The 279,809-nt window shown below is 37.0% G+C and overlaps 19 protein-coding genes and 1 long non-coding RNA gene across 27 annotated transcripts in view; 11 read left to right on the top strand and 9 right to left on the bottom strand.

The window, feature by feature from the left end:
* The window catches only part of LOC115444791 (gonadotropin-releasing hormone II receptor), a 76,468-nt gene extending 52,276 nt beyond the window's left edge, over positions 1–24,192 (top strand). Inside the window, exons 4-8 of the mRNA XM_030170703.2 lie at positions 13,054–13,258; positions 16,031–16,187; positions 17,938–18,128; positions 22,245–22,315; positions 24,076–24,192. Of these exons, the coding sequence (XP_030026563.2) occupies positions 13,054–13,258; positions 16,031–16,187; positions 17,938–18,128; positions 22,245–22,315; positions 24,076–24,192 (741 nt within the window). The remainder of the gene's footprint in view (positions 1–13,053; positions 13,259–16,030; positions 16,188–17,937; positions 18,129–22,244; positions 22,316–24,075) is intronic.
* An 18,660-nt stretch (positions 24,193–42,852) lies between these two features.
* LOC115444780 (cytochrome P450 4C1) lies at positions 42,853–73,430 on the bottom strand. Its single transcript, XM_030170691.2, has 10 exons — positions 73,357–73,430; positions 60,183–60,424; positions 58,215–58,330; positions 55,127–55,217; positions 54,060–54,242; positions 47,967–48,334; positions 47,672–47,740; positions 47,112–47,280; positions 46,246–46,419; positions 42,853–43,396 (listed from the first exon to the last, which is right to left on the bottom strand). Exons 2-10 carry the CDS (start codon positions 60,331–60,333, stop codon positions 43,239–43,241), a joined length of 1,479 nt encoding a protein of 492 aa, XP_030026551.1. The 5' UTR covers positions 60,334–60,424; positions 73,357–73,430; the 3' UTR covers positions 42,853–43,238.
* LOC115444782 lies at positions 52,255–52,603 on the top strand. Its single transcript, XR_003938758.2, has 2 exons — positions 52,255–52,343; positions 52,423–52,603. It is a non-coding gene; the product is annotated as an uncharacterized LOC115444782 (long non-coding RNA).
* A 7,619-nt stretch (positions 73,431–81,049) lies between the features above and the next one.
* On the bottom strand, positions 81,050–101,128 carry LOC115444781 (cytochrome P450 4C1). Its single transcript, XM_030170692.2, has 9 exons — positions 101,041–101,128; positions 96,614–96,793; positions 93,956–94,065; positions 93,117–93,207; positions 92,145–92,327; positions 88,585–89,018; positions 82,530–82,698; positions 81,613–81,786; positions 81,050–81,214 (listed from the first exon to the last, which is right to left on the bottom strand). Exons 2-9 carry the CDS (start codon positions 96,762–96,764, stop codon positions 81,054–81,056), a joined length of 1,473 nt encoding a protein of 490 aa, XP_030026552.1. The 5' UTR covers positions 96,765–96,793; positions 101,041–101,128; the 3' UTR covers positions 81,050–81,053.
* Positions 101,129–105,233: 4,105 nt separating this feature from the next.
* Positions 105,234–109,229, bottom strand: LOC115444767. The gene is made up of 4 exons (XM_030170670.2): positions 109,122–109,229; positions 108,906–108,993; positions 107,002–107,131; positions 105,234–105,375 (listed from the first exon to the last, which is right to left on the bottom strand). Exons 2-4 carry the CDS (start codon positions 108,989–108,991, stop codon positions 105,274–105,276), a joined length of 318 nt encoding a protein of 105 aa, XP_030026530.1. The 5' UTR covers positions 108,992–108,993; positions 109,122–109,229; the 3' UTR covers positions 105,234–105,273.
* A 438-nt stretch (positions 109,230–109,667) lies between these two features.
* On the top strand, positions 109,668–123,435 carry LOC115444766 (GTPase HRas). Its single transcript, XM_030170669.2, has 2 exons — positions 109,668–110,297; positions 117,903–123,435. The coding sequence occupies exons 1-2, from the start codon at positions 109,902–109,904 to the stop codon at positions 118,080–118,082; spliced, it is 576 nt and encodes a 191-aa protein (XP_030026529.1). The 5' UTR covers positions 109,668–109,901; the 3' UTR covers positions 118,083–123,435.
* Positions 123,436–123,829: 394 nt separating this feature from the next.
* Positions 123,830–126,440, top strand: LOC115444770 (conserved oligomeric Golgi complex subunit 5). The gene has a single exon (XM_030170674.2). It carries the CDS (start codon positions 123,918–123,920, stop codon positions 126,156–126,158), a length of 2,241 nt encoding a protein of 746 aa, XP_030026534.1. The 5' UTR covers positions 123,830–123,917; the 3' UTR covers positions 126,159–126,440.
* On the bottom strand, positions 126,432–144,387 carry LOC115444768 (lon protease homolog, mitochondrial). Of its 3 annotated transcripts, none has more exons than XM_030170671.2 (15): positions 143,867–144,387; positions 143,450–143,711; positions 140,833–141,112; positions 140,304–140,433; positions 139,747–139,887; positions 139,029–139,192; positions 138,404–138,633; positions 137,400–137,592; positions 136,865–137,052; positions 133,460–133,635; positions 132,965–133,130; positions 131,748–131,934; positions 130,985–131,174; positions 129,840–129,989; positions 126,432–126,540 (listed from the first exon to the last, which is right to left on the bottom strand). In XM_030170671.2, exons 1-15 carry the CDS (start codon positions 144,248–144,250, stop codon positions 126,499–126,501), a joined length of 2,883 nt encoding a protein of 960 aa, XP_030026531.1. In that variant the 5' UTR covers positions 144,251–144,387; the 3' UTR covers positions 126,432–126,498. The 3 variants fall into 3 exon arrangements, with proteins under 3 accessions (XP_030026531.1, XP_030026533.1, XP_030026532.1); XM_030170673.2 differs by having other exon boundaries at positions 140,833–141,058; positions 143,867–144,386; XM_030170672.2 differs by having other exon boundaries at positions 126,448–126,582; positions 143,867–144,250.
* A 272-nt stretch (positions 144,388–144,659) lies between these two features.
* Positions 144,660–150,146, top strand: LOC115444798 (probable tRNA (guanine(26)-N(2))-dimethyltransferase). The gene is made up of 10 exons (XM_030170710.2): positions 144,660–144,769; positions 145,212–145,448; positions 145,665–145,852; positions 146,104–146,329; positions 146,574–146,722; positions 147,221–147,389; positions 147,767–147,987; positions 148,643–148,780; positions 149,258–149,425; positions 149,962–150,146. The coding sequence occupies exons 1-10, from the start codon at positions 144,725–144,727 to the stop codon at positions 150,104–150,106; spliced, it is 1,686 nt and encodes a 561-aa protein (XP_030026570.1). The 5' UTR covers positions 144,660–144,724; the 3' UTR covers positions 150,107–150,146.
* A 1,689-nt stretch (positions 150,147–151,835) lies between these two features.
* LOC115444804 (glycosylated lysosomal membrane protein B) lies at positions 151,836–161,239 on the top strand. Its single transcript, XM_030170718.2, has 7 exons — positions 151,836–152,219; positions 152,941–153,186; positions 154,338–154,514; positions 155,602–155,835; positions 157,213–157,346; positions 157,661–157,789; positions 158,546–161,239. The coding sequence occupies exons 1-7, from the start codon at positions 152,157–152,159 to the stop codon at positions 158,721–158,723; spliced, it is 1,161 nt and encodes a 386-aa protein (XP_030026578.1). The 5' UTR covers positions 151,836–152,156; the 3' UTR covers positions 158,724–161,239.
* Positions 161,240–162,664: 1,425 nt separating this feature from the next.
* Positions 162,665–165,479, bottom strand: LOC115444805 (m7GpppN-mRNA hydrolase). The gene is made up of 4 exons (XM_030170719.2): positions 165,106–165,479; positions 164,600–164,762; positions 164,047–164,265; positions 162,665–163,452 (listed from the first exon to the last, which is right to left on the bottom strand). The coding sequence occupies exons 1-4, from the start codon at positions 165,177–165,179 to the stop codon at positions 162,760–162,762; spliced, it is 1,149 nt and encodes a 382-aa protein (XP_030026579.2). The 5' UTR covers positions 165,180–165,479; the 3' UTR covers positions 162,665–162,759.
* Positions 165,480–165,798: 319 nt separating this feature from the next.
* On the top strand, positions 165,799–167,119 carry LOC115444803 (syntaxin-18). The gene is made up of 2 exons (XM_030170717.2): positions 165,799–166,687; positions 166,893–167,119. Exons 1-2 carry the CDS (start codon positions 165,881–165,883, stop codon positions 167,079–167,081), a joined length of 996 nt encoding a protein of 331 aa, XP_030026577.1. The 5' UTR covers positions 165,799–165,880; the 3' UTR covers positions 167,082–167,119.
* Positions 167,120–168,584: 1,465 nt separating this feature from the next.
* On the top strand, positions 168,585–171,773 carry LOC115444802 (cotranscriptional regulator FAM172A homolog). Its single transcript, XM_030170716.2, has 5 exons — positions 168,585–168,893; positions 170,186–170,480; positions 170,799–171,153; positions 171,299–171,383; positions 171,602–171,773. The coding sequence occupies exons 1-5, from the start codon at positions 168,698–168,700 to the stop codon at positions 171,682–171,684; spliced, it is 1,014 nt and encodes a 337-aa protein (XP_030026576.2). The 5' UTR covers positions 168,585–168,697; the 3' UTR covers positions 171,685–171,773.
* On the bottom strand, positions 171,709–173,232 carry LOC115444801 (RNA-binding protein NOB1). Of its 2 annotated transcripts, XM_037436594.1 has the most exons (2): positions 172,106–173,232; positions 171,772–172,025 (listed from the first exon to the last, which is right to left on the bottom strand). In XM_037436594.1, exons 1-2 carry the CDS (start codon positions 173,093–173,095, stop codon positions 172,011–172,013), a joined length of 1,005 nt encoding a protein of 334 aa, XP_037292491.1. In that variant the 5' UTR covers positions 173,096–173,232; the 3' UTR covers positions 171,772–172,010. The 2 variants fall into 2 exon arrangements, with proteins under 2 accessions (XP_030026574.2, XP_037292491.1); XM_030170714.2 differs by having other exon boundaries at positions 171,709–173,230.
* Positions 173,233–175,478: 2,246 nt separating this feature from the next.
* LOC115444777 (3'-5' RNA helicase YTHDC2) lies at positions 175,479–206,176 on the top strand. Of its 2 annotated transcripts, none has more exons than XM_030170684.2 (12): positions 175,479–175,844; positions 177,029–177,255; positions 177,461–177,562; positions 177,799–177,945; positions 178,440–178,587; positions 178,925–179,072; positions 179,670–179,845; positions 180,878–180,996; positions 198,083–198,224; positions 198,541–200,825; positions 201,365–201,495; positions 201,759–206,176. In XM_030170684.2, the coding sequence occupies exons 1-12, from the start codon at positions 175,631–175,633 to the stop codon at positions 201,949–201,951; spliced, it is 4,032 nt and encodes a 1,343-aa protein (XP_030026544.2). In that variant the 5' UTR covers positions 175,479–175,630; the 3' UTR covers positions 201,952–206,176. The 2 variants fall into 2 exon arrangements, with proteins under 2 accessions (XP_030026544.2, XP_037292293.1); XM_037436396.1 differs by having other exon boundaries at positions 201,365–201,509; positions 202,060–206,176.
* Positions 206,177–210,062: 3,886 nt separating this feature from the next.
* Positions 210,063–224,040, bottom strand: LOC115447865 (general transcription and DNA repair factor IIH helicase subunit XPD). Of its 2 annotated transcripts, none has more exons than XM_037436410.1 (19): positions 223,892–224,040; positions 223,721–223,820; positions 223,530–223,627; positions 222,892–223,048; positions 222,407–222,509; positions 221,033–221,163; positions 220,517–220,737; positions 219,507–219,640; positions 218,983–219,099; positions 217,387–217,627; positions 216,893–216,960; positions 216,612–216,715; positions 215,815–215,913; positions 215,313–215,400; positions 214,950–215,041; positions 211,930–212,106; positions 211,670–211,740; positions 210,984–211,122; positions 210,063–210,246 (listed from the first exon to the last, which is right to left on the bottom strand). In XM_037436410.1, exons 1-19 carry the CDS (start codon positions 223,894–223,896, stop codon positions 210,109–210,111), a joined length of 2,283 nt encoding a protein of 760 aa, XP_037292307.1. In that variant the 5' UTR covers positions 223,897–224,040; the 3' UTR covers positions 210,063–210,108. The 2 variants fall into 2 exon arrangements, with proteins under 2 accessions (XP_037292307.1, XP_037292308.1); XM_037436411.1 differs by having other exon boundaries at positions 223,968–224,024.
* A 1,249-nt stretch (positions 224,041–225,289) lies between these two features.
* LOC115447866 (D-amino-acid oxidase) lies at positions 225,290–230,365 on the top strand. The gene is made up of 8 exons (XM_030175116.2): positions 225,290–225,465; positions 226,358–226,461; positions 227,323–227,526; positions 228,123–228,348; positions 228,747–228,811; positions 228,949–229,066; positions 229,638–229,746; positions 229,916–230,365. Exons 1-8 carry the CDS (start codon positions 225,382–225,384, stop codon positions 230,002–230,004), a joined length of 999 nt encoding a protein of 332 aa, XP_030030976.2. The 5' UTR covers positions 225,290–225,381; the 3' UTR covers positions 230,005–230,365.
* Positions 229,982–235,299, bottom strand: LOC115447867 (omega-amidase NIT2). Of its 3 annotated transcripts, none has more exons than XM_030175118.2 (6): positions 235,106–235,299; positions 233,720–233,866; positions 232,843–233,027; positions 232,455–232,623; positions 231,792–232,025; positions 229,982–230,691 (listed from the first exon to the last, which is right to left on the bottom strand). In XM_030175118.2, exons 1-6 carry the CDS (start codon positions 235,116–235,118, stop codon positions 230,603–230,605), a joined length of 837 nt encoding a protein of 278 aa, XP_030030978.2. In that variant the 5' UTR covers positions 235,119–235,299; the 3' UTR covers positions 229,982–230,602. The 3 variants fall into 3 exon arrangements, with proteins under 3 accessions (XP_030030978.2, XP_030030977.2, XP_030030979.2); XM_030175117.2 differs by having other exon boundaries at positions 234,991–235,294; XM_030175119.2 differs by lacking the exon at positions 235,106–235,299 and adding an exon at positions 234,642–234,757.
* Positions 235,300–235,594: 295 nt separating this feature from the next.
* Positions 235,595–248,346, top strand: LOC115447864 (zinc finger protein 564). The gene is made up of 13 exons (XM_030175110.2): positions 235,595–235,820; positions 235,944–236,078; positions 236,488–236,763; positions 242,804–242,995; positions 243,339–243,476; positions 243,912–244,042; positions 244,253–244,327; positions 244,628–244,760; positions 245,197–245,330; positions 245,557–245,695; positions 245,923–246,042; positions 246,605–246,805; positions 247,039–248,346. Exons 1-13 carry the CDS (start codon positions 235,713–235,715, stop codon positions 247,297–247,299), a joined length of 2,043 nt encoding a protein of 680 aa, XP_030030970.2. The 5' UTR covers positions 235,595–235,712; the 3' UTR covers positions 247,300–248,346.
* Positions 248,347–254,027: 5,681 nt separating this feature from the next.
* Positions 254,028–262,285, bottom strand: LOC115447872 (zinc finger protein 354B). The gene is made up of 13 exons (XM_030175128.2): positions 261,888–262,285; positions 261,293–261,427; positions 260,571–260,930; positions 260,206–260,397; positions 259,210–259,347; positions 258,473–258,600; positions 257,773–257,847; positions 257,111–257,243; positions 256,641–256,771; positions 256,256–256,397; positions 255,632–255,751; positions 254,773–254,970; positions 254,028–254,307 (listed from the first exon to the last, which is right to left on the bottom strand). The coding sequence occupies exons 1-13, from the start codon at positions 261,993–261,995 to the stop codon at positions 254,116–254,118; spliced, it is 2,052 nt and encodes a 683-aa protein (XP_030030988.2). The 5' UTR covers positions 261,996–262,285; the 3' UTR covers positions 254,028–254,115.
* Positions 262,286–279,809: the final 17,524 nt, after the last annotated feature.

The raw sequence follows: 279,809 nt of genomic DNA, 5'->3' as shown, positions 1-279,809 counted from the left end.
AAATTTATTTAAATTTGTTTGAGTTTGGCAAAAATTGTTTTGGTAAATATTTAAAACATTTTTAACTATGTTTTTCAATTTTTCATCTTTTATTTATAACATAAGTATTTAAAAATGTTTTGAAAATGTCCCAAAAGAATATTATTGAGTTAAGTGAGTATCCTGTAAAATAAAAACTTTTTGATTTACGATACGCGTCAAAATCGCTGGAATACAATAAGAGAGATCTCACAAGAACCTAGTTAGAAATGGAACGGACTGCCGAGACGGAGATCCACGGGTATAAGACCCAAGGCCCTAACTTTTCAACAATTCCGTGTGGATAATTATTTATCAATTACCATTCGCTTTAACAGTAAAAAAATTTTTGAGGAAACCTACATACCTAAGAATTTTCGATAATTTTTTTAAAGATGCAGCCATAGTCTTGGGTCTACGGAAATCCACCATCGGGTCTTGCCCTGACTCACCCACACTGAATAATTCTCATAAGTATTTCGCTTTAGGTTTTGGTGTGGGCGTAGCAACTTAAGTTCATGGTACTGGTCCACATTACACACTCCTGAATCCGCCCACGTGCAAAAACATCTCATAATGCAAAGTTCGTGATGAAATTTTTTTTTTTCAGAAAATATTTTAATAATGTGAAGTGTATAATATATGTATTTTGTATATACCTAAGTAGTTGTAACCAGCATGGAACAGGTCAGTATTATAGAGTCTAAAACAAAGCACCGTCTAACGAATACGCCGCCACATCAATCTTATCTTTACATCATACATAAAGTGAATATGAAAGAAGGCATTTCTAAGAACGTCTGCCAACTACCAAGATCATAATGTTTATAAAGTTAATTTTAACCGACTTCAAAAAGGAGGAGGTTATCAATTCGACGTGAATTTTTTTGTTTGTTGCCTCAGAACTCGCTCATTTATGAACCGATTTCAAAAATCTAGCAATTTTAATTAGGCACCGACTGCAAAATTGGTATCCAATATATACCTGTTATGTGAAATTATTTTTTGGTTTCGAGTTTTTTAAGGCGATTTAATTTTTGTTAAAATTATTTTTATTAAATTATCTTTTAAAGGTTTTGTTTTATTAGTGTATGGAGTAAAATTATAATATTCAACCAAAATATACTTTATTTTAAAGTGCAGAGGTCTATCCGATAAATACTTCACTGAATAGAAATTCGTCCCATAAATTGGACATGTAGGAGTAGGTCTGCCTTCAGAACTACTACGACACTCTTCAATTAAACAGCGCAGATTGAACCAGAAGATGATTTATTGATTGTTGCTCGGGGTACCCCTAAAGCTATTGACACATGCACATTGCTGGTGGTAGGATATCTTTTATATCGCCCGGATAGGGACCACTGTACACAAGGTGTTAAAACCCGCCCCATAGTGACCCATGTAAGTGTGTGGCGTTTCGGGATCAGCCTGTGAATATCCGGTTCCAACAGGCTGGCGATAATTGTGTCGACTGACGAGGGGTAATCATCTCTCGTCAGTCGACACTCTATGGAATCCCACTCTACTTACCATCAGGTACGTAGAGGTCACTTTGCCGTGCCCGGATTAAAAAAATAACATTCGATATAGCAGGCAGCGCACAGCGACTAGAGTCGTTTGCTGTATTTACTTCCACCACAATCCCCTGACACAGCATTCATAGTTACATTATCTCTACAGGCACAATAAGGTGAAAATACAAGAATTATTTCCAGGGGTGTCCTCTGACCCTAGGTGACGAAGACTTCTAGGTGCCAGCAACGCTCTTACGTCTTTAGGGTAGAGCTAGCAGGTTTGTTACCCAGAACGCCAGGTCCTAGGGAAGGCGCCAAAAACTGCGGGGGCACCACGGGCATACATTTAGGGCCTAAACACGTCATCAGAAAAAAGGGTCTAAAAAAATTCAAAGGCTACAAAGAGGCGCCATAAGCATACAGGCATATACACTCTGTAGCGAAAAGGTCTTCAGAAAAAGAGATGCTAAAAAAAGCTCAGGAGCAAAAAGGTCGCCAGAAAAAGAGATAAAAAAATACCTGCCTCCGAGAGCTGGTTTAACAAAGGCATATCCCGATTATTTCATTACAATTGATAACTTCTAGTGCTATAATAGCTGATGAATAGACAGGTACAACTAGTAATAAGTGCTGTAGTGTTCTGGTTTAAAGAAAGAAAGAAAGAATAATTTATTGTCGCAGTACACGTGATATATAAAAACACAAAGTACTTGTGACATATTCTCCCAACCGCGATAAGCCAATTGCGACGCAGCGTTTTGTAATTAAAAGTTGTCAGCAGTGTTGCTTCTGTTTTTATTAAAGTCGGGAAGATTCTCCTCAGACAGTGGAAAAACCTGATATTACTTTCCGTTTCCCCGTATTGCTTTCGACATTTCTAAATGACTTAAAGCTTTCATCCTATTACATTCGTAAGTGAATCTCCATTTTTGTGCCATTTTGCGCTGACAACCCTCCTTTATCATGTCACTTTACGGCCTAAATATAACAAAATAATAACAACTCGGTAGTCGTATTATGTAAATTATTCAGAGCAAGAGTGAGTCTGTTCGTGTAATTTAAAGTAAGACTATATAAAATACTGCATTTTGCTCGCGGCTTCACTCGCGAAAATGTACTGGTCCCGTTATAGATTTTCCTGGAATAGAACGTAGCCTATGTCCTTCCCAGGGCCCTAAACTCTGTCCATAGCATATTTCATAGATATCCCTCGGGTAATTTTTGAGTTTATTGCGATCAGACAGGCAGATATGTGGCGAGAGAATTTGTTTTATAATATTTTTAGAACTTTTTAAGAGGAACAATTCTATCATACATATTTGTGGCGTAACTTTTACCGTTTACACAGCGCACGCAACGGCAGCTCTCAAAAGGAATACATTTTCCCGTTTTTGCAACATTTTGCTCCTCGATAAATGGGCTATCCAACAGTAAATATTTTTTCAATGCGAACCTACTAATTCCTGAGATTAGCACGTTCAAACATACTCTTCAGCTTTATATAATAGTATAGATATAATTTATTGTATATATATTTTTAAATTTTATAACTTTTAAAACAAAACAATGTTTGTATAGAAGGACTTCCCGTACAAAAAAAAATAAAAATTTTAAAACTCGTTACCGCTGCTGAGTTCGGTTAATGTTTTTAAGGTTAGTGGTGGTAAATGGAGTGGGTTTAATAGAGTGTCGACTGACGAGTGATGATTGCTCCTCGACAGCCGACACAATTATGCCGGCCTGTTGGAACCGGATATACACAGTCTGAAACCGGAACGCGACACACGTAGGCTGCTATAGCGGGTTTCAACACCTAGTGCACGGTGGTCGTTATCCAGTTCTATATCCTACCACCAGAACTAAAATTGGGATTATATTGTAGAAGCAGTAAAACTACGTTATAGCTAGGTTTCCCTGCAGCTGAAATTGATTAGCTCAACCGAAGTATTTCCACTCTCAGAGAATGTTTAAATGCAAGGGATTTAGCAGGTGGGGCCAAGATGATTTCGCTATGTCTCCAAGACACCCCCAAATTTGAGATTTTATACATTAAAAACAACTTTTAATGTTTTTATGTAAGCAAATCTTAATTCCCGAAGGAACATAAAAATACTTTTTATAAAACGTTACAAAAATTAATGAGGCGAAATTTCCACACGTGAACGAAGCAGGCTTTTAATTTAGTAAGGTAAACATACCCATTTTTCGGTCTTCGTCAATATATTAAGACATTTTAACAATAATACAATTGTCAATATTCAATACATATAGAAGAAGTATTAAATTTAAAAAATATAAAGCAACCATGACCTATTTGGGAGTGAAGTGATCCCAGCACGACCATCGAATATCCACTGATTGAAAAGAGCAACACCAGAGTTTCTTGCCTCTCCTTCTCTGGTGAGAACTGTTTTCCGAACTGGTGGTAGAGTTAATACTGACGGAATCTAAATAATGTACAACATTTTACAGATTCAAATAAATCATTTCATTTCCATACTAATTATATAAATACGGAAGTAACTCAGTCTGTCTTTTCGTTCCGCCCCCCGGCTAAACTAACACTAAAACTGTTTTATCAAATTTGGTACGGAACAAGCTTCGACGAGAAGTAAGGACATAGAGCTACCTTTTTTAACATTTGTCACAATCGAATTTCTTACAGCCGAAAAGCAAAAGCTTGTAGCATACACGGCTGGTGTATTTATGTTTACCTTATTCCTAACAGTATAGTAAAAAAGGAGCTAATATACAAATGAGACTGCCAACATTTGGGTCCTTTCCCTTAAGTCAAATATTTAGAAAACCGACCCCCGGAAATACCCGGACCTTCGGGTTACAAAATTCACACCAAGGTCGGAAATGAGAATTCTTTACGAATAACAACTTCTATAGCGAAAGAATTATGGACAATTTTTTTTTTTATATTACTTAATATTTTTTCTTTTTATGCCTAAAAAATATATAGGGTCATTTTAACATTGCATTAATAAATAAAACTACATAGTCGTCTTTACGTCTGCTAACATTGTGCGAAAAATCATCTATAAATAAGGAATACTTTAAAAAATCGCGGTTGTACTTTCTGATTATTTCATAATTTTGTAGTTTACTCCGCATATGGCGTATGCGTCAATGTATTCTGACTGAAAATGTGATGCTGCCGCTAAAACGAATTCACTTATAGTCAGCGATATATCCACATAGTAGTATTGATATTGGGGTGTATAAAGATAAAATTAATTTTGATTAATATTTACTTTAATCGAGACTTTCACTTTTTTTACTTTACATATATGGTTCGAATATTTGATTGTAGTGTTATTTTAAAGGAGATAAGTATGTAGTGTCATTAAGTAACGCAGTGTCAAAATTACCTTGTATTTCATTTTACCCTTAGCCTATGTTGCCAAACTTTTTATTGTTTTTTATTAACGTCAACCATTTTTACAATTATACCGCTTTTAATTATTTTTTTTAGCTGTTGAGAGTTCAATCTGCGCAGAATGAGCTCATAATGTATTTAACTCTGGTTGCCGATCTTTTGAGTTCCATAAAGTATGTTTCCATGTTTTATGACGATACTTAACATTCATTAAATTACGAAGTATTACGGCGCAAGACGACGTTTCTTCAATGTGAATTGAGCCTTATCTTAATGTACGAGAAAATGAGCGTGAAAAGGCTTGAGTGAAAGTAAGTAGAAAGGCATTTTGACTACGCACCCTATAGATGTTTCTCACAGCATGCGTGTAAATCTTTCTCGGGATAGAATTTCCAATGTGATATTTTTCAGCATAAAACGTAAACTTAGACAACATCTATTTCTGTACCAAGTTTCGTCCAAATCAGTTTAGTGGTTTCTATGTCTACTAGCAAAAATAGAAACATCAACTTTTCGTGTCTATTATATTAATAAAGTAAGGTAATAAATAATTTGCGCACAACATAATTTTTACGTTAATAATATTCCCTTACTTTCACTCAAGCCCTTTCATTAATTTTCTCGTACATTAAGGAAAGGTTCAATTCACATTGCAGAAAAGTCGACCCGCGACATAACATTTTGTAACTTAATGAATGGTAAGTATATTTATTGAATAAGGTAACGTATTTTATAAAATCCAAAAGACCGGCTGCCAGAGTTTAACACACTGTGAGCTCATTCTGCGTAGATCGGACCATCAATAGCTACAAAAAAAAATTTTAATGTAGGTAGATATTGTAACTTTCACTTGCGGACAAAACATCAGTCCGCCCCGTGACCATAAAGTCTGCAGTCTTCGAAACGTCGGAAGGAAAAATAATATTATGTATAACCGCGATAAAATCCGTAAGTTATATTTCATTTATTTATTTATTAACACTTTGTACACATGGGATACAGGAGGACTTAATGCCATGGGCATTCTCTCCCAGTCAACCTTGGGGTGGTGTAGAAAGGACTTTACTTTTACGAAAAGCAAAAAACAGACGACCTAGCGACTGAAGGACTTCATTCGGGCGTCACAAGACGCGTCTAAACATAATATTATGAAGGCGATAATATATGGAATTATATTCTGAAAGATAACGTATTTGTTAGAATGTATCACAAAATCCGTCCAATAGATTAGCATGAAATCTAGCACCCAGAGATGTTTTATGGAATAAATATATGTCCCGTTTCTCCGTCTCTGTGCCATGTGAAGAGAACCTTTTTATAACGAATCGTTTCTTTTTTAATTTAGAAACCCCGCTTTAGCCGTATTTCATGTTTGTTTTTTACCAGTTTTCCTTATCCAACCATTTTTATACGTGTCACTGACAGAATTTTAAAGTGGCGGCCATTTTTGTAGTAATGTCGGTTTCTGTGTAGTTAAAATGTATGTTCATTTGCGTAAACGTTAACATTTCTTCCTACGAGCAAAGCGATGTCTGTGTACAATTTATTTTATTTAGTCACAGCTCTCCAGTCTCCGTCAAGGTACGTTGACTTTTTGTATTTGAGTATTCTTGAGTTTAGTTAAAACCTTTACTGGGATATTAGTCCCACTGTACAGTCTAATGAAATTAATATAGCTTGGACTTAAATCCTGGACTTGGTGTATTTGTGTGCAAAATATAATCCAAAATAGTTCAGTAATTTTTTGTTATTGCTTTAAATGACGAATCGAGCTTGCCGTTCGCCTTATTGTAATCAATACGACCGCCTATAAGCAAAAGAAATACCATTCAACACCTTGAATTACAGAGTATTGTTTGGTATTCCACTGTGCTCGCCATTCTGAGACATGAGATGTTAAGTCTTATTATTTCCAGTAGTTACACTGGCTACAATATTTACTTGCGTAATATGACTATGAGTTTACTTCTGACAATCACACAAACTTATTACCAGAAGCGGCCTTTGAAGTGGCGAACTGGGCAACCACCCGGGGCCTAGCGCTTACAGAGGCCTCGCGCGGTACCTCGCAGGACGTATTTTTACGTTCTTACCGACGAAACTGTTAAAACAAGAGAACGTTTTTTTACTGTGCCCGGGGCCTCGCGTCTGTTTCTTTTGCTTTCGTCTGGGGTCTCGCGTTGTTTAGGGCCGCCATTGCTTATTACATCTTAATAAATAATAATATCAGCCCTGTATTATATACTTGCCCACTGCTGAGCACGGGCCTCCTCTACTACTGAGAGGGGATTAGGCCTTAGTCCACCACGCTGGCCTAGTGCGGATTGGTAGACTTCACACACCTTCGAAATTCCTACAGAGGAACTTCTCAGATGTGCAGGTTTCCTCACGATGTTTTCCTTCACCATTAAAGCGAACGATAAATTCACAAAGAATACACACATGATTTTTTAAAAAAGTCAGATGTGTGTGCCCTTGGGATTTGAACTTGCGGACATTCATCTCGGCAGACAGTTCCACACCCAACTAGGCTATCGTCGCTTAATCTTTGCCATTTATAATATTATCTCATTTACTTACGGGAGTTGCGCTATAATAATTGAACCTACATCGACATTTATTTAACCGTATTTAGGTTACAAATTAACGGAGAGGCACAAATGTTTCTATATAAGCACGCAGCACTGATATAGTACGTAATCCGGATGCACTTTGAAGCTTTGTTTGTTTGTTGACCTGATCTCTTTGTACTATGAAAACAGATACGTCGATATGGAATTTGAATGCGGTTTTAGGCAAACGTTTTTTAGGTTTTTAGTTTGAAATTCTGGATGAAATGGAATTTTAAACGCACGTTTATATAACAAGAAATATGAAATTGAACATATTTTTTACGAATATACATTTGAAGTAAAATATATATTTTTTTATTCTTTGCGTTTTTTTTTATTGCTTTGAATGACGAGACGAGCTTGCTCTTCGCCTGATGGTAAACGATACAACCGCCTATAAACAGTAGAAAAACCTAGAATTACAAAGTATTGTTTGGTATTCCACTGCGCTCGCCATCCTGAGACATGAGGTGTTAAGTCTTATTATGTCCAGTAGTTACATTGGCTACAATATCGTTTAAACTGGAACACAACAGTGACTACACACTGTTGCCTGGCGGCATAAATAGACATTGCGGTGGTTCTTACCCAAGCGGACTCTCACATATGACAGACCTACCACCAGTAACAATCTGCTTAAACCAATAATTATTTTCTTAAACTGATCCCTATTCATAAAAACAATAATTCGTGTTACATATTTTTTAACTAAAAATCGACTACATTCTTCCATATACATAGATTACGTGAAAGCTAAGGATTTTTTTTTGTATTTAAAATAAATGCTTAAATCATTTTTATCCCATAAAAATCTATGCAATCTGATACAAACCGCGCACTAAAATAATCTCTTTTGAAATGCGCTTGAAACTTTGAAAGTTGCTTTCAGTGGAAGCTTGTATAAACTAGTCTTGATTTCTGCAAGACAAAGTATTTGTTTCATTAAAATCCAGGAATCCATTCCGATCCGAATCCCTGGAATAATAAACCGCAAATAGCGAAATACGCTGGAGTTTTCGATTTTCCGCCGGCTTACGCAGCAAATTTTGCGATGGCGCGCCGACCCGTGCAGTATTGGGAATTGGATGTTATTGTTAATTATTAAGCAAACGAGTAGAGTATAATAGATTAGTCTATCAGTGGCGAAAGGTTAAATAGATACTAATATGCATATATGCGGTTTGCATATCGTTCTAATGATATTTAGATTCTACATTAATGCTGCGTGAAGGGAAGTCGATAGGAAGCCAGTTATATGGACCCTTCGCCATTCTAGTGCACGTGTCTTAGCAGTTTGAAAAGAAATATTTGAAATCGGAAAAGCTTGCATTCTTAGTTTTTGTAACACAATTTGTTTAGAATAGTTTCAGTTGACATGTTAATGTCAGATATCACCCGTACTCAACCAAGGTTTGTGCGGTGTTTCCCTCAGGATGTTATCGTATATAATTATTATATAACGTTAAATTATAAATCTAAAAATGATGAAATCGTTTTTTAATCTCTCGGGCCCTGGAATATAACTTTATATAAGCCAACGCTCGACTTTTCATTTATATAAAAAATAAACCTTTTCTTAAATAAATTATGTTAATTAAATGGCTTCCCATTGAGACACATAATATTAACATTCGATTCATAGGCGTTGTCTACATAGAATCTTTATGATGTTTGTTCGTTTAGTCGTTTGAATGTATGGAATACATGCTCAATATATTAGGTAATGAAAGAGAGTAAATTATGGAAAAATATTTAGGTAATTTCATACCGAAAAGTTGATAATCATGTTTTTATAACGGTCAGGAATATACGTGGGTGAAGCCACGAACCAAACTTTGTAAAGTTTGGCAAATTTTGTTACCGAGTTCGTTAACAGAAACAATTATTTCATAAATATAAAACCTCCACAAATATATATCTCTAAATATATTATATCCAATCCAAGAGCCCAATTTAAACTGAATCGATTGAAAATTAATTTCAATTTATCTTAAAAAGGGTGATGAGGGAATTGGAATTAATCCAATTCAAACACCGGGTCAGTAATAGTGAATTAAATCGAAGCACCTGGGATTGATTTATTGGAAAAAATATTACTTTAGAACATCCTTTACGTAACACAGTGGACTGGGAGCCGGATATGAAAAAGCCACGTGTTTGATTCCCACAATGTTGTGTTATTTGATTTGAAGTTTGATCAAAGTCTCTGTTGCAGTTGAATGACTTGATGAACTAAGTTATTTCCATCATCCATAGTAAAAAAAACTGTTTTTCATTTTAATACTCCCAATCCATTCTGAATTATAATTGCATAAACAGCTTTAGTGGTAACGAATAGAGAAATGGCGCGGAACCAAGTTATCCAAATTGCAACTGACTCATTTAATGCTTAGTAATTTCTTAATTATCATAGACTTCCATCATCTCTTCACACAATAAAAGAATCATGAGTTCATCGTCAGAGTTGCAAAAAGCTGACAATATGTGGGAAAAGGGGCTTCTCTCCGTACTCAAAATAGTAAGTTTTTGATTCGAAAATTGAAAGTGTACCTAAGTGATAGAATTTTATAACTAATAGTTCCTTAATTGACCTACGGGGAGCCGACTAATTTCATTCTTACCTACCACTTCGGCAGCAAAGGCGTAGCTTATTTATCTAGGGCGTAATTTTTGTTCCTGACAAGGAAATCGAATTAGGGACCTCTCCCTTTCGCCGGGCCACGAACAAATAAAAAGCCAGTCACGGGTTAAATTGTGAAATGAATTGATGTTGAAATTAACCGCCCCTGCTATTGAAATTTTCGGAGTATCCAAACGACAAAGGAAATTGGTTTATTCAAAAAGTATTTTATATGGAAGTCTTTTTTCGTCTTAATAAGAATTTCACGTTATAAATTTTTATGAAGTAGAGATTTATTAAGCCCGTCTAAGCGAAAATTGTGTTTATAGTCATCCATGTGTCTGGTATTTAATCAATAATTTATTACATAATAATATTATCTTATAATCTATACTTACTATTATATAAAGCTGAAGAGTTTGTTTTTGAACGCCCTAATCTGTGGAACTACTGGTTCGAATTGAAAAATATTTTAGTGTTAAGTAGCCCATTTATTGAAGAAGGCCAAATAGGAGCGGAGCATTAATATATGATATGCTAAACTTAAAAGCTAGTAATAGTAAAAGGCCAGGTGTATGCCGTGCGGCATCGACAAAGCGGTTACTATCTCCCCATGGGTTTTATACGCCTACCTTCTGTTGTGCAAATAAAAAAACACATACGTTTGAATTACTCTCAAACAATTTAGTTGCTAGGGTTTCAAAAAGTTATTTAACTTCTTGAATCATAAATCGATGCCGGCAATATTCAATTTAAGATGAAACCGACTTGACTTAAATCCGCAATTACAACAATCTAAAAGTTTGTTCTTAAGCTCTGACAGTAGGCCGGATGCCTGTTTAATCTCTTGAACTAATTTAAAGTTAACTGAATAATATAGTTTAATCATCAATGACTAAAATGGGTAAACTGTTGTCAGAGACTCAATGAGTGAGTTGGGTACTGGATCAATGAAAAGGTTTAAACAATAGCAAGGATTATGTTTTAATTTCTTAATGACGTCACTGATTTGCTATTTTTATACAATTGAAGGTCGTGACGCTAAGCACTCACCCGATGGAAATCAAAATAGTACCTATAGAATTATTATAAATCATTATCATCTAATGGAAACCAAAACGGTACCGGAACTTAGAATTATTACAAAACACTGCATCGTTTCGGTGATGTAGTTGTATTATGGTATTTATTTATTTATTTATTATAATTCAATGAAAGTTTACAGCACTTAGCCAAAACACTTACATCTAACAATATAATCTAACTCTAAATCTAACAATATTAAGACAGCAATAACAATAAAATAAAATTCAAACTAATAACAAAATAACTAAAATTATTTCCAACACTTAACTTACTAAGGAACATTTTAAAGCGTTTCTAAAAATAACTTAATACTATTGTAAACATGACAAGGTTTGTTATAAAATTGACCAGATCTGTGTGATGAGCGTGCACGGCATTGAGAAGTATGACTGCAGAGCTGAGGTCTCAGGTTCGATTTGCGGGTCAGGCAAAATGATACTGGGTTTTTCTACTCAGTATCAACCCGGATTCTGAATTTTGTGCCCCATATGGGTAGGCTCGCCCCCTATCAGGTCATAGGGCGGAATATATAACGCCACTGCTTACACCTTCTGGAATAAAAGGCGTGAGTGTGTGTGTGCTCTGCACTTGCTCCCCTACTACGTCTTCAGTGTCCTACGGTAAAGTACCTTAACGTTATGATATTACAGTAAAAAATTAAATGGATGTAGGTACAAAAACTAGGCTGCTAAATCGGAATGCTTAAACGTGCTGGACATCATTGAATGAGAATTAGTACCAGGCAGTGAAGGGTGGATTGTAGAGTTGATAAAGGACCTCTTGTGCTATACATGCTATCAAATTTGACTCGTCGCTTGTAAACGTCGACGAGGAATCGCATTCGAAGCAATAACGTATCGATCGAATGGTAAATCAATATGCAAAAAAAATGAAAACGAGTGGAATGAGGTCAGTATAACTACTGGACATAATAAAACATCTAATGTCTCAAGATAGCCAGCGCAGTGGAATACCAAACCAACAATTTGTAATTCAAGGTGTTGGCTGTTTCTACTATTTATGGGCGGTTGTATCGTTTACCATCAAGCAAGCGGCAAGCTCGTCTTGTCATACCAAACAATACAGAACATACAAGTAAAATAAAATGGGTAATCATCTCTCGTCAGTCAACATTCTATTGGATCGTAGTCCACTTAACATCAGGTGCAGTGGGGTTACTGCCCTGCACGTATAAAAAATAGCCATCTACAAGTTCTTGCAAAATATATTGTTGCGAGAAATAGCTTAGGCTTAGAGTAATATATAATAGAGTTATAAAATACATAATATCCTAACACAATAAAATAACCCAGTACCGAATTTTCAGTACGACATCTGTGCACCCTGGGGATATTCTCGTTATTATTAGTTAAAGTATATTGTGTAATTAATGCAAATTTTACGATTCCTTTCTAACCGAATTTTGACCACGGCAGCTATCTCAATGGAGATTAACCAAGTACGCAGGAGATATTATGCACAAATGTGTACACTCTCTGTTCCTTCACTGCCATAGTTCGGTGAAATGGCATTATCCCCAGCAAAAGCAATTGAAAGACTATATCAATCAATTTTATATATTATCATCATCACATACAGTCACCACATAAAGTCCACTACTGAACAAAGGCCACCCCCAAAGATTTCCAGACGGACCAGTCGAAAGCGGCCTGCATCCAACGTGTTCCTACGACCTTTATCAATTCTGTCTACTTTGCAGGTGGACGTCCATATACATAGTGTTGCAGAAAGAGGGTATCCACAATAATCCTTACATGGAATTTTTATACTATCAATTTATTCCGTTGTCCACAGAGTGTAGTATTCCGTCTACAGCAACATCCTTACATCGTGGGCTTCGACCAGTGCGTCTCCTTCGACGCGTTCAGTTCCTACCGTCAGGAGGTGACGTATAACGTGTTCTGTCTCTGCGCGATGTACTTCGTGCCGCTGATCGTCATCACGGTCTGCTACCTGTGCATCTTCTGCGAGATACGGCGCAGCAGTAAGGAGTTGGATGGTGAGTTTCTGGAAGCTTCTATAGGCTTTACTTAATACAAATCCAGTTTCAGTAGAGGTCTTTTCCTGACAATAGGACAGGGTAATTTACAAGTTCACAAACATGGAAGACCCTTACTTATCGACGTAGGCTAAGACGCGATTGCAAATAAACAGTAGCCATTACCAAAAATATTGCACTGCAAGGATCCTGTCTCTCACTAAACAAAGATACTAGTTATTAACCATTGATTAGCAGTGGAGACGGGTTCACATAGACCGATTCCTATCGGCTTCCCTTAATGCAGTATTATTGTAGTATCTATTTATCACCAGAAAGATTTACAGACCTCATTTATGTATATTAGTATCTATACGTTGTATCGACTTTCCTTTTGGAAAATTTTACATTGCGCCACTGTTAACTAGACAGCATACACCCTATCGTACATACATTAAGAAAAAATAAATAATACTAAACATAGAAAAAAAAATCTGAGTGTAATTTTAGCATTAAATGAAATCAGTTTAAATAGCCGTTTGGAACTGCTAACGATCATTAAGTAAACTTTTCCGAAATCTCCGAACAAGTGATGTAGAAAAACCACTGAACCGTGTCAAAAACCGTATGCTATCGATCGTTTCCAAACAATTACTATAGAAAATCCAGCCAGCGAGGTGAAAGGTAAAGACATCAATTAACGGCCAGAGAAATCAATCAGTTCTCTCTAAGACAGTAACAAAGATAGTGCTATAACTCAATTTATCGGAGTGAGCCAAAAATAATGGTAAATTAAAAATAACTTGCCATTTTCACACTTGTTTATAGATGGCAGTGTCATTTATAAGTAATCTGCTTGCTTATTTCATTAATCAGTTGTGGAAAAATCTACTATTTATTTCAATACAAGATTTCATATAAGATATCTTACCGAACGAAAATGTGTTCCTGCTTTCCAAGTATTTTGCTATATCGCACACCACTTCTTTTCCGCTCCAAATAGCTCTTAAACGAGTTAGGGGAAGCCCTCAAGAGGAAAACATACATCGACGCGATGTGGTCTTCCATTAAACGAACAAACACTCTACGAGAAGCTGAGGACATTACATTCTAATTTGTAGTATATTGCCAGGCCGAAATAGTTTGTATTATACCGTCATTTTGACATTACATTACTAAATAAAAACACATACTTATCTTCTTGAAAATAACACTACAATAACTTACTCGAATTATAGATGTAAAAGAAAAGTGTAAGTTTCGAACAAAATAAATATCAATAAAATATAATTAAATCTTTCCTCGCCCTACTGCCACTACTACTACTTCAAGAAAATTCGCAGCGGTAACAATAAAATTTTAGTCAGAAATACACTCACGCACACGCCATATTCGCATTAAATTACAAAATGATAAAAAAAATAATCTAGGATTTTTAGTAAAAATATTCGTTACTCATGTATGATTTTTGGCATAATGTTAGCAGAGGTAAAGACGAATATGTGATTTCATTTATTAAAATGAACGTTAAAATGCAATGTTAAAATGAACGTGTATATGTGGCACTTAGACACGGTTCCTCCCACTTGAAAAAACTTTCGCGAAATAAGATTATCACTGTATATTTTCCGGTATATATATTGACCTACGCTAATTGAGGATAGGGTTCTTAATTTCATGCACAACACACATACGTCACGCCTTTATCCCCATAGGAATAGGCCGATCTATAACCAGGGCCTCCCACTTTTTGTGTGAACCGTCCTATAATGAGGTGGGGGCCTATTGGGCACAAATTCCAGAGTCCGGGTTGATACTGAACGGAAAACTCGATCATCACTTTGCCCGACCCGAAATTCGAACCTCAGAGCAGTATCATACCGCGCGCGCAATGCTACGCCACCTAAGTCAAGCAGCATCTTTACAAACCCTGGGTGGGTTAAGATATCTTCAAAGCAACTTTATATTTAAATCGAAACAGCTGGGGCAGTCGTGAAGAGATTGTATCCGTAACAAGATAATTTAACTTTCAACAACTAGAGACCATGTTATTACTTCGCTTTAAAACCATCAAAGAAAATGCAATCGGTTTTAAGTTTTAATTATTTTAAGTCTTGCAGTGTATAGATTAATAGCAGATGATTTTGAAATAAAGTCAATATTTGATGCTAGGGATTAAGTACTTCGTTAGAATAAAATTAGAATGTAAAACTCTCCAACTTGTGCTATTAAAAAACTTTTAATATTAAGCTTAGGGCCTGCCCTTCACCATGTCTGAGTAAATGCTTCTTGTCAAATATAATATATGATCAATAACAAAAGTCAAACTGCCAATTAAATGGTAAACACGAGTTCATTGAGCATTAACCGTCTTAAGTAGGTTAACTGCTGGATTACATTTACTTGAACACTGTGGACAGGCCCTTTTTCACTTATAGAAAGAAAGAAATACTACTAAGAAAGAAATGTAATGCTGTACTAATTTACCGACTGGTTGACAAAATATATATTTGAACGATCCAATATTTTTTAAATCTATAAATAATCATTTTTTCGTGGTTTAGTCGAAAGATTGCCTTATTTAATATCATCCGAGATGTCTTCTTATCACAGAGTTACAATATCAGCGAACGAGGAAATATCTTGGTAGATAACAGTCAAATTTTTGGGCCTTAAATAAAGAACTTCAAGTTGCATTTCTCTCCTTTAATACCATAGTTGACCCATTCATACTGAAATACCTTGGTGAAGCACAGCTTTACTAATTTAAACTAGCTATACTTTGCTGTTCAGAGAAATGCGTCCACCGCAACGGCACGGGTCACGTGCGCTTGCGCCGGTCGGACCAGCGCGTGTTAGAGCGCGCGCGGCGGCGCACCCTGCGCATGACCGTCACCATCGTTGCAGTGTTCGCGCTCTGCTGGCTGCCCTACGCCACTATGGCCATGTGGTAAGTGTATCTCCTCAACATACATAACAAGCATTATGGCTATAGCCAATAAGAGCCAGATTTTCATTTATCATAGTAAACTGATAGGACACGCACATTTTTTAATCTGTTACAATAAAATCACAAATATCAATATATGTTCCATTTATTTCTATTCAATGCGACATCAGTATGAGGAGGTTAAAATGAATTGCTCACATTGTTATACTAATTATATATGTATTTGTTCAATTATCACTGGGTGGCTTTAGCCATTGCGAAGATTTGAGCGGCACGTGCTTACGAGGCATTTTTACCAGATTGCCGAATGAGGACTGTGTTTTTTTTTGTGGCAATTGCAAGCGCGAAGCTACCGTTCACCACTCCGTAAGGCCTCCAATATCAACTATATAGATATTTGCGATTTGCGCTCCTGATGCAAACTTGCCCTATTAAACAACTACCAGTGGTGAAGGCTCCATATAAACCGATTCCTGCCGGCTTTCTTTATGTTGAATTTATATAATCTAATTATAATCCTTATAAGACTATACAGACTGCATGTATGTATATAAGTACCCATACGTTGTGTCGGATTCCGTTTTTGAAAATTCCACCCCTCGCCACTGCAAACTACGATGTTGATCCTAGTCAAACAATAAAACTATCTAAATATTCGGAACCGCTGTTGTATGTTTATTCAAACAAATGAATAATTTATAACAATGCTATAGAACACATATCCGCAATAAAATAAACTTTGTGAATGTTGTATTTGTTTGTTCACGTAATGTAGCTGTGTCGTAAAATTGTTAGTGTTTATGGATTGCATAAAACTAGTTCGTGGATCCTTTTACTATTTACATGAGGTATACCATCATTTTCAATAAAAAATCCCCATCGATTTTTATCAATCTATAAATAATGGTTTATACAGAACAAAGATTCTTAACAAGCTTACAAATGACATGATTGGTTTATTCTGAGAATCGGATTAAAGATTAAAATTGCCTTCGTTTATTGAAAACGGCTCTCAATATAAAAAGGCTTCAATGAATAAATAAAATACACTTTTATCCTCCAATATTCAATACTCACACCGACAACATATTTGATACTCACCTGTAATGTAAATTAGGTGCAGAATTATTAAAACTGGGTGTGTGTGCGCTTAACACTTCATCTCACGCTACGTCACGGGGCTTAAACAAATCATCTAAGCACAAATATTTATTCCAAACCGTAATATTCCTAAAGCCATTTTTGATGACTCATGATTGAGAACGTAGATTCGATATTAGACACGTATTCTTATGCCGGCCTGTTGAAACCAGATATTCAGACTGATATATTAAGCTTAGACCTTATAACTGTTCATATTAGTCCGAAGTCCTAAAACTTGTCGTGAAATAATCACTAAGGGCCTCGTATTAAACAGCCAATGTATCTAGCACTCATTTTATTACCATTTATTTGGAAGCATAGTGACTTTTTACTTTAATCCGGTTACACGTTAATGTGACGAATAGTATTTACTCAGAATTTGAGAAATAGGCCCTAAGTATCTAAAATAATCATTTCAAATCGGGAGAAATGATACAAGTATATAGGCGATATATTTTTAAATTAGTAATACTATTTTCTAGCTGACTGTACTTATAATATTACGCTGCACTTGTACTAAGTCATAAAATTTTAAGACCCATAAAATCTATTAATAACCCTGGCAACAATTTCTTTAAACCCGAATTTAACAGCTGTTCATTTCCAGGTACATGGTAGACCGAAATTCCGCTGTCCGCGTCGCCCCAGGAGTCCAGGACCTGTTGTTCGCGATGGCCGTCTCCAACTCCTGCATGAACCCGCTGGTCTACGGGTCGTACACTCTAGACCTTCGGGGAGTCATACGTAGGTTCATCAGGAAGACATGCTGCGGATCTTCAGATTCTTCTGATACTATAGGTAACTGACCCTAAAAAAACACATTCAACATTTCTTAATTCTACCTATCTAAAGCCATTAACATTATTTATTTAAGGAAAGGTTTATTTTTTTAATGTAAATGAAAAGTCGGGCGTTGGCTCATAAAGCTATATTCCAGGGCCCGAGAGACTTAAAAACTATGAATACAAAGGTTTCTGATTTTAAATGTTTCTCACCAGGCTGCCAAGACATAGGCACTGTAATGGCGAAGGGTCGATATAACCCATTTTACTCTTTATTGTACAAAACACACAAAAAAAAAACGATGCAAAGAAGAAAAGAGAGACAAAAGGCACATTTCCAAATGGCGGTCTTATCGCTCTAGGCAATGTCTTGCAGTCAACTATGGGATGAATATAAAAACGAGAAATAGAAGGAGAGGTTAGTGCAGTGGATTATATTATATTAATAAATAAAAACTCGCCACTACTGAAAGAATTAATCGGTAGACTAATAAGGGACCAAATAATAATAAATACTCATTATCATTTTAATTATATATAATAATTTAAATTAACTAACTACGCTCGTCAATGGCTACGATTAGTTAAATGCTAGTAATGTCAAGTTCGAATAACTAACAGCGAAGTGCTACGCCCAAGTACTACGCGGCTACTGACTTGCTACGAAAAATCTCGAAAATTCATATTAAGTAATAACCTACTCACCATTTCAATGACATAAATGTGATTCCTCCAGTTACAATTTTGTGTCACAAGATATAACAATGCGATTAAATTAATATCTTCATCAGAAATATGAATATTGTACTATTGTATTCGAAATGTATTGGAATTGCCGAAATTCAATATTAATGATTGACATGGTTGGCTATATTAAATTACTTTCAATCACTGACTCGTCAATAAAGTGGCCGAACCCAGAACAATAACTAAAGCAAGTTATTTTTCTGAATGACTGCGAACTACCCGTTTGTCTTGTAAACCTTAGTGGGAGTTTTCACTTCGATCCTAAAGACTACATTTAGGAATACTTGTGTTTTTTTAATATGAAACAACTCACTAAAGTTAATTTGAGTTCTAGAAGCATGAAGATTTGCACATAGGCTCCTTAAATTACATGTGCAAGTGCTTAATTTTTTTGGAAATTCATCCTCTAAGGGATTTAATTAAGGGTCAAACTTTTTATGTAACTTCGTCATTTTTGAAGGTAAATATTGATAAAGTAAGCTCATGGTTAGAAACAAAAAAAAAATTAAAATGCAAATATTTATTTGACACAAAGGATTTTGCTATACATAACAATATATAATTTACAATAACTGTTTACATTATATAAGACCCGTCTACAACGTGATCCCTAAACTAATCTACGCTTGTGTCAAAGAGTTTAATGTGTCACATTTTTGGAAATTCTTCTCTTAAATGTTTGAAATGAGGAATGAAAGTTAGTAGCATTAATACGGGCGGAACTCGAACAATGTTTACCTATATAAACAATCAAATTATGAGTCGTGCGATTAAGTTGAACAAAACTAGATTAATTATTCCCAAATTATTGTAAAATAATAAGAAAATAAAAAGAGGCGATAGCCTAGTTGGTTGTGGATCCGACTGCCGAGATGAATGTCCGCAGATTCAAATCCCAAGGGCACACACCTCCTGAGTTTTCTAAAAATTATGTGTGTATTCTTTGTGAATTATCGCTTGCTTTATCGGTGAAGGAAAACATCGTGAGGAAACCTGCATACCTGAGAAATTCTCTATTAGGAATTTTCGAGGGTGTGTGAAGTCTACCAATCCGCACTAGGTCAGCGTGGTAGACTTAAGGCCTAATCCCTCTCAGTAGTAGAGTAGGCCCGTGCCCAACAGTGAGACAGTATATATACAGGTTTGATATTATACTATATACATACATAACATCACGCATTTATCCCCGAAGGGGTATGCAGAGGCGCAACTAGGGCACCCACTTTTCGCCAAGTATGTTCCGTCACATGATGTGACAGGGGGCGAGCCTATCGCCATATCGGGCACAAATTCCAGACTCCATTATTACTATATTATTGGAAAATTAATAAAATAATATGAATAATATATTCCAAACGATTCTAGAATTATTTGGTAGGTTGCGTTACATCCAATAATTTATATTGGTACAATTTAATTAAATTTTATTTAGAAATGCCTATTTCGAAATTAACTCATGAATTCGTAAATCTGAATTAATTACATGAACATTCGTTAATAGCACGTAACGTTTCCCGATAGTGAATAATTGAAGCGTAACAAAATTAATGTGTTGCCATTTAAAAATCATTTACGGTTAATTGGTGAGTTTTCATTGTACTGATTTTCAGTTTTCATTAATGTTCACGCTTTTTGGTAAGGGGTGGATGAAGGTCTAACTAACGGCTACGGATCACTGAGCGGTTATCTTAGAGCTTAACCACGAATCCGCCGCCTGAGCGCCGCCGGTCACGATTTTGTGTCAACAGCGGTGAGTGAGGGAGACAGATATACGAATGAATAGAAAAAATAAGCAGTACGGACAGCGTTGCCGTGCCGTTTGCTACGCCGCTCGACGCTTAAAGATTTTAGGGATTTGGCCCCTGTGGTGTAATTATTATACAAATATTTATAAATAAAAAAAAAAAAACTTCAAATAATCTATACTAGATTTACGATCCGGTACTTGTTTAAAAATTGAAATGAAGACGACTACGTCGTAGACGCTGCACTGCATAGACTACGGCGTAGATGGGTTAATTGGAAATAGATTGAAATTCCAGTATACATCATATTAAATCTTCATCATAATCAGCCCGTTGCAGTCCACTGCTGGACATAGGCCTCTCCCAAGGTACGCCACAGAACCCGGTCTGCTTGCATAAATCTTGAGAAGCGTAAATTTTCTATCCGATTTACATATTCATCACAATTTAATTGGTTAGAATCCCACTTACAATATGTGCTTTACGTCATGTGAAAGAATTGATTTCTGTTGTAGCGGCGAAACGTCGATACAATCCGATTCTTACCGGCTTACCTTTTAGGTTCATTCGCGTTTGTCTTAGTTTTCGTTTTCCGGTTAAATTGGCCGCGATATGTAAACTAAGGCAGTTTTTTGCCACGGGTTACCTTTTAAACAATTTACACCCTTCACCACTGTTCTATTGTATAACGTTTAGACAGAAACTTTCCTACAAAATGGTCAATTTAGTTTAGTCCATATAACCCGATTCCTGTAATTTCCCCTTTATAAAGAATCTAATTATCATTAGAACGATTTGCAGACGGCATTTATACATATTAGTATGTATAAGCAGAATGGGGTTCCCTTTTGTAAATTTCACCTTTCACTACCGTTAGACATGATTTAGGTTTAAAATATAAACTTTTCAAATCTATTCAGTCTTTATAAACTTCACCAAATGTATTGTTACGTGTGTATTAAACAAAAAGTTCTACGATTATATAGAGCGGATATTGGGAAGATTGTCATACAAATATTTTGCGCTCATGGTCACTCAATCTACCGTAAAATAGCATCATGTAAAATACTTCATATTTTTTTCATATCATGATTTGCATGTTTTTAATGCGAATATTAGCATATTTTCTGTAAATATACTATTGTCCTATTATATCTAATATTTAAGGAGTGTCATCTTGTCATACAGACATTTCAAATACGACAGCGACTTATTAAATTTGTAATAAGATTTTGGAGCAAAAAATCGGCCCCGTTTTTCGGTATATAATTAAATATAGTTTAACGTCTTTGGTATTAAATGATTTTTTGTGTACTTTGCCATTACTATTCAGATTTCTGTCATAAACATAAATTATGCGTTATCGTCAACAAATATAATTGGTATGTACGTGTACTGAATGGATATATTTTCAATTTTTTCCGTCTGTCGTGTCGAACTATACCAACACAAAACCGCGGGTTGATAGAACATTGTGTTGTAGAGTGGCGCGGAGTAAGGACGTTGTGCGTATCAAACGAGCCGATTAATTATAGTATTTTACAAGATAATAGTAGCCATTAAATTACGTACTCTTGAAGCGTCGTTTTAAATTGTAAATATATTTTTTTTTCTTATTTAATAATAAATATTGTTCACAGGAAATTCTGGTTCAAGTACGTTGAAAAATAGAAATTTACACGCAGAGACACCGCTCACCACGCCTCTTAAGGTACGTCTAATTATTTAATATATTTATGATAATATTTAAAAAAACAGCCATTTGGACGATTTATCTAATATGTAAATTCGTGTTATATCACTAGACTTAAAATAATATTGCAAAATTTTTAAAAAATGGTTAAATGTGTCCTACCGAAACTTGATTCGTTTTTCACATCTATTTTACACATTACACCGTTTTTACTCTGCATAATGCGACCAATTGTTTGCACCTTCTAATTAAAACATAATATGCATCTACAGCGCTGTTGACTCAACATTGACGAGCTCTATGACAAGCCTTACTTTGTAATTAAAATTTAAAAGTCCTAGGTAATAAGACACTAGATATAAACTTAATTGCATAAAAATAGATCGAATCGTGCCTTTTAAAATTACACTTATTATAAAACATAGTTTTGTTATTCCTATAAAACATTTCTTAAATCTCGTGATTCTATTTTCAGAAATATAAGCTCTCACTGAAATAACATATCCGTGTTACCTTGAATGTGTAGGAGTCATATAATTGGAATCTTGTCTAAACATTATATGATATGAAATATGATAGAGATACAGCTATTTGCGTAAAAATATTTAGGGATAGCTTTAGCACTGCATGTTTTTAAAAAGTTTGGTTAGACGATGATTGATGTTTTAGCGCTGCAGCGAACTTTAGTTCTAACTCCAGATTTTAAACAAATAGTTTAACTGGACGTTCGTGTCTATCGGCAGAATATACGTCAATGATTTAATCTTTGAAACTTAAAGACCTTAATAAGCTGCTCTTAGGCATAATACTGATAAATAGATAATAGGTACGACGAAACCAGAATCTTGCTAATTAAAGCTACCCATTATGTCTTAACTCAGAAGTTACTTATATTATTTCAGATTTTAAGTTTATATGGACGTTCGTGTCTATGAGTAGAATATTCGTCAATGGTAATAAACAACAGTAAAAATTTATAATGAAAGGACATTAATCCTAAGGTCTTGGACAATTTGAAAACGTTTCCATAATATTCCCTTCCTACAGGTTTTTTCTTCGTTTGTTTTCGTCGTGTAACTTATCTCTTAATATGTAGTTTCCATGTATTGTGTGTTATTAGCTTTCAGAGACGAAGGGTACATATAATCCGATTACTGCCAGCTTCACTTTTGCAATATATAATAATAAAACAAATTTGATTATTAATAAGTAAATACAATTAGTATTAGTACCAAAATTTGTGTCGGCTTTCCTTTCGAATAATATCAGCCCCGCCACTGTTAGCTTTTAACATTGTAGAAAGGCAACTTGTTCAAGGTTTTAGGCCTTTAATGGTTACTATAGAGGCATAACAGCACTTATGGGTCGAGTATTCTGTCAATAGTTGTTTTAGTTCGGGCTTATTGGATCGGGCAGGAGGCTGTCGTGTGCTTCTATTACGTCGATTGCAATAGAAATTGGCTTTACATACTTCCAAAGACAGCCTATTCGATGTATAATATGGAACATTGTAAAAATACTACTTTCGTGCAATATCAAGATATAATACTATTAAACTCTATACAATTTTGATTGCATAAATTCTGTGCTCAACCAAATCTGTATCATTGTCGCAAAAACTTCGGTTTTACGCTCTATGTTTAAGTATTTCCATTCCAAGATGATGACATACACACAAACTACAGTATGGCACACCTACTTGTTCCACCTTTTGCTATAGAAATATTAAAGTTATCTTTGCTGAGCCACATTAAATGAATCGCCAATGCTCCCAGCAGGACAGCCGCGTGCGCACGCGGCTCGGCGTGCGGTTCGCGGAGACGTCGCTCACCGCCGCGCCCCCCCGCGCGCCCCGCGCCGCGCCCGCCGCCCGCACCCCGCGCGCGCCCGCCTGACACCCGCCCGCGCGCCTCCACTGCGCACAGCACGAGCGCTGCCGGGTCCTCCACGAGTACTACCGGGAACGCATGACGGTACACATCGATATAAACGTATAGATAACTCCAAGGCCGTTTCACAAACAAAATTGACACTATTACTATAATGGAAAAGGTGATGAAGTGAACTCAAAGATTTGTTAGCGCAACACGTGCAACGTGTTTAACAACGTTGGACAAAAACTGGAATGCCACAACGTATGTCACCATACTTTTTGCATATTGTTGCAACTTGCAGTGACACGATGCAAACAACTGGAATGTTTCAAACGCCCAATATATCTTCTGTACATATAAATGTAAACTTTGGACGAATTAAATGTCAAATTAGAGGAAATATGACGGCATATTACTATGCCAGGTATAAGGAATGACTGAGGAGCGTATGCTTCGGCGATTAGTGTATCGACTACAGGGGTTAAGAGTGCTACGTTCAAAGTAGGTTAGCTAATTTAGCCTAAACTAAAACTGGGATATGCAACAGTGGCGAAAGGTTCATATAATTCCCGCCAAATTTCCTTTATGTATTTAAGTATTATAAGAATGACATCAGCATTTATGCATATTAGTTAGTACCTTTATGTTGTAGCCGGTTCCCTATCGGTAACTTCACCTTTCGCCACTGATATATAAACTCTACTCGACTAAGTTTGAATCGAAAATATTTATTCATTCAAATATTCATTCAAAAATATTCATATTATAATCTTTTTTTATACGAAAATGAATCTTATTTAAAGTGAGACAAACAATTCATTAGTATGTTTTGATTCAAACTTAAACTAAAATCGATGTACTTTTTAGATTGCATCTTAGTGGTAAACTAATAATGAAATAAGGCAACTTGCTACTTTCTTATGTATATACCATTTCAATGTCAAAAACTGACGATTTTTAGTCCAATTCAGGTCAAAAGTTGATAAATTTTAATTTGTCCATTGATACGGAAATTGGCGATCTGATTTTGTTTTGTATCTACTATTATTACCCGACATTGGCAAAATTAACGAAAAATAAACGGTGGCAGCCAATTATGGCTGTATAATTCATACTAATAAAAGAAGAAGGTCGAAAGTTATTACTTTTAATAAATTTATTAAAATCTGTCCACTCGACATTGGCAAAATCAAATAAAATGTGGAGCCATTTTTAAAACAAGACTTGGTACGTCAGTTAGAAAATGTACTACTAAATAATAGCTGTATTATCTACGGCATTGTAATGGGTAACAACTAAACCCTATACCTTACTCTGAAGTGCTACCATGACTACTGACTAGCTCAGGGATGGCGGACCATTGGCACGCCTATGGCACGAGAAAAAATATTTCGTGGAAGCCTATAATATCCCAACTAAAAACTTTGTTGGACATAAAAAAAAGTCGCTTAAAACTGGTGGTAGGTCCCTCATATGTGAGAATCCGCCTTGGTAGGTACCATCGCAATGTTTATTTCTGCCGCCAAGCAGCAGTATGTAGTCACTGTTGTGTTCCGGTTTGAAGGACATTGTAGACAGTTTAATTACTGGACATAATAAGACGTAACACCTCATGTCTCAGGATGGCGAGCGCAGTGGAATACCAAACAATACTTTATAATTCAAGGTGTTGGATGGTGTTTCTACTGTTTATGGGCGGTCGTATCGCTTACCATCAGGCGAACAGCAAGCTCGTCTCGTCATTAAAAGAAAAAAAGGGGCCACTTGGATAGATAAGACCGGCCTTGCATGACACGTTACAGGCACTTTTTTTAATGGCACCTTTGCCAATAAACGTTCGCCATCCCTGGACTAATAAAAGATATTGTTATATAACATTTTGTTAAATAATTATAATTTAATTGTTACAGTCAGATACAATATTGCACTAAAATTGAAATGTATGTAAATTATAACGAGAAATATTAATTGTATACGAAGTTAAGGCTGAATTTGGAATCTATGTAAATTGCTGAGAGCCAAAATGGAATACAAATGAAAGAAAACGCGGGAAAGTCTTGTTTCAATTGTTATAGCTTGTATCACTTTACGATTTAGTTCATTTTCATTTTATTTTATTCATTTTCATTACGTAGATGAAATTCTACACAAGATTCCACTGAAAATCCTGTTTATAGGTGATTAGGTAGCAGTGAAAAACTATTGAATTCCATTCAAATTACTCTTTAGTCCTTAAAATGAAACATTTGGTACATTTATATTGCAAATATTTACCGTAGCGAGTTACTTTATCAATACTGCGCCGACATCGATTGAGTAAAAAGTTAGGATCCGTATTCGCGGATCATTACGCAAAATATCCGTATTTGGATACGTAGCTGCGGATATTCTTTGTTAACGACCCGGCACATCACTAGCCTAAACTAACGACTTGTGGAATTATACACAGCAGTGTTCAAAACTTGACGTAGTACATAGTGCACATAACTTTAAAGTTAAGGTCCCAGAAGCAGTAAGTTACACAAATATACTATTCTTTCAATTCTATTAAGTATAATTATTCACGATGCAATATATAAAATCAAATGTTTAGCACAGAGCTGGTCAGTTTGAGTAAATTCCAACGGTTTTTTTTTTATATTTCTCATGTACAGTCAACCACAAAAGTAGCTGAACAATATCAAAACTTCAAAACCCTTGTAATATATTAACTTCAATCGGAATATAAATTTTTATTTATCTGACATTTAGTAAACGTATTGATGTTTATTTTAGTGAAGAAAAAATTTATGGTTACGGACACAAAAGTTTATGGCGATTGTAATTTTGAACTTGTTCAGCTACTTTTGTGTCTGACTGTACTTGATGCTGTACTGTGTATATTTAAAGTCCAATAACAGGCAATAAATGATCAACATACAACAGTAATTTTCTTGAAAGGTACCCATATCAAAAATAGCCTTTTTCAATATCCAAAATAGCCTTTTTCAATCTTATAAAGGACATGGAAGTTTCTGTATGGCGCTGTGCCTAATTCCTCAAAGTACATTAATGAATTTTGCGTTCTCAGAATTTAGTTTACTCGTAATTAAATTTTGTCAGTGTAACATTTCGCCCGTAGATTATTTTGGACCTTATCCGCACTCTGCAAGCTTAGTGGAGATCAACAAAAAATCTCTTGGACAGCTAAGGCCCCAAGGCAATACCTTCCCTCTGTGGTTAACGACATAGAGCCTCCCTCCCGCTGTTTAGAGCGACAGTTTATGAAGGCAACGTATGTTGTGCCTATTTATAAAATTATCCTCTCATATAATTTGGATCGCAATTACGTTTGAGAACTCATTTCGTTAAAACTGTAGTTTGTTCCAAAAAAGGATGCAGTTAATGGGGTGAATAGGGACAAAACTGGTCTGTGATTATTACACAGATGGATTTACGGAATATTTATTTGAAGCAACATATTGTTAATTATAAAGAGATTTCTATAGGTTTGTATGTGAAAATTTAAGGTAGCCATTGCCGTTCATAATCACCCCTTGTTAAGATAATGTTTTACCGGCTCTACCATTAGGCACTTTAAATAAATAATATTATCCGATCTCATCAAGCTTAGCGGGAGTTTAACAAAAATCTCTTGGACATGTAAAGCCACAAGGTAAAAACTTCCATCCGTGGTTGATGACATTAAGCCTCTCAAATCCGCTCCACACAATTTTTAGACCGCCCGTTTATGAAGGCAACGTTATGTTGTGTCTATTTATAAAATTATTGTTCTTACAATATTATTTTAAGTGTATGTATGAAGCGTTTCACGTTCATAATTTTTATAACTGGAATACCTTTCTTTCTTAATTTCCAAATATGTATATTACAATTTATTTATGTTACTGAGATTTTTATAAATATTAATGAAATGTTTACGTTAAATAACATAATTTCCTATTTGTAATACAGTTGCTGGTGGTAGGATATATTTTATATCCGCCCGGATAGTGACCACCGTACACAAGGTGTTAAAACCTATAGCAGTTTACGTAAGTGTGTCGCGTTCCGGGATCAGCCTGAGTATAGCCGGTTCCAACAGGCCGGCATAAATGTGTCGACTGTCGAGGGGTAATCATCTCTCGTCAGTCGACATTCTATTGGACCCCACTCCACTTACCATCAGGTGCAGTGGGACCACTTTGACGTTCCTGTACAAAAAAAACATTTTCAATTTCTTCGTACCTAGCTTTGATATAATTTTAGTTTAATTTTGCTTATATACTCTTTGCCAGACTGTATTATGAATGATTAAATGAAATCCATTCTGTCTATCAAAGTTTAAATGGAATATTAGGATCTATTCAAAAATTAATAACCCTTCTTTGTTCAACAACTGTGCATAGTTAACTGTTTAATAATTAAAAGTTAACATAATATATTTTAAATTTATCCCTCGATGTTTAAATATAACCTGCCATCATTAATGATGGACTTACATTCATTATGAGTAGACCAAAATACATAAATGTGGCAAAGATGTAGCGATAAAAAGTTCTTGAGTAATAGAGTGGTCAGAGCGTGGAATAAACTCCCAGAACATGTGGTTACAGCTGGAAACATAAACCAGTTTAAGAACCAACTGGACAAATACTTAACGAGATACGGGCATTATCAGTTGTTTCAACTGCCTGCCTGATGTATATAATAATAATAAACACCCACAACATCGTAACTACACATAATGAAAAATAATGCAAAATATACGGACCTAGCAATAGAACTCAAGACACAATGGAACGCAACTACAGTTAAAACTTTACCCATAGTAATTTCTTCCACCGGCGTCATACCTAAGTCACTCCATGCTAGTCTCTGCACCCTCAATATTCACAAACTTACCTTCATCCTTCTACAGAAAGCCGTAATTATAACTAAATACATGCCGCGTAGTCAGAAAAATTCTATCTCTCTCGTAATTATTTTCATATGCACTTGGCTTAGGCCCGTGCTAACCGTACCTCCGCATAGGAGAGATTTAAAAAATAAAATAATAATAATAATAAAAAGGTATTTTTTTAACCGAGCCCAGCAGTACATGATAAATTAAAAAGTATAATTTATGGGCCTTTCATACAAGTACGTTTTACGTACTTTTCGTAATTTTATTAACAATGAATTAGTTATCACTTTTGTTTGTTTTTCTTCACTGCACCTGATGTTAAGCGATGTAAAGCACAAAGCAAAATGGCGTCTGGCAATAAATACAAGCATCCCCAAACGGTCCGCACAGTCACGCGCGCCTGCATAATTGCTCATGCTCTGCTTGAAGAACCCCAAATTAAAGAAAGGAGGAAACACGTATGTGTATGACACGAAATTGCTTTAGGCGCGCTGTGCCTCGAAATCTATCACAAAACAATGGATATTCAGCTGAATCTACAGTGACATGTTTACCATATTGATATATCAAAAGATTTCTCATATATCTTCAAATGTAATATGATTGACATTACTTTGTCGTGACTGTTCGTGTATACAGTATGTGTGCAGTATCTTTATATTGCCAATGGTTGCACGTTAACGAAGTAACTCGTTGCAACAATTTTATCCTATATCAATATCAGTGTGCATGGCTCCTAATAAACCAAAATACAAACAAAATGAACTGAAAACAAATATAAAAATATTTTGCCAGGTAGTGGAACCAGAATCGAAAATTATATGATACAGGCATATCAGTTAAACAAACTGCCTGCCAACAAATAAATATAATAATAAACTATACTTAATTCCTAGAGGCATCAAGGGGCCGTTCAAGTATTACGTAACGCAATTTTTGTAGATTTTTGACCCCCCCCCCCCCCCCCCTATGTAACACATCGTAACGTTTTCCTGTACGCCCCCGCTCCCCCAAAAAGTTATGTAACTCTAAAGTGTCATTTTTTTTTGTAATCACAATTATTTTACGCAAAATACCGGAAAGTCGGTAAAATACTTTTGTTATTGTTCTTAAATAAAAAAAACAATGTTACATAACGCTTTGTTCGAGGCCCCCCAATGTGCATAAAACTGATGTCTAGCTTTGTAATAGTGAGAAGGACCTAATAACCTCTCAAACGCTTGATGAACAAGCGTAATGTGTATCACATAAAGCATTGTTTAGGCATTCACATGACAATTTAATACGAGTTCAAATAGGTTTTAATATTGCATTCTTTGCGTATCTCAGCTTATAAAGTGACTGCAATCTTCATCACGTTTATTACACGGTTAAGGGTGTCCTACATGAGCGGTACGAAGCAATACATTGCGAGGAGACGCATAGTTTCATCGTGCTTCGGTAGGGGCGCCTAAATAGGACACAAGCAAGTTGTTCCCTAGTTTTGAACCGGTTCCAAAAAAGGCTACTCAATTCATCGTATTTTTTATTCTAATTGCCAGCTAAGCCAAGCTAACGAATATTGGAAAACAATTTTCAATTGAGATTAGAAACCGACGCCAAAAAATATTTAATGCATATAAACATAAAAACACGAATTGGAAAGAAAATTCCATTGCTCGTGTCTTTTTTTATGATCCGTACATAAATTTCAATTATTTTTTTTGCTTTGTAGTGTTTTTTTAGTGCATCATGTCGCAATTGCAGTGCCGCGTCGAGTTCTTTGCTACACTGTTAATTGCGTTGGGAATTCCCAGTTAGCTCGTTTAAAAACATCGCGTACATAAGGACATTATCCTCTGACATAGTTTTAGATCGCAATTACGTTTGATAACGGTCTAGTCTCGTTAAAAAGGTTTGTTCCAAAAAAGGATGCGATAAATGGGGTGAATAGGGATAAAACTTGTCTGTGATTATTTCACATATTTGAAGCAAAAGAAAATTAAAATAAAATTATTTTACGGATTTTATCGCGGTTTTTTATATTATAAATATCTGCCGACATTTCGATCCGGTCCGATCTACGCAGAATTGTAAATAAAATCCATAAAATAGTTTTACTTTAATGTCTAACATTCGCGTAAACATAAGAAATCATTATGAAGCAACATCAGTTTATAAATCATAACGAGATTACTGTAGGTTTGCCTATGTGAAAGTTTAGGTAGCCATCGTCGTACCTAGTCACCCCATGTTAAGGTAATGTTTTTACCGGCTCTACCATTGTACACTTTTATGTAAATAACTAACAGAAAAATGAAAAAGGTCAATGTGGCTAAATGTATATAATTATATGTTTTCATAATAAACGGATTGATGTATATGTTGTTTTATTTTTATTCTTTTCTCTTATATTTTAAAAATCCAAGTAAATTGTAGACATTTGTCCAAACATAAACAATTTCATTGTAAAACAAATTAAGTTAAATAATGTACTAGTTTTGATAATTAGTTTGCAGTTGAAACTATTTGCTTTGTGAAATAAATTGAATAACACTACGTCGAAATATGGGCGAGGGTACGAATATGCATCACATAATGGGACGTAATAACAAAGATTATTTGCGAAACCCCGCAGTAATTCCATTTTCTAAACAAAGGTGGATTACTCGTGAAAAAATTACGTGTTACTTGCATACAAACTCTGTAGATAATTTCAACGTAGGTGGAGTGAACATTAGAATTTTTTCTGTAGTCTTAGATTGGAATAATTATCTTGCATTATAAATATAGGATTTAGATAAAAATAAATAACATAAAAAAAACGTTGAAATCGAAAATTCCTCCAGAAGCTGGTCTATTTTTATACAAAAGTGTGTATAGCGGAACTCCTTTTCTGCGAAAGATTGTATTTTATGAATACCTCGAAATTTTAATTTTATAGGCATTCTCGGAGTGTTGTATTAAGATAAATTGAGGCCGGTGTAAAGTAAAAATTAAGTGTTAACGGAGATAATTGAACACTTAGCATAAGAAGCCACGAGTAAAACACAGGCAAAATGCGAACACGGTTAAATAAATCATTTTTATTATTGTTTATTTTTATAGTTTTCGCTAAAGGATTAGCGAAATGCGAACTGCCCTCTATATAAACCGCCTGCACGCCTCCACAGGCCCTTTCAGGCAGTACTTTTCGAAGAGTGATATGAAAAGTAAAGTACGCCATTGTCACTTTACGTCCATTTCATGTTAGGTTACCTTACCGGCATGTAACTTAGTAAAGAAACCGCTTCTTGAATGTTAAATGCTCTAACTATATTTATACTGTCAAAAGTTTTTATCACTCCAAATTCCTCGTCTCTTTTATTTTACTTCAGACAAGGTCGCGCGGCATCTCATGTTAAACACAAACATCCCTGACTATTATACTACACTTTTATTCTAAAAGGAACTTTAACGTGGGCAAAGCGGTGAAGATATATTTAACAAGTCTCAAAACCCTAATAAAAATAATTCATTTATTGTACAATTACAAAAGAACATACATGTGTTTGTTTATATTTTTGTGCAAACACTCTCGCTGATGATAGGATATAGTTATATCTTTCTTATCGACTACCTCGTTGGCGTAGTTGTAAGTGTACACGGTACAAGTACGACTGCCGCGCTGAGGTCCTGGGTTCGAATCCCGGGTCGGGCCAAAAATAATTGTGACTGGATTTTTCCATCTTAAAAATTACTCAGTCGCAGCTCGGAATCAGGAAGTTGGCGGTGTGATACCCCCGTGCCTCGGAAAGCACGTAAAGCCGTTGGTCCTGCGCCTGATCTCTCTCCGGTCATGTCGGATTGCCGTCTCACCGGACTATGAGAATGACGGAACAGAGAGTGCACCTGTGTATTGCGCACACACTTGTGCACTATAATATCTCCTGCGTGACTAGCTGATCTCCGTTGAGATTGGCCGCCGTGGCCGAAATTCGGCTAGGAGGGATTCATTCATTCATATTTATATCCGCTCGGATAGCGACCACGGTACATAAGGTATTAAACCCCGTTATAGTGGCCCACATAAGTGTATCGCGTTCCGGAATCAGCCTGTGTGCAGCCGATTCCAACAGGCCGGCATAATTGTGTCGACTGCCGAGGGGCGACCATCTCTCGTCAGATAACGTTCTATTAGACCCCACTCCACTTAGCATCAATTCAGTGGGGTCATTGTACCGTTCCCATTATAAAAAAAAATACACACATACGCTAATATTTTCATGTGGTTTACATATGTTTTTTTTAATCGCAGAGTGACACGTCACCTTCACCAGAATTTAATAGAAATCCGTAAAACTATTCCGAGCCAACCTTTCCGAAACCACAATCGAATACTTGTTCAAAAATGTTAACATCATATTGTGTGGGAGATTAGAGTTTCTTTGTTTCATTTTAACTTATAAAGCTTATATAAATTGTTGTCCCGTTTTGGTCAAGTAAGGAGATCTGTAATCAATTCCCAAGTTATCTTTAGATTACGTTACTGAATTATTTATCGTTGTAATAATTCACGAGCTTTCAAAACGATAGCTTGAACGTGACACTTCCGGGGAGCTTTATCTTGATGCAATTAATCTGAGAGTTTAAGATTCTATTTTCAATATATTTTGTGTCTTTAAGTGAAGTGGTAGTCAAGTTGTAAATAAAAGATTTTTCCTAAGCATATGTGGATATTTAAATATAAAAGAAAACCTAACATTTTAGTTCTCTGTTACCAATTTATGATCTGAAAGGTAATTTCCGAAACGGCTTTCTTTAACAAATAGAGCACTTCAGACCAGGGCTTTAGAGATAATGTATGTGACAATTTTATTTTTTAAAGTTTTTTTATTTATTATTTGTTTCCCTGCCAGTCATGCCTTCATTTAAAATCTTCTTCTTTATATATTCATCCAATGCTGAGTGTAGGCCTCTTGCAACGTCCTCCAGCTTGTTCTATCCAGGGCAGTCCTCATGCTGCTTCGTCCCACCACGTGGACTAGGTCTTCCGTCCACCTCATTGAAGATCTGTCCCAGTTCTTAGTCTCTATTCAAAAACTGCCTTACATCATCACATTAAAAATAGTTGTAATTAAATTTTTACTACACGCGATATCATTTCTATACTAAAGAAAAACAATGCATTTTATGTGATAGAAGCGATACAAATACATTCTCACATAAAATTCGCAATCAATTGTGCGAAACTTCAAAGAACGGCTCGCCACGGAATATGACAAACGATTTCAGAAACTACCGCGGGCCAATTTATTTCGCTTCGGAATAATCTTTGTTCAGTTCGAAAGTATTTTTGCGGTTTTTTGTTCTTTATACAAGTTATACAAAGTAATAATAAAGTAATGAAATCTAACAGCTCAAATGGTAGGACTCTTTCAATTTTATCCGTGGTTCTTTACGTGGCTTTTTCAGTAAATGTCTCTCTGATTAGCGTTATTAATTTTGTATCTCCCTTAATTATGGAGGGCTATGCAATATGTTTACAATACCTCCGTAACCTATTTGATTAAATTCGTTGCAGATTAAGACTAATTAGTGTTTCCTGAGACTCTCTGCGCTACACCGCTCGATATCATAATGTGTGTCACTGCTGATCATGGCTTGCAGGAGTTGTCATGGCGGGTGTACGGGCGGGATAGTTTCGTAAGTTATAATATTAAGTACGCGAAGAGTTCGTAACTGCGAGCAAAACAAGAGAACAATATTTTATTTGCTTCAGAAAAAATATACTGGATTCATAATGACACCGTGCTGTTACTTCCCTTTTTTATAGCGAGGCAGAGGTACCAACGCAAAGGTAGCGGTCAATTTTAGTTGCGATACAGAAAAATCTGCGGTTCAGCCCTTTCACTTGCAATCATGTATGTAAAAAATAACATTGTAGCCAGTGTAACTACTGGACATAATAAGTCTTAACATCTCATGTCTCAGGATGTCGAGCGCAGTAGAATGCCAAACAATACTTTGTAATTCTAGTTGTTGGATGGTGTTTCAATTGTTTATGGGCGTTCGTATCATTTACCATCAGACCAACGTTCGTCTCGTCATTTAAATCAATAAATATATATATATGTATATATTGATTTTATACACGACGCTGCCCACATCCTCAGAATGAAAGTAAGCCTAGGCAAATAAAGTAGGTTAAAGTAAGTCAATGGTTCAAGACATAATATCTATGTAGCTTTATAAATATTTAGAACAAATTACATTATTCCAAGAGAAGTAGACTATTACGTCGCGAACAGCTTGGATTATAACATTATATATCAGTATTCAACACGCGTCCGTACCGTCACCCACGTGTCATTTGAACATAATTATTTTTCGAGTATTTTGACGTATGATTATCTTACGAATAACCTACAAAAAAAATTGGTTGTACTGCCCTTTGGCTGGTTTTGGACCTTTGGCGACGTCCTACCGTATCACCAGATCGGACACGAACCCACTCAAGTACCGTTACTAGAGCAGAAGGAAAATGTAGCTGCTGTATCATCAGCGGCTTTTTACACTAATCTAAAGCTGTATCTATTTTACGCCTGGCCCTCCCCTCTGGATAAAATTAGTGATTTGCCCCTTCTGAGTTAAAAGCAGGGTGCGTTATTATTATATATTAAAAGAACAATAGAAAAATTATTTACCAATGCATAACAAACCGTGATCAAACTCTTAATTCGTTAAATATGTTACAAACAGTTACCATTAGTACAGAATCCACAAACGGAGAGCTTACATTATTTCATTATTCAGTAACTTTTGTACGACAAATTCCCGTACAGACACCGCACTCGCTTAACTTTTACAAAATAGATGTATTTTAACTTTTCGGAGCATAAAAAAGGAAAATATTTCGTGTGCATTTTTAATATTTTGAATATTGGAAAGTTATTTGAACATATATATTAATTAATTAACAATACAGCCAATTCATCCATTCAAGGAAATCCATTCGAGTTGACTACTGACTGCTGGAAAACAGAACAAAAATATATTTACAATAACTTTCCAAGAAGAGGTAGAAGCCGTCAGAAATCGACACCTTTCACTTTAATGCTACTATTATAATGAAATGACATTCAGTTAATAATATTACAAAACAAATAACAATGTCAGGACCTGTTTCATAACTTCTGAGTAAATGCAAGTCATCTCTTTAATATATGACCAAATACAAAAGTCACACTCTAACCGATACTCCTAAATAAATGGAAATACAATGTGTGTTGTCTGTATTAGTTATTTAATACATTTGTAAATAAAACATACTTGAAACTTGTGACTCAGGACATAATGTCAAGTATGTGTTCAGTTTATGCGTCAGTTAATGCAGTGCCGGATTTATATCTTTTATGAGTGTAGGCCACTTTATTTCCGCCGCTTCATGTAGGTAAGTATATGTATGTAGGTAACTTTCTAAAATACTTAATAATTTTCCATTTGTTTGTATTATGGAAGGCACTAAAGTTAAATAAACGAATTACTAATTAAATCGAGTGAACGTCCTCTGAAATCGGCCGCCCCTAAGAGGCTGCCGCCCATAGGCCGCGGCCTACACGGCCTATTTACAAATCCAGGACTGAGTTGATGGTAACAATAGTCCAGCAGATGTACGTCCTATGGCAGGTCTCCAGTGCGGTTATAGTTGCCAGTGGTCGCATCAATGTGCTCTGCAGTTTACATGTTCTCCTACATATTATAAAACAAAGGCGCCGCGTCTGTCTGTTTGTAAACTCAAAAAAGTACTGAAGGGATTTCTATTAAATATGGTATGGAGATAGGTTGATATACTGAGAAGGAAATAGGCTACCTTACATCATTTTTACCTGGAAAACACTTACAAGCAAGCCAAGTCGCGAGCAAAAGCTAGTAACTAATAACATAAATAGAAATTGATATCTTTCATCCCGAAAGGACAGCTAAAAATGCAACATGGATCTAAACTTGATTAAAGTTATATCAAGTTAAAGTATGATTATAACAATCATGTCTCCACATATATAAGTGCTTGCATTGTTTAAGAACTTTTAATTAGACCCTTTGATATAACTAAGTTCACAAACTTTTTCTCCTCATAATAAGGTTTGAGATTTACTCACCTGTGCGGTCTCTCTGACCCTTTGCTGGTCATGAAATACTTTCAACGAAATACTTTAAAAACGGCGAAGTGTGAGTCGAGACTCGCACACCGTTCCATAGCCGTTTATATTGATTTATTGTATTATTTTTATTTTACATTTTTACAGACTTATATATTAAAAACAAAACATGCATATAAAAATATAAAAAAATTAATGACCCTCCGATGCCGAACCTCACAATTTATTATTCATTAAGAGATCTTAATCTTCCTAATTATACTAAAATGAACTTTAAACCGAAATATGTAACGTTACCTATGAGCCATGCCGCCGTGCCGGCCCGTTGCCAGTCGAGCGGGGATTACCATCGTGCGCTCACGTCACTTCAAACCGTCAGCGCAAACCCGCATTTGATTTTTTTCCATTTCCGGGGTGTTTTATCTATACGAGTGCCCCTTGTAAGCGACTTTTTTGTATGGCTCAACCATGTTTTCTTTTTTTTATATCGGGTCTCCGCAAAGGCTTCACTGCACTTGATGTTGAGCGTAATGAAGCCCAAAGACAAATACATACACAATGTTTGCTATGTTACTAGCGTGCCCGAATTATTTTGCCATGTGCCACCACTGGTACGCATGCCATTGGATCGGCATCCCTGCTCTACAGTAAGATCTCTCAGTGACGAATGTTGTGAAGTTTGTCACGAGTGGCGAAGTTGTTACTGACTCAGTTACTGATGACGACCGGTACAGAGAATGGGGGTCGTGACTAACTTCAGACCGGCCAAGTCAGCAACCGTGCTGTATTTACCAAACGCGCATTTCAATACAAAAGTTTTAACAATAGCCACGTATTTTCTTCATGTTAACCACAAAATTTTAAATATAAATGAAATCCGACTTAACTAAACGGTACACAGCATACTCTAGTACCTAGTACCTACTTGAGTACTATTTACTACCCAGGCTATTATCGGATGAGTGAATAATCTTTAAGTATCCAATTTCGCTCGAAATAACACAAAACCTATCTGAAGGATTGTGGAATAAAACTAGTAAATATCTACTCTAAACTTAGTCACTAAACACAACCAAAGCCGAGTGGGCAAGAGAGGGTCTAGAAAAAATATTTGAAGTGTTACTTAAGTCAGCTCAACCGGTTGCAAAGAGCCAATATATTTGCCCGCTTGGCTTCGGTCGAATGAATGTGATTTGTGATTGAACGTACGCGCGACACAGACAAAATAAATGCCCATTAATCTTTTTCACAATAATATTGTTGAATGGAATTGTATCCGCAGGTTTGTTTGTTTGTTTTATTGAATATTCACATACAAAATAACTACAATTAAAGTATACAAAAAAGCAGAAAAGAGAAACCACAGACGGTTTATATATCGCTGCTACAATTTGCTCGCATATACATATAAAAACAATTCAAATTCAATTGGTGCAATTCGTAATTGTTGGATAAAATTTAGAAGAAAATATAACAATTTATTTTGTTAGTCTTAATTAAAGTCTGTCAATAATCCCGCGATAATTCTACTTCGTACTAATGACACTGGCTACAATGCGTTTCAAACTGGAATACGTCATGCTACTTGAGAGCAGAAATAGGAAATTCATTAGTACCTGCCCATATTGACGCTATCCGACTTTATAAAGACGCCGTGCAACATGTTCAAACTCGATGAATATTCCCTATGTGTACCAAAAAATGAATTTACCGTTCATTCTGAACGAGAGTGAATAATGCCGAATGTAAAAATCTATCTTCTGATGGACTCACTAATTAATGCATATTATGTCACTTTGTTTCATTTAGATCTTATGCACTGAATGATGTTGAATCTAATAAATAGTAAACGAACCTTTCTAATGTCAGGCTAACAGTAAAGTTGCGGTTATTCTGTAGGTTTGCTGTATATCCAATAAGTTTTGACCGTATATGTAGTGAAGAATTCAATATAGCAGTACATTCTAGAAAGATTATTACGTAGTGACTATTTTTAGCCAGAAACAACTTAATGCTTTATGTTTACGCGAATGTTCGACATAATAAAACAAGGAACAAACAGGAAACCTGCACATCTGAGTAGTTCTCTATAGGAATTTCGGAGGTGTGTGAAGTCTACCAATCCGCACTAGGCCAGCGTGGTGGACTAAGGCCTAATCCCTCTCAGTAGTAGAGGAGGCCCGTGCTCAGCATTGGGCAAGTATATAATACAGGGCTGATATTATTATTGCGGTTTTTATGTTATAATTGTCTCTCCAAACTTTTTTTTTTCTCCTGTATTCTATTGCGGAAGGAGCGATAAGAATAGCTGTTATGTATGTATGTTGCCGGCAAAGAGTAGAGTTTCGCTATTTGATACGATAGCTGTTCTCCTTACCGGCGATATCAGGGAGTGAATAGGGGACCTTCGCGTCCGTACCTCGTCGGTCCCCCTGTCAATAACTTGCTATTAGTTACCAACGATTAAACAATAAATAGCAAAGTAACGGAACACCAAAAAATTAGACACTTGTATTTTTCTTAAATAGGTTAACACTTAAAATTTCGTTCAAATTACTTCGGGACTCTCAGTCGACACCCGATGCACAGTTTAATCTACTTTACATGCTAACGAATGCATTTATACGCCCTACGTAGCATCCTAGATTAAAGGGAAAAATGTCGGAACGAAAAACTGTAGATGCCCGGGGCGTTTTGTCGGCTCCGATCTGAATGCAATTTCAATTCGCAGAGCTGGTCCATAAATAAGGTCATTTATGTCCTTGCGACTTGTTTTACGGCCGTTTTTAATAACCGATCCTAATTTCAATCTTCAATCCGATTCCGAAAATAAATCAATCAAAATAACTTATTTGTAAACATGTAAAAAAATGTTCGGGGCCCTTATTCTGTATGATAATGTAAACGCGTAACGCGACCGTGTCATGTTATCTTTGAGAAATGTGCGTGGAATGGTATTCTGTAAGCCAAATTTCTATAGTCTTAAACATGATGTGTTGTGTTACGTGCTTGTTACGCACTGTTAAAATAACGTGCGGGATAGAGAATAAGGCCCCTGATTTGTCAATTTTTAAGATTGTCCGAATAAAGCTATTTGGATCGTTTATTGAAAATGACGATTAGTCCTACAACTAGCAAGAACTTTTAGAACAGTTTAACGGTCCAAAACAAAACAACGAATTGAAATGAGAATTTCAAATCGAGATAATAACAAAGATATTTTTCGAATAAAATTATTGAAAAATTTAAACAATGTCTTCGTATCGTTGTATGAAAAAGGGATTAAATACAAACTTTGTTTAGCCATACAAGCCGCTATGATTGATTACTGCGGCTTTCACTCACCAAAGAGACTAGACGGAACGTTCTGACATATTTTAATTACGCGACTATGGTACTGCTATGTAGTTAAACTGTTTCTATTTTATTCTGTACTGACCTTTTAGTCTAGCGTGGCAGTCTTACAAAAACTATAAATTACTTTACCCGAGAATAAAAATACAAGAACGTTCTTTTCAGGGTTTTGTACGTCAATAGGAACCCTTAAAGGATCACATTGTTGTCTGTCTGTGAACAACCTTTCTCTCGTGAACGCGTAGACGTATAAAGATAAATTGATATCAAGTACTAGGATTTAGTCTCTTTTCGGGATAAAATAAAACTTTTATGTCAACGTGGTCAAAAGATGTCGCTGTTTATTTTATGATTTCGCGAGGGAATAAATAACCTATATGGTTATTTCCGTTGATTTGCAATTATGAAATTTGCTAAAAAGTAAAATTTTACTGGTGGTAGGTAAATCAAATGTGAGAGTCCGTCTGGGTAGGTACCACCGCAATATTTATTTCTGCCGCCAAGCAGCAGTGTAGCCAGTGTGATCACTGGATAAGGCGTAACATCTCATGTCCCAGGATGGCAAGCGAAGTGGAATACCAAACAATACTTTGTAATTACAGGTATTGGATGGTGTTTCTACTGTTATAGGCGGTCATATCGCTTGCCTTTTTAAAAAAAAGCGAAAAGCTCGTCTTGTTATTCAAAGCAATCAAAAAAAATGTATAGAAAAATATCCGCAAATCATAAATATACTATTTAATAATAAAAGAGAATTTATTATTAGAAACTTATTGTTTGCGATTGGTGCAATAACCGTAACTACGGATCAAACGGCAAATTAAAGTTTGTCAACTTTGAACTTACATATGTGCTTGAATACTTTAACAATAAGTTAGAACGGAACCCTCGGCGCGCAAGTCCAATTCGCACTTATCCAGTTTTTATAAAACGTCTTACAATCGGGAAATGTAATCAGTGGTAACAAGCAACAAAAAGGGTAACCTCATTTTATGCTGTCAGAACGTAACAAATTAATTTGTATTTTTATTCTTTTTGAAAATAATGCTACTGAATATTAATGATTATAAATATCGACGCTTGAAAGGCAATAATAAATAAAAAGCGACAATCAGTAAAATTTTGAGTAGAGCGATTTAATGTTTCGATGTTTATATGAAAACTCATAACAATTTGACTTCTTATTTTAGAAAGATATAGTTTAATGTTATTAAAATTTCCCTAGACCTAAAAAACCTAGATAAAATAACGCAGATAAAAATGGCGATTCAATATATTCACATAATTCATTTTCGGTATATTTGTCGCTTAGCTATGATTGCCATTCAAGCATCGGGATATATAATCTATTACAACGTTAAAACAAAAGGTAGCCATTCCCCCGTAATTCTCTCTAAGTATAATTCCAAACGAGTGGCCGTAATCATAGTCGCTAGTAACACAATATTTGTAATAAATATTAAAGAGTATAAATCCGGAAGATATATCAGTAACATTCCAGGGTTCCTACGTCATGATAAACTTGCCGAAATCTAAAAACCAGCAATTAATCATAGCAATTAACGCTTGTTCATTTCGTTACAATTTTACGTAACAGCTGTCATATCCAATATTATTGTAAAAAAAAGAAACAGAACGGCAATTTACACGAAAATGTCGAAATGGTTTGATGAGACTTAATCTTGGTTCTAAATTTAGAAATATACACTGATGGAAATTAAACGAAATTGATCACAGACTATCAATATAATAATAATAATAATAATAGCCTTTATTCAGACACATAATTTACAAAGCATGTTAGTAGTTGTAAGTCTAGTTGTTAGTTACTAGATATTGACATGTCGGTCTCTTTGCCCCACTTTGGCAAAAGCCTCCTCCAATTCTTGCCATTTTATCCTGTCGAGCGCTGTTCTGGTCCATGTTTTCCCCGCTGTTGTCTTAACATCGTCTTCCCATCTTCGTAACTGCCTGCCCGGTTTACGTTTTGCATTTCTGGGATACCAAAATAGAATGCTTTAGTTCCATTTTTTTATTCCTCTTACAATGTGTCCTGTCCATTTCCATTTTAGACTATCTATACTAATGTATAAAGCTGGAGAAATTGTTTGTTTGAACGCGTTAATCTCAGGAACTGCTAAGCCATTTACCATTTAACCATTTAAAACCATTTATTTTTTAAATACATATAAGGAAACAAAAGAAAAGTATAAAAAAACATATTTTTTTTACACAAAACCGATGTTTTCCTAAAATCAAACACAAAATATTGGATCCTCTTGCATTAAACCTAAGTAGAATAAGGATAAAAAAGCAAACGCATAAGTACCAAAGATGTATATTTAATAATAAATGGTATTTACACTGAATACATGTCATTTTGGATGGAATTTGCTTTAAAAAATAGAGAATATGCATGCGAATTGCAAAATAATACATTATAAATTTCATTTGAATGATCTATAGACTTATAATTTATCGATTATTTTTGCAACATTGTTATAAATCATTTATTTTTTAGATGCAATAAAATGTTATCAAAAAGATTAATCAATTCTTACCAAACGCCTGCGAAATTATGCATTTACAGCTTGAAATTATTTTAAACTAATATTTAACATTTCAATACCTTATTTCAATAAAAAATGCATATTCCCTATCCACCATAAATAAATCACAAACTTATCAACTATCTATACTAACGCCATCTATCGTTTAATAAATTTAACGTATATAGGCTCAGCGGGTCGCAGCACCATGTCCGCCATCAGCTTTGGCCGCCAGCCCTTCTCCCGCGCCTGCAGTGTGAAGCTCCTGCAGATCTCACTTAACACGCACTTCATCTCGATCATGGCGAACCGCTGACCTGTTACCCAAAAATATTAATTTATAATTTTATTACTGTCACCAAGCTGTTAAATTCGAACCACAAAAATAATTTGTAGGTACATGTTATATTTATAACAACTTTTACTGATTTTTTATTGTACCCAGGCGACTCGCAATAAAAACCATGGCCTGCCCGTTTCACCAACATACGACACAATCTAACCCATAAAGTTACAACGAATCAATGCGCTAGATTTACAATCAATACGGCGGCATTCAGTTGGGCGTACAAGAACCACCCATCAACAAAATCTCTTTCTTGACCTCAAAAACAATGCCATACACCCGCTAGCAGTTGATATCAATTAAATTATATTGTAAAATAACCGTTACACGATAAAAATAACATCAAGCACTTTGGCATTTATAATTGTAAAGATAAAGTACACCAAATCACGAACAATATGTTTTATCATTTACCCTGAAGGTCCATACGTGACAGCTTATATATGGATTTGTTATAAAGTCTAGTTTTAGCCGTTCCCAATAACAACATGCCAAACCTCACGTTTATAGGCTTAGAATAACCGAGATTTCGTGATAAGTGGATGAGCGAATATTGAATGAATTAGTGAATGCGTGTATTCTATGTTTTGGGGGATTAATAAATTCAGCAGTGGATATTCTGTGGTTAATAATAGTTGTTTATGTGTGTTAGTCCAATTTCGCATTTATTTCATATTATATGTTCCTAACCGAATTTCGGCTACAGCGGCCAATCTCAACGTAGGTCAGCCAATTACACAGAAGTTATAGTGCACAAATATGTGCACAATACACAGGTGCACTCTCTCTTCCTTCACTCTCATAGTCCGGTGCTCAATCCGACATATCTGGAGAGAGATCAAAGTATCACACCGCCAACTTCCTGACTCCGAGCTTTGATTGTGTATTATTTTTTTTGGATGGAAAAACCGTCACAATTATTTTGGCCCGACCCGGGATTCGAACCCAAGACCTCAGCGCGGTAGTCGTACTCGTAACGTGTACAATGGCAGTCAAATAGATTCCATCTTAGAATTACACCAACTGCTTCAGTTTCGGAATTAGTTCAACATGTAATACAATACCCTTTGCGCAAAAAGAATGTTCACAAACTTTATTAGACAAGCCAATTTAAAAGGTATTTACGTCAGTTCTGGTCCGAGGAGCATTTCAACTGAAACTCGGAAAGTTCGCCGGTAATTCTCGCTACGAGATCTTGGGATTGTATTCTCTCCGAATATTCCGTTCGGAATATCAGTAACACACGTAATACGATTAAATTTATTTTATGGACCACGAGAAATCATATGAGCATTAGTCGCTATGAAATAGGTCTCAAATTGGATGGGACGCACTTATGCAATTTTTTTATACGATCATGGCAAAGTGCTCCCACTGCACCGATAGTAAGTGAAGTGGGATACAATACAATGTCGACTGACGAGATATGATTACACCTCAGCAAGCGGCGATAGCCTAGTTGGGTGTGGAACGGACTGCCGAGACGAATGTCCGCAGGTTCAAATCCCAAGGGCACACACCTCTGACCTTTTTAAAATCATGTGTGTATTCTTTGTGAATTTATCGTTCGCTTTAACGGTGAAGGAAAACATCGTGAGGAAACCTGCACATCCGAGAAGTTCTCTATAGGAATTTCGAAGGTGTGTGAAGTCTACCAATCCGCACTAGGCCAGCGTGGTGGACTAAGGAGGCCCGTGCTCAGCAGTGGGCAAGTATATAATACAGGGCTGATATTATTATTTTATTATAATCGAGACTATTATGCCGGCCTGTTAGAAGCGGATATACATAACAGGGTGATCCCGGAATGCGACACACTTACGAGGGCCACTATGGCGGGTTTTAATGGCTTGTGTACGGTGATATGCCCCAGCAAATGATCCATTGGTTCTAAATTTAGAAAAACTAGTGCACAATTGAATTTTGTTTTTATTTTAAAAAGAAATCCGTGTTAGCACCAACTGAATCGTCATTAAAGTACAATCCAAAAGAATTTACTAGAAATCTTTACAACTCTACAAAGGATTTGCAATATCTCTTTAGAGTTTTATTACGAGACGACGCAGACTAATTGCATTGTCAGTCCAATTTACTGACTGGTGTTGAATTCATTTCTACATATTATTCTGAACAAATAATTGATTAAACACTCTGAGTTATTTTTACTGATTTTCTGATAAAACAATTGAATATGAATACTGCATAACGCGCCACATAAAATACTAGTGGCTAATTTAATAACTATGACCTTGGTCATTCTTTTTCAAAGCGTTTCTTTTTTGTAGTCATCATGCTTTAGTATGTGCTTTGTATTCGGGTGTTAATTTTTTAACTTAAAAGTTATTTGGAACTGGTTTTATTATAACCTTTTCGTTTCAAATATCATAATAACATCAGACCTATCTAATACAAATGCCGCATTTACAATTTGTTGACACGCTTAGACTTACTACCCAAGAAATTTACAGACTTTCGTCAATAGATTCGGTGCCGCAAGTCTAAATACATATCTCTTAACCAAGCTCTATACTAGCTCTATAGCTAGATATTAAATTCTCGGCTCAGGAACAGCTTTTTGAGTAAGACCTTATGTCAGATCAAGATGACTATACTAAATATTATTTCTGCGCGATTAGATAGCAACCACATTACATAATAAAAAAAACTATGACATAATAAATTCGATAAATTTAGATCGGTCTACAACCAGCAAAACAGGCCGACATGATCACAATCACCGCTCAACTCAACATCTCGTTCATCGTCATTATAGAGATCATATTGTACTTGCCACACGTACAGCGCAATAGAAGAACTTACCGATACAGTTCCTGGGTCCAGCGCTGAAGGGCACGAATCCGTACGGATGCTTCAGCTCGCCGTCCAGGAACCGCTCTGGTCGAAACACTAGCGGTTCGCTGTATAGGTCCTCGCGCCGGTGAAGGTCGTAGATGTGGACTGCAACTTCCGAACCCTTCGGGACTTCCAGATCATCTACATGGAATTCATAAGCTTGTATAATATGTTATATGGTATTGAATATAGTATTTTTTCTGATAATAGCGTAATGTGTTTTGTTTTGTTTGAAAATAGAATCTAACCCATTAGGGTTCAATTCTCAGATTAAACACAAAACATATATTTATAGTAATTTAACGTCCGTTATTATTGTGCATAAATAAAAAAGTAACATTAATGTCATTTGAGATCCTAGATTATCTTCGTCCATTCCTGACTTCTTACCAACTATTTATACTACAAAACCGCATGGTAAGAAGAAAGGAAATTTGCAGTCAACATGACTGATTTAGTTGGATGACATCCTCTATCATCCTAACAACTGCTAGAATACTGGCAATAAATTGAATAGTAACGTAAATTTTCGTCTCCTGATAGTATACGGTTTAACACATTTGTAATATGAGCCTTGTAATATACATATACTGTCCCACTGTTGGGCACGGGCCTCCTCTACTACAGAGAAGATACAGAGAGGGATTAGACCTCAGTCCACCACGCTGGCCCAGTAAGGATTGGTAGACTTCACGTACCCTCGAAAATTCCTATAGAAAATTTCTCAGGTATGCAGGTTTCCTCACGATGTTTTCCTTCACCGTTAAAGCAAGAATACACACATTTTTTTTTAGAAACGTCAGAGGTATGTGGCCTTGGGATTTGCAACATACCTAGTTTGAACGTCTCAGTAATCTCCCTGGCAATGAACGGCACGCTCGGATACAACCGCAGCGTCTCCTTGATCACGGCCTCCAGGTATTTCATCTCGGCGAGTTCGGCCATCGTGGGCTGCCGGTCCGAGTCGCCGAAGATGCCTTGCAACTCCTCGTATATGCATTTCTACACAAAGGGAAGACATGTTATCCATATATTATATTATAAAACGAAGTTCACACCACGACTCTCTGTTTGTCCGAGTGTGATAAATTCAAAAACTATCTAACGGATTTAGATGAAATTTGTCATGGCAATAGTTTGAGACCATGGGAAAAACTCATTTATGTGGACGAAGCCGTAAACTAAAGCTAGTCTAGAATAAACAAAGATTTAAGACTATGTCAATAGATAAACACAGTAAGTATAGGAGCAACAGTTACTGACATATAAATAAAGGTAATTAAAATTTTATATAAACTTCCATTGTTTCTAAAGAATGTCAATTAAAACCATTACCTCTGCACTACTTCGGGTAAACGAACTCATCAAACACTACCCTAAAATTATTTATTACCTGAACTCGCTCGTCATCTGCCAACAGCATCAAACCGAATGTTAACGCCATTGCTGTCGTGTCATGACCCTGGGAATAAAAAATACAAGTTGAACGTAATTACATTAATAATTCATGAATTAATTATACACATTATTAACAATTATTAATATCTTTATCAAGTGACAGGAAACCTGTCTGTGAAACAGGAAGGTCTTAGCTTCGATCATCAGATATAGAACAATAAAGTCCTATATGTATGAACAAGAATAACACCAAACATACCAACTGATATCTGATACACACTGATACCAACCTCAAACATAAAAGTATTCACTTCTTCCTGGATCCCCTCCAAATCTATTTCCCCGCCAGCTTCCGCCTCCAGCAATAGATCCAGCATAGCCAGCCTCTTCTTCCTTCCAAGAGCATCTTCATCTTCAGTGTTTTTTATCACTCTATTCTTCTTTCTATCCATGATCACGCCATTAGCGAAGGAGTGGACTACGTCTAAACATTTCTCAAACTGTCTGCCAATCGGTAGATTCCTGAAGATGAACTCTTTGTGAAGGTAGACCTTAGTCAGTCTGCTGAGGAGTAGGTCTCCTATCTGAAGTATGGCATTCTTGTATTTGACTACAGCGGCCGATTTGTCAGAATCCAGCTGCGTGCCCATTGCCGTTTCTATGACAAAGAAAGTAAATATTGTCTTTAAATATTTTACTGAAATTCAAAGTAGGTCATGTTTATATCGCATGAGTCTAGCGACCGTATTCTGGGCCTAAAAACGCTAGTTTTAGTGTTCGGTTTTTAGGGCGGCAGTTAAAGACATGATGACGAGAAATACATGTAAGTTATGATAGATTATAAGTGACTGATTCGGCAATTGGCTCATTCCGTATCCCAACATGGGACTGATATAACTGGGCTTATGGGCATTAGTTGCGCCTCTGCCCACCCTTTCGGCGATAAAAACACAAGTAAGTCATTGCAAAAATAAAAATTAATACCAAGTACGTAAAGTTCATCGTGCCCGTATTTAAATTGAATATTTGATTAAAATTGCGCAGCGACACGACAGACATTGATGAATAATTTTATACTTAGAGTATGCCTCTCGTATGTTGACTCGCATAGTAACAAACAATACCTTTTGTATCTTTTTGCTTACATCTGTTGGTTCAAACGCAACAGTAAAAACGTATCTGACGAAATGTCTAATACTCGTAGCCTCGCTTTTTAATGTCCTCTCCTGAGAAATTTACAACGATTTCTTCCCAACTGGTTCTCTTTATTACTATTAATTTCCCTCTGGGTTAACTACAGCTATGATATTCCCAAAACATCGCATTAAGTATTCATTATTATATGTACTACTGATTCTTACAGGAGTTGCTAGGGTAGATATTTGATGGAATGTCAAGCCAAAATTAAATCACATGATTTATTCGGATCCTTGAAAAATTATGTTACATCGACCTATCATTGGATAGGTAAGAAAAGGTAAAAGCAACATGACCACCGTATTGACAAACTTTACTTAGTTAACAGTGTAAAGGTTACTGTGTTTTCGGAATAACAGCCTCCGCAAGGCGTAAGCATAAAATCATTGACGTATGTTGTATACATAAGATAGAACGGGGCGCTGTGATTAGTTAATATGGAGGATATGACTTAGGGCTGTAGAATAAACAAAACTGAACAAACCCAAAGAAAACAATAAAACTGCCAAAACTATGCGTTCGGGCGCACTACATATCTTTAAATTATCATTTGTGCGTACCGAATGTTAATTTTTAACAAATTAATGTTTTATTTTCCTCTTTTAAGTAATTGATACAAAAATATTTACGTTAATTTTTTTTTTTTTTTTTATTGATCATTAAAAGACTTGCCTAATATCACTCGACTTTACTTTTGTATCACCATCAGAACGAGTCGTTAAGTAGCAAATAAATTACTGCAAATAAACAAAACACTTGATTTTTTCCCGTCTTTCCTAAAATAACCCAGCACCGAACCAGAACTGGTTATATTAATGTGGATCTGTATTACAGCAATATTTGATTATTACCTGATGCCTATAAACGAAATTACGTGAGTGTATATCTATCATTTCAAAAGGCTTGATCACAAGTCCAACTTCTAAAGATATCTGTCTCATTATCCGATTTCATCTTCGCATCGACTCGAACGAAATTTTCATTACCTTTTCAAAACATAATCCAAGCTACATATTAATATAATAATATCAGCCCTGTATTACATACTTGCCCACCGCTGAGCACGGGCCTCCTCTACTACTGAGAGGGATTAGGCCTTAATCCACCACGCTGGCCTAGTGCGGATTGGTAGACTTCACACATCTCCGAAATTCCTATAGAGAACTTCTCAGATGTGCAGGTTTCCTCACGATGTTTTCCTTCATCGTTAAAGCGAACGATAAATTCACAAAGAATACACACATGATTTTTTAGAAAAGTCAGAGGTGTGTGCCTTTGGGATTTGAACCTGCGGACATTCGTCTTGCCTGTCCGTTCCACACCCAACTAGGCTATCGCCGCTTCATATTAAACCAACAAATATTTACACAAACAAATCTAATTTCAAATTCAATACAAAAGTTAATTTACAATTCGATCCAATTTCTGCTGGCTTTAAGAGACCCAATATAGACAGACAACATTACTCTTGTTTCCTCCTGTTTGTAACGGGATCACGTATATTCCTGAATTAATGCCGTAACATTCGCCACAAGTTAAACTATGACCTTTCAATTGTGATTCCCAGGATGGGCAATCAATAAAAATGTTAACAAGTTTTTCTAAAAACCTGGATTAGATATATTTTGTGCCCAATAGCGAGAGGCTTATCCATCAAACGACGTATCACGTATACAAACACTATGGCCTAATTAATAACACGTTGATTTTCTAATTGCGCTGCTTTTTGGCATAGAAACTGTATCGTATAAATGAGATTATGACAAAAACATACGAAAGTAAAGAGAAATTAATGAAAGTCATTTAAGATAATAAATTGTAAAGTTATAAAACACTTAAATAATTAAGGTCAAGTGTCGTGTCATTACGTAGATAATGTTTAGGGTTTTAGAAATAAAGTCTTGCGCAGACACTATCATTCATAACTGAAAAATACTACACTATAACTGTCATATAACAACTTGACTGATTGCTTGGAGTTGCCTGCATGGAAGCAAGCGCGGCTACAACGTGTCGACCGAACGATTAATACATAAGCTCCCTTGAAATGAACCAAAAAAACAAGGATCATAAGTCGATGTCGTTTAATTTTGATGTTTGTGAGATCGAGAGACCAATGCATCAGTCACGTGGTAGTATCAACCAAGCACAATAAAACGACACGCCATTATGCCGTGTTTTTAAAACATTTTAAGGATACAGGTCACTTTCCCCTCCCGTACTCCGCTCAGGCGCCTGTGTCAAGTTATTTGAGGACATCTATGCTATCAAACTTGCAGTTATCGTACTAACAATTGCAATTCAAATAGGCAGTTAGTTTAAAAACTTATGCAAACCTAATGTAACAAGATTACTATAAAACAGTAATTATACATGTACTGGTAACACTATCTCCTAAAGCGAAGGGGTGAATAAAATGTCTACGGACAAAAAGGATTCGGAATCCTGTAAAAAATATCCGTTATTCCCATTACGTAAAAAGTCTAAGGATCTACAAAAGGCTTTCAAATAAATAGCATCCGACGTTCGGGCTGACTTACGCCTTGTTAATGCCGTATTATTAGTGTATCCAGGAATCCATTAAGAATACTGAGAAAATAACGAATCAACTGGATCTTAGTAGGAATAAACTTTAACGAAAATAGTCTAATTAATATCGCGTATACTGGCTCATTTGATATTGTGTCGATAAATTAAAACACATACTCCTAATTCTGCTAACATACTGTCAAAATTAATTATATAAATAATACATACTCGATATTAATAAAAAATCCCGTTTTTACTTTACTAATATATTTTTTAATTCTTTAAATGACGAAACGAAATTACCGATCGCTTGATGGTAATCGATACGACCGCCCATAAACAGTAAAAACACCATCCAACACCTTGAATTACAAAGTATTGTTTTGTATTCCACTGCGGTCGCCATCCTGACACATGAGATGTTAAGTCTCATTATGTCCAGTAGTTACACCGGCTACAATGTCCTTCAAACCGGAATACAACAGTGACTACATACAACTTTTTGGCGTCAGAAATAGATATTGCGATGGTACCTACCCAGGCAGACTTTCACATATGAGAGACCTACCACAAGTATTTATTTACATTATAGTACAAGTCACTTTTTTTTTTTTTATTTGTTAAGCAGTCAGCTATTTTGTACACTATCATCTACGATCCCAGAGGTCAGCCCCAAAAACTACTTCTTTCTAAAATCTGTTATTCTGATATTTGGTCACATTTAAGGTGTAAAGAACTGGTTCCTTACCACTGTTACCTAGCAGAATTTCACACTTATATACATAAACATAACGCTATCAAACTACAGGCAATAAAAAATCGTTTTACACAATCGTAAATTTTGTATTGCACATTCTACGTAAACGTCTGTGGTTAATTCACGTAAAGGTTCGAATTCGTTATTTATCTATACAATAGCCTACAAGTAGATACAAAAACAGGTTTCTATTTTTATTTTCTATTTTATTTTACGATAATTGTTAGCAATGTACGATATTTATACATATATATACGTTTTAGTTATTAACAAAACGCTTCGGGCGTTTTTCGTGGGAATCATTCAAAAGGTTAATACTGGATGTCGTTGGAAAAACAAATGGAATTACCTCACCTCCTACGAACATCGCCCACAGAGCTTATGATTGTCTCAAGATTGACTTATAACCAGCGAATGATATCAGAATAAAGAACAAGTAAAAAATAGATATTATTATGTAAGGTAATGTGACCTAACATAGTCCGGATACTACTAAAGCCCAGTTTTCAAAAATCCTATGAAAATTTTACCAGACCATTTCAAATTATGCGGGTTTATGCATCTACGACCGAAAACGAAAACATCAACGACTGGTGCCAAAGGCACTGCCATTTTGAAAATTACTGTTTGTTTTTTCTATATTGTTTCGACTGCTTCGGTGGCGTAGTTGTAATGCGTACACGGTACGAGTACGACTACCGTGCTGAGGTCCAGGGTTCGAATCCCGGGTCGGGCCAAAATATAATTGTGACTAGGTTTGCTATTTTAAAAATTACTCAGTCGCAGCTCGGAGTCACGAAATTCTCAATTTGATACCTTCGTGTCTCGGAATGCACGTAAAGACGTTGGTCCTGCGCTTGATCTTTCTCCGGTCATGTCGGATTGCCGTCTCACCGAACTATGAGAAGGAAGGAACAGATAGTGAACCTGTATATTGCGCACACACTTGTGCACTATAATACCTCCTGCGTACTTGGCTGATCTCCGTTGAGGGATTCACAATGTCGTGACAGTGGCTAAGTTATAATTTGCATGATGTAAACTCTTTTAAAATAAAAGAAATATAACGTACATATCATTATTGTTACTTTTGAAACAACATACCTACTCTGCTTCACATTGAATTAAAGGTAAGTTTTACTGTTATTAGCTTATTGTTATATTTTCGTAAGATTTTACTGAACTCAGATGGAAAGTTCCAAATAAAAGCCGTCTGACAATACCTCATTAGGAGAAAAACACTTGAATGTCAATAGCGTATTTCTTTACATAAATATAAAATTACGGACCATGTTTACCATCCAGGTGCCTTACGAGGGCCACCAGACATGTTTTGAAATTAATTTTTGTTATGGTATAATGCAAAATACATGACATTTCTTGTCGGTACTTTTATCATTAAACATGGTGTTATTTAACCAAAGTTTCTTTTTATATTCTTTCACGAAAAGATTTATTCAGAAAAAAATTGATTGGCCAACAAGGGTGCCGAGATTATAAATTCTTCAAATTATAATTTATTCATAATGATTTCTTATGTTTACGCAAATGTTAGCCATTGTAATTAAACTAATTTTCGGAATCTATCGCGGTTTTTTGTATTTTATTTTTCTCCCGACGTTTCGAAGACTTTGCAGCCTTCATGGTCCACTTCCTTCAGAGTCCCCCCCCCCCCGTGACCATGAAGGCTGCAAAGTCTTCGAAACGTCGGGAGAAAAATAAAATACAAAAAACCGCGATAAAATCCGAAGATTAGGTTAATTACAATATAATTTATTCGTGTTTCCCAATCGAGTTCAATCAATTCGCATTGGTCTATCCCATTCGAGTGAAGTGAGTCAACTTTGGTCACTAAGTATCACGCTGAACTTCTTTCGCAATAGAAGACTGTTCAACCTACCACATATGGTGTAGAGCGTGAAGTCGCTGACCACCGGCATCAGTTCCACGTCCTCACCAGTCATCTTCTTGAGCCTCTCCACCAGGTCGCGACTCTTCTCCTTTATCACTTCGCAGAAGTACTTCAGAATGTTGAAATGAAACGCCGGAGTGAGGATCTTTCGCCTTCTGTGCCATTTCGAACCTGCGAGAAGAATAACGTAAATCTAATGTTAAAACAAATATATTGAATAAATAACATGTTTGCCCGGGAGTCGAATCAGATTTAGTTTTTTATTTTTTTACGGTCACTGCAGTCACAGTGGGCTGACTGCCCTCCTGATGGTAAGTGAAGTCCAATAAGACCATGAAGGCTGCTAAATCTCCGAAACATCGCGACAAATTACCTATACATATCATAAAACAAAATCCCCTTTCTGTCTGTATGATATCGATTCTATCAAAATCTACTGAATGGATTTTTATGAAATTTCGTATGGATATAGTTTAAGACCCTGGGAAGATTATAGGCTGCTTTCTACCCTGGGAAAATATATAAAGGGACTTTTATCCCGAAAAACTCTTTCACGCGGGTGAAGCGAGCAAAAGTTAATAATATACAAAACCACGATAAAATCTAAAACTTAGTTTTAGTTCGAAATTAAGCAACAAGTTGAACCAACACATTAGCTTACTCTGCCAACATTTTAACCACTGTAACAACATCTTAAGAAACAATTTTGCATGGTAATAAATCTACCATTACTTCGGAACTGGGTGAATTTTAAATTGTTTATGGAAGGAAAGTGTTTCACTTTCCGAAAAGCAACTGAGACTTAAATTATAATAATAATTTGTTACTATATCAAAATTTCCTTTACGGTATAGTAACAAGAAATAAGCGAGAAGTTATCATGTATTTACCTAATTCCAGTGAAACCGTTATCTCTCATGACTAAATGTCAGATGAGTATACCTCTAAATAAATTTACACAATGAAATAACTTTTACGAAATATTATTATGATTTTTTCTGTCTATTTTCTTTCCTTTGCCTTACTATATTTATTATATAATACTTTCTTTTCACCTGCACTCAACAGAAGTCCAGTTCCTAGCCAGGGCTGCAGGAAAGTATACGGCTTACTCTTCGTTATATTCCTAGAATGCGCCAACACCACCTTAAAGAAAAATATACCAATGAATATAGAGAGAAGAAGATTTTTTATACAGATATTGCAAAGTGACCGCTACACCTTTTTTTTGGCTTCGCGATAAAAGGGGTTATGACTATGGCCCAGTCTTCGTGGGGGCGAATGGGCGGTTATATTGAGCTCACCGTGTCTTACGACCCGGCGTTCTGCCGCTCGGATTAGATAATGACCTTCAGGCGACCGCCGAGCCGAGTCCCTAACCTATATACTACGCATAGCATACCAACTGAAACTCCGCGGTGGCCCTCTTCGGCGCATTAGGGACGGCTACGGGCTTCCTCTGATAAAAGTGTCAGTTAACGAAAGTAGTCGTCCGCAGCCGCCCCTGTACGGTGCCACCTGGTACAGCCCGTCTCTTATGGGCGAGCGGAGGTTCAGAAACCCCCGCAAAATCAAAGGACACTCGCAGCTTCAACGACAACATAAGGACTACCTCCCAAGCTACCGTCCATCCCGGGGCTCACCACAATGTGCGACATGTGCACAAGTACTAAGGGCTGACCCAGCCGCCCGCCAACGACCCCCTGATGGCTCCTATTAGTCGCCGTTTACGACAGGCAGGGGATATCGTGGTGGTATTCTCCAAACGCCCTCAATCCACAGGGCGGAAGTGACCACTACACCTGACGGTCGAAGTGGGGTGGTTATTACTGGCAATGATTCAAAGATGTTTCTGACACGTTAGCAGAGGTAAAGACGAGTATCTTTTCATTTAACTCATGTCTGTATAAGTATGAACTTGGCTTTCTCTAAAATATAATATTTATTTATTATCGATATTATTTACCGTAAAGCTTTAATTTCTATCTTACTTTTATAAATTTGAAAGGTTGTGTACATATTATAAAACGTTATCACAAGCCGAAAAATTGATTTTCATATTTGACACGCGGAGCGGCAACGTTTTGGATTAGCATATTTAGTACTTTTTATCCCAGAAAAGAGTTCCAGTATTTTAATTTGAAGAAAGTTCTTTTACACAAACCCTAATAAGTATTTGAAAAGGTTTAAATTTTAGACACTTATTTATAATTACAGACACTTATTTAAAATGACAAAGAAAATGGAAGATCGTCGGGTTATAACTATAAAATGGGGTGAGAACGAATCACTGGGTAACCCTATTAGTTCAGAATTACTGCTAAACTGATAGGTACAAATTTTTCTGGTACAGTCAGCCGCAAAGTAGCTAAATAAATATAAATTCCAAATCGCCTTTTAACTTTTCTATACATATTAACAATCATTTTACCTTCACTAATATAAACTTCAAAGCGTTTACTTTATTTTAGATAAAGAAATATAATATTTTACTTGTGTAGTGGAGTGTACATTACAAAATAGTACTTCAGCCATATCTACGAAGGCAAAAAAAATAACAAAAAACGCCATCTTTCCAAATAAATATTTTGTCCTTATCTGTAGATTTCTGCGAAAAAAATTAAGGACAATTTTAAAATGAGTAAATATTTGTGTACATCTAAGTAATTATTTTGTTCCACGAATATGATGATAACTAGTAATGAATATCATCCTACAAACGTGTATACTTCAGAATATTAATGTCATAATATAAATAATGTACCATTAAGGATCAAATTCCTTTATTAATGAGAGGGCAGTTACCATTCTATCCCTCGCGGTGGCCTAATGAGGCTTAGCACACCTCCCATTCTTTCAAAATTCACGAATCATTTTACTACTACAATGTTTACTTTAATGACCAGAATATAATGATTACTTATTGTATTATAACTTAAATAGGATAAATAAATGCCTTCAAATACGCTAGTTCAATATTTACGCAGATGTATAGTTTTGTGGCATGGCTGGTAGCCATAGCACGATGTGGCCTCGTGTGCCCTACTTAATTGAACACATAAGGATTTATAAATAAATAATGAGATAGGCAATTACACGGCTGATGGTAAATGAAGACTGCCCACAACAACCCTCTACAATTTTATTTTCAAAGCTCTGCATAGCATTCAAATATAATCCTTTCCGTAAGGCATTATTTAGAGTATTCGGAAGTAAATATCATCGAAATATGAAAAGAGGAAAGGTAAATGAGTGACAATTCACAAAATACCGACGCCAATTTGCGGTATTAATAATTCCATCTTACCTTTAAGTAGAATCTCAACTAAACATTTAATGTATTGGACTATTTAATAAACAAAGCTTAAGTTGTAATTTAAGAGCTTGTTAACTGAGTCGCCATTATTTAAAAGACATAACTCAACTGTAAATATCAGTCCTGTATTTTATACTGTGCCACTGCTGGGCACGGGCCTTTTCTACTACTGAGAGGGATTAGGCCTTAGTCCACCACGCTGGCCTAGTGCGGGTTGGCAAACTGCACATACCCTCAATTGGAGAATTTCTCAAATATGTAGTTCCTCACGATGTTTCCTTCACCGTTAAAGCAAGCGATAATTCACAAAGTATACACACATAACTTTAGCAAGCCAGAGGTGCGTGCTTTTAGCTTTGAACCTGCGGTCATTCATCTCAGCAGTCCGTTCCACTCCCAACTAAGCCATCGCCATTAAGTACTATTCCCATTGACATATATTCTATAGACACAAACGTCCATATAAACTATTTGTTCAAAATCTGAACAAAATGGTAACCAAAACTTTACTGATAAAACCTATGTATTCTCTAAAACAACAAATAATTTTACTCATTAGACTAACATTTTTTATTTCAGTCCAGGTTTACACTCAGACTCGAGTTCTTAGGTTATGAGCACCGCTCCGTACACAACCACAAGCTGTCAATATTGACCATATTAAAGTCAGATTGAATGGATTGCAATTCAATTCAGTAGAACACAGTGAATATTCGGAACGCCAAATCTAGTACGTAGTACATATACAACAATCACTATCCCTAATCCCTATTAACTTCACGAAGCGAAATTTACTTTGCAATTGCAGTTTATAAATTAAGGCCTACCTCGACATCTTTGACCCCGTAGACATGGAGAATCCTCCTCTTAAACACCTTCACCACGTATCTGTCTCCGTACTCCTTGGCGTAGCAGCGCATCTTCAGAAACAGGTCACCAGCACCTCCAGATAAGGCACAAGTTTAATGGGATGGATAGATATTATTTATATGGAACAAAAATAACTGAACAATTTAAAGACTTCCAAACGCCTCTACACATTAACGTCAATCGAAAAATTGTCTTTCATTTATCTGAAATAAACTTTAAAATTTATTTGAGTGAAGAAAAAACGACGGTTGATAAGGGCACAAAAAATTTAAAGGTGTTTAAAATTTTTCAATTTGTTCAGCTACTTTTTTGACTAACTGTACCTACCTATGTTTTGAGAGACATTTCATTTAAAATGTCTATTTAGTTTATTGTAATAAAACTAGGTTTTGCTCGCTGTTCCACTTGCGTAACCGTTCAATGTTCTTTTTAACGGCTTAATACTTATTAGATATGTTAATACAAGATATCCTGCTATTGTATTTACTTCAAACCAATATACAATCATGATATAAATGATCAAAGGGATCATAACTTTAAAAAAAACCTATTTAACTTATAGCCGGGCAAAGAAAAATCCAAAGAAAAGTTTCCTAACAACGCTTTATTGAACAACAATATGTTATTTAACTCTTGTTTTATTTATAGCCTCTCATCTCATCTTAATCTCTAAAACTGTCTTAAGCTGACCTAGATACAGCGATTTCTTGATAACAACTTTATAAATAACTGAAAACACATGTCCAGATTAGTAATCAATTCAAATTATATAGTTTTTAAATATTCCTTTTCAAAAGCTCTTATAAATCATCATAAATCTACTAATTCAAGTTTAATAATATCAGCCCTGTATTATATACTGTCCCACTGCTGCACGGGCCTCCTCTACTACTGAGAGGGTTTAGGCCTCAGTCGATTACGCTGGCCTAGTGCGGGTTGTTATGTGTGCGTGCGTGCTTGCGTGTGTGTGTTTGTGTGTGTGTGTGTATACTGTATAAACACCCAATAACCCTAACCTAAATAAAGATATTGAATAGTTCAGGCGAGAGGAACTAAAGCAAAAGCTAATTATGACTAAAACCACTGTAATAAGTTAATTAAATTAATAACCAGTGTTTTTACCGTGATAAAAACACTCTTTGCGTCGCCAAGCGGCCACTCCATCAAAAGTTTTACGACAAAAACCTGTGAAGTAAATATGTAGAGATTTTTATTATCCCCATATGGACTAAACTATTGTGTAATTCAAACCAGCTTGCGCGTAAGCAAAATTTGTCAGATTCAAAGAAACAATATAATAGTACTTGCCCTTTCAATTTAAAATAACCCAGACATACTAATTCGCACATTTCGTAGAAACGAATTACCAAATGAAATTATTTTCGGATCAGAAGCAACATTTATTATAAAGACTTATTTTTATAAGTAGCATGGGCAAACTGTAGGTTTTTCTACGCAGCAGTGATTGGTATAAAAAATTTAGGAATTTTATTATTGTTAACGACTATAAAAAGGCCGCGACAGCTTAGTTGGGTGTGGAACGGACTGTCGAGACGAATGTCCGCGGGTTCAAATCCCGAGGGCACGAACTTCTGACTTTTTTAAAATAATGTGTATTGTTGTGAATTATCGCTTTCTTTAACGGTGAAGGAAAACTTAGTAAGGAAACCTGCATATCTAAAAAGTTCTCTATAGGAATTTTGAGGGTGTGTGAAGTCTACCAAACCGCCCTACGCCAGCGTGGGGGACTAAGGCCTAATCCCTCTCAGTAGTAAAGGAAGCCCGTGCCCAGCAGTGGGACAGTATATAATACAGGGCTGATATTATTATATTTATAATAATTAACAACTACAGGAATTCATATAACTTATTAGACAAGTTAATAAACATTACATGGACACCTCGATGTTGCGTCTAATACTTACTTGTATCCATTCTCAAGAATTCAAGGCTGGCGCCAATAATGGGTTTCCTTGGAGGGCCTGGTAACTTATCCAGGGGACTCTCCTTATCGTCGACCACCAGTTTCCATATAAAAAATCCGAGGAGAGCGGCCAAAAGCACCGGCCACAACATTATTCTATTTTTCTTTTAATTAAACACAAAATTAATATTCTTTTAAAAATCTTTCGACTTCGTAGCCTTTTATTCTTCTCGTTCTTCAAAACTGTAACAAAACAAATGGATTTGTTAAATTATCAACAGTTTAAAGATAATTTCAACAGACGAAACCCTTACACACAAATTTATAAATTCCAGAAAATTTTACGAAGAGCGAGGAAATTCCTCAAATAAAATTCCTTGAAGATAATGCAGCGACACCGGTAATTCCCTAAATGTTAAAAATGCGATCGTAGATGCGAGTTCTGCAGATTTTCGTGAAGTGTAATAACCGGTCTTAAAAACTCTACCAAACCATTTCTGCCGCGCTTAAATCATGTCTCACAGGCATAGAATTACATAAGATGATTTATAAAAATATATATTATGGAAAATTTATTTGGTAAAAAGCCTTTTAGCCGAGACAACAACGGATTGTGCTTATTTATTACAACTAAAACACCTTTTTATCACTGGTAAAACAAAATTATCGCTTCCAGTCCATGGGGACAGACGGACGGTTAATTCAGGCTCACCGATCTTATAATCCAGCGTGAGGCATTCCGAGAATAATAATTTGAACACCTACACTTTCTAGAAAGTCATAAATACTTTATAAATATCTTATCTTAATCCTTATTTTATCTAATCTATCTAAAATTATTAAATTAGCCAGTGTAACGTCTGGACATAATAAGACTTAACATCTCATGTCCCAGGATGGCGAACGCAGTGAAATGCCTAACAATACTTTATAATTCAAGTTGTTAGATGGTGTTTCTACTATTTATGGGCGGTCTTATCGCTTACCATCAGGCGAACGGCAAGCTTGTCTCGTCATTCAATCGATAAAAAAAAATATGTTAGACCATGTCGTGGCCTATCAGTTACTATTTATTCCGGAAAATACTAAACGTGGGAAATATTTTAATTACAGATTATTTTGATATAGGGATAGTGTCGTACAGAAGGCGCTATGAATATATATAAATCGCTGGGTATTTTTCTAGCGAAAAATCTTTTGACGGTGACGATGTCGCGAGTAACACCTAGGAACCTCATCGCTGCGTGATATAAAGACCAATAAGCTTTCGTATTTTTTAAACGTGAATGGTAAAGTGACCCACTACACCTGATGGTAAGTAATGACGACTGACTAGAGACAATTGCTCTTCGATAGTCGGCACAATTACGCCGGCCTGTTGGAATCGGATATACACAGGCAGATCTCGGAACGCGACACACTTACATGGGCCACTATGATGGGTTTTAACACCTTGTGTATGGTGGTCGCTATCCGGCGGATATAAAATATATTCTACGACCACCAGTATCATGCCTATATGTATTTGTAATACATTACAGATGTTACCGATGACGCAATTAAATATTTACTCAATATGGTAACTGTATGAAAATATTACGTGAGCAATTATTTAACGTTACTGTTTGTAATATACATGTATTATTATTATGTGGGACTGCGAAAACCACCTAGTAACCAGTCGTTCTAATTATACTAATTCGCAGATGGTATTATAAAATTCCAAGACAATAGCAAAGAACAAGCCATACTTATTCTTTCAACCGTAGCTCGAATCTCATAAATAGCACAAGTAAAAATAACTTAGCAAATCACTTATATTGATTCGCCGAACACAACGTACCATGTCACCCACATACGAGCAACTGCAACAATAAATGTTATTTGTAAGACAATCATTTTCATTAATTACATTCCTATAAATATTAATTTGAGACATTATTTAAGGTTATAATAAAAAAATACATCTGTGTAATTAACGGCATCGGTCAAGGTACGTTCAAATTAATGTAAATAATCACAAATGTACATAGAGTTCTCAAATTAATGTCAGAGTAAGTAATATACTACCTTACATTAACTGTCGTACACGCGCACAAAGACCAAATGTATGTATGGCCCTGAATGAATAAATGTACCCTCCTAGCCGATTTTTCGGCCACGGCTGCCAATTTCAACGGAGATCAGTCAGGTAGCTACGCAGGAGATGGTTGTGAAGTGGGGTGTGCGCAATACACAGGTACATTCTCTGTTCCTTTACTCTCATAGTTCAATGAGTCGGCAATCCGACATGACCGAGGAGACATATTAGTTTTCCCTGAGACTCGCCGAGCTTCACTGCTCGGTGTCATAAAATGCGTGCCACTGCTGATCCTGGCTTACAGGAGTTGTAGTGGTGGGTGTGAGGGCGGGAAAGTCTCATGACCGAGGAGAGATCAGGTGCAGGTCCAATGGGTTTACCCGAAGCACGGAGGTAACATACGTAAAATAGTCCTCCAAAGCAACGCGCAAGTCTCCTGTAAGCGCGAGGTCCCGGGCGATTGCCTAGTTCGCTTCCTTCTATCCTCTGTGTATAATATGAAGTAATTAATATGGAGCCTCTTCCTGTCAACATATATGTTCTGAGACTGTCCCTAGCCAAAAGGAAACGTCCCCTTAAATGGATTTTAATTCGCAACCAATCAGCGCCGAAATAAAACTGTTGATGCTATTAAAGAAGTTGCGTAATCGTTTTTAAAAATATTACGTAACTTGTAATTAACTTACAAAATATATTATAAAACAAGAATATAATTGAGCATATTATAATTTTTATTTATATCACACGTCATGTTTAACTAAATGTATAAAAAAGCAGAGTATCAAATCGTCTTAAAATTATATAAACAAATTTGTAAACTTTGCTTTGCTGTAATTATGAACGCGATAGTGTACTTATACGTTTCCGTAAGTTCTAAGTGCTTTCTAACAGATGAATTATATCCTAGACACAGAAATGGGCACACGATTGATGACAGACAAGTTTAAAGCCGTTTTCCAATATGAAGCCGCGTTCCAGGAACCATAATCCTCAAGCGGCTTAACCAACTGTTGCTTTACAACCACTTTCTGTTCAAAAGATTTCCTACCTGCAAACAATGTTAATAAATGTGTTTAAACACTCCACGACTTTGCGAATAATGTTATTATAAGAGAAAGAAATAGAAGAATTAGAAAGAAGATAATGAAGACGATATTGGTATAAAGAAGATAATGATGATGCTTGATCTTTTGTTAGAAGTTGAAGAACGAGGGGAGATCAATCTGGAAGGGATTAGGAAGGAAATTGACATATTTGATTTATTTAGCGTCACGAGACCGCTCGTGCAAATACCTTCGCCCTGATACTGTCAGCAGACGTAGAAGATATCCAGAGAGATGTTGGAATATCTCATCCGAGTCGTATACGTCTGGCAATAACAACCAAATTTGTATTTATTTCTAGGACAGAATTTACGAAGAGCACCAGCTCGTAGTGCGGAATAAGATAAAACCGACAATATCAGAAATGAAGTATAGTCAGGGAGCCCTATTTCGTCAACGAGGATGAATCCCTTTTAAAAATTACGAGCGTTCTTATCGTAAGACGGCTTTAATAACCGTATATTTAAATAAAGGAGTTTCTTACTTAATCTATACGGCTATCAAACGCATGTTTAAGGAAAACTTGAGAAATTACGCAACAAAAAAACGACTTTATCTCGACAAAAAATAGCAATGACGAAATCAATATATAAATAACAGTCATTAATAAAAATATATAATAGTAGACAGAAAATAATATAAATAGCAAATAGGAAGTAATGATTTGCTATGACTTGTCAAACCTATTCAAGGATATTGTTATCTTAGATAACAATTAAATCTAAATTGCAAATGATTCAACAAAAAAAATACATTAGTGATTATTTAGAATTTAAATAAATAGGTGGAGTAGGGGAGGACAAAGTAAAAAAGTGTAGTCAGCGCACGCAGATTTTAGCACTGATAAATGGACAACCGTTAAAGCTGGGAGCGACAATGTGCATAATGATCATACTTGCGGAGATCAACAATGAATCGAATGTAATTGAAGACTTCCAGATTCTTGAGCAAATCTGTATTCAGATCAAAATAACACACACCACCATAGTTCAGGATAGGAAGAATTAATGTCTGCATAAGTATTGTCTTGGTTTTACAAGGAAGAAAATTTTTCAGATGTAAAGCGTGAAGGATGCCAGAACTCTCTGGCAAACTGAGGTTATTTGGGCTTGGCTATTAAAAGTGTTGTATATTTGTAACCTTAGGTTTTGTACAGTGATGACTTAGACGATTTCTTCGATCTTATTTAAATTCAATATTTAGATAACGTACAAATAAGCTGTACAGGGCTAAACACAAACTAATAATAATTTCTTTTAAAAATGGCTCCACCGTCTCATCGGTGATTCTGCCAATGAAGTTAAAATATTAACCTCATAATAACAAATAAACAAAATTGAATTGTTTGTCTGTGTTTATGACATAAGTATTCTTCGCACGTTTTAAAAACAAAAACGTTTATCGTATCTGTTCATTTGTCGCTTATTTCCGAATCAGCTGAACTTTTGATTACTATTTCATTGGTATATAAACGACTTTCTAGGCAACATTAAAATCTTATTAGCAAGCAATCAATCAAAATAGAAGCCTTCTTTACTAAGTTTAACTTTAAAGAGCTAATATTTTAATGATCAGATAAAATTTATTCGTAGGATAAAGTACAACACAAACTAATTACAATTTGTATAAACTTGTAAATTTGTCTCACTTTTATATTAAGTTAGATTATAATTTATTTGTTGGGTAAATTTTATCTAACTTTTGACAAATAAGCCCGTTTTCCTATTGTATTTATATATTGTATCGTTTAATACATACATGTGAATATCAATAATTTTAATAATATCAATAATTGTAATTATACACGGTAGGACTACCGCGCTGAGGTCTGGGATTCAAATCCCGGGTTGGGCCCAAATAATTGTGACTGGGTTTTTCCATCTTAAAAATTACTTAGTCGTAGCTCGAAGTCAGGAAGTTGACGGTGTGATACCCCCGTGCCTCGGAAAGCACGTAAAGCCGTTGGTCCTGCGCCTGATCTCTCTCCGGTCTTGTCGGATTTCTCAACGGACTATGAGAATGAAGGAACAGAGAGTGCACCTGTATATTGCGCACACACTTGTGCACTATATTTCCTGCGTACTTGGTTGATCTCTGTTGAGATTGGCTGCTGTGGCCGAAATTCGATTAGGAATCACTTACTATCAATAATATTTTCTATGGCACGAGTGAACACTCAACTCGAATGACGGAAAAGTTACTAAGTATAATAGATTATCACTGAAAACTTTGATTACAATTAAAATTTGATTATGTACAGGTGTCGTTTGATTACAATCACACGTAGAGCTTACCGATAGCGTTGCTATCCTCGTTAAAATCTAGGTTGTAAAATTTACACAAGTGTTCATTATCGATACGTAATGAATATACTTTCTGTGCTAAAATATTCTGCTTATCATGTTGGTGCTAGTACGGTGTCAGTGATACCCAGGCACAAGGGGCAGACGGAAAGGAACAGACCATATGTGAGTGTCCACCTGGTTAGGTACCACCGCAATGTCTATTTCTGCCGCCAAGCAGCAGTGTGTAGTAACTGTTTTGTTCCAGTTTTGAAGAAAATTGTAACCAGTGTAACTACTGGACATAATAAGACTTAACATCTCATGTCTCAGAATGGCGAGCGCAGTGGAATACCAAACAATACTTTGTAATTCAAGGTGTTGTATGGTGTTTCTACTGTTTATGGGCGGTCGTATCGCTTACCATCAGGCGAAAGGCGTGCTCGTCTCGTCATTCAAAGCAATAAAAAAAAACATCAAGTTTTGAGTCATGTATAGAACATTATAGAAGCTCGCACCGGGCGCGTAAGCGACTAATTATGGCACTATTTGTTGTAGGGTAAATAGATGTAGTCTAAATGGCTCACCAAAAATGATTTGACTGCAAGATGAACTCCTAGACTTACTCCGATATACACAAAAAACATTAATCCAGGAACGGGTAATTAGTGACGAAATTAGTGCGCCCATGGTTTGCCAAACCTACCAAGTTTGTCACGTAAATTTTAACTGCCTACGTGAGAATCGAAGCCAGATTCATGAATTGTCTCTGGAGTATATTACCTTGAGATTGATTGTGAAAAATGCAAAAAAAATATTTAAAGCCATTATTTTACTTAAACTGATAAATATAATATGTGTGGCTAGATGTCTGCATCGTAGTGACGTCATTGACATCATGGTACCGCGTGCGAAAGAGATGAAAAGATATTACCTATTTTCATTACACACTAATCTGGCTTATATCAAGATTGTTTATATCAAATATCTATTTATATTAATACCAATTTCGAAGTAATATTTTATCTTAATATCAAAAATATTTAATGAATCACTAGGCTCGCAATAATCAAATAATATTGTCTAAGACTTAAAAGATAATATGTCCCAGACACATCAGTTTTATCTAGATTAGATTGCAAACGTAAGTGATAATCTAACAAGTTAATCAATGACAAAAAATTACAACTTAATATAATTTAATTACGTGTTCTAATAATTTTAAGTTAATTTGCATTTTTCTTTCGGGCACGCCAATAATTCCATTGAACCTTATGAAAAAAGCGTCGGGTTAGAGAATTGATTGACGCGAAATGATTTACCGTTGCTAATCGGCACAATTACGCCGCGCTGTTACAAAAAAGACAAAATAATGTTTTTCTGATCAACATAATAATGTTACAATTGCGTTTCGTGCAGCCATTTTTTTTTGAACGTAATAACGCGATGAGGCCGCTAACCCGATTTGGGGCAACACGACTGCTCATAAAATCAACACTAATAACTCTGAATTACAAAGAAACACGTGGCCTATAATATATTCGCCAATCTGAGATATAAAAAAGCCAACTGTCCAGATAGACCCAAGTATGTCACACCTAATGCGATATAAAACTTTTTGCGGTAATAATTAAAACAATGAAGCGGCGATGGCCCAATTGGGTGTGTAACGGACTGCCGAGACGTATTTCCGTAGGTCAAAACCCCAATAGCACGTTATATGTACTGCCCACTGTTGAGCACGGGCCTTTTCTACTACAGAGGTCAGAGATGTGTGGCTTGGGATTTGAACTTGCGGACTTTTGTCTTGACAGTCGATTCTATTCCCAAACAGGCTAGCGTGCCTTTTAATTAACCATATTTTATCCTACCCCTCACGGTAGTAGCTTCTTTGACAGTTCCTTTACAGTCCAAGCTGTTCATCTCTGGAACGCATTACATGTACGACAAGCTCCATCATTGAGCAGCTTCTAAATACAAAAGATCATATTATATCTAAATGAAACATTAATAATTATTTGTATTTTAAGTCCTATTATTATTTTATTTACGTTTTTTTTTTCATTTATCTCTAACTTCTCCCTAAAAAAGATTTCATCCTACGATTGTCTGGAAGAGATCGCTCTTAGCGATAGGACCGCCTATTCTTACGCTACTATAGGTAATTAAGTAGTACTTATGTGTTTTGTTTTTACTGATGTGGCGTTTTAAAAAAAATTATCAATCAATCAATCATATCAACTACCTACAAATCACAGTGCCTAATACACAGAGCATTATTCACAATCTAACAGATTATATCTAGCTAACTCATATTTTGTTTTGTGATAAGATTCAACTAGCGCGTGATAGTGATAGGCAGGGTTGCTAACCATTACCCCCGAAAAAAAAGAAAAAAAAAGGTTTGCTAACCATTGTTTCACCGGCCGCATTTTAGGTATTTATTTACGTTCAATAAAACAACAGTACACTGTTTTTATCATTATTAGTATCAAATCATAAATAAAAAATGTTCATGGTCCTGTTTGGCGACGGAACACAGTAACTGCAATGCAACGCTTCAGTATTTTCTATGAGATAAACATACGCACTTTGAATATAGAAAATATATTAAAAACAATATTGTTCCCCCTCCTCTTTAAAAAAGAAATACGAAGGAATACAATTTTATAATGGTTTCTTATGTTTACACGGATGTTAGACGTTGAAATAAGACTATTTTCCGCACTTTATCGCAGTTTTTTATATTATTATTTACTCCCAAAGTTTTGGAGACTCTTATTATTAAATATTATAAGATAATTTATAAATGAAATACCTAATTTATTATATGTCTAGTAGAATGGATATCACCGTACATATTTCTTATTGGCTCTATAATATTTATCTGTATTCTTTATACAACTTGACAACCCTATAAATGTCAGCCGAACATCACTAACCTAATCGCTGATTGTACAATGAAATACTCGAATCAAAATGTAATTAATGGAGCGACATTTTCATATCTTTTTCCTTTGTAATATGTATCATTAATGCATGTAACATTGATATATTTTATAGGATTATGCATTATTATTTATTATGCAAATTAATTGGTACAGAGTAGGGCCACGAATTGAATAGAGATGATTTTATTTTGTTATGGATGTCTCCGTAACCCTTATAACAGTCCTTATAAATCCATCTGTTTCCGTAACCCTTATAAGGGTCAATTTTCAAAAAAATCTTTCGTTAGTATCTTGTTATATTATATTATTATCTTGAATCATTGTGGCTGTGGTTCCTCATCATTCGTTAAAGTTCCTTTTATGTTTGACTCTTCATTGACCCTTGCTACTTCAGGACTTCGTGTTTAAAATTTCAAGTTTCCAAACCCTGGATAAGCCACTACTTTCTTACATTTTTTAAAATTTTAATATGTAGGTAGCTGTTGTAACAGCTGTTTATAAATACTAAAATATCGCCGTGTTTTTCTAAAACATTCGATCAGAATGAAATACGGAAAAGTCGCTGAAATACCTTCGTTATTGTTTTAATATAAAAAAAACAATGTTACATAACGCTTTATACGAGACTCCCCTCCCCCCAAATTGCGTTATGTAATGCTTGAACGGCCCCTAATCTTCAAATAATTATCATTACTTAATTTTTCAATTATTATTTTTTTAATGAAAGAAGACCTGCCCTCCAGTGGCGAAAGGTGAAGTGTATTATTTTTTTTTTTTTTTTTTTGTGTTTCGAAATGGAACCCAACACGACATATAGATACTCATTCGCAAAAAAATCCGGTCTGGAAATCGTTCTAATGATAATTACATTCTACATAAACGGAAGCTGACAGGAATCGGGTCCTACAAAACCTTCGCCACTGCTGGCCTCATAAAAAAATTGAGTCTTATCGAGACGTAGTATATAACCTCCAAATCAAACATCATTATCCACATTTTTTTAACATTCTTTTTTTATTAATTATTATTTACATTATGAGGAACACTTGTTAATTGCTTTGGCACTAAAATATCTGTTGTTCAGCCGTTCAAATACAGCCTCATATAAAATCATTTTTCTGTTGAATTACGTACAACGCCAGCGGCCATTGACTTATTGGACTGTTTCAGATTTGATTAAATAAATTTGATTACGGTAAATGAAATATTGCGGCATGCATCGCGGTCGTAGTTATATTACGGTACGACTGCATTGCTGAGGTCTCGGGTTTGATCCCCGGGTAAAGTGATATTGGGTTTTTCTACTAAATATCAGTCTAGAGTCTGGAATACTCACGGAGGAAAATGGGTGCACCTCTTACGCCCCTGCCTACCCCTTCGAGTATAAAAGGCGCCAATATGAATGTTGAATGTCGCGAAAATTTACGATATTATATATCAACGATTTTCGTGTTTATTTGTTCGTTAATTAGGGAACCGAACAATTTAAAGTTTTGCGCACCGAGAGTTCATCACATCTATTTCGCATAATACATATTTCGAAACATTTAAAAATAAATATCACCTTTATAATACTGATGTTAATTTTTTGTGGAACAGATATAATCACTATCCATCCTTAGTGGATTGTTTTTCTATTACACAAATTATAGCATGTAGATACAACAGAATAGTTAAGAAGGTTAAGGCAATAGAAATACGAATAGAATGCAGATGACAGTCTGGTAGAATCGACATGTATGCTTTAAATAAATAAAATAAAAAACTTGTTTTATCATGGAGGCGAACTAAGTTGCACTTATGATACGTCCATTTTTTTTAAAGGATATTATCTATATGTATAAAAGAAAGTTGTGTTAGTTACACTATTTATGACTCGAGAATGGCTGAACCGATTTGACTGAAAATTGGTGGGGAGGTAGCTTAGAACCAGGAGACGGGCATAGGATCTTTTTATCCTGTTCCCACGGGAACGGGCCGTGATATAACAAAACGAAATTTGGTATGGAGATAGTTTAAGACCCTGGGAAGGTTATAGGCTATCATCCCGGGAAAATGTATAGTGGGACTTTTATCCCGGAAAACTCCTTCACGCGGGTGAAGTCGCGAGGCAAAGCTAGTTATTTATAAATAACATTTAATATCATTTATATAACTACGGACATTTAAATTAGGGATTAAATTCTTATGGAATACGAGGTAAAACAAAGTAGCCAGCTCGAGTTGATATACAAGTGCAAAAATCGATTCTAATTAGGTAGTAATGTCCGTAGAATTTTAGCCCGTCATGAACTACATTGCACTTTGGCCTTATAGATTAAAAAGAACTAGTCAGCGACTTTTAATTATTTTGGCACACCTATGAAACACTAGCGTTCGTCCGCACTTACGTCTGCGTCAAAGTTTTTCCAGGATAATGATTTTCTCAGGATTAAAAGTAGCCTTTCTACTCTAGAGTAATGTAGGGTCCTATAAGTAAAAGGATTTTTAAGATCGGTTCAGCAGTTTTAGAGATAATCCCTTAGAAATCTACAAAGAAACAAATAAACCCACGAACTTTTACTCTTTAAAGTATTTGTATAGATCAACGTCAAGGCGAACTGCAAGGCAATAAATACGTAAATGTATCGCGGTCTATGATCAGCCTGTGTATATTTATTTTATGGGAAACATACAATGTAATATAATATACAATATTTTGACTCTTCTAGACAAGTTAAGATAATTAAAATACATATATCAAATAATATTCTACTTATGAAAAATGTTATAAATACATATAATTATATGCGCTTTCAAACAGTAATTTTGTCGACTGCGGTGAGTATTCATTTCTCGTCAGTCAACACTGGAGCTCACTTCACCTACCATGAAGTGCAGTGGAGTAACTAAACCGTGGACGTAGAAAAAGGAAAAAATACATATAATGGCCTATAATAATAATGGCCTATAAAAAAAAAGTGGCGATAGCCTAGTTGGGTGTGGAACGGACTGCCAGACGAATATCCGCAGGTTCAAACCCCAAGGGCACACACCTCTGACTTTTCTAAAAAATCATATGTGTATTCTTTGTGAATTTATCGTTCGCTTTAACGGTGAAGGAAAACATCGTGAGGAAACCTGCACATCTGAGAAGTTCTCTATAGGAATTTCGAAGGTGTGGTAAGTCTACCAATCCGCACTAGGCCAGCGTGGTGGACTAAGGCCTAATCCCTCTCAGTAGTAGAGAAGGTCCATGGTCAGCACTGGGCAAGTATATAATACAGGGCTGATATTATTATTATTATAATAATAACTTATATTTTCGCCTATTAACAATTTCAAACATAGAGTAAATAAGAATCCCTTTTGATACAAACATTGTTTCAGAAACAGACATTCAATTGCTATATCGAATTGTTATTTCAATAAAAACAAAATACCTAATTCGTATTGTATTCATAGGTTAGAATATTAAATATAAATCCTACTACTTAAAAATACTCTATATACAAAAATAATAAACATTGCTATATGTGTCAACATTACAAACTGATCAGTAACCTTGACCTGTCGTAATGTTTATATTTATTCCTCAGCGAGTCCGAAACACTGACATAATTACATATTAGATAACATATTTAGCGGTCGCTTTAAATAATTAAACTTTAAACACGAGTTGCAAAGATTATGTTATTAATTATCCAAAACGGCGGGACCGGAACTTTGCAAACATGCTCCACCTAAGTGATAGCCTAGTTGGGTGTGAAACGGACTTCCGAGATGAATGTCCGCCGGTTCAAATACGAAGGGCACACACCTCTGACTTTTCTAAAATTATGAGTGTATTGTTTGTGAATTATCGCTTGCTTTGACGGTGAAGGAAAACATTGAGGAAACCTGTAAATCTGAGAAGTTCTCTATAGGAATTTTGAAGGTGTGTGAAGTTTACCAATTCGCACTAGGCCAGCGAGGTTCACTAAGGCCTAACCTCCCTCTCAGTAGTAGAGGAGGCCCATGCGCAGCAGTGGGACAGTATACAAATACAGGGTTGATTTATTGTGTCAAAAAAACTTTGTTGAGATTTGTCATATTTCACTATAGATCGAATAAAGCTATAAGGATTTTTATTAAAAACGACGATTAGAAAACAAGTCACAAATTCATACAAAAATAAAAAAAACACACACCACCCTTCATCTCCAAAGGGATAGACAGAGATGCAACTAACCCACTTTTCGCGAGAGTGCTTCGTGCCTTGATAAAAATACTCATTCTTAATTAATCCTCTCTGTATTTTCTTCTACTCTCAATAGAGTCCATTAAGGACCTACCACTTTGTCTATTTCTACCACAAGCCATGTACACTGTTGTGTTCCGATTTGTAAGAAACTAATGGCTACAACTCAACTACAATTTTATTTAGAAAATCTATTCTGAAGAAAATCTATTCTGTGTAAACCCTACCACTATTTATCAATGCACCTATAGTAAGGAACACTATAATAAAATAATCAAGATAATGTACATCATAAAACGCGGTAAAAACACCGCAATGTTTTTAAACCGGTACATAACACGCACACAGCTGTAAGACAGAAATAAACGTACCCACGCGAGCACTCCACACAGAGTATACATATAAACAATGTTTGTTTTCATTATAATCTAAGTTTATCAACTTTACTAGTTGACCACCGTACACAAATCCCAACCATAAAACCAACATGATAAGGTTCATTAACACGTAAAAAGTAACACGTAAAATATTAAAACTTACTAGGACAGCATAAGAGGTAGGAATCACTTCGCACTATGAACGTCGCGCGAATACTGACTCGGCGTGAGGATGCGGTTGTATAAATATATTTTGTCTTGCACAACGGCTTATCATACGCTAATATTGTTATCGGAGCTGTCTAATAATATCATGTATTATAAGTTAGATTGTTTTGTTTTAAGAGTAGTATAGTATGTAGTAAGTGTGTCGCGTTCCGGGATCAGCCTGTGTATATCCGGTTCGAACAGGCATAATTGTGTCGACTGTCGAGGAGTAATCATTTCTCGTCAGTCGACATTGTATTGGAGCCTATCCCACTTACCATCAGGAACAGTAAGGTCACTTTCCTGTGAAAGTAAAAAATATATATAATAAATAACGTTTATTGCCTAAATTAATATCCTTACTGTAAAAAAGAACACAAAACAAACTTAGAAAATTGGCAAAAGTCGGCTTAACTGCTGTCTAAGGTATAAAAACCAGCCGGCGCCGATCTTCAGGCACTATTGGCCCTGCTGTTAGGTGGAGTACTTAGAAGTTAGGACTAACTACTCCAACATTCATAGTTACTTAGGTCTTATACAATAATTAAAAAAAACTTAATAAAATACATAACATCCGTGATAACAATTAATGAACTTATATTTTCATTTAATTTAAAACCTTCATACTAGACATTTCGCAGATAAGATTTTGTAATTGGGGACCGTCGGTTATATTTCCTGTAATCATGGATGGATTTGGTTTACCTATCTATTCTATATCTATACTTATAATAAATCTGTAGAGAGGTCAATTCTGTACATGAAATATATTTCCAAAATAACTATCAGGGGGTGATTAGGGATCGATACTGATGCCAAAAATGCAATTAGTAAAATTTTTGTCTGTCTGTCTGTCTGTCTGTCTGTATAACCGTTATAGAAACAAAAACTACTCGACGGATTTTAACGAAACTTGGTACAATTATTTGTCATACTCCTGTGCTGGTTATAGTATACTTTTCATCACGCTACAATTAATAGGAGCAGAGCAGTGAAGGTAAATGTTGGGAAAACGGGTGAAGTTATTCCATTTTTTAAGCTTCTGTCGCGTGTGCACCCTTAATGGTTAAAGCTACACAGAAATCATGTATGACGGAAATGTTCTCCTTAAAATTATGTAAAAAATATCCCACGACAGCAAATGTCTATCTTTTATGGTTGACTCACAATAACACGTGTAACTCCCGATAGCTTAGCAGTTCGAAGCTTTCTCATTATATTTGTCTACTCTTACGTTTATAACACTCTCAGTCATCTCTAATTAAAAATGGTTAACATTATTAAATATTCCATAAAAAAGAATCATAGAAATCGGTATAGAAACACCAAAGTTATACATGAAATACGCTAATAATAAGTCATCATGCGTGAATACTGAATCATGCTATAAGGATTATTTTTGTATATATATAAGGTCGCGAACACACAGGCAGGCGGCTTGCTTGGCACCTAGAGGCTAGCGAATCACCTAGCGAGTAGCTTCGTAAAACGAACATTCTCGAACGTTCGCGACCGGCTCCATTTTTGAAGTCCGAAATCCACGCGGGCGAAGCTGCGAGCGGAAGCTAGTTTTGAAATAAAATCACAAATACATAAATCATACCTCAGCACTTACAGTTCACTCAATTTAACTTATCTTCTTGAATTTGTAAAGAAATTAGTGTTCCCAGTTAAGTAAATACAAAAAGTGTGAGGGAGATGAAACGAAGATGCGGACAGACATACGAGTCTACGCCGAACAGAAAACAGAAACCAGAAAACAGATTGGCCGCATAATCGCTTCGTCTCTCTTTACACAATAATTAATTTTATGAGGGTATAATTCCTAAAATAAGAGCCTTGGTGACGAAGAACGTACAAAAGTTTCTGAACAAATTCAAAGCTTCAAATCACGTATACCTATACACGTTTCTATATCAATTAAACTTAGTATGGGTGACTTGAAGTTTCGAATTCGTTAATCTACTTTTGTGGCTGACTGTATTTACACGAGTTAAGTTTTATAAGATTTTATTATTTAATTTAATTAAACTCTTCATTTTAATGAACTTGATTATATTTATTAATATAGGCTCAAAACTATAGAGACGATTTAGAATTTTGAATATATTAAGCAAATTCTGTGGGTAGATGTACAGTATGGATCCATGGATCTGATGGATACATCAGAATAATACAATATACCGTCTCCCCACCGCTGGCGTCAAATATCACTCAATACTTAGTAAAAACAGCTGTATAGGTAACTACTAAAGTCATAACACGACCATCATAGCAAATCAAAAATAAAATAAACACCATAATTTTAATGTAAGTTATATAATCAAATTAAGATGTCGATAAATTTGGCTGTCGGCGTAATCCATTGGTCATTCACTATGAATTCATAATAAAAACTCTATACTAAATACGCAATGTAACTATGTAATACCACGCGTCGTAACTATTAACCGTGAAGGTCAGTAATGCTAATTATCAACACAATAGATATTAAGTCGTGTGAATTAAATTGGATTCTTGTCAATTTTCGGAAAAGAACCAACTTTACAAGTTGTAATTTATTTGATCCCTCTTTATTTTCCTTAAAAACAGCATTTATTACATAGAAACTTTAAAAATAAACATTAAGCCAAGTGACATTTTGAGATATGACGTCATATTCATAGTCGCTTTTAAATGTAAGACGGTTTTTTAAAACTTATGAACATATTTGCTAAGAAAGTTTAAAACTTTTTCACTAAAATTATGAAATTGACAACGTACAAAGAATTTACTGTGCCTATATGTGGAAGAACAACGATTAAATATCCTGACAATTTGTTTTATACCCGTTTATAAATGTCCATAACGCCGAAAGAAGTGGCAAAGGGTCCATTAATCCGATTGCTGCAGGCTTCCCTTTATATAGGATTTATGTAGAATGTTTTTTTTAACCTAACCATATGTTTGTTAGGCTGGCAGGACTGGCTTATACAAAAATACCGGATTTTAAGGTGAGTGCTTTAGGCACTCGTAATACTTGAAAATTAAGCGACAATGCTGAGGGCGACCCACTAACGGGTTACGAACCTCGACTCAGGACGGTCACTAAGAGTTGTTTGAAAACATATTTTTACAACTTTTTAAGAGGAACAATTCCGTCATACATTATTGTTGCATAACTTCATCCGATTTCGCAGCGCAAACAACCGAAACGCTCAAAAGGAATAATTTTTCCCCGTTTATTAAATATTTTTCATTGATGCTTCGCTCATATTATTCTTCGAAAAATAGGCTATCTAACACAAATAACTTTTCAATTCGAACCAGTAGTCCCTAAGATATTAAATTAAAACAGTAGCGTATGACTAAATTAACATGTTACAATGAAAAATAAACCTTACTCCAATCATGTGATTTCTAAAGCGGCCAGTTACCTGTTAATTATCTTTTAAAAAACAAGGTCAAATTAAAGACGAAGTTCGGTACACGAATTAGTATTCAAAAATGCATTCTGCTAAGTGTTGAAACCAATAATGCTGTCAAAAATATATATTTTTATGCCTGAAAGATAAGATTAGGGCATTAGCCATAAACGTTATCGGGAAAGAGTACATTTATTCCTACTGGAAACATGCTGATACAATTGGATGGACTGGCGAAGAATTGTAATGTTCTCTTATTAGTAATAAGTAATAATACTATTTGGATCCCACTATATTCACCATTAGGGGTTGTAGGATCACGGTCCCCTGCCCGTATAAAAAACAAAACTACCACTAAATACCCAAGATACAGGCTATGCCCGATTTGGGTACCATGTAAATTCTACCTATATTATGAAGGATCTTTTAATTTTATATAAAGTAATTTGAAGTAGAATTAAGTCTCTGTAAGTCTGTTTTTCAATAAAAAAAAATTATAAGTAGTTATCGAGGGTTCTGGCCAGCGTTATTGCCATTACTCGGAGAGCCGAAAAAAAACACGGTTATGAATACTCGACGTTTAATGGAGAGCGAGCGGGGAAAGATGTATTATTGACAACGTCAAAACGGTGTTGTCAGTTATGGCACATATATCACAGATTTAAATTTAAATTAAAAATTATAATATGCGTTTCCAGAAGTCATTCTTACCACGCACCCGCGTTCTCTGGAATGTACTACTTCTCGCGGTGTTTCCGCGTCCTTTAAACGAAGTCTCAAAATCATTTTCGCAATAGCTTGGCTGTGTTGGCGTTGCCGGCGTACATGGACGATCGTGACAATTTACAATCAGGTCCCTTAGCTCGACTGCTTTCGAAGTCAATAAAAAACCTGATAACTTGGTGCCACGCTTAGTAACATAAAGAGTAGTAATTATACCACCCATATCTTTGAATTAGCATTACCTGGACTGCAATAACCTTATTATGGGTTGGTTGAGTTGTTATTTCATTTTATTAGGGTAATTGTGGTATAGATCCTACTCTCTTGAAATTGAGCCATGACTTGAATGAAAAAAACGATTTAATGATTATTGATGACCTGTTGAGAGCCGAACTAATAAATAAACAAAAATATATACCGATCCTAACAAAGGGGATAGACGCTAATGGTAGATTATAGCTGGTTATTTAGCTTTTTTTATAAAACAACATTTTTGACCATATAAAATGCTTTCTCAACATTGACACCGAATTTTTCCGGTACTTACTTATGTAAGAAATTTCTTTCAATTTGAAATTTCAACAAACTTAATTTTTGAAATTAATTGAGTAAAATCATCTCTTCTTGTATAATATATTCGTATTATTATTGGCTACTATAAAAACGCAATTTCAATGCGTTCCACAATTCGATTACCAGAACAGTGGGTAATGTTTGTAATATATATAAATATTTTTTGATACGGGAACGACAAATTGATCCCACTGCACCTGATGGTAAGTAGAGTGGGGTCCAATATAATGTCGGCTGACGAGAGATGATTACCCCTCGACAGTCGACATAATTATGCCGGCCTGTTGGAACCGGATATACACAGGCTGATCCCGGAACGCGACACACTTACGTGGGCCACTACGGCGGGTTTTAACACCTTGTATTCGGTGGTCGCTATCGGGGCGGATATAAAATATATCCTATCACCAACTATTGCATATCTATGGATAATAATTACTAAAGTTGCAAATATACATTTTTTATTCAAATTATATGTGTAAAAGTGATTATTTAAAACAGCTATTAATATGAACCACAAAATATTTTTATACAAGTTTCGCTGGGTGTTTCCGCGATTTGTGCAAAGTCATGGTAAAGATAATTTGATAGGCCAATGTTCATGGCGTAGAACTGGTTATACTATATAATCTATTAACAAAAAATGAGACTAAGGAAACTAGTCATGCAATGACGACTGAGTTTCATCAGCCGTGTTTTTGGGTCCAGCCGGGTCGAAGTCCGCAGGTGATTTTAAGAAACAGCGAGCAAACTTAATCGATATCCATTCTAGGAATAATGTAGAAGGCGGGGTAATTACGTATTATGTTGATAATTTCGTGATAGGCATGGGTTGCCGAATTGAGACGTCCTTGATGGAAAAACAAAGGTAAATTTTAAAAACACGCTTAAAATACGAATCCAAGACGAGCTGCAGGCCGCAAGCTATATGCTACACTTCTGGTTTCTATAATTTTCTATAAAAATGATAAGCAATGCAACATTGTAGCTTGCGACCGCAGCACCAGTTGTGATGCGGACGGTAGAGCGTTCATACCTCAGTAGAATCCGTTCTCAAATGATAGTGACACATCAATGTTATTCATATCAGCGATATAATATATAATATACTACGTACTAGATTTGGCGTTCCAAACATTCACTGTGTTCAAATGATTTGAATTGACATCTATTCAAACTGACTTTAGTATGGTCAATATTGACAGCTTGTGATTGTGTACGGAGTGGCGCTCATGATATAAAAACTCGAGTCTAACTATAACTTGGATTTGAATAAAAATATTAGTGAAATGAGTAAAATTATTTGTTGTTCAAGTAAATAAATAGGTTATAACAGTGACGTTTTGGTTGCCATTTTAGATCAGATTCTGAACAAATAGTTTATATGGACGTTCATGTCTATAGAATATACGTCAATGATTCATATCAAATAACAGCCGCATGAGTGGTTGCAGTCCATCTCGAAATGAGACCTTTACATAACAAGGCCAGTGGCGAAGGGTGAAATTTTCCAAAAAGGAACCTGACACAACATTTAGGTACTTATATGCATAAATGGGAATTACAAATTGTTTTAATGACGGTCAGATTTTAAATTACGAAAGGGAAGCCGGTAGGAATCGCGTTATATGGATCCTTCCCACAGCGTAGCACTTCCGTAGACATGCCCTTATCCTGTGTAGACGCGCTGTACCCGTAATACGTCGTAGCAGGGATGAACGACGTAGCTGTATAAATTTCTCCTTTTCCCAGGTTTTCGTTGAGATCTTCGTTCTTGCTCTTGAGGGTCTTTAATTCTTGTCTTGTATTCCATCTAGAACGTTCCATTGTTGTTCCGCGATCTCTAAGTGGTTTTTGCCTGTAAAGAAGTCCCTTTTTTATTTAATCTAAGGTACTATTTCTATTGTCATAATGAGACCTATTAGTTTATATAAACGTATGATATACCAAAATACAGGTAAGTGTGAGCTTTACATTATATCAAAAAAGGTACAAAACATTCATAAGCCAATGTACAGACTACCTCAAATTACAACCATCAAAAAACGTATATATATATACTCAATTGCCCAAGGACACTATTTTTTCCTATTACGACTCTAATAACATAAATATTACGTCCCCGCATGTAGCGCGGGGTACGCACACTTACACTTAACCATTTCATCGACAGTTCATTCACATTGCGCGTGCGCAGGCGTGGTAATCCGAACACAACACAACACTCGTGCTCTCCGAGTATTATCCGTCTCTCTCACATGTGATAGTTGCGGCACGACATCATTAAAAAAAGCGGACCGACTTATGAGTCATGACTGATCGAGCCAAGATGAATGCCTTGTAGGCTGATGAAATATGAACGGAACTTATAACTTTTTTATGTAATAGTGTAGCAACGATGTTCAACGGTATGCCTGCGTTCCGAACCCGGCTGAGGTGGTTGTGTGGATTTTTAAATATGATTTCTATGATAAGGACCATCGAAATTACAAAGACCTCTTTGTATGAATGAGTATATGTATGAATATATTACCTGCTCTAAACAATAACAAAAAAAACAATTGTATTTTTTTCTCTGTATCAAGCACTATAGTTTATACCTTAAACTGACTTTGAAAAGAGCAACACCAGAGTTTTTTGCCCGGTTTTCTCTGGTGAGAAATGCTTTCCGAACTGGTGGTAAAGTTAATATTGACGGAATCTAAATAATGTATAATATTTTACAGGTTCAAATAAATTAGTACATTTTATTTCAGTAAATTATTTTATTTCACATGACAATAATAGACATTATTTTAAAAAAGCTACATATGCATTGTAAAGTAATTTTATTGTTATTCAAATATTGTATATCTACAATTACCACATTGTTATGAACGTATAATATTAGGAACATATTTTAAATTCCTATTTTAATAACTAAATACATCTAATTCTAGAACGTTCTCCTTTCCTAATGTCTCGGTATGAACCTCACGTAGACCGGCTCCAAGGGCCTCAGGATCATGGTAGATGCCAGACCTGGTCTCCAACTCCTCACGCGCGGCTCCAGCTTGAACTCCTTGACTATTGCACTGAGTGCACACTTCATTTCCAGCATTGCGAACCTCTGACCTGCAAGACAATGCAATGTTATATGGTTTTGTTATTTAAAGAATCTTATATGGTTTTGCTATTGTAATAAAACTATTTTGCGGATTTCATTGCGTTTTTATATTATAATTTTCTCCCGACGTTTCGAAGACTTTGCAGCCTTCATGGTCACGGGGCGGACTGAAGTCAAAGTTACAATATCTACCTACATTTTACAATTGTACATTTTTTTTAGCTGTTGACAATCTAATCAACGAATGAACTTTAGTGTCTTAAAGTCCGCGATAAAGTCTAAAAAATAATTTTATTTTAATAATTTCTAACATTCATATATAGTTTAATGTTTTTAGCTGGGAGTTTAAAAGGAAGGGTCAGTCCCTTGCCAAACTGGCCGTCTTTCACCTCATTTGAAGACTTACCGATGCAGTTCCTGGGTCCGGCGCTGAAGGGCACGAACCCGTACTGATGCTTCACCTCGCCGTCCAGGAACCGCTCCGGCCTGAATAGCTGCGGCTCGCTGTACAGGTCCTCGCGCCGCTGCAGACTGTATATGTGGATGGACACCTGCGTATCTTTCTTCACTAATAGATCATCTGAAAATACACTATATATGTACTTAAAGACTCACACTTACACCTCATCCCGGAGGGGATAAGCAGAGAAGCCCACTTTCCAGTGTATTTTTTCCGGTCCATGATGTGATAGAGATTCTATCAACATGTTCGGCACACATGCTGATGCATAATGCTGAGTAAAAAATGACTATCACTTTACCTGACCCGGGAATCAAACCCGAAACCTCAGCACTGCTGTCATATCACAATACATCTAAGCCATTGAGACAATATGTCGACCTGTGCTCTAACAAAACAAACACACATCACGCTTTTATATCCGAAGAGGTAAGTAAAGGTGCAACTAGAGCACCCACTTTTCGCCATAAGTGTTCCATCCCTATTGTCATATTGGACACGATTTCCAAACCCCAGACTTATGCTGAGCAAATAACAATATCATTTTCTACGACTCGGGGAATTCGAACCTCAGAGCTAACGGTCTTACTGCGCACTCAATACAAATAAGCCACCTTGGAAATGGCAACCAAAAAATTATGAATAGGTGATATGAAAAACAATTTAGGATACACTTTAGCAGACTTTCCCGCCCTCACACCCACCACTACAACTCCTGTAAGCCAGGATCAGCAGTGGCACGCATGACACCGAGCAGTGAAGCTCGGCGAGTCTCAGAGAAAACTAATATCTCATTATCCCGCAACGGAATTAATCAAATAGAAAGATATGGAGGAGTTGGAAATATAAAATCAATTTCTCACCAATATAAAAGTCTTCATCTATTCGTCTGCCAATAAACGGCACGCTCGGGTACAGCCTTAGGCTCTCCTTAATCACAGCGTCCAAATACCTCATGTGGGAGAAATCCGACATGCCGGGCCGCCCTTCGCACTTGTCCAACAATTGTCTGCATTCTTCGTAAATTCTTTCCTAGAAGTTTGGGAATGGGCCCGATTAATAGCGGTTTCGACGCTATATCGCCGTGTGATATTAAGTTTATGAACAATACGCTATATGTTTAGCCAGAGAGGTGTTTTTCGTGTAACTTGAAGTGTACCTACTATCATGATGCTTTATTTTCTGCAGATATCAAACGTCTGTTGAGACTAACTTCAAGTCGGTATTAAAAATTATAAATAAATAAATTAAAATTGAGCAATATCGTAAGGAAAATTACACTCTATCATAATAACATAGGACATTAAATTCCACCTGATATCCTGGCTAATACTTAGTACTTATATTATTGAATACAAAATTGACTAAAAAAATTGGTAAACTATAAAATACAATCGCCATCCAATGTATGTAGGTACTGTTATCGATTTATTGCCCTAGGCTAACGAAACCTTTCTACCAATATTGATGGTATTTTAATAGCACACTTTTGTAGGTAAATTCAAAGTGTGATCTAAATTACATTTTAAACACACATCACGCTATTATCCGCGAGGGGGTAGGCACAGGTCACGCACTTTTCATAAGTGTTCCGTCCTATACCTATTGCCATATCATAACAAATTCCAGATATCGGACTGGTGTTGAGGGGACATATATTATTTTCTCAATCCGACCTGAGACATCAGAACGGCAGTCATAACACTCATGCAAAATAATTTCACCGAGGCCGTCTAGACTACATGTTATCTCACAAAATTAATAGTATATAATAATTGAGGCTACGATAATATATATTATATAATAATTGACCCATAAAGACTGCAAAGGACATTGTGGGTGTCACCAGCGGCCTTAAACGATACGAGGCCCCAGGCTAAAACAAATAAAAGATCGCCGGCTTTAATTGTTTCGTCGGTGAGATCGTAAAAAAAAGATCCTCCAAAGCACCACGGGGCCCCTGTAAACGCGAGGCCTCGGCCGGTTGCCTGGTTCGCCTCCCCCTAAGGCTGCCTCTGGTGGGTGTTCAAAGAGCGTAGGCGTCATTAACAATTTATCACGTGACCCGACGCTTATTCTCTGCCCCGCTGTTATAAAACAACGCGTTTCACGGCTCATTCACATCTGGCCGATTCCTATAATCGATCTTGACCGTCTGATTTATAGCGCAAATGGACGAACCGAATTAAATTATGTTTGAAATGCTTACAGATAAGTTTTTTTTTAATAGTAAGCTATTATCGCGTGAATGAACAGTATTTGGAGACCGATAATCTTTTTCGCATCTTGATATTGGTTTATTCCATTCAATATCAGCCCGAAGTCTGGAATTTATGCCCGATATGGCGATAGGCCCGCCCCCTATCACATCATGGGACGGAATACATACGACGGAAAGGAGAACATCAGTTGCGCCTCTGCCTATTTCATCGAGGATAAAAGACATGAGTATATGGTAACCTTTGGCAATTCACTTCACAGACCAATCTTCCTAAAATTACTACGTGAAAAATCTAACTAAAATTCATGCTAAAGTTTGTGAAGGTTCCACATGTTTGTTAGAAGTAAACGTAGTCACCGCTCAAGGGATTTGAGTGTATTTTGAAACAAGAATAGAATGTCCTGGAATTAATACAAGATATCTCGGGTAATACACAGCAGAATTATATTCCAAGAAAGCAGCCTCAAGTAACGAAAAAAATAAGAATAAACAAAGCTATTTTCGTTTTAATCCATGATTTTTATCGAGATTAACGTCGTTTCGTTTTACACAACAAAAAAGTTATTGTTATTTTCATAAATAAGTTGAAGCAAAAATTATACCAACCCAAGTCGATTACTGAAATTCTGTTTGTTATTCACTATAGTCGTATTATAATTATACATTCATATGATTAATGTTACTGGACACGTTAAATAGTATCGCCTGATGGTTACAAATTTGCACTGCCAGTGCTGAGGTTCTAAGTTCAGTCCATAATTTGTAAATTTTTTGCATTAATAAATTTATTCAGTTGTCTGCATTTAGTTACATTTATTTTTTAATTAAACGTTTCCAAAGGCTTTAATAACATCACTAGCTTTTGCTCGCGACGTCGCCTGCGGCAGAAAATTTTCCGGGATAAAAGAAAAATAGAAAGTACATATGTTCTTTTTCGAGGTCTCAAACGATCTGCATACCAATTTCATCTAAATCCGTTGGGTAGTCTTTGTGCTTATCGCGTGCAGACTTGCAGAGAGATGCGGCGAGGGAATCTTCTAATAATCTTTTTTAAAACTTGTATAAGAGGTTCAATAAAATATATATTAATATTTAAGAGATTTTGCAACATTTTTTATTGATGCTCTGCTTCTATTGGTCATAGTGTAATACAACCTACATCCATCCCCGATAAATGCGTTTTCCAACACAAAAACGATTTTTCAATTCGAACCTATAATTCCTGAGATTAGCGCGTGCAAATAAACAAACAAATTCTTCATTTATATAGTAGTATAAACTAGATTTGTGTAAGCAAATCCGCAGTAACACAAAGCAAACAGTTTGTTGAACGTCGCTTCATACTTTAAAACACAGTTCAACATATTCGATGACACGTTTACGGACTTACCTACCTACTGTGTCAACAATACTTAAGTACAGTACTCTGCAGTAAATACTGCACGTCGAACTATAAATACAATACTTTGAAGTATACATCACATAATGATTTCTTAAGTTTACGCAAATGTTAGACATTTAAAAAACTATTTTACGGAGAAAATTATAACATAGAACTGCGATGAAATCCGTAAAATAGTTTTATTGCTAAATATATCTCATATTGGCAAAGGCAGCAAAACCATACAGCCATTAACCAACCGATCGTTTTTTTAACACATATTTTAAAACATCTTATCGAAATATGTCAAAACAAATTGACAAATAGCGAATTCGCCGTCTTGATAACAATTTACAATTATTACTAATCGCAATCACTCACGGAACTAAACACAATCTAAATCTTTCTTTATCCTGAATCAAATTCAACGATTTTTGTCATATGCGATCACGTGCTAATTCAATGTCTCCAAATTTAATTTATCATTTTTAAGTCTTGTAACTTAATTACTTTCTAACAAAAAGTATTTCTAACAATAAGTAACAATTTCTTTATTCATTTTAGATCTATTGTATGCAAGAGTTATGTTTTTATTTCTAATGACAAATAAGCATACTAGGTGTAATTTTCTACCGACGTTTCGAAGACTTTGCAGCCTTCATAGTCACGGCGCGGACTGAGGAGTTAGCCGTCCTTAAGGTCAAAGTTACAGTATCTACCTACATTTTACATTTGTATATTTTTTTTATTTTTAGCTGTTGACTGACAGGTCTACTCCGAATTAAACTGCGTAAATAGGTATAAAAATCATTATTTGCCAATGTTCGATCTCTTCTTTCAAAATTTATAAGATTTCACGGCTGGTTTATTTTCTGAACCTAAAATCGAATATAGGACTACAACAGTTTTGTAACGTAAAAACGCCAGCCCTTCGACGCAACCCCTTATAACTATTTGATATCAATATTAACAATAACAAACACCACATATGCATTTCCTAGCAATCTCAATGACAATTCAATACAAAGCGATGTCTGGAACGGTCACAAACATCAATACATGACATATCGCGCAATAAATTGTTTTATATCATAAAACACGTAAGCTATGTGATTATACTGAAGCCTATACATATATAGGCAGTGGACTATTTTGACAGAATAAACCTTGAAGATAAGGTCCCTGGACCCAGACCAGTGTTAAAACTAACAAAGCAAAGTTTTAACGGAAACCTTTTGTTAGTCCCGCATCGATTGGGGAGTTACACACAGTGAATGTGGGGACCTTTTTTGCACCTAAGCGACTGGAAAGAGTTACAGCGAACGTGGGGCCTTTAAATGTAGTTTTGTGAAAGTCAGATTGGTCCATATCACAGGCTTGGTTGAGCAGATGCTCCTTACCGCTATTTTCAATAAACGATCCCAAACGCTTTTTTCGATCTATCTCTAAAATGGACCAGTCAGGACAAAGTATTTTTGACATGCTTACAAATAAGTTATTTTGATTGGTTCATTCTCGGAATTGAAGATTGAGATTAGGATCGCCTATTAATTACACGGCTGTTAATTACTAAAAAAAAGTACCGATCGACAATAATATGCATAAGCTGTTCAGCGGTTGCCTTTGAAGCAACTATAGAGTAAACTAATCTGGTGATAACTTATTGGTAGTGGAATTATTATAACTGCCCGGATAAAACCAAAAGGCGCAGTGGCCTACGTAACTATGTTGCGTTCCAGAATCAGTCAGTGTTTATCCTGTTATGAACAGGCCGGCATATTTAGGCCAATCGACCCTGAACCACAGTCCAGTTACCATCAAGTGTCATCAATCACCTCACTGTGTCCGTATAAAACCACGTCACAACAATATCTATTGTTTCTCTCAACTCGTATCAAAACAAACAACTGTTTATGGCCTATATTGATAGATAGCGAATGTACCGAGAAGTACAAAGTATCAAGTCATACTTTATCTAAATCTTTATATCACACGAATCACTCACCATAAAACGATGTTCGTAATTCAAAGTTTTAATTTAACAACAATAAGATTTTATTACTGGTATTATATAGTTACCTGATTAGACAAACTCTACGATCGATGCAATTCTGTTTTCCAGAAAAGACTTAATGTAATTGTAATTCTATTTTGAAAAAAAAAGTTATTCGTAGCAAATTATTGAAACAAATGAAAATTGTCGAAACCGTTCAAAACCTCCCGGGGAGCTAAACATTTCTTAATCTTTCCTATTTGTTATCCCTTTCCATTAAGGTTAACTGCGTATTATCTTATGCCCGGTTTCTGAGATGCTGTTATCGGTAGTTTATGTATTCGTTGGCGCTATTGGATCGATAGCCCCTGAAACTGTGTTTCTGAATCACGCACCGTAAGACAAACTCAGCTTAGACTAAGTTTAACTTGAGTAGCAAATTTTTGCCACTCATCAAATATTTGATGCCTCGTTTTGTGACAATCGACGTAAGTTCATACATAATATTTACATTATTTAGAAACATTACTATTTCATACCAGAAGAGAGTGAATTACCTACTCACATATTGAATATAAGCAGTTCATCAGTCTGAATCAGAAGTACTGGTATTCTTTATCAAATTCTTTTGAAAGGTTTACAGACGAAGAATTTCAAATTAAATATTGCTTTGACAAAGACACTAATACACTTAAGTGATTTTATCAGCCTACTCTCGCTCTACGTTACGCAAATATTCACTCTCCGTGTTACAACAAATCTTCATTACGACTCTACACTACATGTACTTCTCAAGTAGTAATTTATGATGATATTAATGTTAACCATTATATCACGAGTGGTATATAAAGTAAGCAAGGAGATAGCAAAATTATCTAGTATGTATATAGGTATGCCAAATTGTTCTAAATCTGAAAGAAATAAAGGGTATTATTTTATATGGCTGGATATTCTAATGTAATTGGCTGGATAGATGATGCTCATATACCAATTCAATCTTCTGGAGGTGAATCAGCAGAATTATTTAGAAATAGAAAAGGTTTCTATTCTGTTAATGTAGAAGCTGTGTGTGGTACAAAATTAAACATCCGACATAGATGCTCGCTAGGATGGATCAGTTTGACTTTTTTTTTAAAGTCGGCAATGTTGTCACTCATCAACCTCAGCCTCAACCTGATTAAAAGTTTAACTAGGAAATCCAGAAACCGGGCATTTATGCTACTTTTATAGTTTACGAACACTGAGTATCACCTACTTAATGGTCTAACTATTTCTGCTACAAAAAAACAATAAACCTTTACCGACAAGGCGTTCTCACATTACCTGGACGTCTTCATGATCCGCAATCAGCATGAGACAGAAGGTCAGCGCTATAGCAGTCGTATCATGACCCTCGAACATGAACGTATTCACTTCTTCTCTGATACCTTCTAGATCAATCTCCTCCTTATCCTGAGCCTCTAGAAGCAGATCTAGCATCGCCATTCTCTTCTTCATTCCTTCCGGATCCACTTCATCTGTACTGGTCATCTTCTGTCTCCTTCTGTTTGCGATCACGTTGTCAGCGAAGGAGTGAACAATGTTTAAACATTTGGTAAACTGTTTCCCGATGGGTGACATTTTGTAGAGGAGGTCGTTATGGAGCCAGATCCTGGTCAGTCGGCTCAGGAGTAGATTCCCGATCTTCATGATGTTGTTTTTGTATTCGAGTGACGCCGCGGATTTGTCCATGTCTAACTGTGTGCCCATTGCTGTTTCTGTAATCAAAATATATTTAAACTGTTTCTCTAACCGCCTTAGTTGCTATATTGTATTACGATACGAATCCATTGCTGAGGTCTCGAGTTCAATTCCCGCTCGGGCAAACTGATATTGGGTTTTTCTACTAAGTATCAGCCCGGAGCCTGGAATTTGCACCTGTTATGGAAATAGGCTCGTCCCATATCACATCATGGGGCGGAATACACACGGCGGAAAGTGGGAGTTCCAGTTCCGCCTCTCTCTACCCCTTTAGGAATTAAAGTCTTGTATATGTGTGTTTATTTTGACCATATAAAATTCTTTTATGGTGTATAAACTACTGTATGGTAGTCAGTAACGTAGCTTCTTATAAGAGAAGCATAATAATAATAATATCAGCCCTGTATTATATACTTGCCCACTGCTGAGCACGGGCCTCCTCTACTACTGAGAGGGAATTGGCCTTAGTCCACCACGCTGGTCTAGTGCCGACTGGTAGACTTCACACACCTTCGAAATTCCTATAGAGAACTTCTCAGATGTGCAGGTTTCCTCACGATGTTTTCCGTCACCGTTAAAGCGAACGATAAATTCACAAAGAATACACACATAACTTTAGAAAAGTCAGAGGTGTGTGCCCTTCGGATTTGAACCTGCGGACATTCGTCTTGGCAGTCCGTTCCACACCCAACTAGGCTATCGCCGCTTTTTAAGAGAAGCATATTCAAAAGAAAATCAAGTAATACCATAGATTAAACACAAACTGACAAACTTTACTAGTTTATAATAAACAGGTAAAGTTAATGTAGACAGAACAGGTTTTAAACAACTTAACATAAAATTAGTATATCCCTCGTATATACGAGAAACCGTCTGACAAAGTACCACTGTTTTATTCAAGTTTGCCACTAAGCAAATATGTATGGATGCAATGTAATTTCTAATTGACACTCTATATTACTTACATAATATAAACTTCTTATCCATCTAAGACAGCAGCTAGGATGCCCTTTTGCAATCGTTAAAGCTAACAGAAAACAAATAGTATAAGAATAACATATACTATCGATAAGTCTATCTGTTGAATATATCATTTCCATACATAACGTTAGCGTTAGCGATTGTAAAAGGCATCTTTACTACAACCCCTGTCCTTTCATGTAAATAAACTAGATCACGATAACATATTAATTATAGAAATAAATGATTCATGTAGACATATGCGTGATAATGATTGAATTCGTAAAACAGGTAGAAGATAATTATTAATAACATAATCAAAAATATAATCTGTGATTATTATGATAAGCTATTGACCTCGGTTCCGCCCGCGTCATAAAGTATTTCGGGCTAAAGTTTCCCGTTATAAAAGTCACGCTATATATTTTCCCGGGAGCCTATGTTCTTTCCAGGGTCTCAGACTGTCTCCATACCAAATTTCATTGCTACAATAAATATTTAATACAAGAATTGCTACGGAATGTTACTTGGTGATAGACTGTTCATATTTTACTTAAAAAAATATACGTTATTTGTCAAACTATTTCCAATAATATTCCTTTCACAAGCTGACATACAAAACAATGTGTTTGCATTTCGTATTCCTAAATAGGGGATTGTCTTATTTCGAATTCACACCGGAAACAAACAGCCACTGAATAAATGAAGACGAGATCATTTTGTATCCCCAAACCTTTAATCTCGCTCAAACAGTGCCCCAGAATAATAAAATAAGATTACCATTGTAAATATCAATTTAATGTATACTAACACCATCACTATGATAGATTTGTTTACTTTCCGCTCCGCTGTATAGCTGACAGTCCTTTAACAGAGACTTTAATAGGCATGAAATAAAGTCTATTTTCATCGATACTTTTTTGACACCCTAACATAACATATATTTTGTGACTTTGTTTTGATTATATTAAAGTGTTGACATTGCGAAAGTTATTAATATTTTAATCAAAACACACACACGCACTCTTTTTATTACCGAGGGGATAAGCAGAAGTGCAACCAGGGTACCCACTTTTCGCCATATGACTTTAGTCCCATGATGTGATAGGAGACGAGGATATTACTACATCGAGCACAAAGTTGAGCCTCCGAGCCGATACTGATCAGAAAACCTCATTACCACTGTGCCCGACCCGGGATTCGAACCCTAGATCTCAAGCGGTATCATACCGCGCAAACAACTACGCCACTGAGACAATCCATCAGAACCATCCAGTTCTTTATAATTCCAAGCAGTGGCGGATTTGCAGTCCTAGCCGCTGTAGGCCTGAAGCCATGTACCGCCCCGTTCTCAGCACCCAAAATAGTGATTAGAAATATTATAATCGTAAGGTACGCGAGCCTTTAATACATTAAGATACTTTGCACTTGAGTTATTTCTTGCAACCATCAGTGATTTTTTGCCGCGCTAGGCCCGGCCCTACTGCGCCTTAGGGCAAATCCGCCACTGATTCCAAGTATTACAACTACTTCATCATGGCGGGTAGCACTATACGAGGTCTTAGCTAATTTCGTAAATAATTTGTTAATTAAAGTCGCAATTTAAAATACTGTTAAATTTGTTCGTGGACGTTCTTTGACAATCATTCACTGTGTTATTAGAGCAGACGAGTACGTCACAAAGCGTGTTCAAATACAATTATAACCATTGTTCCCCCGCTATTCGCTTCAACTTTTGCGAGAAAAACAATCCTAACACTTCTTAAAAGCGTTGTCATAACAACAAAAGCTTTTGATCCTGACTCTAGTTTTGTAACAATGTGCGCCAAATATTCAAACATTTAATAATCCTGTATGGTTAACAAACTTTACAAATTTTTACATTCATAACAGTAAAATATTTAATCGAACTTCGCAATAATTTAATTTGCATTAAAATGCGTTCAGCCGTTAGTATTTATATTGGTGACTTAAAATTAGGTAAGTTTACTCCAAGTCAATTGATCGCTGAAAAGAAAATATTAATGTATAGATTATCTGCACCTTCCTTTAATGCACCTACCATGATTATCTCTGCACCACCCTAAGGTTAACTGATAGAAAATGCCTATGACATTAAGTCCGCCATTTTACTTTTGTACATGAAGTGCTAAATAAATAAACAATCTGAATAAGGAACTTACCGCAAATAGTGTAGAGTGTAAAGTCGCTTAGCACAGGTAACAAGTCCACATCTCTCCCCTGCGTCTGCCTGAGGACTTCCACCAGGTTGCGGCTCTTTTCCTCCATCACCACGTAGAAACTCTTCAGGATATTGAAGTGGAACGTTGGAGTAAGGATCTTGCGTCGCTTGTGCCATTTATTGCCTGAGAAAGATAGTCATCAGATTACAACGCATTGCAGAAGTGTAGTGATTAAACACAATCCAGTCATCATGATAATACAATGGCGCAATGATCCAGGACATGATCTCCCTGTGAGGCAAATTTCATCCAAATCCGTACAATGGTTTCTAAGTTTATTTCGATCAAATATCATATGTATACCTAATAGTAATAAGAAGTAAATTACATAGGAGGTAGACCGGGTAAGAATAACCATAAAAAAACCCAAATAACCGACTGTCAAATAGATTTTTTTTTTTTATTTATTTATACACCATGATTTTATAGTCGTTGTGGTAAAAAATAGTGAATTAATTGTACTGCTGATAATTAAAAAAATTTAGCTTTTGGTAATATTTTTCACTCGTTCGAGTTTGATAATGATAGTAACGTCGCGGCAATTATTCATAGTTATGAATGGCACCGAACGTAGTAGTACGTGAGATTTAGTAGCATTACCACGAGTTTTAATGTTCATAAAAAACATATTTTCATTTTATTACAATGGTATTTTTTTAACTCTGTTATTAATACAGAATTAAAAATTTTCGGTGCATATATTATGAACACTAAACAATTAACAAAGCGACGTTAAACAAAATAGATATTAATTTTAACATTTTCATATCTTTTGTCTAATTCCAGTTGAAATATACGTAATGGGAGACTTGGACATCGTGATTCGAGTCCCAAATAGCATGTTTTACCTGCCACAAGACACCAAGGTAACTACTATCTACCAAGCCGTAAATTAAACCATTGTTTCAGTACCTGAGCTTAATAATAATCCTGTGCCGAGCCACGACTCCAGGAACGTATAAGGCGTGCTCTTCGTTATGTTCCGGGAATGGCTCAGCAAAATCTATAGAGAAGACACTAATTAACAATCATATTAGTTTATAAAAGATAAGAGTAGAATTCGTAGTCGATCAACTAAAGTTTTGTTAATTTCTGGATGGCTGAATGAATGCATTTTTGTTATTGGTTTGAATGACGAGACTACTCGCCGTTCGCCTCATGGTAAGTTATACGACCGCCAATAAACAATAGAAACACCATCCAACACCTTGATTTACAAAGTATTGTTTGGTATTCCACTGCGCTCGCCATTCTGAGACATGAGAGGTTAAGTCCAGTAGATAAACTGTCTACAATGTTGTTCAAACCAGAACACAACAGTGACTACACACTGTTGCTTTGCGGCAGAAATAGAGATTGCGGTAGCACTTATCCAGATGGACTCTTACATATGAGAGATGATGATGATGATACTTACATACCTGCCACCAATAAAAAACAAAATAAACACACAAAAATAGACGGATTTTCATACCGACATGGTAAAGTAACACCACTGTACCTGATGCCAAGCGGAATCGGATACGGATAGCGTCGACTGACGAGAGATGATTATCCCTCGCTAGACGACACGATTATGCCGGCCTGTTTGAAACCGGATGTATATAGGCTGGTCAAACGCGACACACTTACGTAGACCACTATAGTAGGTTTTAGACTTTGTGTACCGTGGTCGCTATACGGCGGATACAAATTTCTTACCACAAGCAAAGGATACCAGCGTTTCCAATGAACTGTGGTAATCCACTTACCTCCACATCATGAGGACTGCTGGTGTGCAGCACCCTGGTATTCAGCATCTTTAGCACAAACCGGTCCCCGTACTTACTCGTTAATTTCAACATAGTATTGAACAACATATCTGTAAAAAAATATACAATATTAATATATAGTGCAATTGTTGATGAAGATTTAGGTTAATAGTACATCACGGTTTTATGTAAATTGACTGAAATATAATAATTACTGTGAAGAAGTCGCGTGGTTGAAAAAATTCTCGTGGGTCTGGATTTACGCGGGAAAAAAATTGTAGCACACTGATTTCCACGCGGGCGAAGCCACAGGCACAGCGAGTAATAGTATAAAGTGCAACTTTACCAAGAAGTTCTAATGACGAATGTCTTAACCGCCTAACTAATCATTTTTGAACACATTCCCGTTTTCTGTATTTCCTAAACTCGTAGGATCATCATCATCATCAGCTTATTGCAGTCCACTGCTGGACATAGGCCTCTTCCAGGATACTAAACACATACCCCCTTATTCACAGAGGCTATTTATCTAAGGACGGAGTATTGATGTGATAACAAGTCTTTCTCAGGTTTGTTTATCTGACAGCCAACTAGATTCAAGTTGTATCTCAATATTAGCCAATCACAATAGCCCTATGTCTACGCATTGCGAAGGCTGCCATGCCGTCAGCACTGAGAAACAGACTTGTTATCACAGCAAAGATAGACCTTAGATAAATAACGTCTATAAATAAGGGGTTAGGATATACTCATAAAATGCATTGTCGTGAACACAAGCATTTCAAATAAAAATCGTTCCTACATGAGAAATTCAATCTAGTCGTAACAGCGCGTTATGTAAACATGCATGGAACTGTCACGTGCACCGTATTACATTGGGAATAAGGCAGAAAATAACATGAAAATACAATCACTGCGAATACGTATTTGTAGAACAAGTAGGAAAGATCTTCAGGGATTCAATGGAAACTAACTCATACGCTTAACTTTTTATCCGTTTAATATGATAGATGATACACACATCCCGTCTTTATCCATAAAAGGGTGAATGAATCCCTCCTAGCCGAATTTCGGCCACGGCGGCCAATCTCAACAATGATCAGCTAGTCACGCAGGATATATTATAGAGCACAAGTGTGTGCGCAATACAAGGGAGGAACGCTCTGTTCCTTCACTCTCATAGTTCGGTGAGACGGCAATCCGACATGACCGAAGAGAGATCAGGCGCAGGACCAACGGCTTTACGTGCTTTCCGAGGCACGGGGATATCACACCACCAACTTCCTGACTCCGAACTGCAACTGAGTAATTTTTAATATGAAAAAACCCAGTCACATTTCTTTTGGCCCGATCCGGGATTTGAACCCAGGACCTCAGCACGGTAGTCGTACTTGTGCTGTGTACAGTTACAACTACGCTACCGCGGCAATCGAAAAGGTAGGGGGTAACCAAAGTACTCAGTTAACGCCATGTCTATTGTGTCCCATGTGATAGGTAGGGAGCCTATTGTTATACCTGGCACAAATTACCGGCTCCAGGCTGATACTCAGAAAAGACTTATATCACTGCTCGACCCGGGATTCGAACTCAAGACCTTAGTGCGATATAGTCATAGTTAGTGCGTTATAGTATACTAACTAACTCACCAAGTATAACTATAACACAATAATAATACTACCCAAGGCAGTCCTAACTGCTAGCTTTCCTTATACTAGAAGTAAGGTTACAGATGCGACTCTGTTCTTGATTGTAAATATAACGTGTCATTCACTTTGTACAGTCAGCCCCAAATGTAGCTTAACAAATTCAAAACTTTAAACCCCTTTTACACAATAATTCAATCAGAAAATTATTTTTTCTTTACTTGTACTAAAGTAACCTCTTTAAAGTTCATATTAGTGAAGGAAAAACTATTTTCAACGAACACACAAATGTTTAAAGGTGGTTTGAAATTTTGAATTTGTTCAACCACTTTTAGAGCTGATTGTACTTTACCATATTTGTACATAACAACAAGTGTGTTCGAAACAGGTTGATTTCGTCTTTACAGAATCGTTTGAAGGTCGACCCTGGACTGGTTTGGAATTATATTCCATTGTGTTTTGTTACTTGTCATTTGTTTTTGTATATTATTATTTCCTTAGAATGATGATCGCCTCGGAATTCCAACCCGGAACTTGAGCAGTGTCATACCGCGCACGCAACACAACTACGCCACAAAGGGCGTCGCTAAGGGGGAACAGGGAGGGTTGTAATTCTTAAATAAACCTTTTAAGAATCCATGTAATAGAAGGATCGATATATGTCGAGACGTGTTGATGGTTTCAAGGTTGTTTATTATACTGCTGTCATTATATACTATACATTATATGGTTTATATACTAAGTACACACACTATAAGGTAGCTGTAACCCCCCCCCCCCCCCCTCCACGCCTCCGCGATACAGGTTCTAAAACTCGAATGAATTCACCAAATTCATTCCTAATATACCTTACGCTCGATTACGCTCTGCTCTGTTATTGTTAAAGCAGGAGAGGAGAGGACCTTTACCTACAATTCATACTTTTCTCATTCTCCATATCAACTTGACCCCCCCCCCCCCCACTCCGGCGACGCTCTTGTCCGCCACCGAGATGATACCATTAAGTATTACATACCCGGGCCAACATTCACAAACTCCAGGGCATTGCCAATGCCAGGGAGCCGGGGCGGACCGGGCAGATCGTCCAGAGGGTCCCTTCCATGAGCCCGGTATGCCCAGCGGAATATTAATACCACTAGTATCACCAATATAATGATCAGCATCATCGTCAAAAGAGTACTCAACGGCTTTACATCTGAAAAAAAGCGATAATTCACATTAATATCAACTTAAAACAAAATATAAAACTTAGGACCGTGTGTACCATCATTATAGGTGGATGCAACGTGATATGATGATGATGTGATGAAGATAATGATTTGAAATAAGTATAATAACATATTGATGATATCAATACCACTCTAGACAAGGCAGGAATATGATTAACAAAGAACTGCATAGCACGGCGCACATATTCCCGAAAGATCACTTGTCAAGTTTCTATCTTCAATATTCTTCATACAACAAGGTTCCAGTGGCTAAGGGTTCATAAACCGCCTTTCCCATTATGTAAAATATAACTATAATCATTAAAACGATTTGCAGACCGCCTTTTGCATATTAGTTAGTTAGCGTGAAATTTTCCAAAAAGGAAACCGAAATAAAATATAGGTACTTATGCTATATTATAATTAGATTTCAGTCCTTTTTAACTTTAGATGTTTTTTAGAGTTATAAATATTAATTAATTAATTTAAATAGTTTGCTAACATTCATAAAATCGGGTTATATAATTTAAATACCCTACGCCACTAGGTTGCGGTACGTATGAATGGACCGACGAACATGTAACAAGAAAATGCAAGGACGTTTAACTGAATTTTCCTTAACCGTCGGTCGGAGATGGAATTAAATAATAAATTAATAATTTATCAATTTTCGGTTTGACTCCCATTTCAAATACCTTAACTAAAACACTATAAACTAAAACACTAAACACTAAAACATGCCTGTAATTAAAATTGTACCAGATGTAGACATTACTAATTAGTTTTCCTCGTCCTCTTTTTGTGTGTTACCCAATTACCGGGTATCGTTTGTTAGTTTTTTTGGGTTCTGTAGCTCAAAAGGAAGACATAAAAGACCACTTTGTTGTCCGTCTATGAAGACCCCATTTCACAAGACCGCGGAAGGTGCCGAAATTTATATTAAACTAGCGACCCGCCCCGGCTTCGCACGGGTGCAATGCTGATACTAAATACACTAAAGAAAAAATGTGAACGTTGTATATAAAAACATAGCGGCCCGCTCTGGCTTCGCACGGGTATAACAGGACAAAATAACAGTATTTCTCCACTATTTAATGGATGTTATTATACATAATATATACCTTCCTCTTGAATCACTCTATCTATTAAAAAAAACGCATCAAAATCCGTTGCGTAGTTTTAAAGATTTATGTATACAAAGGGACATAGGGACAGAGAAAGCGACTTTGTTACCGTTGATTTCGAGTCATGAAATTTATAAAGAAGTAATGTCTTACAACACATATAAAGGAAAAATTTGAAAACCGTAAATACATATTTACTTTTATACCTAAGTATATCTAAATACCTTTTATTAGTTTGTACCGAACCCACGGTACACGAATCCAGCTCGCATTTGTCCGATTTTATGTGTAGATTATGATTCTTTCAGCATTTTTTATCGGTAAAAAGATTTCACTAATAGGGTTTTGGGGTGGGCTGGGTTCAAGGTCCACTATTTGATATTTAATACATTGCTACATAGGAAAATGTCCCCTTATAGGCCTCAATGTGAATTTACAACCAAGAAGTATACAAACTAAACTATGTGCCTAGGACTGCGGGAAATGTCCCCCTGTGCATTCGGTGTGGACACCGAGTGCACAAGAATTACCCTAGGAGGAAAAGTGAATATTAGGTTTGTGGCTTAACAGGGTCTTATAGCCATTGACCCCAACATGACCGTCCAGTCACCCCTGCAGGCTACGCGGTAGTGGAAAAGACTGCACTTTCTCCACGAAACCAAAAACAGAGGTACAGAGGTTGGCTTAAATTCCAAAACATGTTTGAAAATGAACTATTTATAAGCCTCTGCATCGACCTAATTCGCACTCATTGGCACGATTCGCATGAAACGTACATATTTGCGAGCAAATACAAATGTTTATTGAGTGGTATACTTGATGTTCGCGCGATCAGCAAATTTTTTTAAAGTTCCAATGGCACTAGCGTAGTTTCTTGTTTCAATTTTTAATTTTAATGACGCTATTAATTGGATAGTTTTTATGTTTCATTTTGTGTATTATTTTATATGTACCAGAAAATTATATAAAATAGGAAGTCTTCTGTGAAATTAGCATCAAAATTGTGAAAAATGAAGCAGTTACTCTTATTTCAATTATTGTTGCGAGCAAAGTAGGGACGTGGTAGGATTATTGCCTTATCTCTTTCTCACGCACGTAGCGTTATGGCCGGTGACACTCGGTGACGTCACAGTTTGTATTATGTATTTAACAACAAAACCTTCCAACCAATTTCAGTTTTATAACTCGTTTATTATTGCCTGGTTCTAGAAATATATTTTTGCCGTAGATTTTGGATAACATACGTTTTATGTGAATGTATTTTAAAAAAGTATTCAATATTTTAATTTAATCTTTGAAATATAGCAAATTATAGTCCTAAATTCATTCATGTCGTTTAAAAAAGAATTCGTCTTGTTATGGTAACAAAATGTTATGGTAACCTTCATTTATCATCAGCTTTTATCTATCAGTACTGACTTCACTACACAGCTGACATTAACCGCCAAGAAAATGGGAACTAATAAGACACGTTCCATCCCATGACAATCAGCATGTTGCATCCCATAACATTTCGTATCCATCACCTCAGTTATGCCAACCTGCTCTGTTGCGTGTAAAAGCAATGTTGTGATAACTACCAAAACACTATCAAATTTTATAACACCGTTTCACTACAATATTAAAATACATTTACCTTAAATGCCACATTTTCTGTGTGGCATTTGGCAAAATTAATAAAGTTTGAAAACCAAAGCGTTCGTGGTCGCTCGTCGCACGATGGTTGCTAGCTAAATGAAATCTCAATAAAGAGCAATGGACCATAAAAGTTTGTGTCCCACTTCATTATCACGATCGTTCATATATACTATGGGTAGCAGTCGCACAGGGTCCATATAACCAATATATGGACGCTTATAGCCCGGATAGCGACCACCGTACACAAGGTGTTAAAACCCGCCATAATAGCCCACGTAAGTGTGTCGCGTTCCGGGATCAGCCTGTGTATACCCGGTTCCAATTGGCCGGCATAATTATGTCAACTTACGAGAGAGATTGGCCCTCGGCATTTTATGGGTCCTATCAAGTGCAGTGGGTACTGGGGACTCTTTGCTGTGTCAGTATATTTTTTTTTTAAATAACCCGATTCGTGCCGTTTTCGATTTCATTATTTATGTAAAATTTAATTATCATAAAACAATTTGCAACCCGCATTTACACATATTAATACCTATGTTGTGTTAAGTTACCTTTCCTAAAATAAAACCCTTCGCCACTACTGTGTAAAGCTTATTCGAGTGTATTCACAGTCATATTTATTTACCAAGTTTTTATTGCCAATAGTCTAAATAGGGTACAGCAGTTACATGTTGAAAAATCTACGTCCCTGGGTGAGAAATCGTCCCTTCGAATTATAAGAGACATGCAGTGCACTTTCTTATAATTCGAAGTTGGGGTGACAATGTTACCGTTTAGAAGCAATAACTCTAGTAAAAATAATGAAAATACTATACGTGAAATAAAAATACGGATAAATTCAGAGATTTTTTTTATCTTTGAACACTTGTTTTACGATTACTTGACATAAGACATTTAAATTATATTAGAACTTAGAGGTTCTACAACAACAACGCTCGCGAGCAACTCGTTCGTCTCGTCGTTTAGTTTAAAAAAACATCGTAAAGGCTCATTCCGAAAAGTCCTGTTCGAGTGTCAACTATTACACAACGAATTTAGTGCAATAAGGTCGCGTATTACAATTATAACTGTCATTGGATGCGAAATCATTGTTAACCGAAAGCTTACATAATAATTGTAGCCATTATTCCATCTTCGCAGTTTAATGAATGGCTGGGAGACATAACACTCAAAACGTTGAGCACGAAGCCATGTAGTTTATAATTAACACTATGGTGTAAAAAAGAAGTATTTCTAAACAAGTTCTAAATATACAGTCTTAATTATAAAAATTTCGCAAAGCTATGCTTAGTTAAAACACAAATTTACTCGATCGGTTGTAAGTCAAAACCCGCCATCTTGCCTCTTAATAAGGTTTAAACTAGGAACTGGGGATATTTTTGACAGCTATTTAAGCAATTCTTAACCACCTCTTAACGCTAAAACAAGTTTATAAGTAAGACTGATAATTCTTAATAATAAAATATACTTACCAAAAGTACACCGGCAGCAAATCCTTGATATCAAATTAGTTTTGTTTTTCACAATTCATTATTACAAAGTGCGTTTCGATCAATGGTTTACTGTAACACTAAAGTACTCAAAACCAGAAGATATTAAAAATTGTTTTAATTACAATTAACCAATACCACAAAACATTAATGTGTGCAAACTCGTTTTTCGTATAAACGGTGGCCAGGGCCGATAGTTTTATCATAATAAAATTATTGTACATGGATGCATTACGATGTTTTTAGATTATTTAATATAATATTTTTCTCACTTTCATGTTTCTTTTTTATGTAAATTACATCCAGTAGTTACATTATAGCCAGTGTAATTACTGGAGATAATAAGACTTACTTATTGATTTATTTGAACAGCCAACAAAACATACACTTTACATAGTTATTTGTTACAATTCAGTAAGTAATTGCTGCAGTGCTGTTTTAATTACTGGCTGTCACAGCATGAACATATTATTACATAACAAAAAACAATTGGCTGCACCATAAGTGCAGTATATTCTGAATATAAAACTAGATTTAGGTTTCAACAAGCGAGTTCAATATTATTTTTCTATGAAGATGGGAAGTGAGCCATTAAATATGTCAATACAATCAGATTTTTCTACAATTCGGTTGTATAATCTGGATAGGCGAGGGACAGGCGACTGGCTACCAAGGCTTTTTCTACTGAATCTACAATTAAATAAGGGAAGTTGGTTTCTAGGGATTTTAGTAGGTACCTACATTAAGAGAAAATTTATTGAGAGGTGGAAAATCTATATCACCGTTGACTATTTTATATCAAAGCATCAAAGTAAGTTGATCTCGCCTGTCTTTCAAAGTTTGCATTTCAAAGTATTTATTTTTATCAGTGTAAGTTTTGACATGTTTGGATGGACTTAAGGCGATACCTCAAGGTCCATTTTCATACATTTTGTTTCACCTTTAATCTGGGTAACTAAACAAGTATTGGCAAGTAAAGAATTTAAATTCACGTCTAGTTAGTGATTAGTTCTCGCAGTTGAAAGAAAAACGTAAAAATAATTAATAAACATGGATATTTCGGCCTTTAAAATTTAATATGACGAAATTAACGAGGAATACCAAACAATACTTTGTAATTTAAGGTGCTGGATGGTGTTTCTACTGTTTATGGGAGGTCGTATCGCTTACCATCAGGCGAACGGCGTGCTCGTCTCGTCATTTAAAGCAATAAAAAAAACATAAAGGCTTAATATAAGGTCATAAGTGAATGTCATTGCCAACTACTAGTTTTAAATGTAAAAGTGTTCCTCTTCATTCAAGCAGCAAATACACTGATAATCGTTTCAAAAAAACATGTTTCCTGTTAGTTCATAGCTCCCAATGAAAACTCGTGTTGGACATAAGCAAGACTGTATAGTTTGACGTACACAGTTCGTACTTCGTCGAGATAATTAACACAATGAAATGGAGGACGAGCTCGCCAGTGAAGCACAAGTTAGACTCCCAATCAAGTTGCGAGCAATATTTCGAGTAGGAATTATAACTGAGCTGAAGGAAGATAGAATATTAAATTTTATAATTATACCGTCGGTAACCGTACCTACTGGACGATTATCAACTAATTGTAAAGGTTTTATTGACATTATCATTAAACTAATTATTTTTAAAAGAACAACCTGCATAGTTTGGTAGAAGGAAGCAACAGTTGCCTCTTGCTAAACAATATAATATATCGACAGCGACCTAAGTTTGATTCTCAGGTCAGGTAATATGTAATGTAAGTTTTCAGTGTAATAAATCATGTGTATTCTAATTAAGATTCAGTATCATAAGTAATTACGGTAATGACATTCCAAAATAAACAAACAAACATGAATACTTCAAACATAATACGTATCGAACCGTTAAAGCGAAATAACTAGGAAAAATTCTAATCAAACAAATCTAAAGGAAAATACACATTAGTAAATTATCAATATTTCCCGCCATATCATGAGAATACATCTTCGATAAAAAAAAATACGAGGAAATCAAAATGTTCAGTCACTTTTGGAAATTACTAAAAGATAAGTTATAATTAGATCAGATAACATAATTGAGTCATTAATTAATCTATTAGTCATTATTATAGCATGATTAATCAGAAGGTGATCATTTCCAAAAAGTACACAAAGAAAGGGTCAATTCGATGGTTAAATTTTTATCACCCCAACTTTGAATTATAAGAAACTGCACTGCGCGTCTTACCTATGAATGTAGATTTTTCAACATGTAACTGTTATGCCCTATTTAGACTATTGGCGAGTAACCAGGCGAATAAATATGACTGTGAATCAATGACGTTTTACAAATAGACGCGTCATATACTAACAAAATGGCACATAAAAACGGCGCAATATTTGCTATATTCACGTATCTGTACATATAATTAGAAATTGGCTCGAAGAAGGAATAAAAAGACGCAGAATACATTCGTTAGAAAAGGATATATATACATCGACAGTTACGTAACAACGTTAGTGCCGCACGCTCATTGGCCGTTAAGTCGGGCAATTACCTTACCTTCTTCTTGCCAGTATTGAGCTCGGACAACGTATCTATGTAATAAAAACATCTTAGCTGTGAATAATGAGTAACGAATACACGCGAATAAGCTTTATACATCAGTGGTTTTATTTTTCGCAAGGTAACCACACAACAGATGGGTATTAATATGCATAAATATGATGTGCAAATTGTTCTTATGATAATTAGCTTTTATATAAATTACGAAAGGAAAGTCTATATGGATCCTTCACTACTGTTATTTACACAAGAATATGATGCCGTAGAAATTCTCAGAAACTAACCATAACATGATTTTTTTTTTATATGTGCACTGCCAAGTGACCCCTGCACCCAATGGTAAGTGGAGTGGGGTCCAATAGAATGTCCACTGACGAGAGATGATTAATCCCCGGCAGTCGACACAATTATGCCGGCCTGTTGGAACCGGCTATACACAATCTGATCCCGGAACGCGACACACTTATGTGGGCCACTATGGCAGGTTTTAATACCTCGTGTCGTCGTCGTTATCCGAGCGGATAGCGACCACCGTAAGTACTTCTCGAGGAGACATGTCCCTCCCATTCTACTATTAAGCTGAATCCCATTTAATACAAAACCTTGCCAGCAAACGTACCATCCATTTAGCTACATACTTAAATATCACCTAACCAACATTTCAGTACTGTTGAATTATAGAAATTAGGCAAACTTTGAACCGACAATAATCTTAATTGTCACACAAACGTAATTTTTGGGCCACGGTCTTAATAGAGCGAATTTCTGCCATTTGGAGAGAATACGCAGGTGTCTCAACATAAAATTAAATCCAAATACAATTTTGTCACCGCTCTAGATTATAATAATTATTATAATTTGAAACATCCGTGAACTGCTCGACGCGCGTGACTAAAGCATGATAAAACAATCTTGTATCTTATCGTAACAACAAACTTTCCAAGTCGCGGGTGCTTTACCTGCCTACCCTACCATGGATGATAGCGTAATCATGTAAACCGCATTCAACGCAAAATCATACACACCGGCAGATAATTAGCGGTTGCGCCTAACTGTTTGCTACCGTCAAATTAATTATCTTGACTATTATATCAAACTGGTAATACTACTGAACGTCTTTCCTACCCAATTAACATCGTGTCCAGTAATGTTTGGACTATTTATATGGAGTAAATTCACTTGTTTTCCCAGCCCTTAGGGAAGGTTGACTTGTCAAGAGCCCTGAGTAATGTCCAAGCGCCATATTATTTTCTTACTAATATTATAAATGAGGAAGCTTCTAAACTTGTTCGAATATTCTTTGAAAATAAACAGAGAATCCGTTGGTTGGATTCGGAAAGAATAACATATTATAATAGGTTACTGTTATATATTTGGGCTTACATCTTGGGAAAGTATTTCCGCGGGCAAATTCGCCAAAAGAAAATGCAGAAACAGGTAAACACACTCAGATGGAATATGGCACACGAGTAGATCATGTCCTTGATTAACATATAAGCTAGGTATACTTTACCCCGAGTATATAATATATCGCTACAGTAATTTAGGGATTTTTTTGCATAGGGAAAGGCTTTTCACGGCAACACTGTAAGCAACACTTAGTTTATCATAAATAAGAACGCAACAAGTTCTTGTTAGTAAACTTTATTAGCACTTTATCTACAAATGTCACGGATCAGGGGGTGCGTAGGCGAGCCCGATGTTCCTCAACTCACAATCTTCCTGCATGAAGTCTCGCAGCAAAAGTTTCTTCAGCGCCGTGCGACGAACCTTAAGTTAGGGAGACCAATCACTGACGTGAATTTAGAACGCAATCCTACTGAAGTTAAATGCGAAAGTTGAGTTATTAGTGAACGTGGAATCACGCATATAAAATATAGACTACGTTTTGTTTAAACTCGTTGGTTTTTTTCTATCTTGGATAAGAACATGTAACAATTTTACGGGGTATTTTTTTTCCTACGGGAGGCATCGCAAGCAATACCGTGTAAACAAAGGAAAGAGGGAAAAATGCTGTAATTGCCATACTCCTGGCAGATTTAATGATGACAGGGAAAGTAACGTCAAGATTTTATCACACGTCAATTATCGAGAAATCACCTTGGCTACTGACGCTATAAGCAAAACAAGGTAGCTCCACCAATCTGTGACGCATTTTTATATTCTATAAGTTATCGTTGAAGTGTTGCAATTGATTAAATTATATTATTGCAATTCAGTTTATAGTTTTCAATGTATGCCATTATTCGCTTAACGATCTGTCGTACGCCAAATTTGCGGCCTTACTCCACCGAAACCAATAACTACCAGTACTCGACGACGCGGCAAAGTGAGTTACTAACTTCTCTCTGAACTCGACAAGTTGTCAATATTTTCGAAGTGACAAAACTATATTATATTTTCTGTACGGCAAAATATTAACTCTCACGTTTGTCGTAAACTGAAAATGAAATATCCAAGACGAACAGAATATATTATTGATACATTTTGTGGATAGAATTTCAATAAACTTTAATCATTATCCTTTAATTATTTAAAGTCTGAACACGCCGATAGCCTAGTTGGATACAAATGTCGGCAGGTTGAAAGCCCAAGGGCTCGTGACCTCGTGACGCCTCAAAAGTTATGTCTGTATTTTTTGTGTATTATCGCTTGCTTTAACGGCGAAGTGAAACATCGTGAGACGACTTGCATACCTGAGAACTTCTCTATAAGAATTTTGACGGTATGTGTAGTCTACCAATACGCATTAGGGCAGCGTGGTGGACCAAGTCCTAATTCAGTAGTAGAGGAGAACCTTGCCCAGCAGTGGGGCAGCATACATATAATACATAGCTGATCTTATTTTTATATATAGTCGTCACGCCCCGAGCGGCATTTTAAGTAGGAAAAACCCCAATATTACGTAAGTATATGAAAAAGGTATCAAACCTTATACACGATCTTATAAAGTTGAGCAACGTAACAAGATCGCCCAAGCTATACTTAATAGCTCTGTCTAGTCTTAACAAATGACCTAGGCACCTATAGCGAGGTAAGCTACATAGTAAGTAGTAGTGAAAGATTTGCCAATATTTATTTAATTTTATTTAGATTTACTTACAGTTGTAACAATTGTACAAAAATATAAAACATACTCACTAGTTTAGAATAAGTTGCACAACCAAGCAAACACAGAATGCCAAAAATACAACAAAAAAAAAAGAAAAGATAAGGTTAAGAACGGATAACGTGATGTGATTCCCGGAGGTATGGGCACCATGACAATAATTACATATAGGCCTATAAGGCGGCATAATTGCAACCAGGGATGCTCACGTAGGACATACGGGACACAAAGTTAGTGCCCTGTTCTTAAAAAAATAATAAATCTGGCACTGGTAAATAGATACTTACAGCCAGCGTCTGCAGCTTGGCCTGGCGCAGCTCCTCGCGGATGAACATCATCTCGGGCCGCAAGTCGCGGTGCGCGAACGGATCCATGCTGATCTTTAGCTTGGGATCTATTCCCGACAATTGTTGATCACTGGAATCATATTTCAGTAAGTGGCGTAGCTGGCCCTGGTAAAGGCCCAGGTGTTAAAAATGCCTTCCCCCGGCCTAGTATATATAACACCTGTAGGGGAAAATCCCAGATTTAACTCTTTGGTAGACAAGATGCTATCTTAGTTTTCAAAGGGTGGCGACCTAACAACCTGCAGCTTGAGGTTTAGGAACTGACCGGTCTGGGGGGCCCATAACTCTACGGTAGCCATTACCCTGATTTTAGATATCATAGAAATTACACTAAACAATGTAACTTTTTACTATATTTAAAGTAAACGAGAGTTTTCACCTTTTCAGTTACTACAGTGCCTGTATCAGTGGCGTAATTTGATTGCGGTATTACTGTTGTGCTGAGGCCTCGGGTTTGATCTCCGTGTTGTGATATTGAGTTTTACTGCTCAGTATTAGAGCGGAACGGAATGGATAATTGAACGTGCCCGATAATTTTAACACATCTTTTATTTTATGTGAAGCAAAGTGTTTTCATTTTGGTTTTATTTTATTTTTGTCAAGATAATAAAAACGTTGGTTAGAACACAAAAGTGAAGAGGCGATTTCAAGTTTGGTATTTTTTCAGCCATTCAGGCTGGTTGTACGTGTGTAAAAATAATAAAACTGTCTGCTTCCAACATGATAATATTGTCCTTCGCCAATGCATTATACTTATCAGCTTTAACGTTGCCGGCGCTTTAAAAATTCAATTTCTATTCAAACTTGACTTAATTTCCAATTAGCAATAGAAATAGACGGCACGTGTACCAACAAACCGTTATAAAGCTTATCAGAACGGCAAAGTTTGCAAACTTTTAATTTTCCATTTTATGTTACCTATGCACACAATGAGTATTTATAAGTGTGAACAATAGCTTTTGTCCATATTGTTTTCGTGTAATAAGTACTTAACATGTAGCGTACATTTTCATCGCTTATGTAAATTTGAACCGATTACGTAAGTACCTAATAAATATTTTAGAAGTTTAATTTTGGATTTCAAAACGTATTTGCTATGCGACTTACCTACGAACTTAAGGGCTACCGCTACCACACCGCTAATATAGTTTTTAAATTATTTTTGATATTCCATCATCGCTAGGCTGCAGTAGCAATGCGGCAGAGGCGCCTAAGAGTTCAGCCTACATAAGTACAGCAAAGCGGTGTCAGCGCAGCAACGCGTCATTGACGTATACAAGACCTATCATATTCAGTAAATTAAACTCAAAATAAAAATTTTAAATGGTCACAAAGCTTCGTAAAAAAATATGACCACAAACAGTAAAGTCAATCAAATATTTTAAGAACCTACGCACTGGTTTTAACATTTTAAAAATTGTCTGATATGTTCTTCAATGTTAGAATTGTAACGATGTCATCTTTACATAGATATAAGCTGAGAGATATTTTAGTAAAACACTAAGTTGGATCGTTTGTTAAATGGTACCTATATGAGATTAAACCAAAATTCTGGTCCAAAAAGACAAGCTTTCCTTTAATAAGATAGAATTAAGGCAGCCTACAGCCTATAAAGTTTTATTTATTTTAATAAGGTAATGTTGAATCTCGGTTTGTTTTACAAAAGACGCCGTTTTCTTTGTCTACAACTTTGTGTCTCTTGTACCTATGCGGAATCGGATCCATGTATATGATGGCTTAAGTTAATTTCAATAAAAACAGAAATAAAGTTCTTAAATATAACGAGCTGTAAATGGTCTAAAATCGAACCATTTTTAAATAATAACAATAGAATGTAAACTAACAATCTGGCTCCGACATCAGCCTCCAAAGCACCAGCTTCTTCTAAAGTTTCCGGGACAGCTTCCTCCTCTTCTGGATCTCCAGACATTGCTGTAGGTACTCGGTGTCAAATTAAATAATATTTTAAAAAATTACGACGCGCTACTATAATCCTCGATAATACTTATCTGTTCTGAAACAAAATTATCAAAGAGAATTATAAAAAAAAAATTAATTACCGCTTTTGAATAATTAGTCAAATATAGAAATATAATATTATAGTGACAAAACGAATGTCTTATTTATTCCAAAGAATGTATTCGTATTTTCCCAAATCCGGCCAGTTCCTGACCTAAAAACCGATTGCCAAATTGATAAATGATCTTTAAAATTTTATAATAAAATCGACATCTAAAATTAATTATAATTTTATGAATTATATTAACAATTTTCCGCATCACAACTTGTACAGCAAAATCAAGAAAAAAGAAAAATATTGTAAAGCTAAGATGTTTTTGTATCACGTCATTGTTGTAAAGTAGGTATGAATAATTAAATAAAACGCCATCTATCACATACTCCTTGCATTTTTTACTATCCTGTATAAAATGACAATGAGAATGTTCAAAACATTGCAATGAAATCAATAGATTTTGAGGTATACAAAAAAAAGTTCTGCCAAAAAAAAGATTATTTTAATCATCTACTTAATAGTTAAATAAAAAATTAACTATGTTAATTATATTTTGTATATAAAAATGAGAACGATGAGTCATCAACACTGAAGTTTCGGAACGCACTTGCACTCCGGTAAAAGGGTGAGTGAACCTACTCATTGTTATTTATTGCATTTGACTCTAATAATACATTAATTAGCCATTTTACGGGCACATCGGGCGCAATAACACAGGCAGTGACAGCCATGCCGATGTGAGTAATACGAGAGGTGTGGCGCGACCGGGGCGTTGTTCTTGTGTGCAGTGACATTGTGTGAAAAAATATTTTTTCTATCTCGCAAGATGACCGAGTACAAATTAGTTGTGGTGGGCGCCGGAGGCGTCGGTAAATCCGCATTGACTATACAGCTGATACAAAACCATTTTGTTGACGAGTACGATCCGACGATAGAGGATTCTTACCGTAAACAAGTAGTGATTGACGGTGAGACGTGCCTGTTGGACATATTGGACACAGCGGGGCAAGAAGAGTATTCCGCGATGCGGGACCAGTACATGCGGACTGGCGAGGGGTTCCTGCTAGTGTTTGCGGTGAACAGCGCCAAGAGCTTCGAGGACATCGGCTCGTACCGCGAGCAGATTAAGCGCGTGAAGGACGCGGAGGAGGTGCCCATGGTGCTGGTGGGCAACAAGTGCGACCTGCAGGCGTGGGCCGTGGACATGACGCAGGCCAGAGAGGTATGACTTTGTTAACTATACACACCACTTACAAACTGATTATTGTAATACTATTCTATTTACACACAAGACTTGGTTAGTAATTAGGCTTTATGGGTTATAGTTGTCCATAAAATTAGCAACAAAATAAGAATCAACATTGCTGATATGCAACACCTGTTATTAAGCAAACAGATATTACTTCACTGCATAATTCATTCTTATAAAGATAAATATTGTCTATTTCTATACTCATGTCTTATTGTTATCGTTTACTAAGGTATCAAGGTTTGTAATTGCCTTCATTGTTGACATAAAAAGCTAAGATATATCAAATTTATTATACACCTGTAGAGATGGTTTGCTTAATTATGAATGGGCTTATCTCTTGAACTAATGCTCTAATTGACAAAATTTCTTTTATTATTAGGAAGTTGCACAATCCTTGACGACTATAGCAATTATTTTATCCTGAAAATTTACATAAATATGTCTGTAAAAAAGAAAATTAATATAACTAGAGTTATGTAATCTGTTTTTTAATAACAAGTGTTCTATGATAAGTGTTGAGTATTATGAGAAACATTGTTTTGATTGCAGCTTTATATGGATGTAGATGTATGCCCTTTCTTAGAATAATGCTATTTACTACATTTTTTTTATATAAATATATTACAATGATCCCAGACTTGATCTATCTCTGCAGTGTTCTAAACCATTCAATGGTTTATGAATTAAGCAGAAAAACAAACTTGTACATTTATAATTTTAAGAGGAAGTCAAAATCTATCCTGTAACAATATCTACAAATAAGTTTTACAATATCTCCTAACTTTTCAAAGCTGAAATTAATTTTGCCCTCAATATGTTTGCAACAGCAAAATGAAATACAAGACATTGACTGCAATTCATACTGCCTTCATTGTCACACAATATTTGATTTTAACTACTGGCCAAAAAGACTTAACATCTTGTGTCTCAGGATGATATGTACGGTGGAATACCAAACAATACTTTGTAATTCAATGTTTATGGGCGGTTGTATCATCTCATCTCACCTGTCATCTCTTCATGTTTTGATCAGTGGCATAGGGTCCATATAACTCAATTCCTATCAGCTGCTCTTTATGTAGAATCTAATTATCATTTGAATGATTTGCAGACTGCATTTATGCATTTTGGTGCCTGTATGTTGTGTCAGGTTCCCCTTTGGAAAATTTCACCTTTCGCCACTGGTCTTCTCAAACAACTGTTTGTTAATTTTGCTATGGTTATTCTCATTATGTTATACTATTCCAAAATATTTGAAATAATTACAGGTTAATTATTTCAAATATTTTGGAAGTTGATTGAGATTTTTGGTATTCTATAAATGCATCATATAGAAGATGGAAAAACAACCTTATATCCTTTATCACAGGTTTCTCACTTTATTGATTATGCTATCCAGGTAAGATAAACACTCCAAACATCCTTACAAATCTAGAAAACCCACACTTGTAGTAATTCTATACATGCATTACTAATACATCTTAATTACAAAGTAACAATTTATAACCATAAACCTTATCCACAAAAATGTGGTTAATTTGATTCAATTAATAATAGGATATCTGACCATATATTATAATATCAGCCCTGTATTATATACTGTTCCACTGCTGGGCACGGGCCTCCTCTACTACTGAGAGTGATTAAGCCTTAGTCCACCACATTGGCCAGTGCGGATTGGTAGATTTCACACACCCTCAAAATTCCTATAGAGAACTTCTCAGGTATGCGGGTATCCTCAAAATGTTTTCCTTCACAGTTAAAGCAACCCATATTTCACAAAGCATGCATACATCATTTTAGAAGAGTGAGAGTTGTGTGCCCTCAGGATTTGAACTTGCAAACATTTGTCTCGGCAGTCCGTTCCACACTTACCTAGGCTATCGGCGCTTTAGGCTGTTATAATGGCAGTTTAAATAAAAAAATAAACATAATTTCTTGCCTTATTATCTACTTACATAATATTGTTAAACATTACAGTTTGTGTTTACTTGGTGAACTTGTCGTTTAAAGCAAATGTGATTATAATATTATCTTTGAAATCATTTGTATATGAAAATTAATTTATTTGTATGAGCAATCAGTCATTGTATGTGATGTTATCAAACCTTATTTGATTATTCAATGTATTAAGGTATTCAAAATACCTCTATGCTAAACCACAATGTTTTGTCAAAGGCAACAAATGTTATATAATTATTTGCTATTTAATTTTTATTTATATCGGTTACATAGAATTTTTACTTGTAGCTATTGAAAATTGTTTAATCACTTAATTATCTCTACCCATACCAAAAGGTCTAAGTATTCACTGAGCACAATTGCCTAGCATGTTCACCGATATTCACCACAAGAGATTAGTATGATTAAAATCTTAGTTTATAGAGTATGTATTTATAGTTGAGAGATTTAAATACATGGTAGTTCATGGTTGCATGTTACTAATAAAAATTATACTGCCTTCAAAAACCACTAAAAACCAAAAAATATATAATGATTGCTTATTTTTACGCGAATTTTACATTAAAATAAAACTAAAGGCGGAGAGTCCGCCCCGTGACCACGAAGGCTGCAGTCTTCGAAACGTCGGGAGAAACTTATAATATAAAAACCGCGATACAATCCGCAAAATGATTTTATTAAAACCAAAAAATATCTTATCATTGCCTATATTACTGCTTACCAATTTTGGTGTTGGTACCTTACTTATAACCTTACATTTTACATTGGACTGCCTCAGTGGCTTAGTTTTAATGGATGCGCGGTATGGCAGCGCTCTAAGGTCCTGGGTTCGAATTCCAGGTCGGGCAAAGTGATATCTAGGGGTTTTTCTGCACTGTACCAGCCCGGTGTCTGGAATTTGTGCCTGATATGGCGATAGACTCGTCCCCTATCATATCAAGGGACGGAACACACTTGGCGAAAAGTGGGTGCCCTGGTTGCACCTCTGCATACCCCTTCAGGGATAAATGTGTGTGTATATTATGTTAATAGTAAAATTAAGTCATACTTATATTATACTAGCTTTTGCCCGCGGCTCCGCACGCGTTATAAAGTTTTTCAGGCTAAAGTTTTCGGTTATAAAAGTAGTAGTTTCCCGGGAGCCTATGTTCTTCCCAGGGTCTCAAACTGTCTTCATACCATATTTCATCATAATGCGTTGGGTAGTTTTTGAGTTTAACACGTTCAGGCAGACGGATGCAGTGGGGGACTTTGTTTTATAATAATATTTTTTAGAACTTTTTAAGAGGAACAATCCCGTCATACATCATTGTTGCATAACTTTAACCGTTTACGCAGCGCACGCAACGAAAGCTCTCAAAACTAATAAATTGTCCCCGTTTTTGCAACATGTTTCATTACCGCTCCGCTCCTATTGGTCATAGCGTGATGATATATAGCCCATAGCACTTCACAAATAAAGGGCTATCCAAAACAAAACTAATTTTTCAGTTCATACTGGTAGTTCCTGAGATTAGCCATTACTGCTCCGCTCCTATTGGTCATAGCGTGATGATATATAGCCTATAGTACTCCACGAACAAAGGGCTATCCAACGCAAAAAGAATTTTTCAGTTTGGACCGGTAGTTCCTGAGATTAGCCATTACTGCTCCGCTCCTATTGGGTATAGCGTGATGTTATATAGCCTATAGCACTCCACGAACAAAGGGCTATCCAACGCAAAAATATTTTTTCAGTTTGGACCGGTAGTTCCTGAGATTAGCGCGTTCAAACAAACAAACAAACAAACAAACAAACAAACTCTTCAGCTTTATATAATAGTATAGATTATCAGTTTAAAAAATAGACTTGTGAAATGAAAAATATTTGGAACAGATACAAATTGTAAACAAGTTGTCATCACCAAGAGACAAAATACGATGAAGTGGTTTCCTACTTCCTGTAGACATTTTACCTGTTCATAATAATACATTTGAGAATTATTTTTTTTATGTACAATTTTTAAGATCTATATTTTTGTTATTATTGTTTATATACAAATAACATATATAAGGAAATTTTGACATTGCATTGCTAAATGAAACTACATACTTCTTGAAAATAACACCTTACAATAAGTTACTCTGACTGTAGATGTAAAATAAATAAGAGTAAGTTTCAAACAAAATAAATATCAATAAAAAGTAATTTAATTTTACGCGCCCTAATGCCACTACTATTGCTCAAAAAAGGTTTGTTACAGCAACATCATTCTTTCAGTCAGAAATATATTTGCTCTATACTAAAAAATTATCAAAAAATCTGAAAATAAAACTGGGATTTTTGGTAAAAATATCCGTCATTGATGGATAATTTTCGGCACAATGTAGGCATAGGCAAAGTCAAGTATGTGGTTTCATTTAATAACACAATGTTTTATTACTAAAATGTTTATGAGCCAGAGTTTATATATTTTTTTGCTCTACATTTGAGCCCAAAGGAACAATAAAGCTGTCTTGTTACAGTTGATTTAAACAGTGGCATTCTTTCTGCCAGATCAGTTAATACCAACAACTAATACTGACTAATATGCACAGAGATAAGCCATTTCCTAACACTAGCAACAAACATTAAATCAAATAAAATATACATTGTTAAAAACACTGCAATGTTCTATATTTATAAAGCCTTGACATTATAATTAAGTAGGTATGTTTTAAAGAATCTTAATATGAATACCATAGGGTTTGGCCACTAAATACTTATAAACATACTTTCACTGTAACAGCCTTGAATTTAATGATTTATTCTGTATTCTTTATAGTAAAACTAGGTTTTATTGTGGATCTTGTAAATCTTTTCGCACAATTAAATGTCATGTGACCATAATATTATAATTTTTGGGATAGTGTTTATCATATACATAATCGTAATAAAGAAATACATAATCTTTTTATTTAAGTTAAGATTTTGATTTGTATTTTTAACAAAGTTTGTTAACTTATGAGGCATTCTTTATTCACAGAATAATCCTGGTTGAGTGATCAGGTAAACTTTAAAGTATACATTTAACCTCCGAAATATAAGGTTTTATTATTTGGCTTACTATAAATATATTAGTTGCCGGCCAGTGGTCGTTATTCGACTGCAATTCGTAATGTTTTAAAGTTTTTACATTGTAAAGGTTCTTCTGCACTCTTTTTCTATATAAAATATAATTACGCCAAATTTAGAATGCTCCGTGCGCGCAATGTGTTTAAAAAGGTGTACAACGTTTTTCTACATAGTGTATGGGTAATAAAATTATTATATAATTATTTCTATGTCCGATAACTATATTTCTGGTTTATTTTTCCCTGCTTTATTATTTAGAAACGATTAATTAGTGTAGGCTAATCCATGTCAATAAGTATTCTTATCAGAAAAGTCTTATACCATTTAGTACATTATATTTATAATCTCACCATGTCCTACTAACAGTGCTACACTTAATTTAATAGACAAAGAATACAGAAACAATTGTATAAAATTGAATCACTAGACGAATATTAGGAATATAAACCTTTGTACGCAGCGCCGCTCACGTAAAAGGTTTTTCTAATATAAAATGCCCTCTATATATTTTTCCAGAATAATAAGCAGCCTATGTCTTCCCAGGGTCTCAAACTATTTCCAGACAACATTTTATTGAAATCGATTCAGTGGTTCAGCTATGAACGCGTAACAGAGACGATAGCTACTTTCGCATTCATAAAAATAGATATATTTACTCCTTACTGTTAATTCTGCCGTCGGATGATTAATGCAACCGTAATTATGTATGGCATACTATAAATAGTTGCGGTTGACATAAAATTACATTAAATTACACGTCAACTTGCGGAAAAACAATGAACACAATGGACATAATTGAGTAGGAGTCCATGTAATGTTTTATTACGGGGTATTTCAAAAAAGGATTTTTTTATAAACCTGAATGATGAGACGAGCTAATCGCACGTCTGATAAGCTCATTTATTAACAAGCAACCGCCTATAATTTCCGATTAATAGCTCTATACCTATTAAATTAGTAGGCTGTCGCCCAAAAATTCCAATTTTTCTTTCGGCTTCCCTTCATATATAAATACCTGCCAGGTTGGCGTCAGAAAATATCCATTACCCCACTAAAACCTACAAAGATGTATCCAGTGGTGATTTTCCCAAAGCCGACTAGCCTTAGATAGATATTTGGAGCGGTCAACTCGCAAAACGACAAGTGTTTGCGAAAGTTATACACTAGAGGTAAGGTCAGCGTGTCCTATTCTAATCAAAGGATAGCGTTAATGACCGTATAAGTTAATAGAGGATTTTCTGAATCTCTTACCTATACGGCTAACGACGCTGTCCTTCGAATAGAACGTCCGTAATTTCAAAAAGACGAATTTGCCCATATAAACGAAATAGGGACCCCGATCTTACCTTGAGCATTTCGAGCCTGCCCGCTTATGTCTGATAGTGAAAGCAACTTGAACCGTGGCAGCATGAGTAGAGTGTCTCAAGGTAATAAGCTAAGTAATGGCTGCTGGCACTATGAGACCTAGAGCAGGTAACACTTAGCCTACTGCTGGATGCAACTGTTTTTTTTTTCTATAAATATTGCGTTACACAACATTGTTATACGATTATTACGCTATTAGTCATTGCAACAATGATTAGTTGCGTTGTACGAGAAACGCCCCCGCATGCTACAATGTGTGACATTTGTACCTATAATTAGATTACTACTAATATCTAATGCAATACTTTTTACATAAAATGTAAACAAACTAGTTCTAGGACTATTTTTGTGTAACTTTCATTATATTGTATGATTTGGAAAATAGAATTATTATAAGCAGATAGAGGCCTTTTAATGTATATGTTTATACGTTTTATAATAATTTCTATTAAAATGAAATAATAATATGCACGCTGACCACACAACCCTTTCTTATTCAAGGTGCAGCTTCCTGTTGCGAAAAAAATATAATAGAAGTAAACTTAAATACATTAGTTGTTCTTATACACCATGAAATAGCTGCTATGCGATCATGGTTGCTAATACTGCTACAAGTTCATTGTTTTTATTTTGCAAGAGAGCTGTTGTGATATCCACCACCCATAAATTCCAATAATATCTTAAGAATCATGATGCAAATTACCTAACACATGTAGTGCTTAAAAATATACTTACTAAAATTGATTAGAATGCTTTATTTGCTCCCTATAACGTCAACTGCTCATTTTGACGTCCTTTGATTACGTCAATATATTGATAAGAGGACATATTTTATGTAAATCGTATATATATATTGCGCCTATATCTAACAATATGCATAAAACTTTATGGTATTTTAATAAAAGTTATCTTTTGTAAGGAAACTATGTACGTGTTATTGCTAAGAATTAAATGTATGCCACAAAACGATAACGTAACCACAATGATAAATTAAAATGTAATTTATAAATACTATTTGCCCGCATGAAATTTTCCCAGAACAATTGAAGTAATCAAATGAAGATACAATCAATCAGTATACCTAAGTATAGGATAAATAGCTGTATTAAAAAAAGAACACTAAGTAAATAACATTTTCATTGTTCACATTAAAGGTGGCGCGGAGTTACGGCGTGCCATTCGTAGAGACTTCAGCCAAGACGCGGATGGGGGTCGACGATGCCTTCTACACGCTCGTGCGAGAGATACGCAAGGATAAGGAGAGCCGCGGCAAAAAGTACAAGCGGGGGCACAAGCTGGGCTCCGGGCGCGGCATTAAATGCACGCTACTGTAAGCCGTAGATAGTATTAGGCTTGGACTGCAAGGATCTCGGTCTTTTTAGCTAGGAGAATGGGGCAGGAGCCAGAGACACGATGGTAAAGTTTGTATGGAACTTTTGGACGTTGTAAACAAAGTGGTTTTTGTGAACTTTAAGCTGTGCAGTTTGCATTATAAAAATTGTGGTCCATATGGATTGAATACCGCTTATGTCAAAATATTAACACCCTTATTCATAGACGTTATTTATCTAAGGACGCAGAATTGTTGTGATAACAAGTCTGTTTCTCAGCTTTGTTTATGCGACAGCTTCCTGTTTGTTCAGCTTTGTTTATCTGACCGCCAACTAGATTCAAATTGTATCTCAATACTAACCAATCACAACGGCCCTATGTCTACGCACTGCGAAGGCTGCCATGCCGTCAGCGCTGAGAAACAGATTTGTTATCACAGCAATGCTCCGTTCTTAGATAAATGACGTCTATGTATAAGGGGGTAAATGTTTACAACGTCTGCAAGATCCGTCAAAACGGTGGGGTTGTCAACTCAAATATCCTAGGTATTCATTTATACCAATTTACTGCCACCTGTTGTAGAAAGATGTAACAATGTGCTCTTAATTGTTTTCATTATTCGAGAACTTCGTACAAAAATATATCCAAGGGATGTGTAATAAATTGCCCCATTGTCCTTTCTGTGTCGAGTAATGAGACTTCTTGTTAATGTGGAAATAATATTTATGGATATTGTTCTGCTGATTTTCTAAAACCTATGGTATTGTTAAAAATATCATAAGTTTTGATATAACCGCAAAAGAAATAACATCTATTATGTTTATGCAAAACACACATTTTTTATTGAAGTACAAAAATAAGTTAACAACAAATTATAATGTATATATTTGATATAAAAACCGGCCAAGTGCGAGTCGAATTCAGGTACCGAAAATTCGTACCTCCGCCATATTTAGTATCTATTATTTGTTTTTAATATAACTCATATTCTCTGTTAAGATTACTCAATTTCAGTATGCTACTTATTACTATTCAAAATATAATATACGCATTGAAGATTGTACGGACGGATAAGCAGCCTAGTTTGGTAACAGGGTCCGGTTGATACCTTTTGGGTACGGTACTCCTAATTACGTCGTATAAATAAGTTTGTGTAAATTCCGAAAATGTCTAATTTGAGGGAGGCTGCGAGGCGCGGAATGAAAACTTATTCCGCAGACACGAAAGTACGGGTCATACAAAAAATATGAATATAAAACATTTGGGTTGGCCAAATGTGGGTTATTTTTAACGGGAAAAGTTTGGAAATCACGAACGGATGGTTACCCTATCATAGAGTTTATTAGGGAAGTATGAATTATGAAAGAATGATGCTGTGTGCACCAAAAAAAGTTTACAATATTGAATAATATTTTAATTGATTACCTGCTAAACATTCATGCTGATAGTAATAAAAGATGTACTAAAATTTATATTATTTTTTAAATGTGATACTTTTAAGTACTTCTTCAGGTAGCATATGTTTATATTTTTGATGCAACTAATAATTTGCACGCAATATTTAAAAAATAATGAAATATAAATCATGATATCTAATATTGTCTCTTATTTGGTGCACAAAAGATATTTTTCTTATAATTAATAAAAACGATCAGTCCTATTTGTCAATATTGTTGACAACAAGATGATTTGATTGACCATTCCCGAGTGAATGAATGATGATTTAAAATTTATGAATTTTGTACTCCTATTGGAAACAAGATAATAATTTTCATCTCTTTATTTGGTATTTGAAAACACATAATATAATAATTTTATGTAATTTATTATGTATTTTTTTATATATGTATTTAGAATTAATTTATTGTCTTTATAGAAGTGTATTATCAAGCCAGTAAATATGAATGAATTGCCATTTGAAATAATATCCATAAATATTATTTTTTTTATTTTAATAAAGGCAGTTACATTCTACCGTTAGGCATGCTTCTACATTAGATTTTCATTGTACAGTCTTGTTAATATAAAACCGTGTTGTGGGGCTTCTATGAAAATGGGGATTGAGTGTTTATGCATCTTATTGTATTCATATCTCGATACCAAAGTGTGACCAGCTGTGAAATATCTTCTTTGATTTTTTTTTCATTAAATCGCTCATAATTTCTCAGCTATCATGCTTTGGATTTCATGTATCGATATACATAGTAACCCAATCTCGATAAACCAATAAGTTTGCTTGTAATTCACACTACAAACTTTGGAAGTGTCTCAAGCGTTTCATAACAAAGTAAGGCTTTAATAATAAAATTGAGAACTTGAAAAAAGCCAACATAATAAATGCCGATTGTGTTTTTCATCCATCACACTTCTGAAAGCTATATGAAGTTGTAAAAAATAATATGCAACAAGCCAATATTAGCCTTTACCTCCTTAATTCTGTGTTCAAACCACCTAAAACATAGGTTGTGTATACAAACTTCTAGGTTTAGAAATTTAGTTATTATTCCGCTAAGTTTGAAAGTGTTTTCAGTTTGTATATGTTTCCTTTGCCTTTACCTTCCTCAGAGGAGACATTTAAAGGTCTGTTTAAATGTACGCCGTTATGGTTACTTCTGGGGCGTTTAGGAAATTCTACCATAATGAGTGTGATCTTTGTCACTAGCATGGGAGGAAGACAATATTATGTTAAATTTGCTGGTAAATGACCCATATATTTAAAGATACCATTTTTTAGGGTTGTATTGCCATGATAAAGAAAAGATGACGTTTTGGAACATGTTTCAGATAAATTATTTATAATTGGTTACCGGATTATATGCAACCTAAAAAGACCGAAATGAGCATGAATTATGTTTAAAATATGCATGCAAAACGTCAAAATATTCAACATCAATTAATTAATGGTCTCACGATTCCAACCGATTTATAATGTATTTCGCATTAAATTTTCACAAAAGTTGGTCATATTGGGTTTGTCATCCACTTATTGTTAGTTATCATAATTAACGGTAAATATAATACCCCCGATTATTGCAAAAATATTTATGCACCATCCCATGGTTTTAGGGATAATATACAAACTCTCACAAAAATGGCCAAAATATACAAATGCATATAATTCGTTTTCTAGTTATAATCATGCAAATTTGAGAGATGATTAATTACTCTCTTTTATAATTAAGTAGTATGAACATATAAAGGAAATCATTTGAAATTAAATAATGTTCCAAAAATGGCTAACCAACCTTAAAATCACATAAATCTTGTTTACTAACTAAACTAACTAACTTGTAACATATCAAGCATAAATAGCTCAGTCCTCAAGGCGTTGTACTGAAGGTGCTATTGTTGATCATACTTGAGCTGGTCGCTTAAAAGTCGATGAGTTGTCGAGGTACGGGCGCTCAAGTGACACGTCCATGAACGGATAAATTGGCGCGGAACGGCGCTACGGGCTACGGCCTTGTAATTATCAATATTTTTAGTATGACATTGTAATTCTACCTCCACAAGTACCTCGCTTGGGCCTGACTGCAGCGGCGACCTCCTTACAGAATGTGCCCGGCGCGTGTTCAAACTTTTGTAAAATAATTGGTATAACTGTTACTTAGATAGAGCAATCTGGCTGCGGTGCGGAAGGGGTTCTATGGAAATTCGTTTTTCCTCACCAGTCTTATAGTGTGGGACATTTGTCGGAACTATGTTGGTAATAATAAATATTGTAGTAAAAAGAAGCACCCTTATGTTTATCACATGAAAGTAGCTCTTTGTTTACAGGTATTAGGCAGGTAAGGGAAAACGAATTATATTCCAATCTTGTTATATTATAGTATACATTTATATTATATCAAATAATAAGATTTAATCCGTTAATAAATATTATAAGACTTGAAATTATAAACTAAATTATATAATTCTATATTTGTAATCTAATGAATATATGATTAAATCCACTTCCGCATCCCGCAAACATGAACATTTGTAAAAACGAAAAACAATGAAGATTGATGGTAAAATTTTCACGAAGTTATAAATATGTATTTAGCGTAAGGCTTGCAACACTGAAGTCTTTTTTATATCATATTTGAAAACGTATCTAAATTACCAATATTTGTTTTTCATTATGTTGCTTTTGAAAAGAAGCCTTGATTTTATTTGTGTGAGAGTTATGTCGTTGTACATCATTTTATAGTGTTTTACAAAAGGTGCCTCCGTTGTGTTCCGAGTAACTTATACATAAACTCTCACACAATAATGTCGTATAAGATTTAGATGAGATCGTCAAGAATGCAGCGACTAGAGTCGATTAGATCACTAGAGCAATTGAACGCTATATAAATATGACACAATGGGAGATTGTTATCGATGTAATTATAAGATAAATTGTTGAATGTTTTCTACTGTTTTAGCCGAGTAACTTTTTCTATTTCATTAGTATAGGATGCTTGATTCGACGCTTCCACAAAAGAGAACTTGGGCATTAAAATAAGGCATTAAAATGTAATACTTGCAAACATGTTAAATGAGGCAATTTCTCTTGACAAATATATTAAAAGAATGGAATGTATCTATGTTCAAAACCAGTTATTATTAGCGTATAAGAAATGTTTTGGCTACTTACATATTTTCTTCATTCTATAAATATTTAACATTTTATAAGGCTTCGTAAAGTTATTTCCATAGCGACAAGTTCTTTTTTCAATTATAAAATCCAGTTTATTTGGGTTCCCACAAATAGTTTATTAAGTATGTTATGCATATTGTTTTACTCAGCATGTACAATGAATTAATAAAACGAATTTTTTAAACAAATTAACATTATATTGGTATATATTTTGATAGATTTCCGTAGTGATTTAAGTTAAAGTATGTTTAGTCATTAGTTTATTGTAAGCAGATATGAACGGAAAATAGTTTTTTATGCATTATTTTGTCTTCAAACGCAGCGTCCTTATGCCGTTTGTGTCATCTGGTAATATTTCCATGATATGTAAAACCTCAGTTTACTTAATACTTGTACTAAGATACTTATTTGTATTTGACACAAATTCCCACCACTTCGGTATAAAGACGTGAAGAAATAAAACATTAAGCTGCCATGGAAATCGTAAATATTTGCCATTTGAAAAATTATATCCATTTTGTAGCCATATTTTTTTATATATTTTTAGTGCTTTGCAACATTTACAAGGAATAAATCAGTCATTGTACGAATGGTGTTGTAATGTTTACCATTTAAAATTAATTTTGAAGATATGCACAATATTTGTTGGAAATAGTAGATAATGTTTAATTAATTCTGTAACAATGTAGCACAAGACCGTGTGCTAATTGAAATAAATTGAGATCACTGTGGGTTTTGTTTTATTGGCGATTATATAATGTTTCTGATAGGTAGTTTATTATCGACGGTTATCACTCGCCACGCTGATTGATTATGACAATGATTTGCGTGATTGAATTTAATACATATTTGGAACAACACATTTTCTCCGTTTTTGAACCTAGTCTCAATTTTTTGGAAAAAAGCGTCAGCTTACCGATTGTTGATAATCATAGAAAAATTATAACAACGCCATCTATGATTTTTTAAATAAAAAATCACTAGCAAGTGTAGAATGTAGATTATAAATTTGTAATGTTGCTTCTTCATTTTACTGCGCCAACATTTTAAGCCTCTATAAATGTATAGCCAGAGCCGTAATATTACGAGCTATAACTATCAGGCTGATGGTCAGACGTCAGCTGTCGCCTGTCATGTAGTGTCATGTCATCAGCTATTTTGTAAACACGACACCCCTTATATAGTAAATTATAATCGGTTTATACCCGCTAAAATGGACGCAAAAGACGTGTGCGTGGAAATAGAAAATGATGAATTCTATAGTAAATTCTTAGATGATACTGTGAAACCAATAATTCACGAGAATTTATCTGTGACCGATCAAGTTACTAAACTCGCTCAAGGGATTGAAAAACTGGGCAAAAGTCTGGAAAAACAAGTGTTAGCCAAACATAATGACTTGCTTACGCAAGCGAGTCATATCTCCGATCTAGAAGTCACACTAGAATCCGTGCAAGCTCAAGTACAAAATTTAATTCGAGGTGCCGAAAAACTAAAAAACAGAGTTCATACTCCGTACTATGCTCTTGAAAAACAAACGTTGATGCTCGAAAGGGTACAGACCACGTGCAATTTACTTCGTCACACTTCCAAAATACTCGTTCTGTGGAACAAACTAAAAGGAATCAAAGATAACCCATCCAAAGAGGCCATTATACTCTTCGAACTAAATGAGTTGATCGGTGACTATGATTTCGAGGGCATTACATTATTGGATGAGGTATTGAGTTCCGTGGACCGAAGGAGAAAGGAGTTACTGAATGAATCCACAGCTTTGCTGCAGTCTAGCTTGTTAAATGGAGACAAAACTAAACTCTTACAATGTTTCAAAGTGTTCCAAAACCTACAATGTACTGAAGAACAAATAAAGAACACTGTGAATAACATTCTTAATGACCTTAAAAAAGAAATAACCACAGCTCTTAATGTCCAAATGGTGTCTATAGAGGTGAAAAAGTCAAGTTCGGGAAGGATAGCTCCAGGCAAAGCTAACATTATGAATGCTCAAGACTTCAAGATCAAACTTTGGGACAATATAGAGAAGCTGTTTAAAGGCGAGATCTATAACAGCTGCACCAAAGTCATAATGCTTCAGAATGTTATCAATGAGCTGCATGCTATCGGAAACTTCAGAAACATAGCTAAGAACTTTTGGTCAGATTTAACCGCTGTCTTCAGCAGTGAACTAGAAAAAAGTTCTTTAACTGTAAACCAATCTATTGAAATTGATTACCCGAAACTGCTAAAGTGTTTCAATGATTTACTCTTCAGACTGAAATGCAAAGATTTGGAACTGAACCGAGAATGCCTCACTAAATGGGAGAACTCATTTCTATCTAAATCATTGGGAAAATTGCTTGAGCCCGTGAGAAGCATGTGGCACCTCAGCCAAGTACCATCCATGGACCAAATAGACAATGCCATCAGAGTCATTGCTGAGGCTCTCAGCATATCACTTGGAGATAAACAGTTGAGCATCAGCCTTGCCAACAGTGTGGCTAAATCCATAAAGCAAATGAATGTAGAGGCTGAACAGAGGTTATCTATGGACAGTGATGTTGCACAAATCATAGAGCCTCCAACCAGCTCACAGCAGAAAAATGCTAATCTATGCAATGCTTTATATTACTTCTCTTCACAAATTAAGAGGGTACTTGTAAATATGAACTCTATGTTGCCACAAGAAAGCATTCAAATTGTCCAAAATAGTTTGAAGGATATATCCAGCATGCCCACACTGCAACTCTTTGCAGAATCCATCAAAAACTCCCTTTACATCATTCTGATGACGATGCATGAGGAACCAGACTTAATAAGGGCAGATGATCCTGCAGGAAAGAACTTATCCTGCTCCCCATACATGAAGGAGTTGCAACAATTTGTGTCAAGGTGTAAAGATATCTATTTATCCATGTTTAATGAAAAGGCAGCTCTAAATGACTGCTGTTTGAACATAGCTAGAGCCTGCATTGAAAGATTCATTAACCACATTTGCAATGTGAGGCCTTTGACTAAATTTGGCAGAGTGAAACTTCAGAATGACTGCAAACACATAGAAATTGCCTTATCACCTCTGGTTAGTGATATGACTGAATTAGGAGATCACTACAGGCAAATAAAAGCTGTCTATCTTCTTCTAGAGAAATCTCCTCAAGAAATTGCAAAGAGTCAGGCAGAAGGTGCTAGTCTGCCATATTCTTTAGTGATGATGTTCCTGTTCTCCCATGCTGGGCATCAGTTATTAGCGCCACACACTTGCGCAGGGTGGAATGTCCAGAGATTGATGCAATGGTTAGACGCACATCGGAATGAGAAAGAGAGGCTAGAGTTTGTAGCGGGAGCTTTGCAAAGATACCAGAATCACATTAGACAAAACCAAATTGCTACCTATGATGATGTGTATCCAATTTTACTGCAGTTATTGGAAGATGGGAGACAGACTTTGAAGAAGTAATTTGATTAATAGATTATTCATAGTATAAGTGTACATTTAATAAGATTCCAGAACAAGAATGGATTAAGTATTAATAATATAACTATGATTGAGCACTTTGAATATATAGAACACTTTTTTATGGCCAATAATAGCTTCCTAATCCATAAATTAAATATTTAGGCCATTCTTACCTGGAAATTACCTCCAACAGAAAAGGAGACATTCATAAAAATTACATTCTAGTTTTAATTCCTATTGTACATAAAATGAAATATGTAAATAAAACCAATATACATTCAACATATTTATTAAAATAAACCTCTAAACAACAGAACTGTCTCACTGAAGCAGCGCTCCTTCACATGAACTCGACGCCCACCACGTCTTGCACCTCGGCCATCTGGCGCAGAAACATCGGTTAGGTCAACGCTCCGATTCGGGTCTAAGGACAAACATGACTGACTAAACCCCACTCTAAGATAAATACGCCATTCTTAAACCATAATATAAATTACACCCTGTATAAAAAAAAATCGTGAAGTGTGTGTTGTCCCTTAATAAAATATGAAAACTTATCAAAATATCAACATAGTAATATTTTCCTGACTTCGGGACGCAGTAGCTGACCGAACATATAAAAGAAATCCACACTCATTGATGCGTACATAGCGTAAATTTCTGTACGTAAGAAGTACGACATGGACACATCAAAAATTAAAAGTTTTCTAAGCAGAATCGTAGCTAGGGGTCGCGAGATCGAGATTCCAATTTGGCAGCAACAAATAAATTTATCTATATAAGCAGACTTCCAGAAGAAGCCATGCAACGAATGTATATCATATAGGTCGATTATCTAAAGCTGACGTAAAACACACTCGCACATTATGCGTGTGTATGCCATCAATTAACAGACGTCAGTCGTGATGACAATATGCTCACGTAACAGCAATGGCAAATACACAACATGTTTACGTCCATGTAGCCCTTCAATTATAATACGCCCCTGTAACATGAAACATAGTGTAAACATACTGTGTAAACTGTATTGTATGTAATACTGTAACTGTATTGTATTAGTATGGGTACTGTCAACGTGCCAGCTTTAGCAAATCGACCTACACGATTCCAAACAACTGGGCGACGATCACCTTCAGGCTTCAGTCCATGTGTATCGGACCTGCCCGGCTATTGAAGTCCCCGTCACGGGTGGCGTCTGGGTCTATGACCTAACGCAGAAAAGTCTGGATATTAAAACCAGTGCTTAGAATGTGGCAAAAATTCTACACGATCCCGTGTCGTTGTATTGGTTGACATACTGCGTGATTGCCGCATTGGTCTCTCGATCGATCACAAACACCAAAACTAAATGACATCGATTTACTTTTATTGGGACATACCAAGAAGGCTGATAACTTTCTGACAACGCCGAGATTTTCGCGACCCTAGCTACGATACAGTCAGAAATAGATAAACTAAAAGAAACTTACCTCGTTACATTTTGTGTATATCTATACTTACAACTCTAACAGAACAACAACAAAAATAACGACTACTACAAAAAAGGTACTTATTTATTGCAACAACATATGTATAACATAAAACCCATAAATACATCTAACATACAACAATCATACACAATACTACATACATTTTATGTTCCAACAATAATATACCTTATTATTGAAACATCCTGTATAACTACATTCACACTTACAAACTAATATAAAGATACTTTTGGGAAATGCAATAGTTAACACATCTTTTTAGTGTAGATATAATTTGCTTGATTCTTTGAATTCAAAATTGGTTCATGATTTGCGAAAATTTTTTGGTCACTGAAGAATTGGGCGATATTCATTTAATTGACTAAATTGGAATAAGAAGGAAAAGAACTATTATTATCGGGCGGAATGCATAAACATCTCGTCAAATATACAAACTCAAAAATGGCAGTAAACAATTCTGGGGTTTGGTACAATAAATTCGTACAATAAAGGGAATTAAATCTCATTTATGAACTATATTGAAAACTGCAGCGTGCGTCTATATATAATGTGAAATATGTAACAACATGCACGTAACATTATAATTTTTTTGTGTAATTAAATAAAAACTGGCTTAAAGAACACGTATTTCTGAAATCAATAAATAAATCACATTAATTACTGATTGTGATTCCACTCCTCAAAAATCAAATTATGACATGCATATAAAAAAGCGGCGATAGCCTAGTTGGGTGTGGAACGGACTGCCGAGACGAATGTCCGCAGGTTCAAATCCCAAGGGCACACACCTCTCTAAAAATCATTATCGTTATCACATATTCTTGTGAATTTATCGTTCGCTTTAACGGTGAAGGAAAACATCGTGAGGAAACCTGCACATCTGAGAAGTTCTCTGTAGGAATTTCGAAGGTGTGTGAAGTCTACCAATCCGCACTAGGCCAGCGTGGTGGACTAAGGCCTAATCCCTCTCAGTAGTGTCGGAGGCCCGTGCTCAGCAGTGGGCAAGTATATAATACAGGGCTGATATTATTATTATATAAAAAAATTCTGCTGTCTTGTCCATACATACAGGATATGTACTTCTCCGAATAAAATTACTCAGCTAATTACACTACGGCTGATATAAGATATTTATTTTTATACTCGTGTTAGGTAATCGAGAAATATTTATGAAAGTTTTACAGGAAATTATTGATAAAAAAACCTTGTTTTAATTTTTTTAATTACAAAATGGCGAACGCTATTCCCATGAAAAGGTAAATAATGTCAATACATTTATTGACCCAATCTGCCAATCAATACTATTGCCAGACATTTGGTACCCGGTACCTAATTACCAATACTTGTAAATCGGCCTTTAGGTACCAACCATTTAGATCCCTATTAAAAACAGCATCCTGTATATTGGCATAAAAATTTCTCTTCAACCCAAACCCGACTATAAATACACTAACGCTACTCTACAAATACTCATAGGTAGCTACAGTTTTGGCGGGCGAGCTAAGTACCTTGTCATAAGCGCACGCCGTGTTCCCGCAAAGCAGTGTGTCCTGCTTGACAAATATCAATCATCAGAACATGTTAGTGAAAGGAGAGTGACAAATAAACATACTGTTATTGTGACTTGTGATAATATTGTAAAATTGTCTCACCAATACGCTAAGACATCTGGCAGAATTCGCGAGTCCTAAAGTGGCCTAAGTGGTGATATTATTAAAAAAAAGAGTTTTTTTAATATATAATGGTAAGGCAATGTGACCGCACTACACCGGATGGTAAGTGAAGTGGAGTCCAATAGAATGTCGACTGACGAGAGATGATTACCCCTCGACAGTCGACACAATTAAGCCTGTTGGAACCGGATATATACAGGCTGATTCTGGAACGCGACACACGTAGGCCACTATGTTGGGTTTTAACACCTTGTATACAGTGGTCGCTATTCGAGCGGATATATAATATATCCTACGTCCAGCAAAGCTACCATGTCATATTTTTTTAATTTAAATATTACGGCCAGTTCTTTTTGTCTCTTACATCTTTATGATACATTTTAATTGCCCACATAGTATATTCAATAGTGCATTCATATTAATGCTTAAAATCACTTATCAGCAAACCAAGCAGAACACACGGCTCTAATGAAACAAGGCGCGTTCTACAGGCACTAACTACTATTAGTATGGTGCTAGACCTGTTCCTGGTCGAATGCCACTTTGAATACGTCGTCGTACGTGTTCACGAAGTGTATGTCCATGTCCTCCTTGATGAACGAAGGCAGGTCGTCGTAGTCCCTTCTGTTCTCCTCAGGGAGGATCACGCACGTTATCCCTACTCGTTTCGCCTGGAAATTAAAAATATTGTTAGTAATGTTGTAAGTCAGATTCAGAAATTGCAACAATGACAGCTGTGTTTTATTAGATAAGTATGTTAAAGAGAACTCATTTAACTAGACAAGGGCCCTTATTCTGTATGATAGTGTAAACGCGTAACGCGGCCGTGTCATGTTATCTTCGAGAAATGTGCGTGGAATGGTATTCTGTAAGCCAAATTTCTATAGTCCTAAACATGATGCGTTGTGTTACGTGCTTGTCACACTGTCAAAATAACGTGCGGGATAGAGAATAAGGCCCAAGGCTGTTTTATTTTTTGCTCATAAACCATAGTTTGCAAATTGTCATTGAAGTGGAGAGTGTAATTAGTCTCATTAAATTATTTGAAGTCTTCGAGTAACATACTGTTACTCCCAGTGGCACTCGCCGATAATAGCGCCTACCCGAATGTAGAAGGTTCGGTGATGGAACGTTCTCGAAGGGTCTCAATGTTTTCGGGATGTCGTGGAAACACGATAACGGACTTCAATTATACTTAGAGAGTTCTCGACCATTCTGGATCTTTCGAGAATGTTCCACAGATATCGATCGATCGATAGTACATGCGGCCGGGTATAAAAGGAGCGCGCGCGGCCGCGTGCGGGTCGGTGTTCACGACACGACCGAGAGCGATAACGAAGCGAATACAGTGAATTGTGTGACGCAGTGTTTGTGATTAAGTCATTTCATGCTTTAGTGTTGCAGTGTTAATTCACGTGCTGCTGTGTTTTTGTTTGTGTTAGTGTGTTTATTCAGTGTTTAAGTAGTAAATAAAGTGTTGTGGTATTTAGAGTAAAATCGGTATATTCTCACTGTCTATCTAGAACCCTAGCACGTAACAATACTTTGTCTAACAATTGGCTATAGATTTTATTACACAGAGAGATTTTCTCTACAACAAGCCATCAATCACCAACAATAAATATTATATCAAACCCATCCGCAACTAATCTCAAAACATCCTCACCGCAATAATCTTCTCCTTGATGCCGCCCACGGGCAGCACCTGTCCCGTGAGCGAGATCTCGCCGGTCATGGCCAGGTCGGGCCTCACGCGGCGGCGCAGCGCCAGCGACACCAGCGCCGTGGCCATGGTGCAGCCCGCGGACGGACCGTCCTTGGGCGTCGCGCCCTCCGGCACGTGCACGTGGATGTGGCTGGAACGAGGCGTTTTATATTGCTAATTGATAGTGGTAGAGGAAGGATTAGCAAGTTCTCGCAATAATGTTGCGCCAGAGCTTCTGTAATGTATGCTATTTATAGCTCAATATATTTAATGTTTGTAGATATCTGTAAAATAATATTTTCAACACTACCGGCATATTGCAGATATAAACAGTCCATTCTATTCCTCATTTCATTGTGCATCTCATATTCACATGCGATTCCACAAGCGGAAATATTCTATATAAGTACTATATACGTGCAAGTCGACGCGAGTCCTGTAAATATCAATATTGCCAGAAGTCAACGTGCCGTGACACGATAAAGATAAATTCAAGTTATCTCAATAATCTAAACACCCCCTGTAGATATATTTATCAATTGAAATTGCTCGGCTCAACCATCAATGTCTCAGCAACTGATCCAAACACAGGGCTGTCTCTTCCCTAATCTCTAGAGGCCCAAACACCTCTGAAGCCATCACATCTACATTTCTTCTCATATTATGAATGTTTGAGTGGTGGAGATTATACAACTAATTACCCACTTGCTTGTTGCTCGATTACCTGGTGTTAAGGAAGGTATTGGTGGGGAAGTGTTCCGCCACGTAGTTCCTGGCGACTGTAAGCGCGATCCTGGCGGACTCCTTCATGACGTCGCCGAGGTGGCCCGTCAGCTCCAGCGAGCCCCCGGACGGCTTCTCCTCCACGGGGCGGTTGCGCAGCGCTGACTCGATGTACAACGTGCTGCCACCTGGCGGACGATAATGTGATTTTACGGTCAATATTGGGTAAGAATTCGTCCAACAATGAAAGTTTTCTAATCTGAAAATTATAGAAATACTTCAACAGATATTTTAAATACGCTTTGGCGCAAAAACTAAACACAAACAGGGGCCTTATTCTCTATCCCGCACGTTATTTTAACAGTGCGTAACAAGCACGTAACACAACGCATCATGTTTAGGACTATAGAAATTTGGCTTACAGAATACCGTTCCACGCACATTTCTCGAAGATAACATGACACGGCCGCGTTAAGCGTCTACACTTTCATACAGAATAAGGGCCCAGGCCGGCATAATTACGAAGGGTAATCGTGTTTTATCATTCGACTCTATATGAACCCTACTTCATTTATCATCAGATCCAGTGGGGTCCCTTTGTCATAAACATATAAAAAAAAAAACACAAGTTATGTTGTCCCACCAGTCGATTCCGTAGAGACAAGCATACATACCCACAACATCTCTTGCGTTTTCAATGTTTATACAGTAGTTTGTAACAGTAGCAAAACATGAAAATTTTCAAAAGGTAACCCGAGGCAAAATAATGCCTTAGTTAACATATCGCGGATAATTAATTGAAAATAAAAACTAAGACAAACGTAAATAAACCTAAAAGGGAAGCCGATAGGAATCGAGGTATATAGACGCTTCGCCAATGGTCATCCATCGCCTTTGCAGACTCTTTGCCTTTTAAATTAAACTATTTTGGGATTTTATCGCTGTTTTAATATTTTCCTCTTCTCCCGACGTTTCGAAGACTGAGGTGTTGTTCATCCGCAAAGTCAAAGTTACAATATCTACCTACTTTTTACAAATATACAACTTTTTAAATTTTTTTAGCTGTTGGTAGTCCGATCTACGCAGAATGAGCTCACAGTGTCTTGAAGTTGAAAATAGTTTAATGTAAATGTCTAACATTCACGTAAACATAGGAAATCATTAAACTCTTCGCTTGTCAACGACCTATCCACTTTCCTATGCTTTTGCTATACTCACCCATAGCAGTCCAAGCGAGTCCCATGACAACTCCTGGCGGCGTGACGGCGTACATGCGGTCGTGTTTGAACGTCGGCTTGCCCACCAGCGAGGAGAGGTTCGCGTCCGTCACCACCAGGTTCTCAGCCTCGCCCTTCACGATCTTGTACGCCACTTTACGCGCTATCTGTGGACAATTTTACAGAACTTATTATAATACCATATACCATACCATGTTTTAAGTTCAGACTTGTACAAACTTTACGTCTGTTGGTTCTGTGTGTCTTGTTCGGCCTTTAGACACCGTGTGATATCGTGCGCTTACACACAGCCATGTACAAGACGAAGTAGGAAACGGAGTACCAACGCGCTGCGCATGCGTCGTCCGGAAACGTAGACAAATTTATGCCCATAATCTTTTCCATTTATCTTTGTCTAACTCCAATGTGAAGTCAGCACAATATACTTTTTCAAATATGTTGCAGTAACTTTTGTTCGTATGTAATTACTGTGTACCTTCTCGATGTGTTTCTGCAGGTTCCTGACGCCACTCTCGCGGCAGTAGGATCTGATGAGTGTGTGCAGCGAGTCTGGCGTGAGGTCCAGCTGCTGGTCGCTGAGGCCGCAGTTCTTGCGAGCTACTGGCACCAGGTACTGCTGCGCAATGGCCAGCTTCTCTTCCGCCACGTACCCTGGGGGCAGAGGTTGCTCTCAATATCATATCAATTTGCAGCTAGCTATCAAGAAGCTGACAGGAACCCTTTAAAAGCGACCTTAATACATATGAAATAAAGATTTTTTTTATCCTATATTTTTTGACAGATCGAAAGACAATATGCTATTTCCTTGAAAGCTTCAAAATGTATATGTAGATATATAAATAACTTTTTTATATCTGAACATAGGAGATTACAAAGTATTTTTAAATTACTCCTAGAGTTCTGAAAATGTTCCCTAACGAGAAGCAACATTATCATAGTCCACCTTACAAACATAACCTTTTTATTTATTTATTTATTTATTTATTTATTTGGGAAACAAACAGAACAAATTATGACTAAAAATAAATTAATGTAAATTAAGGTTCTTAATCCAACACAGTTTCCACTAATAGGTAATACATACATAGAAGAGAGTAGACGAAAATTAATTTACAATATTACAAATTAAAAATTGCAAAAAGAAAACAAACAAACAAACTCAAGTTAGTCAAGTATCTAAATTATCCACAATAGCAATTAATGCCTTCCTGTAGATTTGTAACGATTGACAAAATATATCGATATCGGAGATTAAAGCAAACTTATTATTCTTAACAGTTGCTCTACTAATAAAAATATTAGAACCATAATTAGTTTTAGACGCGGGAGGCTGAAACAAACATGCCTTACGTGCACTAATCCGGGGACATTTGAAAGAAATTTCACCTAAAAGATAAGGAGAGTCAATAAAGTTATTGATGATTTTGTGTAAAAATAGTTGATCTTTAATCAATCTACGGTGCTCAAGAGACATCATTTTTGGGACTTCCGAGATATTAGAACTATAATTAGAATGTAAAGTACTACAGCGGTATTCCAAATATTTTATAAATTTTCTCTGTATCCTTTCAAGTTGGTCAATATAAGTGCGATATTGAGGATTCCAAACAACAGATCCATATTCTAAAATAGATCGCACAAAAGAATTATAGAGTGTTTGAAAAGTGGATATCATTTTGAAATCCTTACAGGTTCTTAAAACAAAGCCTAGCATGCAGTAAGCCTTATCCACTATTGTTTTAATATGGACGTCAAAGATTAACTTAGTATCCAGAAATACTCCTAAATCGCGGACCACCGTGACTCTTTCCAAAATTTGCTCATTAATATTATAATTATAGACAAAATTGGACTTCTTGCGTGAAAATGTAATTATATTGCATTTGTTTATATTTAAATTAAGAAAATTGTTTTGACAGTATAGTGAGAAACGATTAAGATCTTCCTGCATGCTTAAACAGTCCTGGTACGATTTGATAATCTTGAATATTTTCATATCATCTGCGTATAACAAAAACTTTGAATTCTTGAAAACTGAAGATACGTCATTAATGAAGATATTAAATAAAAGTGGACCTAGATGGGATCCTTGAGGTACACCTGACGGTACAGGAACAAAGCTTGAACAAAATCCCCTTACAGTAACTGCCTGACTTCGATGACGGAGATAAGACTCCAACCAACGAAGCAAATCTCCATGTATACCAAAATTGGCGAGTTTTAAAACAAGAATATCATGAATAATTCTATCAAATGCTTTAGAGAAATCGGTATACACAACGTCTACCTGATAACCAGCCTCCATAGCTTTACTAATATAATGGATAAACTCACAAAGATTTGTTTCGGTAGACTTTCTATTTACAAAACCGTGCTGCTCCTTTATGATAAAAGGTCTAACACGTGGAAATATATAATCATAAACAATACGCTCAAACAATTTCGGAATTGTACTGATCTTGGATATAGGACGGTAGTTGACAATATTGTGTTTATCACCATTCTTAAAGACTGGCACTACAAATGATCGCTTCCACGCTAATGGCATAATTCCTAAGGCTAAAGAATTATTAAATAAAAGATGCAAGGGATAACTAAGGCTAAGATAGCATTTTTTTAAAAAGAATGGTGGTATACCGTCTGGCCCAGATCCCTTGGAGATGTCAAGATTTTTTAAGTATTTTTTAACAGTATCAACTGATATGAAGGGAGACGATAAAACAGTACTTGGATGTGTCATATTCATATTGCCATGTGAAGCTATAGGCATTGAATTATTATATATTTGGAAAGCAGACTTTAAATGATCGTTAAATAAACTACATATAATCTCTCCATCACAAGAAGAAATATCATTTAAAAACAGGTTATTGGGTAAAACACACGTCCTTTTCTTAGATTTTATGAATCTCCAAAATTGTTTACTACACTTTCGAATGCTAATTTCTGACTTCTCAATAAAAAAAGAATAACATGAGGCCTCCAAAACTTTTTGTCTCTCACGTAGCATAGAGAAGCTGATGTAGTCAGCATAGCGGCCATAACACTTCCATTTTCTATGAAATTTCAATTTCTCCTTTATCACTTTAATTAAAGCAGAAGAATACCATATAGGATAATTGCTATCATTACGTAAACGTCGTACAGGAACATGATTAGTGATAACATCATTTAAGATTTCATAAAAAGTATTAACTGCAGCGTTTATACATGAATGTTCTAAACGTACATCCCAATCTATAATAGACAATGCATGATCCATCGCGGAATAGTCTCCTTTTTTAAATAATTTAACAATACGAGGAGGAGAACGAAGATTCCTAGAGTAAAAATCACTTATTAGAATTTCCAGCGACGGATGGTGGTCGTCCTCCTCAACTAAAGGTAGTTTTGATCTAAAAGTTCTACAATTACAGTTGCTTAGAACTAAATCTAAATATCTGTGGTTAGAGTTAGGAACTATACATTTATAGCATTACTATCAAATTAATAATAATAATATCAGCCCTGTATTATATACTTGCCCACTGCTGAGCACGGGCCTCCTCTACTACTGAGAGGGATTAGGCCTTAGTCCACCACGCTGGCCTAGTGCGGGTTGGTAGACTTCACACACCTTCGAAATTCCTATAGAGAACTTCTCAGATGTGCAGCTTTCCTCACGATGTTTTCCGTCACCGTTAAAGCGAACGACAAATTCACAAGAATACACACATGATTTTTTAGAGAGGTGTGTGCCCTTGGGATTTGAACCTGCGGACATTCGTCCCGGCAGTCCGTTTCACACCCAACTAGGCTATCGCCGCTTATAAACCAAATTAATAAACCAGGCTATATCCCTGCTATTAACATCCCCTCGTATTCACCTCCATGCCCTCACCTGACATATCAATGAGCTCCATCCTATCCCGCAGCGGCTCCGGGATCTGTTCCACCACGTTAGCGGTGCAGATGAACAACACCTTGGACAAGTCCACGGGCACGTCCAGGTAGTGGTCCAGGAAGTTCGCGTTCTGTTCAGGGTCAAGCAATTCTAGCAGAGCTGATGCCGGGTCGCCGTGCACGCCTCTAGCGGGAGCAATATAATTACCTTTATAAAACTTCTATTGTGTAAATACATGGGCCTGTTATCTCCCTACTCCCTTCCCAATTCAAATACCTCGAAAAAAATATAACACATTTTTTTTACATTCTTCTAGGTCTTCATAGTGGAGATGATTAAACATCAGGTTACCAGCCCATCTAGAATATACCTATCTATTTGTTTTTGTATAAATATGCAAAAAAAAGAAAAAAAATAAAAAAGAGAAAGGAGGAGAACATATATCTTCTAGCAAAATTTCTGGAGTCGTTAAACTATTAAAAAGAAGGAGATATTTTTTATCCATAGAAATTTGTGAGTACAAAGCACATACTTGCCGATCTTATCGACCTCATCAATGAGCACCAGTGGGTTCTCCGTGTTGGTCTTCTTCAGGCACTGGACCAGCTTGCCCGGCATGGCGCCGACGTACGTCCGCCGATGCCCTTTGATCTCCGCCACGTCCGTCATACCACCCACGGAGAACCGGAAGTACTGACGGTTGAGTGCGCGGGCGATCGAACGAGCTGGAAGAGACAGGTTCCTTAATATTGTGGTGAAAGCCATTGTAGATGCAAAATGATATTTAATAACTGATCTCTTTAGATTTTTTTTTCTATTATGCCATAAGACTACATCACCCTGATGTTAAGTGAAAGGTCAAGGGATCCCCTGGGAACATGTCGATACATAATAAATGCTAATTTGCTCCACATTTATCTACGCCATCCAATATAATTACTATTACTGCAACTTAAATTTCACGTAGTTTTGCTATTGCTTAGGCCAATAGTATACTTACCATCGAATGAACAACTTTCTTGTTTCGGAATTATATAAACAATACCATGGAGTGACGTTTAAATAACAAGGAAACTTGCAAAAATCGATGTCCGCTAGTTATTTTAATCGTGAAAGCAATAAAAGCAAGCTAACATCATGTGTGTATTCTTAGTAAATTTAGCGTTCGCTTTAACGGTGAAGGAAAACATCGTGAGGTAACCTGCACATCTGAGAAGTTCTTTATAAGAATTTCGAAGGTGTGTGAAGTCTACCAACCCGCACTAGGCCAGCGTGGAGGACTAAGGCCTAATCCCTCTCAGTAGTAGAGAAGGTCCATGGTCAGCAGTGGGCAAGTATATAATACAGGGCTGATATTATTATTATGATAACATCTTGCTACTTGCAAAACTTACGGCGAGTCGCATGTGTACGGAATTATAATTGAAATATTGCTGGCTAATGTAAACTTATCTGGCAGTTCTTGCGCAATACCTTGCCTTGAAAAACATACTAGTCTATACTTTGCATGACATCCAAAGCCAATCACGAGCTTACCTATACTAGTCTTCCCCACTCCCGGCGGTCCGTGGAAGCAGAGGATCTTGCCCTGCGTGGTGCCCTTCAGCTGGGATACCGCTATGAACTCCAGTATCCGTTTCTTGATATCCTCCATGCCGTAGTGGTCTTCGTCGAGGATCACCTGAGCGTCTTCCAGCTTCAGGTTCTCTTCAGAGGTGACGCCCCATGGCAGTGAGGTTAGCCAGTCGAGGTAGCAGCGGGTTACACTGGAATGGAAATAAGGGTTACACTAGCAAAGATGTTAGTTATATACCAGATTGTGTTTTCCATTGACAAAGAACTTAGAAGTATTCCAGATTGTATTTAACTACTCTGGGTTATTGATTTTTAAAAGAATTGTAAGAAACATAATATTACGTATGTCTGTTTTCAACTTTATAATTTAATTCGACCTTATAGGTTAGGTGGCATTGCTACCCGCCATGTGGATTAGGGTGGTGGTATACCCTGCCTGCCGTAAAAATGGACTAAAAGCCATCGGGAGCACGGGCGGGTTCCAGGGGGCTACCCGCCGTTAGTTTGCGTTCGTTAAGCACATGTGGTGACTGACGGTGTGGCTCACTATTTTCTTAACGCGAATGTACTAAAGATTGCCACGCACTTAAACTCTGAACTGTGGCTCTCTAGGAAGTTGAGCTTGTTGAGTTCCTCATCAATGACGGTCTGCACGGGCGCGGGCACCGTCTTGTCAGCCAGCCGCTCCCTGAACTTCTCGCCTATCGCGTCCTTATCGTCCTTCTCTAGACCTAGCTCTTTTTTTATCACCTGCAAAACAAATAGTTTTTATTTGAATTTGAAGGTTTTGAACGGGCCATAAAATATATTATACATATAATTGACACTCTGTTGCGTAAGTTATACCCAGTAATTCTATACTACCTTCAATGTCCTTTAAGCTAATACTACTTGCGTATGATATTTACCACCTGATCAAATAATGTCTCCCATGTTAAATTTTTTGGAGCACCATGTATAAAATATTCTATTGCTTGAAACATTACTTTTTGAACTACCTCTATAATATCTTTACAGTATAAATCCAAGCAACTTTGCCAGTGGTTGGACATATTTTACATTCGCCCGGATAGCGACCACCTTACACAAGGTATTAACACCCGCCATAGCAGCCCACATAAGTGTGTCGCATTCCGGGTTCAACCTGTGCATATCCTGCTCCAACAGTCCGGCATAATTAAGTCGACTGCCGAGGGGTAATCATCTCTCGCCAGTCGAGATTCTATTGGACCCCACTCCACTTACCATCAGGTGTAGTGGGGTCATTTAGGCATGCACATATAAAAAAAAAAACCAACAGATACCTTTAGTTGTTCGTGAAGTATATATTTCCTGTGCTGTTGTTTCACTTTCTCCTCCACTTCCTTGCCAATCTTCTGCTGCAGTTTCGATAGTTCGTACTCTTTCTTCAGCAGCGAAAGAGACATCATCAGTCTTTTCGGAATCTGAAATAAACATACTTAATTGTAAAAAAAATTTTAAACTTTAAAATTGTCCTCCCTAATGTTGATTATGTTTTCCGTTAAAATACTAATCACAAAATAACGAGATAGAATACAACTGATGAGTATAGATTTCTACTACTTTTAGACACTTATTTATTACTCAAAATTCCCATATATTTTATATCTCTATTTTTTGTATCTTTGCGATTTCTAGACAGTTCATCACCCTACAACTACAAAAAATATTTTTTCTGGAACATGCATTATAATTGCCTATGTTGCAGGCATTGTATTCATAATTCATATACATACATGTGGTACACGCCATATCTATGTTTATATTTAGAGATAGAATAAAGAAAATATTATTTTCCATATTTAAAACTCATCTAATCTAATTGGCTTGGTATACTCACATCCATCTCCTCAAGTATAGCCTGCAACTCGGCAGGCTCGGCGCCGGTGAGCGCTGCCCCCAGGTCGCTCAGGTACACCGGGTTGTCCACCACGCGTTGCCCCTGCGCCAGCATGTGGTGCAGGGACTCTCTGGAAAATGAGACGTCACTTTAACTGTTTGTTAACATAAAACAAAACATCGTTAGAGCAATTATACATAACTAAAGATCTATACAGAGAGAAGACTAACGAACCACAATACTAAGTAATAATATACCTAGTATTATAGATTTAGTAATGTCCTATGTAAGCGATGAACACGACGCGACAAAACGCAACACAATTCAAGATATTATACTTAGACTGTGCATAGTCTGCCTAATCAGTATACAAGCAATGCATTCTCTTGTTTTGTGCAACACACCTTGTAAGCTACTTTACAAACCCTTGGTTTGGATGTTAAGGAATATGGTTATCAGATGGTAGACCCGATATCCATATTAGTACCACCTTAAGCAAAATTAATTAAAAAAAAAAAATGTTTCTTACCTATACAAAGGATTTAAATTAATAATATCCCGTATGGTCTTAATGACTTCCTGTGTCAACGCCTTCACTTCTTCCGTCTGTGTGAACTTGTCATGCACCATGTTCTCAACCTTGGCCATCAGCACCTGGTCTGGGGGAGGTTTCTTCGCCTCCTTGTCTTCCTCTGCAGGTGCGTCGCGTCGCCTCGTGTTCCGGTACTTGCGCCGGCGCCGTTCCGCGTCAGTCTCTTCGCGGGCAACGTCAATTTCCATGTTAAATAGTGGAAACTTCAACTTCATTTCTGAAATTATTCATTTCAGAAGTGAAGTTGGTTGATGATGATCATGGCGATCTTGGGATAAAGCAAGAGGACTCCGCATAATTGTGCATTATTTACATTAAATAGAAACAAAAAAATTAAAACAAATAAAGTCCTCTTACTATACCTTAGGACCATTCGAAACTATGTAAATAATTAAATGTAAAAAAATAAAAGTTTCTAATAAAATAAATATTATAAATAATAAAAAAATATTTATAAAAAGTAATTTTAACTTTACATGCGCCAAGGCCAATACTACTACATAAAGAGAATTTGTTGAAACCGCATCATCATACTTTCAAACATAAATAAACTTGCACATACCATATTCACAATAAATAAAATATTTAAAAAAGTTCAGAAAATTTAAACTGTGATTTTTGGTGAAAATATTTACATTATTCAAGAATGATTTTTGGCACTACATTAGCATAGGTAAAGACGTATATGTGGTTTCATTTAGTAACACAATGTAAAATAATGTCGTATACATAAATAAATATCTGCTGGGTATCTAGAATTTACATTGTATACATACAAAACACAACTTTAAAAACCATAAAATCATGAAATTGTTATGCAATATATTTTGTTATCTTAAGTCTAATACAATATGATGAAACATCCAAACTTGTTATGTTTATTTGAGCATTACTTTCTGATATTTATGACCCATATGATAATCAAAAGAATGTCTGATTTGGGTTAAAGAAAAAAATCTTGAATTTCTGAATTTTTACAAGTTTACATATCACTCTGATGACGCTTAGTAGTAAACAATGACCAAAACTTAAGTATTGGGGAAATCATAATATATACTATACTGATGTAAATAGAAATGTTACAAAAATATACTGGTGTAATGGTCTTGAATAATATCATTTAGAGAAATATATATTTTGGTTAATATAATGCTGACTTAATTAAATATGAAAATTATAATTTATAACTGTCATAAATTTTGCAAATCAAACTTTAAGACCCTGTAATGGTATCTTAATTCAAATATAAATTTGTGGACACCCATTTTCTTGGCACACCATGTAGAACCCCTTCAAGTCTCCTTTGGATCCCTGGGGATCCACCTGGACCACTTTGGGAATCAGTAATCTAGATGATTTATCCAACATTTGTTTTATCAAAAATGTTGGATAAATCACACATTTTTTATACATTGTGGTACCTGATACTAATACTAGATATTTTTACAATAAAAAACAATGTAAGGGAATTTGTGATACTCTTTTGCTATAAAATCACTGAGCGTTTGACAGACCGAGGCAGTTGGTCTTAAACAGTCGTAGCAATCAGTTGGATGGTGAATTATTAGCAAAAATATTTCTGTGGCCAATAATAATTTTTTTTTTTTTAATCAACTCGCTTCAGTTTCTAACAATATAATAATAGAGTGTATGACAATTTTTTAAAATGTATATACTACGATAGAGAACTATTCACTTATAGCATGAATTATATTTTTATTGTTAAAATATGCTCCATTTATTAAATATCTGTGATTTTCTTTTGTCATTTATAATTTCGCGCTAGAACGCGTTCTCACGTGACGTTATCCCTGTGTGATGTCATCGCTCATATACAAACACTTGTGATTGTTGTGGCACCTAACCTGCACCTTACAACAAAACAAATTGTCTACAATTTATATCTGCTAGTTGTTACTTTTCCCACAAAAAATTAATATGCCAGCTTAGAATATTGTTCAGTGCCTTTACGTAAAAAGTCAACACCACATAATCCTGATAAATTGTTCATTCATGTGCCAAATTCAAAAGATTTAAGAAAGAAGTGGTGGACTTTAGCATGACGAGATCCAAAATATACAGCAGATAAATTTATTTATTTTTGTAAAGTTCATTTCAATGTAAGTTATAGTTATATATTATGTTATAAATGTTGTTGTCACCTAAAAAAAATATGTTTTAATATAAGTGTCAAATATAAACTATGGTTTTTGTAACCTCAGTTTTTTTAAAGTTATGAGTGCATGCCATCTGTTGTTCTATGTGTCATGCAGTCATTGCTATATATTTATTATATTGAATGATGCAATATTTATGAGAGATAATGTCAGTAGGAATGGCGGCCGGCATCGCGTCGTTTTAGACCACAAAGGGTACAGATTAAAAATTCAAAATTTTAATGATGTATATAAAATATTTACAATATGTTTAAAACAAAAAATCTGTTTGATAAATATTGTCACCCACTATTCTTTCTCCTGGAGCAGTTTTATATTTTTTGATTACACCAGTCAAACACCCTATTACTAGAATAATACTAGATAGCTAAACTCACCAGCAGGTCCAGTCTCAATCTCATCCTCAACAAATTGCCCCGTAATCTTTATTCTGCGGTGCGCCATAACCACCAGTCGCAGCTTGAAGTCCATGTCCTGCATTTCATGGATCTGTGCGAACACTCCAACCTCATGCACATCATCCAGGCTTGATACAACATCCGACTTCTCATCTTCTTTTTTACGTAAGAATATGCCAACATAAGGTTGGTTAAGTTTCACTTTACGTCTTATCAGATCTATTAAAGCTGGGTTTGATATCTGAAATCATTACGCATTTGTAACAAAATAGTACAGTTAGTTCTTAAATAATAAAAAAAAAAAATATTTTATTCAATTTTGAGATTAATTTCCATATTGTAGGGTTTACTCATTATCAGAAACTATAATTTTTAAACAAATATTGAATTTCTTGCCTCTATTAATTTGATGAATCTAGGAAACACTGGGTTTCTGTTGATGGCAATGACAGGCACTTGCGGCCACACCTCCGGCACTGCCACTGTGGCCGGCAGCTGGCTGCTGAACAACGGAGTCTCGTCCTTAATCTCGGGATCCTCTTCGGGCGGGTCACCTTTATTCCCACTAGTGAAAAATCTTACAGGTCCAGACTGTGACACTGCAGCCCCGAAATGTTCACTATAACTACATATCCTAGCGTATCTCGAGCTGGACAAGCTGTGCGACAACCTTTGCACCGGTTTACGTGATGCAACTTTGGTAACATTATGAATAAGTCGCGTCGAGTTTAACTTTTGCTTGAGGATAGAGTTCCGCAGTATCACACTGGCGGTATGCATTTTGCGTGCACTATATGGGATGAACGAGTTTTAGCTGCGAGGTTTCATTTAAAATTATTATATATGAGAGAAAATAAGGTTATTTTTCCAGATTCTTCAAGATTTGCGACAGCTAGTTTGACAATTGACAAAATATGACATTTGATATCGGACTGCTTGATAGTTCATACTTTTAATAAGAGAATAGGCACAGATGTTAAAACCATACATCTGTCAACATTTTATTTAAAAAATATATAATTAAAATGTATCAAGAACTACTGTAAACCTGTGGGTAGAAGAGCCGTTAACTTTACTTAGACCAAGTCTTAAAACAAATCATTATTTCATATGAAATTACTGAGTAAAATAATTATCCGTTCAGAAACAAAATGGAAAACGCATGCACTGTCACTGTCAAATAATAATTGACAAAATTTATCAATAGGTATCTGTCAAATTCTGCATCAGCATTGGCCATGTGTTTTGAATCGAATGTTTTTAAATAAATATCGTATTTTTAATAGAATAACTCAACAGGTTAGTGTATACTATGTTACTCATATTTCATAATGTATGTTAATAATAAATGAAACCAGGATAAAAGGAGATCACCAACGAACAAGTGATCAACAGCAGTTTGTTTCCCATATTATTTATAAGTACCAATAACTTACATTTCTAATGTGAATCTCTTTTATGTGAATAATAAGTAAGAAATGAAGTACAGATAGCTTACGGAACAAAACTTGTTCTTTCACAGCTCGGGTATTAACGGGATAAAAATATCCTAAAGGCACGTAGAATTATTGCAGTTATTTTACAAAAGAAAAAACACCCAGAGTGAAATTACAGCCTATGCATTTATATACTCACGTACTTAACCAGAGGTTAACTTTATATAAACTTTATTATCTCTAGGAATATCAAATACATTGCCCTAACTTAGTTAATATGTAATATTTCCTAACTTTATTTTTAGATAATTACTAGAATGGCATCTGATGGTTCTACAGCATACATAAGAGAAGGGGCAGCAGAGTTGTCTGTGTCTTCAGATAAAGTATTTTACAACCCAGTGCAAGAATTTAACCGAGATCTTAGCATTGCAGTCCTCACTATATTTGCAAAGGAATATAAGGAAGAAACACAAAAAAAAACTTTACAGAAAGCAAGGAGATGTGAAAAAATCTTTCAAGATGCTATTTTTGTTCCTGAGGTAATAAAAAAATGTTATAATGCTCTGCCAAACTTAAAGGAAGGAAATAAGGATTTAGTATTTGTAGGGGCTATTTGAGGTTTCTAATACCTCACAAATCTTACGAAATAGTAACAGCAAACTGCTATTTCACATTGATTTCAAGCAGTATTATTATCTCTATGAAACCAAATATGTATGTGAATTTTATACTAATTAATGTTTTATATTTTTTAGACTGAGGTGCATATATTAGAGGCTCTAGCGGCAACTGGATTGAGAAGCATAAGATACGCAAAGGAAATACCGAATGTGACAAAAGTGGTAGCCAATGACATGTCAGAAGAAGCTGTGGAGACCATGAAATATAATGTGGAACGTAATATGGTAAAAGACATTATTGAGACCAGCCAAGAGGATGCATGGTAAGGCTCAGTAGAGTATTTATTTAATTACTGTATTGCATTGAATTATTATTTTTAATATTATAATGATTGTTTATCTGTATACATATAATTATATTATGCTTAACTTTGTCTCAAAATAAAAGACCAACAAAATCACTTTTTATTGACAAAGATATTTTGCTTAAAAACCTTATTGATCCCTTTTTAATCCATTTCTGCATATTTATATTATAATTTACTCGAATCACAAAAATCAAATTCTTTTTAAGCATATTAATGATGAAAAACAAACATCCAAAGCGTTTCGCGGCCGTGGATTTGGACCCATATGGCTGTCCATCTGGGTTCCTGGACAGTGCAGTGCAATGCGTGCAAGATGGTGGCTTGCTGCTGGTCACGGCGACGGACATGGCGGTGTTGGCCGGCAACTCTCCTGAAACATGCTACTCTAAATACGGATCTATAAGTGTTAAGGCAAAGTGTTGCCATGAAATGGTGAGTGAAGTTCACATTTTTATTTTTTATAAAAGTTTAAAGGTCAGAAAGATAGGATTTAAAAACATTTTTAATTATAATTTTTGATTGTCTTATGGCCATTTTTAAAAAAAGATCTCAACCTTAATCTTTGGTCTAATCCCCAGGATAAACCAAAGTATGTTACAGTACACAAGCTCATACAAATAAATCCTTTGATTGATAATTTCCCTGATTAATTTCAGACATTAAATGTTTATTACAGGCTCTAAGGATACTCTTGCAATGTATAGAGAGTCACGCAAACCGCTACGGCAGGTACATAGTACCGCTGCTCAGTATATCGGTGGATTTTTATGTGAGAGTATTTGTGAAGATATACAACGGAGCAGAGATATGCAAGCAGACTATTTCGTAAGCATCTATTATTATAATTGTTTTACTGGTGTAAACTTTTATAGATAAGTAGCTATTGCCCGCGGCCCCGCCTGCGTAAAAAGGTTTTCAAAATAAATTTCTTCTTGGAATAAAAAGTTACCAATGCACTTAGGAATAATGTAGCTTTGTAATAGGAATTATTTTTATCAGCTCAGTAGTTCCAGAGATTAGCCTCTACAAGTAACAAACTCTTCCTCTTTATAATATTAATAAAAACAAAAACCAAAAAAAAACATTTTATGTGAAATTAAAGTTGTAATAGTAAAACAAAAAAATAGTAATTTCACAAGATCTAAGCCGTCTAGCACACCTTCAAACATTCGTCAGTATTTTTCGACGTTTACATGTGTTTAATACAGGTTGATTATTTTATCATTCAAATTTTTCAAAGATTTATCTTTTTTTTATTACTCTATGTATAATTAATAAGCCTTATCTGTTGTAAAATATATTAACATACTTCATAATTTTCAGTAAACTGTCCATGGTAAAGCACTGTGTGGGCTGTGACGCCATAACATTTCTGCCGATGGGCACGTTGAAGCCGCATCCTACAGAGAAGAATCCTGACAAGTTAAAGACCTGCCTCCCGCCTATTCCGTCGATAAGCGATCACTGTGAACATTGCAATCAGACACTACGTGTAAGTCGATTTTTCAGCTGCAGCATATTTTTTATTATTATTACTGTTAGTCTTTCCTAAATTATTTGTGGATAGAATGACAAAATCTTTGTTTAAAATGTTGTACTTGCCTTATACAGGGTGTGCACTTTGTGATGAATACTAAGACAGACAATCCGCCGTTGTAGTCATATCTACGTTGTAGTAGTACCTACATACCTAACCATTTTTTGTTTGTAATGATTAGTTTATTTTTTTAATTTCCTAAATTCCATAGTAATATCTCATCTCCATATTTCAAAACAAACTTTAGATTAAAAAAAACATTCAATGTACTTGTCTAAACCATAATTGTAAAAGAAGCCACAATTTAAAAGCAACTTTGTCAATGTTACCAGCTTTGCGGCCCCATCTGGTCTCACCCGATCCATGACGAGGCGTTCGTGAGTCGAGTGCTCGTACACGTGGAAGAGAACCCGATGTTGTTCAACACGTCGAAGCGCATGGCGGGCGTGCTGTCCGTCATCAGAGAGGAACTTCATGATGTTCCACTGTACTACGTGATGCAACGGCTCTTTGGTGCCGTACACTTGGAGACGATGCCCATGCTGACCATGAGGTAGGTTTATTGTGGTCGAATAGCTACGTACAATAAACAGCAGAAGTTATGCATAGATGAACAGTGGTGGAAGCTCGCATAATTACAAATTCGACGAAAGTGTATAGGAACTATATACTACGTTTTAGACAATAAACAACGAGCATCAACGGAAGGACCAATCGCGTAAAAAATCGTTCAATCCAGCCAATCACGAGTATGCTCACGTCTCGTGCCGCTATCTGTACTACGACACGTAGGACTTAACCTATAAACAATAAATATTATTGTGTCATGTAAATAAGTACTAGAAAATTTCATACAATTTACACCCACGTAGTTAAGGCGATACCTCAAGGTCCATTTTCATACATTTTGTTTCACCTTTAATCTGGGTAACTAAACAAGTATTGGCAAGTAAAGAATTTAAATTCACGTCTAGTAAGTGATTAATTTAATATGACGAAATTTTAAAGGCAGAAATATCCATGATTATTAATTATTTTTACGTTTTTCTTTCAACTGCGAGAACTAATCACTAACTAGACGTGAATTTAAATTCTTTACTTGCCAATACTTGTTTAGTTACCCAGATTAAAGGTGAAACAAAATGTATGAAAATGGACCTTGAGGTATCGCCTTAACAGAATATAAACATCACGTAATTTCGTTCCAGGTCGGCCATATTGAACGCCGGTTACCGTGTATCGTACTCGCACGCGTCAAAGCTGTCCATAAAGACGGACGCGCCGGCGCAGTTCGTGTGGGACGTCGTCAGAACTTGGGCCAAGGAACACCCGGCTAAAGCCAGCAAGTGAGTAATAAGAAATTGTATGTTTTTTTTTACAAAGGCAATTATCGCGAATTTCTTGGAAAAAAAATTAAACTCAATAAACTGCGATAGAATCCAAAAACTAGTTTCATAACGAAGTATAAAATATGTTTTAATATTAATTAGAAGTTTAATCAACTAAAAACTAGTTTACACCCTTTTTAAGTATATTTATTTTCAATAACTATATTTTAAACACGCTGTATATGATTTGTTACTCCTACTAATGTTATAAATGAGTACTTTCATAAAGATATTTAGAAGTTTATTAAAAGTAAACTCAGAAACTGCTTAACGCATTTCGATGAAATTTGGCACAAAGACAAACCTTGTCCTGGATTTCCTGATTTTAGTTTTTTTTTCATAGCTGGAACAATGTTTGAAGCTAGCGTACCTACACACACCCTTACTTTAGACAACTTTTCCTATCGGAAACACACCTATTAATATACGTTCCAGGTTGGAGAGCGACGCGGTGGCGCGCCACATATTGTCTCGCGACATCACGAGCACCGTGGAGCTGTCGCCGCGCGCGGACGCCAACCCCGCCAGCCGCCGCGACGCGCGCCTGCGCTACCAGCACAACCCCGCGCCCAACTGGGGACCCGGCACGCGCGCCACACTCAAGTACACCTCACCACTACCTTTATTCAACACTACTTCATTTTGACTTTACTGCACCAGATGTTAACACATTGAATGCGGGTCATATAACAAATATGTTTAGCGCTACGCGTGTACTACTAGCACACAAATGAATTGATAAAAAAAAAACATATCGAAGGTTGTCTCACTTACTCTACTTAAGCTATCCCTTGCCAGGCTAACAAATGTATCGTCACGATCAAAAAAAGAAAAGGTCCCTATAGATATTTAATACCTAATACAATACTTACCTCCCAGTGTAAGTCTAGTCTCTAGCACATTCCAATGTGGGTCGCCGCTACATTGTTCCGAACATGTTGCAAAAAGTATTTGCTTTCATTACCATAGGCCATTAGGATTTTATTTATCTGACAACCAATTGAGTTGAAGTGGCATCCAAATGTAAAATTATCACACGATTATTCTATGGCTTATCACACCGAAAGCACTTTTATCCATTCAGTATATGATGAATAATATTATATATTCTTAATAAAAATTCCATACATATTTTATAGGACTGGCTTCGAGATTGGACCAAGTTTAAAAGCGCGGCGGAAGCAGAACAAAAAGAAGCAGAAGCGGGACCACTCACCCATGAGCGAAGACGGGGGACGCAAGAAAACCGACACCAAGACCAGCGAGAGTGAATCCGACTCATAAAACTGAATAATTAAATGTATAATATACGATAAGAATAAAATTATGTTTTATTAAGCATTCCGTTTTCTCGAGTTAAAATCGATCCCCGATACAAACATCACTAAACCACTGTAGCAATTAACGGAAAATGTACGACAACAGCGCCATCTATTTAAAAAAAAAATCTAGAGCAAGTTACCAGGATAAAGAGTGAGAGCCTAAATGTTAATAAAGGGCTTGGTTTATTTTTGTGGCAAACGTCATCTAAATCGATGACATTCGCATTTATTAGTAGGAGTAATATTTATACATTCAGTTAATTTGTAGGTCGATAGAGATTAGTGTTATGTGTTGTTTCTCTCACTTTCATGCAGTCATGGATACTAATATTAGTTTTAGGGAGGCATTTGCGCGTACGCACTGTACTTTATAGTAGCATTTGTTTTTTAACTCAAGTCGCGCGGGTTTTTAAAAATGCTTTTTTATAAAATACCTCCGTGGTCGATACTTCCTATTGTAGAATTATTCAGTGATTTATCTTAATACAGGGGCACCTCCCTCACGACGCCCGTAAGACCCTGTACCTCCTTGATTATGCGGGAGCCACAAGGATATTATCAGTATATGGCTTAAAAATACTGCGAGAAACCAAATCAAATCTCGAATGCTTCTACTCTTATCTCTATTAATTTGACAATCGCAGTCTGCAGCTATACTTATTGATTACGCTAATCACTGTACAAATTATGTTGATATATTTGTTAATACTTTCGAAATGTATAAAATTAATAAGATTCACTAATTAAACACGCTACGTTCTTGTTTACATTGTACAATGTACTTTCGTCATCGCTATATGTAATCCAAATAAACAATGGAGTGTTAGCTGTCATCCCGTTCCGTATAAACTATCCCAACCGCTAACTATGTGTTAATGGTAAAAATCTCAGAACAATGACAAGCATTGTTCTGAGGTAAAAATAAACCAATCAATAAGTTTATTTGTACGGGTGTCAAGCTAACTTTATTCTGATTGGTTGGTTCGTATTTGATGACAACAGTTAAAATTCTTGACATTTCATTGGATGATTTTAGGCGTTTGCGTGTAGACCATGGAATTATTATCTATTCGTCTGTGTATGCTTCTATTACGTACAATACAAAGCTTCGTCTTAAAAAAATAAATATACTCATACACTCTTCTTTTATAAAACCTAAAGTTTCGAACCGCGCGGCTGAAATAATGGGAAATCAATTGTTTTGAGGGATTTTCTGAGGTAAGCAAGAAGCAGTCTTAGAAGTATCGAGGAATGTATGGATTTGTGAAATGATAGAACCTCAGAACAATAACAAGCATAGAACAGCATACTCAGGTAGAACCAAAAGAAACGTGTTTTTCACGGGTACTACCTATGTAGCCGTAGGACTTAGTTTATTGATCTCTGCGTAAGACTTTATTTTGTGTATACTTGACTTTTTTCATAAAACAATAATCATTTTTTTAATTCTTTTATTTCCTTTAATTTTTGCAGGAAGATGTGATTTTTATATATGTCCAATTGAGAAACAAAAATAAAACATAAAATTGAGAAAATAATAAATATAATGATCAAATAAAATTTGAAAGTTGTAACTTCCAATTTCCGAACGAATAAACTTTAAAATCCAACTAATTTAAATAGGTAGGTACTATAAATAAAATTTTTGTTACTCTAACCCTTTCCCACGTATTGTTAATAAACCCTCAGTTATTGATCGTTTTAAAAAAATATTAATAGCAAACATTGAATCTAATTTATTCGGATATTACTTATGACGCAGGTTTGGGGGGTGTCAACAGTTGGATAGTCGATCGTAATTTACTATTATAATAATAATCTGCGTGCACAGTGCACAACGAAGAGAAAGCAATAAATTCAAAATAGTGATAGTGGTTATCGAATGTGGTTATTTGTCGAAGACGGGGAATGCAACACGTGCCATTCGCACTTATCTTTTGTTGACTCGAGAGTACAATAACAAAGCATTAATTGTTATTTTGTGTGAAATTAATACTTCCCTTGACGATAAAATGCATTTACGTGCTTTATTAATTGTTTTTGTACTATCTATGGCACGCGGACAGGACAGAAAGGTAAATAATTCCTTTTATTTATTGTATGGGCTTAGTGACAGACTTTTGTGTTTTTGGTAATTGAGATCGCACCAGCTGTGAGTATTTGGTAGATGTGACGTAGATTGTACACCTGTATATATTCAGACACGGAAATTATGTAAATTAATAAAGAGCAAAATGTTGAATTTTTTGTGTTCAATTTGCAAATCAACTTTTGTTATCTATACTTAACATGTTTTAGGCTATATTAATATTAATGATTCATCACAGCTAAATTACTTTGACCTTTTAATTCAGAAAGATTTGGTTTAAATAAAATATGCTATTAAAATTATCCAGCTCATTGCAATTAGAAGAGCATTGATTAATCAAACATTGAATAAATGAATGGATAGGTTCCCTTTGACTGACCAAATTAAGAATCCTGTACATAATATATTAATTAAACAAAATATTTTGTTCCTTATACCATCTACATTTAACTTTTTACGACTCCAATCGATGAGTTTAATAATATAAATATATTTTTCTTGGTATATATAAAAGCATTTTCCTAATAAATTCATTTACTGAACACCCATGTCCCCCAATTAATTTAAATATTCAATACTCTAATGTCATAATAATAAAACTATTTAAATCACTACACATACTCTGTACATATTTTTCAATTTAATACTAGATAATAAATTCCCATAAATAATTAAATGAGGTTTTAATAAAATCATAATCGTTACAGATAGTAACACAACTAAACCCAGGATGTGTAGGATGTGGGACAGACAAAACTCTGATGTACATAAGAGCTGAGGGGCCGAAAGACACCATGCATTTAGTATGGGACTTCATATACGGACCACCATTAATCACCTTGGTGATAGGTGAAACCAATTCTTCATTAGTTGTGAATTGGAATGGTACTTCAATTTCAGATTTCTTTTTTAATGGTACTATAAAATATTCGTTCTTTACGAGCTTATACAAGGTAAGAAGATGTTTCTTTTTATTTTAAATTGTATACCCAAGTATTACTTTGTTTGATTAATGCCATTTAACTAGTAGTGAAGTCCAAATAATATTCCCACTGACTTACCATTACTAACCAGTCAAACATTACAAATTACCATCTTATTATTTTCATATATATAACAAGAAAACCATATCTCTAGCTTGATTAAAAAGAATATCACTACACATAATCAGTAGTCTGTCCAGTGTCATCTTCCCTTTTTATAATATCCACCCTTCTCTGCAACCTATATTTTATCTTTACATAATATAAAGCCAAGTTCTCCGCCACATCTTTCTGTCTGATGGTGATAAACTCAAAAACTACCAAATAGATTTTGATGAAATTTTGTATGGAGCTGTTTCTGAGTTTCGTTCTAATAAGCATCCCAACATATTAAAATTTATAATATAAGTGTAGTTATAGTATTAGTTATATTATGTTGTTTTTCATACAATCTAAAACCACAACATCTCATTACTCAGCCAAACATTATAAACCCTTAAAGGATGTTGTATAAGAATTGTATTAATGCATAATATGTGTATGCAGTTTGATAAACTATTTGGTTAGACAAACATGTATGTAGGTCATAACCTATGAGTCAGTGGGCGGCGCGGCACAGATTGTAGTTTGTAATGCGAACAATATTACTAGTGAAACCTGATCTGGGTTTTGCCATGTTGAAAATGACGTGCTGTATTTTTAATTCAGGAGATGATACCATTTTTTATCATATTTTTATAAGGAAAAACAATAATAAAATATAAAACAGTTTTAAAATCCTCTAAGACTATAAGTCTGTGATGTGATGGCATGGATAAGTGTCAAATACAATCTATGATAGATGATCGATAGCCGTGACGTCTGCGCCATTGTTATACGGGGGTGCGAGTGAAATGGGTGTATAACCCCACTATGTTTACACTGTTTTATTGAATCTTAAAATAGTTTTACCCTGTTACTCAGAAACAATCTGTTACTTACAACCAAATCCGTTCAGCGTTCTGCATCTACTTCAAACAAACATTTCCATTCACATTCAAATGTATAGTATTAGTAAGAAGTAAGTTTAGAAATAATTTCATTTTAATATTTTTGTTTGTACATAACCATTTGTTTTCCAGTTATATGAATACAATGACACAGAAGACGTTGGATATATGACGCCCCAGAGTCCCTACCACTATGATTCTCTAGAACATTTGACATGGACCAGGGCGGACGCAGTCTTAAACGATAAAGAGGTGATGGTACGCGTCGATGGACACTTTAGACACAAGCCAGGAACTGTTGAGGTTAAGGTAAGAACTGAAAAACATTGATAATACATGCATATAAAAAGCAGTAGAGCGAATGTGAATTTTTGTGAGACAAAACTTGGTATCGATTCAAAACTGACGTAATCGATTCTAATCGATTGCGTTATCTTAATAATATAATCAATTTATCAAACTATAATATTCGTAATTCAATTTGTAACCCAAGGAAATTATATACTCTAAATTCTTGATAACCATCTGAAAATCAGTATTCTTTCAAATCTATGTCAGTGTCACGTTTAGTTCACGCGATATCTTTTGGACTTGAATCCTTTACCGCAGCGGCTTATCTGTAGCACGAGCGCGAACAAACGACTCGCCTTGACACGGCATTGCGACACAGCCCGCTATCTCTATTGCATATTTAATAGTTTTTTTTTATATCATTGTGTTTCTTTATCGCAAATCCATGTTTGTATCCTGAAATGTGTGGCATAGATAAGCTCATGCCTTTTGTTCCTCACGCGTTTCTTCCTGGCGAGATAGGCAGAGACGAGGCTAATGTACTTACTATTCTTTCGACATAATTTGTGTCGCATATCGGTAAATAATCCCGAGGAAACTTGCTTGTAATTTGAATATACGTCAAACAATCAGAAATGTCCAACGTTGCGTGTGTATCGAAACTTCGAACTTGTACCTTATTTATATTGCAGCATAAGACCCAAGAGTGTCGTCAGCCGATGGCCCAGGGGGGAGACAAGTTGATAATTATATAATTTCACGAGGTCTGAGTAAACGATAATATCGTATATTATAGGGAAACCATATATAAAAGTGAAACTACCAAATAAATGGTAAACAAGAGAGCATTATATGCATTAACGGCACATTCCACAACTGAGTAAATGATATGGGTCACAAATGTATAAACCGACTAAATACAAAATCTATCTATCTAATTTATACTCCCAAATAAACTGTAATGAAATGAGTACTATCTACATTGGATAATGAATACCATATTTGTCAAATAAAATATACTTGAACTGTGAAACCTTGCTGTCTGATATGTTAACCGGTGGATAACATTATGGAATCAGCTCTTAGACGACAAAATCTTCCCCAGCTCCGGTACCTGCCGTTCACGGACTACGCGTCGGATCTGCCGCACCTGATCCACACCGCCAACTCCACCCTGGTGGACGTGAGCCTCGTGAACCTGACCAGCTCGCGTCGGTTCAACAGCTCTCGGTTTGCCCTCAACATGGTGCTCCTACCGACGGATATCCAGCAGGCTGATGAACTACATTTCATAACCAGGAAGAGCTTGGATGACGAGCACACACCAGGAGTTTTTGAAGTAAGTAGGCCTGGATACCATGTAAGGCAGGTGCCCCAGCTCCCCTAGATTTAACACAAATACATACTTTTGTATTATTTGTGCATATACTTGTGTTGCATAAATATGAGAAAAGCGTGTAATGTGATAATATTGCCTTATGGCCAAAGGATTAATATATTCATGAGAATCATCTCATGACCCATTTATGTCATTCAAACGTCACTTGCGATGGACTATCTACAGTAGGAAAACTGAGAACAAAAGTTTGTCTCAGATAATAGTTGTGTATAGAAGAAAATGTATTTCAGACACCCGCAAATACCTATTGAGATAAACCTTTCAAATGTGCAAGGACGCGCATGTACCCAAAGCCCTGAACAAAATAAATGTCACAATCAATGTAACTAGTACACAGGAAATGCAACACGCATACTTATGCCGTGTTGTGTTGTGAATGCCTCGCTGGCGTAATTGTACTGCATGCGCGGTACAGCAGCGCTCTGGGTTCGAATCCCGTGTCGGGCAAAGTAATATTTGGGTTTTTCTGTACAGTATTAACCCGGAGTCTGGAGTTTGTGCCCGATATGGCGATAGGCTCGCCCCCTATCACGTCATGGGACGGAACACACTTGGCGAAAAATGGGTGCCCTAGTTGCGCCTCTGTATACCACTTCGGGGATAAATGATCTGCCAAATACAACAGTTTTATAAATGTGTGCGTGAGCTTTAGATCTTATATTTTGGCAGAAAGTAAAGATCATATAAGCCGCCTCCATTATGTAATATTGTCTATAAAGAATCCCACCTTGTTGTGTTTTTATTAATCTTCCAGATATATAATATTGTTTTTGTACAGTAATTGAGATTATAAGGAAAGCTCCCTACTCCTAATTTAAGAGCGTGTAGGAGCAATTATGCAGGCCGGCATGACTGTGCCGACCGTCCAGAGATGCTTGTATCTTTTGCCGGTCGGCATTTTCTTTGGACATCATAAAAAAAAAATAGTTAAAAAACTTTTCTGGTCGTCTACAGTATTAATATATAATAATAATATCAGTCCTATATTATATACTGTCCCACTGTTGTGCCTCTTCTACTACTGAGAGGGATTAGGCCTTAGTCCACCATGCTGACCTAGCGCGGATTGGTAGACTTCAAACACCCCTGAAAATTCCTATAGGGAATTTCTCAGGTATGCAGATTTCCTCACGATATTTTCCTTCACCGTTAAAGCAAGCGATAATTCACAAAAAATACACACATAATTTTTTAGAAAAATCAGAGGTGTGTGTCCTTGGGATTTGAACCTGCGTACATTCGTCTCGACAGTCCGTTCCACAGCCAACTAGGCTATCGCCGCTATACAGTGTTAATGATAAATGGAATTTATCCCAGATTATTGAGATCAAGACCCCTCAGTCGTTCGCCGGCGAGGAGGGCGGGTACCTGCAGTTCCGTCCGGTCGCGTACACGGACCCCAAGCGAGAAGTCTCGTCTTCCACCAACGTGCACATGTCGCCATTCAACAAGTAACTATAGACCATTACAAGAAACAATCCCAATTTTAATCTTCGGTCCGATACGGATAAAAAGAAATATATGTTTGCCCAAAAAATCCTTCTGATTGGTTCATTTTGGCGATAAATTGAAAAAGATAGAAAGAGAAGTGAAGCAATCTTTATTCTGATCTATTTTTGAGATCTATCCAAAGGTAGCGATTAAGATTATTTATTGAACGCGTCCGTTATCTGGCAATTTTGATCTTGATTTTGTTTATTTTCACTCTGTTCGGTAGAGTTTGACTCTAGAAAGAGCATCAATAAATATTGAACGTCTATTGCAGTACGGGGTCCAACGCGGCAAGAGTTCTGAGACCCCTTGCCGTCAATAAGGATATATTCGGAGCTCAGACCTTCGTGTCCTTCGGCATGCCAGGAGACGGCTTCTACACCAAACACAACTACACTGCCTGGTGAGTTCTTTTGTATGTCTGTACATGTCGACACTCATAAACTATGGATTACACACTTGTCATAGTTAATTGAATTCTTTTTATCAAAAGGTTAATACCTAATAAGTGTCGTAAATCTATTGCAATACGAGTGTGCGAGAAAGATAGCCAGAATTTTTGCAACTGTTCATATTAAGGAAATTATTAGATCGATGCTATTAGCAAAAATATTTTTTTCAACCGTGATCTATTGATTTCATTTAATTATTCTTGTATTCATAGTAAAGAACTGTGAATGCCTAAGTGACATCAATAAATGTACAGTAAACGGCACAAGTCATGAGCACAGATTTATAGTGGTGAGAGTTCGCGTAACAAATTGGACGATAGTTTATTGAGTCCCGTGACCCATGTAAGCCAATAGACAACGAGCATCGACTGAGTATCCAATCGCGCGAAACAGTCAAAACTGACCAATCACGGATTTGCTCACGACTCGTGCCACCATGGGCGCCGGGAAGGGGTTGCACGTGCACTCACTCTGCCCAGAAAAATCACAGAAAATATAAGTTACTGAATAAATCTGCAATAATGAGAACAATCGACCACAGACGGTATTTTTTTTTAATGATAAAACGTTTTCAATAACCGCGCGATGTGAATCAAAAATATTATGTAGTATAGTGCGTAGATGCAGATGAATCTACCTAAAATTAATCTTGGCGGCGCTCATGTGTGCCATTATCTGCAAGTAAGTATATATTTGTGTCCACACAGGTCATTCACGGCCGGCTACGGCACGCCGCCAGTCGAAGGGTTCTCCCTGTTCGTGATCATCATCATATCCATCGGTCTCGGAGTGCCTGTCCTCCTCGCGCTCAGCGGAATCATCTACGTCATCGACAAGAGGTACAAACAGAGGAACATGCCACAAAGGCTGACTGATAATGAATGATGCAGAGGTTAGATTACCTCACTGTTAGTACATTGAACAGGGTTATCCAAACTATTTAATGTTAATAAAAATAAAATTCGAAAGCGAGAAGGGAGCTGGGCTATTGAGTTTATTGAACAATAGTATTTCACGTATCTTCGTTCCATCATACATAGCTCAGTTTAGCTGAATTTTCAAGCGATTCTGTTGGTCAATATTCTTAGCTCTGATTTCCGACCAATATTCCGATTGATAGATAAATAATTGTATTATGTATGTAGTTGATGACCGCATTAATTTATAAAAAAAATACATCATTCCGTGTTTTAAATATGTTTAAAGTTTTAACTTGTTCGTCCATATATTAATTTATTGATGAAAATGAAAACACAATGACATATGAAAAAAAAGATTACTTAGTGTGTCAGGGATGTTTTAGGTTCTCGACTTTAAGTTTATTGTTTTATGTAAGTATTAAAGAAATTGACGACACAAAGGTAAAAGCGTTTATGAATATGTAAATTTTATAATTTTTGACTGTGGATTGCAATCCAGTGTTTATATAGAAATTTACAACCTTTTTTGAATAAAATATAATTTGTAAATCGCTTCCTGACGTTACCATCGTGATAAGTAGAGAAATCTCATGTAATGTAGTAGACAATAAACATATTATTTTAGCAATTAAATAACGGAACACTTAGCGCAATTGCAAATTATAGATGTTTGGAGAGGTTCCTTATAAATATTGATAGTTGGGTATATCCACGCATATTAGTTGCAACTGGGACATGATTTAGTTTGCTTAGGATTTAGTAACTTAGGAATAGAAATAATAATTTATCGGAATTTTATATTGGATCGATCTATAGACGGATTCCAAAACTAAACCAGTCCAAACACATTTGAGGTTGAACATACAACTATATTCTGATTGGTCCATTACGACGATCGATCCCTATATGAATATAAAAAACTTTTAACTACGGCATATCTACAGAATTGACATATGATCTTCCGTATTTTATACTATTGTAATAGGGGAAAAAATGCATTACCGTTCCTGCAATATTCCCTGAAAGGTGGCAATTAAAAATAATTACCTTTTTTTATTAGTGAACGTAATGTTTTAAAGACATAAATTGTCGCCAATCTCTATGGCCTGTTTGAAAAGTCGCGGTTAGGCTAAGAAGTGACGAATGCAGGGAACTGGCGCAGTAATTGATTTAGAATAGAATTTTATTCCTTGACTTTTATATAAATAGCAAAATGACCGGTGAACATTTTTGTGCTTTGGGAATTAAAAGGGGATGTTTGAACTTTTTGATTAGAATATTTTGGACTAATGTAATACTATATAGAATATTTTACAGAGTTATTGGTTTTAATTCTTTGTTGAAGATAGCCAAACCTGAGCATGTCAATATTCTTAAACGTAATAATATTATGTTTTTTTACCGTAGATATTACGTATTATTGAATTTGCAAATATTTTTACTGATTTATTTTTGGCTTTTTGATATTAATTAATCTTTAGATTATGTAACATATTCTTCAACAAAACAAAATATTGATTTGTATTTTTCATATTCTTTTTGCTATATTATTATTTATGTTTTCACATTCTTATCCAAAAAAAAGCTGTAAATATAACTGAATCGAATAAAAAAAGCCAAAAGTCATTGTAAATAGAAAATACATTTGCTATGAAAAAAATATGTCGAGATTGGCGTTAAAAAGCGCAGGAAACTGTGCTGCCACTCATATTGTCTGTATTTTCTGGCAAATATTTTATTAATATATGTTACGTTTATACAGAAAATGTGATGTGTTTTACAGTATTTGATCAAATTATAAAAAAGTTATTTATTGTTATTAGATTGTTAATGTATGAGATAACATGAAGTGTATATTTTCCTCATGGTTAGTTTTTTATGAGGTTGTACTAACGATGATTGCGAATGTGAGTATTTTGAGTTTAAATTTTTTTCTTTTTTGTAATTCTGTTCTTTATATATAGAAGAGTTTATAAAATTATGGCTTATACTAGAATTGAATTTATCTATCTTCAGCTACTTTAAACGGAATATTATTTGGCAGGCCTAAGAGGAGACACGAGCGGTGGCGCAATTAGTGTGGTCCGCAAAAAATATTTTAGACATTAATAAAGAGTAACAGACGGTGCAAAAGTTACTTACTTCCGGGCGGCCAAAATAAATTCAGCATTTTGAGATATAGAGATATATAGATATAAGCATAGAATTTTAAAATTGTGAATATTCAAAATATTCTTATTTGTAGAGTCATTAGTCTCCATGTTCATATTAAACGTAGACAATTGGTGTATTTGTTTTAAATATTATAATGTACATTTTAATAGAGGTGTATATTTTTGTAAATAGTATGTATATAATAGACTTCAGATTATGGTGATTTGATAGGAAATCTGTAATTAGAATTTGCTATGTATTTTTCATGTGATACTAATTTCTTTAATTGACAATGATATTATATGAAATAAATGGATGTATTTTAAATGAGTTTTTCATGATCGACATTATAGAGACTTCATATTTGAGGAACCAGAGGATGCCAAAAGCTGTAGCCTTGTACATTCCTTTTTAATATGTAAGCAAGTCTTTATTTGGATTCATTATTTATATGCATTCCATATAAAGATAATGTGTGGTGACACCTATAACTCAATTATATATCGAATACAATTTATAACTAAATAACGGGTAAATGTAATTATGTCATAATTCAACTTTTGATATCAGCAAGTGCGTCGTAACCCAGTAGGCCTTTATGGCACAATTAATTAGCGACTTTAATGCGTCTGCGCATTGATTTATAGTGTCGAAGGGCGCACTGAGTCTAAAGTACTGGCTTGTGCAACTTACAGTGGAACTAATTACGGGTTTTTTGCTGATCCAATACTCTGCGACTACTGAAACAATGCTACCATAGACAAGGCTGACATACTGCCAAAACACTTAGTGGAAAGTATCTAGTCCGTTGCTTATCAAAGTGGAAGGCGCTCCCTTGGGAGGCGTGCCATGTGAAGGAAGCGTTAATCTAGACATCAATAAATTTTAATGCCTCGGGGTCCCGGGGAACAGTACTTTTATGGATGAAAGGTACCATATGTCCCTAAGTTGCTATACGTCTGTACTCATGACAAAATGATTTGAGAAATAAAGGCGTGAAAACATTATATAAAAACAACCTTATTTTTATAATATTAGTAAAGATACTTGGTGATAACGGGGCTTCCTTTTCCTGGCATTGAAGAGAAGAGGGGCGTAGGAATTTCTATTTTAGACCACAGGGCGACGTGACAAAAATACTTTGGGATCCCCTGATCTCGACGCAGTTTATCCTACCCGAACCGTAGTTACTGGACTTACATCAGCTAATCCAAAAATTCAACTCGTCGAAAGGTCACTTAGCAGAGTCGCACCATGTCTACAAAAGTTGCAATCTGCGGGTGTTTCTGAAATCTTTAGGGGAAGCCTATGTATAGCAATAGTCTTCCAAAAGCTGAAGATGATGTTTCTGGGCACTGGACAGTGGCGTAGCATGGAGTTTGGTCTCCTTGACCCGACCTAAAATTTGCTCCAGCACCATGCGAGAGTAAAAAGAAAGATCTTTCAACAAAACAATAAAGGGTATGGGAATATTTCCTTATTTAGCACATTTTGCTGCCCCCCTTTAAAGTGTTGCCCGAGGCAGACCGCCCCTTCCGGCCAAACTTATGTAACTCTTAGGCACTAGATATCATTGAAAACTAAGCGACATATTACTTTGCGAGCGCACTGACATATCCTAAACTGATGCGCGTACGCTTACAAGGTTTTGATAATCCTATTTGCAAGAAAAGTGAACGAACTTCGGTGGAAGCATTCATTAACTACCAGAATCTATACAGAAACCCTTGTACTTCAATAAAACAACATTACTACGTGCCTACTATGTTGTAATAATCTATTACAAAGAGGACATCAATATAATAAAACCATTGAGAAGTCGATACCCACATCACTCCCACGACATCTCAAGTGAGACAGTCTAGGATGGCGCGTCTATCGAACTTGAAGTTAGCCCACGACGGTGCCACGAAATTGAAGAACGTACTGTAATCATCAGACGCTACTGGTGCCGTAGATATCTCTTTCTCGATGGGAGAAATGCTTGGCTGCACATTTTGCGGAGTGAACAACTGCCGCTTGGCAACCTTGCGCTCTTTCCTGGAGCTATGACCATTACCATTCCCATTCTTTGTCCCATTTCCATGGAACTTCGACTTTTGGTCTGAATTTTGTTGTTGATACTCCTGTATCTCAATCTGCAACCCTTGAGATATTGTCTTATTTTTATTCTTGCTCGTAGACGCCTCTAGATCCCCCATAGACTTATGTCTAGTCCTTCTAGTATTATTGCATGTCTTTGAGGTTCTCTCATTGACCCATCGTCTCATTCTCTTTACAAATGGCAGCACCATAAAGAAGGCATTAGGACTGACCCCCATTTTAACCTTGGGCGTCATATCTTTTTTATTTGCTGGGAGGTCTGCCAGGGGGAACCACTCGCAAGCTTTAATCTCATTTCTTGTGCGCGGCTGGAATTTGGTGTCACGTGGAATGAACCCGATTATGTACAGACGGACTATCTGCTCGTGTATTGTGGCTTCAATGTAGTCGTTCTTGTTTATTAGTTGGCTTATGTCGAAGCCAGTTTCTTCTAATACCTGTAAAGTAATATACAAGAATGATTGTAATTTTTTTTATATTATAATATTCTTCCAGCGTTTTGAAGACTTTCTAGTCTTCATGGTCTCAGGGGAGATTAAGGTGTTAGTTCTCTGAAAATCAAAGTTACAACATCTCTACATTTCACAATTATAATTATTTTTTTCATTTTTTGCCATTTATGGTCCAATTTACACAGAATAAACCCAGTGTCTTGAAGCCCAGACTGGTAGCCAGTCTTTTGAGTTCTAATTAAATCTAAAAGCTTGCAAAAGCATCAGAGACTATTCTATAACACCGCATTCCCCATGACCATGTAGGCTGCAATATCTTCCAAACGATAGGAGAATATAAAAACCATGACAAAATCTAATAATAATTTTATTTCAAAAGTAACATAATATTTTTTATTGTCATTCCATGTAGTGACTAAATTATGTTTTCCAATGGGATATTATGTAATATTTTACACTTTTAAAATTATATTACCATACCTTATTACTTAGTCATATAATGAAACAATACTATAGGCAGTATAGAAAATGATTATACACTCGATGCAACCCCATCATGTGACATTCTGTAATACCAACCTCCCTAACTGCACACTTCCATGGCTCCTCATCTTCATTAACTTTGCCTTTGGGGAAGCCCCATGAGGCCTTAGTCCAATATGATTGGACAAGCAGTACATGTGTGAGGTCTGTATCCAGCAAAATTGCTCCGTATGTGGGCACAGTCTGCTTGTACTCTCGCCAGTTGTCCAGCACTGCGTCCAAGCTGCTCACATGCTCACGGAGTTGCGGGACGTGCTGGAGAGAAAATAATTCATGGTTTTAATTTAGGTTTTTTATTAAGGGGTTTTGTACACACATACATTTTACAGTTTTAGTTTGTGTCAGAAAGTTAAAAATACTTTCGCAGTCATGTGACATGTATGTCTTACAACAGGAATTTTTGAGTTATGGACAAAACACAAGAAAAACAACAAAGATCAAACTTCAAGTTTATATTACATTCATATCAATTTGATTTCATTTCCCGACAGTTTAGCTGTATCAAAAGCAGTTATTGGACTCGCTGTCTGGCATGTAGCAATGTGGTCATAATACCGCTATGTAGCACAGGATAAATCTAAATACATACTTGAAAAATATGTGCCGCAAACTCTCTAATGCCGCAGGGGTTAAGCCTGTTAGCCTCGTCTGTGCAATAGTAGTCCAGGTAGAACCAGTGTGCCAATTCTATCTGGAAGCAGATCCTCACCAAGTTGCCTCGGTCTTCTGGTGGCAGGTTAATTATGAAACGACTGGAATGATTACAATTTCGTAATTTTTTTTACTCTGAAGACTGATAGGAACTTTAATATGAGGATAAATTCTTAATAATTTATTGTGATTATATCAGAGTTTATTACGCATCTACTTGAAATACATGTTTCCTTGTTCTTGGATGTAACTGTTTTCGTATTTTTGTATGTTCGTGAATACGTAACATGTGTTTCTAATGATGATTTAAAACTTTGATGTTAATAAAAATTTACTAGAATCAATGCTTAGAAAATACTATTTACTAAATCCAAATGGTAAGCGTAGTGGCATACTTGTTGACAGCGATTTTTCCATTGCACAAACAGATAAAGGGTAACGTACCTACAAAGGTCGTCCAAAATGTCAATAGGAATAGAATGTTTGTTATGATTCGAGTTTCCAGGCGTAGAACCCATAATTTATGATTTGTGTAGCACTAATAATTTATAACTAAGCTGAAATCAATATTTTTATTTTCATAAAACAATCACTTGATTTGACGCTTTGTTGTGCTTGAAAAAAATATTACTTTTTTTTTAATTGATTCCACAGGCAACCGGTTAAGGTTAGAGACTATGCTGCCAAGTCGTAAGTGCTTCATAATAAGTTATGTGGATAATGTCTTCGGTACTATATCTTCATTCTACAAAGAACAATCCAAGAACAAATAATAAAATTGCATTTATTCAAGTGTTCATTTTTAATAAAAATTACTAACTTTGATTACTAATACTGTGTAGGATGACTATCTTCAGGAAGATTAAAAATATGTTCCAGACACAAATTGACAGTTTTAACATGGACATGTACAGATTTGCAATCGGTTTAAATTACATTTATTGTTAAATAAAAAATGCCAAAAAAGTCAAGATACATTCCTAAATATAAGTTTAGCTGATTTCTCATGTTTGGATAAGGAAAACATTGTTTTCGTATTTTAAAATAATAAAACTATATTTCTAGCGTTCGGAAACTGGTGACCATCGATGGTGAAGATGTACTAAACTAACTTCGGGAGTTTGGAACGTCGGTATGACATGTCAGTGTCAACGTTATTGAAAAAATATCAGTGTTTTCACTTTTCATGTACCTCAGAAATATTAAATTTTGAATAAACATGGATATAACACCCCTGTTTAAAGCTTGCATAAAAACTGTGAAGACTCGTAACAAAGCTTTTGGCATACAAAGTCCCGTAAGCGAAGATAAACAGCGCATATTGAGAGGCAAGTCGAAAAATGGTTTCATGTCGACTGCGCGAGATATATGTTGCCAAATTACTAGATTACGAGATTTCCTTCTGGAACACCGTGACAGGTACTTAAGCTTCTTTGATAATGTGAAGAAAGACGAGATGACAGAGGCTGAGAGAGACCAAATAGACACAGGCGCGCAGAGGATTATAAACACCTGCTCTCACTTACTGAAAGAGTTTAGGAACGACAATCGCAAGATAACAGTATCAGCACAAACCCGCGACTACATGGACGCGGTCATCGATCTAATAGATATGTACTTAAAGGCGGTATGCAAAATACATAGTGAGTTGAAGGCTTTGCGAGTTAAACGCGCGCTAGACATGCGGAAATTATCGCGTTTAGAACTGCCTCAGACAAAATCGATCATTCCCAACCCTTTCATATCTGAGAAAATTATAGAGAAAGTAGAAGAGAAGGTGGAAGCTACAGAAGAAGGTATAGAGCCTAGTGAGGAGATTGATAGTCCAAAATCAAAGTTAGATTTGTCCGAAAATGAGGTGGCGGTGATGTCGGATGAGGGTGAGCTGAGCGCGGAGGAGCTGCAGATGTTTGAATCGGAGAATGTGCAATTGCTGAACGAACTGAACAGCATGACGGAGGAGGTAAAGCAGATTGAGAGCAAGGTGCTGCACATTGCTGAGCTGCAGGAGATCTTCACAGAGAAGGTAACACATAATTCATAGTAGCATAATATAAATTTCATATTATACATTTATGTCCCATAATAAAATAGTGAATTTTTAGTTAATATACTTATATATTTTTAAGTTTCAATTAAAATCAAAAGAGAGGCAGTTTCCTACATGCCTCCATAATACCTAATTTTTATAAACAATGAATATATTATAAAAAAATATCACATGATTTCAGGTGTTACAACAAGAACAAGATATAGACAGGATATCAAACACAGTTGTCGGTGCCACAGAGAATGTGAAGGATGCCAATGAACAAATCAAACAGGCCATACAAAGGAATGCAGGCCTTAGGGTCTATGTGCTGTTCTTCTTGCTTGTCATGTCATTCAGTCTGTTGTTCTTAGATTGGTACAATGATTAAAATAAACTGCTGGTTCAGTTTTTTATTGAAAAAAAAAATGTGTTTTATTTGTAATGGCTTTATGGTTTTTATTCCTTGTACCATGTTAATAGTATAAATAAAATAATGACTCCAAAATAATGTGGTTTTGTAAGACAGTCCAACAAATAAATCTTACCACAGGCATTAACTCCAATACCCATTAAGTAGACAATTCGGGCCTTACAAATCAATAAATTATAAAGGCTGATAAAAACCATTGATTGACCTATAATTAAATTAAGTGTCTATTTAAAACTATGAAAATTCATTTTTCTCTAAAAGATTTCAATATTTTTTATGATGAATAAACTTACTGACTAATGGACTTCTTCAGTGGCGTAGTTAGTTCTATTATGATACGACTGCAATGCTGTGGTCTCGGGTTCGATCTCTGGGTTGGACAGTGATCTTGGGCTTATCGATTGCGATAGGCTCGCTTCCTTTAACATCATGAGACAAAATACACACGGCGGAAAAATGTACATTTGTTGCGCGCATCCCTTCATGGCTAAAAGGCGTGCATACGTGGTTGTGTGCGCGCGCGCTTCTTTTTTTTGTGTAGGCGTGCGTGCGTGCGCGTATGCAAAAAGAGTAAATCAACCAAAATATAGTTGAGTACTATATAAACTACATTCGCTAAAATACTGCTGAATCTGAATATAATGTCTTTATGTTATCCACATTCTCATAACACAAAAAGAACAAATATTCGTGCGATAATGATCCTAGTCCGAATCAACATGCAAACAAGAGGAATATAATGCTAACGCTCAATAAGTCCAAGGGTTAGCAATAGCTCGATAAACCCCAGGTTCTTAGCCTCGTTACTTTCGTGGTACACCTGTGCCTTCCCCTTTCTACCCTTCAGATATACCTATAGGTAGGTACCTATTTAAGGTACGTAATCATATGTGTTTATCTGAATATACCTATGTAATGAATAATTGATTAAATAATATGGCAGGGTATAATAATCGTTACCATTTAATATAAATGATTAAATGAGCCTAAATCTTAGTTCTTATAATATTTGAATCGTAATTGTGAAATGTTTGTAGATAACCGTCGCTACAAAGTACAGAGAAAATGTAAAACGAAGCGAACAGCTAGCTGAAGGGGAAATCTAATTTTGTACCCTCGCAAAGAGCATGCGTGCACTCTAGAATATGCGCCAGTTACAGTGCACCAATCAATAAGGATTCAAAATAAACAACTACCTCTAACCAACTACCTACACAACGGGCGTAGCAGCGACAAAAAGTACCTACCTTCTATATCACATATAAAGAATTCGTTCAGAAACCATCTTTTGTATATTCCAAAGAAAGCACATAATATGTGAGCGAATGCAATGAAAATCACATGTACTTCAAACAAATTACTAAATTCCATTATAAAAGTACATTATTTTAAACAAAGCTCCGTATAACTCGCATAAAGAGATAAAAATCTAAATTTATTTTGGTATATACCTAACTGCCACTGTCATAAAATATCTGACAGAAAAGTTTATCAATCAAACAACTTCACTTTGTTGATTCTTATTTGGATTTGTTATTTCGCGATAACTGGGAATAAATTAGAGCTTCAGATTTATGTGCTGCAATAAAGCGTGTAGAAAACTGAGCTCTTACGTAGACAACTTCATGAACATATTTCGGGATATACGGTCTTCGATATCAAAAGTGCATCTGCATTCGAGTAGAGAGTGCAGTGCATTCAGAGCCAGTAAATTGAACAATATGGAGGGAATAAAGGCTATGCAAGACATGGGGTATACATTTAATTCAAGTAAGTTGATTTGGATGTGTTCAAAAAGTTTTTATTGTTTAAAGTTATATTTGCATGTATGTTATGTTATTAAATTTAAGTAGTATTGTTAATGACTACCGCGCCGGTCTGCCTGTCAGAATCAATATTTCGAACTACTCTGAACGGATGCAACTTCCGATTGCAAGGAAATAGATAATATCTTTTCTTTACTACACTAATGTAAAATTGCGCCAAAATGTATACAGCGTTCAGGTTAAACCTAATTATCGAAATGCCGCCAAAAAATTGTTCAAACACTCGTCGAGAACAACATGTTTCTTACTTGGAAATGTTTTTGGCGATTTTAATTCATTATTTTTCTTTATACAATATTTAGAATACTTATCCAATATATTTACTATGCAATAAGTGATTTATTTTAGGTTGTAATATCATAAAAAAAACTACACTTCTGAACTAAACTAAAACATAAACTAAACTAAAGTTCTGTAACTTTATTCGTTTTTTTATTTGTTTCAAGATATTATTACATGTATTGCAAAGTTGACTATGTAAAGCACATATGTTATCTCATTTAATTATAGAACTTAGGTATGTAATATTTTTATAGATAATTGAAAAAAGGTCAGAGGTCAATATTGAGACTGAGGTGTTAAATGACATACATATAATGTTATATTATATTCCACAGTTGAATTCTTATTATTCAGTATAAAATAACTTGACAATAATAATTTAATTTGAAGTGCCCTATTTGGTACATAAGATTAAAGCTTCTTATCATTGCTGTACCATCCTAATCTAATTTAATCTATTGCAAGAGATGTGTGATTATATCTTTTATATCTCAATTTTTTTATTGCTGAAATTTTTGAAACACTACTGTTTTTTTTTTATAGAACTCAGTATTCTAAATCAAAGCGAATAGTGTTATAAACCTACATAAAACTTTTTATATCATATATTTAAAAAAAACAGCTTTAGCGAATTTTGTTACAAAACTTGCTACACTCAAATTTCATTTCCTTTGTCTTTGTGCTTTGCTGTGTAAGTGGATATTTAATTTAAATTGTGAATTATGAGAATGCTAGACAGCAGTAATTTAAACACCTACACCAATTCTGCGAATCAACTGAGTATTATATGTTCAAGTTGTTTTCTAATTTACCTATAAATATTTCGTCTGATAAAACAGCATAATTTTGCTAATTTTGTTTGAAATACACCATGCATATTACCATAATAACTGGGAAGCTTAAATAAACATTCAAATATTTTTGCTTCTTTCATTTAAAAATAATTTGTTCTAGATGGCCAGTTGCGCCGAATAGGGGCAAATGGCAAGCCAACAGATGAACCATTCCAGTTCATCATCAGTGGTGATCATCAGCAATGCCAGGCCCACTATGAAGAGCTAGGGATGGCAGTTACCTATTACATATACCATTTACTGGAGACAGAACTGAAATTACAAAAATTGTTGGTACCAAAAAATTGTGTGGATGGCACATTCATTTTTGTGTCTAAGGAATATGAGAAAAAAGATGTTTTAATGGTACTCATTCATGGATCTGGGGTTGTGCGGGCAGGACAGTGGGCTCGATCGTAAGTATGCACCAAAAACATAATGATTTGTATGAGGTATTTAAAACAATATTGTAGCTTATTGCAATACAGAATAATAAAGGAATTAATAAATAAAAGCTTTATATAATTGTATGAATAAATCATGCAGCGTTGACCGTTGTGAGTATGTAGTATGTACTATGGAATGTATAGCTGTGGCTGTACTTTATAATGATTATTGTGTTTTTCCAAAGTCTTAATAAATAAAATATGCTGATCTATCTTACCTAAGAAGTTAAGAAGTACAATAGTTGTCAGAAAAAAATATCCACTAGTCTCACAGCACATTTCTTCCAGAGTTATAATCAACGAAAGCCTAGATGCTGGCTCACAGATCCCATACATCAAGAAGGCCATAGCGAAAGGGTATGGAGTGATGGTTTTAAATACAAATGACAACTACACCATGGATGGTGCTCCCATACCAGATAGCAGCAATGCAGAGGAGCATGCTCTTTGCGTTTGGAGGACATACATCTCACAGACTATGGCTCTGTCTATAGTCATTGTGGCACACAGTTATGGCGGTGTGGTAGCAGTCAATCTGGCAAACGAGATGAGAGATGATTTTGAAATGAGGGTGAAAGCCGTTGCTTTAACTGATTCCGTGCACACATATGCTAATAAACCAATTACTCCATGCATGAAACAGGTAATACATAACTTTATCACACATTTGTTCGGCCTTAGTCAGTTATGTATAATGATTTGAATGTGCTGGGAAGTTCTAGGTTACATCTAAGTCTGACACCACTTTATGTGAGTTTTTCTAAACTTGATTTATAATTTTTTTTTAGATATCACGAAACTGGATTTCTAGTCAGAAGGCATTGGATGTGCCAATGAAAACGCCTGATTTTGAAATTACGAGAGTATCTGCAGGTAAGAAAATGTCATACCACTATTACTTGACCCCACATGTAAATTTTCATTCCTAGATATCAAGTTCTGTAAAGAGCTTTTAGTCCTGTTATAATCATATGTAAAACAAAATAAATAGCTAACATGACTGAAAACCTGATTTAGGTTTATACCAAATTCATTACAGAAGAAATAAAAAATCCTTTAAGGGTTTCATTGAATTTTTGTTTCTTTTACAGGTGTTGAGAGACACGAGAGGACATCTGGCGCCTGCATAGAGTCAGTGTTTAAATTCATAGATCAGAAACTACATGAGGATTAAACTATATCAATGTATACCACTAGAGAGCATTTAAATAGCATTATTATATTTATAAGTTAACTTTAATTATAAATGTATGTTGACAAAAACATTTTTACTTCTTCCCCTTAGAGTAATTTTTCATCCAGTACTTCACATCTTGTTTGTTTGCTCGTACACCTAGCACCGCAGACTTTGAATTGACATCTTTCATTGCAAATGGTGAGTATCCAGCAATGTAATCAGTGTCCAATGCATTAGTCTTATTCCGAGCCAGTTTTGTAACAAATCTTTTGTGAATATGTTGGTCTTCTGTCAATATTGGGTATTGGAAATGTTGACCACCTTTAGGAGTTGGCAAACTGAAACGTTTCCCCCTTGCCGTTAATGGTTTACGTCCATTTATATGTATATGTTGATTACCTTCTTCGTCAATACTTACACCAACTTTCCTTAAAGTTGCATGACCACATTTAGGACAGAACAGTTTGGTCATCACACTGGTGGTTTTGAAGCATGTTGTGCAACGAAAAATAAATGTGCGTAGCTGCCTTATGATCCTGCCATCTATAGCAGTTACATTCAAACCAATTTGTTTCAGAACATTCTGCATGGCAAAATCTGAAGTGATGCAAGCAACTTCTACAGATTTATCCTCAAATTCCCCTTCTTCTAGTTCCTTTTTCTTCTCTGATAGGTTTCGAGGTGTAATCCATTCTCCACCATCACTGTCAGAATCCTCTTCACTCTCTGTATCCTCATCTTCTTGATCAGATACTTTCACCATCAGTTCATCAACTTTATCATCTTTCAGATCCATGTTCTTTATTTGTTCTGCAATTTGTTCCGCTAACTTGTCATCATCTGTTTCCTCATTGTCAACACTTTCTTCAGAGGACAACTTATTGTTTGAATTATCTACATCTGCAACTTTGTTTTTACTCTCAACATAAGCAAGTTCTGTTTGGCTTGATGACTCTGCTATTGTATTTGAATCTTCAGTTTTTATATCTTCATTGCTACGATCTTTTTGTTCTGATTTATTAGCGTTTTCTGGATGCAAATCAAAGTTAGACAAACCAGTGACTTTAACTATTTTTTGCGTTGTGGGTTCGGTTTTCAGGTGTTCAGTGCCAACTTTCTCTTTTTCTAGTTGGTAAGTTAGAGCCATAACCTTAATATCTGTGGCTGATAGACTTGTGTAGTCACCTGTCTTCTTCGCAAAATCTGTAATGAATTTAATGCTCTCAGAAAACACATCTTTCACTTTTATGTCGTAAGGCAGTACGACCAGTTTTCTTCGCTGTCTGTCGCTTGTGATTTCGTCGATAACCTCCTGTACAGTGTATATGTCTTCGGCGATATCACTCAAGTTAGCAGCTTTGATAAAAGCTGAGGTGTCAACTACCAAATGTTTGATGTTTTTCGGCATTGTAATAGATTTTATTACGTACACATGTGGAATTATCAAAAAAACTAAAACCACTATCTTCACGTGTCGATCGATGTTGTGACAATTATTTATATTTTTGACGTTTTTACAAGTTCACTTTTCACAAATAATCAGTTTAGAAATCAAGGACGTAATGTAAGATTTAATGTGTAAATACATTTTATATTATTTTATTTATTTTAAAATACATTTTCTTATTAGATATACTATTTGCATTTATATTAGAAAAAAAGTAAAAAGACTTTACAAGATCTCTTCATGTTAAAAATATGATATAAAAATACACGGAACTATGAGTGATGTGACATTTGTACATTATTTACGATACGTACCTTATAATCGAATACTCCCACAATCTAAAGATTGAATAGGGTACCGGACTCATTTTTGTTCTTTACTTTTATCAAATATTTACATAATATAAATTATAATACAGAAAGAATTATTAAAATCCGGTAAAAAATCAACAAGTTACAAGTGTTTAAATTTCGGTAGAAGGGGGGTAAGTAACAAGAAACAGAAACGAGGCGCAATACCCACGTGTGACGTCATCGGGCATTACGACGCGTGCGAAAGAAAGAGATGAAGCGATACCCCACATCGCGCCCACTTCTACACATTACAATATTTTAAATATGAATTACTCGCTCATTTTTTAACCAATTTATATGCAGTTTTCGCAGGAGTGCTTCTTTTTCGTATTATTAACCATTACATATAGAATAATGTGCAAAATCAAGCATAGACCGGTCCCCTATTGAATTGAATACTGTTCTAGTATAATATTACTGACTAAGTATTTAAAGATACACGATGCCGCTATCCTTCTGTCAACTTCAGACCATCTATCATGAAATAATACGAATGAAACGAATAAAGTTATTATCCGGACTTGAAATTCAACTTTGTTTTACTGGAGTACTGTATGTATGTTATTAAATTAGGTAGTTCTGGGTTTTTGTAAGTCGATTTGCAATGAACGTCAAATAGACCATAGACTAATCTATACTATTATATAAAGCTGAAGAGTTTGTTTGTTTGTTTGTTTGTTTGTTTGAACGCGCTAATCTCAGGAACTACCGGTCCAAACTGAAAAATTCTTTTTGCGTTGGATAGCCCTTTGTTCGTGGAGTGCTATAGGCTATATATTATCACGCTATACCAAATAGGAGCGGGGCAGTAATGGCTAATCTCAGGAACTACCGGTCCAAACTGAAAAATTCTTTTTGCGTTGGATAGCCCTTTATTCGTGGAGTGCTATAGGCTATATATCATCACGCTATACCCAATAGGAGCGGGGCAGTAATGGTTAATCTCAGGAACTACCGGTCCAAACTGAAAAATTCTTTTTGCGTTGGATAGCCCTTTGTTCGTGGAGAGCTATAGGCTATATATCATCACGCTATATTCAATAGGAGCGGAGCAGTAATGGCTAATCTCAGGAACTACCGATTCGAACTGAAAAAATATTTTTGTGTTGAATAGTCTTTTGTTTGTGGAGTGCTCAAAGTTATATATCATCACGCTATGACCAATAGGAGCGGAGCAGTAATGGCTAATCTAAGGAACTACCGGTTTCAACTGAAAAATTCGTTTTGTGTTGGATAGCCCTTTATTTGTGGACCGCTATAAGCTATATATCATCACGCTATGACAAATAGGAGCGGAGCAGTAATGGCTAATCTCAGGAACTACCGGTTTGAACTGAAAAAATATTTTTGTGTTGGATAGCCCTTTGTTCCTGGAGTGCTATAGGCTATATAGCATCATGCTATAACCAATAGGAGCGGAGCAGTAATGAAACATGTTGCAAAAACGGGGAAAATTATGAGTTTTGAGAGCTTCCGTTGCCTGCGCTGCGTAAACGGTTAAAGTTATGCAACAATGATGTATGACGGGATTGTTTCACTTAAAAAGTTCTAAATAATATAACAAAGTCCCCCGCTGCATCTGTCTGCCTTAACGTGTTAAACTCAAAAACTACCTAACGTATTAAGATGAAATTTGGTATGGAGACAGTTTGAGACCCTGGGAAGAACATAGGCTCCCGGGAAACTACTATTTTTATAACGGAAAACTTTAGCCTGAAAAACTTTATAACGCGGGCGGAGCCGCGAGCAAAAGCTAGTATATAATAAATAGGCGGCCAGGCTCAGGTGTGAACAAGTGTGAAGTGCGAATATAAGTAGCTCGGTGAATTACGTGAGATTTATTTATACCTCTGAATACTTTTACGGTAGTAAAAGCGCGAAATTATTGACTTCTGCGTTAAATAGAATAAATGTAATGATGTCCTCTTTATTACGGCTCTAAGAAAGAGGGCTAGTAATATTCGAATGAATCATCATATCGAATAGTAGATTGATTATAAACGAGCACTTGCATCACTAACATCACTTTGCTCGTATTTTCTTTCGCTGGCCCCAAATATTTTCGAAATTAGTGGATAAACGCTTATGTAGTGCATTTTGTGTGTGTTATGTGGTGTAGTTCTTATATTTAACAATAACCAAGATGAGTTCGAAAAAGGGCAAGCGGAATAACGGCAACAAGCATTTCCCTATAGCTGAGTCTGTGAGCATAGCGCTGAAGATTCAGCTGGATAAGTTTATAAGTGATGAGAACGAGACGGAATTGAAATTCCCTACATTCCTGTCTGCGCAGGAACGAGGCTTCATCCATGAGACTGTCGCTAAATTAGGTTTGAAGTCGAAATCGCGCGGGAAAGGTAATCGTAATATCGTTTTATAAAATCGCATTTTCTGCCACATATTTAGCCATTGTATTTGTGTGCTGATGCATTAAGTTATCTTTGTGACATAATTGATTCTCGGTTTAGTGCAAACATTGCATAATTTGAGTCAACAATAACATGAATCATAAACATTGGGTAAAACAATCAATATAAATATAATATAGTGGGTATCTGTAAAATAATTTATCGAAACATTTTTTTTTATTCAAACAAAACATTTTTTATTATTGTTCTTAACACAGTATTAAGTTGCATATTTGACATTGTGTATTTCACAATTTTTAAATCTGCATAATATTATGAAATACATTCAATCCTCAATATTGTTCAAGGTCTAAAGGACATGACTTCCAAAATTACAGAAAAAGAAATATTAAAACAGTGACAAATCTTATGCTAACATAATCATTAAATTTTTTTTGTCTCAACAGACCCTTATATTAATTTTGTATAAGAAATATACAAAGGATTGTAAGCATCTACAGTGCTCGCTCAATGTGTTTGTATAAGCTTGCCCTTACGAGCCTTACAAATGTAGAAACATGTAAAAAAAAAAGAAATATGACTGTTCATGTCCAAGATATTTAATTATTTAATTGTGTTTGTTTATTTTAATTATAAAATAAAAAAGAATTAATATTAAATTTTTATAAAATGATTGATATTAGTCAAATTGAAACAAAAAATCAACAAATCTTTTTAAAAATGATTATAAGTACATTTTTTTCATCAAAATAAACCCATGTAGAATCTTTTTCTTCCAGCCATTTTGTTGCATTCACACTTTCACTAATCAATCATGAATCACCAGGCAAATATACATCAACTCACAATTTTCTTATCATGGAATACTCAAGCTCTGTAGATATTGCATTCTACATATTATGTGTAGGCTATGGTTTATCTGGGGGAAGTCCCTCAACATGTATTGATTGATTTTGCTGCATTAAAAAAGCATTAACTTAAATTAATGATTTTACTCATTAAAATCAGGCAATTTAAATTATTGCAACCCTACTTTGTAATACTAAGAGATTGTAGTTTTTTTGTATAATTTCGGTCCTGTAAAACAATATAAAAACAAATCGTGTATCTTAAAAAGTGCCTAGTCTTGTCATTCCACATATTTTTAAATAATAATAAACAATTTTTTCCAGGAGTGAATAGATATCTAACAATATATAAGAGGATTGGGTCGACAATAATCCAGAATGATGCCAAGCTCATCCTGGACTCGAACATGCGGTGCAGCATCACGGAGTTGTTCAATGCTTTTCCAATCACCAGCAAGGAAAAGGACGACCTCAGCAGCTGCCCAGAGAAGGAACGGAGTCCACAGCTGGCTCATAAGACCTTGGGGCAGCTGAACAATGGAGTAGCACAGGTACATTATTCCTAATTAGTGATGTCAATGTAGCCGTAGCCTTAAGTCAATGTTTAAAATATCTATAAAAGACTTATACAACTATTCAAGTTTATATTTAATCTTTTTTAACCGACTTTATATTATTTTGATATATAAACCATGATTGAACAAAAATTTTAAATATGCAATTTTTAAGAGGTGTCCATAATCATTTTCTTTTCAGATCCCGACTACAACCTATAATCCGGAACTGATAAAGTTCAGAGACAAGTTGCCCGTGTATGAGCAGCGACAGGATCTCCTAAATGCTATCTTACACAATCAGGTATACTAACACAGTATATGTAAGGACTTATATAATTTAAAATATGTTACCAAAATTTCAAACTATAAAATAATATAAATTTCTCCCAACATTTCGAAGACTTTTCAGCCTTCGTGGTCACAGGGCGGACTGTCCTGTCCGCATTATAATATAAAAAAACTGATAAAATAGTTTTATTTTAAAGTATACATAATATATTTTATTTTGTATTATTTTACTATTTTTCTTGTACCCAGGTGATAATAGTAGCCGGCGCGACAGGATGCGGCAAGACCACCCAGCTCCCGCAGCTGATACTGGACTACTGCCAGGAGCACAAGCAGCCTGCCAGGATATACTGCACACAGCCCAGGAGGATATCCGCCGTCTCTGTCGCTGAGAGGGTATGTTTTAGAAATTTAACTCCTAATGTGTGGTGCACGCTGCACCTTTGTACTTTACTGATATTAAAATAAAAAAAAAAAATACTTTATTTATCACATAGGCGAACAAAGGTGCACTTATGATACGTCAAAACAAAGCATAAGAATAATTATTATTATTTCTAAACAACTATTAAAATTACTTATATAACTATGGACATTTTAAATTAGCGATAAAATTTATAATGAAAGCAAGGTACTAACCGGAGTAACCAGCTCAGGCTGGCAGATAGGGGGAAATGGAAGGATAATTAAAAGTCTGATGTAACGTAAGTTTCAAGAATTACCTCAGAGTCTACCTCACCTCCTATCCTAAAAATGTATACAAAACACTTACCATCTGACTGTTGACCATCAGCTGTTTAAACTGTTTGTTTTTGTCCCCATCTTATAAAATCTGCTGATCATAATGTTGGTTACATTACTTAATATCAAATTTCCATGTTGTGCGGCAGGTGGCGCACGAGCGCATGGAGAAGATCGGCCAGTCGATCGGCTATCAGATCCGGCTCGAGTCCCGCGTCAGTCCCCGCACCGTGCTCACCTACTGCACCAATGGAGTGCTACTGCGAACCCTTATGGCGGGGGACACTTCCCTTACTGGTGAGTAGTAACAAGATTTATAGAAAATAATTTAGATTTCTAAAATTTATTGTTTTCATAATGTGTTCAAAAAATTTTATTAGGGTATTATACTATGAATGATTTGTAACATATCTTTTAAAAATATATATAAGTATCACAGACTTTTATTTGGTGACAAAGCTCATAAATAATTTTTGACCGGCACCTTTTCATTAGCGACTTATTATAATTTCGTCACCTATATCTGTAAGGCACTGGAAATGTTTACCATTACGGTGAATGAACTCTGACAATATCCGTCAGTGTGTACAGTGTATTATACTCTAACTGTGCGTATGTTGCGTGCATGTTGCAGGCGTGACGCACGTGTTCGTGGACGAGGTGCACGAGCGCGACAAGTTCAGCGACTTCCTGCTGATCGCGCTGCGGGACGCGCTGCCGCGGTTCAAGGACCTCAAGCTCATCCTCATGTCCGCCACCATGGACACGCAGATATTCTCCAGGTACCGACACTCTTGTTCCTGACTTGTATACTATATAATACCGCGTGGTAGCTCCGAGGAATCTTAGAATATGATTTAATCCAGTGACTTTGTCGATATCAATGTAATAAATGTATTTTGCGCTTTTGGTGATTGACCTTACGGCTTACCTACATCGACAATGAGGTATCGACTAAATCATTTCATTAAATTACTATGTAAATATTTCGTAAGATTCCACGCAGCTCGCAGGCGGACTGTATATAAAATGTAACATTGTAAATATTATACTTGTAGCAGCTATATGACGTTTTTAACAAAAAAAAAATCTGTGGATAAGCTATGGGAAAAATGCTCAGTGTACAGCGAACCAATAATATATACTTCATTATTCTAGCGCCATCATCAAAGTTATAAATATATTATAGTTTTTCAAAAAGAAACTACTTTCTATACAATTCAGTCTATTTTATATAACAAAATGTTTATCGTGATATCAACCGAGCCATATGCGCAAGAGTTGCTAGAGAGCCCAATGTAGGGTAGCATCATCATACAACATCATCACAGAACCAATGCAGTCTCCAGCTTTAATTTAACACAATGTTAATATTGCAGGTATTTTAACAACTGTCCTGTGGTGACGATCCCAGGGAGACTGCACGAGGTGCAACTGTATTACCTGGAGGACGTGCTCAAAATCACCCAGTACAAGACCAAGAAAATGCAGATAGTGGAGAAGGACCTGAAAGCCAGACTCAAGTCGGGCAGGAGCTACTGGTCGCAACTGGAGAGTAAGTTGTGACGTAATAATACTTCTAGGAATAAGATAACCACTGTGTGCCTTTCCACAATAGAAAATAGATGTATTCATTGGGAACAGGGTTTTTCAATCTTTTTCTCGTCGAGCCTCTCGGGATTAGAAATAATATTATATTCTAGCATTATTTTAATCACATCTATTTTCATTGTTCCTGGTACAAAATTAACTTTAACAGAATTTAAATTGGTTCTATGAAATGATTTATAAGAGTAGGTAGGCGTCCCCCTTGACATTCCTTTACGCCCCCCTGGTTGGGAACTCTTGATTTTGAATGTGGTGTATATGTGGCGCATTTCATCAATACCCATTATTTGTTGTCAGTGAAGTGACTTAATAATAATTGTTATCAAGTGTCGTTCTCAAGTATCAATATTCAGTAAGTGATAGTTTGATGTCTTATCGATCACTATAGAAAAAGTAGATAACCATATTCAAAGACTGTTGATATTACTTAAAATTAACTATCAATAAAAAGCATGAAGTTTGCACCGTTTTTATACTGCAACGGATAGTGGGCCGAAGGTGAAAGGCTGCTATGAAAGGCTATTAGTATTTACTTTACCTGCCTATTTGTTTTATGTCTAATCGTCTTGCGTAAAGCGTCTTGGCTTTGTATTTTTTTTTTCATGTTAAATACTATCTGAAGAGGCGAAACAAAACACTGTATAACTATGATAGAAATATAAAGCTTTTATAAGTAAGGCGTTTCGTCTAGGAAGGATTGTGATTTTTGCTCACATACGAATTTACGCATTCAATCACACACTCACGCACGCACGCGCTCACGCACATCACTAATTTATCCTTCAAGAGGTAGGTAGAGGTGCAACTAGGGAACCCAGTTTTTTGCATGTGTATTTTATCCCACGATATGATAGCAGGCCAGCGTATCGAGCACAAATTCCTGACTCCAAGCTGAGAACTGAGCTAAAAATCCCAATATTACTAACTGAACCCAATTAGTAACCATTGCATGTATTAAATAAAAGTACGATACTTGCAGCTCAGAAGCAGGCCGTGGAAGAGAGTACGAGTAAAGAAGACAAAGAGAGTGTGATGGATCCAGCATTGCAGGCTGATATGGACGAGTTCCTCGAGGAGTGCTTCAAGGAGGGCAGTCTGGTGAGTGACTTAATCCTAGATCTTAGATATGCTGGTTAGCTCTCATAGGTGAGGAAAGGAAGTAATGTGCACTAATTTTTGTGAGACTGGAATTAATCACCTGGCAAACTTACTGTTTTTAAATACATTCAATGATATAAGTTCGTGTTTATCGGGCCGACAGTTTGTCAGATGCATATGAACCATATTTTTAATAGTAAAGTTTTGAAGTTTATCTAGTAATGTTTATCATAATTTTGTGCATAATCTGGTTGTTTAACTGGACAACAAAACCTTACCACTGGCAAAATGTGTCAGATACTGGGAATACATTTTATCAGAGGGCTTATATGAAAATCCTATGTTAACAACAAGACAGACCAGGCCTGTGGCAAATTAGTAGTCTACTTATATACAGGGTCATTTTGTAACCCTAGACTTAAATTTAACTGCGAGAAAGTCATCTTGAAAGAAGCAGTTTACTATAAGTTACTCTAACCTAAGGTCAAAAACATAAAAGTAAAATTTTCAAACAAAATAAATATTCAAATAGTAATTTTATTTTTACACACCCTTTTGCCACTACTACTATACTAGAATTCGTCGGAGCGGCAACATCGCACACAGTCATTGATAATATTATGCTCACGCACACGAACAAGTGATATACACTCGGCGCGGAAGGGTAGTTCGTCGCACCGCGCGCGCCGCGCCGCAACCGAACAGCTGATGTCGGCGCTTTAACTACCTAGGGCAGCTATACTCTAAGTGTGTTCCGCGGAACCCTAGGGTTCCGTGATACCTCTGTCGGGGTTCCGCAAGAATTTAGAAAAAAAAATCAAAACACCTCTCTCTGGTCGCTCCGCGGCCGCGCGGAGGCAAAACGCTATGAACGTTATTTATTTATTTATTTGTATTTGTAGAAACATGTGTTACAATAGCTGGTACAATATCTCATAAGTTTGGTATCAACAATTTTATACTTGTACAACCCGTTCGCTCTAAGTTTGCCGGTCTGTGGAATGCGCGTACCCTCCCCCACGTGACAACAAAACTTATAATGTGTCATAGTTTTACCCAAGTACGTACACAATTTTTATTGTTACAATTAAATAAAAAATATTTTTATATTATGTTTTGCTGACGCTACTTTTCGAACATCATACCTATCGCCAGCGGCAAACTTAAAACGAGCGGGTAGTATACTTGTAAGCGCGCGTATAATATAAATTGTTTTATTGTAGGGTTCCATCAAGTATTTTGCTTCCCAAAAGGGTTCCGTCATTTAAAAAGTTTGAGAACCACTGACCTAGGGTTTTGTGTCGTGCCACATCACTCAATCAACAATTAGACCAGCAGCGACGACGCTACGCCGACGTTACAAAAAGACACATACCTAACAGTGGCGAAGCGTCCATACAAGCCGATTCCCACCGGCTTCCCTTTTAGGTTTTCGGTGATACTAAACAATATATTTAATAGGTAAATTTAAATTTAAAACATATCAGACAATGAACAATAATTATAATAGCTTAAATTATTAATTAATGATAACTTAATAATGACATCTATCGGCCATTAGCCCGATGTTTATTAAATTTAATCGATATCGATTATTTATTCTAAATAACATTAGATGGCGCACCTTGTATTTAGTTCCCCAGAAATTCCGTTACCAAAGTGAAATTGTGACGCCACCGGCGCAAGGTAACCCGCTGTCAAGCGGCTTAATGTCGTAGCATGTTTTTAACATAGATGGCAGCACTTTCTATGACTTTCTATGCCAGTATTTGTCGAAATCGCACGGAAGATATGGGCAAAGGTAACCCGCGCTAGTTCGGCTTCACGTTAACCGACTTTGTATAGTTGTCGCTTTTACGTCCTTCAAACGTCATAATTTATTATGCTACCAAGTTGCGGTGTTTGTAAATTGTCATATTCATTTTATTTTTGATAGTTCTGTGATATTTAGTTACCAGCGCTTTATTTAGAAACTACAAATAAAATTGTATTATAATGGAAATAACTAACTACTTTGTGATCACATAATGTCTACCTTTACGTAAGTATATTATTAGTATGTGATTTCACATATTAGTATTTAGATGGTTAAATATTTGAAGTAGATCTGAAAGTTTTTGATTTCAGACACAAAATGTTTGTTAGAAGAAAATAAATATTATATTTTACTGAATTTTAAATATCACCACGATACAAGCAAAAGTTACCGAATAACCTTTCTTGATTATAATTTAAATTGATAATTATATATGTTTATCATGTAGGTAGACTTAAACAGTTGGTCTGTTTGGCGATCGTGATACCAATAGGGGACCGGCCTCTGTTGGATTTTGTACATTGTTCTATATGTAGTGGTTAATAATACGAAAAAGAAACCCTCCCGCGAAAACTGCATTAAAATTGCTTAAAAATGAGCCAGTAATTCATATTTCAAATATTACTATGTGCCGAAGTGGGCACGAAGTGGGGATATCGCTTCATCTCTTTCTTTCGCACGCATCTTAATGTCCGATGACGTCACACGTGGGTATTGCGGCTCTTTTCTGTTTCTTGTTACTTACCCCTTCTACCGAAATTAAAAGACTTATAACTTGTTGATTTTTTACCGGATTTAAATAATTCTTTCTGTGTTCTAATTTATATAACGTAAACATTTCATAATAATAAAGTACAAAAATTAGTCCGGTCCCCTATTTCTATTACATTTACAGTTTTATTTTGAAAATAAACAGATACTTTTAGGTAGGTAGTGTGGTTATTATTTTAATACTTACTTTTGTTGCTGTTATAATAAATTAATAGGTAAGTACTTATATTTGTGATTAATGGAAGGAGAATTATCTACGTTTATTGTTCGATTTTATGGATGTTTCAATTATTTACGCATAATAGGTAATTTAGTAGGCATGTCAATGTTTGTCGATTTAGATTCAAGACTAATTCGTTGTCTTCGTTTTTGTTTTCCAATAAATTGCCCCGATATCTTAACTGAAGCCAATTTTTTTTACACCGGGTTACCTTTTGAAAAATTTCACCCTTCGCCACTGATACCTAAACATCATTATCATCATCAGCCACATAAAGTCCACTGTTGAACATAGGCCTCTCCTAAAGATTTCCAGACGGACCTGTCGAAAGCTGCCTGCATCCAATGTGTTCCCGCGACGTTTATCAAGTCGTCTGTCCACCTTGCAGGTGGACATCCAACGCCAACATAAACATCACGCACTAATCATCACATTTCATTAGAACCATATTTTCTATGCTCAAACTATCATCATAAGCAAATGACACTAATCAAACAACCACAACTGCATAAGTTAGGTACACATAACACATGATTTCCGTAATTTTAAAGTGGTTTCATTATTTTAAATCAAAACACACACATTCTAATGTAGGTAGTTCATCCATTTTAGTAGATAAATAAGTATAATAAATACGTTCAACGGTTAGATTTATAACACTCATAACAATAAAATATCATTCTGCAAGTCTGGCAATTCACACGAACAATTAATAATGAAGTTACAATCTTGATAATAATTAGGTAATGTGATAGTTTGAGGTAAAAATGTCGAGCGACGCGATACGTCACGGCGCGGCGCGGCGTCCCAATAGGTATCTAAACATGTTTTCAAAAAAGTAAATGCGTTTACCAATACCTAATGATGTTTAGTAGATTGCTTGTTCCTTTAAAAGTTGTTTCATACTTCAAAGTATTTTTAATACAGTTAATTTGTGACTACCTCGGTGCCGCAGTTGTATTATAGTACGGATGCTTTGCTAAGGTCACGGGATCGAATCCCGGGTCGGACAAAATGATATTGGATTTTTCCATTCAGTACCTATCGCAAATTCATAAATCCACATTAAAATCGTAATGACAGGCTCCGATAGAAACATAATCAATAGATTGTGATTAGTTCAGTTTCGCGTACGCGTCAACGATGCAACTTCGCGATCGTAAAATATTCAAAATGACAAAAAATATTTTTAAAAATAGACTCTATTTTATACACGTTAAGGTCGCATTTAGGGGACTACTTTAAATTTCTTTGTGCCTGACCGACCAACACGCGACACACGAGTTTAGCGAATTCCACAAAGTAGCGGCAAGGATCTGGAGTTGCCTGATGTCCCGATTTGCGCGGGATGTCCCGATTTTCAGAATTCTGGGGACGTGACCCGTTTTGCACCAATAAAATTATTAAAACCATTAAGTATTATCTATATACTATTATATAAAGCTGAAGAGTTTGTTTGTTTGTTTGTTTGTTTGTTTGAACGCGCTAATCTCAGGAACTACCGGTCCAAACTGAAAAATTCTTTTTGCGTTGGATAGCCCTATGTTCGTGGAGTGCTATAGGCTATATATCATCACGCTATACCCAATAGGAGCGGAGCAGTAATGCCTAATCTCAGGAACTACCGGTCCGAACTGAAAAATTATTTTTGCGTTGGATAGCCCTTTGTTCGTGGAGTGCTATAGGCTATATATCATCACGCTATACCCAATAGGAGCGGAGCAGTAATGGCTAATCTCAGGAACTACCGGTCCAAACTGAAAAATTATTTTTGCGTTGGATAGCCCTTTGTTCGTGAATTGCTATAGGCTATATATCATCACGCTATACTCAATAGGAGCGGAGCAGTAATGCCTAATCTCAGGAACTACCGGTCCGAACTGAAAAATTCTTTTTGCGTTGGATAGCCCTTTGTTCGTGGAGTGCTATAGGCTATATATCATCACGCTATACCCAATAGGAGCGGAGCAGTAATGGCTAATCTCAGGAACTACCGGTCCAAACTGAAAAAATCTTTTTGCGTTGGATAGCCTTTTGTTCGTGGAGTGCTATAGGCTATATATCATCACGCTATACCCAATAGGAGCAGAGCAGTAATGGCTAATCTCAGGAACTACCGGTTCGAACTAAAAAAATCATTTTGTATTGGATAGCCCTTTGTTCGTGAAGTGCTATAGGCTATATATCATCACGCTATGACCGATAGGAGCAGAGCAGTAATGGTTAATCTCAGAAACTTGGAGTTTGAACTGAATAATTATTTTTGTGTTGGATAGCCCTTTGTTCCTGGAATGCTATAGGCTATATATATCATCACGCTATGTCCAATAGAAGCGGAGCAGTAATCGCTAATCTCAGGAACTACCGGTTCGAACTGAAAAAATATTTTTGTGTTGGATAGCCCTTTGTTCCTGGAGTGCTATAGGTTATACAGGGTCATTTCGACATTGCGTTACTAAATGAAACCACAGGTTCTTGGTGACCTCTGCTAACACCGTGCAAAAGATTATTCATAAGTAACGAATATTTACGTCAATAATCCCGATTTTAGATTTATGGTCTTTTGATCACGCTGTTTCTTAGCGCGCTTAACTGAAGTGAATGAACTACGTCACAGCTGATGATATTATTACCGAACCTATAGGGTTCAGAAGGTCAGCTCACAAATGAACTCCCAATACGTTCACTGACTTGGTTGCAACAGTTCATTGAGTCAATAATTAATTACTACAAAAATATTTCGTTAATTATAAACGTTATTTTCGTTAATAAAATAGTTTTCTTACCAAAAAATTTTCTTACCAGATGGCGCTGTTTGAGTAAACACAACTTAGTTAACGTTCCTGATAGTTATTTGAAATATTAATTAAAATAGAGTGTTTTGTACTGTCATATCTGGATTAATTCTTTATTTGTGAAGTGATTTAATAGTGCATACGTTATCATTGACGAACTGTGCCGATTTAAAGAAAATATCACAATTTGTGCTAAGACTTTCAAATACTCAACGGTTTCTATACGAAATTTTATTTGTGTATTCCGGACATTCTAAGTAACATAGGGTATTAACTTTATAGACAGACTCTGTTGCCGTAAGTGTAAAGTGATTTTTAAGTGTTTTTTTTTTATGGGAATAACACCGAAACCAAAAACTTTTATTACACAAATAATTGCCAATTAAACTACTAGCGACATCTAGTGGACAACACGCATAACGAGCTATTGGCGGTGCCGGGCAGCAGCGTACGCGTAATAATAAATTAACTACGAGTAATAATAACGATCGTTGCTGACTTACAGCCATGTCTACGAATTGCAGTGGATGCGGTAACAAAATTGAATCATTAAGATACATGAAATGTTCCGTATGCAGCGAATTGTACGATTTAGAATGTCTTAAAATAACTGACACAAACTTTAAACAATTTGATCGGGCATTCAAGAGCAAATGGCTGTGTCCAGCTTGTACGTGCACTCGACCCAAGAGGGATAATTCAAGCACTCCCGTGCGCAGCCAATCATCCAGTCAAAGTAATAACAACATATTGTGTGACAATTTTAGCCCAAATGACTATGTTAACAAAACGCGCGGAAGCCGTATGAAATCTGCATCGTCATATACTGCTTACGAGCCAGAAAACAGTTTCGAGTCATCACTTCTCCATGAAATAACACAATTGAAGACAGAACTAACGGGTCTCAAAAAACAAAACTCAGATATGGAAAATAAATTAACTTCGGTGTCTGATTCGCTTCAACAGATTCTAAATGAATATATGCTTAGACTAAAAGAAAAAGATAATGAAATTTCCTCATTAAAAAATGCTATAGTACAGCTCCAAGGTAGATTAAACAAACAAGATCTTTATAAAAATGTAGAAAGTGATATAGGCGTGATACATAATAGAGAAAGACAAGCAACAAAACCAGTTAAAACAATAACTAAACCTAAGAAAAATGGAACCTCATTGGACGTGTCTTCTTGCGTTGCTACCAATTCGAACTCGGCAAGGATATCCTGCCCAGACAAGTCTGTGATTGAAGAAACGAACACACAGGATAGCACAAACAATATGGCCACGTCTAATGTTATCAATACTGAAACTGCTGAGTGGAAGGAAGTCACTCATAAACGTATGCGACACCGAACATCCAACATTCTACGTGGTACGGCAGTTCCTGGATCTACCACCTTGGAAGCAGCGAGCAGATCAATCTATCTCCATCTGTATTACGTTAAATTAGGTACCTCAGAAAATGAAGTGCTGAGCCACTTACAGTGTATATGTCCAAGTGATGCGTATATTGTAGAGGCGTTAAAAGCCCGGGGAAACTATGCATCATTCAAACTGGAAGTACCTGCGAAATTCTCACAACATATTATGTCTACAGAAAACTGGGCTGAAGGTATATGTGTAAAGCTGTGGAAGCAGAATTTTCGCTCGAAAAAGAGCCAAGAGGGGAAAAAATCCAACTAAAAGTATAAAATGCTATTATCAGAATGTGAGGGGCTACGATCTAAAACTGCGTTGGTTAATAAGAACATACCTATCATTGATGCAGACATTATAGCCCTCACCGAAACGTTTTTAACTAGTTCTATATGTGATGGGGAACTTTTCTCCGATGGATATACTGTTCTTAGAAAAGATAGAGCTGATGACGTTGGCTGGGGTGGAGTTCTATTGGCGGTAAAGAATTCATACTCGGTGTCCATGGTCACAGACTTCTATGAGGTAACAGATGATAAAGAGTTACTCATTGCAATAATTACATGGAAAAATATAAAATTTTTGGTTGTTGTAGTATACTTGCCGCCTAGATATAATGAAGAACAATATTTAAGTGTTTTAACTTGTATTGAAAATGTTATTTGTAAGTACGCGTCACTAGAATTTATTATATTAGGCGATTTTAACCTTAATTCATGTAGTACAAATGTAAAAATCCAATTCAATTATTTTAAAGAATTTTGTCATTGCAACCAGTATAATAATATATTAAACGAATATGGAGGTGTATTAGATCTAGTGTTGAGTGGGCTCGGGAATGACCATGTACGCGTATATGCCAGTGACGAGGAACTGGTGCCGCCGGACAAGTATCACCCTCCACTGTTTGTTATTGTAAAATTTCCGCGCGGACCAGTAAGAACGCTGCCATTACTAACAACCTCGCATCGCCATCCAGCATCTGCACCAAATTGGAACTTTCGCAGGGGTGATTTGTATACACTATACGCTTCACTAACAGATATGGATTGGACTGACTTATATAATGAATCGGACATTGATCTTGCCTTGGATATTTTTTTACACTAGACTAAATTACAATATAAATAAATTCGTGCCGTTAAAAAAAACACACTTTAGGAAAACGTCAATTCACATATCCATCATGGTATACTGCTGAAATTATAAATAATATCAAACGTAAATATTATCATCACATGAAGTACAAGACCGAAGGAAAACAATTTAATAGGGGAATTATTTAGGTTCTATAGAACCCATGTAAAGTTTTTGTTAAAATCTGCTTATGACTCATATATCAGAACAGTTGAACGAAATATAGCAAATGATCCAAAAACATTTTGGCAGTATATTAAAGATAAGCGAAGCACCAAACAGATAATATCTGAATATGAATATGATGGCCGGTCAGTAACAGGCCAGAATGCTGCAAATGCATTTGCCACTTATTTTAGTTCAGTTTTTCATCCCGATGAACCCAAATTAGATTATAATGCAGCACAAAGAAATACTGTTAACAACTCCGCTCAGGTTATTATCAACAACATAACCTCGGCAGAATTACGACGGGCAGTCGCTCGCCTTAAACCACATTCTGCCTCTGGTCCAGATGAGATCCCACCTTTTCTGGTAAAGGATTGTATCTCAGTACTGGCGGAGCCGCTATTGTATCTGTACAACCTATCTTTGGATATGGCGAGGTATCCGTTGAGGTGGAAAACTTCTAGAGTAACACCAGTACCTAAGGGCAGTCCGAGTAAACATGTTACTATGTACAGACCAATAGCAGTGCTTTCGGTTTTTGCTAAAGTGTTTGAGTTGATTTTGGATCACAGCATAAGGCAGCAAATCGTCACCCACATTGCCGACGAGCAACATGGCTTTAGAGCATGTCGCTCGACAGCCACTACTCACATTAATTTTGTTGACTATGTAACAATACAAATGGACGCGGGGAGACAAGTGGACACCGCCTATTTTGATTTTAAAAAAGCATTCGATATCGTTGATAATGATATTCTCCTTTCAAAAATGGCTTCAGTAGGTTTTACACCTAAATTATTGGAATTTTTCGCATCTTATTTGCGAAATCGAACTCAATACGTACGGTTGAGCGGGTACGAGTCTGGTAGTTTCTATACTAGATCAGGGGTCAGCCAGGGCAGTACGCTGGGGCCGACACAATTTTTGATTATGATAAACGATTTGCCGACGTCAGTCAGCACTTCTCGCTGTTTACTATTTGCGGATGACTTAAAGTTGTATTCGGCTGTAAGTGGGCTTGATGATTGCAAAGCCATTCAAAATGACATAAATGCTATTGTCGCATGGAGTGAAGCAAATCTCCTACATTTCAATGAATCAAAATGTAAAGTAATTACATTTACACGCGTGCGCCGACCACTTACGTTTAACTATACTATCAATGATAATAGGATAGAACGGGTAGATAAAATAAAAGATTTAGGACTGTTACTGGACTCAAGATTGGACTTTAGGCAGCATATAATATCTACCTGCGAAAGTGCCAGTAAAATTCTCGGGTTTGTAATAAGGGTATGTTCCACGTTTGATAGTTGTAGAGTTGCTTTAACGCTATACAAAGCGTATGTGCGCAGTAGACTCGAATATAATGCATTGGTCTGGGATCCATACCAAAGTATATATACTTTAGGAATCGAACGAATTCAAAAAAATTCGCCCGATACTTGTACAAGCGAATGTATGGGTATTATCCATATCTGTACCCATCTTTGTTTATAACGGGGATGGTGGGACTAAATACGCTGGAGTATAGGCGGAAGCTGTTACTTTTAGTCCACTACTACCATCTCCTTATAAACAAGGTGGACAATCCGACCACGTTAGAACAAGTGGGTCTAGCTTGCATTCCGGCTCGATTTCTGGTCGGGGCGGAGAGCGCAGATGGTCCACGTCGGCGCAGAAGGATGTTCGCGGCGCCACGAGGGGTGCGCACGCACCGCGGTGCTGCGGCGCCTACCGCCCGCGCCGTCGCACTACTCAACGCTATGCACGCTCAACACGCAGATCTAGACCTTTTTCATGACAAACCCCGCCATATATATAATGTAATTAAGCTGTTCCTAGATAGTTTATAATAAGTGCACATAGTATATGTATAGGTATTAAGTTTTTAATAATTTAATTTTAGTTAAGAAATAATGATATCCTTTGTTTTATAGAGTTTATATTTGTTAAATTTTATGTTTAAAATTTTTGTTAATGAAAATGTAAGTGTTTTGGTGTCAGTACTGTAAACTTACATTAATTTGTGATAAATAAATAAATAAATAAATAAAAAGTTACCTACATAATTACTAAAGTTACAAGATTTAAATCTATTGGTATCGTATTTTTTTTAGATTCTACATGATATTCCGACATTTATTTTAATTCCAACATTAATATTTCGGTTTGTCATAATACCTAAAAGAAGACTACGTACACATTACCGAACGTCATATTATGCTTTCTGTACCATTTCTTTGCTAGATAGACACTATGGCAACGCGTCCGAGTCTTTGACCGAGTCCGAAGAGCGCGGGATTATTCAATACAATAGTCGTACTCTTTCTCGCCTAAACTCGCAGTGTTGTCAGTATAAACTTTTTTACCAAAAAGCTTGCTAAAACGACACAGCATTTCAAAAATTCTGATATTAGATTTTTTTTTTATTACATGATGTTCTAACAGATTTAACACACAATTGTATTACAAAATAAAATAAGTAATGATTTATGATGAAATGATTAATGAAAAGTGTACCTAATTAAAATAATACACAGCAATATTTTAGTATTTTTGAAACATTATTTTAAGTAATAAAGTATAATAGAGATTTTGGATTCAGTGATTAATTTTCAATAGACATACAGGGTATAAAATAAACAAGATATTACACAATAAGGTAATAATAAAAAGTTTGGTAACACTGCGAGGGCACGTGTTAGTTGTAAAATTGTGGCTCGTCAAATATCGTGTACCTCCAGACTAGTGTTGCCAAGATCAATTTGTTTAAAATCAAGAAGGTAAAACAAATCGAGATTTACGCCCGAATACTCAAACGCCACTTAAATATTTAAGATGGCCTTACAGATTTAAGCATTCGTTATCTTTGAAATTGGTATACTGAAACGTCACTTATTTCCTAACCTTAAATTTAAGGCGACGAAGGTTTAAGGTCCGCTTATTGATTCAAACGGTATTCACAAACCCTGCTTAAAGTTTGACAGCTATTTAAGGCCGCCTTATATGGCTGTTAATTGAGATTAATTTGAGAGTGCTTGCGACTACTCTCAAATCTTTACGCTAAAATATTTATTGTTGTGTTAGTTGTTATTATATTCTCTTTCGATTAAATAAAATGTCTTTTTCTTCACTATCATCACTGTCTGAAGAGGAATATAAAGTCAATCGAAGAAATCGGGAGAAATTAGACACTTTCGAAGAGTATTTATGTTCATTAATTCAGGAATTGTCCTAAATTATGCTTTTTAATTCAGGAATTCTCATTTCAGCAATGTTCATTCATCATATTGATTTAAACTGGATATTGATCCAGCCTAGCCGGTCATAAAAGAAATACCAGATATTTATTGCCCTTCGTTTCTTTACCACAGGCACCTATCAAAGGGTCATCTGGGATATTTCTCATGTGTAGGAACCTACGGTACATCATGGTGTACTCATATCATGGCACTAGTTGTGCCTGTGCTTATATCATGGAACTAGTTGTGCCTCTGCCTACCCCTTCTAGGATGATTAGCTTTATTATGTGTGTATGTAACAGTTTTAAGGGAAATAAATTTTATTGAAAGTCAACATGTCTGAATGAAGAAATAATTATTAGAGAAGCAAGAAGAAACTTTATTGTAATTATTATATTTTTTAATTGTAATTCTTATATATCAGAGATATAAACATTACATTACAGACATTTTGCTACACATAGTACATATATATAGATATGAGTACAATATGGTACATCATATTGTACTCATATCATGAAACTAGTTGTGCCTGCGCTCATATCATGGAACTAGTTGTGCCTCTGCCTACCCCTTCTAGGATGATTAGCTTTATTGTGTGTGTATGTAACAATTTTAAGGGAAATTAATTTTATTGAAAGTCTGAATGAAGAAATATTTATTAGAGAAGCAAGAAGAAACTTTATTGTAATTATTATATTTTTTAATTGTAATTCTTATATATCAGACATATAAAATTTTATTACAGACATTTTGCTACACATAGTACATATATATAGATGCCTGCAGAAGTCTATTTCTTGAATAAATTATTGATTGATTGATTGATTACATATATCACACAAGAGAACCCACGGCCTCTCACTTCACAGGCGGCTACTCGCCCACAGCTCACTGCTTGTGTTCCTCACGAGAGCTGCCAATAAAACAAATATATTTTTAAAAATTATTTAACAAAAAAAAAACATTATCAGCCACATGATATCCATTGCTGAACAAAGGCCTCCCGCAAAAATTTCCAGATTGAATGTCGGAAGCAGCCCGCATCGTGCAATGCCCTTTTTTCTTAATTCGATGGGCCTCCAAATAAATCCAACTTACTTTTTCACTATATCCAGCAGTTCTTGTTTTTCTATTTAGGTATAATTTCAACCCCTTTTTTGGGTTTTGTTATTTGCAGACTCCATTGATTATATTTATACAATAAATAGAAAATAGAAACTTCTGTGGTAAGAATAATTATATATGACACGAAATAAAAATTATGTTGTTAACAAAGAGAAAATAATCACTACGATTTAATTGTTGACGAAAATTTGACAGATGCAGAAGTTTTTTTTTCTAAAGTGACTAATGTCAATAGTGATCATGCTGCCAAATGGCAAGTATAAATAAGTTGGAATGTATTTACTACATCAATGTTGAGAATTTAATAATTAAAAATCATTTTTAATTAAACTGCGTATTACGTTATTTGATTTTTTTTAATGTTTCATAAATTATGCTGCGTGAAACGACACATAAATATCATTTTATTAAAATTATGTAAACGAAAACATACTTTTTATAATCTATAGCAAATTAACTGCTCCTCAACTGAGTTTTCCGTAAAATATTTTAATGTACGTTTGAGAATGCCATTTAAATTAAGTAGCCTGTTAAATTTAAGTAGGCCTCAGACAAGTTGGTTGGTTGAGTAGCGTTTCAGTATTCGGGCGTTAGTGTTGTAGATCGGGACATAAAAAAAGCAAGTATTTTTTTTTTATTTTATATGTATTGCGTTTTACAAAAAATATCACTGCAAGTCATGCTAAAGTTGCGTTTTAATTTGGATTTCTGTTTTAACATTAAAGAACAGATCGCCGGGGAGTCGCATCTCTAAGCAAGAGAATAAAACAAAACTGTACCTTCAGCGCTAGTGAGATGATACGTGCTATTTTGGTTGCATTGTCGCACTCAACACAGTGATTAATGCGTAGTTTATTATTTCATAATACTTAATGGTTTTAATAATTTATTGGTGCAAAACGGGTCACGTCCCAGAACTCTGAAAATCGGGACGTCCCGCGCAAATCGGGACATCAGGCAACACTACTCCAGACCTTGCCGCTACTTTGTGGAATTCACTAAACTCGTGTGTCGCGTCTTGGTCGGTCAGGTACAAAGAAATTTAAAGTGGTCCCCTAAATGCGACCATAACTCGTATAAAATAGAGTCTATTTTTAGAAATATTTTTTGTCATTTTGAATATTTTACGATCGCGAAGTTGCATCATTGACGCGTACGCGAAACTGAACTAATCACAATCTATTGATTATGTTTCTATCCGAGGCTGTCATTACGATTTTAATGTGGATTTATGAATTTGCGATAGTTACTGAATGGAAAAAATCCAATATCATTTTGTCCGACCCGGGATTCGATCCCGAGACCTTAGCAAAGCATCCGTACTATAATACAACTGCGGCACCGAGGTAGTCACCAATTAACTGTATTAAAAATACTTTGAAGTATGAAACAACTTTTAAAGGAACAAGCAATCTACAAATCATCATTAGGTATTGGTAAACACATTTACTATTTTGAATAATGATTAGATACCTATTAGACGCCGCGCCGCGCCGTGACGCATCCCGTCGCTCGACATTTTTACCTCAAATTATTACATTACCTAATTATTATCAAGACAAGATTGTAACTTCGTTATTAATTGTTCGTGTGAATTGCCAGACTTGCAGAATGATATTTTATGAGTGTTATAAATCTAACCGTTGAACGTATTTATTATACCTATTTATCTACTAAAATGGATGAACTACCTACATTAGAATGTGTGTGTTTTGATTTAAAAGAATGACACCACTTTAAAATTACGGAAATAATGTGTTATGTGTACCTAACTTATGCATTTGTGGTTGTTTGATTAATGTCGTTTACTTATGATGATAGTTTGTGCATAGAAAATATTGTTCTAATGAAATGTGATGATTAGTGCGTGATGTTTATGTTGGCGTTGGATATCCACCTGCAAGGTGGACAGACGACTTGATAGACGTCACGGGAACATATTGGATGCAGGCAGCTCTCGACAGGTCCGCCTGGAAATCTTTAGGGGAGGCCTATGTTCAACAGTGGACTTTATGTAGCTGATGATGATAATGATGTTTAGGTATGTGTCTTTTTGTAACGTCGGCGTAGCGTCGTCGCTGCTGGTCTAATTGTTGATTGAGTGATGTGGCACGACACAAAACCCTAGGTAGTTAAAGCGACGACATCAGCTGTTCGGTTGCGGCGCGCGCGCGCGGTGCGACGAACTACCCTTCCGCGCCGAGTGTATATCACTTGTTCGTGTGCGTGAGCATAATATTATCAATGACTGTGTGCGATGTTGCCGCTCCGTCGAATTCTAGTATAATAGTAGTGACAAAAGGGTGTGTAAAAATAAAATGACTATTTGAATATTTATTTTGTTTGAAAATTTTACTTTTTTGTTTTTGACCTTAGGTTAGAGTAACTTATAGTAAACGGCTTCTTTCAAGATGATTTTCTCGCAGTTAAATTTAAGTCTAGGGTGACAAAATGACCCTGTATATCGTCACGCTATGACCAATAGGAGCGGAGCAGTAATAAAACATGATGCAAAAACGGGGACAATTTATTAGTTTTGAGAGCTTCTGTTGCGTGCGCTGCGTAAACGGTTAAAGTTATGCAACAATAATGTATGACGGGATTGTTCCTCTTAAAAAGTTCTACAAAAATATATCATAAAACAAAAGTCCCCCGCTGCATCGGTCTGCCCGAACGTTGAGTTTAACTCAAAAACTACCCAACGTATTAGGATAAAATTTGGTATGGAGACAGTTTGAGACCCTGGGAAGAACATAGGCTCCCGGGAAAATATATAGCGTGACTTTTATAACGGAAAGCTTTAGCCCGAAAAACTTTATAACGCGGGCGAAGCCGCGGGCAAAAGCTAGTGAAAAAATAAACTACGCATTCATCACTGTGTTGAGTGCGACAATGCAATCAAAATAGCACGTATCATCTCACTAGCGCTGAAGGTACAGTTTTGTTTTATTCTCTTGCTTAGAGATGCGACTACCCGGCGATCTGTGCTTTGATGTTAAAACAGACATCCAAATTAAAACACAACTTTAGCATGACTTGGCAGTGATATTTTTTGTAAAACGCAATACATAAAACTTAAATTAAAAAAAAAATACTTGCTTTTTTTATGTCCCGATCTACAACACTAAATCTCGATTTGTTTTACCTTCTTGATTTTAAACAAATTGACCCTGGCAACACTAGTCTGGAGGTACACGATATTTGACGAGCCAGAGTTTTACAACTAACACGTGTCCTCGCAGTGTTACCAAACCCTTTTTTTATTATTACCTTATCGTGCAATATGTTGTTTATTTTATACCCTGTATGCCTATTGAAAATGAATGATTGAATCCAAAATCTCTATTATACTTTATTACTTAAAATAATGTTTCAAAAATACTAAAATATTGCTGTGTATTATTTTAATTAGGTAGACTTTTCATTAATCATTTCATTATAAATCATTACTTATTTTATTGTGTAATTCAATTGTGTGTTAAATCTGTTAGAACATCATGTAATAAAAAAAAATCTAATAGAATTTTTTAAATGCTGTATCGTTTTAGCAAGCTTTTTGGTAAAAATGTTTATACTGACAACACTGCGAGTTTAGGCGAGAAAGAGTACGACTATTGTATTGAATAATCGCGCGCTCTTCGGACTCGGTCAAAGACTCGGACGCGTTGCCATAGTGTACCTATCTAGCAAAGAAATGGTACAGAAAGCATAATATGACGTTCGGTAATGTCTACGTAGTCTTCTTTTAGATATTATGACAAACTGAAATATTAATGTTGGAATTAAATAAATGTCGGAATATTATGTAGAATCTACAAAAGATACGATACCATTAGATTTAAATCTTGTAACTTTAATAATTATGTAGGTAATTTTTTTGGTAAGAAAACTATTTTATTAACGAAAATAACGTTTATAATTGACGAAATATTTTTTGTAGTAATTAATTATTGACTCAATGAACTGCTGCAACCAAGTCAGTGAACGTATTGGGAGTTCATTTGTGAGCTGACCTTCTGAACCATAGGGTTCAGGATGATATTATTACCGAACCTATAGAGGTTCGGTAATAATATCATCAGCTGTGACGTAGTTCATTCACTTCAGTTAAGCGCGCTAAGAGACAGCGTGATCAAAAAACCATAAATCTAAAATCGGGATTATTGACGTAAATATTCGTTACTTATGAATAATATTTTGCACGGTGTTAGCAGAGGTCACCACGAACCTGTGGTTTCATTTAGTAACGCAATGTCGAAATGACCCTGTATAAAGCTTTAAGACCAATATGGACCTATAAAATACAGTTATAGAGCAGTGCATCAAACTCAAATATTGATACTCGAATATGTACGAAGTTCGATAGTTAAGTGGGTGTTGTGTGGTGCAGGACTCGTTCTGCCAGCTGCTGTACATGTACGTGTCGGAGGGCGTGCCGCTGGGCGCCGCGCAGTCGCAGTCGCGCCGCACCGGGCTCATGGCCGCCGCCGCGCGCGGCCTCTCCGACATGCTGCAACACCTGCTGCAGCTCGGTAACTCCGCACGGCGCTCACACAACAACGCACTCATACTTTTAAACCATTCATTCTGCCACTAAAAAGATTTAATATTTTGTTAAATTTAATTTACTTAATTACTGCACCACTCACTCTCCCGCTCAGTTATTATAAAGCCCGTATTCACAAACCTTCTGTGTTGATTATTTAAAGTTGGTGAGTACATAACATTCATAGTATTGATTTAGAATACGGCTTTTCGTTATATAAACTTTAATCATTCAACTCATGATATGACTAAGATAATTTCTATAACTCCAACTTTTATTAATACATCAAATATGAAATCCAGGTGCAGACCCCTCAGCGAAAGACAAAGATGGTAAAACGGCTTACGATTACGCAGTCGAGAAGCAGCACACAGACTGCGCGAAACTGTTATCTACCTTCAACTACACGGAGGATTTGAAGGAGAATTCAGAAGGAGATGACGCAGACAACTTCCTGCTTGACGTGTACCACCACACCTTCTCCGAGGAGTTGATAGATCATGACTTGATACTCGCGTTAATAAAATTCATCCATGTCACCCTACCCAAGGGAAGCATTCTGATCTTCCTGCCAGGGTATGACGATATAGTCACGCTGCGAGACATGATCCAATCATGTGCTGAGATGAACGTCATTAAATACCAGATATTTACTCTACATAGTAACATGCAAACCCTGGACCAGAAGAAAGTGTTCAATCCACTGCCGAACGGTAGAAAGATTATTATATCTACTAACATAGCGGAAACTTCCATAACCATAGACGATGTGGTCTACGTAATAGATTCGTGTAAGGTTAAGGAGAAGTATTATGAATCGAATGGTGGAGTGTGTTCGTTGCAATGCGTGTGGACATCGCGAGCGTGCTGCCAACAGAGGGCAGGTCGGGCTGGGAGGACCAAACCGGGGCACTGCTTCCACATGTGCTCTAACAGACGGTTCAAAGCATTGCCCTTGAACTCTGTTCCTGAGATACTTAGAGTTCCCCTGCAAGAGTTGTGCCTGCATACGAAGTTATTGGCACCTGGTAACACTCCCATAGCGGATTTCCTGTCAAAAGCCCTGGAGCCGCCATCGTTCCTAGCGGTTAGAAACGCCGTGACGCTACTAAAGACTATAGGTGCTTTGACGCCAATGGAAGATTTGACCGAGATTGGTCAACATCTTTTAGATTTGACCGTTGAGCCGAAATTAGGAAAAATGTTATTGTACGCGTGTGTTATGAAGTGCCTCGACCCAATTTTGACTATCGTGTGCTGCTTAGCGAATAAGGAACCCTTCCAAATATCGATGAACCCTGAGAATAGGAAAAAAGGAAGCTTGGCTCGGAAGGAGTTTGCTGCGGACAGTTACTCGGACCATATGGCGCTCCTGCGCGCGTTCCAGGCGTGGCAGACGGCGCGGGCCAACGGGACTGAAAAAGCTTTTTGTGCCAAAAATCTGATATGCGGCGCCACCATGGAGATGATCGTCGGATATCGATCACAGCTGCTGGCGCAGTTACGTGCCTTATGCCTGGTCAAAGCTAGAGGATCGGGAGACATAAAAGACGTTAATCTAAACTCGGAGAAGTGGCACGTGGTCAAAGCAGTGTTAGTGAGTGGATTGTATCCATCCATAGCTAGAGTAGATCGCGACTCTTCGACGCTCCGAACTTCCAAAGAGGTGAAAGTCGCCTTCCACCCCAGCTCCACCCTTCACAGAGGTGGGGGAGTGACTGGTTCACAAAAGTCCGTCAAGAATCTCCCAACAGATTGGGTTGTGTTCGAGGAGATCTCAAGAGCGGGAAGATTCTGCTTCATACGCTGCAATACTTTAGTAACGCCATTAACGGTAGCACTGTTTGGAGGACCACTGAGGTTGGTACCAGGAGCGTTGACACAGCGTGCGAACCCTCCAGGATTGTCGAGTGATTCTGATAGTGAGGCTGACGAGAACAACTCCTCCCCTGACACTGCCGTGCTCACCTTGGACGACTGGATGGCGTTCACAGCAGACGCTTCAGACGCCATCAGTGTGTACTATCTCAGGCAGAAGTTGTGCGCGTTAGTCATCAGACGGATGTCGAACCCGGGCAAACCCATGACGCCATTAGACGAGCAAATTCTTAACACGGTAGTTCATATCCTTGGAGCGGAGGAGAAGAACGTGGGGCTCAGTCAACCGAGCGGGATTGGACAGAGACCCAAACCTCTGACCCTGGACTCGCCTAACTGGCGGATGAGGGTGGAAAACGACGAGCAATACCGGCACGATAAATACTACCCGCAATACAACCAGAATGACTTCCAGAACAATTTTTATCATAATTACTACAGAGCTAACGGGCAAGGCAGGCCAGGGTGGAGGGCTGATGGAATGCCTCAGGGGTTTTCACCGCAATCCTTTAGTGGGCCGAAGAGTCCCATGTCCCCTAACGGGAAGACTTTGCTGGCTAACATAGAGAAGTACGCGGACAACGGGGAGGGGAACGTGCGGTACGTAGTGGTGAAGGTGGACGATCCTCATAGCGTGGAGTTGGCGCAGACCACGAACACGTTCCCTTTCGCGCAGAATACCGCCAAGAAGTTGCAGAAGATGAAACAGGTGAGTGGTACCATATTTAAGTTTAGTTAATCTTACAGCATTTAGTGGCAGCTTATAAAATTGTATACAGACGCTATTGCCTACAGTATAAATGAACTAACTAAATTGATAGTCCATCAAACTTAAAAAAAAATGTGATGCGGTAAAGTATGCAGCTGGGAATATAATGTCGAATTATACATGGAAGTCACGGTCGCACCGGTAAGGATCGGCTCGCATGTCTCACAGAGAATTGAATAAAGTGATAGTCTGCTGTGGTATTTTTATACCCGGTACAGAGGCTGAAACGATCCCGCTCCTTCCTCATTTTTATTTCATTATTTAAAGGCTGGTAACGCAGTCATAATTCTATTAGTATTTTAGGTGTATATGGTACAGCCTAAAGTTATGTTACTCCCTTTCATCTCTAAATTAAAAAAAAAGGAATGGTATTTGTAATTTTGTTTATGTAAGTAGGAATAACTTAGCATCATGTAATTCACTTAATCCATCTGCAAATTACTTTAAACAAATATTTTATGTTTTATCGTATTTTTCAGGAATGTCCTAGGGTAGTGGTGTTCTTCTCCCTGGCCAGCGCTTCCAAGTTTGTGGGGTGTGCCAACTTGGTGGACGGTAACGGGACCTTGGAGTGGCTCTCCACTCAACATGTGCCTTATCACATGGTCAGGTTTGTATCAAGCATTGGTATTAGTTTTGTACTAAACAGATATCAATGGAGCTGTGTTACTTGATCAATATTTTTTGTTTTTGAGACGCAAAATGTTTATGAATAATAACTGGTGGTAAGATGATATATTTGCGTCATGGTGAATTTCTCAACAAATAATGTAGAGCAGGACTGTTTGCCAAACAGTGTTTGTATGTGGAGTCCTTAGAGCGTTAGGATGTAATTAAAGTGTTATGTGATGTGGTTGACGTGCGTGTGCGCAGACACGTGTGCAACTCGCTGGCGGGCGGCGCGCGCGTGTCGGTGTCGCGCGAGGGCGCGGAGCTGTGCGCGGCGGCGGCGCGCGCGCTGCTGCACGCGCACCAGCGGCGCCGGCCCGCGCACCCCCCGCACCACCCGCACCACCCGCACCACCACCACCCCCGCGCCATACAGAAACACGCCGCCGACCACTAGCGCGCCGACCCGTCCCACGGGGTAGTGGCTCTGAAGTGACAACCAATTTTACTAACAAACTTTAGTCCGATATTTTAGTAGATACGTAAACAAAAGATGTATTAAAAGTGTTGTCATTTCAGAACATCAGAGTTTAATTCCCTTTTTTAAGAAATGAGATGTTAATTAAAATAATAATCGTTAATAATAACTGACCTTACCATTTAAAGTATACTGCAGAATATGACTCCAACATAATTTTCTCCCTTTTTCCACTTTTTTCCAAATTAAAGATTACCAACCTAACCACAATTCCTCATTTGTTTAGGTAGATCAAGACCGTAGGTACTAAAAATATACTGCATGAAGCATATGCTTCTGAAATCGTCCTGCTATCTAATAATTCCTTTGTCGTCTTAAAAAGAATACACGTATTTAAAAAACAACAAATGTTTAGCCATAATATAATCGTTGAATAAAAAGTTCTTGATACACACAACTTGCGACACACTAAAGTCCATAGAAATCAATTTGAATTAAAGCACGAGATTAAAGATAGATATATTTGTTTCAATTAGTCAATAATTGTTTTAAAGATTATATTGTAAAACACAAAAAAAAAGTTTTTTTTCCAAAGAACAATTAAAACAGATGAATCTTTTTATTGAAGTGGTACATTTGAGTGGAGCAATATATGATCTCAGGCTAAGGGGTAGTGAGGGACAAGTGTAATTTTTGAGTATATTTATTTATCTCATTCTGCCATGACTAAATTTAAATTTTATGCAATTGAACTTGACTGGATGACAGTTAATTCATTTGCATGCTCTCTGCTGCTTTTTCAATATACAAATTATTTTTTTAAACTTAACTCCTATTTCTTGTAAGATTCATGGCAAAAACTTATTCTTTCACATTGACTTCTCATTCCTTCGATAAGAAATGCTTTGTAAAAAATTTTGCTGTGGCAAATATTTTCCAATTTGGATCCACCTCGTTGATCAATTTATTTCTTCTACGTGCATTCACCCCAATCAATCTAGGGTCACACTTTTTCATGATGTTGCAGAATAATTTCTCATAAATCTATTGAGTCTCTTCTCTAACTTGATGATTATTTTTTCATTATGCATCTGTTTCCTCCGGCAGCTAAAATCAGTATATTTACCAAATAGAAACTGCGTGGATTTGACGTCGTTTATATTTGTAATCCCACACATCCTTCTTAACCTTTTCTTTCTATTTTTTTTAATTAAAATTAACGGTCATATTTAATTTTTGAAAATGATTAATTGTTTTCTTTCGTAACGTATAATATTTTTGTCTTTGTCATTTTTACGATAAAAGCTTTAAGTGCAAAAGAGATAATACTGGTCACTTAACACGGACTTAAAATGTTTTAAGATTTATTAACACACCTCCAGTTAGGACAAACACAACAACCAGTGTATATTATGTTTATCTAATTTGATCTCGCTCGGTGATGTCCATGATTGTCAGTTGCGTGTTCATGAGACTTTTTTGCCTTACATCAAAGTGTTGCTGAGATATTTTTTATTGCAACCTGTAATGCCTTTTGCGCTGGAGCACAATAGTGCATACTAGAGGGTAGAAATAGATATTGCGATAGAAATATTATTTATCAATAAAATCAAATAAATGGGCTACATTGATGGACATAGCTCGCCTTGCCATAAGAGCAATTTATGTTTCTATTGAATAGTAATCTTCAGCACCGTCTCACAGCCGATTTCAATAAACGATCTCAATCTTAATCTTCTATTCGATTCCGAGAGAACCAATCAAAATTACTCATTTGTAATGTCAAAAATACTTTGTTCTGATTGGTCAATTTTTGAAATAAAAGCTATTGGATTCGTTTATTGAAGATGGCGGTTAGTAAAGTTTTAATAAAAATGTCCTCGTAAGAAATTCTGTACTTATTTTGACGTTTGTGTGCGCACAATGATATATGAAGTTTTAAGAAATATAAAACCGATATTGTTTTAATATTAGAATAGGCATTTGTTTTATTTTATGAAAACCAACGTAAGCTGTAAAATAGATGTTATTTTTGTAGCCTTGGTTTCGCCAAGAACTTTAAATAAGCGGGGCCTTTTATTAATATTTAAATATATAACTTACCAAAAGTGCTATGTCGAAGCAATAAAGAAATATAATTCAAATATATTTATAGTATAGTAATGATATATATTTACTATCTAATGCAGTTTCCTATGCATACCCCATTATTTAAGTTCTAATATGTGGAACTACTCTCATCACGTATATAATATGTTTAATCATTGTTCTAATAGATATGCGACGTTTTTCTTAGATTAAGGTTAAGATCTATAAAGCTATACTGACAGTATGTATTTTCAGTCGAGGGATCTATTTATTCACACGGCAGTTCTCCCTTGAATATAACGTATAAAAATATAAGGAGGAAAATAATAAGTGACAAAGTAAAAACAAAATAAAAAACGTAAAATGACTTAACCCATGTGCTTGTTAATTAACTTATCGCTTATTACCTTTCAATATGACCATCTATGAAACGTTTACCCTTCATATTTTAAACCTGGCTAAGGTAGGCAAAATACCTAGGTGTTAAATATCCCTTAAAAAATACGGTCATGTATTTTATATATCTTTGCGGTCGAACACTGAATACCCCTCATTAAACAGGTCCATCGACTAATGTTACATACTGTTTAAAGATTTAATGACATTTACTAGCCGCAAGTCCGTTACGTTTTAAAATTTGCAGAAGTGAATTTTCTGATTACACTCTGAAATTGCTTGTAGAAGTTAGTCGACTTACAAGATTACTTGCTTATCTAAACCTAGCTAAATATTTGCGTAAAATACAAAATCAATTCAAATAGATTCAAATACAATTAGATTGTTTTATAAATCTTGGCCTGAATATTAGAGTGAAAGAAATAAAACATTGATTATAATGCTTGTTAACTAAGACAGGTTCGTTATATTTAAAAACATATAAAAATGTTATAATAATGCGTTTTTAATAACGAATTACTTATACTTTTTGCACCGTTTTGTATTTTAAGATATAGTAAATTTTGCGATAATAGTAAATAGTAAAAAGGATTTTATGCTGATGTTTTAATTTGAATTGTTAACACCTTTTCGTGTACTCTATGACAAATAAACCAAGTTTCACTTAACTCATTTGTAACTGTCGCTTGTTATTATCAGTTTTCAATAAATATAGAATTGTTAGTGAAAATGGACCAATTAGACTAAAGCTTGTTAGTCATGCTCACAAATGACTTGTGTTGATTGGATTATTTTTACCATTGATCCGAAGATATTTGGAATTGGTCATTTTTATAATTGGTAGCATTTTAATAGCTTACTACCTGCTAACAGTAGAGTTTGTAATTTGAATATAATTTGGAGAAGTTATAAGATTTATTTAAATTTCAAAAATTCGTATTAATATAACTATATTTATTTATTTACAGTAAGTTTTCATTAAGTGCGAATAAGGTATTCACTACATTTTTGTAATGGTGTTTGCTCTTTGAGTTATTTCAATTAAGTCGCTAATTACTAAAATATATTTTATATCTGTCCTTATGCTTGAAATATATAGATTATTTTCTGGTTTTGACACGTACATGATAATTGCTACTTATTATGTAATAATATTTTACGTTGTTAGCGTAAGGCTGAATAGACATTTCCTGTGCCTACAACAGTTCCACAGATAATATAGCTACATCTTATAACGTCTAAATCTAATGTGTGATTGTTAACAATTCGAAATATAGTCTCTATAATGTGTTAATAGCATATAATGCTTGAGCCATACAAACAAGTGTTTGTATGGAAAAGTATGTATGTCTCCAATGAATGCGTCATGCGACTGTTAACTGTACATAATTTAGGAGAAATGTATAGCGAAATTTACGCATGATGTCGTTTTTGACATTTGTTTTAAATATAGATATAGACGTACAGACAAACTTGCAAAGAACTAGTTACGTTTATCGGAAAACAAGATAATGTGTTTGATAAAATATTTACCAAATTTGTTCTAGAAATGTAAATAAATATCTACCACTATCCTGGTTTATTAGTACTTTGTAAAATTTAGGAACAGTCCTGTGACAGCTGTCGAAGTATTGTGTTTGGGGTTGGGGCCATGTTAAATGATGAGTATCGATTATTGTTACAATTCTCATAGATTGAACACATGGTTGGGTTCTAAGATGTTTTTATTACATAGATACGTTGTCTGAACTCAATATTGGCAAGACGAAAGTAAGGTAATAGGGTACCGGACTCATTTTTGTTCTTTACTATTATCAAATATTTACATAATATAAATTATAACACAGAAAGAATTATTAAAATCCGATAAAAAATCAACAAGTTATAAGTCTTTGAATTTCGGAGGAAAGGGTAATTTACAAGTAACAGAAAAGAAATGAAATACCTACATGTGACGTCATCGGGAATTACGACGCGTGCGAAAGAAAGAGATGAAGCGATATCCCCACATCGCGCCCACTTCTGCACATTACAATATTTTAAATATGAATTGCTCGCTCATTTTTTAACCAAATTTTATGCAGTTTTCACAGGAGTGCTTCTTTTTCGTATTATTAACCATTACATATAGAATAATGTACAAAATCAAGCATAGGCCGGTCCCCTATTGCCCGACATTCACTTAGTCAACCTCCAACCACTGTCGCGGCTAGTCGGCTTACTAACTTTGTATTTTTATAAACAAAATGCCTTCCTATGTTTTTAGACGATGTACAAATTATACTCCAACTGTAAATTAAAAAAAAAAAAGTTTCATTTCATATGTTAATAATAAGTATACACTAACTTATTTTTGTAAAACGTCATTGGTTGGGTTGATTATAATTAACAGTACCTTGCTAATATTTCAAATAAATTAACCAGAAGTAACGTGTTGTATGTTTTGAATCTTTTAAAAGTGTTATAAGGCTGTGTCTTGATTCGTGCATATTATTTCATTATTTAAAATAATTAAGTATATCTATTCATATATTGTGATTGTTAAATCGATAACTTATAATCGGTTGTTAGGAGCGTTACAATTACTGCAGTTGCACATGTATACATTTTTTTGTCTATTGTACTAACCAAAAATATAGGCGTGTTTTCAATGACCGCCGTCACAGGGCTTAATTTAAATAAATTACTCGTCCAAGGGATTTAATGCCTCCCGAAATATTAATTAATACGAATATCTTACTTATAACCTCAGAATTAACTGGTTCTAAAAAGGAAGAATTTAAAAAGTGGGTAGTCATTTTTACATTTCTGTAACTAAACTTTTGTATACTCTGTACATGTTGGGGTGTTGAGTGAGATAGAAAGATGGTTGTCTATACATTTATATCTATAGTTATGTAGTTATATAGAGCTTTAACTCAATGGTAATTTATGAAGTGATGGTTTATGGTCAAGTTTAGACTAGATAACGAGTGTAAGAAAATGGCTTCCAACAAATTTTAAATGTTTCTATTACTTTGACAGCCTTCGTAGCATCGTGCTATCAAACGTCGGGCCGGCAGAAATATATTTATGTGACTTGTAATGATTTTCTTGGGCCTGAATGTGGGAGTTCGGACATTGATATTTAGACCGTGTCGTGCAAAAATTATCCAATTAATACATTGAAGTATTGAATACAAACTTTTAACATGACACTACGTTTGTTAGCCTGACAAGGACGGGTTTCACTACAAACTATCGAACATTATCTCCACTAACAAAGAATTCTAACATGATTTTTGGGAATACCAAAGCAATAAACGAAGTTAAGTTGGGAATTAATATTTAGGTTCCGGCGCTAGTTTAAATAAATATGTGTAAAAGAAACTATAATTGATTTTACTAACTGAAGTAAATACCATTATACTATATTCAGGAAAGGAAAATATAAAATGTAAGCGAAGAGTATCTTACCATTTTTTTCAACTTTTGTTTGAAATAATAAACTTTATTGAATACTAAAAAGAAAATTGAAAGTTGTTTAAATAGAATATTCTTATACATTTTTTTTTCTTTCCCTAAATATTTTATAGATAAGTTTTGATAATAAATCAAGTAAAGGCGAAAACATAAAAATGACGGCTTATTTCACGATATCTAATAAAAGTAATTATCGAATAAAATTAGGCAACTAAATACAAAGTCATGCTCTCGAACAAATCATAAACAAAAGAACGCATTCATCATCAACTGTCTCTTTTGTTAACTGGAGCATAGGATTATTTGAACATTGAAGTAGACCTTTAAAATGTTATACACGGTTACGAACCAATTCTAAATGATTAAGTTTAGTTTGGACTCGATAAATAAAACATGTGAAGTAATTTATATTGTCTGGTCGAGGAAATTACTTATTACGGCGATACTATATGTTTTAAATGGCTAGATCTCGACTGTTGACTTATTTCTAGTATCCTATTATTTAATTTTAGTTTTAGAGACCGATTTAAACGCAATTTAATTAGTAGCTTTATAGTGTGATTTATAACATCTAAGTTTAGTTAGTGCAAGTACGACCTACGTGCAATCTTTGTGTCGTGGAAACATGAACCATATTTTTTACCTATAAAAGTTTGATTTAACATTTTATTAGAATGTTTTTATAAGTAGTAAAGTCCTTGTATATGTATGATTTTTTTTTTGGTTGATTAGACCAATAAAATTATATGTTGGTTGCGCGGTTTTAGTGCTAATAATTCACGTTAACGAAACGTTAAATTTGTAACGAACACGAGAAATATTGACATACAACTAATATATTTTACACGGTTATTATTGTGCTTACATCCACATATATATTTCTTGTGTGAAGTGTGATTTTAGGTTTAATTCGCATTTAAACTATTTTTTAATGTTATGTGAAAAACAATGAAGTGTTAAAACGATATTTATTTAAAGTGTAATCTGTTTATTTTCGGAACAGCGTGCTGGGTGCCGTAAGTGAAGTTAAAAACTCTTTGGGACGTTGGTAATTTTTTTTCTATTTTATAGCAGGTTTTGATTAGTACAAAAAAACGTTTAAAGTAATATGCAGATAAGAAAGGATCGATTTTCGGTATAATCAATATTGCTTAATTGTAAAGGACATTTCATTGATTCTTTTCAAAAAGCTTCGATATTTGTCCTGGGTACAAATATGGTTAGTGTTTTAAAATTATACATAATACCAAATCGATTTTAGTGATGAGCAATATCGATTATAGATTGTAATCGATGGTGTGTTGTGTATCGATGTAAGAGGAAGGTGCGGCGCGAGAACGATCTGCGAGTGTCCAATGAATTTAAATTAAAAAGTAAAACATTTGTCATAGTTGTTTTGTTGTGTAAATAAATAATTTTAGTGATGAATGTGTTTCATTTGTTCCTTTAATGGCGGTTATAGCTCATACAATGTTACAGGTCCATAAAATACCGAATTATTAAAATTGTAGACTTAAAATTACCACTTTAAAATCTTTTAAAATGCTGATGTTCACGTTATGATGTCAAGATACAAGTGACAAGAACAATGACACACTGATTCGATTTCGTGAATCTGTCTTGAAGAAAGTGTACTAAGCTGACATAACATCTATTTTCCGTTTTGTTATTTTACTTTGTTTTGCACGGTAAAATGATCCCACTACACCTGATGGTAAGTGGAGAAGGGTCCAATAGAATGGCGACTGACGAGAGATGATTACCCCTCGGTAGTCGGCATAATTATGCTGGCCTGTTGGAACCGCATATACATAGGCTGATCCCGGAACGCAACACACGTAGGCAACTATGACGAGTTTTAACACCTTGTGTATGGTGGTCGCTATCTGGCCGGATATAAAATATATCCTACCATTAGCTTAACATTCTGAACGGAATATAGCTTACAATGTATAGAGTTATGTCTACCTTCTGAAATTGCAACTCTGACTTACATTGCAAAGAAATATTGAAATAGATAACATTAGCATGATGGGAATTAAATGGGAATACTCATTGTGAACATTTTTTGCAGGTATTAGACCTTCATTTTTAATATCACTTTATTCTCAGAAAAATGTTAGACATCAGAAATAAAACACAGGTCACTATAAAACTGAATATATTATTTACACAGTATAATTGTTTGTATCACTTCTGTATGACCTGTTTCTCGATCTTGTCCTGCTGCTCCTGCGACTGCAGCTGCTGCAGCGTGAGGAGCGACACGCCGAGCTGGTCCTCGCGGGTGAAGGGCTGCGCCATCTGACGCAGCCAGCGCTTGCAGATCTGACAAAAACATATTGTAAAGTTTGACGATTATGGGGAATTTTTTTTCGGAAAAAATTACAACTTTAATAGAAATACAATTATAAATTGTTTAACAGATTTTCAGCAGTATCATGGTATGCACGTTACCCGAACCCTCTATGTATTTTTGCTTTTTTTCATCTTGTTATAAATGTTTGTGTGCGTCCTAGTATATTGCGCGAATAAATTTCTTCTTGTCGATTTCGATGAAATCTGTTTAACTCTAAGGTTATAATATGGTTATTTATGTGAACGAATTTCCACCTATGATTTCCGGCTATGAAATCATTACTGGAACGACACCGCGAGCGGTATTGTGTCAGCAGCATCGAGTGAGGGAGACAGATATACAGACAATAAAAAGGATGACTGACAGAGCAATACGGATAGCGCCAACCTGTTTTCGTAATTTAGCCCTGACAGAATTCACATCACCCATATATTTTACTCATATAATTAACCTATTTACTGCGAACGTAGTGTAGGACGCCTACCAGCTGGGTGCAGTGACGATCTGAGAAAGGTTGCTCGTTAGAACTAGATGCGACAGGCTGAAGATAGGGTAAAATGGCGCATATTAGAGGAGGCCTATGTCCAGCAGTAGAGACAGATATAGGATGATGATGATGATGAACCTATTTACTGAATATCTTTTGAATATATCTAGAACGACTTCCTGAAGTCTGAAGGCTATAGGCAGTAGTATATGCGCTGACCTGCACGGCCTCCTCTGTGCTGAGGTTGCAGAAGGAGTCCTTGAGGTGTTCCTGGATCCAGCGCGGCAGCTTGCTGCGCTTGTCGGCGCGGCTGAACCGCTTGTCCGCGAATATCATTATACCGTAGTCAGTCTTGCCACTGGAATCAAAAGTTTACTTTTATTGTAATTGTATTTCATGTTAATACATTTTTCAACAGTATTTATTAAATTGAGTAAAATATGTGTAAAATACTATAAGTTTAAATTTAAAGTCTTGAATGAATAAATGAATAATATTTGAATATATTTTATAAACTTTTACGGTTAGTAACTGTTTTTTATTCCACAATTAGTTTATGGGGAACATTTTTGTCTCTGTGTCTCCGACATATTGTACAATTTATTGAGGTTTTGTTGTTATTCTGTATTTTTAATGTGTTTATCAAAATATAATCACGCTTTTATCAAAAATGTTCAACAATCATTCAACATTCAACATGAAGTAATAATAACAAAAATAATCCAAAGCCGTATAACTTGATTTTACATTGTGTCTTAGAAAATTAATTTTGTTAATAAAATGGTGTAAATATAAGCATGTGTATTTAATTAATTTGTCGTATTTAGTTAATATAGTTATTATGAAAGTCACCAGCCGTAATTCTAATCACTATGAACACTATTTAAGTTGTAACGAGTAATTACCGTAGAGCTCTGCCGACGCACTGCGCGGCGTGACGCATCGCGTCGAACGTTAGGAAATCATTTTCACGGATCTGAAATGCGGATATAATTATTATCCAATTTTTTTCTAACAAAGTAACCTCATTCAACCTATATCTTTTGTAACTATTCATTTGAAAAAAATATACTTTTAAGATAAATGCTGGAATCATCTATAAACCCTTTACGCTCTGGTAGTGTTAGAAAACAATATTTAAAGTCGTTGAAGTTGTATATGTTACCTGGAACTGATCCCGCAGGTAGTCGAGCCGCGCCTTGAGTATGCGCGACTGCGTGAAGACGTAGGGGATGCCGAACATGAGCACGGCGCGGCCGAGGTGGTGCTCGAAGTCCACGCCCTCCGACACCTTGCCGCGCGCCACCGACAGCAGCACCGCGCCGCGCCCGCCCTCGCACGCCTACACACACACACACACACATAGTAGGCGGGGCCTCAAGCGAATGTAGGGGCGGAAGTTGCCTGATCTATCAATCGTTCGGTTGATACGTCGCGCCGCAGCCCCGCGGACACCTAAAAGCGATCTGTCAAGTTTTTTGACACCATCCACTTGGTTGCTCACTAGCCGAATTTCGACCACGGCGACCAATCTCAACGAAGATCAACCAAATACGCAGGAAAGACTATAATGCACAAGTGTGTATACACCGTGACTTTATAGTCGTTTTGGAACCGAAAATTTTGAATTGTATATCAATAACAGAAGTGAAAAAAAATTTCATTTTAATAAAATTAAAACATTTTTTTTATCATTAAAATGAATACTCGTTTCCGAATAATAAATGAGAACTCGTGGTAACGCCACTACAAACACTACGATCGGTGCCATTCATAACTAAGCGGCAAAATATTCTCCAAAATAATAGGTACAAAGAGACCGCCGCGTCGCGTCGCGTCGTAGCCAATCACGCGCACCCCTCGGATGTACCTATACCTCAGCACGGCGAGCGCATACACTCCCGCGCTCCCCCGCCCGCTGCGCCGTCCTTCAGTCAGTAATGCGCAGTATTGCCAGAAGGTTACATTTCTTACATTTTTCGTTACTTTTGACCCCCTCGCGTAACATGTAAGTAATTTTTATATTTAGGCAATTTTCGTAACTTTTGAGAACAACGAGATTTGTAATACAACATTTTTATTGTAAACAGTTTATGAACGCATTTCTATTCAACGCATCCAAATTGAACACGCCTAAAACTGGCGGGTCTAAAAAGTATTTCACCCCATATCACACTCAGAGATGGCTCGCCATGACAATATGAAACGTATCTTGCATATATTAAAACTTGATTTTGCTTGAGTGTGCGCGCGCACATTTCCTACTTCGCGAGTCCCCGCGGTTTCGCAGCTACAAAAATGCTTGCTCAAAAACGCGTAAATTAAAAAAAAACAATAATGTAACTTTTGCAGCAAAAATGTAACTTTTCAGGAAACGAAACGTAACTTACGACTCAAGGGCCCTGGAAACACTGGTAATGCGACAACACGCGCGCGATTAGGCTGTTTTAATTACAAATGAGTCGTCAGGTACTAATATTCAAACGCGGAGTATTTGTCAAAGGTTCAGCTATACGCTATAGCTAAGTAAGTACAATTTGGAAGAGGCTAGGCGGTTGTACTCCTAGCCGGATCGTTTGAATCCACTGCGACTTCACGGGATCGAAACTCCTCAAGTTCCATCTACTCCCACTACCTTGGCTGCAACCCAGCTCCTTCTCGACCACGGATAATTCCACGCGCCGGCTCATGTGCAAGGCCGAGGACGGGTGAATGACTCGCCGGATAACGAAGTGGAGATTTTAGAGTACTTTGAGCGGGATCCTCGGCGAAGCACTAGAATGGCGGCACGGGAATTTAATGTTAGTATTTGTGTGGAAAACATTAAATACCTACGGATTACACCCGTATCATTTCCGTCGGGCGCACGCAATTCACGACAACGATGCACTGGTAATGAAAATTACTGGACTATGGGATTGGCCGCGGTGGCCCCGTGACTTGGCCGGCGAGAAGCCCGGACTTAACACCCCTTGATATTTTCTTGTGGTCGGAAATAAAAAGACTCGGTCGTGTATTTTCGGGAACACGAAACACCGGACGAGTTACACAGTGCGATAGTGGACGCCTTTAACCGAGTGATAAGTGAGGGAGACACATTGCGAGCTTAAATACAATAACTTAAAACGTGCACATTTGTGTATCGAACGCGACGGACTCCATTTCGAGCAGTTGCTTCGTTACCGGGAAGTGTAAATAGGTAATTTGTAAATAAACTCTTTAGGTATGTAAGTTGATTATTTTGTAAATAGCTCTAATTTTTTAAATACGCCAGAAATACTTATAGTTCGTTCGCGCTGTTTATTTTTATTACTATGTCAATAAATGAAGTAGGTATTTTATCGGAACGTAATGCTTAAATAAAGTAGGTATTTCCGACGGTCCTAAGCCCGTGTAAAGTATGAAGGAGAAATTGGAGTATCCATCTACTTATTTATTTGTGATTTTTAATAAATTTAATAATGCTTGTTCTTCCAAAGTGAAAATGAAAAAAAAAAAATAAACAGTTGCGTTCGTGCCTCGTATCAGCTGATTCACGATGTGAAGTATGTTACATAACGTAAGTTGTGATCTGATATTATCCCAAATACAACCAATACCATCACCATCATAAAGCATTTAATTTAAAGGTGGTAGTGTACCAGTTTTTAAATTAAGGGACTCTGGGACCGCGAGCGCGTCTTTCCGCTCTTGGTAGGTATCAGCTGACACGCGTTGGTAGTGTGCGTCGTTTGTGAGAATTGTTCCGGCGCGGCGTTACTATAAAATCATTATCAAAATCGAACGAGTGAAAAATATTATTTGGATTATTTTTTTATTATCGACAGTAGAATTTATTCACTATTTTTTCTTCGTCCTACAAACTGTTCTAAGTAACTACGCTTCGGTTCCAAAACGACTATAAAGTCACCGTGTATAATCTACTTCATTGATATGTAATCATGATTCCTATCATTCATGTCAATAAGCTATCAAAATCTCATTTTTACTGGTATCATTAATTCTCCCATTGCCTAGTTCCCCACAAAAAATTACCAAAATCGACAGACACCATAAAGTCGTAGAAAGGCGGTGGGCGCAAGTCGCTTTTCAAGATAATCTTTGAAGAAAGTTTATATTCAAATATTAACGTACTTGTAATCATTATAAACACACTAATTAAATAAAAAATAATCGGAAACTAACCTTGATATAGTTGATGAGCGCGAAGCTGGTTTCTGCTGAGTCTTGCGTTTCGATAAATAGTAACTTGTGCCTTTGCAAGTTTGCTACTACACCTAGAAAAAAAATACTTTTGCTTTACCTCATGCTGTATCCGACCTTCTTAAGACTCTTGTATAAATAAAAAATGACAAAACAGAATAAAATATACTCATTGAATATTTATAATGTTGTGCTCGATCGAAGAAGAGAATATGATTTATTATTAAGACATAATCAATATATAAGTATTAAATATTTAAAAAAGTAGGATATAATGTGATCTTATGTCTACCAACTCCTGAAAAAGGAACATATGACACTATGTATGTATGTATGTAAGCTTACCTTGATCATACCAGGCTCCCACAACACTCTCGAGGTACAGATACGACGTGAAGAAGCACACCACGCCGTCCGGCACACACGCCGCGATCTGACAACATCACGCACTACATGACACCACCCAGTGGGAATACACACGTGTCGTCATGGGAAACCATCGGGAGAGACATTCGAATATAATCAATACTAAATGCGGTATTTAATAAATTATATTAGTATTTTGACTCGGTATTTTCTTATATAATTTTTTTTTATTTTTGATGGATTTTGATAACTTCTTTTTATGAGAAAAAAATTATGATATTATTTCTTATACTTAATTTTTTTTTTAAAATGTGACAAAAATCTACGAGTTAAAAAATCTTAGAAATTTGGTGCTTATTGTATTAAAAATTGAAAAAAGACATGCATTTTGTGCTGTGGTCACATCAGAATTGAAGATATAATGTGGTAACCCTACTACGCGTATGAAATACAAAAAAAAAAACAGCAAAATCGAACTCACCTCTACCAACAACTGGCCGTAATTCCGTATGACCGCCACGTCCTCTCGCGTTTCGTATTTTGACGATATCGCCACTTGATCACTGCCTTTTGATACTATCTGGAAAAAAATATACGATGATATATTATAAAAAAAAAAACAATAAAAATATCTGTCAAATTGATCACAGTTTTCAAAATTAATTGAAGACGTAAAGATGTTTAATAAAATAGGGAAGATGCACGACTTAAACTAAAACGTCATCGCCATTAAGGTATGTGTGTGCGAGGGAGATAGCGAGAGGTTACTCATTCTGTATAGGGGCACTGCAAAATTACCCCACCGCATCTGATGATAAATGGAGTGAGGTCCAGGTCTCGAGTGACGAGAGATTATTACCCCTCGCCAGTCAACATTATTATGCCGGCCTCTTTGTATTACATAAATACTTGTTTAACAAGAATTATATATATATGAATATAATAATATCAGTCCTGTATTATACACTGTCCCATTGTTGAGCACGGGCCTCCTCTACTACTGAGAGGGATTAGGCCTTAGTCTGCCACGCTGGCCTAATGCGGGTTGGTAGACTTCACACACCCTCGAAAATTCCTATAGACACTTTTCAGATATGCTGGTTTCCTCACGATGTTTTCCTTCACCGTTAAAGCAAGTGATAATTCACAAAGAATACACATAAATTTTTAGAAAAGTCAGAGGTGTGTGCCCTTGAGATTTCAACCTGCTACTGTTACATGAGTTACCTTTTCCTAATTAAACTTTGAAATGAAGATGGGTCTGCTATGTTTACTCACCATTGGCAATATGCAAGGTCTGGCGAGAGTCATTGTGAACGAACTCATGATCACCGGGTTGAAGTCCAAGATCTTCGGATACATGTCCAGGGGAGACAGGGTTCCTGTAAAACGTGGAATATCTGGAATAACCTCCAATTGGTCGGCGTTATAACTAGACTCTATTGGATTTGTTATAAAGACATATTCACATGTTGAATAAGGACAAACACTGTTTGTTTATTCCTCGCTTGCTGTTGTATATAGTAAAATTTGTTTAATAAAAAATATTGATAATTAACCTGAAGTAATGATGACGGTTTGGAATCTCGAGAACACCGGCCGCATTGCTATTGAAGAGTCCATGCAACTGGAAATGATAAGTTGCAATATTAAATCGTAAAAAAAACATATGAGGTATAACATTAGCTAGTTTAATCCACTTTCAAAAGCAGGAGGTTCTCTAATCGTGTGTTTTTTTTTTACATAAGACTATAATTAAAATGTAACAAATAAGAATTATAATGTTGAGTTATAGAAATTGTTTTTGTATTCGTCCCGATAGCGACCAGCGTACACAAGGTTTTAAAACCCGACATAATATCCCACATAAGTTTGCGTCGGTCCAGGATCAGGCTTTGCATATCCGGTTTCAACAGGCCGGCATAATTATGTCAACTGCCGAGGGGTTATTAGCGCTTTTCAATCGATGCTCTACTTAGACGCTTCTATAGTCAACGTCAGGTGCAGCAGTGGAATAACGATCCGTGCTTTTTAAAAATATATTTATACTCACGAGAAATGTAAAATGGGGTTTGAAACCGTGGGCGTCTTATCATCAAACGGCTCTATAATGATCGTGAAGCCCTTGGTGTATGTGGAGACCAGGGTGGCCAGGTGTGTGATGAGCGTCAGCGAGGAGAAGTGCGACGGGTCCGGGATCTCCAGGGTCTTCATCAGGGAGGCAAGCCGCGACGCGCAGAAACGTAGCGGCTTGCGTTCAATGCACACGCGAGATGACACGTCTTTGAGGAAACCTGTTGGAAGACATCAACTTGATATGATTGAATCCCTCCTAGCCGAATTTCCGGCGGCCAATTTCAACGGAAATCTACCAAGTACGCAGGAGATATTATAGTGCATAAGTATGGGCGCAATACACAGGTGCACTCTCTGTTCCTTCACTCTCATAGTTCTATGAGACGGCAATCCGACATGACCGAAGAGAGATCAGGCGCAGGACCAACGGCTTTACGTGCTTTCCGATGCACTGGGGTATCACACCGCCAACTTCCCGACTCCGAGCTGCGACTGAGATTTTTTTTAGATGGAAAAACCCAGTCACAATTATTTTGGCCCGACCCGGGATTCGAACCCAGGACCTCACCGCGGTAGTCGTGCTTGTATCGTGAACAATTACAACTACGCCACCGGGGCAGTCGATGATATAGATCTGGCGAAAGGTGAAATTTTCCGAAAGGTAACCCAACCCATGCAGGGGCCTTATTCTCTATCCCGCACGTTATTTTAACAGTGCGTTACAAGCGCGTAACACAACGCATCATGTTTAGGACTATAGAAATTTGGCTTACAGAATACCATTCCACGCACATTTCTCGAAGATAACATGACACGGCCGCGTTACGCGTCTACACTTTCATACAGAATAAGGGCCCAGGTACTAAATGCATAAATGCGGTCTGCAAATCGTTCTGATAATTAGATTCTACCTAAAGGGAATCCGGCAGGAATCATGTTATATGAATCTTTCACCATTGATATACATTGTACCGAATATGAAATTTTAGGCTGGCGTAAAATTATATACATTTCCTTTTTTTTAAACGCGTGCCGGTAAAATTAGTATACATACCGCCATCTCGTCAACATCAGCGGAACTTCGAGAAAACCTATGTGGTATTGACACAACTATAGTGATTTATCGCATAGCAATCCCGCAAGATGGTGACAGACGATCCTGGATTACGCTTGCACAATTTGAGCGACGAGTTTCATATATACCACCTCCGAATAGGAACCGTGGCCGGTCACAAGCGACATCTGCCTGACTGGAAATCTTTCCCTTCCATAGAGGAACGCACCCATCTGTTCCTCTACAGCGGCGTCAAACTATACACCGCTAAAAACGTAATCCACTGTCGGAAATTCTCTTTTTACAAATTAGGCAATTAAACATATCGAAAGATACGTTCATATGCGACAAATATCCAGTCTATCGCTATACTGAGAACAAATACCAACATTAGCAACTCAAATCACACAAGTACTAAAACATATTTTATTACTTCAACCTGGAATCCGTTCCAGGACCTCGCTGGTTGGTCAATTTAACTCCTTCATCACCTCAATTATTTAATAATAGCAAACATACCAGCGGGCGACTCCTGCACCACGTGCTGTATCCTGAGCCTGGTCTTGATGTACTCTATGAACCGCCGCAGGAAGCTCAGGAAGTGCTCCGCGTTCCTAATGTTGCCGGGGACCACCTCTGCAACGAACAAACTCTGTCATTGCTCATAAGTAATACTTGACTACAGGATAAGTCTGGGTGCTGAGGCGAAGACAATTTTTGGTTGTTTAGGCGAGGGAAATTTTTGGTTGCTTAGGCGAGAAAATTTTTGGTTGCTTAGGTGAGAGCAATTTTTGGTTGCTTAGGCGAAAGCAATTTTGGGTTGCTTAGGTGAGGGCAATTTTCGGTTACTAGGGCAAGGCCTATTTTGGTTGAGAAAGTAAAAGGGGACAATTTTTATTGTTATTTTTTTTTACTATAAAGGTAGAGTTTTTTCATAATTAAGGAGGCAATGTTGTTCGAATAACAGGAACAAAATGTTTCACTTCACATAGGAAAAGCCTGTTAACAATTACAATATAATAATTTGACACTATGTACTATACCATTGAGCACTTCATCAGGCAGGATCGGGTTCCCGAGGACCATGTCAGTGTCCCTCGCCATGGCTGCTTCTCTCAACCCTTCCACCAGCTGCTCATATTCTGCTGTGAGACGAGCGGAGTCTTCGTCACGAATCCTAAGCAAGAGAAAGTGTACTTGTTATTATTGAATCTAGATGATGTTATCTAAGTAATCGATTTCTTGTATGTCTGGACCAGGAAATATCACCACAAGTGTATTTCTGCTGTTAGCTTATATGTAAATTACTTTTGTTCCATTGTAAAATACGTTATAATTACAGTCAGTAATTACTAAATATTATATCCATGTTTATACGTTATGCCATACAGAAGTTTGTTATTCAAAGTTTCGAGTGATGTGTTTGAGCAGTTATAGTGTTTATTTAGGCAAGCAATAATTGGGAAACTTATTGTAGCTTCTTGTTGTAGCTTGCATGCCAAATGTTACAGCATTTAGATAGATAAGTACCAATCGCCTACTTCGCTCTGAAGTAGCATAGCCCTCTCGCCTGTATGGTGTAGAAACAACGACCGTTTACGATTATGTGGTTTCATCGAACGAAAACTACAAAATTGGGTAGTTTTCTATAATTGATTTAGTTTATTATTTTATATGTAACAGAAAATAATATGAAAAAGAAATTCTTCCGTGAGATTAGCATCAAATATGGTTGAAAAATAAAGCAGTTATTCGTATTTGAAATATTGTTGTGAGCAAGAGTGGAAGCGTTGGGGGTCATCACTTGGTCCTTTTCTCACTCACGCAGTGTTATAGCCGGTGGCACTGGGTCACGTCACATTTTAATATTACTGTAATTTGCCAGCTTCCCTTTCCACCAAATTTCAAAGCTTTATAACTTATTTTTTATTGCGTGGGTTTTGAAAATTCTTTTTCCGATAAATTTTAGATGAAATACATTTTTGATAAATGTGTTAAAAATTGACGTCACCTATCATAAGTTAAGTGAGAACTATACTAAACGTTTACTAACTGCGCGACAGTGTTCTCGAGCTGCTGTAACGCGGCGGTGCTCTTGTCTATGGTCCGGCGCGTGATCTTGACGCTGAGCGAGTCGATGCACACGTTGTCGATGTTGTGCGCCTCGTCGAACACCACTACCGCCTCCTTGTTTAGCTCCTTCGACACCACTTCCGCTATCTTCGGGTCCAGGAGGTAGTGGTAGGAATAAACTACTATTTCTGCGTGGACTATCTGTGGATATTTTATATAGCTTCTAGAATTGGCCGAGAATTAGTCTTATTATCTCAGTAAAAATAATAATATTTGAATTAAAATTGTGCTCACTGATTAATAGCATGCGGTAATTAGACAGTAAATATACTAAATTAATATTACACCATAATACAATATGAAACCAGATTTATCATATTCAAAATGAATGTTTTATTTTTCTATTACTTGAAAAAGGCGATAATTGACGCATCAACATAGCTGTAATTGATTAGAACTATATTATTGCAAATGGTTTTTTTTTTTTTATACTTACAGCGAATCTAGCCAGAAAGTATGGACACCAGTTCCTGTCGGCTCCATACTGTTTGAGGTCATCCATGGTGTACACTCCATAGGGCAGCATAGACTCTTTGCCTTCGCGATTGAAGCCTTCATAGAATGGACCTACAAGAATTAATGTTTTTTTTTTCCTTAGTTGTAAGTACTAGATTCTTAGCAATGAATTACAATCTAGTCTATAAGACTAATGAGCAATATTATTCTAACTTAATTTTCTAGGTTTTAAGTTTAGGACAACTAAGAATAATGTTTAAAGTAACACTTTGTTCATGTGTTATATATGTATATATAATTAATATATATTAGCAAATGGTTTCTTCAACATTTATGGATTGAATGACTGCAAGAATACAAATTTCTATCAAATAACAGATGTGAGAATTTATTTCTAAAACTATGACTGCTGGATAGACTGTTCATAATTCCTTTTAAATATTTATGTTATTTACAAATTTACTTATCTGTAAACAAATAATATAAAAATCAAATTTGATATCCTTGATTCACTTTCCAGTAACCATAACATCGTATTTTATTGTATGATTTATTTTTACACAATGTTTCCAATACTTTGCAGCAGTGGCGGCTCATCCGAAAGAGCGCTGGTGCAGTGCACTCCCACGAAAATTAAATACTTAGCTAATTTAATAATTTATATATATTTATAATACATAAGATACTTGCATTACATTCTTTATATTTTACTATGCCTATAAAAAGTATATTATATTACCTATATAGGTACATGTAGCGTCAATTTGTAACTAGTGGAGAGCCAGCGATTGTGCTCCTATGAAACGAAGTTTAGTACGACTCTTAGTACTGTATTCAATGAGTGCGAAAGAGAGAGATCGACTCGGGCTGACGCGTGAAACAAAAGATATCTTATGAGAAATTAGCGTAATCTGGAGCGCCGCTCACGCGTCACTCGGTTGTCGTTCACCCAGCCGTGCGCGCGCCGAGGGGATATCCTACTTATGCGCAGTTGTTGTTCTTATGTATACAAACAACTTCAAGCAAGCTCGTCGACTTCGTCAGTTTTCGCAGTTTTTTTTTTAAAATAAGTATTAAAAAATAGTTTGTGCGCGATATTTTGTGCTAAAATGGAACAATACAGTATATCTTTTATTAAACAGTGTGAAAAGAAATAGTAAGCTCTAGTTTTTCAATAATTTTTTTGTGAATCCCCATCAAAAAATTTCACGAGCCGCCTCTGCTTTGCAGCCTCCATGGTTTGCCTCATGACCAGCAAGCAATATAACTAATATAACAATTAACAATTATTATTTATTTTTCTTACTAGCAGACATAGTTATAAGTATTGCAAAATATACTAATTATAACTCACATATAGGTATTGAGCTGTCTCTCTCATGCCTCTCCCTTATGTAGCTGGCGGTCAGCGCATGACATTTACCATCAACCAGCTTACCTTCTCTCTCCCGCGATACCTAAAAATATTAAAACCATGATAAAATCCGAAAAATAGTTTAATTTTAATACCTAAAAATATATAAAAATGAGACTTGCCATCTGTCAAGTTTATGTTATATGGAAATAGGTTAGTCATTATAGAAACATTTATTTTCAAACAATACATGCATTGTTTCAGTCATTTACCTTTTCTTGATAAATGGGTTTGCTCTGTTAATTTAAAAAATATTGTAGACGAGGCAAAAAAGAATAAACGAAATAGAGGGGGAACATTCTTTAACTTTTCTAATATATATATTTAAGAAGCTACATTACCTAACAAATATGTTGCTCTATATGTCTAATTTACATTATAAACCAACCTCATTGCATGGAAATGTTTAGTAGAATGTCACTTACATCAGGATGGATGCAGAGGTTTTTCCGAGAGCTTAGAACGACTCCTGTGAGACTGGGTCTCTCTCCTTGTGACTTCTCATAGTACTTTATCAGATTCTTTAACTCTTCCAATACTTTTTCGATTTCTGGCACAGTACGGGAACAATAAATCAGTTTCCTGAAAATATTATTTTTATTCACGCATGACAACTATAAGAAACATTTTATTTTTAATTATTGGTATGTATAATTTATTAAATACAAGGATATAATTTTGCATTCCTGTAGGTATAAAAGTAATAAGTAAATAAGTTTTGCAGGTGTAAATTCTGTTATGGGTCCTTTGTTGCCTGAAGTAAATAAATAAATTAAGTAAATTTATTATTTTATTGGTTCGCCAGTGGGTTATATAAAAACATAAACAAAACAATCACAAATTATACAATTCACAACCCCGTTACAGACAACTGCAATAACAAAGTTAGTCATAGAAATTTTGAATGATTAGTTTATAATCACATGATTACATCTAGTATGATTAATGGCTATCTTTCTAAAGACCAAACACAAGCCTCTTCGGTATCTGGTATACTTGACAATAATTAGTTAATTTATAATTATTTAATTTACATAAATAAATAATCAATAAAACTACTCACCTTACATGATGTGGATTCTGTATCATATAAGCGACGATCAATGAGAGCAGTGAAATAGTTTTTCCAGTACCAGAAGGCATCTCTAACAATCCATGACCCTAAAATTTAATGTTTTCAAACATAATATAACCTCAAAATATTAGAGGTTTGTTTATATAAATGTAAATAGTATATTAGTGTAATGTAGGTACCTTAGCGTCTAAAGCACGTTTTAATTCCAACATATATGCATATTGCTCTGGGTAGATGTAATCGTAAGGGAAATATACTAACAACCCGTCCACAGTCAACCTAAAATGGAAAAGAAGTTTACAAATTGTTTGTTACCTTACGTATTTAACATTATACTTATAGGCACTTACTTCATTATGTCCTAGATAACGTAAATTACTTTGTTTTACTTAATATTTTAAATTACCGCAAAAATAACAAGCTAACCGAACATTGTTTTATTTTTTTTGTCAAATGTCAAGCTGTCAAGCTGGATACCGGAAAATTAAGTGTTGCCAATGGGAACATCTGAAATAATACGCAAAATGTAACAAAAGGCTAACGTTTTTGGAAAAATAATAGCATTCATTATGTATTATGAATGCATTTCATCAGACTCGTTTATCGTACGTACATACCTACCTAGTACTTCAATTGTTGTATTTTCTCATCAACGGCATAAGAATAAAAGCGTGACCGAATGTGTGTTGTAAATTCGGAGATATGAACATAAATAATTCGGAAAAATTGAACTAATGTACAGTTTGGCAATAGCGCCACGTTATGTCAACAGTCAATAAGATTTTATTTTTATTAACAAGTAACTAAAAGGAATTGCGATCATACTGCTTATATCCTTACGGTGCCAAAAGGTGGGTGTGTAAATATAAATAAATTATGCAGACCCAAAACTAAAAATATTGGGTAAAATAAGTATCTTGATTATTTATTATAGTCACATTTGAACATCATTGGATGCTGGTTTTTCATACTATGATAAAATATAAATATTATGTATTAGTATCACAACCAGTCACGCCTGTGTTAATGGTGCAGGCAGAGTGAATAAATTTAAATAAGATAATAGTATCTACATACATTGGCCTATAGGTACGTATTACATGCCTTTTAATAATGGCCTAATAAGTATATTTTAGTTTTAAATCCACGGAATGTCCCAAGTACTTAGAGCAGAGGTTCCCAAACTTTTTAACTCATAGACCCCTTTTAAAATTTTACTGGTTCTGGTGGACCTTAAGTTTTAGGTATCGCAAAGAAAGTGCATACAACCATCGTGTCTCTTACGACCCCTATCAATATTATCAGCCTACATTAATAAGTGAAGTCAAGCCAACATGTTAGTATCTACTTTACTATCAAATCAGAAATATTTTTGTGGGCCTCCACTTACGAATTGTGTAAACCCCTATTTTTTGTCACGTTAACGTAGAATTACTTAGAGTATCCCAAATCTTGTGGGTACCACTTTGAACTTGCAAGTAATAAAGTAATAAGTAATCTATTCAACTCGGATATCCAGCAATATCAGATTTTATCAGCCTTGTACATATGTTACACGAATCACCATTTCGACCAAATATACTCTAAAATAGTAGGCAGACACGCGTAACCTTTATAGTAAAGTACAGTAAAGCTTTATAATTTCGGGATAGTCCCTACGAGAATGTATAAAAGGCAGATTATTGAATATCCACGTATACAATAAATTAATAATGAACGTATGCTTTGTTGTAATAAGCTTTGACCTAATGATAACGTATGATCAAAGTGTCGAGAAAATTATTAATTTTATTAATATTTTCTTACATCTGCACTAGTCTAGAGACAGTGTTGTAAGAAAATGGTCCGCATAGCGGTGTTAGGTGCTGGAGTCATTGGGCTCAGTTGTGCATTAAAAATTAAAGAAAAATATAAAGATAGTCATGTAAGTATTTGTAATATATAAAATAAGTGTACCTATAGGACCGGATAAATATAGTTTCCGAGGCGCAAGCGCAGGAATTTCGGAGGCACACGGGTGCGAACTAAACTTAGGCATATTTTTTTTATCTATGCGCGACGTAAAGTTAAAGCTAAAGCTAAAGTTTAAGCCCTAAACGGTCTGCTTTATAATAGTGTCTAGTCAAAGTGAAAATATGATGTCTTTTGAAATGTCAACAAATAAGAGATACAATTATGTCCGCCTTTTAGAAACTTTCTGGTTTTAAACAAGCCGGCATAATAGGCTATTCGACAAACATTTTTATTATGTTTATATAATCACGTCATATGAAATTTAATACAAAAACTAGAATCAAAATCCAAGTAAATAATTGCCCAATTTCTTAAACCATTTTATTGCTGACTTCACAAAAGGGCGTCTTCTTCGTTATATTTGATATTATTTATAGAATAATTGTTAAAATCGAAAATAGTAAAAAATCCTATTGTGTTATTTGCCAAGGGCCCACGTCTCTAGTCGATTGATACTCTTATCTGGTTATTGCTTGAATTAACGACCTCCAATTATCATCCGGTGCAGTGAATTCACTTTGCCACGCTCGTATAAAAAGACAATTTATTTAATGGTCTAAAATCCACCTACTCATTTCTAACATAATTCGATACAATTTGTCTTAAACAATGAGCATTGGTACTATATGTATCTTTGTAGAAATTTACCATCATCTTCAGCCACATAAAGTCCACTGCTGAACATAGGCCTCCACCAAAGATTTCCAGACGGATCTGTCGAAAGCGGCCTGCATCCAACGTGTTCCTGCAATCTTTATCAAGTGGTCTGTCTGTCGTTTACCATGTGTATACTTTGATTTCAGGTAGTGTTAATAGCAGAGGAATTCTCACCAAACACCACGGGAGATGGGTCTGGGGGTCTATGGTACCCATATTTGTGTGGAAATACGCCTGAGAATCTCATAGCGTTAGTAGAACAGTGTTATGGAAATTACTAAATATATAACACACATGTATAATACACATATCATTACGCTTTTTGCCCTTTGCTGTAGAAGGTATATATTTTTCTAGCTATATTAGGTCCTATCACGAGGCAATTATAGATATTGGATGTATTAAACATTAATTAGTATGGCATGAATTAATTATACTTAACTAAACCGTGAAGATCGAGATAAAGAGTGTATTGAACTATTGCAGTCAACAATAAATAGCCTTGTCACAGTTAGCACTTGTGTGGCAGTCTTGTTAAGGATTTGATAGTGTTTAATCCATTATTTTATGCACAACCATTTTTATCATGCAAAAATTGAGCCTGCGATCATTTGCTGCGCTACCGAGACCATTAAATAGAGATAGGGTTACGCTGGACCATACCCCAGCAGCACACTAGAGAAGACACGCGAGTCCTTGTTCCTAAGTAATTTAGTTTTAACTCGCAACACCTACGAACAATTTGACACGTCACTGCTAATATAGTAAGAACATTGTTACGTTCCTAGCCAGCTCCACGAAAGATGCGTTCGGCTAACAAACAGGCTGCATCCACCAACCGCATTAAAGCTTGATCATGAAAATAAAAACCCTGTTTGAGGAGGCCATTTATGCTTTTTCGTTTTAAACTTAACGTTGTCAGTATGGGAAATTAGTTCCATATTTTACTACAAGATTTTTAAGTTCTTGGTCAAGTTATACCTGCCAATAGCATGAGGTTTCATTATCACTCATTCCGATAATTTGAGGCTGGCATCTATAACGCATTGGAATTTGCTTTTTAACCGTTTTCCAATAAAATTATAATTGTGGGTAAATTTTGTTCTTTTAGCAAATGGGGCGCAGAAACGTACGATTTCTTGTACAAACTATTGGTAGAAGGCGGACACGAGGTCCGCGCCGTCCCTATGAAATGTCTATATAGAATAAAAAAAGACTATCGCCGTCCAAAATGGGCGGACAATGTGTTCGCTTTCCAACAAATGGACCAAAACCAATTGCACTACTTGAGCCAAATGTATTCTGCTGATTATGTGTGAGTATTTATGTTCAAACCTTGCAAAATTAGAACAAAACGCGTGGTTAGTTTAGAATAAAAACATATTATAATAGTTAAGTGTTGAGATAGCAATCAACTATGATTATACCAAAGAGAATTATAATATATAGATTATACTGTCAAAAAGAAACAGTAAAAGTTGCATTCAATGAAATTAAAATTTTACCGGCCATGTCTTAGAAATGTCGTTGAATCATAGTAAAAAAGGTAGCTATTTTATATCTATTTTTTTCCCCTATGGCTTCGCGTCATACAAGATACCATGTATTTTTTCATATTTATATTCACTCAACGATAATAAGTAGCTCAAAAGTAATACTAAAAAAACACAACAAATAAGTTATGAAAGTCCGTTACAAATAAAACAGGCCATGTACAAGTAGGAGTCTCATCAATATGTGGTAGGTACAAATAGAGACAAGACCCCTTTGGTCGGCTCCACTTTCGTCCAAATTGCATAAACGCGTACTCACCATCTCATCTGTTCTCACGACTTGTGGCATTTATAGAAGGTACAGAATTTCCAAAGTGGAAAAACGGTTTTTATATCTACACTTCAAATATATTTCCAGATACGGACACACATTAATAACCTTGATAATCCCGCCCATTACTCTGATGAACTATCTATTCCAACGGTTCAAGAATGCAAAAGGGGAGATGGTTCAAGCTAAACTGACGTCACTCCGAGACTCAGTCCTGAGTCAGTTCGACGTGGTTGTGAACTGCACAGGCATGGGCGCGAGGGAGTTGGTGCCTGATTATAGCGTGTACCCGATTAGGGGTCAGGTGGCTAAGGTATGTCTAGTTATGTGGCCTTTTATTTTTTGCCCCTGGTGGTAAAAAGGACAGAGGTGTAGACGTACAATCAGTGCATACACCGCCATCTCATCATCACCGGAACTACAAGAAGATCGATGCACTGATATTATAGCAGTGTTAACGCACAGCAATCACGCTAGATGGCCATAGACAAACTGGTTTACGATAGTATAATTTGCGCGATGCTCAGCATATATACCAGCTCCGAATAGGAACCGTCGGAGGGGCCGCGGCCGGTCACAACCAACATCTGCCTGACTGGAAATCTTTCCCTTCCATAGAGGAACGTAATCATTTGTTCCTCTACAATGGCCTCAACGTATACGCCGCTAAAAGGTATTGAAGATAAAGGTCACATTTAATTGTCTTTGCAGATGAATGCACCATGGATAATGGAATGTATAGTAGACGAAGACGGCGGCAACTACATTATTCCAAAGTAAGATATTTAACTAATCTTCCACAGTCTTTCCAAAAAAAATATTAAAAAAAAAAGGTTTAAGCACTTTTTACTTTACTTTGTATTTTTTTCTTCCATGGGTATGATAACAAACTTAAAGCATTTTTTTATTTCAGCGCACAAGCCTGTGTATTAGGCGGAACGCATCAGGAGCACAACTACAACATCAATGTGGACGACAAAGACACTGAGTTTATACTTAAAGGATGTCAGAAGATGGTTCATAGTTTGGGCGTAGGTTTATATTTTTTTTCCTATTGGTTGCCGTCACAGATATGTGCAGAATAAAAAGGGAAATGGATTTAAAACCATAAGATATTTTTTCTAAGGAAGGGTTCGTATAACAAACTTACTGCACTTTTTTTTCTATTTGAATCTCAACCTTCACCAAGATATACAAATTTGTGCAAATTAGGTTGAATTAACTCACAAAATGTTTCCCGATCAGTATCGAACCCAAAATATTCAAAAAAAAATAATAGAGAAACAAAAAATCCATTAGCCTGTATTAGTGGTCCTTCGAACCGGATGACCTATTGTAAAATCGAACCCAGAGATTGCAATATCTTAAAAAGAGTAACTTTATATTCTATAAATAAAAAAATTAAATATATTGCGATGTTTCTCTAAGATAGAAAAATCTACTTTAGTGACAACAATTTTACTTTTTCGTTTTAAAGTTATAACGTACACGAAATTATTTACATATTTTACCATAACATTGCAAAGTTTTATTTCCCTGCCTATACTTCGCAAGTGGTCCTTCGAACCTGATAAACAGAATGATGATGTTCTGATGTTCCAGAATGCAAAAGTGCTAGGCCACTGGGCCGGGCTGAGACCCGGCCGACCCGAAATAAGGTTGGAGGCAGAGAATATAGGTGGGAAACTTGTCGTCCACAACTATGGTCATGGTGAGTTGTTATTTTTTTGCCCCTTTATATCATTTTTTTACAAATAAAATCTATGTAAAAAAACTCAGCGCTATTACCCAAGGTCCTGGTCATTTACTGCAGTAGATTATATAAAAATATACTACTAAAAAGCAATAAGGTGATTACAATAATAAAATATTATTTCCAGGTGGAAGCGGCCTCACCCTGTTCTGGGGCTGCGCTACAGACGCCGTAGCAATCATAGACAAGCATCTCACAAACAAGTCTAAACTTTAATTATAAAAACATTTTCCAAAAATAAACATTTACTTACCATCCTTATATACAACTGTGATAGTAATACAGTGTTTTATCTAAGGTCCAGCGCATATGTGGTGGAGCACAGCGCCGATTTTTTTATACTGGCAAACTATTATCGACATTGTCTTCATTGAAATAATATTCAAAATCCATTAACACAACAATAAATTGTAATATAATTATTTATTGATAGTAGTTTGACAGTAATAAATTCTCTTCGCTGCGTACCGCCATATATGCGACGGCCGTAAGCAATTCACATTTAACATGAGAAGAAACGTGACAAAACATTGTAAAATTATGACAGATGTATACAACGATTTAAGGTCAAAATTAATAAACGATCTTGATTCAATTAACTATACCCGATCTGGGAAACCAACAAGAGACCTCGGTCCCGCTACTTAAATAATACAAACTAAGCCATCGAAAAAAAAAACAATCAAAATAAAGCATACATAAGATGATCGATCAAATTCTATTCTGATTGGTTCATTTCTACAATCGATCAAGATCATTTATAACTTCACCATTAGTATGGTAATATCGCTTATAATTAATGTATACATTGGAATTATTGCTTGCTCACGATATCGTAGATATCGGTTCTTCTTTGAGACCTGATTGGTATTTGGCTTCGAACCTGCTCTACTGTTTTCACATCTGTAAAAGGAAATAATGTTACATAGTACAGACAGACACAAAAGTAGTTGAACAATTTTAAAACTTCAAAATGTTTCTACAATAATCATCAATTGAAATATTATTTTGACTTTATCCAAAATAAACTTAATAATAATAATAATATCAGCCCTGTATTATATACTTGCCCACTGCTAAACACGGGCCTCCTCTAACACTGAGAGGGATTAGGCCTTAGTCCACCACGCTGGCCTAGTGCGGGTTGGTAGACTTCACACACCTTCGAAATTCCTACAGAGAACTTCTCAGATGTGCAGGTTTCCTCACGATGTTTTCCTTCACCGTTAAAGCGAACGATAAATTCACAAAGAATACACACATGATTTTTTAGAAAAGTCATAGGTGTGTGCCCTTGGGATTTGAACCTGCGGACATTGGTCTCGGCAGTCCGTCCCACACCCAACTATCCTATCGCCGCTCGTTAAAAATAAACTTAATCTTGTCAAATTTAATTAAGCTAAAAATAACATTCTCCCTTATTCATAAACGTTTTGTATCTGAGGTCGGAGTAAAGCTGTGATAACAAGTCTGTTTCTCAGTGCTGACGGCATGGCAGCCTTCGCAGTGCGTAGACATAGGGCCGTTGTGATTAGCTAATATTGTTGTATCTCAATTGTTACCACAGCTTTACTCCGTCCTTAGATAAAAAACGTCTATGAATAAGGGGGATAGTTGATAAGGTCACAGAAGTTTACTTTATAAATTGTTATTATATTTTCTAACTCTTGACGTGTTATAAATTCTTTTATTTATAAATGAATATTTTTATTTTGTTTGCCTATAAGATGCTTCGAAGCTTATACCGAACTGTCAAAACTGAGGTCGCAGATACGATCTCAAGGTCTAATTATTTTTTAAATTACACACTTTATAGTTTTGTTATGTAGGTGAAGATATTCCGCAATAAAATGGAATAAAATATACACTGAAAAAAAAAACATAGTCCAGTAGTTTCAGAGATCAAACCCCTCGTTTTCCATGGCCATATCTAAACACACAGACTTTAGTAACATATGTATAGTAATTAGTACAGAAATCAAAATTAAGAGCGATTGTCTGACCTATATCGGCGACCAGCGTGCCAGGCTTATCATCCAGCTTTGCCACCACCTGCCCCCAGGGGTCGACCAGGGTAGAGTGTGCCCAGGCAACGTAGTCTGCCTCAGGGTCCCTTGCAGGGCTCACGAGCGCTACCCACAGCTGCTGGTCAGTAGCCCGCGCACGAGCTAGTAGCTCCCAGTGGCGTGGGCCTGTTGTCATGTTGAACGCGCCTGGGTATACCAGCAGGGAACAGCCTGGATGAAATAATATTTTAATAAAAATATATAAATCATGGAAGCCCTGCCGGCCTTAAAGTAAGGGAATAGGTGTTAAGGAAGAGTGTGGGATTTACTTGATTTTCCACAATATAAACACATTTTTTCCCTTTGTATGACGAAACGACCTCACCGTTCGCCTGATGGTAAGCGATACGACCACCCAACACCTTGAATTACAAAGTATTGTTTGGTATTCAACTGCGCTCGCCATTCTGAGACATGACATGTTAGGTCTTATTATGTTCAGCAGTTACACTGCCTACAATGCCCTTCAAACTGGAACACAACAGTGAATAAACACTGCTGCTTGACAGTAGAAATAGACATTGCAGTGGCACCTACCCAGGCGGACATATGAGAGACCTACCACCAGTAAAAACAAATAACAAGAAATCAATGAGCTACCTTTTTGAGCCATGATGTGCGCCATCTCAGGGAAGCGGAGGTCGTAGCAGATGCCGACGCCGACCTTGATGCCGAGGTACTCGAAGGTGGTGAGCTGATTTCCGCCAGACAGTACCTCTGACTCCTTGAATGTTATCTGGTTTGGAATGTCTATGTCGAACAGATGCATCTGAAAAGTAAGTAGGTTGTAAGAAATCACAAGTTTCCAAATTGACAAATGCAGTGTAATATTATGCACTATTTAGTAATTTATTGTATTCGGTGGTTTGTCCTTACAATAAGGTAAGAGGCTTATCATACTTTTAAATTCGTCCAATGTGGATTGGTACTAGGATCTCTAAGTATTATAGCAAAGTATCTTTCTAGATTTCCAATAAGCCCCACCCACCTTTCTATGCTGTGCAAGTAGTTTCCCAGCATCGTCCCACACGGTGCAGGTGTTGTAGAGCTTGGAGCCGCAGCGCTCTGGCACCGAACCTCCTACCACGCACACGCCCGCCTCCGCAGCCGCACGGGACAGCGCGCGACTCGTCTCGCCGGACGGCACCTCCTCCGCGTATTGGGGGAAGTATTCTGAAATATATCATTAAAACATATTTTTGATACAAGTCACACAGATATACGTCAATGAAGTCACAATTCATCGACTTTTACACATGCAAGTAACATGTATAAATATTTATAGGTACACTTATCAATAAAAATAATTGTTCATAGTTTATACACACAACATAATACATAGAAACGAATTGCATTTTTTCAGAATTCACATAACATACATTGTTTAAAACAATAATTTGTAAAGTGGTCCTGGTGGACCCTTAGGGATCTCCGGGAGACTTTATGTGGGTCTATGTTGGCGTGACAAAAAAATAGGAGTCCACAATTCGTAATTGGGGTCCATGAAAATTTGTCTGGTTTGATAGTAAAGTACTAAAATCTTGGCTTGACTTCACCTATCAATGTAGGCAGATAATATTGATAGGAGTCGTATGGCACGGTGACCCCAACATAACTCTCCAAACGCACGTCGCGATAGCTGGGCGGTAGTTGTTTAACACACATTCTTCCAAAAACCAAAAAAGAAAAAGTCCACCAGAACCAGTAATTTTTTTAAAGTGCTCTATGAGAAAAAAGTTTGGGTACCTCTGGTTTAAAATCCATATAAATAATTGTCATGATCAATGCAAAGCCATGTTCACAATATGCGTTAAATGGTTTACACAAGGAGTTACCAAGAAACTTGTGTAATAGATAATACTCACTGGTGCCATAAGGTGAATTGAAGCACTCGGGTAGAGCAACAAGTTGTGCACCAAGTTCCTTCGCCTGATGGATCAGTTTCACTGCCTCGGATATGTTGGCAGCCTTGTCAGCACCCACTGACATCTGCACCAGTGCGATCTTCATACCTTTAAACAAATATAATATAATGAAGTTTATACTGAATAGAACTAAATGAAATACTTGGAGCTAATTTTTAAATTCTTTTCTGTACCTCATGCTAACAATGAGATATAATAATATAAGCATAATGTCAGTATTCTATACAGCTGCTGGTGCCGGGCCTCCTCTACTACTGAGAGGGATTATGCTTAAGTCCATCACCCTAGCCTAGTGTGAATTGGTAGCTTTCACATACCCTCAAAATCCCTAGAGATAGCTTCTCGGGTATTCATTATTCCTCACCAATTTTTCCATCACCATTAAAGCAAGAGATAATCCACAAAGAATACATGATGATACACGTGATTTGAGAAAAGTCAGAGGTGCATGCCCTTGTGTTTTGAATTTGTGGACATTCATCTTGGCAGTCTGTTTCCAGACCCAACGAGATTATTACTGCTTTTTTTTCAAATTTGATGTGAGTGTAATGGTTAATAATATCATGTTTTTATACAACAGTGCCACCCAACTCTATTTAATAACATGTGGGCAACCAACATTTCCGCATTGAACATATGTTTTGTTTACCATGGTAACATCATAGAACTTGGACTAGTTCGTGACATACAACTATTATGTAAATAATGATAAATATTACATTTTCACTATGAAAAATCTTGCAGAGGGCACATAGATATTGAGACTGGTTGTTTTATAATAATGCACTAAAGAAGTAACATATAAAGTATAAATATGTATAATTTTACACATCATTTACTTTATTTTACTACAAAATCTTACCTGAGTAGGGTATTCTGACAAATACTATCTAAATAAATGTTTCCGATTGTTCGGAAACCTGTAATAAAACTCTCATAAAATACAGATAGTATTTAAAATACTTAAGTGATATCAGACTTTATTATGCAAACAACTATATCTGCAAATAAACAATATTATTATCAATGTTTTATTACTCCAAAAACCTGATATCAAGGTCATAAATAATTTAATGTAATCGCAACTTTATTGCCTACAAATATAGTATAGTTTTGTTAGTAAAGCCAAGATAGGTTATCAAAATTACATCATAGTTTCTACATCATGCAAGTTAGATTCAAAACTACCATAATTTATATTCATACTGTACCCTTAGGATATAAAATGGGTTTTTTTAAATATCTTGGATGGGCTACGTCGATGCAACTTTCACCTAATTCACACGCACAATCTTTATATTTGTCCATTATTCTAATGCTATTTACCTCTGCTAAGCATATCGTTAATGACAGTAGTAGAATTGTTGATGGAATAAAAACAACTAAAAATATATTACAAAAACAAGTACTATAATGTTATGCCGCGTATTCAGGACAATTTAATTCAATTTTTGGATTGTATACAACACCGGTAATCAGCTGTTCAATGACATCGAATGACAATTTCAGTTTTTTAAACATATCTGACATGTGAGAGACAATGATTTTAAATCATACAGCTATAAATATAATTCTTCAATTAATTAAACAAGAAAAGTTATAGATTACAAAGATATTGTATCTGACACGATAATTTGATAATTTTATTAATAATCTACTAGCATGATTGACGATGAAATACTTTTACGCGTATAAGATTCGTTTATTGTCTTTTGTTTACTTTCAGTGAATGTAGGACATATATTTGGCTGATCACCTATTTTCTTAGATATATTTACTCCGGAATTTGTATTTTCAGAATAACCTGCAACACTTCTTTTTACTGTCAAATGTCAATGAAATAGTAGCTTGAGCGTTTTTTTATACCACCTAAAGTAAAAATATTCGATTAAAAATTAATTTTATACACTTTTGACTAATTTTTTTTATCCAAATGGAATCTCTAAAAGTGTGTAGAGTATGTTTAGAGGCTGATGTGAAAATGTATCACTTGCAGACCCAACCACTGGGGACGTATTTTGAGAATATAACCGACGTAAATGTAAGTAAAACATACATTCTGTACATAAAATATGCGACCAGCTAGATCTTTATTAGCGGACCTTAATAATAAAACCATTATATGTATCAATGCTTGTGTCTTGAATCGTACATTTTGTTTCAGCTTTTGACTACAATGGCGTTGCCGTTATACGCATGTTACAAGTGCGCGACTCTCATGAAGAAGTATTACGATTTCAAAGAGCGATGTCTGAGAGGACAGACCACGCTTTATCAAATATTAAATAACTGTGGAAAGGTATAAGACAATTTCTTATTAGAAATTATAATACTTTGATATATAGGTCTTTACTCATGGTGTATTGGCACACTTGCAAACTGATGCAGAACTAGGTCCTATTTTTCGCTGATTACCATTTTCAATTTTAAATAATTGTCCTCAAATAATATGTTACTTAATATTGCTATAGACTAGTTTATTCAACATAATTAAGGATGATACTAGTGTTGGTGCATGGATTTTGATATTTCACACAAAGATATTAGATAAATATCCTGAATTCCGAGACTATTTTATATGCCAGAAAACTGAAATTGTGGGATTTAACACTTCTAGAGTATTCATACAGTCAGAGCAGCAAATGAAAACAATTAATATTCCAAAAAAAAAATACTCCTATTTGTACTTAGAACACAAAATTTTTCAGATAACAGCACAAGAGTTACAAAAGGTAGATAGGAAAAATTTACAATTGTCATCAGATATTACAATCCAACATCTTCCTGAGCCAATACACTGCATGCATCAGGATGAGCTCATAGTGCCTGCTGATATAAAGAAAGAGCCAGAAGAGGAAACAGAGCTCAAAATCTCGGTGGAATTAGAAGAAGATACGGACAACTTCCCACCACCTATATGTAGTGCTGATGTTGAAACTGTTTTACTTAAAAGCGTTGAAGAAGAGGAAATAGAAAAAAGAAAGGTATATTACAAAATATCTTGAAATTACAACTTTATCTTAATCATACAATATTGTTAGAAAACTGACTTGATTTTAAATAAAATGAAAAGAAATATCACTGACTACAGTAAACTTTCACAAATATTTCACCAACCAACCAACCGGTATGACTATCAACAACCAACTGACTTGTTCTGTTTTTTTGGATCCTGACTTACATTTGTTAGCCTGGCAGGGCCGGCTTATACAAACACACCGGTCTTGCGGGTGAGTGCTTTAGGCACTACGAGCCCTTAAGTGACCATGCTGAGGGCGACCCTCTAAAGGGTCACGGCCTCGGCTCAGGACGGCCACTGAGAGAAGATGGTTTTAGGGACATCAGCGATTATGGAAACGCGAAAGGTGCGCAAGCGACCTAACTGTCTAACATGATTACATCGGCACCCGGGCCGGAATTATCAGAAGGGTCGGGGGGACGGGGGACGCGGCGAGGACGGAGCTGCGGTCGTGTGGAGTGTTTGAGCTTTTTGAGCTGCTCGTGCTTGAGACGGATTGCCAGAGTTATATCGTCCTCTGGGTCTGATAGAACTGAACGCGGTCTTCTCCATTTCGCGCGGTCGAAAGGAGTGTATTTCGAATTTAGCCTGATTAGGGGGTTCGGGTGGTTGACCGCCTTATCGAAATAGCGTCTGCTGGCCATGTGCATAAAGTGCCTGATGGTCGGCATATCGGTGTCCACGTGGAGGTTGCGATTGCGAACGTACCACGGGGCACCCAGTGCACGTCTGAGAAATTTGTTTTGTAACACCTGCAGACGCTTAAGTCGAGCAGGCGGTACATGCGCGAACGCGGGTGACGCGTACGTCATGATCGGTCTAACGCACGTAGTAAAGATCCTAATCTTGTTGCGGATAGACATCTTACTATTTTTGTTCAAGAGCCAGTGTAGCTGGCCCATCGCGAATGCGGCTCGCGCACGTACCGCATTTACGTGTGGGATGAAGTTCAACCTCCGATCAAGGATCAAACCTAGATATTAAACCTTATTGGTCCAAGGGATGATCTGGCCAAAAAATCTAACTGAAGCGTTAGGCGCTTCGACCTGAAGCTTCCTATAAATAAGGATAGCTTGGCTTTTGGAGGGGTTGACTGTGATAGTCGACCTGGCCAGCCTTGGCATCGGGGTCGGCATGAAGGCGCGACGGGTGGCCACCGGTGCCTACCTTTTCGAGGTGCCCGGACCTGAGTCCGAGGCGAAAGCCGACTCCCTCGTCATCAAAATGAGGGAGGCGCTCTGTGGGTTGGAAGGCGTTCGCGTCTCCCGGCCCGTCATGACGGCAGAGCTGCGCATCTCAGGGCTTGACGAGTCCGTCACCCCTGACGATGTCGCAACGGCTATCGCCAAAATCGGAGAGTGTTCGATCGAGGACCTGAAGGTGGGCCAGGTCAAGATCGAGCACTCGGGTCTGGGCGCCGCGTGGGCCCAGTGCCCGGCAAAGGTGGCGGATAAGGTCGCCAGGGCAGGACGCGTCCTGGTAGGCTTCGTGTCCGCCGGGGTCCGGCTCCTTGAGCCGAGGCCCCAAAGGGGTTGCTCCGCGGAGCCGCATTGCGCAGTGTGCGCAGCTGCCGGCAAACCCGCGGGGCACAGGGTGGGCGGCAAGGATTGCGTCGCCTCTTCGACCCCCTCCCGCAACCGTCGCGGAGGAGGTGCCGAGGTTGTGACGCGTCCGCAACCGTCCCACCCAGTGGAGATGGAGATCGCCCATTAAATCATGGCACAAAACATTTCCTCCAGGCGAACATCAATCACTGCGCCAGAGCGCAGGACTTGCTTGTTCAGAGCCTGGCGCAGTGGTCAATCCACGTGGCTGTAGTCAGCGAGCCGTATTTCGTTCCCCCCCGGGATGACTGGGCAGGGGACTCCGACGGCTCGGTGGCTGTCATCACCCGGGGTGCCGCCGGCTCCCCGCCCTTCGAAAAAGGGGGTCGGAGGACACGTACGTGCGGCACAACGGGGGTTCGGTGGTGGACATCACGTTCGCCACCCCGGACCTAGCCCGCCGTGTCCAGGGCTGGAGAGTCCTGGTGGAGGAGGAGACGCTGTCCGATCACCGGTACATACGGTTCAGTGTCTCCACTCCCCGGACCAACCAGCCCAGCAACAGTGGAAGTTTGACCTCCCGACGATGGGGCGGCCAGCGTTGGGCCGTTACGCGGCTCAACCGGGAGGCCGTGAAGGAAGCCGCTCTTGTTCAGGCGTGGTTCCCTGTACCGGCAGGGCCGGTGCGGGTCGAAGAGGAGGCGGAGTGGTTCGGGGGGGCAATGTCGCAAATCTGCGACGCGGCCATGCCCCGGGCCCGATGCCTCCCTCCGAAGCGACAGGTGTACTGGTGGTCGGCGGAGCTCACCCAGTTACGCGCGTCCTGCATGGCTGCGCGCCGTCGACTCGCCAGACACCGCCGCCGTCATTCCCGTCCGCCCGGCGATGATGAACAGGAGCGGCTGCTTCACGGCCTACACAAGACGGCCAAGAGAGCGCTGCGGGTGGCCATTGCGCAAGCAAAGGCCGCGGCACGTGAGGAGTCTCGGAGAACTCTCGACAGCGACCCGTGGGGACGCCCGTACCGCATGGCGTTGAGCAAGCTCCGCCCGTGGGCGCCCCCGCTGACACAGAGTCTCCGAGCCGATCTGGTGACGGACGTTGTCGCGGCGTTATTTCCGGCCACCCAGGAGGCCATTCTTCCACCGATGGCGCCACGTCCATCGGCGCCATCGTTGTCGATTCCGGCAGAGGATATCCCGGAGGTTTCGCCTGGAGAGCTCCAGGTGGCAGTGTCTCGGTTGCGGAGCAAAACTCGGCTCCGGGGCTCGACGGTGTACCCGGACGTGTCTGGGTCCTCGCTGTCGAGTCACTGGGTACGAGGCTCCGTAGCCTTTTCTCCGCGTGCTTTGAGCAGGGCACTTTCCCGTCGCGGTGGAAGACGGGGAAGCTTGTCCTGCTCAAGAAAGAAGGGAGACCCGCAGAGTCGCCATCGGCCTACCGACCGATCGTGTTGCTCGACGAGGTGTGCAAACTGTTCGAGCGTGTGGTACACGCTCGCCTCGTCGGGCATCTCGAACGGATCGGCCCGGATCTGGCCGCTTGCCAGTACGGGTTTAGGCGCGGCCGATCCACGATTCACGTGATTCTGCGGGTGAAAGCACTGGCGGAGGATGCAGTCGCTCGGGGCAGGGTCGTGCTGGCGGTGTCCTTAGACATCGCCAACGCGTTTAACACCATGCCCTGGGCCTGCATCAACGAGGCACTGCGGTATCACGAGGTGCCACCTTATCTCCGGCGTCTGGTGCGCTCGTACTTGTCAGACAGGTACGTGGTGTATCCGGGCGCTGACGGGTGGCACCGTAGAGCGATGTCGTGCGGTGTCCCGCAGGGCTCGGTCCTCGGGCCGCTCCTGTGGAACATCGGCTACGACTGGGTGCTCCGTGGTACCAACCTTCGAGGCGTCGCCGTCGTCTGCTATGCGGACGACACGCTCGTGACGGCGACGGCCAGGACCTTTCAGAGGGCGTCCCTGCTCGCCTCATTCGGTACCGAATTGGTGGTGCGCAGGATTCGGCGACTGGGTCTCGCGGTGGCTCTCCACAAGACCGAGGCCCTTGCCTTCCATGGGCCTCGGAGTAGGCCGCCCATCGAGGCCTACATCTCTGTGGAGGGCGTGCGGATACCCGTCGGCTCAAAGATGAAGTATCTCGGTCTTCATCTGGACAGCCGATGGGACTTCCGCGCGCACTTTGAGGCTTCTCTCGCCGAGAAAGTTGGTACGGACGGCCGGTGCTCTCGGCCGTCTGCTACCAAACGTCGAAGGTCCTGGCAATCCCTGCCGGAATCTGTACGCTGGAGTCGTGCGGTCTATGGCCCTATACGGTTCTCCCGTATGGGCCAATTCCCTGAACGACCGCTGCATCAGGCTGCTGCGAAGACCGCAGCGCATGGTGGCGCAGCGTATCGTCAGGGGCTACCGCACGATCTCACACGAAGCGGCTTGCGTATTGGCGGGCACTCTGCCCTGGGATCTCGACGCGCGGGCTCTCTCTTCTGTCTTCTGGTGGCGGGAAGAGAGCTTGCGCCGAGGACAGAGGCTAGCCCCCAAGAGGTCGAGACCACTCTGGTCTCCCTCCGCAACGCCGCTGTGGAGGAATGGCAGCTCAGGCTGGAGAGCCCGAGTGCGGGCTTGAGGACCGTCGCGGCAGTGCGACCCGTCCTTCGACAGTGGTTGGACAGGCGCCACGGTGCGCCGACATTCCGGCTGACGCAGGTGCTCACCGGGCACGGGTGCTTCGGTGCATACCTGTGTCGCATAGCCGGGGAAGGAGGAGTCCGCCGTGTGCCACCACTGTGGCAACTGCCGCGAGGACACGGCCCAACACACTCTCGAGGAGTGCCCAGCCTGGACGGAAGAGCGCAGCGCTCTCTTGGCCGTCATCGGAAGCGACCTCTCGTTGCCGACCGTGGTCGCCGCCATGGTCCGCAGTCGGAGGTCGTGGCGAGCTATGGCCTCCTTCTGCGAGCGTGCCATGTCGCAGAAGGAGGCCGCGGAGCGGGATAGGGAGCAGACCGATCCCGCCCGCCGCCGCCAGAGGAGGAGAAGGAGGCGTCGGGGCGACGGTGTCTAACCCGTCGCCCTGCGCCTCGTGGGCAACCGGGGCCGCCGCTCCTACCATCCATTAAGGCGGCCCACGGGGTGGGCGACAGCGTGAAGGGCTAGGCCTCACGTTGTCGCCGTCGCCACAGCGACGCTCGGCGTGCGGGGGGAACGGACCTTTCCCCCCGCCGAGTCGGGCCGCGAAAGCGGCACTGCGCAGGGGCGGTTCCGGCGCAATCCATGCGTTCTGCTCAGGTTTTCCCGGAGCCGTCCCTAATGCGCCGATGATGGCCCACGCGGGGTTTTTAGTCGGTATTCCGGTGCGCTAAGTCTGGTAGGGACCCACCCAGCGATCGCCCATTACATCTCGGGCGACTCCTAGCATCGCTGGGTGGAAGGCGCCGGTGAGTCCGACACTCCCCCGCCTCCTCGGAGGTGGGGGGTCCGTAAATGGATTTTCCCCGCGACACAAAAAAAAAAAAAAAAAAAAAAAAAAAGGGGTTGACTGTGATGCGCCATTTGCGAAACCACTCGCCGAGCTGGTCGGCGGCGGCCTGCAAAGTGCGCATCACATGTTCCGGTTCTCTACGTGAAGCGTAGATCGCCGTGTCGTCCGCGAAGAGCACCAGATGGGCGTCTTTAAATCTGGGAATATCGCTGGTATATAGCGAGAAGAGAAAGGGTGATAGCGCGGAGCCTTGCGGGACTCCGGCCGAGATAGTGTGACGACTGGATAGGGTACCCTCGAAGCGATATTTGTAACCGCGATTCGACAAAAATTCTCGTATGATGTGCACGAGCTGAGTGGGCACGTTGAGAGTGTACAGCTTGTACCACAAGCCGTTGTGCCACACTTTGTCGAATGCTTTCTCAAGATCGAAGAAGAGAGCACCGGTATAAAATCCTAGCTTAAATTTAGAATAGACATGCTCCGTGATGCGGGGTATCTGATGCACGCAACTGTGCCTATTTCGAAAACCAAACTGCTCCGGAGGGAGCAGATTGTGGGAGTGAGCTATAATTTTGAGACGGTCGAGGACGATCCGCTCATAAAGCTTCCCTATCGTGCTGAGTAGGCTAATGGGCCTATAAGAGGCCGGTTCTGACGCGGGTTTACCCGGCTTGTGTATGCCTATCACGATTGCCTCTTTCCAGGCCTCAGGAAAGTAGTAGTTCTGGAATGCTGCATTGAAGATGTCAGCAAGAATCTTGACGAGCACTTGTTCTGTCAAATGCTCAGTGTTTTTATAGCAAAAAGTGTTACAAATACCCTCACTAAAATTTCCACACTTATAATATTATAATTACTATGTTACAACATTGAATTTCCATGAAATTCTTTAAGTAACACCTAGAATTCCTTACTAGCAGGTTGGTTCCATTTTATCATCTTTGTAAAACATTAATTCTCATTTCAGAAAATTCAAGAGGAAGTGGTTTCGAAATTACCACCAGAATTAAAAGTCCAGAGGCTAAACCATGCCTGTATGAAAGAGGGTGCTCCAAACAGGATCATTGATGGGCAGAGGGCAATGCCAAGTAAGAATACTCGGGAGAAGCCTGAAGATGAGATTGACTTGGACAAATGTGTCACCATCACTAAGTTATCGGTGAGACACCATTCTTCCTCCTGCCCATATATTATTTCAACTGGAATTGTAAGATTGATTGAATGGAACTTTCAGAACATGTAAAAAAAAATATTTAGATTTTTTTATAATTTCTATCTTTTAAGTCCATTTTATGCCATTTATTATGTCACTAATCGCTACATCATACTTCTGGCCAAAATAGTCTAGTGGCCCTCATTGATCAATAATATTTCGGAAACAACTGAAATGCACTTAACTAGTCCCATATTTCAGGCCATTCTACACATAATGTCACACTTCTTTAACCTTGTAACACCATAACAACACCCCTGTAATATTTACTAGCATTAAATATACACAGGCAGAAGAACAAGTAGAGGAGATCAAAAAACGGCAGCAGTCATCCAACTACATGAACTCTCCATTCAAGTGCAACCTGTGCTACAAGGGGTTCCTAGATGCTGAGGCCTGGAAACACCATGTGGAGAAACACGATCCTGTGAGTATAGCTCTATTGTTAATAATTTTTACCATTTATAAAGTCCTGTAATGCTCCAGGTAGCCCTTGAACCTCATGGACTTGCATGAATATCACTAAGAATTATAATGGCTAATAATTGTTTAGTGCTTGATGCGAGATGAGCTTGCCGTTTGTCTGATGGTTGGCGATACGACCGCACATCAACAGTAGAAACACCATCCAACACCTTGAATTATAAGATTTCTCAGATAATAAAAAGACGAATATTGCTAGCCATAATATCCTAATGGGTATTGGTACTTCGTAGCAATCATTGATCAGTTTAATGGTGGTTTTAGTATTCACTAAAGTATTCAAGGCAAAGTCCATACAATAGTGGTGTCGAATGGTACGAGTGGTTATCACTTGTCAGATACATTGTTGCGTGTTTACATTTAAATGTGTTGTCAACAGAGTGCAGGCGAGTTAGAGTGTCCCATATGTAAGATCAGGTTTAAAACGAAACGCACGTTGAAGAACCACTCGGCCAACAACCACGAGAAGCAATACCTTTGCAAGACATGTTCCTACGTGTCCAAGAATGTGTAAGTATTTTTCGGTCATTTATTCAGGGTGGTTTTTTTTGAGGGTACCTCAGGGTAAAGTGTAAATTATAAGTACGGATCTTTGGACATGTATGTCAATAAATTGCTATATATTAATTGTAAATTATAAGATTATATATCGCAATAAGTCCATGTTATATTTGTTTGTAAATAGATATTTGGATAATATGAAAATATATTTATACACAGACTGCAAGCGAAACGGCATCAGAGATGGCACGACGGCGTCACATATACTTGTCCGTATTGCGAGGATGTCTTCATGTAAGTCTTGCATTAAGAGTAAACGTTATAAACGAAATGATGTCACACACTCGTCATTCATGATACATGAAATGCATTAATGTTAGAAATGAAATTTGATAAAAAATACAAACTACCTTTCACAGTATCTTTAGTTGTGTAGTAATGACGTGTGCATGGACCTTTACATTTACTTTCATGTACTAGGCCAATACTGCTGTGATAAAAAAAAAGACATGGATGGCTAACTTTGGGTGTTGCAGTTAGTTTCACTTGTGATAGTTTCTAACAGTTATTTGATATATAATTTATTATTTTCAGTAAATGGACGTCGTATCTGAGCCACGTGCGGATCAAGCACCCGTCGGAGTTCATCTGCGGCGTGTGCGGGTACTCGTTCGTGAGCCAGATGGGGCTCAATAGCCACAAGCGGCTGATGCATAAGGACGCTACTGTGAGTTATCATTTCGTTGCTTAGGACTCTAAAAAACCTTGTAATATGATATAATAATTATACATTAGCAATACATTCGTTTTTGACTAAGTAACGAGTCCATTAAATAATCCCATGTCAATTATTAACTAATTACTTCTACTCACTGCCCTAAACTGCTATAGCGACAATAACATTTCATTCTAACTCTTATGCCATGCAGCTGCTGCATGTATGGACCAAAGTCCTTCGATTCACTATATTTACAGCGTCAATTCAACAAAAATGCGAGTTTGATGTTCACATGGCACATCTCAACTCAATTGTTCAGGGTCTGAATACTAGTGGATGCCACAATATCCAGTCATGTTTGCCACATCGAAATTTGAGTTCAGTTGAGTGGAACTACTTGAAGCTATCAAGTGCAATTATAACAGCTTATAACAAACCTCTCCAGGAAAAACCTGAAGGGGAAGTTGAACCGGAGGCGGGTGCGTACTGCGAGGAGTGCGACGTGAAGTTCGTCTCAGAGGAGGCGTGGAAGCGGCACATGGTCACCTCCGCCAAGCACACCAAAATCAATGACTTTAGGTATGTGATAGATTGGTCCTCCGAGCCAGATACAAACTTAAATTTGAGTGACGTGTTTTATACCAAGTTAAAAAAGAATTGAAGTTAATACGCTTCTCTAAATTACAGCACATTATAACTCTGTCAAGATGATTTGGGTAATAAAATATGTTAAAACATTTTATAGTGTGAAGTTAGCTACGGATATTTATATTGTGATGTGTATAAGTATGTATTGGTGTTCCAGCGGGTGTCGCCTGTGCGGCGAGACGTTCGAGAGCGCGTCGCAGCTGCGCGCGCACTCGCGCACCAAGCACGCGCGCCAGCGGCCCAAGGGCTACGGCAAGAAGCCCACCGACAACAACTGGCCCGCCAACTGCCCACACGTCAGTATTGCATCATTAACTAAAATAAAAATGTCGATCGACTTAGACTATAAATTAACGAGCTTTCAAATTATTGGAGGATTTTTTATCTGTGCTGGATTTCAACTTAATGCTGGGAATAAATGGAATAAAATAGTCATGTATAATTGGTTTATCAAGGTCTATGTAGAATATAGAAATGTGTCGAAATATTACAAATTTCAATATTGTGACGGACTATCCTGCAGTGTTCAGAGGAGCTCCCGAACGGGCGCGAGTTTTGGCTGCACTTCCGACGCGTGCATCCGGACGAAGAGTACCCCATTCCGAGGAACCATGTGTGCAATATTTGCGGGAAGGGTTTCAAAGTGAGTACACACAAAATACATAAGTAGTGGTTTCAATTTTAATGTTGAAACAGTTAAACAAGTATTGTAGGTAATCATATAGAAGAGTAAGCAGGAGTAGACTATATCCCGAATTTGGATAGGAGTTTGAATCAAGTCTACTAAGGTATCTTCTGCCTGTTATAAAAGATGACTAATACAGGCAATTGGAGGGTCTCGTTTGGGAAGTAGCGGCTAGTCGTCCATAATACTCTGTACGGTTCCACGATTGTGTGAGCCTTGAGATGGACGACAGCATGGATGGTTAGACCTCACATTGCCGTAGAGGACGAATGCGACAGCCTGTATGCGAGGGTTTCTGAAAAATTGAAACCCGGTAAATTAATTGTCTATGTCATGCTAAGTTTTGACTAGCACGTTTTTACAAATATTTATTGAGCAAGAACTCCTCGGAACTCCTTATTGTGTTAACACAGGCCGCAATATTTCAATAGTTCTATACAAATGCGATACCTGGAAGTTAGGTTGTTAGGAACTGCCGAACTTCTGTTATTTTTTTTTGCTAATCTAACCCTCGCTTCAGAACAACGCGATCCTTCGGCACCACAAACTAACGCACTCGGAGGAGAAGCGCTACAAGTGCAGCACATGCGGTAAGGCGTTCCGCCACCCCGCCAACCTCACGCTGCACGAGACGCAGACGCACTCCGACCGCCGTCCCTACCCCTGCACCATCTGTCAGAAGGCGTTCAAGGACAAGAGCGGACTCAATAGACATGCACGGGTGTGTATACTTGTGAAAAAAAAATTCTTCCCATAATTTAACTCATAGTTGTTAGGTTGGTATTAAAAATATACATATCACGGCGTCTGTTAGCATTGTAAAAGCCGTCTCACTGACCGACACAGAAACGCGACTCGTCGGAAAAGTGCATTAGAACATCCGGTATTTAATATATCAAATATTCTCCCCACTTTCTAGTCAGACTGAGGACTCAATTTAATTGTTTATTGCAGTCGCATACGGGATTGAAGCCGTACACGTGCGAAGTGTGCGGCAAGACCTTCAGCCAGTCCAACAGCTGCAAGGTGCACATGCGCCACGTGCACCACCATCCCTCGCCGCCGGTGCCGTGGGCGCCGGGCAGCGAACAGGCCACATCTACAACACCTGCAACACCTGCTACGCCTGCAACATCTGCAAGACCTGCAATACCTATACCCGCCACACCTGCAACATCTGCAACTAATACTAGGAGAAGCACTAGAAGTCGCTGAAACACACAAACCGTCGTGTATATCGGCTTAGACAACGCTGATTTTGAAGATGCAGGACTCAATTGAATGAAGTTTGGTGCGGTCGGCCTTATGTCATTGGATGCAGTGCTGTTTTACTCTTGGTTAATATGGTGTCAGTGGCAGTATAAGTAGGGAGTGGTGTTCCTATTGCTTGTAAAAGTGACATAAGAGGTAGTGTGGGGTGATTAGAATGTAAAAAAATATTGAGGATATAATAAAGGAGGCGGGAAGTCACTTAAAGCATCAAGCTTCCAAGCAACCGTTCTGCAGATCTTTGGGGAAGGTCTTTGTTGAACTGTGGAAATCCCGTGGCTGCTCTCCACATTTACCAATCAAGATTAATGCGACTCATTGCGCTCACGACTTCAACACCCGCGACAAATGGAACACACGTCAACTTGCAGTGTACAAAGTGTTTGTGCTGGCATCTGGTATGCCACTGTTATGATCCTGCAATACTTGTACCTAATCAGCAATATATTTAGGTTATTCAATATTGAGATGGACATTTACATTTATTTTATTTAGTGATAAGGAACAGTTTTTATATACCAATGATACTTATTACAGATGCCAATAATGTAAGAAATTAAATATTAATTCCTTGTATTTATCAGTGAAAACCATACAGTGGACTCTAATACCTTTATAAAAGTGGTCATAATGTAGATAGAGGCAAAACGATTGAGCAGGACCAGTACACAGTCTCTTTTCAGTTTTTCTGTATCAGACAAAGGTGCTTGTGTAAAATCTGGTTCTACAAGCCATTTGAACCAATCAGAAACTTAGAAGAACCACTACTGGCCGCATAATCGCTTCATCTCTGTCATACATTTCCTGCAATATTCATATGACAGTTTGCTGGTAACACTGTCTCAATATGGTGAGATACTGATAATTCGAAATAAAACATATTCAATAAAAATCAAAATATAAGATACAGTTTCATAAAATTGTAAAACATGTATAAATATTCTTTAGTTATCAATAAATATATATATGTGAGGGAATGTCTAAATGATGTAATCGCTAATGACTATTTTTACATTATCATTAGTAATACTCTACACACAAAACCCGCTGACCCTAAAACTGAATCTAGTCACTAACATAATCAGGGGCCTTATTCTCTATCCCGCACGTTATTTAAACAGTGCGTAACAAGCACGTAACACAACGCGTCATGTTTAGGACTATAGAAATTTGGCTTACAGAATGCCATTCCATGCACATTTCTCGAAGATAACATGACACGGCCGCGTTACGCGTTTACACTATCATACAGAATAAGGGGCCTGTCTTATAAAAAGTTCGCAAAGCTATGCTTAGTTAAAACACGAATTTACTCGATCAGCTGTAAGACAAAACCCGCCATCTTGCCTCTTAATACGGTTTAAACTAGGAAGCCGGTGATGTTTTTGACAGCTATTTAAGCAATTCTTAACCACCTCTTAACGCTAAAACAAGTCAGACTGTATGTCTGCAGCTCGGAATGAGTAGCGTTACGATTGACAGAAAGTAATAGAGATCGTCGAGAAAACTGCAGGAGTAAACGATATGAATCTGAACAAGGCCGTCGGCACTTACGGGCTGTCAGCGGATTTCGTGGTGTAGAAGCGGGTTTAATTGTATTAATTATAACAATAAAGCCAATTCAAACAGTTTCGTGATTTGTTACATTTACCTTCGTTTGCCAAAACAAGATAATACTTAACCTTATTTACCTATTTTCTCGCCCTTGTGTTATATTGCGCGCTACTTGATTATTAACAGAAATGGCGACTGCACTGCTGAGGTCTTGGATTGGATGCCCGGGTCGGGCAGTGATATTGGGTATTTCTACTCAGTATCAACCTAGTCAAATCAAATCAAATCATTTATTGTTTGCAAATATTCTAACATTAATTATTTAGCAATATTTCACCAGCAGGCATGCAAACATACATAGTCTGAAATTTATTCATGATAGGGCAACAAACAACCCCTATCATACCTTGAGGAAATATTCACAGTGAAAAGCTGGTGTACAAGTTGCAACTCTGCCTATAACTTTAAGTGAAATATGCATTTGACAGATTCTCTTCTGACAAAAGTTAAATGAAAGAAAAGTTACCTCAACTGCCACTTTTGAAAAAACGTGGCCTAAAAGACATAGGTATTCGCGCCCAGTCAAAAGGCTATATAATTTTCATTGAAATTAACTTTGATCTTGATTCGAAGGACCGATTTTGAAACGAGGAGTCTAGTATAAGAATTGATGTTAACTCTGAGGTCCACATATGCCATACACGAGGCGATGTTACCTAATGCCAGCTTGCTATGCTGGAAATCACTGCCAACATATACCATTATGTCGAATGCCTGTATATGCAATGTCACTTAAAAATCAAGTACCGTCCCGCCATTCATTCTATTTAAAATAAAAGTAATTATTTAATTTAAAATAGTTTATTACTTTATAAAGCACATTACATGAATACATTGAGTCTAGTTTCATTCTTTTACAAAATATACACAAGATCATTAAATTGCGACAGCGACCGAGACGAATGTCTTGATCATACAAACTACTCATTTCAAACAGGGCTCGATACGAGCCATTTTCAAATATAATTAAATTTTTAAACGATAAAATTTAATCAACTCATATTGGCACGAGGAAAACAAAATCATTGCACAAAATCAGTCTGGCGTTAACTTTGCGGAAGAAAAAAATCGTGCCGTAAATAACATAGGTCTTCTGATACAATGGGTCCAGAGCGACACAATGCGGATGCGGAATCCGCGCTGCTCTAGATACACTTACTCAATAAGTTAGAACAAGGGCTGCCTTTACCGGAGAATGCAAGAGGTGTGTGAAGTTCGAGCGCAAGGGTCCCGGGAGTCCAAGCCAATTGTGGTCTTAAAAAAGGTCGCTGAATAAATAACGCTCCATTACGCGACGGCCCTATACTTGCCTATTTATTTTTTGTTAGCAAAGACGGGTGGGATATGGTGCGTACGTATTAGTATGCTATGCGGGTGTATATTAAGTTTCATGCGGAGCGGATTCCGCTTCCGCGGCTCGCAGTCTCTTAGGAAGCACACTCAATGCGGATAGTTTATGCTAAAACAAGTCATAATACTGCATACTTCTTACACAATATATTTTCCAGCTTTTAATTCTAAATTATTTTTTTACAGATCTCACATTTCGTTAAAAATAATATTGTTTTCTAATACTACTTATAAATATTATGTATTGTAAAAATAATAATTGCTTTATCCTCATATTTAATCAATAAGGATTTCTATAATTCAAGAAACATTCTTAAAGGAGTGTAACACTGCGGACAACTGCCCATGCCTGTTAAAAATAAACCAATTTTTTACTTATGGCCCCTGAAGAACGGTAATGTCAGAAATATACAAGTCATGGAGCTGGTGACACTTCAATTTGTCACTAACTTAACAGGAAAACAAGATGCAGGTGCAACCAGTCCAGAATGGTTGCTATATTTAGTATGTACAAGTGTAGTAGTAACATGTTCTATGCAGTGCTGGCTGGTTGCCGTTGTTACAGTTGTAGCCATTCTAGGTACAGCTTTAGAAAACGAGCTATGACCGTATTGCAAATGGTGTTATCACTCCAGGTGGTAGGTCTACTAGTACATGAGTAGCAGTTGATGCAGGTGTCGAGAGCAGCACCAGTAGGGCAGCTGTGGTGACAGAGTAGCACTTGTAGGTGTTTTTGCAGTTGCCTGCGTGTTGCAGGTGTAGGTGCGCACTGCGCTAGAAGGCGAGGTGTGCGTCGCGCGGGCGGGCGCGGCGCTCGAGGCGCTCGAGGCGCTCGAGGCGCGCGCGGCTGACGTAGGGCGCGGGCTGCTTGAGGTGCACGGTGCGCACGTGCAGCTCGCGTGAGTGGTGCGCACTGCGCTAGAAGGCGAGGTGTGCGTCGCGCGGGCGGGCGCGGCGCTCGAGGCGCTCGAGGCGCTCGAGGCGCGCGCGGCTGACGTAGGGCGCGGGCTGCTTGAGGTGCACGGTGCGCACGTGCAGCTCGCGTGAGTGGTGCGCACTGCGCTAGAAGGCGAGGTGTGCGTCGCGCGGGCGGGCGCGGCGCTCGAGGCGCTCGAGGCGCTCGAGGCGCGCGCGGCTGACGTAGGGCGCGGGCTGCTTGAGGTGCACGGTGCGCACGTGCAGCTCGCGTGAGTGGTGCGCACTGCGCTAGAAGGCGAGGTGTGCGTCGCGCGGGCGGGCGCGGCGCTCGAGGCGCTCGAGGCGCTCGAGGCGCGCGCGGCTGACGTAGGGCGCGGGCTGCTTGAGGTGCACGGTGCGCACGTGCAGCTCGCGTGAGTGGTGCGCACTGCGCTAGAAGGCGAGGTGTGCGTCGCGCGGGCGGGCGCGGCGCTCGAGGCGCTCGAGGCGCTCGAGGCGCGCGCGGCTGACGTAGGGCGCGGGCTGCTTGAGGTGCACGGTGCGCACGTGCAGCTCGCGTGAGTGGTGCGCACTGCGCTAGAAGGCGAGGTGTGCGTCGCGCGGGCGGGCGCGGCGCTCGAGGCGCTCGAGGCGCTCGAGGCGCGCGCGGCTGACGTAGGGCGCGGGCTGCTTGAGGTGCACGGTGCGCACGTGCAGCTCGCGTGAGTGGTGCGCACTGCGCTAGAAGGCGAGGTGTGCGTCGCGCGGGCGGGCGCGGCGCTCGAGGCGCTCGAGGCGCTCGAGGCGCGCGCGGCTGACGTAGGGCGCGGGCTGCTTGAGGTGCACGGTGCGCACGTGCAGCTCGCGTGAGTGGTGCGCACTGCGCTAGAAGGCGAGGTGTGCGTCGCGCGGGCGGGCGCGGCGCTCGAGGCGCTCGAGGCGCTCGAGGCGCGCGCGGCTGACGTAGGGCGCGGGCTGCTTGAGGTGCACGGTGCGCACGTGCAGCTCGCGTGAGTGGTGCGCACTGCGCTAGAAGGCGAGGTGTGCGTCGCGCGGGCGGGCGCGGCGCTCGAGGCGCTCGAGGCGCTCGAGGCGCGCGCGGCTGACGTAGGGCGCGGGCTGCTTGAGGTGCACGGTGCGCACGTGCAGCTCGCGTGAGTGGTGCGCACTGCGCTAGAAGGCGAGGTGTGCGTCGCGCGGGCGGGCGCGGCGCTCGAGGCGCTCGAGGCGCTCGAGGCGCGCGCGGCTGACGTAGGGCGCGGGCTGCTTGAGGTGCACGGTGCGCACGTGCAGCTCGCGTGAGTGGTGCGCACTGCGCTAGAAGGCGAGGTGTGCGTCGCGCGGGCGGGCGCGGCGCTCGAGGCGCTCGAGGCGCTCGAGGCGCGCGCGGCTGACGTAGGGCGCGGGCTGCTTGAGGTGCACGGTGCGCACGTGCAGCTCGCGTGAGTGGTGCGCACTGCGCTAGAAGGCGAGGTGTGCGTCGCGCGGGCGGGCGCGGCGCTCGAGGCGCTCGAGGCGCTCGAGGCGCGCGCGGCTGACGTAGGGCGCGGGCTGCTTGAGGTGCACGGTGCGCACGTGCAGCTCGCGTGAGTGGTGCGCACTGCGCTAGAAGGCGAGGTGTGCGTCGCGCGGGCGGGCGCGGCGCTCGAGGCGCTCGAGGCGCTCGAGGCGCGCGCGGCTGACGTAGGGCGCGGGCTGCTTGAGGTGCACGGTGCGCACGTGCAGCTCGCGTGAGTGGTGCGCACTGCGCTAGAAGGCGAGGTGTGCGTCGCGCGGGCGGGCGCGGCGCTCGAGGCGCTCGAGGCGCTCGAGGCGCGCGCGGCTGACGTAGGGCGCGGGCTGCTTGAGGTGCACGGTGCGCACGTGCAGCTCGCGTGAGTGGTGCGCACTGCGCTAGAAGGCGAGGTGTGCGTCGCGCGGGCGGGCGCGGCGCTCGAGGCGCTCGAGGCGCTCGAGGCGCGCGCGGCTGACGTAGGGCGCGGGCTGCTTGAGGTGCACGGTGCGCACGTGCAGCTCGCGTGAGTGGTGCGCACTGCGCTAGAAGGCGAGGTGTGCGTCGCGCGGGCGGGCGCGGCGCTCGAGGCGCTCGAGGCGCTCGAGGCGCGCGCGGCTGACGTAGGGCGCGGGCTGCTTGAGGTGCACGGTGCGCACGTGCAGCTCGCGTGAGTGGTGCGCACTGCGCTAGAAGGCGAGGTGTGCGTCGCGCGGGCGGGCGCGGCGCTCGAGGCGCTCGAGGCGCTCGAGGCGCGCGCGGCTGACGTAGGGCGCGGGCTGCTTGAGGTGCACGGTGCGCACGTGCAGCTCGCGTGAGTGGTGCGCACTGCGCTAGAAGGCGAGGTGTGCGTCGCGCGGGCGGGCGCGGCGCTCGAGGCGCTCGAGGCGCTCGAGGCGCGCGCGGCTGACGTAGGGCGCGGGCTGCTTGAGGTGCACGGTGCGCACGTGCAGCTCGCGTGAGTGGTGCGCACTGCGCTAGAAGGCGAGGTGTGCGTCGCGCGGGCGGGCGCGGCGCTCGAGGCGCTCGAGGCGCTCGAGGCGCGCGCGGCTGACGTAGGGCGCGGGCTGCTTGAGGTGCACGGTGCGCACGTGCAGCTCGCGTGAGTGGTGCGCACTGCGCTAGAAGGCGAGGTGTGCGTCGCGCGGGCGGGCGCGGCGCTCGAGGCGCTCGAGGCGCTCGAGGCGCGCGCGGCTGACGTAGGGCGCGGGCTGCTTGAGGTGCACGGTGCGCACGTGCAGCTCGCGTGAGTGGTGCGCACTGCGCTAGAAGGCGAGGTGTGCGTCGCGCGGGCGGGCGCGGCGCTCGAGGCGCTCGAGGCGCTCGAGGCGCGCGCGGCTGACGTAGGGCGCGGGCTGCTTGAGGTGCACGGTGCGCACGTGCAGCTCGCGTGAGTGGTGCGCACTGCGCTAGAAGGCGAGGTGTGCGTCGCGCGGGCGGGCGCGGCGCTCGAGGCGCTCGAGGCGCTCGAGGCGCGCGCGGCTGACGTAGGGCGCGGGCTGCTTGAGGTGCACGGTGCGCACGTGCAGCTTGCGCGAGTTGGACTGGCCGAACGACTTGCCGCACACTTCGCACGAGTACGGCTTCACGCCGGTGTGACACTGACAAACATTAAAAAAAAAAACATAAGTTAAGGTAAAAAATCAAACTGCCAAGCCCTAAGTAATGTGGCATAAATATTATTTTAGACTGTTTGGGGACCCAAGTATTCTGATTAAAATGAAATACGCGTATGTACAGAGTGTAGTAATGGAATACACTTTACTATAGTTGCAATCTAGGCAAATTTGAAACCGGATAATTAAAGGATAATAATAATAGGGTTTTGTACAAATTTTGAAATCTTTACCCATGTTTATATACACCATTCTATAAAAAAAAAAAAACTGTATTGACTGTTTCAATTTAAACATTTAACTAAGTTTAAAAATATGTGGTCCTCACAACATCCTTTGAAATTAATAATCTTGACAATTTAACACATCAGCACTTACTAATATGAGTTAAAAAATGTTCAATACAAATTTTAAACTAATGGTACATGTTATGAAAAGATCAATATTTACCCGGAAGTGCCTGTCCAGCGCGCCCTTGCACTTGAAGGCCTTGAAGCAGACGGTGCAGGGGTAGGGACGCACGTCGGAGTGCGTCTTCTCGTGCATGTGCAGGTTGGTGGGGTTGTGGAACGCCTTGCCGCACGTGCCGCACTTGAACTGCCGCTCCTCCGAGTGCGTCCGCTTGTGATACACTAGGAACGCGTTGCCCTAGAATAAATTAAACACAAGGTGTTGCTTTGCATCCCCGCCATTTTTGAAGGAGTCCATTGTAATGGGTACACACAATCACCTAATAATACAATGTAAGTCCTACCAGAATCTGAAAGCCGAATATTTGATTAAATTATTTGACGATTATTTAGAATTAACCCCTACGTACATGTCATAACAGGACCCCACGGCAACGCGAAGAGCTCACACACACATGGACCGCACCAGCTGTTTGTAATCGACACAGCTAGTAGCGGCGGGCGCGGCGCGCGTCAATGCACTTTGTGTGTGTGTGTGTGTGTGTGCGTGTGTGTGTGTGTGTGCGCGTGTGTGTGTGTGTGTGTGTGCGTGAGTGTGTGTGCGTGTGTGTTTGAGACGCGCGCGCGCGCGTGTGTGTGTGCGTGTGTGTGTGTGTGTGTGTGTGTGTGTGTGTGTGTGTGTGTGTGTGTGTGCATGCGCGCGTGCGTGCGTGTGTGTGTGTGGCGCGAAAATCATCGATGCCACACGGGATGACTCTAGGGGATTTGCCATTACACGTGTGGTTTCATTTTTAATGAATAAATTATTATATAAAGTGTAACTTTCAACTACGCCTTGCAATGGTCCCTCTATTGCGTTACACCCTGTATAAACTTAGATGTACAGAACGATCACTCACTCTAAAACTCTTTCCGCAAATATCACAGATATGGTTCTTCTGTATGGGGTAGTTCTTGTCTGGATGCATTCGCCGGAAGTGGGTCCAATACTCTCGGGCATTGGGAATCTCTTCAGAACACTGCGGATAAATGAAACGCAATATAACAGCGATTTAAATTGACATCATTAAATCTAGAAATTTAAGAAACTAAGTAGTTTTGCCACAATTATCACGATTTAGGGTATAGTGGGCTATTGTACACTACATATTTTATGTTTTTGTATGTAGACGCTTTCACTTTGCACAATAGTGAGATTAACAAGAATGAAATCACAGGTGATAAGTTTGTAGTCCATCAGTAGTTTCTCAAATAAAAAATCAGTCCATGCGACATCTGGTGACCTTACAATGATTTTAACAAACTCTAATATTTTTATCTGGCCAGAAGTCAGTTATCTTCTCTTCTTCTGTCTTTTACCCTTTAGTCCAGAAATGTTTTAAACATGTTTAATAAAATAAATAGCTCAGTAAATTCAGTTCTTGATGCGCTTTTAGGACCTAACGTCTTGAACCTTGACTCTTCCACTCCTCTCCAACAAACAATACTTTCCAAAGTAGCTTTCGATATATAATAAAACTCACGTGTTCGCACTTGGCCGGCCAGGTGATGTTGGTGGGTTTCTTGCCGTAGTTCTTGGGCCTCTTGCGCGCATGTTCCTTGCGGTGGTGCAGGCGCAGCTCCTCGGAGCTCTTGAACGTCTCGCCGCACACGCGACAACCGTTGCTGCGATTGCACATATTAATTAAGAACAAACGTTTACTAGTATTCGTTTTCTTTATAATAAATGATATTTGGTTTTACTGCCTGCTGTATCTTAATTTAAAAAATGATTTTTTTTTTTATAAGTACTTTTGTTTCATTCAAATCTATATTATTAACACCACTTCAATTAGTCCGAAAAAAGTAACTAAATTTGGAACAGTTTTAGATGTGTTCCGGCTTGAAGGACCAATAATGTGCACATACTTGAAATGCGTGGCCTGCGTGTGTTTGACGGAGGTGACCATGTGCCGCTTCCACGCCTCCTCCGAGATGAACTTCACGTCGCACTCCTGGCAGTACGGACCTGCTGAGGCCGTTTCATCTTCCGCTTTCTCCTGCGTACGAAATTAAAAACATTTCATCAATTAAAAACGTCTTTTTTTAAGTGTACAAGTGACCCTTATGATTAGTGGAGTGGGGTCCAATAGAATGTCGATTAACGAGAGTTGATTACCCCTTGGCAATCGACCCAATTATGCCGGTCTGTTGCAACCGTATATACACAAGCTGACCCCGGAACGCGACACACCTACGTGGGCCAATATTACACCATGTGTACGGTGGTCACTATCCGGGCGGATATAATATATATCTTACCACCAGCAAAAGACTATAGGCCAATATTTCACATGTTATGATTTAGTAAAACATGTTAAGTACAGTGCAATACTCACGATAACGTCCTTATGCATCATAGTTTTGTGCATTGTAAGGCCTAGTTTACTGACGAACGAGTACCCGCACACGCCGCAGATGAACTCCGACGGGTGCTTGATCCGCACGTGGCTCAGATACGATGTCCATTTACTACAAGGAAATGGAACTTTAACATGATCAAATAAAGTAGTAAATGGAATGAATCAATTAATTTTAGTATCCCGTTTTTCAATAAAGTATAACAGCACACCACATGGGTCTCCACACCGAATGCACGCCCGTGCACGGGGGGACATTTGTCGCGGCGCTAGGCACACAGTTATAACTCATGGTTGCAATTCACATTGACGCCTATAAGGGCTCGCGAACATTTTCTGGCTTTCTCCCCTCCTTCCATCCTAAGAGGTTTCCTTATCCTTCCCCCACACTTCCTTCCCAGTTATCCTCTCCCAACTTTCCTCCAAGGTCCTGCAGTCGCCGAGCTGGAGGATTCCAGTATCCCATTTGAAGGTTTCCTTCGGTATTGAGCTTTCACCTTTCTGTTTTGAAATCTAAATCTTTTGGCATTGTAATAATTTCTAAAATATTCTAGAATCTAATTTTTTCAATCCTGAGATGGACAGCGGTGCAGGATTTCTTGCATGTAGATTTTACTTAATTACTACTATCAAATACTCACGTGGAAACTTCATCGCAGTACTGACATTTGTACGTGACGCCTTTGTGCCATCTCTGATGTTGCTTTGCTTGTGTTCTGTAAATAATTAAGGATATAGAAGTTTTAACTTTAAGTAGATTAATATAGAAGCTAAGATGAGAACTATATTTCAGTGTGTCTGCAATTTAAATTTAAAACTTATAGAGAAACAATGGAAACATTTTTGAACTTTACTATTATATCAGTTCTGTATTATATACTGTCCCACTGCTGTGCACGGGCTTCCTCTACTACTGAGAGTGATTAGGCCTTACTCCACCATGCTAGCTTAGTGCGGGTTGACTGACTTCAAATACATTTGAAATTCTTATGGAGAACTGTCACCTACATAGATTTCCTCACTATGTGTTCCTTCACCGTTAAAGCAAGCAATGATTGCCAATACACACTACATACGTAACTTGGAAACTTTAGAAGTGTTTTGGGTTCAAAATTATCACTGCATTCAGAAAGCGTTACTCTTACATTTTTAATATTGTTATTCTTTTATTAAGTGTAAGCAATATTGTAACAACTACTGTCAGTCCTATATAAATTAATATCAAAATCAAATTTTAAGTCTTTAGATTTAAATCTGACTAAATTCGTTGAACTCCCGCTGTCCTATCTGCTCCTATATTTTCATAGAAACAGTAGTGATTATGCTATAAATGAAACTCACGCCGTCTTGGACACGTAAGGACAAGACTTGCAGGCGTATTTCTTCTCGTGGTTAGCGGAGTGTTTCTGCAGCGTGCGTTTCGTTTTGAATCTGAACTTGCATATCGGACATTCGATGTCACCTGCGCTCTGTAAGGGGCGAAGTTAGCAACATTTAACAACTCAGTTTGAAGTTAGTCACAAGTGAGATAAAGCCTTTGTTTATGTAGACTAGCGCATGACGACAAATATAGAGAGCGGATGATCACAAAAGCTCCTGCGCACCATTGAATGCCCTCGGCGTCAATATGAAATCTACTTGCCACGCTGCCATCCATCCCAGGGGTCAAAGTAACGTACACTAAAATTATAACGCGAACTAATCGCGTGGCCACTGCCGCCCGTTCAGGACCCAAAACAAATAACCTCTTGGTTTTAACATCAAATCTCAGGATTTATCCCAAAATCTCGATGCATTTATTAATGATTTAACAATACCAGCTTTTGCTCGCGGCTTCGCCCGCGTGAAGGAGTTTTGCCGGATATTTTTTTTCCGACTTTCTTGATCTGTTTCGGTATATTATGACCAAATTACACAAAATTATTATGAGTTGTAGCCTATGTGTTATTCAGATGTATAACCAATATTACTGTAAAGTTTCATCCAAATCCGTTCAGTAGTTTTTTCGTGAAAGAGGAACAAACATACATCCATCTATCCTCACAAACTTTCGCATTTATTTTATTAGTAGGACTTACAGGATCGTGTTTCCCGACATGATGTTTCCACGCGTGCGTGTCTATGAATCCTTTATAACACAGGTTACACTGGAATGGTGCGTTCTGGTAGTTGGAAGACTGCTGCCGCTTGTTGATCTCTTCTAGTTGCTCTTCTACCTGTGTTGGGATATCAAAGCAGTTGAAACACTACTTAGACATGCTTTTTGTACTTTTAATAACAATTGCATCTTTACCAAATTCGTTAGATTTGGATTTTGTAAGAACTCTATACACCAGTTCCGTCGACGAGCGGTATAAGACGGTTGCTTTCTTCTCGACAGGTTAGTCGACATCATTTCATTGCATGTATGTAAACCATATTGGCATGATCAAAGTTACTTTGTCAGTTTGTGATTGATAGGTTTAAGTCATGATTCTATTTATTTATTCATACTATATGCTATCAAATGCCTTCGTCACCAAGTCGCCAAGCTGTGTCGGTCTGTCTATAGTCTTAAACGAAACTATTTATTGTAAGTCCACCACCTTCATGTAATTATGATCCTGAGAAAATTGTGTAGATTATTTTAGCAATAACAAAACGAGAAATCTACATTGTAATGTAGATTGCTCGTTTTGATAGGTATAGGTGGAACAGGTGGTACAGCACCTTACAGAAATACACACCGCCAAACAGTGCCAGAATCTAACGAAAGCTGGATACACAAAGTAACTAAAATCACGAGAAGTCTTTTAAAAATTCATATGCAAAACACACGGTGTTGGCACAAATTCACTAACAATTAGTCTCTGTGTAGTTAAAAATCGGTTCCACTTCTAGAACCGATATTCTTTAAATCAGGCACGCGAATTCTTCCTTCTCTGCTTCTCCAATTGTTGCCTGTGACTGTGACGTTTCCTCGCAATTATTGCTCTAATATCACAACAACTGCTAGTGCTACACCTATACCTATCCACTATATACTAATAATTATACCTATCAAAACGAGAGATATTTAATATTGTAATATTTACCGATAGTTTAATGATGGTTACATATTCGTCCAAGTCTATATCGTCGTCGAGCACTCCGCCGGTGTTCTTGGTCCTTCTTGGTTTCCGCTCTTTCGCCTCTGCAGGCGGATCGGTCTTCCGCGGTCGTCCACGCTTCGGCTTGGGAACTACTTCGAGAAGTAGTAATTGTTGATCTACCATGTTTTCTGCGGACTGTAACAATTTTAGTTCAGTGATATTGATATGTAAAAACGACATATATGCATAATTTTTTTATTTCGTTTGTGCTGTGGCCAATATAATGTATGCACTAAAGATGGAGAGTATAGGTATCAATTTTGGTGTGGAATGGTCTTAATCAGTTTCTTATATGCATATGTTAGTACCTTTACATTTTCAAACTGCTCATCAATATCTAAATCATCCAATTTCTTCTTTTTATCTTTCTTGATCTTTTTATCTTTCTTTTTACCTTTCTTCTCTTCTTTAATACTCTTATGTAGAGATAGAGGTTCATCATCGTCACTAGATATGAGTGGAGTGAAGTCATCATAATCTTCTTCCTTGACACTGTTTATGCCTATAGATATCTTGCAGTCCATATCATTTTCTTCTTTTATGTTGTATGGCTCGGAGTACTCATTCTCATGTACATGGAGTGTTGGTTCCGTAAAATGTTGAATAACATTATCAGAAGATAGTTGTAAATTTTTTCTATCTATATGTTGTAGCAGTTGTTCTGTTATCTGAAAAGGATATATTATGAAAAAAAAAATATATAAATGCAGAGTTAAAATAATTTTGCTTACATATTATGTGTATTTTGCTGTGGTAATCGAGAGGGCAGTAAGTTAACGGTGGCCAAGTTTTTAATTATTGATATGGAATGCATACTAAACAAACTTTCTTCCTATTTAGGCTTCATACATCTATATAGATAATTATAATAAATTGTAAAATATACATTTTCTTGTTTGATACAGAGCTGTAAGAACAATAGGGTAATTGATTCAATCATGTAATAGAGCAGACCCATCTTTTCTGATTTACTGCCCTCTCAAAATAATCACGGCAGTATTGTACTAGAAATGCGTAAGAGAATATATACCTTTCCATTGCAGTTTAATAGTTCATACAGAGTACTTTGCCCTCTTAGACATCTTTCTTTGAAATGATAAAATTTCTTCACAAATGCAGCGCATTCAAAGCATATGTATGGTGGCAGCTCCATTGTACTTAAAAGCTGGAACAAACATAGCAATTCATAAAGGAAATATTATTACTTAAGGTACATATCATATAAAGTGAGTTTGTTATAGCATTTTTGGTTTCCCTCAAGCAAATAACTGTTACACTGGTGGCATCCCTGCATAGTAGTATTGAGTAGATATAGCTACTGTAAAATCGAAGATAAAAAAATCTAATAAAACTTTATTAAATGTGTTATACAGAATATTTGTTAAATTGTTATCTTATTTATTAATAATGTGAAATAATCATTGCACAGATTTATTTGTGAGGAATCAATTTAAGTAATAACAAAACAGTTAATTAAGTGATTTATTATATTATACATCCTTAAAAATATTTTTTTACACAAAGAAAAGAAGAGTTTGGATCCTGCTTTTTTTCAAAAAAGGCGTAAAGCTACCAAGTTACATTTTTATATTAAGTATAATTACAAATGAAAAGTTATAACTTACATTTACCCCAATAACATTTTCGAAATACGTCTCTAAAGGCTGTGTCTGCAGGTGAAACATCTTCACGTTAGCTACCAGACATATTCTACACACTCTCGGAGCCTCCATGATTTAAAAAAAAAATATTAATTCATAAAACTTTATAGTACAGTTGAATTTCGCACACTTGCGATACACGATAGAGTTATAAAATATTAGAACTTCTATTTAGAAACGTCTATTTGTTTTATAGCCAACCACGCATAATTGCCTATATACATTTTTTATTATTATTAACTTCAAATGAATAAATAAAGACTATTAGCACAATGGAAATTATTAGTATATAAATGCATTTTGTTATTAAATTGTTATACGCATAGAATGTCTAATTTTACAAAGGACGCCAACTGGCTGCCATGTTTATTGTTTGTTGACGTTAGCTCTAGGTAGAAGATGCGTTTAGTTTTTACTTTCAACTTAAGTATGTTAAGAAAAATTTATTTGAAAATTATATTATTCATTAAATTTAATAGAATACTTAATTAACGATAAACGATAACGATTTACATTTTATAAAATTACATAGTTTTACGGTGGGCTATAAAACTAATTTAACGCCATCTAGCGCAATCTACATTTCGAAAAACAGAAGTCTTAGGTTCGATTCCAATATTTAAAAAAATAGTTTTCAAGTAAAAAAAAGATCTACGGCAGTGAGCTTTTTCCAGATTTGTAATATAATCGGTTAACTGAAGTAAATTTGCTCATTAAACGTTCTAAATTATAAAAAAAGATTGCAGGTATTTAAACGGATGCTTTTATTTGAACAAGTACCTACGAAGCTTGGTTCGACATTGTATTCATTTTAAAATGGAACACGCTTAATTGCATAGGTATACATGTATTAGCTCAGGATAATTATATATGATTTTATGTTCATTAAATGTGATCGTTTATTTTAATAGTTTATTGTACTCTTTTCCTCTTTAATGGAGTAATTTACTGAGAACTACAAAGGTTCATGCCTTGTGTAAATGCAATAGTGTGCCTATAGGTATCTAAGAATGTAGCGTTACGAAACTAGACAAGACGTTTGAAATAAAGCGCAGCCAGGATTTCAAATAAAAATCAGCTTAATACCGTAAAATTTTTACATTTACTTATACGAAAATATATACACAACACTAAGAAGCAACACAGCTTGTAGTTTATATTGACCGGGAGTTTCAGCCTCTCCTAAGTTCCTAACTACCCAATTCGAAGGAGAATGTAACGCAGTCGTACTGCCTAGACGAAGGTCACATATTTGGAAAGCTTTTCTTAGGGCAACCACCTAAAACTTTTCAAAGTTATTTATAGTTTAATTATATTCGTGTATTAATTATCGCTCGCTTTGTTGATAAATACAAACTTTCGCTAAGAAAACCTTTACAACTAAGTGTTATACATATAAGAATTTTGAAAGTAAGAACTCTAACAGCATTTACCTGCGTGATTGACTGAAGACTTAAACTGTTATTAGTAACAATAGGTCTGTACATACCCAACAGTGAGACAGTAGGTAGGTACCAATATACCTAATAAACGACGTATATTAAATAGTTAAGCCTTAGAATCTTAGGAGCCTATCGAAATTCGCTTCTCGGATATGTAGCATAGCCGTGTCCCGCCAGTTCTAATTCCATTCAAGGTCACTATGTCGGTCGCGTTCAATTGCAATTTAGAAATCATAAAGTCAGGTAGCTACATATTTAGTTGTTTATAGATTCACACGGAAAACATTGTTTCATTATTTATTGGTTTGAATGATGAGACGAGCTCGCCTTTTGTCTGATGGCAAGCGACACGTCTGACAATAAACAGTAGAAACCCCATCCAACACTTTGAATTAAGTATAAAGTATTGTTTGGTATTCTACTGCGCTCGCCATCCTGAGATATGACATGTTAAGTTTTATTTTTACCAGTAGTTAATAATAATAATAATAATAATGTCAGCCCTGTATTATATACTTGCCCACTGCTAGCACGGGCCTCCTCTACTACTGAGAGGGATTAAGGCCTTAGTCCACCACGCTGGCCTAGTGCGGATTGGTAGACTTCACACACCTTCGTAATTTCTATAGAGAACTTCTCAGATGTGCAGGTTTCCTCACGATGTTTTCCTTCACCATTAAAGCGAACGATAAATTCACAAAGAATACACACATGATTTTTTAGAAAAGTCAGAGGTGTGTGCCCTTGTGATTTGAAGCTGCGGACATTTGTCTCGGCACTCCGTTCCACACCCAACTAGGCTATCGCCGCCTACCAGTAGTTATCTGGCTATAATGTTCTTCAAACTGGAACACAACAGTGACTACACATTGCTGCTTGGCGGTAGAAATAGACGTTGCGTTGGTACCTATCCAAGCGGACTCTCACATATGAAAGACCAGCCACCAGTAGGTACGTACAGTAGGTAGTTACATAGGTACTAGATACTATATTTTAACAGATTTGGCAGTTTTTATTATGAACTCCACAACGACCATAACCAAATTTTGCCACGTTAAGATATAATAATAAACGTTGTGTTTGTTGCGTTATTGGTATATGTTATGTTAAAGATGAAAGCTTGATACGCCCTTAGATCAGAGCATATAATACTTACCGTGCTATAAATGTTGATGTATTGAACATTATTATATTTTTTATACCTTTTTTCATAACTTTATTGTGTAACTCCGAACAAGTTAGCCCTTTTCATAAACGCTGTAAGTAGTTAAACGGCAAGCGGGTGAGAACCGAGAGATAGTGACTTCGAAGCCCGCGTCGTAATCTCTCGCAGCATTTATATGCATTGGTACAGCTTGATAAGTCATTAGATATAACCAGTAAGTAGGTAGTTAGCTCGTCTGTCTTCGACAATAAAAAAAAGCAATATCCAATTTCAAGCAAGGAAATAAGGGTCTAAAATACTCAAAAGAAATATTTTTATCAGATTGCGGTCAAAAATATATTACCATTTATTTCGTCACAGAGAAAGTAGGTATAGTTAGGTAATTGTTGCGTAAATGCCGTTTACACAATACGTCTTTTTCTATTGCATATTATGACATATTACTTAATTTGAATATTATACGAAAATAGACCTAAAACTGAATATAGTGCGTCAGATATTATCAGATTATGTAAACATGTATTACCCAATAATAAGTTGATGCAGCAACATTTAGAGAATATTACACTAAATCTAGTATTGGCATGCCAATTTTGTATTTACTCGTATTCTTTGATTGACATAGGTGGTCCCAAGTTGACTCTAAAAATCATTGCGTAGTATACGTACTACTAACTGTTTAAATGTTGACTGCTAAAAGTGCTAGCGCCCGCGGCCCATTACCAAAAGCATTGTGAATGCCACGCTCTTTCTAAATAAATTAAATTATTTTTACGCATTTATTTAAGCGACGATAGCCTAGTTGGGTATGGAACGGTCTGCCGAGACGAATGTCCGCAGGTTCAAATCCCTAGGGCACACACCTCTGACTTTTCTAAAAAAATCATGTGTGTATTCTTTGTGAATTTATCGTTCGCTTTAACGGTGAAGGAAAACATCGTGAGGAAACCTCCACATCTGAGAAGTTCCTCTATAGGAATTTCGAAGGTGTGTGAAGTCTACCAATCCGCACTAGGCCAGCGTGGTGGACTAAGGCCTAAACCCTCTAAGTAGTAGAGGAGGCCCGTGCTCAGCAGTGGGCAAGTATATAATACAGGGCTGATATTATTATTATTATTATTTATTATTAAATTTTCGAATCTAAATCGTAATTACAATCAATTCATAAACCATGGTTACCTATCTGCGTCACCACCACCTTCATTCTTACTTCGTATGGTCAATCTTTATAATAATAATCAGCTATTCAATAAATCCTTAACCCTTGAAGGTATTTATATCGGTAGTGCTTAGGTTTTTAATAGGGGACCGGCCTATGCTTGATTTTATACATTATTCTATATGTAATGGGTAATAATACGAAAACGAAGCACTCGGGCGAAAACTGCATAAACATTGGTTAAAAAATGAGCGAGTAATTCATATTTAAAATATTGTGATGTGCAGAAGTTGGCGCGATGTGGGGATATCGCTTCATCTCTAGCTTTCGCACGCGTCGTAATGAGCGATGACGTCACATGTGGGTATTTCGTCTCTTTTCTGTTTCTTGTTTATTACCCCTTCCATCGAAATTCTAAGACTTCAAACTTGTTGATTTTTTTCCGGATTTTAAAAATTCCTTCTGTGTTATAATTTATATTATGTAAATATTTGATAACAGTAAAGAACAAAAATGAGACCGGTACCCTATTAATAACTTTCAATTTTCAAGGACCATAAATAGAGAGTAAATGAACTTACTTAGATTAGTTCCTCACAAGGTTATATCGCCTCCAAGGCTGACTTTTCTTTTGCTCAGTATGCGCTGCTTAGAAACTTACATGTCGCAATGGTTATAAGTAAAAAATAAATTGTAAACAGCGGATCACCACACGATATTATATTGCTTCAATATTTTATATTCCTGTTGCTGATTGCTCTTGTCCAAGTCTCCATTGGTGCTTTTCCGGATGTAAGTATTTTCGGGTCGCTCAAAATCAAAAGGTGCTACTGACTCTGCTTTCCTAGGGCTACCTCCATAATACTGAATTAAACTTATATCGAGACGGTTACTAAAGATATTTCTTTAGTATACTAAATACGATCAGCCATTTAAAAATAGCGAAAAAGAATGTTTCATTAAAATCCTGACCTTTTGGGGTGTGGAAGGATTTGTTCAGTTTCTTTGTTTTAAAATATCTAGGTCGAATTATCTTGCCTTGTCAAGGTTTAACGTAGTTACTGCAATATGACCTTTGCACGACGGAAAAAACTAAATACCTATAACTACCTACTCGAAACAATGCAAATTTTATAACTACTTATCTGAAGTATAAAATAGGTACTTACGTGTTACGCCACGTTCAAATTGTATTTAGATAAACTTATATTTTATGTGAAAAATACACAAAGCAGGTACTTATTTTCTTGTCTTTGTGAAGCAAATTAACCAATTTGCTTATGATTCAACTGGATAATCACAACTAAAACGAAACGAAAACCGAAAAACATATAAAATAAGGGTCTATTACAATAAAGGAGTTATTTTAAAAATGAATTGGTAAAGCACGTACAAAAGTATGATAAGAATAAGATTTGAATTATAAAGGAACCTAAAATCATTAACATGTTTTCAAAGCATTTAAATTTATTGTGAGTACTTACTAGATCGACTGTATGCGTGTTGGTTTTGGCAGTAAGAACTAGGAGCCCGTTCGATTGAAACGGATGTGAGGTGGCGAGGGTACGCCCTTGCTTATACCCACGTTTGAATACGTATAGTAACTACGGTCTACGGAAAGGTTATACTACGTACGTACCTATATATAAGCTCTCGCACAGAATCCTGTATACCTCGTTGGTTCAAATTATCTGACGGTTTTGTCGAAAACATGTTACATCGACATTTTTCTTTTAACATATAATGAACACTGTAACAGGCCGATATTAAAAAAAACTAAAATGTAGGGGGGGGGGGGGGGGTCTTTATTAGCAACAGAAGTCAACACATTAGTTTTTAGAATTTGTGACTGTCTGTACTTATATTTATATACGTATCACGCAATAACTGCTTTATGGAATTGAATGCAGCTATCACGGATGTATTGCTAGATATGTAACTAAAAATATAGTTTCTAATTTATCCTGGGATAAAGCGGGACTTTTTATCATGGAAAAACTATTTCATGCGGGTACAGTTGCGTGCAAAAGGTAGTTGTAATTAAAACACAAATAAAAGTACGATTTTAGTAGGTCGGTACTTAGTCCAAATCTGAATAAACAATAATAAGAATTTGATTTTTGTTTTATTAATTTTACTGTTCTATGAACTTCTATGTAAGTATATTAAAGAGCATTTTAAAATAATATTTCTGAGAATGAGTGAATTCTCGAATACCGAAATAGAAATTCCTGGAACAAATAATTTTATACTGTTTCTTAGAAATTGTTTTTATCACGCGGACGTACCCTCATTCCGAGCATTGGAGATTATATCTCAATTATTTTAGTAATGCCGATACTACACTAATCTACGCCTAAGAAGAAGAAGCATAAGAGCTCTATTATAGTCTTGTAGAGAGCTCGTAGGTATCATAGACTATTTAATTAAGATACATCGTACGTTGCCGAAACATTTTCATTTTAGACAAAGACTATTTGCGAGCACCAGTATGTTTTTTTATTATTACTGCCTTAGTAGGCAAGCAGCATCTACCGCCCATGGACTCTACAATAAAGAGGCACAGCCAAGCCATTGCCTACGGGGAGGTGTGCACTCTTTTAAAGCCCCTTTGAAAGAAGGACAAGTCATAGCGCTCGAGCAACACCGATGCAGGGAGTTCACTCAAAGTATTAGTATAACCTATGTATTAGGTATTACTAAATAGTTATCTCGTTAAAAGGATAAGCTACATACTTTTATCATTAAAATCTTTAACAACGACCGTAGGCGCATGACTATAATAATCGCCCACTTGATCCGGTGACGCTGCAAATCATGTCGAATTTGTCATTGTTATGAGGAAAAAACCAGCCCACTAATATTAGGAAACGGCAATTGACTAGAAAATGTACATATAGCATCATTGACTGCTGGAAGTAATTAATTTCAGAAATATTCCTAGCTTTAGCGCAAATTACTTTCGATGTTTACGAGGTCTCTGGTATGCGAACGTATGTACTACGTGCCACCATATAGTAAAATTTCTGACAGGCAGCGTCGTAAGCAAATGTGCTTGGATTTTAAAGAAATCGTAGTCAGTAGTCACTAACTAGTCGGCGTTTGTACAAGCCTTTAAGTGCTAATTTAAATTTGTAGATGGTGTTAGCATTGTAGCATTCGATTTTTGAAATGCTCATTTAGTCCATTGAAATGTTACATTTTTTAGGCCTTACCTTGCGTTTTTTAGAGGACGCAATTTTATTTTTTTGAAGTGTAGGGGGGGTCAGTCTAAAGCTAAAACCAAGTTTGTGGGGTCGCCACCCTTGTCCCACGGCCGCCATCTTGAAAATAGGGGTTGAAATGGTTTTTACGATGTATCTCTTAAACTATTTATCTGACAAAAAAAATGTATAAACACTTTTTGTTGCAAATTAAATACTCATTAATACCCAAATACCCAAGGGACCATTAGGGAACAAAAGAACATCTGCCTGCTATTATTATTATTATTTCTAACCTCTCTTATTGTAAGAATAGCTGATAATATTGTGTTGAAGTTGTCGTTCAACTTATATCTTTTAGTTGTGCTACATATTTCTGTACGTCCGAATGTATTTTATTCTGTTTTTAATTCTGCAGACGATTTCGAATGATTTTAGACACGATTTTAACTTTAGTGAAAACTACTTTTTATTAGCATTTTGACTTTTAAAAGACTTTTAAAAGTCAAAATGCTAATGATAAACTTACTTAGGACAACTTCAACACAATATTATCAGCTATTCTTACAATAAGAGAGGTTAGAAATAATAATAATAATAGCAGGCAGATGTTCTTTTGTTCCCTAATGGTCCCTTGGGTATTTGGGTATTAATGAGTACAAAAAGTATTATGAACCTTATAAACACACGTTCTGATGACGTTGCAATGGACATTGCTTAACATTGAATTTCTTAACATTTTCGCTTATAACTTTTTATTTATAGTTTTACGACAAAAGTTACTAAACCAAAGTTGTAGAGAATTTAATTTGCAACAAAAATGTTTATACATTTTTTGTCAGATAAATAGTTTAAGAGATACATCGTAAAAACCATTTCAACCCCTATTTTCAAGATGGCGGCCGTGGGACAAGGGTGGCGACCCCACAAACTTGGTTTTAGCTTTAGACTGACCCCCCCTACACTTCAAAAAAATAAAATTGCGTCCTCTAAAAAACGCAACCCCAAATGTAACTTTTCAATGGACTAATTAATGTAATGGCGATCAAGTTGAGTAAGTATTAAAATTACTAGTTTTTAAAATACCAGTTGCTTGGGTTTACCTGCGGGTGCACCCCTAGTATGTAACTTTATTGCCAGGCCTTACATACGAAGTTACATAAGCATCATATCAAGACTGAGCGTGACGGGTCTATGGTAGAGCAAGGGAAGCAGAGGGAACCACTTTCACAAAAGTTGTCTGTGTTCCAACAGGCCGGCATAATTGTGTCGACTGCCGAGGGGTATCCATCTCTCGTCAGTCACTAAAACGGGTTTAAAAACCTTGTATACAGACTACAGAGGTCGCTATTCGGGCGGATGCAAAATATTATATCTATTGCAAGTATACCGAAACCAGTTAGATCCAATGACTCTCGCATTTTTTTAAAATGATAAATTCACTACGAGGTGCAATGTAGTCTCTGTCGTATCGGGTAAATAATCGATCTAAAGCATCAAGCAGAGTTGTCTTTTCTTCCATAAGCCGTGGCGATCTTACCACCATGAAAGCGACGTGCTCTGCATCCAGCAGCATACTCGTATAAACTGGTGTGCCATATTAATCATATTGAGCGCCATCGGATGGCTAAAATCCGATTTTTTTTTACACACGTTCCAAATATAAACAGGCGGTCGTTTCTACGGCGACTTGTATTTATTGTCCGGCGATCCGCTTGCACTCATTATATTTGCAGGCCATCACCAAGTGCTTCAAGCTCCTAACACGTACATAGGCTTACTACCCCACCTTCCCCGCCCCAACCCGCTTGCCTCAAGGTAAAACCCAAAAAGCCAAATTATTTAAAGGTTAAGGTAGCCTGCTTTGTAACTTCTTAGAAAATGCTACTCGTCACATAAATGTATAAGCCGATCTGATACAAAAGTCACACCCTTTGCTCTCAAGTAAATGGTAATAAAATGAGTAAGTACTATCTTCATTAGCTGTTTAACACGATCCTTAACTGTCAAATAAAATTCCCTTAAATCACATGAAACTTGCCTAAGTGTTTATTGGTTATTGTATAGTCAAGCTATACAGAAATGTAAATTTTTATTACCATCACTATTCCGCTAGATATTATCAGTGCCATTTGTTATCACGATTGGCATATCCGGTCTGTTTTAATCAATAGCTATACATATGCATATTATTATTTCTGCTTTAAGCATAATAAAATGTATGGTGCTCGTGGCTTATCCACCAATAATGATCTTACCCGGAATAAAAATTGTATAATCTTAGTCCAATTGGGTAATTTCGTGAGATAAAATTTAACTTATATTTTAATCCGAGATCTAGTATGTCTGTGTGTCTATCAAAACCCATTCAGCATTTTTTTCATATACCTCAACTAATACTAATAATACAGTAGAACTAGCATTTCGATAGATATGCATCAAGATACTCCCGGTGAATTTCATATTACTTTGACTTACATCATATCACATAATATCCAATATGTAATTAAAAAACTAACGAATGTTCATCCATATGATAGAGCAGCGATGGCAAACCTGTAATGGATTATTTATACAAAAAAAAAAAATGTCCTGTAACGTGCCATCCAACGATTTCATCTATTCAAGTGCCTCTTCACAGCAACTTTTTTATGACCGAACTATGTTTTATTGGGCATATTATTGGCGTGCCCGAATTATTCTGTCACGTGCCGCCACTGGCAGGCGTGGCATTGGTTCATCATTCCTGTCATAGAGAATACTTGGGAAAGCTAACCAACAATTGGGCATTTGGCTTATTTTTATTTCTACCTTTTATAAAATATGTACGTCGTATAAATTTTAAAACCGAAGATATCATGAAATCTTTAAAAAAATCCACAAGTTATAACTGACAGGTAGTAGAGGTGGCAGTCAAAAAACAAAGAAAAAGACAAAACACTTGCATTTGACGTCAGCGGGCATTACGATGTGTGCGAAAGAAAGAGATGGAGCGATATCCCCACTCCATGCCTACGCCTGCACGTAGCCATATTTAAAATTTGAATTACTGTCTCATTTCTTATCGGATTTTAATGCTGTTTTCACAGAAGCATTTCTTTTTTGTACTTATTGCTGTTAAGTACATATTAAAAAATTGACAAAATCAAACATAGTCAAATACCCTATTTGTTTGTTTGTCTTCTGTGCATCTCCTCCCAAAGTAGGTACACATCACTTTAATTTCAAACCCAGACTATGGGATAGATAATTTAATACCTAAATTTTATGACAGCTTAAAAATTTCCAAAAGATCCAAAATTGATTTTTTTAAAATAATAATCGTAATTCTTTGCACATTCCCGCCCATAATTTGTACGCTGTAATGTATGGAACGTATCAGTCATGCTCAAGGCTGCTTCCTTGGAAAGGTACTTAATTTAAAATTTTCTTGCAGCGCACGAAATTACTTTTAACTTTCATCATAGCAAAAGGCCCAAATAATGTAATAAGTTTGCACCGTGGTAAGTGGTAACTGGCCAGCTTTCGAAATTATTCACAACACTAACTACAAAAAAACTATTTACAACAACGTTCTATAGGTAAGAGATGACTTTTTCTAGAAGTAAACAAACCAACACACATCACGCATTTATCCCCGAATGGGTATGCAGAGGCTTAACCAGGGCACCCACTTTTTGTTAAGTGTGTTCCGTCCCATGATGTGATTGGGGGCGAGTCTATCGCCATATCGGGCATAAATTCCAGACTTCAGGCTGATACTGAGCAAAATAACCCAAATATCACTTTGTCCGACCCAGGCTTCCAACCCAGGATCTCAGCGCGCTGCCATACAGTGCATGCAGTACAATTATGCCACCGAGACAGTTTTTGGAGGTGACGAAAAATTTATAAATATTGTTGCTGGTAATCCAGTTCTCTACGAAACGACAAATCCAAAGTACAGGAATAATTTGGTAAAATATAAGTTGTGGGGAGCCATAGGAAAGGATTTAATTAAAAATAGTAAGCACCTAAATATAATATTTGTATTTTCGTATATCTACACAAAATCTTTGGAACCATCCACGCCGCAGATAAAGTAGTTGTTCTGCCCTACAAATATTTTGGCTCAAGCGAAGGGTCCTTCCTCCGGGGTGTAAATTACACTGCCGCAATCGCCGCAAAAATACTTGACCCAGTTTATTTCGGGTTTTGTGCGTGACCTTAATTAAAAGGTCTTTAGGTTCAAATTCGTGTTGCTGAGGGCGTCTCTACGTAATCAGTTGAACGCAATTGAACGAAAAGGAACCAAACCGCAAGCTCATCAAACTTGAATTGTTCATAAAAATGACGTTGGAATCAGTTTCATTATTCTGATGTATTCTAGAACCGTCCAAGATCAGCAAGATTATTTATAAAATGCCAACTGTGCTTCGCCGACTGACTAGTAATTGCATACATAATGTACAGCATCACGCGGTTTTACCTTTTTACGGGTAGGCAGAGGTGTTATACAGCCACATTTAGCTGGCAGTCAAGTCTACTGTCATAAAAGGTGATCCTGTAATAGATCGAACAATATTTGAATGAAGATATTTTACGTATACGTAAAATAATTTTCTTAGTTCCGGGCTTTTAGTAAGAAATCATTTTGAAAGTATTTACGAATCCAAACTTGTGGTCTATACTTACTATTGTATAAAGTTGAAGAGTTTGTTTGTTTGTTTGAACGCGCTAATCTTGGGAACTGCTGTTTCGAACTGAAAAGTTATTTTAGTGTTTGATAACCCACTTATCGAGGAAGGCTATAGGCTATATATAATCACGCTATGACCAATAGGAGCGGAGTGGTGATAAAAAACATTGCAAATACGGGGAAAATGTATTACTTTTGAAAGATTGTGTTCCGTGCGTTGCGTTAACGGTTAAAGTTATGCAACAAAATATATATCATATGACAGAACTGTACCTCTTAAAAAGTTCTAAAAATATGTTATAAAACAAAGTCCCTCGCGGCATCAGTCTGCCTGTCTTAACGCGATAAACTCTAAATCTACCCAACGGTTTCCAATGAAATTTGGTATGGACTATGGACATTGTTTGAGACCTTTAAAAGGACATATACTACATTTTATCCCGGAAAAATATATAGAGGGACTTAGTGTTTCGAAAAACTTTGTAAAGCGGGCGAAGTCGACGAACTACGTATCAAATAGCGGAACCTCGCGCCCCCCTCACCCTATGTGAGACACAATTGTCATCCATTTATAATATTAAAGCCCATTTCTTACATATCATTATGATAAAGAAGGCATAACAAAGAAAAAGGCGTCATAAACAATTGATAGATGATATCATCATTTACAAAACATCCTCTGTATTAATCGTCTACACTTTTAATTTCAATAATTCAAATAAAATAGTAGATATCTTTCGAAATAGAGTAGCTAAGTATATATATAACATTCAGAATCTAACGGAAAAAGAATTGTCAAAATCCGCACAATTTTTCGTATTATTTTCTGATACATCTTACTTTCATTATACATGTGAAAGTTTGTGAAAATATTTGTATGTTTGTTAGAAGTAAATGCAAAAACAACTGAACGGTTTCGGATGAAATTTGGCACATAGACCTTTTAGATATTTTTTCTCTACTAACTTTTTTCTTCAGAATCTTTTTAGTTAGATAAAAATAGCATATTGTTATGTTCCTTAGTGGTTTAAGATATTTTGAGCTTCGAAATAGACGTTCGAAGCGCAAATTTGAAAACCTCTGTTCAGTTTTCATTAAACAATTTACAAATACTCAATAAATCTAAAAAATTTCTCTACTAACTTTTTAGACAACAAAATTTTCTATAATGATTACTAATTAATATGTTTTTAAAATAATGTTTTGATGGATATTATCTCCTTCGATGAGTGCTGTTTTTGAGACATACGGCGCGAGGATGCGTAAACGCTCTTAACACATCATATTTTTGTTAATTACCTGCTAGGCGGGCACTGTGTTTGTGAGTTTTACGTAATAATTATAAAAAACGTATTATTTTATTATTATTATTATATTATATACGAACAATTTATTAATCTAAACAATTTGTAGGGTGGTTATAATAAAACGCACGCACATATCTTTTCCTACTTTTAGCTGACGTAACTTACGAAGAATTTGCTACCTAATGTAAACAACTTCGTAACCTAGCTACAGTAATATAGGAAGGTACTTATTTTTTGCGATTAATAACTCACGTATTCACTTGAAAAAGTTGATTACATTAATGAATTCCCCGTGTATAACTTACGTAAGTAAAACTTACAAATGTTACTTGAAAAGCAACAGTTCAATTCGAATAAATAAGGTTCAAGTGATACTTACTAAGCAAAAAAAACTCAATATAACTTTTGCCCGACCTGGGGATCGAACCTAAGACCTCAGCACTACAGTCGTGCCGTAATACAACTACGTTAACGAGGCTGTCTAAAAAGTAAAAGAAAAAGATAGATTTAAAATTTCATCAGTATCACTATTACCTACTGAGTTATACTATATTTATTTGGATTCATTTTCTTTATTCCAGGAAGCTACTAGTGCAGGCAACCAGGAACCAGGAACCACGAGTAAAAGTTGTAGTAAAATAAACGCCAGCTTTATCAGTAAGCAAAAACCTATGTTAAGCCGGATGTCAGAACAAATGTTTTTTGTCGTAGTTTTTTTAAACAAGATAAGCGTGGCCACACGTCCTTTTGCCAGATAAATATATTCACGACGTGATAATGCGAATGTTGGTAGAGCAGATAATTTCTTTGTTTAATACTGTGACAAACCGGATATAGGTAAATTATTGTCGTTGAATTCAAAGGTTCTGGTAATCACTTCGTATTGTTAAATATTAAATATCATTGACGAAGGGTTTATATACCGGCTTCCCTTTATTTAGAGTTTATGAAGAATTTAATTAGTAGGTACTATTTGAAATGATTTGTAGACCGCATTTATGCATATTAGTACCTATATGTTGTGTCGGGTTCCCTTTGGGAAAATTTCACCTTTCGCTACTGTTAGTATACCCACTTATTGGTAGACTATAGACTTAATAAAGTCATGAAAGCCCCTGGAGTGCTGTTTATTTTTAGACTAATAACTTGAATTGAGATACTTAAATAATTCACAGGTATATCCTGCCACTAAGCCAAGGATTTTATATTTAGAGATGGTAGATTCAATTACCAGAGAGTTTCTTATTAAGTTCTGGGTCCGATTCTTTACAGTTTTACTCTATCACCTGTAAAAAAAGCCAAATCTATTTTGTAAAATACTCGGAAGACGTACGTAGCTCCGATCCTAGATAGCAATGGTGAAAGGTGAAATTTCACCAAAGGGAATCCGACATATACGTACTAATTTGTATGAATGAGGTCTGCAAATCGTTCGAATAATTTAATTTTAATAAAATTCAACATAAAATCTACATCAAGGCACGTCGACATGAATCGAGATATATGGACCCTTGGCCATTGCGAGATAGGATTGGATTAAAGAGAAGAAGGTTAAGATACGAACTATACATAAAGAGTCAGCCCCGGATCTTGAATTTTTTGGAGGCGGGGCAAAATCTGGATAGTGCCGCCCCCGACCACCTATATTTTTACTTTTGTCATGATCATCATAATCATTTCGCGCCCCGCAGGAAATAATTTATATGTGTAATGTACTGGATGTCTCAGTAGTCAAAGTTGCCTTAATTATGAGTTGCGTATTTGTCTGCCAAGTTTGAAGTTGCCGCCCTCTAAATTCGCCGCCCGAGGCACGGGCCCTTGCTTGCCCCCCCCTAGATCCGGGGCTGTAAAGAGTAGCGCCATCACGTGATATTTTAGAATGACGAGCGCAGTGTAGTAGAATGCATTTGTAATTGTCCGAAGACAATGATTTTTGGATGTTACTGTATAAAGTGGACGTGGCGTTACTACTAGAACAACTTGCGCATTTCTGTGGTTAGTTCTTGCGGTTATGATCCTGTTATGACGTCAACCGGATCTTCAAAACATGTTTTTGACGAAGACGAAGGGAAAGGAAACGGAAAAATAATTATTAGTATTAATCTATTATATATTTTAGGTTCAATTCGAAGCTTGGTTTCCGATAAGAAAAGGAAATTATTGGTTGGCTGCGATGGCTGTTGAGATCCAGAGAAATAATGACAAAAGAAAAATATTACTGTCGTTTAATTTGTGTTTCTTTTACGGATCGATAGATGGCGCTAGTTGTAATAACAACGTTTAAGTAGCGGTATTCAAAAGCACTGAAAGTGTTCATAATAGTGTTGTTTTATAGAAATAGTTAATTGCAATATTATTTCATTAGCTATTGTTATATCAGAGATTCAATGGATATGCTGAAGGGCATGGTGGTAATATTATGTTGGTCACAAGAACGAACTTCTAAGTAAGTACCTAACGGCAGATTAGAACGGTAAATCACTATGATAAGTCGCGTGAATTCTGAGTTTTCGACACAAGAAGTCGCTAGTAAATAAATAAGGTTTTGAATACTTCATTAATGTAATACGTTAATTGTTTAGTTCCTTACGATAACATCTGATAACTTATTTTAAAATATTCCATATATTATGCACTAAGAAAATTCGGCGTAGAATCTAAATTATTAAACAGTCCTTTCACTTGGTTTATCTCCTTTCGTTTTATTTTCAGGCCCAGTTCTCTTTCTCTTGTCTTCTACGAGACAAATTATCTCGTAATTTTTAGAGGGCATCCAAAACTATTATTGCATTATTAGTGTTCATAGATGACTGATTGGCGCAAAATCCGCAGATTAGTTTCGTTTTGCTTACCTTATCTACCTTATCATAACGACTTTAAGAGGTAAGCGACCCTTCCTCCTTCCCTTCCAGTCACTTTTTCATCACCATCAGTCAGAGAATGTGCATTGCTCGTAGAGCTCCCCCAAAGATTTTCAGACTGGCCTGATGGAAGTGAAAATTCTATGTTCTACTACGCTTATATGTTGGTATAGCATCGTCAATATAAACTTCAGTATAGTTGAGTTAGGGTTTTAGTTGATCACGCCAGGCTGCAACCAGTTGGCCATTGACCTTATGAATATTCCTTTGAATTCCTTAACATTTAAGTATGCGGTTTTCCTTACACTGATTCCATTGTTACACGGGCCGTGTTGAAGTCTCAGCTTTGATCCTCGGGAGGGGTAGAATGATATTAGGGTTTTCTGCTCAGTATTTGCACGGATCTGGAATTATTCCTGGTAAATAGTGAAAGGCTCGTTCGCCCCCTTTTTCCTGGAACTTAAGTTCTGTCCTAGTAGGCGGAATACGGGCATGATAGTGTAGATAGGTGTGTACCTATCTACATCTGAAGGTATATTTATAACACAAACGATACTTTTAACAATATAATATCTACACATGCAACTTTCAGAACTTAAAGGTAACCCTAGTCGCTGGTTCCTATTAGATCTCCTTTGTTAGCACGCCCTCCGAGATTGAATCATATTGGGTTTTCCTCCAATTGAACTTTCGTATCTAGCCGCCAGCCGGATACTTAAAAACCTACTATGAAAATGAGCAGAATAAATAGATTGACCGTATTGCCTAGATAAAAATTGGTCAGACTTATGCTCTCTAAGTTTTCTGGGCATTTAAAAATTTGCAATCACATGTGTTCCGGTTGGAAGGTTATTGTAGCCAGTCAAGGGCGTCTCCAGGGGGGCGGGGGCGGGGAGGGGCAGCAAGTGAGACGCTTCATGTGCTCTCGACTTTACCTACAATTCATACTTTTCTCATTCTCCATATCAATTTGTCCCCCCCTGGGCTATCGGCTGGCGACACTCCTGTAACCAGTGTAGTTACTGGGCATTATGAAACTTAACATTGCTTCCTAGAAAAGAGCAAAGCAGAGTTACGACTTTTGTAATACAAAAGTTCCTTATTATATTGCTATAGTTTATGTGTAGTCGTGTTGCTTACCGTCAGGCGATCGGCTTAAACCTCGTAAGTTACCACCATTTTCAATAAACGACTCCAGTTTTTTCGATCTATTTCAAAAATGGACCAATCAGAATGAAGTATTTTTGACATGCTTACAAATGAGTCATTTTGATTGGTACATTATCGGCATCGGATTGAAGAATAAGTTAGGGATCATTTATTGGAAACTACTGTTAGTTGCTCAAGGAAATATTTCGATAATTTTCCTCTCATACAAAATGTATCGAAAATGAAGGAGTTAAGTGAGTAATTAAAACGGCTGGTTAATGACCTATTCCTATAAATTAAAATGTACTCGCTTTCCTGTTTACACTCCTGGAAATGTAGCGTAATGTTATCGTAAACTGCAATTTTGTTTTACGTGTTTTCCTCATGACGTTTTCTTTATCGTATGTATTACGTAAATGGATTAGGCAGATGGATTTCTTTATGTTTAGTCATTTACATAATTTATTGACTTTTTTCATAAATATAGACCCCGAACCCTTGCATGCTATTGCACTTACTACCGGATGGATTTCGGTGGTAACCTAGTACCTATTTTTCCAAATTTCTTGTAAATTATTAAGGGTGCAACGAAAATCATATTCTGTATTGTTTTATATATTTTTTTTAATATTGTAGAGTATTTATTAATAAGCATGATATCCTAAAAAGTCCTTCATCGAATAGGGAAACTTAAGTTAGACGATCAATAAACACTAGCACACCCGAAGGGGTCAGCAGGACACCAACTGAACGCCGAATTCACTCCTCTGAGTTCCAAATTGAACATATTTTTTAATTAATATGCATTCTGGATTAAAAACTTTCACAAATTGTATTACCCTACCCGGGACTCGAACCCATGACCAGATTTTTTCGAGAGCCCAAGTACGCGGCCACTACACCGAAGAGACCTTTTTTTATC

Source organism: Manduca sexta, chromosome 8 (genome assembly GCF_014839805.1).
Source record: "Manduca sexta isolate Smith_Timp_Sample1 chromosome 8, JHU_Msex_v1.0, whole genome shotgun sequence".
Lineage (NCBI taxonomy): Eukaryota > Metazoa > Arthropoda > Insecta > Lepidoptera > Sphingidae > Manduca > Manduca sexta.
Note: the sequence above shows the minus strand (reverse complement) of the source record. Positions and strands in the feature narration are given on the sequence as shown.

Excerpts from the sequence above, each read along its gene's own strand:
- LOC115444780 (XM_030170691.2), bottom strand. The coding sequence starts at position 60,333 with ATGTTGTGGCCGGTGCTTTTGGCCGCTCTCCTCGGATTTTTTATATGG. Across the intron at positions 47,741-47,966 it reads TGAATACTTTTATGTTTGAG|GGTCATGACACGACAGCAAT; the intron begins GTTGGTATCAGT and ends TTTTATTCCCAG. Across the intron at positions 47,281-47,671 it reads CAGATGACGAGCGAGTTCAG|AAATGCATATACGAGGAGTT; the intron begins GTAATAAATAAT and ends CCCTTTGTGTAG.
- LOC115444781 (XM_030170692.2), bottom strand. The coding sequence starts at position 96,764 with ATGATGCTGATCATTATATTGGTGATACTAGTGGTATTAATATTCCGC. Across the intron at positions 89,019-92,144 it reads TACACTCTACACTATTTGCG|AAACAGCAATGGGCACACAG; the intron begins GTAAGTTCCTTA and ends TTTTGATTACAG. Across the intron at positions 81,215-81,612 it reads CGGACCCAGGAACTGCATCG|GTCAGAGGTTCGCAATGCTG; the intron begins GTAAGTCTTCAA and ends ATTGTCTTGCAG.
- LOC115444767 (XM_030170670.2), bottom strand. The coding sequence starts at position 108,991 with ATGTCTGGAGATCCAGAAGAGGAGGAAGCTGTCCCGGAAACTTTAGAA. Across the intron at positions 107,132-108,905 it reads GCTGATGTCGGAGCCAGATT|TGATCAACAATTGTCGGGAA; the intron begins GTTAGTTTACAT and ends ATATGATTCCAG. Across the intron at positions 105,376-107,001 it reads CCAAGCTGCAGACGCTGGCT|GTTCGTCGCACGGCGCTGAA; the intron begins GTAAGTATCTAT and ends CCCTAACTTAAG.
- LOC115444766 (XM_030170669.2), top strand. The coding sequence starts at position 109,902 with ATGACCGAGTACAAATTAGTTGTGGTGGGCGCCGGAGGCGTCGGTAAA. Across the intron at positions 110,298-117,902 it reads ACATGACGCAGGCCAGAGAG|GTGGCGCGGAGTTACGGCGT; the intron begins GTATGACTTTGT and ends TTCACATTAAAG.
- LOC115444770 (XM_030170674.2), top strand. The coding sequence starts at position 123,918 with ATGGACGCAAAAGACGTGTGCGTGGAAATAGAAAATGATGAATTCTAT.
- LOC115444768 (XM_030170671.2), bottom strand. The coding sequence starts at position 144,250 with ATGCATACCGCCAGTGTGATACTGCGGAACTCTATCCTCAAGCAAAAG. Across the intron at positions 139,888-140,303 it reads CTATACTTGAGGAGATGGAT|ATTCCGAAAAGACTGATGAT; the intron begins GTGAGTATACCA and ends TGTTTATTTCAG. Across the intron at positions 131,935-132,964 it reads ACTCGCTTGGACTGCTATGG|GTGGCAGCACGTTGTACATC; the intron begins GTGAGTATAGCA and ends ATCGTCCGCCAG.
- LOC115444798 (XM_030170710.2), top strand. The coding sequence starts at position 144,725 with ATGTTTTTAAATAAATATCGTATTTTTAATAGAATAACTCAACAG. Across the intron at positions 146,330-146,573 it reads CAAAGTGTTGCCATGAAATG|GCTCTAAGGATACTCTTGCA; the intron begins GTGAGTGAAGTT and ends TGTTTATTACAG. Across the intron at positions 149,426-149,961 it reads GGCACGCGCGCCACACTCAA|GACTGGCTTCGAGATTGGAC; the intron begins GTACACCTCACC and ends CATATTTTATAG.
- LOC115444804 (XM_030170718.2), top strand. The coding sequence starts at position 152,157 with ATGCATTTACGTGCTTTATTAATTGTTTTTGTACTATCTATGGCACGC. Across the intron at positions 152,220-152,940 it reads CACGCGGACAGGACAGAAAG|ATAGTAACACAACTAAACCC; the intron begins GTAAATAATTCC and ends TAATCGTTACAG. Across the intron at positions 157,347-157,660 it reads CACATGTCGCCATTCAACAA|TACGGGGTCCAACGCGGCAA; the intron begins GTAACTATAGAC and ends CGTCTATTGCAG.
- LOC115444805 (XM_030170719.2), bottom strand. The coding sequence starts at position 165,179 with ATGGGTTCTACGCCTGGAAACTCGAATCATAACAAACATTCTATTCCT. Across the intron at positions 164,763-165,105 it reads ATTTTGGACGACCTTTGTAG|TCGTTTCATAATTAACCTGC; the intron begins GTACGTTACCCT and ends TAATCATTCCAG. Across the intron at positions 163,453-164,046 it reads GGAAGTGTGCAGTTAGGGAG|GTATTAGAAGAAACTGGCTT; the intron begins GTTGGTATTACA and ends ATTACTTTACAG.
- LOC115444803 (XM_030170717.2), top strand. The coding sequence starts at position 165,881 with ATGGATATAACACCCCTGTTTAAAGCTTGCATAAAAACTGTGAAGACT. Across the intron at positions 166,688-166,892 it reads AGGAGATCTTCACAGAGAAG|GTGTTACAACAAGAACAAGA; the intron begins GTAACACATAAT and ends ACATGATTTCAG.
- LOC115444802 (XM_030170716.2), top strand. The coding sequence starts at position 168,698 with ATGTGCTGCAATAAAGCGTGTAGAAAACTGAGCTCTTACGTAGACAAC. Across the intron at positions 170,481-170,798 it reads GCAGGACAGTGGGCTCGATC|AGTTATAATCAACGAAAGCC; the intron begins GTAAGTATGCAC and ends CATTTCTTCCAG. Across the intron at positions 171,154-171,298 it reads TTACTCCATGCATGAAACAG|ATATCACGAAACTGGATTTC; the intron begins GTAATACATAAC and ends ATTTTTTTTTAG.
- LOC115444801 (XM_030170714.2), bottom strand. The coding sequence starts at position 173,095 with ATGCCGAAAAACATCAAACATTTGGTAGTTGACACCTCAGCTTTTATC.
- LOC115444777 (XM_030170684.2), top strand. The coding sequence starts at position 175,631 with ATGAGTTCGAAAAAGGGCAAGCGGAATAACGGCAACAAGCATTTCCCT. Across the intron at positions 175,845-177,028 it reads GTCGAAATCGCGCGGGAAAG|GAGTGAATAGATATCTAACA; the intron begins GTAATCGTAATA and ends AATTTTTTCCAG. Across the intron at positions 200,826-201,364 it reads AGTTGCAGAAGATGAAACAG|GAATGTCCTAGGGTAGTGGT; the intron begins GTGAGTGGTACC and ends CGTATTTTTCAG.
- LOC115447865 (XM_037436410.1), bottom strand. Across the intron at positions 215,042-215,312 it reads GGGAGCCTGGTATGATCAAG|GTGTAGTAGCAAACTTGCAA; the intron begins GTAAGCTTACAT and ends TTTTTTTTCTAG. Across the intron at positions 212,107-214,949 it reads CGCTCATCAACTATATCAAG|GCGTGCGAGGGCGGGCGCGG; the intron begins GTTAGTTTCCGA and ends GTGTGTGTGTAG.
- LOC115447866 (XM_030175116.2), top strand. The coding sequence starts at position 225,382 with ATGGTCCGCATAGCGGTGTTAGGTGCTGGAGTCATTGGGCTCAGTTGT. Across the intron at positions 228,812-228,948 it reads GGCAACTACATTATTCCAAA|CGCACAAGCCTGTGTATTAG; the intron begins GTAAGATATTTA and ends TTTTTATTTCAG. Across the intron at positions 229,067-229,637 it reads AGATGGTTCATAGTTTGGGC|AATGCAAAAGTGCTAGGCCA; the intron begins GTAGGTTTATAT and ends CTGATGTTCCAG.
- LOC115447867 (XM_030175117.2), bottom strand. The coding sequence starts at position 235,087 with ATGGACAAATATAAAGATTGTGCGTGTGAATTAGGTGAAAGTTGCATC. Across the intron at positions 233,867-234,990 it reads ACCCATTTTATATCCTAAGG|GTATGAAGATCGCACTGGTG; the intron begins GTACAGTATGAA and ends ATTTGTTTAAAG. Across the intron at positions 232,624-232,842 it reads TACTTGCACAGCATAGAAAG|ATGCATCTGTTCGACATAGA; the intron begins GTGGGTGGGGCT and ends CTTACTTTTCAG.
- LOC115447864 (XM_030175110.2), top strand. The coding sequence starts at position 235,713 with ATGGAATCTCTAAAAGTGTGTAGAGTATGTTTAGAGGCTGATGTGAAA. Across the intron at positions 236,764-242,803 it reads AGGAAATAGAAAAAAGAAAG|AAAATTCAAGAGGAAGTGGT; the intron begins GTATATTACAAA and ends TTCTCATTTCAG. Across the intron at positions 244,761-245,196 it reads TGATGCATAAGGACGCTACT|GAAAAACCTGAAGGGGAAGT; the intron begins GTGAGTTATCAT and ends AAACCTCTCCAG.
- LOC115447872 (XM_030175128.2), bottom strand. The coding sequence starts at position 261,995 with ATGGAGGCTCCGAGAGTGTGTAGAATATGTCTGGTAGCTAACGTGAAG. Across the intron at positions 259,348-260,205 it reads TAACCATCATTAAACTATCG|GTAGAAGAGCAACTAGAAGA; the intron begins GTAAATATTACA and ends ATCCCAACACAG. Across the intron at positions 257,848-258,472 it reads CCTTACGTGTCCAAGACGGC|AACACAAGCAAAGCAACATC; the intron begins GTGAGTTTCATT and ends AATTATTTACAG.